The 256,338-nt window shown below is 43.1% G+C and overlaps 2 protein-coding genes across 7 annotated transcripts; both read left to right on the forward strand.

Annotated features, from left to right (window-relative positions):
• The first annotated feature begins 30,010 nt into the window (after positions 1–30,010).
• Positions 30,011–188,960, forward strand: LOC135548753 (myotubularin-related protein 4-like). 6 transcript variants are annotated; one of them, XM_064978654.1, is made up of 19 exons: positions 30,011–30,363; positions 62,108–62,209; positions 124,174–124,263; positions 144,469–144,585; positions 151,290–151,372; positions 152,490–152,656; positions 152,750–152,846; positions 158,919–159,032; positions 164,740–164,942; positions 166,389–166,517; positions 172,219–172,330; positions 173,013–173,208; positions 173,445–173,630; positions 179,507–179,677; positions 180,011–180,165; positions 180,499–182,098; positions 182,246–182,356; positions 186,097–186,185; positions 186,513–188,960. In XM_064978654.1, exons 1-19 carry the CDS (start codon positions 30,361–30,363, stop codon positions 186,688–186,690), a joined length of 3,903 nt encoding a protein of 1,300 aa, XP_064834726.1. In that variant the 5' UTR covers positions 30,011–30,360; the 3' UTR covers positions 186,691–188,960. The 6 variants fall into 6 exon arrangements, 1 of the variants encoding a protein (XP_064834726.1); XR_010456881.1 differs by lacking the exons at positions 62,108–62,209; positions 124,174–124,263; positions 144,469–144,585; ... (13 more) ...; positions 186,097–186,185; positions 186,513–188,960 and adding exons at positions 48,364–48,418; positions 48,569–48,720; positions 48,890–49,843; positions 50,044–50,479 and having other exon boundaries at positions 30,043–30,363; XR_010456883.1 differs by lacking the exons at positions 62,108–62,209; positions 124,174–124,263; positions 144,469–144,585; ... (13 more) ...; positions 186,097–186,185; positions 186,513–188,960 and adding exons at positions 48,569–48,720; positions 48,890–49,668; positions 49,772–49,843; positions 50,044–50,479 and having other exon boundaries at positions 30,047–30,363.
• Positions 188,961–193,160: 4,200 nt separating this feature from the next.
• Positions 193,161–218,735, forward strand: LOC135548754 (carbonic anhydrase 4-like). Its single transcript, XM_064978655.1, has 8 exons — positions 193,161–193,268; positions 207,453–207,497; positions 207,806–207,970; positions 210,829–210,974; positions 212,847–212,939; positions 214,802–214,868; positions 215,453–215,616; positions 216,494–218,735. Exons 1-8 carry the CDS (start codon positions 193,205–193,207, stop codon positions 216,671–216,673), a joined length of 924 nt encoding a protein of 307 aa, XP_064834727.1. The 5' UTR covers positions 193,161–193,204; the 3' UTR covers positions 216,674–218,735.
• The last annotated feature ends 37,603 nt before the right edge of the window (positions 218,736–256,338 follow it).

Below are 256,338 nucleotides of genomic sequence, written 5' to 3' on the forward strand. Positions count from 1 at the left end.
AAGACGCTGGAGGAATGCTTGATGCTATCTGTCAAGCACGGTGGAGGGAATGCGTTCTGGGGGTGCTTTGGTGGTTGTAAAGTGGGAGATTTGTACAGGGTAAAAAGGATCTTGAAGAAGGAAGGCTATCACTCCATTTTGCAACGCCATGCCATACCCTGTGGACGGCGCTTAATTGGAGCCAATTTCCTCCTACAACAGGACAATGACCCAAAGCACAGCTCCAAACTATGTAATAACTATTTAGGGAAGAAGCAGTCAGCTGATATTCTGTCTATAATGGAGAGGCCAGCACAGTCACCGGATCTCAACCATATTGAGCTGTTGTGGGAGCAGCTTGACCGTATTGTACCTAAGAAGTGCCCATCAAGCCAATCCAATTTATGGGAGGTGCTTCAGGATGCATGGGGTGAAATATCTTCAGATTACCTCAACAAATTGATAACTAGAATGCCAAAGGTCTGCAAGGCTTTAATTGCTGCAAATGGAGCATTCTTTGACGAAAGCAAAGTTTGAAGGACACAATTATTATTTAAATTAAAAATCATTACATTTACATTACATTTACATTTAAGTCATTTGGCAGACGCTCTTATCCAGAGCGACTTACAAATTGGTGAATTCACCTTATGACATCCAGTGGAACAGCCACTTTACAATAGTGCATCTAAATCATTTAAGGGGGGGGTGAGAAGGATTACTTTATCCTATCCTAGGTATTCCTTAAAGAGGTGGGGTTTCAGGTGTCTCCGGAAGGTGGTGATTGACTCCGCTGTCCTGGCGTCGTGAGGGAGTTTGTTCCACCATTGGGGGCCAGAGCAGCGAACAGTTTTGACTGGGCTGAGCGGGAACTGTACTTCCTCAGTGGTAGGGAGGCGAGCAGGCCAGAGGTGGATGAACGCAGTGCCCTTGTTTGGGTGTAGGGCCTGATCAGAGCCTGGAGGTACTGCGGTGCCGTTCCCCTCACAGCTCCGTAGGCAAGCACCATGGTCTTGTAGCGGATGCGAGCTTTCAACTGGAAGCCAGTGGAGAGAGCGGAGGAGCGGGGTGACGTGAGAGAACTTGGGAAGGTTGAACACCAGACGGGCTGCGGCGTTCTGGATGAGTTGTAGGGGTTTAATGGCACAGGCAGGGAGCCCAGCCAACAGCGAGTTGCAGTAATCCAGACGGGAGATGACAAGTGCCTGGATTAGGACCTGCGCCGCTTCCTGTGTGAGGCAAGGTCGTACTCTGCGGATGTTGTAGAGCATGAACCTACAGGAACGGGCCACCGCCTTGATGTTAGTTGAGAACGACAGGGTGTTGTCCAGGATCACGCCAAGGTTCTTAGCGCTCTGGGAGGAGGACACAATGGAGTTGTCAACCGTGATGGCGAGATCATGGAACGGGCAGTCCTTCCCCGGGAGGAAGAGCAGCTCCGTCTTGCCGAGGATCAGCTTGAGGTGGTGATCCGTCATCCACACTGATATGTCTGCCAGACATGCAGAGATGCGATTCGCCACCTGGTCATCAGAAGGGGGAAAGGAGAAGATTAATTGTGTGTCGTCTGCATAGCAATGATAGGAGAGACCATGTGAGGTTATGACAGAGCCAAGTGACTTGGTGTATAGCGAGAATAGGAGAGGGCCTAGAACAGAGCCCTGGGGGACACCAGTGGTGAGAGCGCGTGGTGAGGAGACAGATTCTCGCCACGCCACCTGGTAGGAGCGACCTGTCAGGTAGGACGCAATCCAAGCGTGGACCGCGCCGGAGATGCCCAACTCGGAGAGGGTGGAGAGGAGGATCTGATGGTTCACAGTATCGAAGGCAGCCGATAGGTCTAGAAGGATGAGAGCAGAGGAGAGAGAGTTAGCTTTAGCAGTGCGGAGCGCCTCCATGATACAGAGAAGAGCAGTCTCAGTTGAATGACTAGTCTTGAAACCTGACTGATTTGGATCAAGAAGGTCATTCTGAGAGAGATAGCGGGAGGGCTGGCCAAGGACGGCACGTTCAAGAGTTTTGGAGAGAAAAGAAAGAAGGGATACTGGGTTATAGTTGTTGACATTGGAGGGATCGAGTGTAGGTTTTTTCAGAAGGGGTGCAACTCTCGCTCTCTTGTAGACGGAAGGGACGTAGCCAGCGGTCAGGGATGAGTTGATGAGCGAGGTGAGGTAAGGGAGAAGTTCTCTGGAAATGGTCTGGAGAAGAGAGGAGGGGATAGGGTTAAGCGGGCAGGTTGTTGGGCGGCCGGCCGTCACAAGAAGCGAGATTTCATCTGGAGAGAGAGGGGAGAAAGAGGTCAGAGCACAGGGTAGGGCAGTGTGAGCAGAACCAGCGGTGTCGTTTGACTTAGCAAACGAGGATCGGATGTCGTCGACCTTCTTTTCAAAATGGTTGACGAAGTCATCTGCAGAGAGGGAGGAGGGGGGGGGGAGGAGGATTCAGGAGGGAGGAGAAGGTGGCAAAGAGCTTCCTAGGGTTAGAGGCAGATGCTTGGAATTTAGAGTGGTAGAAAGTGGCTTTAGCAGCAGAGACAGAGGAGGAAAATGTAGAGAGGAGGGAGTGAAAGGATGCCAGGTCCGCAGGGAGGCGAGTTTTCCTCCATTTCCGCTCGGCTGCCCGGAGCCCCTAAATCATTATTTATAACCTTGCAACTCATTTCATATATGTTTTCATGGAAAAATTGACCGCAAACTTTTGAACGGTAATGAATTTTTTTGTTTAGCTCACATAAAATAGCCTAATAAAGTATGCTATATGCTTTAATATTAATAAAATACACATGGCAAAATCAAATGTAGACATTACTAAATGCATTTCTATAGCTTCCAAAATATTTTTTACAGTGATGGGGAGGGCCAAGATGGGGGTGTAGTGGCTTCATAACAGTGCCCCTGTTAGTCGTCTAGTATATATATAAATCATTGGAGTAAACCCTCTCACGTCACCTCTTCCTCTCTGGCCATAGATACTGGAAATTATGACGAGATGCTTGTGGGAACGTTCACAAGGATAATTTTTGTGTTGCATTATGGGGATAAAAATAGTCCGACGTGGACTGCATGAACAAAAATCATGTGATCAAAGGTCCTGAAGTTTTGACTGCAGTCAACTGCAACTTTTTGCAGTCGCTCTTCACCAGCTTCATCCTGCCTACATTGTGGGAGGCTCTACTGTCAACCAATCACTAGGGTGTTTTTGTTTGATCAGCGCGAACGTGACCAAAGACCTGACTGAAACAGTGGATATCACAGGAGGTTGGTGGCACCTTAATTGGGGAGGACGGGTATCCTGGAAGTGGCTGGAGCGAAATGAGTGGAATGGTATCAAATACATCAAACACATGGTTTCCAGGTGTTTGATGCTATTCCATTTGCTCCATTCCAACCATTATTATGAGCCGTCCTCCCCTCAGCAGCCTCCTGTGGTGGATATGTACAAATTCATGTGATTTGAAGCTCTCTCACCAATTGATTGTAAAATGTACACACATATATTTTCAGTTTGTGAGTGAGTGATATCGGGGTTGGAGATGTTTATTTCGACATTATAAAGGACAGCTTTTATAAACAATGGCAACACTGTGATGTTCCCATGAGCTTTACTTTTGGAAAACCAGTGCCCGAGTTTCGGCTGTCGCAGATGCACCTCCCCCGACTTCACTCTTGGACTTTTGTTTACAGTCATTTACTTTCACCTTACCACTCAAACGAGCCCTGTGTCTTCGCTCTAACAATGGGATTTGTTGTCCACAGAGTGGAATGAAGGGCTGTCAAGTGCCAGCCTATTCCTCTCTTTAGATGCATCTCGTTCTTTGAATACTTAAAATAAAAATCGATAATTGACTGTATTCAATGCAAAGTGAGATCCTTTGCGAGCCTCATGAAGCACAAGCATTTCGCTACACTCGCATTAACATCTGCTAACCATGTGTATGTGACAAATAAATTTGATTTGATTTGATTTGAACAGAGTACGCCGGAACCCCCTCGATGTCTAGAGGAGGCGGAGGAACATCACGCACTTCAGCCTCCTGGAGCGGTCCAGCCACCATCGGCCTAAGGAGAGACACATGGAACGAGGGGTTAATACGGTAATGAGTGGGTAGTTGTAACCTATAACATACCTCGTTCACTCTCCTCAGGACTTTAAACGGCCCCACAAACCGCGGACCCAGCTTCCGACAGAGCAGGCGAAGGGGCAGGTTTCGGGTCGAGAGCCAGACCCTGTCCCCTGGTGCGAACACTGGGGCCTCACTGCGGCGACGGTCTGCGCCAATTTTCTGGCACCTTATGGCACGCTGAAGGTGGACGTGGGCTGCCTCCCAGGTTTCCTCAGCGTGCCGAAACCAATTGTCCACCGCAGGGGCCTCGGTCTGGCTCTGATGCCAAGGAGCCAGAACCGGCTGATACCCTAATACACATTGAAAGGGAATAAGGTTAGTGGAGGAGTGACGTAGCGAGTTCTGAGCCATCTCTGCCCAGGGCACGAACTTTGCCCACTCCCCCGGCCGATCCTGGCAATAAGACCGCAGAAACCTACCCACATCCTGGTTAACTCTCTCCACCTGCCCATTACTCTCGGGGTGAAAACCTGAGGTAAGACTAACCGAGATCCCCAGACGCTCCATAAACGCCTTTCAGACGCTTGATGTGAACTGGGGACCCCGATCAGACACTATATCCTCAGGCACCCCATAGTGCCGGAAAACGTGTGTAAACAGGGCCTCTGCAGTTTGTAAGGCCGTAGGGAGACCGGGCAAAGGGAGGAGACGACAGGACTTTAAAAACCGATCCACAACGACCAGGATCGTGGTGTAACCCTGTGAAGGTGGAAGATCAGTCAAAAAAATCCACCGACAGGTGCGACCATGGCCGTTGAGGAACGGGTAGAGGTTGTAGCTTACCTCTGGGCAGGTGTCTAGGAGCCTTGCACTGGGCGCACACCGAACAGGAAGAAACATAAATCCTCACGTCCTTAGCTAAAGTGAGCCACCAGTACCTTTCTTCAAGACAGCGCATCGTCCGACCTATCCCAGGATGACCAGAGGAGGGTGACGTGTGAGCCCAATATATCAATCGGTCACGGACATCAGACGGAACGTACAGACGACCAGCTGCTGGACACTCAGGGGGAGAAGGCTCTGCACGTGACGCCCGCTCAATGTCCGCGTCCAGCTCCCACACACTACAGGCGCCACCAGACACGAAGCTGGGAGTATGGGAGTGGGATCCATGGACCGCTCCTCTGTGTCATACAGCCGAGACAATGCGTCTGCCTTAACGTTCTGGGAGCCTGGTCTGTAAGAAAGAGTAAACACAAAACGAGTGAAAAACATGGCCCACCTTGCCTGGCGAGGATTCAATCTCTTCGCCTGCCAGATGTACTCCAGATTGCGGTGGTCAGTCCAGATGAGAAAAGGGTGTTTAGCCCCCTCAAGCCAATGCCTCCACACCTTCAAGGCTTCTACGACAGCTAACAGGTCTCGGTTCCCCACATCATAGTTTCGCTCCGCCGGGCTGAGTTTCTTCGAAAAGAAAGCACAGGGGCGAAGCTTCAGTGGCGTACCCGAACACTGAGAGAGCACTGCTCCTATCCCAGCTTCGGATGCGTCCACCTCCACTATGAATGGCAAAGAGGGATCCGGATGAGCCAGCACAGGCACCGAGGTAAACAGGGTCTTCAGGTGCTCAAAAGCCCTGTTCGCCTCAGCCGACCACTGCGAGCGCACCGGGCCCCCCTTTAGCAGTGAGGTAATGGGAGCTGCCACCTGACCAAAACCCCGGATAAACCTCCGGTAGTAATTGGAAAACCCCAAAAAACGCTGCAACTCCTTTACCGTGGTTGGAGTCGGCCAATTACGCACGGCTGTAATGCTCTCCATCTCCACTCCTGAAGTGGAAATCCGATGCCCTAGGAAGGAGATGGATTGTTGGAAAAACAAGCATTTCTCAGCCTTGACATATAGATCATGCTCCAACAGGCGACCAAGCACCCTGCGCACCAGGGACACATGCTCGGCGCGTGTAGCAGAGTATATCAGAATATCATCGATATATACCACTACACCCTGCCCGTGCAGGTCCCTGAAGATCTCATCTACAAATGATTGGAAAACTGATGGAGCATTCATCAACCCATATGGCATGACCAGGTACTCATAATGGCCTGAGGTAGTGCTAAATGCCGTCTTCCACTCATCACCCCTCTTAATACGCACCAGATTGTACGCACTCCTGAGATCCAATTTTGTGAAAAAACGTGCCCCGTGCATTAACTCAATAACCGTTGATCAGAGGTAGCGGGTAACTATATTTCACTGTGATTTTATTAAGACCTCGATAATCAATGCACGGGCGTAAACCGCCATCCTATTTTTTCACAAAAAATAAACTTGAAGAGATGGGTGAAATGGGTGGCTGAATGAACCCCTGATGCAGGGATTCAGAGACATATGTCTCCATAGCCTCCGTCTCCGCTTGCGACAGGGGATACACGTGACTCTTGTAGATTCAGCCGCACCTGAATCTACTAGTGCCTTATACTGGGAATGCAGTGAAAAAATCAGGAAAAGAGACAGAGACAAACGTTAGTGCATCAGAGGGCTCTGGATGAGAATGGTGCCTACTCACCTGGGGTGACGCCAGAATGCCCTGCCTGCCCTCTCTATTCCCAGAGGAACCAACCCGGCACCGATCACCAGTGTGCCCTCTGCGACCATGAATGGTGCTCGAGCGGGAACCCCCTCCGGTCTCCCTGCGCACCATCCCTCCCAATTCCATAGGTTCGGGAGAGAGGGTGCGGGAGGATGGAACAACCAGACCCCGATCTAGACGTCCACGAGTAGCCCGCATGTTGTCCAGCTTGATGGACATGTCCACCAGCTGGTCGAAGGTGAGGGTGGTGTCTCTACAGTCCAGCTCCCGACGGACGTCCTCGCATAGACTACAACGGTAATGGTCAATCAGGGCCCTGTCGCTCCATCCAGCGCCAGCAGCCAAGGTCCGAAACTCCAAAGCAAAATCCTGGGCACTCCTCGTCTCCTGCCTCAGATGATAGAGGAGCTCACCCGCTGCTTTGCCTTCAGGTGGGTGATCGAATACTATCCGGAATTGGCGGGTGAACTCCTCAAAATGGTCCAACGCCGCATCCTCCCTTCTACACACAGCGCTGGCCCATTCCAGGGCTTTCCCGGTGAGGCATGAGACGAGGGCATAACTCTTCTCACGGTCAGATGGTACTGGGGAGGCCGTGGCTAGATATAAGTTCAGTTTGAGGAGGAAACCCTGGCAGCCGGCAGTATCTCCGTTGTATCCCGTGAGTAGGGATAAATGGATCCTCGATTCCGGAGAGGAAAAAATGTTCACTGGAGATTCCGGTTGTGGTGGTGGTGGTGCTGGAGAAACTCCCTGTCTCTCCCAGCGATCCATTTTCTGGACAATGTGCTCATGACGGGGCTGATACATTCAAGCTCCCTCGCTTGTTCCTGAACGCGTTCCTCCAGGTCCATGGGCATAGTGTCCTCTCCTGCTGACTTCATATATATTGGTCAGAGATTCTGTCATGCATAGGTGTAATAGGTGGCAGGGAAGTCAGGCGCAGGAGAGTCAAACTGAGTGTAAAATGGAGTCTTTTAATAAAGTTCCACGATTATGCTCCATAACAATAAATGAACAAACAAACCAAACATGGGTACAAGGACCCAACACGCACCTATGTAACAATCACACTATACTGACAATAAAACAATCTCTGACAAAGACACAAAAACAGAGGGTTAAATACACAACAGGTAATGAATGGGATTGAAAACAGGTGTGTGGGAAGACAAGACAACAATGGAAAATGAAAAAAGGATCAATGATGGCTAGAAGACCGGTGACGTCGAACGCCGAGCACCGCCCGAACAAGGAGAGGCAACGACTTCGGCAGAAGTCGTGACATAGACATCGGTCTGATAGTCATTTTTAGCTAATATCGGCTGATTCTGATATGTTCACCGACTTATATCGTGCATCCCTAGTTTATAGAAATCTCCGCTGTTGAAAACCAAGTGATGGTCTAAAACAAATGGGAGATAATGTCTAGATACTTTTTATAGTGGAGATCAAGTTGAGAAATTGCCTTGCTAGGCTGATTAGACAGTGTGTTGCAAAGTGAGATGGAACAGACTAAATAGGCATTTCAACGTCATCGCATTAGCCGGTGGTAACTTGTGGAATAGACACTGGCTGGAATGTGGTTTTAATCAATCAGCATCTCTAGGTTTAGACCCACCCATTGTATAAGTAGATGACAGCGCCTCAGTGAGACCAAAAAAGAGAGCTACACACATGTAAGAGGCATATCTCACTTGATACAAAACATGGATTGACTATATTTTAGAAATTTCTATAGTTTTTGTAAAACCAACTGGAAATGGAAATTTCTAAGATACTTTCTTCGTTCTCAATTCAGTGAAAAAAAGAAGTATCACCAAGAACAGGTTAGTTTAAACATCTGTGGCAGTGGTTTGCATGGGGCTTTCCTGTAACACCCAGTAATGGACACAACTAATCTTTGTACGCCGGATAATGTGATATAACCAAACTGTAGCTAGCTCGTGCGAGTCTTGCCCAGCCAGACCCATGTGTAGCCCCATCCCCCAAGGTATACAACATGCCATACCCTGCTGTGTCACATGATGCTTTATTAATTTCCCTCTGATCATGTTACAGGTCAGACTTCTTTGAATAGCCCATAGACATGTTTGAGGCTAGCCTAGATGTTATGCTAGAAAGATAATAAAATGTGCTTTTAGCCAGCCACCCACCTCATCATGGAAACAGTCAAGAGAGCTGTAAAGAGAATGTCACATGTGAACTGTAACAATCAGCTGGTGCGAAATAATCAGATTAGATAGTGCAGCTAGAATAATGTTATTCAAAATGTTGGTGTGGGAGGAGAGCACTGTCGGGTTAGCCTAATTGTTACAACTCCTGTATCACTGTGTTTTTAATATTTCTGCCTCCACTCTTTGACACACATTTGTTTTTACTCAGAGGTTCCATTTCTCCTTTTGGCCCATATCTCGTGTGGACAGGACTGAACTAGCAACATAATTGCTCAAAAACATTTTACATTACATTTAAGTCATTTAGCAGACGCTCTTATCCAGAGCGACTTACAAATTGGTGAATTCACCTTCTGACATCCAGTGGAACAGCCACTTACAATAGTGCATCTAAATCATTTAAGGGGGTGAGAAGGATTACTTATCCTATCCTAGGTATTCCTTGAAGAGGTGGGGTTTCAGGTGTCTCCGGAAGGTGGTGATTGACTCTGCTGTCCTGGCGTCGTGAGGGAGTTTGTTCCACCATTGGGGGCCAGAGCAGCGAACAGTTTTGACTGGGCTGAGCGGGAACTGTACTTCCTCAGTGGTAGGGAGGCGAGCAGGCCAGAGGTGGATGAACGCAGTGCCCTTGTTTGGGTGTAGGGCCTGATCAGAGCCTGGAGGTACTGCGGTGCCGTTCCCCTCACAGCTCCGTAGGCAAGCACCATGGTCTTGTAGCGGATGCGAGCTTCAACTGGAAGCCAGTGGAGAGAGCGGAGGAGCGGGGTGACGTGAGAGAACTTGGGAAGGTTGAACACCAGACGGGCTGCGGCGTTCTGGATAAGTTGTAGGGGTTTAATGGCACAGGCAGGGAGCCCAGCCAACAGCGAGTTGCAGTAATCCAGACGGGAGATGACAAGTGCCTGGATTAGGACCTGCGCCGCTTCCTGTGTGAGGCAGGGTCGTACTCTGCGGATGTTGTAGAGCATGAACCTACAGGAACGGGCCACCGCCATGATGTTGGTTGAGAACGACAGGGTGTTGTCCAGGATCACGCCAAGGTTCTTAGCGCTCTGGGAGGAGGACACAATGGAGTTGTCAACCGTGATGGCGAGATCATGGAACGGGCAGTCCTTCCCCGGGAGGAAGAGCAGCTCCGTCTTGCCGAGGTTCAGCTTGAGGTGGTGATCCGTCATCCACACTGATATGTCTGCCAGACATGCAGAGATGCGATTCGCCACCTGGTCATCAGAAGGGGAAAGGAGAAGATTAATTGTGTGTCGTCTGCATAGCAATGATAGGAGAGACCATGTGAGGTTATGACAGAGCCATGTGACTTGGTGTATAGCGAGAATAGGAGAGGGCCTAGAACAGAGCCCTGGGGGACACCAGTGGTGAGAGCGCGTGGTGAGGAGACAGATTCTCGCCACGCCACCTGGTAGGAGCGACCTGTCAGGTAGGACGCAATCCAAGCGTGGGCCGCGCCGGAGATGCCCAACTCGGAGAGGTAACAAAAACCTTGCAATTTCTGTTATCAGTTGCATGGTGAACTTTGACATGGGTGTTGATGTGTGATGACAGGAAAGCGCTTTGTGACTGGACTGGAGATTTTGTTTATGTTAAACACTCTTGTTTGAGCTCTTGAAGGACTGGGGTGTATTCACTAGAAACCAAACAAAACATGAGCGGGACCTACCTGAATTTGCCCAATAGAAACTTGTCTTTGTTGCAAAATGTTTTCTGTTTGCTACGGTTTGGACTAATAATTTCACCCCCGTGTTGTATTCACTAGGAACAAAGCAGAAGCAAACGAATGGGGAGGGACCTACTTGAATTTTTCCAATATAAACTCTTGTTTTCGTAGCAAAATGTTTTCCGTTGCGAAACTATTTGCAACTGTTTGCTACGGTGTGCGCTAATGATTAGACCTCTGATCATGACGCAAGAATATGTGGAGGAAGTGAGAAGAGTCACAAGGTTAGGTCTATTTACAGATGGGCAATTCCATGTAACAGAAATATATATATATATATATATATATATATATATATATATATATATATATATATATAGAGTCTTTGATTTTTCACATTAAAATGTATGCCAAAACAAAAACCATTGATTTCAAAGTTTAACAAACCATACAACTCTATGCATAAGGAATACTTTGAAGAATTTACTCAGAACATTTCACTAAAACACATTTACTTGAAGAACTGTGTAAATTTAACAGAATTACTGTAAAATCTCTTTTTTTGTGCCCATGCTTTCCAAAACATCTGTTAAATATCTGCACTGAATTAAGATTCAAAGATGTCTGCAGAAAGAATGGGGTGTCAGGTATAACATGACACCTTGAGTTTGAAAACATATCTTTTGGTTATTGAACTACAATTAAATAAAGTTGATTTGGGTGGTTGACGTTTTTAAAGGGAAGATTGCAGAATTGGGTTGCTGTTAAACTTTCTTATTGGTTTCATCCTTCCAACTAAAAGTCCCAATACGACATATCACTTTACATTTTGTATTTTGGGCCCGAAGTCATGTCGGAAAAGGGTTCGGAGTAGTGATCGAGAGGAGAACTATGCAAGCAGAAGTGAAGCCACTGTTCACATAAGACATTAAAGACATGAATGTTTTTTAAATATCACTTATACAGTGCACAGGCTTTTAGCATAGCCCCTTATCCAACCCTGCTGGCTTACCCATACTAGCTAAGCACTAGCAGGGTTAAAATGCATAATTTATTATCAGTTCAACACATCAGCATTTCTCGTACTCTTACACAAATTAAAGATGAACCTTTACCATCATAGACAGTGAACGTCTAAAACCAAACTGGCTTAAACTCTGTTGGCCTATGGTAGCTATAGTTAGCCACATGCCAAGCTGAGTGCTACTACTGTGTAGTAGTAAATCCAGGTATAATGGCTAACAAACATGCCTTGAACTAAACAAAGACAATGTGAGGACCGCGTATGACTGAAGCACCAGGGTTCCCTTGACCCAGTCTGCCTGAAGTGGTAAGACTTTGATCCCATCTACTCGCATTTCGACCGAACATGCATGCCGGTAAACATCACCAGGCCATTCCTCTCGTCACGTCAAAGCTGCAATGTAGCCTGTTTTTTTTTGGTATATACGTTTTTGATAAATTATGCACTTTACATTTCTCTTTTATATGAACTTTTGAATAAAGATCATTTTTAGATGGAATATCATCAATCCACATTGTTAGATTTGTGAAAATATATTGCGCAACCTGTCCTTTTTAAAGCATGGAAAAACAAATAAAAATGTCCCCTTCAAATATGAGGTATAATAACTATATACTGGGATGATGTCTGAATATGAAAATAATAATTAATGTGGTTGGTTATGAAATAACATACTGGGGTATTTGGAAAAGCCATGGGATGGTTTTTCAATACCATTGAAACTATTTGTTTAGATTTCTTTTTAAATACATTTTGAATATTCTTAGCTACTATTTAAGTAAATACCTGCAGTCAATTTGTGCAATATGTTAGGAGATAAAGAACACAGAACATTCTTCATTACATCTGTCACATTATGAAGCTTACGGTAGCCCCCAGTCATGTGTCACAATGACCGGAGCCTTGTTGGTCACTCACTGTCGTGCAGAATTTGCCTGGTGATCTAATTACAGTATGGAATTCACAGCTAAATGTTTGCCAGCTATATAGAGTTGAAGTCAGAAATTTACATACATTAAAACTCGTTTTTCAACCACCCCACAAATTTCTTGTTAACAAACTATAGTTTTGGCAAGTCAGTTAGAACATCTACTTTGTGCATGGCACAAGTCATTTTTCCAACAATTGTTTACAGACCGATTTAATTCACTGTATCACAATTCCAGTGGGTCAGAAGTTTACATACACTAAGTTGACTGTGCCTTTAAACAGCTTGGACATTTCCAGAAAATGTCATGGCTTTAGAAGCTTCTGATAGGCTAATTGACATCTGAGTTATTTGGAGGTGTACCTGTGGATGTATTTCAAGGCCTACCTTCAAACTCTGTGCCTCTTTGCTTGACATCATGGGAAAATCAAAAGAAATCAGCCAAGACCTCAGAAAGAATTTGTAGACCTCCACAAGTCTGGTTCATCCTTGGGAACAATTTCCAAACATCTGAAGGTACCACGCTCATCTGTACAAACAATAGTACGCAAGTATAAACACCATGGGACCACGCAGCCGTCATACCGCTCGGGAAGGAGATGCATTCTGTCTCCTAGAGATGAATGTACTTTGGTGCAAAAAGTGCAAATCAATCCCAGAACAACAGCAAGGGACCTTGAGAAGATGCTGGAGGAAACAGGTACAAAAGTATCTATATCCACAGTAAAACGAGTCCTATATTGACATAACCGGAAAGGCCGCTCAGCAAGGAAAAAGCCACTGCTTCAAAACCGCCATTAAAAAAAGCCAGACTACGGTTTGCAACTGCACATGGAGACAGATTGTACTTTTTGAAGAAATGTCCTCTGGTCTGATGAAACAAAAATAGAAATGTTTGGCCATAATGACCATCGTTATGTTTGGAGGAAAAAGGGGGAAGCTTGCAAGCTGAAGAACACCATCCCAACCGTGAAGCACGGTGGTGGCATTATCATGTTATTGGGATGTTTGCTGCAGGAGGGACTGGTGCACTTCACAAAATAGATGGCTTCATGAGGAAAGAAAATTATGTGGATATATGGAAGAAACATCTCAAGACATCAGTCAGGAAGTTAAAGTTTGGTCGCAAATGGGTCTTCCAAATGGACATTGACCCCAAGCATACTTCCAAAGTTGTGGCAAAATGGCTTGACTTCTTGACGCTTACCCATCCTGGTACCGGGATAATTGTCATCAGCAACCGCTGAATAGCATAGTGCCACAGTCAAATAATATTACAAAAAAATATTCATATTCATGAAATCACAAGTGCAATATTGCAAAACACAGCTTAGCCTTTTGTTAATCCTCCTGTCGTCTCAGATTTTGAAATTATGCTTTACAGCGAAAGCAATCCAAGCGTTTGTGTAAATTTATCGATAGCATAGCATAACATTTTGTACACTAAGCATTAAGTAGCTAGGTCACGAAAATCAGAAAAGCAATCAAAAAATCGTTTACCTTTGATCTTCGGATGTTTTCACTCACGATACTCCCAGTTACACAACAAATGTTCCTTTTGTTCCACAAAGATGATTTCTATACCCAAAATACCGACGTTTGTTTGTCGCGTTATGTTCAGAAATCCACAGGAAAGAGTGTTCACGACAACGCAGACGTATATTCCAAATAATATCCATAATGTCCACAGAAACATGTCAAACGTTTTTTATCCTCAAGTTATTTTTTAAAATATATATTTGTTAATATATCAACCGAGTGTGTAGCTTTTTCAACAACAGCGGGAGAAACAATGGCCGCTTTACTCAGTTGCGCAAAACTCACTCTGAGAGCCCCCACCTATCCACTTACGCAATGTGATCCTTCACGCTCATTTTTCAAAATAAAAGCCTGAAACTATGTCTAAAGACTGTAGGGAAGCCATAGAAAAAGGAATCTGGTTGTTATCCCTTTAAATGGAGGATAGGCATGCATAGGAACACAGAGGTTTCAAAATAAGAGGCACTTCCTGATTGGAAGCTTTCGCCTGCAATATCAGTTCTGTTATACTCACAGACAATATTTTTACAGTTTTGGAAACTTTGGAGTGTTTTCTATCCTAATCTGACAATTATATGCATATTCTAGTTTCTGGGGCTGAGAAATAGGCAGTTTAAAATGGGTATGTTTTTTAGCCAAATTTGAAAATACACACAAAAGGTTAAGGACAACAGTCAAGGCATTGGATGTGGCCATCACAAAGCCCTGACCTCAATTCTATAGAACATTTGTGGGCAGAACTGAAAAAGCGTGTGCGAGGAAGGAGGCCTACAAACTTGGCCTACAAACTCCGTTACACCAGCTTTGTCAGGAGGCATTGGCCATAATTCACCCAACTTATTGTGTGAAGCTTGTGGAAGGCTACCCAAAACATTTGATCCAAGTTAAACAATTTAAAGGCAATGCTACCAAATACGAATTGAGTGTAATGTGAACTTCTGACCCAGTGGGAATGTGATGAAAGAAATAAAAGGTGAAAGAAATAATTCTCTACTATTCTGACATTTCACATTCTTAAAATAAAGTGGTGATCCTAAATGACCTGAAACGGGGAATGTTTACTAGGATTAAATGTCAGGAATTGTGAAAAACTGAGTGTAAATGCATTTGGCTAAGGTGTATGTAAACTTCTGACTTCAACTGTAGCTATTAAGTTAACTGTCTGACATGTGCCAAATCCTCTGAAGTTGTGCAATTGGTTTGCTAACTTAGTAACTAGTTAGCTAAGTGTGTAACTTCTTCCCAAATCAAGCATTTGCTTGGTAACAGCAGCGAAACCCCTCCTGGAGGAGGGTTGCCAGTTGTACAGGAGGGTTGCCAGTTGATTTCTCTGGCACATTGGTGCGGCTGGCTTCTGGGTTAAGCAAGCAAACAATGTGTCCAGAAGCAGTGCGGCTTGGCAGGATCATGTTTTGGAGTAGTCATGGCTCTCGACCTTCGCCTCTCCTGAATCCTTATGGGAGTTGCAGCGATGAGACAAGACTGTAATTACCCCAAAATTAGGGTTAAAAAGTACCAAAAAAAACAACATAAATATACAAAATGTTCAATGTGCCCGTTAGTATTCTCTATGAGGATTCCTTAGTACTTCTTAGCATTTTGTTAGCTTTCTGGGGGGGGGGCTTTGAATATTAGTACTTTTTAAAGTCAACTTGTGCACTGTGTAATAATGCAGATCATGTTCAGAATTTCGCCCGTTCAATTTTTTTATTTATTCTGAAGCTTTTTCATTATGAAGTTTACCTGTACAAATTTCCCAAACAAGCCATTTGAGCAAGTCACATGTGTTTGTTCACAAAGAAGCACAACGAACATAATGGGAGCTTCGTAAGGTCGGTCACTCCTGCAGCGTAACTTAAATTAGGTGATCAAGTTACACTTCTTTGCAATTCACTGCTAATAATCGCCAGCTATATATCTTTTAATTATTAAGTTGACTATCTAAGATTTGCCAAATAAAATCTCTCCAGCTGGGTTTTGCTAATGTTAGCTAACGTTGGCTTGCTTGATCAAGCTTCTTGGTAACAGCAGAAGAGTCTATCCTCCTCCTAGATCCCTGCTGCCTAATATTTAATTTGTGTGTGCTGCAAACTTTATTTTGAGATATTTCCATAACTTTATGAGCTGGGTTGTCTGTCCTAGTAGTAAATGTTCGCATGTGCTCTGTAGCATTTAGCTAGCATCATCTATGAGAATTCCTTAGTACTTGTTAGCATTTATTTTGCATAAGTAATGTTATGATAAGTAATGTTATTTGGGCTTTTTTTACATTTGGAAAAAATATATACCACACCTTATGTACGTTACCGGTAATACCGTTTATTCCGGGATGGTTCAGGCACGGTATGGAAATCTGGATACTGCCCAGCCCTAAATCAGTTCATGCATTTGAGCCTTGAATTTGCCCTCCAGTGTAACATCACAATTATCATGCATAAAATATTTAAAAAATATATTTTCATGCTAAATTTACTTTGTCTTTGTCATTCCTATCTTAGTATATTACCTTGTGGAAATTCAGTCAAGGCATTTTCTTTGATAATGGTGTGAAGTCTAATTTTATCAAACCTTTTTATAAATCCACAGATCTACATCTCTTCTCCACCATCCTTTTTATCTCTTCTCAAACCTCCTTCCCTACTACTCTCTCCCTCCCCCAGACATTCCTTTCCTTCCTTTCTCTCTCTGTGAGTGAGAGACACAGACAGTAATATTCCTCTCTCTTTCCCTCAGTTACATAATAATCTATCAGATTTACTAAAAACAGCTTGTCACCTGTGGTTAATCTCCGGTTGTATCAGCAATTCTAAATGCAGTCTCAATTTCTGCATATCAAATTGTTCCTTAGAATCTGAGGTTAAAACTTATTTTAGTTCTACCAATTCGAGAAAGGGAGAGATGGAGCACAGTAAGAGAGGAGAAAATTTCTGCCGTAGCCAAGCAGAACGCCCCACTCTCTCCCTCAGTTAGCTAAAGTGTCAAACCACTCTGGCTCCACTGAGTTGAGGGAGCTTCCCTGATATCAGAGAGACATGCACCTGAACGTTTATCAGGTAACAACTGTGAAGTTGCTCAATACCTTTTGCAGTGCATCAATACTAGTAATGCACGTGTCAGCTATTTGTTTTATATGTTTGAAAAACTATTAGCTCTTATGCTTTTTCATGATTCTGCAGGAGTTAATATTATGTTAGGCAGTGCGAGAGGTTATAGAAATATGTCCATATTTCAGTTAGTCCTACTGTTCCCATCTGAACATTACTGTTCCATTGACATGCCATATTTGAAATCAAATATTAGGTTACTGTTCTGGCCCACTCTTTCAGCTCTCCATTCACTGCTTTTCTCTTATTGAATTAAACACTGAATTGACTCAACGTAAATTTTTTCTGCCCAAGTTCACAAAAGCATTTGGCAATTGGCGTGTATTAGGCACGCATACAGCTACGCCCTAAAGCTTACGCGCTAACGGCAGATAAAAAAAATAATGAAAGGAACTTAAATGTAGCCTATAGATATGAATTGCACAAGAATGATACATTTTTATAGATTTTTAATTAGACCCCAACTGATATGGGATTTTTGGGTCCAATACAATTTTATGGAGTCAAAAGTCAGAGATTACACAGGCCTTTAGCACTATGCGCTAAAAGATTAACAAATTTACTAAATGCTGATTTCTTAACTAAATATAAAAATGTACATTTTTTAAGAACATTTTGTGGTTTCTCTGATAACCACCAAGAATGTCCTCTGTAAATAAGAAAGTAAATACAATTTTAAAAACACTGACCTCCTTACATACAACATAGACATCTTCATCTATGGTCTTGGATAAGAATCCAGAAGTGTTTGTGTTGAAGCACCACAATCACACTAATTAACAAGATGGGCTGAATTAATTAAACTTAGTCTCAAAGTAAATCTGAAACCCCACTGTTCACTGCCGATGCAGTCACTTGCAGATCGTAATGCCAACACTAGATGTCAGCATTTGTATTGTAGATTTACTACAGTTTTGCAATAGTCAAAGGTCATGCTTAAACAACACTTTATGGAAACTTCACATTGAGCTGAGGACAAGCACACGCTAGATATTTTATTACTGAAACCATAATCTAACTCGATACAAAATGTATTGGCTATATATTTCAACCCGCAAATGGCGTGCACTGATGACTGAAAACATCAAGCAGGAAAATGGTTCCTGCACTGGTTTTAGTTATGTGCATTCTCATACAGCTAGCTAGTTAGCTAACAATAATCTTCTCATCATGAATGCAAGCACATGGCCTGACTGATAGATCTGTGCCAACTATCTTGCTTTTTGCAGATTGCATTTTTCTGAAAACAAACTGAAACACTAGCATAATAGGCCCAGACAGTAATGGTGTACTTTTTTGTATCAAAGGTGAGCAATTCCCTTTGGTGCCAGTCCAGTGTTCGCACCGATTGCTAGTTAACTTAAGCTTGGCTAACTACAGTGTTGGCAAGATGGCTAGCTAGCCAGCTAATGTTAACTAAGTGATAATGTCTACTCACCGTCAAACCACCATGATGTTCAATGAGCAGCATAATTCAAAAGATAACCCAAATATTAATTAATTCTATGTATATAATATTGCCACTTTGTCTGCGGAGTAAAGACCAAAACAAATATTTGTGAAAGGCTAATATCTGCATTTATTTATTTTTAAAATATTGGCTAACCAATTTTATTTGCTCAGGTTCTCTTTAATGCATTGATTTCTCTTTGTTCAACCCGCCCGCCACCCACCCGCCTTTTCATCCACACAATATTTCCTGACCGTAAACCTGTCCGACCCACAGGGACTGCAGGTTATGAGTCAATCCGGACATCACTACAGCATATATTTCCAATATAAATATCTTTCCATGTATTGCAACGTAATTTTACATGACTGGAGAAACGTTGAATAACAGCACAATAACGAATGAGTGGATGCTGCAGCACCGGAGATGTGTTGATTTCGATAGACTATCCTCTAACAATAACCTGTTTAACTGTAAAAATTGAGCGCAGCCGAACTAGTTACAACTGAAGTATCTGATCGTCAATGGATTAGAGAAAAGGCCATTTGTTCTTTTTACACAGCCGCATATCAGAAGATAGGCCTATATGCACTTGTAACTTTTTCATTTGGGAAACTATAGTTTGTTCTAATTTTATTCCATGATATTGTTACAAAATAGATCTGTGATTTAGGGCATGGGAATATATAATACCATCTGCTAGGCTAAATTAACAAACTAGGCATGCATAACTCATCGTTTGATCCTCAAACCAAAGACTGGCCAAACTTGTTTCCTAAAAGTGAATTCAAAGGCACTGTAAAATGACTGTATAGCCTAAGGCATTTTTATTTTAATTTACTATTTAATTCTTAAATATTTATTTAAAAAGTCATTTTATACAGCCTAAATGCAAAAGTTTTATAGGCATGTTGTTGAAGTGCTTGAGTGCTCTGCCAGCCTGTAGCGTGCCACAAATGCTTCACAATTTATTTCTTAAAAGACAGCCTTGAAGAAGAAATGTTGATGATGATAATATAGCCTATACATTTTCTGAACTTAGGCTACCTGGATTGCTCCTGACTGATTTTACAGTTAGTATGTTTAATAGCCTGTCAATTGATAGTGACAGAATCACAAATTACTTCCCAAGTAAAGGCAGTTTTGTCTCCTATGCTATAAAAGGTTGTAGCACAGCCTCTGAATGTCATAGACAATCCAAAGATATCCCATATGTGTCAGTCATTTGTTTCCCCTGCATTTTACAGCTTGGTCCTGGCATAAAGCATTGTTATAGATCGTTTTTATATATTCGGGTCCATCATTTCCCCCCTAATCTTAAGCTATCAAAGGGGTAGGCCTATGCTTTTAGCCATTTTATTTGACCAAAGTCACAATACCTTCCCATACCACCTCAATGGGTTTAACTTAACACACCAAGCCCTTCACTGACAGGATATTTAAGAAGTGCATGGTAACTTAAGGAATTTGCTGACAAAATCTGTGGATAGTAGACTATGGGCTCCATTTTTAACAAAACAAAACCTAATGCAATGGTAAATCAAAGTGCTGGTGGTAACGCTATAGATTTGGGTGTGTGCCAGAAACATTTTTGCTGTTTTCACAACCAAGAACGATGGGCGCAATTCTGGCGGTGGCACAAAAAGGCAGTTATTTTTATGACAGCTCCTCACTGGCCAATCAGAATATGCTCCATGGCTAAATATGTTGTGCATTTACAGTCTTATGTATTGCTTTGGGATGAACTCCAATTCTAATGTTGGTTCTTAATAGTATATTAGATAGCTTACAGAAACGAAATGACAAAATGTACACCGGTCACGTCTTTGCTAAATACTTAACTTGAACCTGTTTGCAGTCCACATTGTTCTAAGTAATTGCATGGCTTCAATTTGGAAATGAAGTGCATTTGTAAAGTATTCAGGCCCCTTCCCTTGTTCCACATTTTGTTATGTTACAGCCTTATTCTAAAATGTATCAAATATTGTTTTCCCTCATCAATCTACACACAATACCCCATATTGACAAAGCGAAAACAGGTTTTTGCAAAAAAAAATCTAATGAAATACCTTATTTACATAAGTATTCAGACCCTTTGCTATGAGACTTGAAATTCCATTGATCATCCTTGATGTTTCTACAACTTGATTAGAGTCTACATGTGGCAAATTCAATTGCTTGGACATGATTTGGAATGGTACACACCTGTCTATAAGGTCTCACAGTTAACAGTGCCTGTCAGAGCAAAAACCAAGCCATGAGGTCAAAGGAATTAGAGTCCGTAGAGCTCAGAGACGGGATTGTGTCGAGGTACAGACCTTGGGAAGAGTACAGAAACATTTCTGCAGCATTGAAGGTCCCCAAGAACAGAGTGGCCTCCATCATTCTTAAATGGAAGCAGTTTAGAACCACCAGGACTCTTCCTAGAGCTGGCTGCCCGGCCAAACTGGGGAGAGGTCTTTGTCAGGGAGGTGACCAAGAACCAGATGATCATTCTGACAGATTACCTCTGTGGAGATGGGAGAACCATCCAGAAGGACAACCATCTCTGCAGCACTCCACCAACTAGGCCGTTATGGTAGAGTGGCCTCCATCATTCTTACATGGAAGTTTGGAACCACCAAGGCTCTTCCTAGAGATTTTGTTTTCTATCTCATAGATTTAGGACTTCAAACCTTGTTTCTTATGATTATTTTTTTCGTAAAGTAGTAAAGGCCAAAATGAATAGACTAAAGAATTAAAACAACAGACTATGGAGGGTTTTATGCATATCCAAATTTTTCACAGCATCTGGGCGAAGATCCAAAATAAAGAGAAAGGGAGAATTTCCACTCACTTTTATACTGTTTCCAAATGTATATTTTATAAACATATTGAAACTTAAAGATCGCATTCACACAACCAAAAGTTGTATTGCATGCACACCATGGATGTTCTCACCATAAAACCAGGACGGTGAATCGTTCTAATAATTTTGCTTGTATTTTTTTTTTAAATCCTGCCTATTACAAAAACATAAAAATCTAATTTAAAAAAAATATATTTTACTTTACATGTTGTTTGTCGTAAAAGTATTACTTTAATTGAAATGGGATTTTACGTTCATGAAAACAATTTATCTTTTTAAAAATAAATGTAATATAAAATCGTCAGGATTAAAAAATACACAATGCATTGCTGTTGAACCAGCCTTCGTTATAATAGGGCAAGGGGAGGCTATTGAAGGCTAGGGTTTGAACATACAGTTGTGGCCAAAAATTGAGAGTGACACAAATTTTGTTTTCACAAAATCTGCTGCCTCAGTGTCTTTAGATATTTTTGTCAGATGTTACTATGGAATACTGAAGTATAATTACAAGCATTTCATAAGTGTCGAAGGCTATTATTGACAATTACATGAAGTTGATGCAAAGAGTCAATATTTGCAGTATTGACCCTTTGCAAGACCTCTGCATTCCGCCCTAGAATGCTATCAATTAACTTCTGGTCCACATCCTGATTGATGTCAGCCCATTCTTGCATAATCAATGCTTGGAGTTTCCCAGAATTGGGGGGTTTTGTTTGTCCACCCGCCTCTTGAGCCGCTCTCCTTGAAGTTCTTGATGATCCAATAAATGGTTGATTTCGGTGCAATCTTACTGGCAGCAATATCCTTGCCTGTGAAGCCCTTTTTGTGCAAAGCAATGATGACAGCACGTGTTTCCTTTCAGGTAACCATGATTGACAGAGGAAGAGCAATGATTCCAAGCACCACCCTCCTTTTGACGCTTCCAGTCTGTTATTCGAACTCAATCAGCATGACAGAGTGATCTCCAGCCTTGTCCTGTCAATACTCACACCTGTGTTAACAAGAGAATCACTGACATGATGTCAGTTGGTCCCTTTGGCAGGGCTGAAATGCAGTGGAATTATATATATTTTTGGATTCAGTTTGTTTGCATGGCAAAGAGGGACTTTGATCAGATGAATTGCAATTAATTGAACTCTTCATAACATTCTGGAGTGTTTGCATATTACCATCATACAAACTGAGGCAGCAGACCTTGTGAAAATTAATTAATATTTGTGTCATTCTCAACTTTTGGCCACGACTGTACAGTATGAAACTGAAAACAAGCAATTGTTACAGGGAAATAACTTTAAATATGAAGTTGACTGCTATTCAGAGGTTTCTCATCTCTCGTTTCATGATGGGCATGGACACCTGTAGCCTACATCATGGAGGGGGTTTTACGCACATCCAAAACAGGATCTGCATGGCTAAAATGTTGGCCTGCCTAAAATACATAAATAAAAAGGGAATGTGAGCTCACTGTTTTGCTCCTCTCAAACGTTATCTTTTAGTAAAGCTTTGTTTCTTTTAGGAATGGGGGGAATGTTTCTAAATACAAAGTATAGAGGCACCAAAAGCACTAAAAACGTTTTTTCCATGCGCATATGGGCAGTGTGGGTCATGGCTGAATAGACTGTGTTTCCGCTGTCAAAATTAATGCCATAACCAACCTCGTCACCTCCTGAAACCAGCTTTTGTTTTGTATAACATTTCCCTTTCAGCGCTGCCTGAAATTAACACATTGGATCATATTTCTAAGGACACCTCATATTTCCAGGGCAAGCGAGCTGGTATAATAAAGGTAAATTACCAATCCTTGCACAACAGTTTAAAAATAGCAGAGCCCTGGCTTTAACAGGTTGAAATTACCAACAAACAAACGTTTGACACTAGCTCTTTTTCTGAGGTCAATAACTCTGCTAAATGGCATCATTATGGCCAATGAAATATATTGTTTTATTATTATAGCAGTAGCATACTTACCTCCAGTCCTCAACTCCGCAGTCTCTCTCTGAAACTGAACAGGACATCAGTAGGCTTAGTTTGCACGCATATACAGTGGGGCAAAAAAAGTTTTTAGTCAGCCACCAATTGATGAGAGGCCTGTAAATAGGTACACTTCAACTACGACAGACAAAATGTGGGGAAAAAATCCAGAAAATCACATTGTAAGATTTTTTTATTAATTTATTTGCAAATTATGGTGGAAAATAAATATTTGGTCACCTACAAACAAGCAAGATTTCTGGCTCTCACAGACCAGTAACTTCTTCTTTAAGAGGCTCCTCTGTCCTCCACTCGTTACCTGTTAATAGCACCTGTTTGAACTTGTTATCAGTATAAAAGACACCTGTCCACAACCTCAAACAGTCACACTCCAAACTCCATTATGGCCAAGACCAAAGAGCTGTCATAGGACACCAGAAACAAAATTGTAGACCTGCACCAGGCTGGGAAGACTGAATCTGCAATAGGTAAGCAGCTTGGTTTGAAGAAATCAACTGTGGTAGCAATTATTATGAAATGGAAGACATACAAGATCACTGATAATCTCCCTCGATCTGGGGCTCCACGCAAGAGCTCACCCTGTGGGGTCAAAATGATCACAAGAACGGTGAGCAAAAATCCCAGAACCACACGGGGGGACCTAGTGAATGACCTGCAGAGAGCTGGGACCAAAGTAACAAAGCCTACCATCAGCAAGGGCATTGAAGATGAAACGTGGCTGGGTCTTTCAGCATGACAATGATCCCAAACACAACACCCGGGCAACGAAGGAGTGGCTTCGTAAGAAGCATTTCAAGGTCCTGGAGTGGCCTAGCCAGTCTCCAGATATCAACCCCATAGAAAATCTTTGGAGGGAGTTGAAAGTCCGTGTTGCCCAGCAACAGCCCCAAAACATCACTGCTCTAGAGGAGATCTGCATGGAGGAATGGGCCAAAATACCAGCAACAGTGTGTGAAAACCTTGTGAAGAGTTACAGAAAATGTTTGACCTCTGTCATTGCCAACAAAGGGTATTATAACAAAGTATTGAGAAACTTGTTATTGACCAAATACTTATTATTATATTATATATTATATATATATATATATTAATATTATTTTCCACCATAATTTGCAAACAAATTCATTAAAAATCCTACAATGTGATTTTTCTGGATTTTTTTTCTTGTAATTTTGTCTGTCATAGTTGAAGTGTACCTATGATGAAAATTACAGGCCTCTCTCATCTTTTTAAGTGGGAGAACTTGCACAATTGGTGGCTAACTAAATACTTTTTTGCCCCACTGCATTCAGAAGAACCCTTTGCCTTCTTAGGCAGCACAAAAGGGTTTACATCAGCAAGATCAGGCCAGGCCTCATGATTGGGATAGCCTATCCATTGCAGTGTGTAATGCAGTGTATCCTAGTTTTAAACTCAGCAAAAAAGAAACATCCCTTTTTCAGTATCCTGTCTTTCAAAGATAATTCATAAAAATCCAAATAACTTCACAGATCTTCATTGTAAAGGGTTGAAACATTTTCCTATGCTTGTTCAATGAACCATAAACAGTTAATGAACATGCGCCTGTGGAACAGTCGTTAAGACAATAACAGCCTACAGACGGTAGGCAATTGAGGTCAAAGTTATGAAAACTTAGGACACTGAAGAGGCCTTTCTACTGACTCTGAAAAACACAGAAAGATGCCTGGGGTCCCTGCTCAGCTGCGTGAACGTGCCTTAGGTATGCTGCAAAGCGGCATGACTGTAGATGTGGCCGGGCAATAAATTGCAATGTCCGTATTGTGAGACGCCTAAAACAGTGCTACAGGGAGACAGGACGGACACACCAGGAACCCAAGTTACACCAGGAAAGCACAATCCCTCCATCAGTGCTTAGACTGTTCGCAATAGGCTGAGAGAGGCTGGACTGAGGTCTTGTTGGCCTGTTGTAAGACAGGTCCTCACCAGACATCACCGGCAACAACGTCGCCTATGGGCACAAATCCACCATCGCTGGACCAGACAGGACTGGCAAAGAGTGCTCTTCTCTGACGAGTTACGGTGTTGTCTCACCAGGGGTGATAGTTGGATTCACGTTTATTGTCGAAGGAATGAGTGTTACACCGAGGCCTGTACTCTGGAGTGGGATCGATTTGGAGGTGGAGGGTCTGTCATGGTCTGGGGCGGTGTGGCACAGCATCATCGAACTGTGCCTGCAATAATGACAAGCTATCTCAACGCTGTGCGTTACAGGGAAGACATCCTCCTCCATCATGTGGTACCCTTCCTGCAGGCTCATCCTGACATGACCCTCCAGCATGACAATTCCACTTGCCATACTGCTCGTTCTGTGCGTGATTTCCTGCAAGACAGTAATGTCAGTGTTCTGCCATGGCCAGCGAAGAGCCCGGATCTCAATTCCATTGAGCACGTCTGGGACCTGTTGGATTGGAGAGTGAGGGCTAAGGCCTTTCCCCCCAGAATTGTCTGGGAACTTGCAGGTGCCTTGGTGGAAGAGTGGGGCAACGTCTCACAGCAAGAACTTGCAAAGCTGGTGCAGTCCATGAGGAGGAGATGCACTGCAGTACTTAATGCAGCTGGTGGCCACACCGGATACTGACTGTTACTTTTGATTTTGACCCCCCCTCTGTTCAGGGACACATTATTCCATTTCTGTTAGTCACTTGTCTGTGGAACTTGTTCAGTTTGTCTCAGTTGTTGAATCTTGTTATGTTCATACAAATATTTACACGTTAAGTTTGTTGAAAATAAATGCAGTTGGACATTTTATTTTTTAGCTGAATGTATATACACCATCCCAGCAGCGCAAAAAGTCGGGGAATATTTTCTTAGAAATGTAACTTGCTTCTCCAGGCATGCTCTTTGTATAGCCTATAGCATTGGCTAATGATAATTTGATTGAGACCACACTAGGCGTGCAGCATCGGGCACACATCGAGATATAATAAACAATAAATTCCTAAATACTGACATTTAATCGATTACAAATTACAATAAATTCCCAAATACTGACATTTAATTGATTACAAATGACATGACTCTCCCCTGGACAAAAAAACAATAATATTAATCCATCCCCATGACTTAAATTGCAAAAACATGACCTTCCTCCATTTGCCTCCAGGCAAAAATGTATATTTCGACCGCTCCCTAATCTCCTTTTGAGTGTGGACTTTATTATTATTATGCATACTAGATGGACTGGTTACCTTATGCTACGCTCCAAACTTTCTTTCCATGAGTCTGGGAGAGACTTTAAAGGCCTAAGTGATGTTGTTGGTTCATGGATTGTGTAGGGCGGCTTACGGAGTTAGCCTAAAATTATAATGAATTTGATTTTGAATAGCCTATTAATGGGGCATTTTTATATTTTCATATTTAATAGGCTGACACATTATCTTTTAGCTACAGAATATCTCACTACTGTGTGTTTACATCTCTTCCCGTCTCTCTTCATTCCTTTCTCGAGTGCGCAGAGAGGGACTGTCAACAGTTTAATGAAATATGCTTTGTTGTGAATATGTGTTTCTGTCACAGGTTTGACTTGGTTTCCAAAATTAAGCCGTTAATACAATAGGCTATGCATGTGTCAACTATGTGATTTATAGGATATTTATTTTCATTAGGATGTTTTCTACCTCTGGGCTGCTGTTTTTATTTGTTGGCTTTATGTAGGCTGTTTTTACATACCGGCAATAGAAATTACTTTCAGATATGTATTATTTTCATTTAGTTTAACCACATGACATTGATTTTGAGATATGAAGACTTTTTTTGTACATTAAATTAAACTGTTCCACAAATGTGCATATGAAAATAATAACTGGCACACAGATCAGTAAAAAGTTTACTCCAAATGGAAAAGGTTACAGACCGCTGGTGTAGCCTATTACTGAAGTTGCCTGCAAAGGCCAGCAGCAGCGTGCAGCAGGAGGAGGATAGGGAACCGTTTTTCTTTTTCTGGTTAGGCTATATTTATCTTTGGCTCCCTCCGTTTTAGTAATTTGTGTGTCTTCGTTTTTAATCTCAGTGCTGACAGCACTAGAGAAGGTCAGGAGCCTACATATAGTTTATTTTATTCAAACAGGGTGTGTCTATATGAAAATGCATGTTGTAAGATTAGGGGACAGCCCTAGCGCTCGGCGGTCGTCGTCGCCTGTCTACTAGCAGCCACCGATCCCCTTTTCCTTTTCTGTTTGTTATGTCTTATTTGTTGCACCTGTTTATGATTGAGTTTTGGTTCAGGACTATTTAAGCCTGTTTGGCCCGCCTGCTTTTGTGCGAGCTTGTTCTCTGTTAGTCTAGGTTGATTGCGTGTTATGTTCACTGACTGTTTGGTACCCAGTTTTGGGTTGGACATATTTGTTTTCGCCTGTTGTTTTTGGAGTTACTTTTGGATACCGTAATAAAGTTTGGTTTCCCCCATTATCCTCTGCTCTCTGCGCTTGACTCTGCACCCACCACTCCTGGCTGTGTGACACCTAGCTTGTTTTACATGAAGACAAGTAGTCCCTACAGTAACTCAATCCCCACTTTTCTGTTAAAGTGTAGATAGCATAAACCAGACTTCTGTTATGTGACTTGGACTCGAGTCTGACTTGTCACAAATTGTTGACTTGAGACTCGACTTGGTAGAAACAAAAATAACTTGAGACTTGGATCCACAAGACTTGGGACTCTAGTTTGACTTGAGACTGATTACTTTAAATGATCTGGCCAGGTTTTGTAGCGTTTTGTGGCACAGTCTCCATAGATTAGCCTCCACACAGCCAGCGACAGTAGCCAAAGCATCGCCCTTACAAAAAAATGTGCATCAGATTGGCTAGCGAAACGCACACTCGGCCTTCTGATTGGACCTGCAAACTCTCAATCAACACAGGGTGAGCTAGCGAACAGATTGCTTATTTGCTGTACATCTATAGGATCGGGTCCAGCGCAAAAGTTAAATTGCAGACAGAGAGGATTGCCATAAATAAATAAATATGCATCTCTAGAAATTGTTTGGGGATCAAGAATATGAACTGTTTACTTTGCAAGTTCACCAGCAATGAAGCATCAAGCAACACTGACTAGCAAAGGACTACTGGTATTTTGGTATCCCTTATTGATTTCACTTGATAAATCCACTTCAATCAGTGTAGATTTTAAGATGGATTTTGAAGCCTTGAGACAATTGAGACATGGATTGTGCATGTGTGCCATTCAGAGGGTGAATCGGATAGACACAAGATTTACAGTTGAAGTCGGAAGTTTACATAAACTTAGGTTGGGGTCATTAAAACTCGTTTTTCAACCACTCCACAAATGTCTTGTTAACAAACTATAGTTTTGGCAAGCCAATTAGGACATCTACTTTGTGCATGACACAAGTCATTTTATCAACAATTGTTTACAGACAGATTATTTCACTTATAATTCACTGTATCACAATTCCAGTGGGTCAGAAGTTTACATATACTGAGTTGACTGTGCCTTTAAACAGCTTGGAAAATTCCCGAAAAGGATGTCATGGCTTTAGAAGCTTCTGTTAACCTAATTTACATAATTAGAGTCAGTTGGAGGTGTACCTGTGGATGTATTTCAAGGCATACCTTCAACCTCAGTGCCTCTTTGCTTGGCATCATTGGAAAAGCAAAAGATACCAGACCTCAGAAAAAAAATGTAGACCTCCAAAAGTCTGGTTCATCCTTGGGAGCAATTTCCAAATGCCTGAAGGTAACACGTTCATCTGTACAAACAATAATACACAAGTATAAACACCATGGGGGGGGGGGGCAGTGCTCCTGTGACAATTTTGGACCCCTTGTGGCCCCCCTAAATGTGGAGTAGGAAATAATTTGTACATAACTCATTTTTGTTATCGTTCTTTTTGTACATCTGTTATTAGACAGTGGCAACGATGATGATTGTGAGCATAGTCTTTTGCCTGCTAATGCCTGCAATGCAGTGAAGAAAACGAGGACAACAATGTCTAATGTAACTGGCCCCTCTAACAGTACAACTGGTCCCAGCTTGGCCCCCCCAGTTGAAATGGTCTAGAACTGCCACTGCTCCCATCTCCACAGAAGAAATCAAGAGTCAGAGTGACAATTCGGGTTCTTGGTCACCTCCCGGACCAAGGCCCTTCTCCCCCGATTGCTCAGTTTGGTCAGGCGGCCAGCTCTAGGAAGAGTCTTGGCGGTTCCAAACTTCTTCCATTTTAAGAATGATAGAGGCCCCTGTGTTCTTAGGGAACTTCAATGCTGAAATAATTTTTGGGTACCCTTCCACAGATCTGTGCCTCGACACAATCCTGTCTCGGAGCTCTATGGACCATTCCTTCAACCTCATGGCTTGGTTTTTGCTCTGACATGCACTGTCAACTGTGGGACGATTATATTGACAGGTGTGTGTGTGTGCCTTTCCAAATCATGTCCAATGAATTGAATTTAAATAGGTGGACTCCAATGAAGTTGTATAAACATCTCAATGATGATCAATGGAAACAGGATGCACCTGAGCTCAATTTTGAGTGTCTTGGAAAAGGTTCTGAATACTTATGGAAATAAGGTGTTTCAGTTCCTTTTTAAATTTGCAAAACATTTCTGAAGCAGTATTCGCTTTGTCATTATGGGGAATTGCTGAGGGAAATGTTTTATTTAATCAATTTTAGAATAAGGCTGTAACAAAATGTGGGAAAAGTCAAGGGGTCTTAACTATTCGAAGGAACTGTGTGGGTGGCGCCGTATTTGTTGACATTATACGATGCATTCTGGCTGTCACATCAACGTCAGTCATAACAAATATGTTATGAGGCGAAGGAATGGTTCACTCATCTTTTGAGTAACTTCTGGAAGGGGAACGAATTATCTTCGACGATACACCCCCTTCAACATGCATCCTGCAACCAGACAAGTCATCTTGTCTCCTGTTATTATCTTTGGTCGACGCGAAAAAGCAAAGATGGTGGTGCGCACAAACTAACTACCCATCGTCGGATGACTTTCTATCAATGGTGAGCTCACCCGTGATGTTATGAATTGTAAATAATCATTGCTATTATCTAATTCATATTGTGGTTTCTGTCAGCCGAGAGTTGGCTAAATATGACCGCTTGTATTACGTCAATCTTTCATCAGCGCTAGAACTAATGTAGCCTACATTTTCCGGTTTGAATGATTGTGTTATGCTGTCACTACTTTTGTGAATGTCTGAACATTGCATCCAAAAATAAACTGGTCACATTCAGGACACGTCTTTGTAAGGACTGTCTTTGTCCAAAATGGTTTGGTATCTTCTTTTATATTTTAACAGAAAAGTTAGGTTAGCCTGAAGCTTGTGTAGTAGAGCTTTGTAAACAAAAAGGGAATAATGAAGTGATCTACAGGACTTTAATGAGGACCAGCCAACCTTTTGATGCAGTGGTGAGTATTAAAACTGTCACCTGTGATAGTAGACTGCATCCTAAGGTTGAAAGTTAGTGGCTGCTGCAATCTGGTAAATGGTCACCATAGTCAAGAACTGGCAGGAAATTTAACTGTACAATCTGCTTCCTGCTATTTCGTGAGAGGCAAGATCTAGGCTTTTTCTAAAAAAGAAACCCACTTTTAAATGAAATATTTTGAACTAGCTCATCTGTTTTTTTTTTAAACAAATCTTTGTCAATATAAATGCCCAGGTATTTGGGCAACAATTAGGTAACATATATTTAGTCTTGCCCACATTAAGTACAAGTAAACCAACCAGGGCTTTCTATAGGGCAAACAAGTCAGCTCTAGCATTGTCACGCCCTGACCTGAGTTTTCTTTATATTGTAGCGACCCGCACAGACAGCTGTGTGTTATGTGTTAGGCTAGGAGGTGGTTGTGTTGTACTGACCAGTACCCGGTGTTCGCGGGGTCCGACATGTCAATCAACCTGCTATCTGCCAATCACGGGAATGCCTGGAATGTTCTGATGCCGGGCATCCTGGTGGTTGGCCGGAGTGGTGTGGAGGGGGGTTGGGCAGGGGGGTGGAGCATTGGAAGTTAAGACCAGGTTCAGCCTTTGTTCTCTCTCTCTTACGTCTGGGCTTCCCAAGAGAAGGTCACGATTGGCTTGTGGGTTATCTGTTATCTTTTTGGCGTGTGCTACGGCCCATACAGTAGCCTGTGTAAAGTTGGTTTAATAAACCGTCAATTCGCAAACTCAAGCCTCTGTCTGGACAATTGTTCATTTATGATCTAGTCAGGTCATTACAATATACTTTGGTTAGGTCCGGGTGTGACGAGGGTGGTATGTGTGTTTTTGTCTCATCTAGGGGTTTTGTATGTCTAGATGCATGTGTCTAGACATATTGTAGGTCTATGGTGGCCTAATTGGTTCCCAATCAGAGGCAGCTGTTTATCATTGTCTCTGATTGGGGAACCTATTTAGGTTGCCATTTTCCAGTTTGGGTTCGTGGGTTATTGTCTATGTGATGTTGCATGTCAGCACTCAGTTTTGATAGTGATGTTTTGATAGTGATGTTTTGATAGTGATGTTTTGATAGTGATGTTTTGATAGTGATGTTTTGATAGTGATGTTTTGATAGTGATGTTTTGTTGGTTTTGTTTTTTCGTCATTTATTAAATTCACACCACGCTGCGCTTTGGTCTCCTCACTACGACGATCGTGACAAGCATAGCCTGGCCAACAGTTAAGACAATGGAATACATAAGTGTTGTCTGCATACAGATGAATATTATCCGTTTTTAAGAGACAAATATAATTTATATAAATGGTAAAGTGAACCAACCCCTGCGGTACACCTTTTGTAATATCCAGGAATCTAGATTAATTCTCAAACGACTTGCAAGTAGCCTGATCCAGCCCTATTTGTCAACCTTTGAATGAGAATGTCATGGTCAACAGTGTCGAAGGCCTTGGAAAGTTCTCCAAATAAGGCAGCACAATGGTTTTTAAGATCCCTCAGATGGACCACCATTGTGCTATCTTATTTATAGACCTTTCCAAGGTCTTTGACACTGTCAAGTGTCAAACTGGATGTGGAGGTCCTTGGCTGGCTTGTTTAGACGTGGTTTGCGGTTGTTGGATAGACTTCCAAATTCTCTAAAATTACAGAGGCAGTTTATGGTAGAGAAATTAACATAAAATTCTCTGGCAACAGCTCTGGTGGACATTCCTGCAGTCAGCATGCCAAGTATGCACTCCCCTACAACTTGGAGACATCTGTGGCATTGTGTGAAAGAACTGCACATTTTAGTGGCCTTTTATTGTCTCCAGCACAAGGTGCAACTGTGAAATGATCATGCTGTTTAATCAGCTTCTTTATTTGCCACAACTGTCAGGTGGATGGATTATCTTGGCAAAGGAGAAATGCTCACTAACTGGGATGTAAACACATTTGTGAGAAAAAAGATTTCTGTGTGTATGGAACATTACTGTTTGTTTTTTAAATTTCAGCTCATGAAACATGGGACCAACACTTTACATTTTGCGTTTATAGATTAGTGTAGATTAGAATTATGTTTAAAGTTTAGCTGAGAGTTTGCCAGGGATTTAAGAACTTGGAAATTGGACGGTATTTGTCTTAAATCAGAAGGATCTCCTCCTTTGTGTCACTTTCCAGGACTTCGATAACACCAGAAACAATTGTCAAGTAAAACATATAGGTTAATGATTCTGCAATAGGTGGAGCACAGAGCTGCAAGTGGGGCACAGAGCTGCATAAATGGGCCATAGAGCTGCAGTAAGAAGGGCTCAAGAGAATCAGCCCATGTGGATTTTTGTACATCGATTTTTAGCAAGGCACTTAGTACATCATGGATGTGAAATGGTTGAAATGAAAATATAGAATGTGCATCATTTTCTACAGTCTGCTTTGAGGTTAATAAAGGACTCCCTCTACTAGATTTAGAGGGATTTCCAGAAACTATTATTTCAAGTAGATGGCTGAGGTAGGGTGTTTAAAACTGTCTTTTTTTTAGAGAGAGAGATTTTTCTACTTTCCAGAAGTTTGCTGGATTCCCACCATTCTCAGATACAATTTGATTTAACTGTTGAACTGTGTGTTTGTCACGTGCACCGAATACAACAGGTGGACATCTATGTCTCAAATATTTGAAGGGCTGCCAGTCAGATGTAGTATTAGTCACTCTAGCCTTAGTCCAAGCTGTTTATTTCCTTAAATTTTTCATACAATTCATGTTTGAAGCAAAGAGTTTTATCTATCCTTTATTCATTGTTTAAAAAAAATACTGAGCAGTCATATCTGCAACAGTGTTATACAGAGCTGTAAAACAATTCAGGGCCTGATCCAAGTCACACACAACCCCAGGTCATACATGACATGATGCTCATTAAAATTCCTGAAATGTATCTTTGTAAAAATGCGTGGAAGGGATTTAAGTAACCTAGCATCTCTTACGCAGGCAATGGGACAATGGTCACTCAGCTCATTAGCAAAGATTCCATTGGCAGTATACTTATGAGGGTCCTTCCTTAGAATAATATCTAAAAGATAAGATTTTTCAGGTTGTTTAAAGTTTGGGTGAGTTGGTTTAGTTGGTTATCAGGTGATTTTTAGGTTGAAAGATGGATTTAGCTCAGTAGAACTATCTGATACTGGCATCAACCAATCCAGATTGTTCACCTATTATTAATCATTCAGATTTAGCGTAGTCTGACCGTAATTCAGACAATTTGCTTAGAGCACAAGGCGGAGCTGAGGGAGGGCAATACATTCCCACTAGTGTCATTTGGGCATTATTACCAAGCCCACATTTAGGATTAGAAATTCAAATTGCTTAGGGACACAAATATGGCAAACCTCTGACAACTCTTGGTCGGAAAAAAAAATATTAAAACCAGTCAGACACAGAATTCGGCATAGCCTTCTGTAAACCAAGATTCAGTAAAGGTCCGCGTCGGTTTGAGAAGTAAGTTACAGTAAAATATATTTTCAAAGTCAAACTTCTGGCATATACATGAATCAGTCCAAGACCGCAGCTGCTCGATTGAAGATCAGTCTCTCAATATTAAAAAAATCCCGCTCTGTTTCAAGATCCTGTCAGGCTGGCTTGATTTGATATAGATACAATATAACCCAGGACTGTACCATTTAGGCCTATGCCTCGAACATGGATGTGACTTAAAAACAAGAGTTGATGAGGGTTACCTGTTGTGGGCCAGGACTGAAATCCCATCGCTTGTTTACTGCTTGTACAATGTTAAAATTCAGTATTCTAGCTCCTCTTCAGTTGGAAGCCATCCCTATATAAGAACTGAGATCACTTCCAAAACAAATCGAAGTTCTCGATAAAATCCAATGCTTTTTCGGGGCAGGGTTTCGATTTCATCCAGGAGTCCAGTGTAAATAGCCGGCAGAAGTAAGTCATGACCGTATGTTGGGATAGTGTCAGAAAGGACCATCCGCTTGCCATTCGTCTGTCACTCAGGTATTCAAAGTCCCGTCTGAACTCCCCCGATTGCCGCAGCTTGATGTCTTTAGTATCGGCATGCACGATCACCGTTTGCAGCTCAGGGTTTCGGTCTAGAATGTCCTTAAGCTCCCAAGTATAACTCATCTTAGCACAAAGGAAGCACAATGTCTTTGCGCCAGCAACCACCACAATAAGAACATACAATTCGAACTCCTTACAATAGGAGGGGGGGGTCGTGGATTCCTGACTTGCGCTGGGTACTGTGGGGGGGGGGGGCATCAGAGGGCCCCGATGAAGACGGGAGTCAGGGCCGCAAAACGGTTTGATAGCCGCAGGTCTATATGGTTATATACACACTTTAAAACTTCAACCAATTTTTGTGGTCAGGGACAGCCGTAGTCCATTTACATGTAAATGTCTGTTTTCAACTTGGTATTTTAAAGTGTTTGGTCGTAAGTCTTGGTAGAATATTTGATGCTCAATTCGGTAATAATGCACTAACCAGTTAGTCAGTTTTTAAAGGTGTTCACCCAAAAACTTCCCAATTAGCTAAGTGTTGACTGCACAGTAAGTCTACCTGGTAGAATGATATATCATGATGATTTGTATCCATTGGGTGTGCATTTGTTTTGTAAACTCTGCCATCACATGTACACTAACATTACATTGTACAGTACAGGAACATCGCTAATCTCTTGCTAGGTGGACAATTGGAATAAAGGGCAACTCTATAATGCATGCATCACCTTTTCTGTGAGATCTTGGGCCAGTACAGTGGTTCTTCCTTTAAAAGTTGCGTCATACTGCAGCACACCTTGCGGTCTGCCGCAGAATTCTATGGCATGTTATTTGTCAGCCATTTGTTACCATTAATGCAAGTTAGTGCTATATTGACCACCAGAGGGCATCTTTGAGAAACATTTGATAGCCTTCAGTATTGGCTGTACTAGAGAATTTGAAAACGTTTTTTTTGTAAGAACATTGTATATGGGATTGATTTTAAGAAATGTAGCTTAATTAATTTGATTTAATATTATGGCATTTCTATTCCAAGGAAAACGAAAAACAAAACCCTCAGGGTCTCTGTTAGGATGGAACGGAAAATATGGCGCTGTACAACGTGACGCTCTGGAGTAGGCTACAGTACTAAGAGCATAACATTTCCACATCCCAATTGTAGTCTAACCAATACCCAAATAGAGATTCAGTGAAAATACATATCTCATTGATTTATCAAGACCAGACCCCATGCTTGTCTCAGAGTAGTGTGAAACGGTGCTGAAATAGTTGACCATACCATTAGGGTAGACTAATGCTTCAAATCCTATTGCTTCGAACTTCAATATGCTTTTAAAATAAATAAGACCTACGCCACTTAACGGCACATTACTCAACACTAGTGAGACGCATGTCGGCAAAGGTAGGCCTACAGTATATCTAAAAATATATTTTTTTATTACTGACTCTCTGCCAAAAATTACATTCAGAGGATTGGAGGACCGTGATTGGCTTTTTATATAATTCTAAATGAATAATTGTGCGCCGCACTATTGGACTCCCAATCACGGTCGGATGTGATACAGCCTAGACTCGAACCAGGGACTGTAGTGATTAACTCATCATTCAGTTAGAAACTGATAATTGTTCAATTTCAATTATTTGGTTTATGTCGCTCATTCATTGTCAGTTAGAGAGACAGTAGCGCCATGGGACCCAAAAGCATAATCAGTGCTCTAACTCCCCCTTGCGCTGGTCTGGAGCAATGAAGTAGTGACCTAGGGTACTGAACAAAACTACAAATTACCTCTAAGTCCCGCAGCATAATCGCAAAGCTTTTAGTTGAGCAAACACTGTAGATTTCAGTTGGCTACTTTCTAAGATCAGGCTTGAAATTGTATAGCAAAGAAACCCTTTATAGTAGTAGCCTATAGCTGCTGAAATGAGAGCTACTGGGTTTGTTTAGTTGAAAAGAAGCCTGAGAGGCTGAGATGAGGGTGGTACAGTAGGTAAAACGTAGACGGGCCCTATAGAGAGTCTCCCTTCACACTGAGCACACTGTCAGAAAGAGCGCAGCAGAGAGCGGGAGGGAGAAATTAAAATGTGGAATTGAGGATGGGGGGGCACAGAGGGAGGGAGGGTGTGAGTGAAAGAGAGGGAGGGACGTCATGCTCTGGATTACAACAAGAGTGTGTTGGGGAGACTGAGTATGCTGCACGCTACTGCTTTGCAGGAAAATTTGTTTTACTTCCAACTTTACATTGGGGAAAACGATTTTCACAAAACTGCTTCACTCAGGTAAGAAATGCTCTGGATTTAGAATATGATTTTGTAGTAAAATGCATTTTCTGTTAGTTTGAAGATGCAAAAACTGTTCAGTGAAATGTAGGAAGGAAAGAGTAGATTAACTACTACTACAGACAGGGGAAACAACTGTTAATGTTATACTCTCTGTTATGTTTTGTGTAACATAGTCTTCTCGCACACTATACTTTTTGAACTTGGGAGTTGGCGTGCTCTGTGTGTAAGCCCTACACCCCCACGGCCAACCCAGTTTATGTGTGGGTGTATTAATTCAAGTTTTGTGTTCCTTGCATGCTTTTTCTTAACATATTATTGAATGTCTTGTGGTAGAGGATGCGTGTGAAGTTTTGAATAAATAATGTTGAGTTTGCATGTGACTTCAAGTTTTGTCACATGTACAAGCAGTGATGGAAAAAGTGCCCCATTGTCATACTTGAGTAAAAGTAAAGATACCTTAATGGAAAATGACTCAAGTGAAAGTCACCCAGTAAAATACGACTTGAGTAAAAGTCTAAGTATTTAGTTCTTAATATACTTAAGTATCAAAAGTAAAAGTATGATTAATTTCAAATTCCTTATATTAAGCAAACCAGTAGGCACAATTTTTTTCTTATTTTTTATTCATGGATAGCCAGAACTAATTTACAAACAAAGCATTTGTGTTTAGTGAGTCCGCCAGATCAGAGGCAGTAGGGATGACCAGGGATGTAATCTTGATACGTATGTGAATTGGACCATTTTCTGTCCTGCAAAGTGTTCAAAATGTAACAAGTACTTTTGGGTGTCAGGAAAAATGTATGGAGTAAAAAGTATATTATTTTCTTTAGGAATGTAGTAAAGTAAAAGTTGTAAAAATATAAATAGTAAAGTACAAATACCCCCCAAAAATACTTTAGTATTTTACACCACTGTGCTCATGTACAGTGAAATGCCTTTCTTGCTAGCTCAAAACCCAGAAATGCTGTAATCAATGTAGCACAAAAAAAGAACACAGCGTAGAACAAATAAAATTAAGAACACGAGAAAGTAAGAAGCTACAGTACCAGTCAAGTTTGGACATCTACTTATTCAAGGGTTTTTCTTGATTTTTACTATTTTCTACATTGTAGAATAATGGTGAAGACATCAAAACTATGAAACGACACACATGGGATCATGTAACCAAAAAAGTGTTAAACAAATCAAAATATATTTTATATTTGAGATTCTTCAAAGTAGCAACCCTTTGCTTTGATGACAGGTTTAAATACCCTCAGTATTCTCTCAACCAGCTTCACCTGGAATGCTTTTCCAACAGTCTTGAAGGAGTTCTTATTGGCTGAGCCCTTGGATGCTTTCCCTTCACTCTGTGGTCCAACTCATTCCAACCCATCTCAAATGGGTTGAGGTCAGGTGATTGTGGAGGGTCCTCCTTGGTCAAATAGCTCTTACACAGCCTGGAGGTGTGTTGGGTCATTATCCTGTTGAAAAACAAATTATATACCACTGCGCCACTCGGGAGGCCCCTAGGCACTGCATCGCAGTGCTAGCTGTGCCATTAGAGATTCTGGGTTCGAGTACAGGCTCTGTCGCAGCTGACCGGGAGACCCATGGGGCTGCACACAATTAGCCCAGCGTTGTCCGGGTTAGGAGAAGGTTTGGTCGGCAGGGATGTCCTTGTCCCATTGACCATTGCCTCTCCCGAGTCCGTACGGGAGTTGCAGCGATGAGACAAGACTGTAACTACCAATTGGATACCACAAAATTGGGGAGTAAAAAAGGGGTTTCAAAAAATGATAGTCCCAACTAAGCGCAAACCAGATGGTATGACTTATCGTTGCAGAATGCTGTGGTAGCCATGCTGGTTAAGTGTGCCTTTTTAAATTCTAAATAAATCACTGACAGTCTCACCAGCACACCACCTCCATGCTTCACGGTGGGAACCACACGTGCGGAGATCATCCATTCACCTCTGTCTCACAAAGACACGGGTTGGAAACAAAAATCTCAAATTTGGACTCATCAGACCAAAGGACAGATTTCCACCGGTCTAATGTCCAATGCTCATGTTTTTTGACCCAGGCAAGTCTCTTCTTCTGATTGGTGTCCTTTTTAGTAGTGATTTCTTTGCAGCAATTCAGCCATGAAGGCTTGATTCACGCAGTCTCCTCTGAACAGTTGATGTTGAGATTGGAGGTTGACCAACTATGATTTTTCAACGGCGATACCGATTATTGGAGGACCAAAAAGGCCGATACCGATTAATCGGCCGAATTTTTTTTAATTATTTTTTTTATTATTTTTAAATATTTTTTAAAATTTTATTTTAAAATAAAAATTAAATTACAACAACACTGAATGAACACTTATTTTAACTTAATATAATACATCAATAAAATCAATTTAGCCTCAAGTAAATAATGAAACATTTTCAATTTGGTTTAAATAATGCAAAAACAAAGTGTTGGAGAAGAAAGTAAAAGTGCAATATGTGGTATGTAAGAAAGCTAACGTTTCAGTTCTCAGATCATGAGAACATATGAAAGCTGGTGGTTCTTCAATATTCCCAGGTAAGAAGTTTTAGGTTGTAGTTATCATAGGACTATTTCCCTCTACCATTTGTATTTCATTAACCTTTGACTATTAGATGTTCTTATAGGCACTTTAGTATTGCCAGTGTTACCCATGCAGAGCAAGGGAACAACTACTAGAAGGCTCAGAGTGAGTGACGTTTGAAACGCTATTCGCGCGTGCGAACTAGCTAGCCATTTCACTTTGGTTACACCAGCCTCATCTCGGGAGTTGATAGGCTTGAAGTCATAAACAGCGCAATGCTTGACGCACAACGAAGAGCTGCTGGCAAAGCGCACGAAAGTGCAGTTTGAATTAATGTTTACGCGCCTGCTTCTGCCTACCACCGCTCAGTCAAATACTTAGATACTTGTATGCTTGTATACTCAGTCAGATTATATGCAACGCAGGACACACTAGATAATCTAGTAATATCATTAACCATGTGTAGTTATTAACTAGTGATTATGATTGTTTTTTACATTTACATTTAAGTCATTTAGCAGACGCTCTTATCCAGAGCGACTTACAAATTGGTGAATTCACCTTCTGACATCCAGTGGAACAGCCACTTTACAATAGTGCATCTAAATCATTAAGGTGGGGGGTGGTGAGAAGGATTACTTATCCTATCCTAGGTATTCCTTGAAGAGGTGGGGTTTCAGGTGTCTCCGGAAGGTGGTGATTGACTCCGCTGTCCTGGCGTCGTGAGGGAGTTTGTTCCACCATTGGGGGGCCAGAGCAGCGAACAGTTTTGACTGGGCTGAGCGGGAACTGTACTTCCTCAATGGTAGGGAGGCGAGCAGGCCAGAGGTGGATGAACGCAGTGCCCTTGCTTGGGTGTAGGGCCTGATCAGAGCCTGGAGGTACTGCGGTGCCGTTCCCCTCACAGCTCCGTAGGCAAGCACCATGGTCTTGTAGCGGATGCGAGCTTCAACTGGAAGCCAGTGGAGAGAGCGGAGGAGTGGGGTGACGTGAGAGAACTTGGGAAGGTTGAACACCAGACGGGCTGCGGCGTTCTGGATGAGTTGTAGGGGTTTAATGGCACAGGCAGGGAGCCCAGCCAACAGCGAGTTGCAGTAATCCAGACGGGAGATGACAAGTGCCTGGATTAGGACCTGCGCCGCTTCCTGTGTGAGGCAGGGTCGTACTCTGCGGATGTTGTAGAGCATGAACCTACAGGAACGGGCCACCGCCATGATGATGGTTGAGAACGACAGGGTGTTGTCCAGGATCACGCCAAGGTTCTTAGCGCTCTGGGAGGAGGACACAATGGAGTTGTCAACCGTGATGGCGAGATCATGGAACGGGCAGTCCTTCCCCGGGAGGAAGAGCAGCTCCGTCTTGCCGAGGTTCAGCTTGAGGTGGTGATCCGTCATCCACACTGATATGTCTGCCAGACATGCAGAGATGCGATTCGCCACCTGGTCATCAGAAGGGGGAAAGGAGAAGATTAATTGTGTGTCGTCTGCATAGCAATGATAGGAGAGACCATGTGAGGTTATGACAGAGCCAAGTGACTTGGTGTATAGCGAGAATAGGAGAGGGCCTAGAACAGAGCCCTGGGGGACACCAGTGGTGAGAGCGCGTGGCGAGGAGACAGATTCTCGCCACGCCACCTGGTAGGAGCGACCTGTCAGGTAGGACGCAATCCAAGCGTGGGCCGCGCCGGAGATGCCCAACTCGGAGAGGGTGGAGAGGAGGATCTGATGGTTCACAGTATCGAAGGCAGCCGATAGGTCTAGAAGGATGAGAGCAGAGGAGAGAGAGTTAGCTTTAGCAGTGCGGAGCGCCTCCGTGATGCAGAGAAGAGCAGTCTCAGTTGAATGACTAGTCTTGAAACCTGACTGATTTGGATCAAGAAGGTCATTCTGAGAGAGATAGCGGGAGAGCTGGCCAAGGACGGCACGTTCAAGAGTTTTGGAGAGAAAAGAAAGAAGGGATACTGGTCTGTAGTTGTTGACATCGGAGGGATCGAGTGTAGGTTTTTTCAGAAGGGGTGCAACTCTCGCTCTCTTGAAGACGGAAGGGACGTAGCCAGCGGTCAGGGATGAGTTGATGAGCGAGGTGAGGTAAGGGAGAAGGTCCCCGGAAATGGTCTGGAGGAGAGAGGAGGGGATAGGGTCGAGCGGGCAGGTTGTTGGGCGGCCGGCCGTCACAAGAAGCGAGATTTCATCTGGAGAGAGAGGGAGAAAGAGGTCAGAGCACAGGGTAGGGCAGTGTGAGCAGAACCAGCGGTGTCGTTTGACTTAGCAAACGAGGATCGGATGTCGTCGACCTTCTTTTCAAAATGGTTGACGAAGTCATCTGCAGAGAGGGAGGAGGGGGGAGGGGGAGGAGGATTCAGGAGGGAGGAGAAGGTGGCAAAGAGCTTCCTAGGGTTAGAGGCAGATGCTTGGAATTTAGAGTGGTAGAAAGTGGCTTTAGCAGCAGAGACAGAGGAGGAAAATGTAGAGAGGAGGGAGTGAAAGGATGCCAGGTCCGCAGGGAGGCGAGTTTTCCTCCATTTCCGCTCGGCTGCCCGGAGCTCTGTTCTGTGAGCTCGCAATGAGTCATCGAGCCACGGAGCGGGAGGGGAGGACCGAGCCGGCCTGGAGGATAGGGGACATAGAGAGTCAAAGGATGCAGAAAGGGAAGAGAGGAGGGTTGAGGAGGCAGACTCAGGAGAAAGGTTGGAGAAGGTATGAGCAGAGGGAAGAGATGATAGGATGGAAGAGGAAAGAGTAGCGGGGGAGAGAGAGCGAAGGTTGGGACGGCGCGATACCATCCGAGTAGGGGCAGTGTGGGAAGTGTTGGATGAGAGCGAGAGGGAAAAGGATACAAGGTAGTGGTCGGAGACTTGGAGGGGAGTTGCAGTGAGGTTAGTGGAAGAACAGCATCTAGTAAAGATGAGGTCGAGCGTATTGCCTGCCTTGTGAGTAGGGGGGAAGGTGAGAGGGTGAGGTCAAAAGAGGAGAGGAGTGGAAAGAAGGAGGCAGAGAGGAATGAGTCAAAGGTAGACGTGGGGAGGTTAAAGTCGCCCAGGACTGTGAGAGGTGAGCCGTCCTCAGGAAAGGAGCTTATCAAGGCATCAAGCTCATTGATGAACTCTCCGAGGGAACCTGGAGGGCGATAAATGATAAGAATGTTAAGCTTGAAAGGGCTGGTAACTGTGACAGCATGGAATTCAAAGGAGGCGATAGATAGATGGGTAAGGGGAGAGAGAGAGAATGACCACTTGGGAGAGATGAGGATCCCGGTGCCACCACCCCGCTGACCAGAAGCTCTCGGGGTGTGCGAGAACACGTGGGCGGACGAAGAGAGAGCAGTAGGAGTAGCAGTGTTATCTGTGGTGATCCATGTTTCCGTCAGTGCCAGGAAGTCGAGGGACTGGAGGGAGGCATAGGCTGAGATGAACTCTGCCTTGTTGGCCGCAGATCGGCAGTTCCAGAGGCTACCGGAGACCAGGAACTCCACGTGGGTCGTGCGCGCTGGGACCACCAGATTAGGGTGGCCGCGGCCACGCGGTGTGGAGCGTTTGTATGGTCTGTGCAGAGGAGAGAACAGGGATAGATAGACACATAGTTAACAGGGTACAGAAGAGGCTACGCTAATGCAAAGGAGATTGGAATGACAAGTGGACTACACGTCTCGAATGTTCAGAAAGTTAAGCTTACGTAGCAAGAATCTTATTGACTAAAATGATTGAAATGATACAGTACTGCTGGAGTAGGCTAGCTGGTAGTGGCTGCGATGTTGACACTACACTAATCAAGTCGTTCCGTCGAGTGTAATAGTTTCTACAGTGCTGCTATTCGGGGCTAGCTGGCTAGCTAGCAAGGTTGATTGCGTTCCGTTACTTTAAAAGAACGACAATAGCTGGCTGGCTAACCTAGAAAATCGCTCTAGGCTACACAATTGTCTTAGATACAAAGACGGCTATGTAGCTAGCTAGCTACGATCAAACAAAACAAACCGTTGTACTGTAATAGTTACTACAGTGCTGCTATTCGGGGGCTAGCTGGCTAGCTACGTTAGAAGAACGACAATAGCTGGCCAGCTAACCTAGAAAATCGCTCTAGGCTACACAATTGTCTTAGATACAAAGACGGCTATGTAGCTAGCTAGCTACGATCAAACAAAACAAACCGTTGTACTGTAATAGTTACTACAGTGCTGCTATTCGGGGGCTAGCTGGCTAGCTACGTTAGAAGAACGACAATAGCTGGCCAGCTAACCTAGAAAATCGCTCTAGACTACACAATTGTCTTAGATACAAAGACGGCTATGTAGCTGGCTAGCTACGATCAAACAAATCAAACCGTTGTACTGTAATGAAGTGAAATGAAAATGTGATACTACCTGTGGAGCGACGCGGAATGTTGACCGGGTAGTTGGAGTTCAATTTGGTAGAGGTTGGCTAGCTGTTGGCTAGCTAGCTAGCAGCATTTCCTACGTTAAGGACGACAAATAGCTGGCTAGCTAACCTCGGTAAATTAAGATAATCACTCTAAGTCTACACACTCTAAACTGCACAATTATCTTGGATACGAAGACAACTATGTAGCTAGCTGACACTACGCTAATCGAGTCGTTCAGTTGAGTGTAATAGTTTCTACAGTGCTAGTGGACAGTGGATGTTAGCTAGCTGCTTAGCTAGCTGCTGGGCAGATACGTTAGGACGACGAAATACGATAATTATGCAATTGTCGTTGATACAAAGACGGCTATGTAGCTGGCTAAGAAGAAATTGCTAAGATTAGACAAATCAAACCGTTGTACTATAACGAAATGTAATGAAAAGTTATACTACCTGCGGACCGAAGTGTAGATGCGACCGCTCGCTCCAACCGGAACCGAAATATTTTATAAGATAAGTTGCTAGCTAGCATTAAACATCTTGGCTTACTGCATTCACGTAACAGGCAGTCTCCTTGTGGAGTGCAACGAGAGAGAGGCAGATTGTTATTGCGTTGGACTAGTTAACTGTAAGGTTGCAAGATTGGATCCCCCGAGCTGACAAGGTGAAAGTCTGTCGTTCTGCCCCTGAACGAGGCAGTTAACCCGCCGTCATTGAAAATAAGAATGTGTTCTTAAGTGACTTGCCTAGTTAAATAAGTTTTTATATATATTTTAAATGCATTTTTTAAAAATCGGCAAATCGGCGCCCAAAAATTATGAAAACTTGAAATCGGCCCAAATTAATCGGCCATTCCGATTAATCGGTCGACCTCTAGTTGAGATGCATCTGTTACTTGAACTCTGAAGGATTTATTTGGGCTCCAATCGAAGGTGCAGCAGAGGCAACTCTGCATCTTCCTTTCTGGTGGCGGTCTTTATGAGAGCCAGTTTCATCATACCGGTAAAACTTTCAAAGTTCTTGACATTTTCCAGATTGACTGACTTTCAATGTCTTAAAGTAATGAGGGACTGTTTGAAATCTCTTTGCTTATTTGAGCTGTTCTTGCCATAAAACGGACTTGGTCTTTTACCAAATAGGGCTATCTTCTGTATACCCCCTAATTTGTCACAACATAAAACGCATTAAGAAATTAACTTAACAAGGCACATCTGTTAATTAAAATGAAGCTGGTTGAGAGAATCCCAGGAGTGCAAATCTGGCAAGGCAAAGGATGGCTACTTTGAAAAATCTCAAATCTCAAATATATTTTGATTTGTTTAACACTTTTTTGGGGGGGGGTTACTACATGATTCCATATGTTATTGTTCTACATTGTAAAAATAAAGAAAAACCTTGGAATTAATAGATGTCCAAACTTTTGACTGGTACTGTATGTACAGAGTAAGTTCCAATACCAATTTTTACAATTTGCAGGGATACTGTATGTATTGGGGTAAGGTGACGAGGCTTCAGGATATATGATAAACAGGGTAGCAGCAGCGTAAATTATGGTTGTGTGTGCATAGAGACAGTACAAAAATAAAATATAATTTGTGTAGCCATTTTGTTAGCTATTTAGCAGTCTCTTATTGCTTGGAGATAGAAGCTGTGCAGGAGCCTGTTGTCACACTTGATGCCACTTGCTGTGTGGAAACAAAGAGAACAGTCTGACTTGGGTGGCTGGAGTCTAGAACCATTTTTCCGGGCCTGCCTTTCACACCGTCTTATACAGAGGTGATGTAGGGCTGTCCTCACCAACCTCTGTAGCGCCATGCGATTGAGGGCAATGCTGTTGCCATACCAAGCAGTGATGCAGCCAGTGAAGATGCTCTCAATGGTGTAGCTGTAGAACATTTTGAGGACTTTTTGCGAACCCTTTTCAACTTCCTGATGGGGAAGAGGCACTGTCGCGCCTTCACGACTGCCTGTGATGGATAATTTTAAGTCCTTAGTTATTTGGACACCGAGGAACTTGACGCTCCTGACCCACCTCACTGCAGCCCTGTTGATGTGGATAATCAATCAAATAAATCATACACTTTTCAAGTATTACAGTTGAATGTCTAAGTGTTCATATCAATGCCAAGTATTGGACCTGTGCCAAGTATTGGACCTGTGCCAAGTATTGGACCTGTGCCAAGTATTGGACTGCCTTGGACTTTGTCACTGGAACCCATCTACCACTAAAGGCTATAGTGGTAGATGTGTTATCCCAACCAGAACTGGAATAGGGTGCAATTTCGAAGCGGCAGGGTAGCCTAGTGGTTAGAGCGTTGGACTAGTAACCGAAAGGTTGCAAGTTCAAATCCCCAAGATGACAAGGTAAAAATCTGTCGTTCTGCCCCTGAACAGGCAGTTAACCCACTGTTCCTAGGCCATCATTGAAAATAAGAATTAGTTCTTAACTGACTTGCCTAGTTAAATATAGGTAAAATAAAAAAAATTGGACACAGCCTCTGGTTTCTATGGCCTGTTGTGGATCAGGGTCCCAGTAACAACTGTTGAGTTTCCCTTTTTAATCACTATTCACTTTGTTAGAAGGCTTGTCTCCTGGGTAAGTAGACTGATGAGGACTGAGTCAGTAGCTTTGCATGAGTCTGAAACGGTTGTCTCGTCTGGAGAGGGCTTTACTGTCTATAGCAGCCAGGTTAACTTGTATCTCCACTCTACAGTACAGTCTTATTCTAAAAAGTATTAAATACATTTTTTCCCTCATCAATCTACACACAATACCCCGTAATGACAAAGCAAAAACAGGTTTTTAGAAATGTTTGCAAATATGTAAAAAATGTAAAAACCTTATTTACATAAGTATTCAGACACTTTGCTATGAGACTCGAAATTGAGGTGCATCCTGACCATCCTTGATGTTTCTAGAACTTGATTTGGAGTCGACCTGTGGTAAATTCAATTGATTGGACATGATTTGGAAAGGCACACACCTGCCTTACAAGCATTTCGCTACACTCGCAATAACATCTGCTGACCATGTGATTGTGACCAATAAAATATGTAAGGTCCCACAGTTGACCGTGCATGTCAGAGCAAACACCAAGCCATGAGGTTAAGGGAATTGTCCATAGAGCTCCGAGAGGACTATGTCAAAGCACAGATCTGGGGAAGGGTACCAAAAAATGTCTGAACATTGAAGGACTACGTCATTCTTAAATGGAAAAAGTTTCGATCCACCGATACTATTTCTAGAACTGGCCGCCCGGCCAAACTGAGCAATCGTTTGAGAAGGGCCTTGGTCAGGGAGGTGAGGTGACCAAGAACCCGATCTCTCAATGACAGAGCTCCTGATTTCCTCTGTGGAGATGGTTGTCCTTCTGGAAGGTTCTCCCATCTCTGCAGCACTACACCAATCAGGCCTTCATGGTGGAGTGGCCAGACGGAAGCCACTCCTGGGTAAAAGGCACATAACAGCCCACTTGGAGTTTGCCAAAAGGCACCTAAAGGACTGGCAGACCATGAGAAACAATATTCTCTGGTCTGATGAAACCTAGATTGAACTATTTTTAGCCTGAATGCCAAGCGTGACTTCTGGAGGAAACCTGGCACCATCCCTACAGTGAAGCATGGTGGCAGCAGCATGCTGTGGGTATGTTTTTCAGTGGCAGGGACTGGGAGACTAGTCAGGATCAAGGGAAAGATGAACGGAGCAAAGTTAGGATCCTTGATGAAAACCTGCTCAGGACCTCAGACTGGGGTGAAGGGTCACCTTTCAACAGGACAACAACTCTAAGCACACAGCCAAGACAATGCAGGAGTGGCCTGGACTTGAACCTGATCGAACATCTCTGGAGAGACTTGAAAATAGCTGTGCAGCAATGCTTCCCATCCAACCTGATTGAGCTTGAGAGGATCTGCAGAGACAAATGGGAGAAACCCCCCAAATATAGGTGTGCCATGCTTGCTGCTCGGCTGCCCAGAGTGGCTCACTTGTGGGTGTGCTGGCAGCATATAGCAGCATGTTCGATTGTCTGTCAAGAATTCAGCATAGCAAGTTTTGTATGAAGGTCTGGTTATTAAATGGATAAATAGTTTAATCCATTCGCCATTTCATGAATTTATTCACAGGTAAATAGTAATATGCTCTAAACTGCTCTGGTGACAAACACACTTTGCTTCCCTGTTTCCAATCGTCCACATGTCTGGGAAAACCTATTCAAGTAAGTAAATACATTTCGAAAATGTAAAAAGAAACGCTGTATTATTAGAGAACTAGCTACAGTGCAGGCTAACTCAAATGAGCTGCTAGCTATCTAGACAGCTTTATATACTGTATATAGCTAGCTAAGTGAATTAAATATCACCAGGTATCTAACTTCATATTAGCTAACTATCTTGCGTTTTGTAGGTAGCTAGCTAACAGCCATGGAGGAGAGTGAAAGGACAGCAGCCCCACTATCAAAGTGAGAGAGAAGGCTATTCTGGACAGTGCAAGTACTTTTGTGTAATATCAGTCCCTAGACGTGAGGACAGAGAAAATAGTAACATAATATTCAGTGCTGTCTAATTTGAGTATAATGAAGTCTGTTTCTTGTGATGTTTTCTGTCCCCAGATGCAGAGCTGTGAAAGCCTGTCTACAGATGACGAGGTCCCAAAGAAGAGCAGTGGTTCTCAGTCCTGGTCCTGGGGACTCAAAGGGATGGATGTTTTTGGCCTCGGCACTACACAGCTGATTCAAATGATCAACTCCTCAAGCTTCAAGTGGTATTTATGCATTCATTTGTGATGCTATCCTTGATATGACCCTGCTGTTGTCACATGCTACACATGCATCTATCTATCTAATGTTATGATTTGTTTGAAGAGATACTTCAGTAATCCACAATGACCTGGTGACGTAAAAGTCTAATAATGACATTCCGTATTCCTACAGATACCTTGCAACTGGAGATTCATTCAAAACGATTGCCTACAGTTACCATGTAGGGCACTGCAAGGTTTGGAGACCAGGGCCATCTTGGACTGCCTCCGAGGGGAATTCAGGCACCTGTGCACCTGTGAAGGCTACCTGTGTCCTGCATAACTTCATGAGGTTGGACACGAGGATCAGGAGGGGATTTGCAGTTCCCCTCTGTATGACAGAGGAGAGGTGTGCTGCTCTGTAGAATGTTTCAAGGATGGGGGCCAACAACTCAGCAATCCGTGTTTGGGAGATCTTCACCACCTACTTCGAAGAGGGTGCTGTTCCCTGGCAACACCATACTACACTATGCACAACCAAGGGCTATTTTAAGAGCCATCCACATTGCAATAAGAGTATTCTTTCCTTTACTGAGCTGTCACCTGCAGTTATTTAATTCCCAGTTTCTCTCCCTTTGATTTCTACTTCTCAGGTGAGGGTGCCGTCTGTACAAAAACAAAACAAGCTCTTTTAAGAGCCAAATTGATTTTTTTTTGGAACAATTAGACACCAAATAACCCACACCTACACACTTGTGTATCAGTCTGATTGATGGATTGTGTTGTGTACGAAGCAGGCTCAGTTGTATAACTGTGGCTCCTTCCACCTTCAAGGAATAGGCAATAGGACCAACCATGGAGAATAGTAAGACATTTCATTATTACTATAACTACGCTATATTGTTTGTCCTAATGTGTCTGTGCATGATTTTCAGTGCAAAGTACTCTTCAGCCACTTAGTGTTGACACCAGGTAAGGCCTGATTCCTGTTGAACACGGTCTTTAACTACCTGATTTTCACAATAAGTCTCTCTCCTTCACTTTATCCCTCTACCCATCTCCCTAAATCCTTTAGGTTATATCAGCTGTGTCTGTGAACTCCTCCCTCATCTGAACTGGCTACATAGAGGGCACATCATGATCAGAGGTGAGAGGTCTCTTGGTCGGGTCAATAGGAAGTATTATTAAAGAGATGCTTTCCATTGAAATACAGATAAAGATGTAGAAGGTCCAGAGTTAATGATCCAAGGTCAGTTTTGCATTTCACGCCCTGATGATTAAGATTACTGACAGTGTAAGCATGATTAAGCCTTGCGTTTTTTTAAATGTATTGTCTCTCGTCTGCAGGTATGTTTTGATGTGAGAGAGGATGCCAACCCCCAGTCTCGTCATCACGAACTCACTCGCTCTTAAGATAACCTTCGGACCAACTGGGTGCACAAAAGGCTGGTTAGGAGACACAGCTAGATACACTATTGTGTAATTGTGATGAACTGCGACAATACGTTTAGTAGCACTGTAATTCAATAATCATACGCTGTCATCCCTGCTCCTCTGTTCTTACCTCTTTACCTTTCTGTCTTTTACACTCTCTTACACTCGAGATACCCCTCGCCCCACCCCACCTCTTTTCTTCCTCTGTTTTTGCATTAGCATACCAGATGTGCATTGAAGTAGAGATTGAACTTGTATTTATAATATTACAATTATAATATTTATAATGCATGTATTTATAACACTTGGATAATGAACATGTTCAATAAAGCGTTTCACATTCTCTACATGTTGAAATTAAGTTTCTCATTTGATGAAATACTACACCTATCCTGTGTCCTCAGATCAGTGCAGATGAAAGAAATTATATATTGAGATGAAACGGTTTTAGAGTATTTACATGATGCATAGGAAGTGTAGTGTACTGTTTATGAATTAGAAATCTGCCTTTAGCTAGTTAAATCATTTTTCTATTCTATTGCATAATTACAATGTCTTTATTGTCCCAGGACCAGGATTGGTATGCACTGTTGAAGTTAATAATTGTAATACATACAGTACCCGTCAAAAGTCTGGACACACCTAATCATTCAAGGATTTGTTTTTATTTGGACTATTTTCTACATTGTAGAATAATAGTGAAGACATCAAAACTATGAAATAAGACACATGGAATCATGTCGTAGCCAAAAAAGTGACAGGGTAGGTGTGGTATACAGAATATAGCCCTATTTGGTAAAAGACCAAGTCCATATTATGGCAGGAACAGCTCAAATAAGCAAAGGGAAATGACAGTCCATTACTTTTAGACATGAAGGTCAGTCAATTAAAATGTCAAAAACTTTGAAAGTTTCTTCAACTGCAGTCGCAAAACCATCAAGCGCTATGATGAAACTGGCTCATGAGGACCGCCACAGGAAAGGAAGACCAATAGTTACCTCTGCTGCAGAGAATAAGTTTTAATCTGCACCTCAGATTGAGAGCCCAAATAAATGCTTCAGAGTTCAGGTAACAGACACATCTCAACATCAACTGTTCAGAGGAGACTGTGTGAATCAGGTCTTCATGGTCGAATTGCTGCAAAGAAACCACTACTAAAGGACACCAATAAGAGACTTGCTTGGGCCAAGAACATGAGCAATGGACATTAGACCAGTGGAAATCTGTCCTTTGGTCTGATGAGTCCAAATTGGAAATTTTTGGTTCCAACCGCCGTGTCTTTGTGAGATGCAGAATATGTGAACTGATGGATGAATATGTGAACTGATGCGGAGGCATGTGGTTCCTACTGTGAAGCATGGAGGAGGTGGTGTGGGGGTGCTTTGTAGGTGACATTTATTTAGAATTCAAGGCACACTTAACCAGTATGGCTACTACAGCATTCTGCAGCAATATGCCATCCCATGTGGTTTGGGCTTAGCCAATCAATCAAATTGATTTATAAAGCCCTTTTTTTTTACATCAGCTGAAGAAAAGTACCCTAAACAGCAAGCAATGCAGATGAAGAAGCACAGTGGTTAGGAAAAACTGTAGAAAGGCCAGAACCTAGGAAGAAACCTAGAGCAGAACCAGGCTCTGAGGTGTGGCCAGTCCTCTTCTGGCTGTGCCGGGTGGAGATTATAACAGTACATGGCCAAGATGTTCAAACATTCATAGATGACCAACAGGGTCAGATAATAATAATCACAGTGGTTGTAGAGGGTGCAACAGGTCAGTACCTCAGGAGTAAATGTCAGTTGGCTTTTCATAGCCGATCATTAAGAGTTAGAGACAGCAGGTATGGTAGAGTCCAAAACTGCAGGTCCGGGACAAGGTAGCACGTTCGGTGAACAGGTCAGGGTTCCATAGCTGCAGGCAGAATAGTTGAAACTGGAGCAGCAGCATGACTAGGTGGACTGGGGACAGAAAGGAGTCATCAGGCCAGGTAGTCCTGAGGCATGGTCCTAGGGCTCAGGTCCTCAGAGGGAGAGAGAGAGAATATACACTGCTCAAAAAAATAAAGGGAACACTAAAATAACACATCCTAGATCTGAATGAATGAAATATTCTTATTAAATACTTTTGTCTTTACATAGTTGAATATGCTGACAACAAAATCACACAAAAATTATCAATGGAAATCAAATTTATCAACCCATGGAGGTCTGGATTTGGAGTCACACTCAAAATGAAAGTGGAAAACCACACTACAGGCTGACCCAACTTTGATGTAATGTCTTTAAAACAAGTCAAAATGAGGCTCAGTAGTGTGTGTGGCCTCCACGTGCCTGTATGACCTCCCTACAATGCCTGGGCATGCTCCTGATGAGGTGGCGGATGGTCTCCTGAAGGATCTCCTCCCAGACCTGGACTAAAGCATCCGCCAACTCCTGGACAGTCTGTGGTGCAAAGTGGCGTTGGTGGATGGAGCGAGACATGATGTCCCAGATGTGCCCAATTGGATTCAGGTCTGGGGAACGGGCGGGCCAGTCCAAAGCATCAATGCCTTCCTCTTGCAGGAACTGCTGACACACTCCAGCCACATGAGGTCTTGCATTAGGAGGAACCCAGGGCCAACCGCACCAGCATATGGTCTCACAAGGGGTCTGAGGATCTCATCTCGGTACCTAATGGCAGTCAGGCTACCTCTGGCGAGCACATGGAGGGCTGTGCGGCCCCCCAAAGAAATGCCACCCCACACCATGACTGACCCACCGCCAAACCGGTCATGCAGAAGGATCTTGCAGGCAGCAGAACGTTCTCCACGGCGTCTCCAGACTGTCACGTCTGTCACATGTGCTCAGTGTGAACCTGCTTTCATCTGTGAAGAGCACAGGGCGCCAGTGGCGAATTTGCCAATCTTGGTGTTCTCTGGCAAATGCCAAACGTCCTGCACAGTGTTGGGCTGTAAGCACAACCCCCACCTGTGGATGTTGGGCCCTCATACCACCCTCATGGAGTCTGTTTCTGACCGTTTGAGCAGACACATGCAAATTTGTGGCCTGCTGGATGTAATTTTGCAGGGCTCTGGCAGTGCTCCTCCTGCTCCTCCTTGCACAAAGGCGGAGGTAGGGGTCCTGCTGCTGGGTTGTTGCCCTCCTACGGTCTCCTCCACGTCTCCTGATGTGCTGGCCTGTCTCCTGGTAGCGCCTCCATGCTCTGGACACTACACTGACAGACACAGCAAACCTTCTTGCCACAGCTCGCATTGATGTACCATCCTGGATGAGCTGCACTACCTGAGCCACTTGTGTGGGTTGTAGACTCCGTCTCATGCTACCACTAGACTGAAAGCACCGCCAGCATTCAAAAGTGACCAAAACATCAGCCAGGAAGCATAGGATCTGAGAAGTGGACTGTGGTCGCCACCTGCAGAACCACTCCTTTATTGGGGGTGTCTTGCTAATTGCCTATAATTTCCACCTGTTGTCTATTCCATTTGCACAACAGCATGTGACATTTATTGTCAATCAGTGTTGCTTCCTAAGTGGACAGTTTGATTTCACAGAAGTGTGATTGACTTGGAGTTACATTGTGTTGTTTAAGTGTTCCCTTTAATTTTTTGAGCATTGTACTTAAATTCACACAGGACACCGGATGAGACAGGAGAATTACTCCAGATATAACAGACTGACCCAAGCCCCCTGACACATGAACTATTGCAGCATAAGTGAAGCTGGTTGAGAGAATGCAATTCCACAAATTAACTTTTAACAAGGCACACCTGTTAATTGAAATGCATTCCAGGTGACTACACCATGAAGCTGGATGAAGGCTCAGATGGAGGGGTTGGGAGACACTGTGGCCCTGTCCGACGATACCCCCGGACGAGGCCAAACAGCAGGATATAACCCCACCCACTTTGCCAAAGCACAGCCCCCACACCACGAGAGGGATATCTTCAACCACCAACCTACTACCCTAAGACAAGGCCGTGGGACTATCATTTGTTTTTCAACAGGACAATGACCTGGCCTCCACAATCACTCGACCTCAACCCAATTGAGATGGTTAGGGATGAGTTGGACCGTAGAGGGGAGGAAAAGCAGCCAACAAGTGCTCAGCATGTGTGAACCCCTTCAAGACTGGTGTTAAAGCATTCCATGTGAAGCTGGTTGAGAGAATGCAATTCCACAAATTAACTTTTAACAAGGCACACCTGTTAATTGAAATGCATTCCAAGTGACTACCTCATGAAGCTGGATGAAATAATTCCAAGAGTGTGCAAAGCTGTCAAGGCAAAGGGTGGCTACTTTGAATAATCTCAAAAAAATATATATTTTGATTTGTTTTAACACTTTTTTGGTTACTAAACTCAACGACCTCTGTCAACTGCATTTATTTTCAGCAAACTTAACGTGTAAATATTTGTATGAGCATAACAATATTCAACAACCGAGACATAAACTGAACAAGTTCCACAGACATGTGACTAACAGAAATGGAATAATGTGTCCCTGAACAAAGGGGGGTGGTCAAAATCAAAAGTAACAGTCAGTATCTGGTGTGGCCACCAGCTGCATTAAGTACTGCAGTGTATCTCCTCCTCATGGACTGCACCAGATTTGCAAGTTCTTGCTGTGAGATGTTACCACACTCTTCCACCAAGGCACCTGTCAGTTCCCAACAGGTCCCAGACGTGCTCAATGGGATTGAGATCCGGGCTCTTCGCTGGCCATGGCAGAACACTGACATTCCCGTCTTGCAGGAAATCACGCATAGAACGAGAAGTTTGGCTGGTGGCATTGTCATGCTGGAGGGTCATGTCAGGATGAGCCTGCAAGAAGTGTACCACATGAGGGAGGAGGATGTCTTCCCTGTAACGCACGGCGTTGAGATTGCCTGCAATGACAACAAGCTCAGTCCGATGATGCTGTGACACACCGCCCCAGACCATGACAGACCCTCCATATCAATCCCGCTCCAGAGTACAGGCCTCGGTGTAACGCTCGTTCCTTCAACGATAAATGTGAATCTGACCATCCCCCCATGTAAGACAAAACCGCGACTTGTCAGTGAAGAGCACTTTTTGCCAGTCCTGTCTGGTCCAACGACGGTGGGTTTGTGCCCATAGGCGACATTGTTGCCGGTGATGTCTGGTGAGGACCTACCTTACAACAGGCCTACAAACCCTCAGTCCAGCCTCTCACAGCCTATTGGGGACAGCCTGAACACTGATGGAGGGATTGTGCATTCCTGGTGTAACTCGGGCAGTTGTTGTTGCCATCCTGTATCTGTCCCGCAGGTGTGATGTTTGGATGCACTAATCCTGTGCAGGTGTTGTTGCACGTGGTCTGCCACTGCGAGGATGATCAGCTGTCCTCCCTGTCTCCGTGTAGCTCTGTCTTAAGCATTTCACAGTACAGATATTGCAATTTATTGCCCTGGCCACATCTGCAGTCCTCATGCCTCCTTGCAGCATGCCTAAGGCACGTTCACGCAGATGAGGGACCCCGGGCATCTTTCTTTTAGTTTTTTTCAGAGTCCGTAGAAAGGCCTCTTTCGTGTCCTAAGTTTTCGTAACTGTGACCTTAATTGCCTACCGTCTGTAAGCTGTTAGTGTCTTAACGACCGTTCCACAGGTGCATGTTCATCATGTTTATGGTTCATTGAACAAGCATGGGAAACATGTTTAAACCCTTTACAATGAAGATCTGTGAAGTTATTTGGATTTTTATGAATTATCTTTGAAAGACAGGGTCCTTAAAAAGGGACGTTTCTTTTTCGTTGTTGCTGAGTTTACATGATTCCATATGTGTTATTTCATAGTTTTGTTCACTATTATTCTACAATTTAGAAAAAAATAAAAAATAAAGAAAAAGCCTTGAATGAGTAGATGTGTCCAAACTTCTGACTAGTACTGTGCCTGCAGTCAAAACATCATTCAAAGACTTGAGTTTGATACTCCTGGTATTGGATATGACTGAAAAATGTCTCACCTTTATTTGCAACTGTGGAGTACATGACAAGTGAATATATTCAATGAACATGCTCCAATGTGTAGATCTCATGCTTGGAAATAACTACACGTATATACGATTTGCATCCTTGTCTCAAGTTATATTCTACTCAATTCATAGTCTTCATTAATGTCATTCAGACTGTTTTGAAGTTGATACAACTAGATATTATAGCTGGTGTTCTTTAGCTAGGTTCTGAACTAATATTGATACCAAATGGTTTAGGGTCCGTACACAGATCGGCTACATAGCTAAGTAAACATCCATAGGCATACATGTATTTAAGCAATAAGCAAGAAAATGGTTAGCTAGCTACGTTACTTCAGCGGCCCTTCATGGCAAATATCAGCAAGGCAAGCTTACGAAATTGTATGTTCAATGTGCAGTATATGCTTTAGCTAGCGAGATTCTTTACATTCACTGTTTCACAAGACCACAGCCTGGTTTGCTGGTTGTTTCAGGAGTCCCTAAAACATTAAACAACCATAATTACAATTCCATACTCATGTCACAATGCCCATAAAGCTAGCTGGCTAATATTATTTAGTCAGCTAGCTTACTAAATAGCAATGTACGTAAATGAACATCATGTCAAAAAAATATGCATAATCGTTTGTCTCTAAATTTACCTAACATATTCTTCTCAACTGTACATTTTTTGCATGATTAGTTATGACATTCTAATGACTCAAATTTGCCTCCATCCTAGAATTTTTGTCAGCCATCGTTGCTGAAGAACGTCTCCAGCCTTGGGTAATGGGAACCACTCAATTTGATTGGTCATCACCCAGTGTTTGCCGCTGGTGATTCACGTAGTTAGAAAATGCTGAACTTTTTCACCGCCTCCCACGCCACTTTTGTGCCGCCCAAAGGTCCCCCGCCCACGCTGCCTCTCACTGCTTTCCTTCCATTGAAAATGAATGGGATGCAGTGTTTCACTGCATGGTACCGCGCACTAGTTTACACGTCCGGTAATGGAGTGTGTGCAGTGTTTTCCACAAGTGCCGTGCCTTCAGAAAGTATTCATACCCCTCGACTCAGTCCACATTTTGTTGTTACAGCCAGAATTTCAAATGGATGACATATTTTTTCTCACCCATCTACACACAATATCCCATAATGTATTAAAAATTAAATAATTACATCGTATTTACATAAGCATTCACACCCAAGTCAATACATGTTAGAATAACCTTTCTTTCTGGGTAAGTCTCTAGGCTCCAGTGTGGCACAGCGAACTAAGGCACTGCATCTCAGTGCTAGAAGCGGTTACTACAGACGCTGGTTTGGTAGCTGGTTTGGTATCACAACTGGTTTGGTATCCTGGGCTGTATCACAACTGTCCGAAGATCGGCAGTCCCATAGGGCGAAGCACAATTAGCCCAGCTTGGTCTGGGTTAGGGGAGGTTTTGGCCGGGTTCGGCCATCATTGTAAAATAAGAATTTCTTCTTAACTGGCTTGCCTAGTTAAATAAATAAAATAAAAACCTGGATTGTACAATATTTGCCCATTTATTATTTTAAAGATTCTTCAAGCTCTGTCAAATTGGTTGTTGAACATTGCTAGACAATCAATTTCAGGTCTTGCCATAGATTTCCAAGCAGGTTTAAGTCAACACTTTAACTCTCCCTCAATCACTGTCTTCCCTGGTAAACAACTCCAGTGTATTTTATTAATTATTTATTATTTATTTAACCTTTATTTAAGTAGGCATTAGATTTGTGTTGATTTGAACTTGTGTTTTAGGTTATTGTCCTGCTGAAACGTGAATTCATCTCCCATTGTCTGTTGGAAAGCAGACTGAAGTAGGTTGTAGCATGCACGTCTGTCCACTTCCGGTAATATTGTATACCCCGGTATGGTACAGAAACGGTATGACTGTATGAAAACCTGGATACTGCCTGTCCCCCACGACTTTGCGAGACTGGCTAGATGAAACAGGTGAAAAAAAATACTTAACCAAAAGTATGTGCACGCACACCTGCTCATCAAACATCTAATTCCAAAATCATGGGCATTAATTTGGAGTTGGTCCCCCCTTTGCTGCTCAAACAGCCTCCAGTCTTCTGGGAAGGATTTCCACTAGATGTTGGAACATTGCTATGGGAACTTGCTTCAATTCAGCTGCGAGTATTAGTGATGTTGGGTACTGATGTTGGGCGATTAGTCCTGGCTTGCAGTCGGCGTTCCAATTCATCTCAAAGGTGTTCGACGAGGTTTAGGTCAGGGCTCTGTGCAGGCCAGTCAAGTTCTTCCACATTGATCTCAACAATCCATTTATGTATGAATCTCACGCTTTGTGCATGGGGGCATTGTCATGCTGAAACAGAAAAGGAACTTCCCCAAACTGTTGACACAAAATTGGAAGCACAGAATTGTCTAGAATGTCATTGTATCCTGTATTATGAAGATTTCCCTTCACTGAAACTAAGGTGCCTAGCCTGAACCAAGACAAACAGCCCTATACCATTATTCCTCCTCCACCAAACTTTACAATTGGCACTATGCATCGGGGGCAGGTAGAGTTCTCCTGGCATCCACCAATCCCAGATTTGTCCGTTGGACTGCGAGATGTTATAGTGTGGTTCATCACTCCAGAGAACGCGCTTCCACTGCTCAACAGTCCAATGGAGGCGAGCTTTACACTACTCCAGCCAATGCTTAGCATTGCGCATGGTGATCATAGGCTTGTTTGCGGCTGCTCGTCCATGGAAACCCATTTCATGAAGTTCCCAACGAACAGTTCTGGTGCTGATCGTTGCTTCCAGACGCAGTTTGGAACTCTGTAGTGAGTGTTGTAACCAAGGACAGGCAATTTTTACATGCTTCAGCACATGGTGGTCCCTTTCTGTGAGCTTGTGTGGCCTACTACTTTGCTGCTGAGCCATTGTTGCTCCAAGATGTTTTCACTTTAAAATAACAGCACTTACAGTTTAACCAGGGCAGCTCTAGCAGGGCGGAAGTTTAATGAACTGACTGGTTGGAAAGGTGGCATTCTATGACAGTGCCAAGTTGAACGTAACTGAGCTCTTCAGTAAGGCCATTCTACTGATACTGTTTGTCTAAAGAGATTGCATGGCGGTGTGCTCGATTTTATACACCTGTCAGCAATTGGGGTGGCTGAAATAGCCGAATCCCCTAATGTCCACTACCTTTTGTATAGAGTGCCTTCGGGAAAGTATTCAGGCACCTTGACTTTTTCCACATTTTGTTACCTAACAGCCTTATTCTAAAATAGATTTTTACAAATCCTCTTCAATCTACACCCAATACCCCATAATGACAAAACAAAAACAGATTCTTAGACATTTTTGCACATTTATTAAAACTTTAAACCAGATACCTTATTTACACAAGTATTCAGACCATTTGCTATGAGACTTGAAGATGAGCTCAGGTGCATCCTGTTTACATTGATCATCTTTGAGATGTTTATACAACTTGATGGGAGTCCACCTCTGGTAAATTCAGTTGATTGGATATGATTTTGAAAGGTACACACCTGTCTACATAAGGTCCGACAGTTGACAGTGCATGTCAAAGCAAAAACCAAGCCATGAAGGAATTGTACGTAGAGCTCTGAGAAAGGATTGTGTCGTGGCACAGATCTGGGGAAGGGTAAGAAAATATTTCTGCAGCGTTGGAGGTTCCAAGAATACATTCTTAAATGGAAGAAGTTTGGAACCACCAAGATTCTTCCTTAGAGCTGGCCTCCTGGCTAAACTGAGCAATCGGGGGAGAGGGGCCTTGGTCAAGGACGTGACCAAGAACCCTGCTGGTCTCTCTGACAGAGCTCCAGAGTTCCTCTGTGAAGATGGGAGAACCTTCCAGAAGGACAACCATCTCTGCAGCACTTCACCAATCAGGCCTTTATGGTAGAGGGGCCAGAAGGAAGCCACTCTTCAGTAAAAGGCACATGATAGCCCGCTTGGAGTTTGCCAAAAGGCACCTAAAGTCTCAGACCATGAGAAACAAGATTCTCTGGTATGATGAAAACAAGACTGAGTCAGGATCGAGGGAAAGATGAACGGAGCAAAGTACAGTGATATCCTTGATGAAAACCAACCCCAGAGTGCTCAGGACCTCAGACTGGGGGCGAAGGCTCACCTTTGAACAGGACAACGACCCTAAGCACACAGCCGAAACAATTCAGGAGTGACTTCAGGACAAGTTTCTGAATGTCCTTGAGTGGCCCAGCCAGAGCTCGGACTTGAACCCAATCTAACATCTCTGGGGAGACCTGAAAATAGCCGTGCAGCTACACTCCCCATCCAACCTGACAGAGCTTGAGAGAATCTGTAGAGAAGAATGGGAGAAACTCCCCAAATATAGGTGTGCCAAGCTTGTAACATCATACCAAACAAGAATCAAGGCTGTAATCACTGCCAAATGTGCTTCAACAAAGTACTGAGTAAAGGGTCTGCAGTTGAAGTCGGAAGTTTACATACACTTATGTTGGAGTCATTAAAACTCATTTTTCAACAACTCCACAAATTTCTTGTTAACAAACTATAGTTTTGGCAAGTCGGTTAGGACATCTACTTTGTGCATGACTTCTGACACAAGTCATTTTTCCAACAATTGTTTACAGACAAATTATTTCACTTACAATTCACTGTGTCAGAAGTTTACATACACTAAATTGACTGTGCCTTTAAACAGCTTGGACAATTCCAGAAAATGATGTCATTGCTTTTACAATCTTCTGATAGGCTAACTGACATCATTTGAGTCAATTGGAGTTGTTCCTGTGGATGTACTTCAAGGCCTACCTTCTAACTCTGTGCCTCTTTGCTTGACATCATGGGAAAATCTAAGCTACCAGCCAAGACCTACAAAAATTGTAGACCTCCACAAGTCTGCTTCATCCTTGGAAGCAATTTCCAAACGACTGAAGGTACCACGTTCATCTGTACAAACAGTAGTACGCAAGTATAAACACCATGGGACCAGGCAGCCATCATACCACTCAGGAAGGAGACACGTTCTGTCTCCTTGAGATGAACGTACTTTGGTGCAAAAAGTGCAAATCAATCCCAGTGGCAAAATCATGGGGATGGCAGCATCATGTTGCTTTGCTGCAGTAGGAACTGGTGCACTTCACACAATTAATGGCATCATGAAATAGGACAATTATGTGGATATAGTGAAGCAACATCTCAAGACATCAGTCAGGAAGTTAAAACTCGGTCTCAAATGGGTCTTCCAAATGGACAATGACAATGAAAGAAATAAAAGCTGAAATAAATAATTCTCTCTACTATTATTCTGACATTTCACATTCTTAAAATAAAGTGTTGATCCTAACCGACCTAAAACAGGGAATTGTTACTAGGATTGAATGTCAGGAATTGTGAAAAACTGAGTTTAAATGTATTTGTCTGAGGTTTATGTAAACGTCCGACTTCACGGTCTGTGGCCATGACTGTCTGTGAGTGGTTGCATTTCTCCACCCTTATCCCTTGACTGTTTACAGGAACAATGGTGAGGTGTTTGCTCTGTCCCTGTACTATAGATTGCCCTTTAACCTTTGTAGCCTTCTGCCTGGTGTGTTTAACTTGTCTAAAGTATGGTATCTTTAAAGCTATTATTTTATTTGTATTTATTTTTTTTATTTTTTTCTAGTTGAGTATATTATTTATATTGCGTTGTGTTGTCTTGTCTTGTCGGTGTGTGTGTAAAACTGAATAAGTAAAAAAAAAATAAAAAAAACTTCTGACTTCAACTGTTTGTAAATGTGAAATTTCAGTATATTCTTTTTAATAGATAGCAAACATTTTTTTAAACTTGTTTTTGCTTTGTCATTTTTGGGATATTGTGTGTAGATTGATGAGGGGGAAAACTATTTAATTGATTTTAGAATAAGGCTGTAACATAACAAAATGTGGAAAATGTCAAGGGGCACTGTATATAGTGTAAATGATGTGCCAGAAAACATCCAGTGTCTTAGCTGTGGGTCTTTCTTCTGTGTTGGCAGGAGACTTTGCTGAGAAAGTACAGCCCGGTACCGGGAGGACAGCGGAGGGAGCTGGAGAGGATAACCAATGCTATTGGTGCAGAACAACAGACTGACCGCATGGTAAGCCAATCAGACAGCACCACGAGAGAGAATGGGAGGGAGTGAAGCTGCTGTCATTTCATCTCTCACTGGCTTATTCTTCTTCCTGTGAAGTTCTCTTTACATTTTTTTTAGATTTAACCTTTATTTAACTTTGTTCTTAACTGACTTGCCAAGTTAAATTTAAAAATAATTTTAAAAAAGAAAAATATATTTTTTACAATGACAGCCAACCCCGGCCAAACCTTGACGACGCTGGGCCAATTGTGCGCTTCCCTATGGGACTCCCAATCACGGTCGGATGTGATGCATTCTCGATTCGAACCAGGGACTGTAGTGACGCCTCTTGCACTGAGATGCAGTGTCTTCAACCGTGCAGCGAGATTTAAAATCAAATGAATGTTTTTTTGCAGTTATGGTATGGTGTCTCATTATATAAAAAATTATGATACTATCTGACACTCACCCATATAGGCTCTATGTAGACTTTTAGAAACATTGCAGCTGTTTTCACATGCCTAAACCACGTGGAGGATATTCTTCACATGTTTCAAACGTGCTGTGTTGGGAAGCCCATAGTACAGACTATTCCCTGAAGGTTCTTTTCATCACAGCATGAACCCATTCACTCCACACCCTAACGAATTCAAAACAGGGTTGAACACGTTTTTGCTGACGACTCACATTTCTACACCACACTCACAAACACCTGAGGACGGAGTAGAAGCGGAATGTGTGCCCCGTGCTTTCTGGTGACCCCTCACCTCTCACTAGGCATCTTATGTTCCTGTTTGCTGCATTCAGAACAGGGGTTCCCCTTCTTACTGCATGGGTTGCGTTAAAGAGTGACTGCCTTTAAAAAGCAATGAATCCCTTTGAAAATGCCCTACGTGGCATCGACATGAGTCAGAAACAGTTATTGTAGTCTCAAAATTGACTACAATGTGTAAATAGGATAATTCTGGTCATAAAGTCAGTCTCGTCTAAAACATAGTTTGGAACATATATGCTTCACAACGGTTAAAATAAAGGTTGAATTTTGATTTGACTATCAATTTTCCTACTGGGGTGAACAGCTGCGGCGATTGCTCTCATCTAATAGCATAGACAGTGCGACAGACCTGCTCTGCAGCTCCGACTTTTTACACGCCGGGCATATTTTTTACTTGAGAAATACTTCACCAAACACCTTAGATAGATGTAAAATTGTGCAACTAAAACATCCTTGGCAAAAATATCTAAATGAATTACAGATTTCTTGAGTTATCTATGTTCCATTCTGCGGGTTTGGAAAAAGTGAAATAGGCTACATTGTCTCATTGGGGACAAACATTATTAACCAAAGGTGGAATCAGTCAGGAAAAACACCTGCAAGACTGAAATCCAATTTTTCTAATGAGAAACAGAAAAACAAACGTGCCAGTTGCCGTGTTCAATGGCTCTTCAACGCATAATTCGTATTTTTCACGCAGAAAAGGTAAAACAGAAATATCTTATTACATTTTGTAAACTGAGATCTAAAATGCTTCTTATTGTCATTTCTGCTCGGCTTCAGACCCATTTTATACCTCAGTTGCACTTCTCCACTCTGAGGAAAAAGTTTTGCTCTTGTCAGACCAATCAAATTCCCACATTCTTGAACAAGCATTTGATCAGCAGACACCGCTCTGACTGATGGCAGAGAGGAAGACGAGATAGTTATTCTTCTTGTGTAAGTTGAAATGCAAGATTAACTTCAAGCAAAATATTAGGAAATGTAGCTGGCAATGTTCTTTCTATATACAGTGCATTCGGAAAGTATTCAGACCCCTTCCCTTTTTCCACAGGTTACAGACTTATTCTAAAATGGATTAAATACATGTTTTTCATTATCAATCTACACACAATGACAAAATGAGAACATGTTTAAAAAAAAACATTTTTGCAAATGTATAAAAAAAATACATTTAAAAAAACTTTGCTATGTGACTCGAAATTGAGGTACATCCTGTTTCCATTGATCATCCTTGAGATGTTTCTACAACATGATTGGAGTCCCCCTGTGGTAAATTTAATTGATTGGACATGATTTTTAAAGGCACACACCTGTCTATATTAGGTCCCACAGTTGACAGTGCATGTCAGAGGAAAAACCAAGCCATGAGGTCGAGTGAATTGTCCTTAGAGCTCCGAGACTGTATTGTAAAATCAAGGCACAGATCTGGGGAAGGACACCAAAAAAATGTCTGCAGCTTTGAAGGTCCCCAAGAAAACAGTGGCCTCCATCATTCTTAAATGGAAGAAGTTTGGAACAACCAAGACTCGTCCTAGAGCTGGCCACCCAGCCAAACTGAGCAATCAGGGGAGAAGGGTCTTGGTCAGGGAGGTGACCAAGAATCCGATGGTTTCACTGACAGAGCTCCAGAATTCCTCTGTGGAGATGACAGAACCTTCAAGCAGCACTCAACCAATCAGGCCTATATGGTAAACTGGCCAAATACTATACTTTAGTAGGCTTTATCACTATATAGTCTAGGCCTCATGGGTCATAAGTACTGAGCAGAATCATCGCTGCAACTTTCTAACGTGCTTGTTTTTAGTTCTCTCTGCGCATGACACATGTCAAAGTTATATGCAAATCATATACGCATGCAGAGGGAAGCCAGGCCTGGCAGAGGCCCTGTCAGATTGAACACTGGCCCACCCTACCAGGATGGCTTAAAAAAAAACATTTTTAAATTGAAATAAATTAATTTGATTTGTTGTTTGCATTGTCTCTTGACTTTTTAGAAATGTTGAAAAATACACTAAGAGGTTCCAGGGCAAGGTCAGGAATTCCCATCCCTTATTGAAGTTTTGGACAGCTGCAGCCCCGATATTTTCCCTAACATCAAAAGACTACTAGGCCATCACCTTTCCTATGCCTTCATGTACTGTTGAGAGACTCTTCTGTATCAAAACATTGATACAGGCTATGTCAAAAGATCTTGCATGCTGACTGCACGTCTCAACAATTTAGCCCTGTTGTCCTTTTAAAAGGAACTCAGTGACTCGTTGGACTGTGATAAAATAATCTCCTATATGCAACACCAAGCCTTGGCGTCTATGCCTTGTGTGTAAAACTTGAAGAACACAAGAAAGCCTGAATACTGTTTATTTATGTTTTAGCCTCAAATTTTCATGCCGGCCTTGGTAGGCCAGGCCTATGTGTTTTAGTTCCAAGTGGGCTACCCACCGTGATATTTGGCTATGTATAATGATTTCATGTTTTCATGCCTGCCTTGGTAGGCCAGGTATGTGTTTGCTGATTCCGTCTACCCTAAAGTTATTTATAGGTTATATAGATGAATTCATCAAAGACAATGGTTTTAGTTGGTTTCATGAGAAACGGTGCTTCTGCTTCCTGTATTTCAACCAATGAGGTATCTGATCTGATTTATCTGGGAGGAGCAGAATGCAGTTCAACTAATAAGGGATCAAATCTTGTTTCTTTGTTTCAGAATGCTGAGTCTTCCAAAAGCAGAGTTTTCAGCATGGTTGTGGGTTATACAGACTGCACTATTCATGATGCTGCTTTGTGTGATCATCATGACCTTTAGGACACTAATTATTAAAGCATGAAAAACTAAAGACAAATCACAAGACTAGTGCCAGGCTACCTTTTTTTGTTTTTATTTCATTGATTAAATTTATTTTCCCTGATATTATTGTGAACAACATGCAGCCAATAAGTAAGAATAGAAATGTGGACATTTGTTTTTCATCTAATATTTAATTAAATGCCAAAGATCCAATCAGTGTTGTTGGAACAGGATTGTGTGACCTTAGGGATCCAGTGTTCTTTTCCATAACACACCTACGTAAGCATGTCACTGCACCTTTTATACATGCTGTAAACTGTGTACTGGACAAATAAAATTAGATTATGCACGCACGCACGCACGCACACACACACACATACACACACACACACACACACACACATACACACACATACATACACACACACACACACACACACACACAGCTTAGATTTACTGCCTGTTTTTGATGGTGATGATGATTTGATTTAATCCCTTGCATCTTATTAGAGTGCTCTGCCTGGTGCCTGTATTACATTTGCTGAGTACAGAGAAGACAAATAACGACATCCACGTTATTGGGTGGATGGGAGGGCATTAAATCTTCTACAGCAAAAAATAAACATTATCTCCAGCAAAATAAATAAATAAAATGTTCAGGGGTAGAGTCAGTCAGTCACTTAGACAAGACAAGTGAAAGGATTTATGAAAGCATCAGGCAGTGACCATCCTTCCCCATTTGTGTGACTATAATCAAAAGATGTTGTAAAATAAATAATGTGCCAGTTCAGCTTGTGACCCAGTTGTTCTGGTTGGGTGGGTCTGGAGAATGCCACCCTGCCCCTCTGCACAGGCCTGGGCCCTCTGTGTGACAGACAAGAGCCAAGCTCTAATTGTCTATGACCGGTGGGTGGACATTCTGCCCACTGGGGTGCTCTCAATGAATGGGAAGTTTGGCTGACCCATTCTTTCTGTCAGATGTTTCCTAGACAAGGAAAATCTCATGTTCCCCTGGTTTTTGGATCCCCCAAATATGGAGAAAAGACCATAGACCAGGACTAATATACAGTGCCTTCAGAAAGTATTCATACCCTGTCGTGGAAATGTCCTTAATTACCAAACAATGAGGGAGCAAATCACACACCAGTCAGAGTTATGCTTAATCTTCACCTTTAATAATAATTAAGCTTTTGCAATAGCATTTTGCCTTTCAACAGTTCAGTATCTCTAATGAAAAGTTGAGAGTCCCAACATAATGGCAAATGGGATCCTTTATAGCAAAGATCTACCCCCCCTAGACGACATGACAAACCACAGGTCTTAGGAACTTACACAAAGAAAGACTTTACTTCAGAGAGGAGTATCCCCTAGCCAGACAGAGTTGGCTATAAATTATCGTTCAGTTTGGTCTCCTAAACAAAGCTCTTATTTCGTCCTTGGTACAAAATGGTACCAATACATTACCCCCACCCTATGATATATATCAAATTGTCATTTAGATACAACCAATTCTAAATACAACCAATCCCGGACAAGCTCACGGAGAGGACAGACATACCTGGCTAGCACATTTAGGTTAAGATAGGGGCAACAAAAGAGGGAGCATAGAATGATTTCAGACACTGCCATCCTCCTCTCCCCAATGGGAAAAGTAGGGAGTGACTGGCACACAGACACAGGGGAGCAAAAGATATGTTTACACATGATGACACCTTGACCTCTCCCCTCTCTGCGGCCCAAGCAACTTAGTGCTGACAGAGAACAGATAACTGCCAATGGCCACCACTATAGTACAACAAAATACATTCTTATGAGAAATAACTCATAAGCATATCATGAATATAAAACATCTTACCTATGTTACCAACCAATTCTGATTATTCCCCAACAACCCCTTAACTTATTCAACATTTTGTTACAGCCTGAATTCAAAATGGATCAAATATATTTTTTCTTCACACAATAAAATCCTGTTTTTAGAAATGTTTGCAATTTATTTTACACCTTTGCTATGACCTTGCACATTGAGCTCAGGTGCATCCAATTTCCTTTGATCATCCTTGATGTCACTACAACTTGATTGAAGTCCACCTGTGGCCAACTCAGTTTGGACATGATTTAGAAAGAAACACACCTTTCTATATAGGGTCCCACAGTTAACAGTGCATGTCAGAGCATAAACGATACAATGAAGTCCAAGGAACTGTCCGTAAATTTCAGAGACAGAATTATGATGAGGCATATATCTGGGGATGGGTGTAAAAAAGTTTTAAAAGCACAGTGGTCTTCATCACTGGGAAATTGAAAAAAAATATGGAACTACCCAGAGCTGGCCGTCCGACCAAACTGAGCAACCAGGCAAGGACCTTGGTCAGGGAGGTGACCAAGAACTCAATGACTACTCTGACAGAACTGCAGAGTTCCATGCCTGCAATGGGAGAACCTGCCAGAAGGACAACAGTTTCTACAGCACTTCACCAGTATGGGCTTTATGGGAGAGTGGCCAGTGGATGGGTCTGGCTCCCAAGTGGGTGAGCCTATACCCTCCCAGGCCCACACCAATGGCTGCGTCCCTGCCCAGTCATGTGAAATCCATAGATTAGGGCCTAATATATTTATTTCAATTGACTGATTCAATTGAACTGTAACTCAATAAAATCAATGAAATTGTTACATATTGCATTTATATTTCTGTTCAGTGTATGTGACCACATCTCTTCTCAGTCTTATGTTTCAAAATTTGAAATTGTGTTTTTTTTTTTTACATTGTGTAAGAGTACAGTCTCAGAGCTTCAAATGGCATATCATACACTATAGTTTGAGGAAACATGAAGTAATGATGCTTTAATAGTTGATACATTTATAATCCCATTTAGGAGAAAAAATATTTTTTTCTCTGAACATTATCTCACCAAGTTACCCCATTAGGCAAACCTTTTACAGTATTAAATGACCCGTTATTGTATATCTATAGTGCTGTACTTTCTTTATGCCCATGTAGCATCGTTCACACCCTCTAAAGCCTTAGACCCACCCATCTCTTAAATAATTCACACTGGAACACGTGAATGTGGCCATGTGCTAAAGCAGTGAGGTAGTGCTTAAAAAACAAAAGATTTCAACAAAATGCTTTATTAACTTCAACTGGTAAAGGTAGCCTAGTTAAAATAAAGGTTAAATAAATAAAAACAATTCAATAGTAGCCTACAATGGTGAAAAACTTAACACATAAAGGTAAAAACAATATCTAGACCTAGGCCTGTATCATAAGATCAATTGAGTAATTTTGGTTCAGGTCCTGCTATGATATGAACAAAAGGAATCTAGCCTGAGAGCATATTTCTGCCCTGCCCTTTGGAGCAGCATATAATGTGCATGGCCCTTTCATTGCAAAAGTCCTGATCTTCTTAAAAATATATGTTTGCCGGGATGTATCCATTCCGGGTGATGATTTGCACATCTCTGGGAGGAAGGACGTCAAAATTGCACAGCAGCTGAAAACTGCTTCCATTTGAATGAAAGCTCCTTGGCCACAACACCAGGCTCCAGATAATTAAAGCTATAATGGAGGAAAGCAGACAAAATAGACAAGACATTGAAACCTTTCATACCAGCAATAACATTAGTTGACCCCCAAGTCAAAGCAATAAGCTCAAAGTACAAAATCAAATCAAATCAAATGTATTTATATATCCCTTCGTACATCAGCTGATATCTCAAAGTGCTGTACAGAAACCCAGCCTAAAACCCCAAACAGCAAGCAATGCAGGTGTAGAAGCACGGTGGCTAGGAAAAACTCCCTAGAAAGGCCAAAACCTAGGAAGAAACCTAGAATGGAACCAGGCTATGTGGGGTGGCCAGTCCTCTTCTGGCTGTGCCGGGTGGAGATTATAACAGAACATGGCCAAGATGTTCAAATGTTCATAAATGACCAGCATGGTCGAATAATAATAAGGCAGAACAGTTGAAACTGGAGCAGCAGCATGGTCAGCTGGACTGGGGACAGCAAGGAGTCATCATGTCAGGTTGTCCTGGGGCATGGCTCAGGTCCTCCGAGAGAGAGAAAGAAAGAGAGAAGGAGAGAATTAGAGAACGCACACTTAAATTCACACAGGACACCGAATAGGACAGGAGAAGTACTCCAGATATAATAAACTGACCCTAGCCCCCCGACACATAAACTACTGCAGCATAAATACTGGAGGCTGAGACAGGAGGGGTCAGGAGACACTGTGGCCCCATCCGAGGACACCCCCGGACAGGGCCAAACAGGAAGGATATAACCCCACCCACTTTGCCAAAGCACAGCCCCCACACCACTATATCTTCAACCACCAACTTACCATCCTGAGACAAGGCTGAGTATAGCCCACAAAGATCTCCGCCATGGCACAACCCAAGGGGGGGCGCCAACCCAGACAGGATGACCACATCAGTGAATCAACCCACTCAGGTGACGCACCCCTTCCAGGGACAGCATGAGAGAGCCCCAGTAAGCCAGTGACTCAGCCCCTGTAATAGGGTTAGAGGCAGAGAATCCCAGTGGAAAGAGGGGAACCGGCCAGGTAGAGACAGCAAGGGCGGTTCGTTGCTCCAGAGCCTTTCCGTTCACCTTCCCACTCCTGGGCCAGACTACACTCAATCATATGACCCACTGAAGAGATGAGTCTTCAGTAAAGACTTAAAGGTTGAGACCGAGTTTGCGTCTCTGACATGGGTAGGCAGACCGTTCCATAAAAATGGAGCTCTATAGGAGAAAGCCCTGCCTCCAGCTGTTTGCTTAAAAATTCTAGGGACAATTAGGAGGCCTGTGTCTTGTGACCGTAGCGTACGTGTAGGTATGTACGGCAGGACCAAATCAGAGAGATAGGTAGGAGCAAGCCCATGTAATGCTTTGTAGGTTAGCAGTAAAACCTTGAAATCAGCCCTTGCCTTGACAGGAAGCCAGTGTAGGGAGGCTAGCACTGGAGTAATATGATCAAATTTTTTGGTTCTAGTCAGGATTCTAGCAGCCGTATTTAGCACTAACTGAAGTTTATCCGGGTAGCCGGAAAGTAGAGCATTGCAGTAGTCTAACCTAGAAGTGACAAAAGCATGGATTAATTTTTCTGCATCATTTTTGGACAGAAAGTTTCTGATTTTTGCAATGTTACGTAGATGGAAAAAAGCTGTCCTTGAAATGGTCTTGATATGTTCTTCAAAGAGAGATCAGGGTCCAGAGTAACGCCGAGGTCCTTCACAGTTTTATTTGAGATGACTGTACAACCATTAAGACTATTTGTTTCTTGGGACCTAGAACAAGCATCTTTGTTTTGTCCGATTTTAAAAGTAGAAAGTTTGCAGCCATCCACTTCCTTATGTCTGAAACACATGCTTCTAGCAAGGGCAATTTTGGGGCTTCACCATGTTTCATTTAAATGTACAGCTGTGTGTCATCCGCATAGCAGTGAAAGTTAACATTATGTTTTCGAATAACATCCCCAAGAGGTAAAATATATAGTGAAAACAATAGTAGTACTAAAACGGAACCTTGAGGAACACCGACATTTACAGTTGATTTGTCAGAGGACAAACCATTCACAGAGACAAACTGATATCTTTCCGACAGATAAGATCTAAACCAGGCCAGAACTTGTCCGTGTAGACAAATTTGGGTTTCCAATCTCTCCAAAAGAATGTGGTGATCGATGGTATCAAAAGCAGCACTAAGGTCTAGGAGCACGAGCACAGATGCAGAGCCTCGGTCCGATGCCATTAAAATGTCATTTACCACCTTCACAAGTGCAGTCTCAGTGCTATGATGGGGTCTAAAACCAGACTGAAGCATTTTGTATACATTGTTTGTCTTCAGGAAGGCAGTGAGTTGCTGCGCAACAGCCTTTTCTACAAATTTTGAGAGGAATGGAAGATTCGATATAGGCCAATAGTTTTTTATATTTTCTGGGTCAAGGTTTGGCTTTTTCTAGAGAGGCTTTATTACTGCCACTTTTAGTGAGTTTGGTACACATCTGGTGGATAGAGAGCCGTTTATTATGTTCAACATAGGAGGGCCAAGCACAGGAAGCAGCTCTTTCAGTAGTTTAGTTGGAATAGGGTCCAGTATGCAGCTTGAAGGTTTAGAGGCCATGATTATTTTCATCATTGTGTCAAGAGATATAGTACTAAAACACTTGAGCGTCTCTCTTGATCCTAGGTCCTGTCAGAGTTGTGCAGACTCAGGACAACTGAGCTTTGAAGGAATACGCAGATTTAAAGAGGAGTCCGTAATTTGCTTTCTAATAATCATAATCTTTTCCTCAAAGAAGTTCATGAATTTATCACTGCTAAAGTGAAAGTCATCCTCTCTTGGAGAATGCTGCTTTTTAGTTAGCTTTGCGACAGTATCAAAAAGGAATTTCGGATTGTTCTTATTTTCCTCAATTAAGTTAGAAAAATAGGATGATCGAGCAGCAGTAAGGGCTCTTCGGTACTGCACGGTACTGTCTTTGCAAGCTAGTCGGAAGACTTCCAGTTTGGTTTTCTGGAAGCTTGCTTCAGAGCTCGGGTATTTTCTGTGTACCAGGGAGTTAGTTTCTTATATGAGAAATGTTTTTAGTTTTTAGGGGGGCAACTGCATCTAGGGTATTGCACAAGGTTAAATTGAGTTCCTCAGTTAGGTGGTTAACTGATTTTTGTCCTCTGGCGTCCTTGGGTAGAATCTGGAAGGACATCAAGGAATCTTTGTGTTGTCTGTGAATTTATAGCACGACTTTTGATGTTCCTTGGTTGGGGTCTGAGCAGATTATTTGTTGCAATTGCAAACGTAATAAAATGGTGGTCCGATAGTCCAGGATTATGAGGAAAAACATTAAGATCCACAACATTTATTCCATGGGACAAAACTAGGTCCAGAGTATGACTGTGACAGTGAGTGGGTCCAGAGACATGTTGGACAAAACCCACTGAGTCGATGATGGCTCCGAAAGCCTTTTGGAGTGGGTCTGTGGACTTTTCCATGTGAATATTAAAGTCACCAAAGATTAGAATATTATCTGCTATGACTACAAGGTCCGATAGGAATTCAGGGAACTCAGTGAGGAATGCTGTATATGGCCCAGGAGGCCTGTAAACAGTAGCTATAAAAAGTGATTGAGTAGGCTGCATAGATTTCATGACTAGAAGCTCAAAAGACGAAAACGTCATTTTTTTTTGTCAATTGAAATTTGCTATCGTAAATGTTAGCAACACCTCCGCCTTTGCGGGATGCACGGGGGATATGGTCACTAGTGTAGCCAGGATGTGAGGCCTCATTTAACACAGTAAATTCATCAGGCTTAAGCCATGTTTCAGTCAGGCCAATCACATCAAGATTATGATCAGTGATGAGTTCATTGACTATAATTGCCTTTGAAGTAAGGGATCTAACATTAAGTAGCCCTATTTTGAGATGTGAGGTATCATGATCTCTTTCAATAATGACAGGAATGGAGGTGGTCTTTATCCTAGTGAGATTGCTAAGGAGAACACCGCCATGTTTAGTTTTGCCCAACCTAGGTCGAGGCACAGACACGGTCTCAATGGTGATAGCTGAGCTGACTACACTGACTGTGCTAGTGGCAGACTCCACTATGCTGGCAGGCTGGCTAACAGCCTGCTGCCTGGCCTGCACCCTATTTCATTGTGGAGCTAGAGGAGTTATAGCCCTGTCTATGTTGGTAGATAAGATGAGAGCACCCCTCCAGCTAGGATGGAGTCCGTCACTCCTCAGCAGGTCAGGCTTGGTCCTGTTTGTGGGTGAGTCCCAGAAAGAGGGCCAATTATCTACAAAGTCTACCTTTTGGGAGGGGCAGAAAACAGTTTTCAACCAGCGATTGAGTTGTGAGACTGCTGTAGAGCTCATCACTCCCCCTAACTGGAGGGGGCCAGAGACAATTACTCGATGCCGACACATCTTTCTAGCTGATTTACACGCAGAAGCTATGTTGCGCTTGGTGATCTCTGACTGTTTCATCCTAACATTGTTGGTGCCGACGTGGATAACAATATCTCTATACTCTCTACACTCGCCAGTTTTAGCTTTAGCCAGCACCATCTTCAGATTAGCCTTAACTTCCTTCCAGAAACCGTGAGAAAGTTGTCCGGCTGCGGGGACTGTGCCAGGGGATTTATACTACTATCTGTACTTACTGGTGGCACAGACGCTGTTTCATCCTTTCCTACACTGAAATTACCCTTGCCTAACGATTGCGTCTGAAGCTGGGCTTGTAGCACAGCTATCCTCGCCGTAAGGCAATCGTTCTCCTGTATATTATGAGTACAGCGACTGCAATTAGAAGGCATCATGTTAATGTTACTACTTAGCTTCGGCTGTTGGAGGTCCTGACGAACTGTGTCCAGATAAAGTGTCCGGAGTGAAAAAGTTGAGGAATATATATATATATATATATATATATATATATATATATATATATATATATATATATATATATATATATATATATACATACAGTGCCTTGCGAAAGTATTCGGCCCCCTTGAACTTTGCGACCTTTTGCCACATTTCAGGCTTCAAACATAATGATATAAAACCATATTTTTTTGTGAAGAATCAACAACAAGTGGGACACAATCATGAAGTGGAATGACATTTATTGGATATTTCAAACTTTTTTAACAAAGCAAAAAGTTACCGCTAGTTACAATAGCCTATATTCAGTTGAAGTCGGAAGTTTACATACACCTTAGCCAAATACATTTAAACTTAGTTTTTCACAATTCCTGACATTTAATCCTAGTAACAATTCCCTGTCTTAGGTCAGTTAGGATCACCACTTTATTTTAAGAATGTGAAATGGCAGAATAATAGTAGAGAGAATGATTTATTTCAGCTTTTATTTCTTTCATCACATCCCAGTGGGTCAGATGTTTACATACACTCCATTAGTATTTGGTAGCATTGTCTTTAAATTGTTTAACTTGGGTCAAACGTTTTGGGTAGCCTTCCACAAGCTTCCCATAATAAGTGGGGTGAATTTTGGCCCATTCCTGTAACTGAGTCAGGTTTGTAGGCCTCCTTGCTCGCACATGCTTTTTCAGTTCTGCCCACAAATTTTCTATAGGGTTGTGGTCACTCCAATACCTTGACTTTGTTGTCCTTTTTGCCAGAACTTTGGAAGTATGCTTGGGGTCATTGTCCATTTGGAAGACCAATTTGCGACCAAGCTTTAACTTCCTGACTGATATCTTGAGATGTTGCTTCAATATATCCACATAATTTTCCTCCTCATGATATCATCTATTTTGTGAAGTGCACCAGTCCCTCCTGCAGCAAAGAACCCCCACAACATGATGCTGTTGAGAAATAATTATGGTAGGTACGGACAGACAGAATTCTACTATTTTCAGTAGGCATATGGCCAATTTCTTTACAATTGTATTTCCCACAATTGTATTTCACTGACAGCGGCAACTCAACAATCGGTTATTTGCTGCGCTGTTCAAATTACTGGCTTCTTGGCTGTGGCTATATGCGCCAGTCGCTACGGGATGTATTCAGAGCTGACGGGTTAAGAACCAACACTGATGGACAGTGGCAGCAGTCTCTAGCCAGGTGTGCGGAGCCCTGAGTCTACTTCAGAGCGCGAACGCCAGTCCACATTCCTATTGGGATACCGAAGCAGGAGGATTTCACACAGGCCTTCCCACCTTTTTCATGTTTAAATGAATTGTGAATTACAGGCAATAAATACTGATAGAAATCTATACCTGGCATGAACAGAGCGCCCCATGTCTGAGACGAATACGCTATAGTGTAAACAAATGATCAGTTACTGCTGTTCTATTAGAAACATGCACAGGCTACTGCTTTACATACAAATAGCAATTTATTTCAACTGTTTACAAATTACATTTATTTAAAAATAATACATTTGATGTACACTTTTCAGGACACTCAATGACATCGTATATTAAAAGTAGGCAAACATAAAATCGGGTGCAGTACATAATATAATAAAATCAAGTGCATCAATCAAATTGCAGGACCAGACCAAACAGGAATGTACACAGTGAGTGGGCTATGCTACAAAATAGCACAGGCATATCGGCTACAGTTTAGGAAAGAATAGGCAAATCCGTCAATTCCTTTATTGGTCTCTCACAAAAAAACAAAACAAACAATTCTGAACTCTTGTCACGTATAAGGTCTCAGAGACGCCAATAGCGTTGGCTGGCCGAGAGTACTTAGCACCTCAATGTAATTTGCACACCAATTTTACATGTAGAATCGTGTGAAAAATGGCGGCAGTCAAACGTCTACAGCAGGTGGTCCCTAAAATTATGCTTGCTGAATGATTGGCAGGCGGAAGCTAGATCTACGTTCGGTGCAATGTGTGCGAGCCTTAACTGTAAGAGGGAAAAAAACTAGGCCTATGCTCATTTCATGAAGAATTACATTTTAGCAGAGAACGGCTTTTTGTTAATTATACATGACTGGTATAATCTGTTCATTATGTTTAGAACTGTATTATCATGGCCTTGGGATTCCTGTCCGCAATCAACGTTCAACCCAGACCAAGACTAATGCGAAGGACAAACGCCATGAACGCTCCATGAGCCTATAATGCAGCAGCTCTAAAGTGTGGACAACGACAATTTGTTTTATTTTGACACAATAAACCCTGAGAAGTAATCAAAGTTATATAATATGAATATCAACGTCCAGCAGCTTTCATGAAATTCAACAAACAAATATTGAAACACTGTTCTGGAAAGCAATTATGGTTACAAACCAAAGCATACAGTGTAGGCTATAAATGGCATAGTAGCTGCCAAAGCAACAGTGATTCAAAAAGAACACTTTTACCCTAATGGAGCAGCATCCAACATCAGGTCTTTGCATCATATGCGTAGATAAGCTGTTCTGGGTCTATAGTTTTGGCAATGTCACTTGATGTGGAGAAGTGACAGGGAAGATGGCCGTCCCTGACCCATCTCCAGTAGGGCATGGTGAGTACCTGGCTGTAAAAAAGAAGGCTTTCCACAAGGTGGAAGAAAACCGTGAGGCTGCCCAGTTAACTGTGTAGGCCTCCTCCAACAACAGATTGAGCATGTGGGCCATGCAGTGAATGCAGACTGCCGCTGTATGTTCCTGGCGCGTTTCACGTTCACTTTGCCAGCCATGGCACCACGGCTCCATTTAGCACTGGGCAACCACAGGTAGGTTGGAAATTCTGTGGTCTTGCAGGAACTGCTTGATGTGGGTGTATATGGCCTCTGCGTTTGCCGCTCTGAACAGTCAAGAAAGCCCATGAACCGTTCTTTAACTTCCATTTGTTTTCTGTAACGGGCGCACACAGTCATCTCCTCTGTTTTGTAGCTGCGTGCCTAGTTAACCATTAGAGTTAAAAAGCCATTGGCCTCTATCTCCCAAATTATTTATTTTTTTAGCCACAATGGCTATGAATTCTTTTTGTGTTTTGTGGCTGGTGAGATTCAGTGACGTGTGTAGCTTGGCAATAAATGCCACATCTCTTTTTGTGTGGAAGTGGGACCTTTCTAAGAAGTTGCTATAATGAAGTTTTTGCTATAATGGATGCATATTCTCGGTTGTCATATACTGTGTTTTTGTAGGCTGAGCTCATCTGTGCCACTACCGAGCCCACATCTTCAGACAAGATTTGTATTTTGTCCCCAAGCATTCCCACAATATGTGATCGTGTCTCAATGGTATACATTTTTTAAATTTTAAGAATCAATCTCTTTTAGGGCTTTAAATTTGCTGTGTACCTCTCCTCCCGACCATCCACTTGGACAAAAATCTGCCCGCCTACCCCTGCCATATATGTTGTGCAATGTGGTGTGCTTTAGAAGTTTTGGGCTGGCATTTCTTCAGTCTCACTCTGCTGTTGGGTTGTCGAGATACTGAAAGGCCTTGTAATGTTAGTAGTCAGGGGTGAAGGCACGTTACTCCTTAACAAAGACAGTCTTGGTGTCATCCGGGAGGCAAGGCTGCGCTGGCCCACTGCCCTTCATCCTCAAATAATAACGGGGTAGCTAGTTTAGCTCATTTGTGCCTTATATGGGTAATGCGGGTCAGATTTCATTTTAAAAATATTTTTCACAAAAAATAATTGCAGTATATCATGCATAAAAACATAGAAACAACATATAACATTTAGTCAGGAAAATACTATTTGACAGAAATGGTAGCAGAAGGTGAATGTTGAACATTTGTAGCATACATATCCTGATGATGCTGCGTCCAATTTGCTCAAAGAAGCTGTCGTTTGGGATCGAAGCATAACCCTACCAGATATCATACAGGCCTGCATGCGTTTACCGCATGTGACAGCAAACACGCTATTGAAACACAGGAGGGCATATAATGATTCCCTATTTGCACAGCTACAATGACATAAAGTGCACAGCTGCACACATACAATACCAGTCAAAAGTTTTGATACACCTACTCATTCAAGGGTTCTTCTTTATTTTTGCAATTTTCTACATTGTAGAATAATAGTGAAGACATCAAAACTATGAAATAACACATATGGAATCATGTAGTAACCAAAAAAGTGTTAAACAAATCTAAATATATTGCACACTCTTGGCATTCTCTCAACCAGCTTCACCTGGAATGCTTTTCCAAACGTCTTGAAGGAGTTCACACATATGCTGAGCACTTGTTGGCTGCTTTTCCTTCACTCTGCGGTCCAAGTCATCACAAACCATCTCAATAGGGTTGAGTTCGGGTGATTGTGGAGGCCAGGTCACCTGATGCAGCACTCCATCACTCTCCTTCTTGGTCAAATATCATTGATGTTGAGATGTGTCTGTTACTTGAACTCAGTGAAGCATTTATTTGGGCTGCAATTTCTGAGGTGCAGTTATCTCTAATGAACATGTCCTTTGCAGCAGAGGTAACTCTGGGTCTTCCTTTCCTTTGGCAGTCCTCATGAGAGCCAGTTTCCTCATAGCGCTTGATGTTTTTTGTGACTGTAGTTGATGAAACTTTCAAAGTTCTTGAAATGTTCCACACTGACTGATCTTCATGTCTTAAAGTATGATGGACTGTCGTTTCTCTTTGCTCTTTGAGCTGTTCTTGCCATAATATGGACTTGGTCTTTTACCAAATAGGGCTATCTTCTCTGTACCACCCCTACCATGTCACAACACAAGCTCAAATGCATTAAGAAGGTAATAAATTCCACAAATTAACTTTTAACAAGGCACACTTGTTAATTGAAATGCATTCCAGGTGACTACCTTGTGAAACTGGTTGAGAGAATGCCAAAAGTGTGCAAAGCTGTCATCAAGGCGAAGGGTGGCTATTTTGAAGAATTCCAAATATAAAATATATTTTGATTTATAATGTATTCAGTGATACAGTGAGAAGGTACTTTAGTTTAATCTGGTCCCCATTGCCAGTTGACGCACTTCTGTTTGACGTACAGTCGTGGCCAAAAGTTTTGAGAATTACACAAATATACATTTTCACAAAGTCTGCTGCCTCAATTTGTATGATGGCAATAGGCATATACTCCAGAATGTTATGAAGAGTGATCAGATGAATTGCAATTAATTGCAAAGTCCCTCTTTGCCATGCAAAGGAACTTAATCCCCCAAAAACATCCCCACTGCATTTCAGTCCTGCCACAAAAGGACCAGCTGACGTCATGTCAGTGATTCTCTCGTTAACCCAGGTGTGAGTGTTGACGAGGACAAGGCTGGAGATCACTCTGTCATGCTGATTGAGTTTGAATAACTCACTGGAAGCTTCAAAAGGTGGGTGGTGCTTGGAATCATTGTTCTTCCTCTGTCAATCATGGTTACCTGAAAGGAAACACGTGCTGTCATCATGGCTTTGCACAAAAACGGCTTCACAGGCAAGGACATTGCTGCCAGTAAGATTGCACCTAAATCAACCATTTATCGGATCATCAAGAACTTCAAGGAGAGCAGTTCAAATGATGTGAAGAAGGAATTGCAGCAGGCAGGTGTGAGTGCATCTGCATGCACAGTGAGGCAAAGACTTTTGGAGGATGGCCTGGTGTCAAGAAGGGCAGCAAAGAAGCCACTTCTCTCCATGAAAAACATCAGGGACAGACTGATATTCTGCAAAAGGTACAGGGATTGGACTGCTGAGGACTGGGGTAAAGTAATTTTCTCTGATGAATCGCCTTTCCAATTGCTTGGGGCTTCCGGAAAAAGCTTGTCCGGAGAAGACAAGGTGAACACTACCATCAGTCCTGTGTCATGCCAACAGTAAAGCATCCTGAGACCATTCATATGCGGGGTTGCTTCTCAGCCAAGGGAGTGGACTCACTCACAATTTTGCCTACGAACACAGCCATGAATACAGAATGGTACCAACACATCCTCCGAGAGCAACTTCCCCCAACCATCCAGGAACAGTTTGGTGACAAACAATGCCTTTTCCAGCATGATGGAGCCCCTTGCCGTAAGGCAAAAGTTATAACTAAGTGGCTCGGGGAATAAAACATCCATATTTTGGGTCCATGGCCAGTTAACTCCCCAGACCTTAATCCCATTGAGAATTTCAAGTGGAAAAACCCACAAATTCTGACAAACTCCAAGCATTGATTATGCAAGAATGGGCTGCCATCAGTCAGGATGTGGCCCAGAAATTATTTGACAACATGCTAGGGCGGATTGCAGAGATCTTGAAAAAGAAGGGTCAACACTGCAAATATTGACTCTGCATCAACTTCATGAAATTGTCAATAAAAGCCTTTGACGCTTATGAAATGCTTGTAATTATACTTCAGTATTCCATAGTAACATCTGACAAAAATATCTAAATATCCCACTGAAGTAGCAAACTTTGTGAAAATTAATATTTGTGTCATTCTCAAAACTTTTGGGTACGACTGTACATTGTGGTTGTAGTCGGTTCCATACAGTACATTATGGGTGCGTTCGTAAATTCACTCTGGCTGTCTTCTCCAATTTCAGAGCACTCTCGTCTCACTGTGCCAGAGGAAGAGCACAGAATAACTGATTAATTTACGCTCAGGTCAACCCTACTCCTCGGCCAGAGCGTCTAGTTTGCGCTCGGAACGCTCCGAGAGTGAAACGCTCTGAATTTACAAACGGACAATCTGACAACACCCTGAATTTACAAACACCCAGAGCACATTCTGGCACTCCAGATTGAAATCACAAACACACCCTATGATAATAAAACTCTGTCATGCACCAGAAGCCATCCATATATCCACGTATCCCATCCCCCTAACTGGGTGTTCTGAGGTTCTCCTCTCTGTTAGCGAGTCATGATCCACGCCTGCCATGGGCCGTCACTCACAGCCAATTAGCAGTCAGGGTCCCCTCCAGTCTATTGTTACATCACAGAGAGAGGACACAGCATCCACATAGACCAGAGCCCATGCAGGGTCTGTTTAGGACATTACAGAACAGTCACAAATGATTTGTGTCGAATCGATATGATTGTCTGTCCTCAACAATGGAGGGTGATTTCAGCACTATACATGACATTATACAGTACATTCCTATCTTATAAATACATCACGGGCCATTGTGATAATGGGACTGATGGAAAGGCTGGGGCTGGATGAGTATTGGCTGCACTACTGTCTAAGGTCAATGGGGCATGCTGTAATGCACTAGTAGGGAAGTGTATTCTATTGATACAGAATAAAATAAAAAATACATTGATTGCAGTGTTATCTTGATTAATGAACTGTGTGTGATGTATATACAGTTGAAATGCAGGTACAGTAGCTTACACTGCAGGTTCTTGTGTGCAGTGTTGCTCGGATGACTCTAGAATGTAAAAAAAGAACGGCTCCTCCCAAAGTCACGACTCAACCATGGTAGTGTGTGTGCCCCTCTGGCTTAGGGGACACTGTATATGCTTACACACACACACACACACACACACACACACACACACACACACACACACACACACACACACACACACACACACACACACACACACGCACACACGCACACATGCACACACGCACGCACACAGCACCAAGGAGAAACTCAGAATAGAGGGAGGGTAGGCGAGGGGGCAAGGAGGGGGCAGCTCTGCTGTAGAATGCTGTCACTGGAGTTCTCTGCATAGGCTCACTCCTCTTCCACTCCTCCCTCCATGTTCTGCTCCAACCCTACCGTACCACACTGTCAGTCGGCTTGATACTGTTTCAGCGAGAGACCCCATCCTCCCGTGTCTGTGCCTTCTGATGCAGAGGTGTCAATGTAAGAAACAAACCCTTGTGAAAAACAACCACTAGTGTGAGGTGTTAAATATAGCCTTGTGAAGACATGTTCTGATCGTTTATTTGTGCGTGTGTGTATCTCTACCCATGCGTAGTGCATATGCTGCGTTGCGGTGTGGTGCATGAGATAGATGCGTGATGTGCTGGCTGTAGCATCCAGCAGTGGTGTGGTACGGTCTATGCTGCTCTGACGCGTTGCTGAGGAGGCTGCCTGACTGCGTACGAGGAGCTGTATCTCGGTGAAGGGTAAACAGGGAAGAGGTAGGTAGGGAGGATGTGATGGAGAGAGAGAGTGAAGCAAGAGCACGTGATTGGGTGAGAGGATGGAGATGCGCATGGCATGCCGAGGGTGGAGCTTAGCATCAGGCAATTCCTGCTCTCTGTTTCTTTCTCTCCTCACACATTCACGGCATCCTCATTTTTCCGCTCTCGTCGAGTAAGTTCACCTGCTCTCCCTTTCTTGTCCTTCATCCTCCTCTTTGTGGGCTATTTCAGTGGACTCTGTGTGTTCTTATGGACTATCATTCGCTTCCTCCCAACTTGGTCTGAGCAACAGGGGGGCTTTCCAGGCACCAGCACACCCTCTCTCGGTTTTCATCCCCCTCACTGGGGGAGTGTGAGTGTGGGGGGGGGACCAAGGGTGGGGGTGTACAGCACCTCCTGGGGCAGTGTGGGGGTAATACGGAGGCGGATAGGTGTGGAGGGAGTAGGAGTGGTGAGGATGGTAATGCCGGCCCGTGGCTCTCCCTTCATCCTGCTGCTACTGCTTCTCTGTAGGCTGTGTGTCTCAGGGGCACAGCCCTGCTTCCTCTTCTCGTCATGAGCCTTGCAGCAAGGGTCTCCTGCTCTGTGCTCAACTGCTTTGTAAGTGACTCGAAGCCGCTTTTTCAAATTCTCTTCTGTGTGTGTGTGTGCGTGCGTGCGCGCGTGCGTGCGTGTGTGTGTGTGTGTGTGTGTGTGTGTGTGTGTGCGTGTGTGTGTGTTCGTGCAAGTTTCTATCTGTATTGTGTGTGTTTTGAACGCGCCGTGCTTCTCCCTTTCCTGCGCTGTGTGTGTGTGTGCCTTTCAGTCAGCGGGGGATGGAGGTGGGGTAGTGGTCAGCGCACGTGAGCGCTGCCCAGCTGCTAAGTAACCAATGGCGAGTTTAAAGAAAATACTTAATTAATTAGGTCCTCTTTTGATGTACAGTATGTGAGAAGGTCAATTTGTGGCTGTGAGTCTGTTGGTGTTCCGGTTCTCTCTTTTCTGTTCTAATCGAGGACAGAGCCACTTAAGATGGGTAGCGGCAGGGAGGGAGGGAGAGACAGGCGTGTTGCCCGAAATAGACCAGACTATGGACAGAGAAAGAACATGCATTGTGAAGAACACACTTTTTTTATACCACACAAATTACCAAAATGACAGACTACTCTGTCACTGACATACTGATATCAATAAAAATATGTTTTAAATGCAACCAATGGCATAGGCCAATGAAAAGAGTGGACTACTAATCTGAAGCTATATTCTTGTGATTATTTTGATTTTGATATTGTAAATGTTTGTAGGCTTATGTAGCCAAATTGTATCTATGATCGTACACAAACCATTGTTTTTTTTGTATGCTATTTTAATATATGACAATTAACCAATGATATCAGGTCACACCCGGCCATGATTACAGACACCTGTGTGTCTTTTGACACTATGTAAATTAGTCATCCCGCAGTGTTTGTCATTATACCCCGATGAAGACAGCTTGTCTGTTGAAACATTGGACATAAATGTTTTTGCATCTGAGCTCCTAGAGTGTGCGTCTCTACCTAATTTTTTTTAAGTGTTCCACTCCGCTAGCCAGCACCTCGCCTAAATAGGTGTGTGTTTCCTTCGCCTCTGAATTACTTGCATAGCCTATGGGAAATGTTAAAAAATAAAAGTGTATTTGCATCAGTAGGCTGAGTGACTGAAATGTATCAAAAATGTATTGGAAAGTTCAGGAAAACATCAGGGAAGCTTATCAGCAGGGCCAGGGTGTACCGTGGCTGAAGTATGTGGACACCCCTTCAAAATAGTGGATTCGTCTATTTCAGCCACACCTGTTGCTGACAGGTGTATAAAATCGAGCACACAGCTATGCAATCTCCATAGACAAACAGTGGTAGTAGAATGACCTGAAGAGCTCAGTGACTTTCAATGTGGCACTGTTATAGGATGCCACCTTTCCAACAAGTCAGTTCGTTACATTTCTGCCCTGCTGGAGCTGCCCGGTCAACTGTAAATGCTGTTATTGTGAAATAGAAACGTCTTGGAGCAACAATGGGGCTGTTTTTCATGGTTCGGGCTAGGTCCCTTACTTCCAGTGAAGGGAAATCTTAATGCTACAGTATACAATGACATTCTAGACAATTCTGTGCTTCCAACTTTGTGGCAACAGTTCGGGGAAGACCCTTTCTGTTTCAGCATGACTATGTCCCCATGCACAAAGCGAGGTCCATACAGAAATGGTTTGTTGAGATTGGTGTGGAAGAACTTGATTGGCCTGCACAGAGCCCTGACCTCAACCCCTTCGAACACCTTTGGGATGAATTGGAACACCGACTGTGAGCCAGGCCTAATCCTCCAACATCAGTGCTCGATCTCACTAATGCTCTTGTGGCTGAATGGAAGCAAGTCCCCACAGCAATATTCCAATATCTAGTGGAAAGCCTCCCCAGAAGAGTGGAGGCTGTTATAGCAGCAAAGGGGGAACCAACTCCATATTAATGCCCATGATTTTAGAATGAGATGTTCGGCAAGCAGGTGTCCACATTCTTTAGGTCATCTAATATATATAAGGGGAAAGGGGTCTGAATTTGATTGATTGCACATGACACTATATATAGATGTATATATATACACATATATACATATATACATACATATATATAGATACACACAGTGTATTCGGGAAGTATTCAGACCCCTTTCCCCTTTTTCACATTTTGTAACATTATACAGCCTTATATGAAAATCGATTAAATACATTTTACCCTCATCAATCTACACACAATACGCCATAATGACAAAGTGAAAACAGGTTTTTAGCTAATTTATAAAAAATAAAATACAGAAATACGCTATTAATATAAATATTCAGAAACTTTGCTATGAGACTCGCAATTGAGCGCAGGTGCATCCTGTTTCTGATCATCCTTGAGATGTTTCTACAACTTGACTGGAGCCCACCTGTGGTAAACTCAATTGATTGCACATGATTTGGAAGGCACACACCTGTCTATGTAAGGTCCCACAGTTGACAGTGCATGTGAAAGCAAAAACCAAGCCATGAGGTCTAATGAATTGTCCATAGAGCTCTGAGACAGGATTGTGTCGAGGCACAGATCTGGGGAAGGGTACCAAAACATTTCTGCAGCATTGATGGTCCCCAAGAACACAGTTGCCTCCATCATTATCAATGGAAGAAGTTTGGAACCACCAAGACTCTTCCTAGAACTGGCCGCCTGGCTAAACTGAGCAATCAGGGGATTAGAGCCTTAGTCAGGGAGGTGACCAAGAACCCGATGGTCTCACAGTGTTCCTCTGTGGAGATGGGAGAACCTTCCAGAAGGACAACCATCTCTGCAGCACTCCACCAATCAGACCTTTATTGTAGATTGGCCAGACGGAAGCCACTCCTCAGTAAAAGGCACATGACAGCCCGCTTGGAGTTTGCCAAAAGGCACCTAAAGACTCAGACCATGAGAAACAATTTTCTCCTCTGATGAAACCAGGAGTGAACTCTTTGGCCTGAATGCCAAGCGTCACGTCTGGAGGCAACTTGGCACCATCCTTATGGTGAAGCATGGTGGTGGCAGCATCATTCTGTGGAGATGTTTTTCAGTGGCAGGGACTGCGAGACTAGTCAGATGAACGGAGCAAAGTACTGAGAGATCCTTGATTAAAACCTGCTCCAGAGCACTCTAGACTTCAGACTGGGGTGAAGTTTCACCTTCCAACAGGACAACGACCATAACCACACAGCCAAGGCAACTCAGGAGTAACTTCGGGACAAGTCTCTGAATGTCCTTGAGTGGCCCAGCCTGTGCCCGAACTTGAACCCTATCAAATATCTCTGGAGAGCCCTGAAAATAGCTGTGCAGCAACGCTCCCCATCCAACCTGACAGCTTGAGAGGATCTGTAGAGAAGAATGGGAGAAACTCCCCAAATACAGGTGTGCCAAGCTTGTAGCGTCATTCCCGAGAAGACTCGAAACTGTAATCGCTGCCAAAGATGCCGCAACAAAGTACTGTGTAAAGGGTCTAAAAACCTATGTAAATGTGATATTTTATTATTTATTTTATTTGATAAATTAGCAAACATTTCTAAAAACCTGTTTTTGCTTTGTCATTATGGGGTATAGTGTGTAGATTGAAGAGGGGGACAAACGATTTCATCCATTTTAGAATAAGGCTGTAATGTAACGAAATGTGTGAAAAGTCAAGGGGTCTGAATACTTTCAAATGGCACAGTATATTTTCAAATAACTTCCCCTTTTCTGGCCCGCAAATTGCTTTTAGGGCCCACCGCGGATTTTTTTTTTATTGCCCCTCCCTGCACTAATTTTCTGTAATATAATAAACAAGGCAAGAACTCATGTAGTAATTAATAAATGCATTTCTTTAGCTTCCAAAATCTTTTTTTTTACAATGGTGGGGAGTACTAAAATGGAGTCTGTGGCTTCAAATCAACAGCCACTGTCTGTCATCTAGTGTATATATATAAATCATTGAATTCTACAGGGTGCAGACAAAATATCAACTTTGTCACACACACACCTTCATGTGCAGTCATGTGGCCTGGCAGGTTGAGCACGGCTGGATATATTAACTCTGTGTGGACACCTCACTTGGCTGTGTTGTGTTTTTACTGTCAGTGATTCAGCTGAATTGGCTGTTCTCATGGCTGCACCAGTTACTGTCTGTATAATTTAGTATCAAGACTCCCTTGTTACCTTTCACTTTTGAAGGAGGCTCAAAACTGAGTTTTTTATAATGTCCCAAGCTTGCACTCGTCTTTGCTTTTGGCACACTTAAATAAAATAATTTCCATATTTGAATTTCTAGCACTCATATGCTAGCTTGTCTTACATTTCTTTTGGCAAACCCCAGAAAATTAATTCAAAAGCTCTTAACTGAAGTCAAATGCTCCATTCCCCCCTTCTATCTTTAATCTCTCCTCTTCTCCTTCTGACTATCATGTTTGTTTCTTCTGCAAATATATTTCTGTCAGTAAATTGAGCCATAAAAGGCAAATGTAATTGTTTTGTTTTTTGTTTCTGTAACTCAGATACCATTATAGCCCTCTCTCCTCTCTGTGTTGGCTAAGTGAATCAGGTAGAGTGCAATTGGAGCCAAGGGCTTCTGGGGGAGGCGGTGCATCTCTTTCTCTTTGCCCCTGGCCTGCATCAGCCACTCTGGCACCTGGGAGAGCTCATATATCAAGTGGCAACCTGACTGGCATAGCACCTAGGTTACTATAATAGTGGGTGAGCCCTATGAGAGCCTGGCAACAGATGAGTCCTGAGTAGTGTTCAGTCGTGCTCAGGAGGGAGAAAACGTTTTGAAATGGGGAGGTACTGTCTCTCTGCCCCTGGCCTGTTGCTCCATCAACACTGGCACCTGGAAGGACTCGCAGATCAGGTGCCACCCTGACTGCATGGTACCTAGTGGGTTAGTCCCCAATCAGAGCCTGGCAGCAAATGGGCCGTGTGATGAGTGGTGCTCTGAGTCTCACTACCGTTCTCCATCTCTCGCTCCATTACACTGTCCTATTAGAGGGTCAAAGGTACTTCAGCATTCCCTGTATTATTTCGGAGTTTAGGCTTCCTCAGTTTCTGCACATTCAGTTCCAGCTATAAAAAGTAGGCTAGCCACGTGACCTGAGGTCAAGGAATTTAAAATGGAATTTTCATTCCATGTACTTTCTCCCTGTTGATCCGTGAGGTCACAGGTAGCAGAATGTCCGCATTCTCTCTGAGGTCACTGCAACCTGCTGATCTGTAGCTGATCTGATGGATGGATTATCTGCTGACAGTGCCCCATGATTTTAACATGTTTTAACAGAATAAGGGTGTTTTCACATATAATTCAGAGCTATAGTTCGAACCAGAGTTTGATTATTTGTAACATTGTACAGTATTTGTGTTATTTGGTCCAGTTGGTTTCACATTGTCCAACAAACTAAAATGCCTAAACAAAATCACGTGTTCATGCAAGTAATTTGTTTATTGGAGGAAAATGCTCTTTGATTATCAATCAGCATTACTTGTGTTTCCCAAACGTTATTACTTTAACTTTGATCTTCAAACAACGTGCGGTAGGAAATGGCACAAATGCCACTCCTAACCGCAACGTAAATAGGCTATATTCAGTAGCCTATAATACCCGGTAGGCTATAGCCCCTATCTCCCCATAATCTGCATAGGATGCCCTCATGAATGCGCTGCTACTCATAATGTGTCAGATATATCAAGTTATGGTACGCTACTGCATGCATTTAAGAAACTGCTCGCCATCAAACAACCAAATAATAGTTCTACTGCACGCCAGTGGTTATTTTCTTTTGTTTGGTCCAGACTGCGTTCTCACCTGCAGCGAACTAGACAACCATACGAATGGAATCGGTCCGAGACCACCCTTTTTGAGCGAACCAAAGTGTGCTCCTGAGTGTGGATATTGTTCACACCAGTCCAAACAAACTGAACTAAGGGGGAAAATGAACCAAAACATTTTGGTGTGGAATTTGGTAATCAATGCACATTTCTGCCTGTGTGTGTCAGTGCTTGTGTGTACATGTACATTCATGGCCAAAAGTTTTGAGATTGACACAAAAATTAATTTTCACAAAGTTTCCTGCTTCAGTGACTTTAGATATTTTTGTCAGATGTTACTATGGAATACTGACATATAATTATAAGCATTTTATAAGTGTCAATGTCTTTTATTGACAATTGCATGAAGTTGATGCAAAGAGTCAATATTTACAGTGTTGACCCTTCTTTTTCAAGACCTCTGCAATCTGCCCTGGCATGCTGTCAATTAACTTCTGGGCCACATCCTGACTGAAGCAGCCCATTCTTGCATAATCAATGCTTGGAGTTTGTCAGGATTTGAGGGTTTTTGTTCGTCCACCCGCCTCTTGAAGATTGACCGCAAGTTCTCAGTGGGATTAAGGTCTGGGGAGTGTCCTGGCCATGGACCCAGAATATCAATGTTTTGTTCCCCAAGCCACTTAGTTATCACTTTTGCCTTATGGCAAAGTGCTCCATCATGCTGGAAAAGGAATTGTTTGTCACCAAACTGTTCCTGGATGGTTGGGAGAAGTTGCTCTCGGAGGATGTGTTGGTACCATTCTTTATTCATGGCTGTGTTCTTAGGCAAAATTGTGAATGAGCCCAATCTCTTGGCTGAGAAGCAACCCCACACATGAATGGTCTCAGGATGCTTTACTATTGGCATGACGCATGACACAGGACTGATGGTAGTGCTACCTTGTCTTCTGTGGACAAGCTTTTTTCCGGATGCCCCAAACAATCGGAGAGGGGATTCAGAGAAAATGACTTTACCCCAGTCCTCAGCAGTCCAATCCCTGTGTCACGCCCTGACCTTAGTTATCTTTGTTTTCTTTATTATTTGGTTAAGTCAGGGTGTGACAAGGGTGGTTTGTTTTGTTGTTTTGTTTAGTTCTGTTCAGTGTTCTCTCTTTAATTAAAGAGTTATGTTCACTTACCACAGTGGAAATGTTTCGAGGGACTTTGCAATTAAGAGGGACTTTGCAATTAATTCATAACAACAACAATCCGTAATCAACATTTTTGCACGCCGATTATGGCCGATTACATTGCATTCCATGAGGAAACTGTGTGGCAGGCTGACCACCTGTTACGCGAGTGCAGCAAGGAGCCACGGTAAGTTGCTAGCTAGTATTGAACTTATATTATAAAAAACAATCAATCTTCACATAATCACTAGTTAAAAACTTCTTACGGATCATTGGGACGCTAGCGTCTCACCTTGACAACATCCGGTGAAATTGCAGTGCGCAAAATTTAAATGACAGAAATTGTAATATTCATGAAAATACAAGTGTCATACATCATTTAAAAGCTAAACTTCTTGTTAATCCAGCCGTGTTATCAGATTTCAAAAAGGCTTTACGGCGAAAGCACACCATGAGATTATCTGAGGACAGCGCCCCACACACAAAAGCATTACATACATTTTCAAACCAAGCAGAGGCATCACGAAAGTCAGAAATAGCGATAAACAAAATAACTTGCCTTTGAAGATCTTCATCTGGTTGCAATCACAAGGGTCCCAGCTACATAACAAATGGTCCTTTTGTTCAATAAAGTATATCCCAAAAAAAGCAAGTTTCATTGGCTCGCTAGACTCAGTAATCCACCGGTTTCCCTCGTTCAGAATGCATACAAATGAATGGTTGATGATATTACTCATTTAACTAGCTTGTCTTGCATTGCATATAATCAATGTGGTGCCTGTTACTTTATCATCGAAGCACAGCCTACTTTTCCAAACGGGTGATGATTGAACAAAAACGCATTTGCAAAAGAAGCACAATCGTTGCACGAATGTACCTAACCATAAACATCAATGCTTTTCTTAAAAACAAATGCACAGAAGAATATTTTTTTTAACCTGCATATTTAGTTAAAATAAATTAATGTTAGCAGGCAATATTAACTAGGGAAATTGTGTCACTTCTCTTTTTTTATAAAAAAAAATAATATATTTTTATTTCACCTTTATTTAACCAGGTAGGCTAGTTGAGAACAAGTTCTCATTTACAACTGCGACCTGGCCCAAGATAAAGCAGTGTGAACAGACAACAACACAGAGTTACACATTGAGTAAACAATAAACAAGTCAATAACACAGTAGAAAAAAAGAGTCTATATACATTGTGTGCAAAAGGCATGAGGAGGTAGGCAATAAATAGGCCATAGGAGCGAATAATTACAATTTAGCAGATTAACACTGATAAATGATCAGATGATCATGTGCAAGTAGAGATACTGGTGTGCAAAAGAGCAGAAAAGTAAATAAATAAAAACAGTATGGGGATGAGGTAGGTAAATTGGGTGGGCTATTTACAGATGGACTATGTACAGCTGCAGCGATCGGTTAGCTGCTCAGATAGCAAATGTTTAAAGTTGTTGAGGGAAATAAAATACTCCAACTTCAGCAATTTTTGCAATTTGTTCCAGTCACAGGCAGCAGAGAACTGGAAGGAAAGGCGGCCAAATGAGTTGTTGGCTTTAGGGATGATCAGTGAGATACACCTGCTGGAGCACGTGGCCAGTGTACTGAGATAAGGCGGAGCTTTACCTAGAGTTCCCCTTTACCTCTTGCGTTCATTACACGCAGAGTCAGGGTATATGCAACAGTTTGGGCTGCCTGGCTCGTTGCGAACTAATTTGCCAGAATTTACATAATTATGACATAACATTGAAGGTTGTGCAATGTAAACGCAATATTTAGACTTAGGGTTGCTACCCGTTTGATAAAATACGGAACGGTTCCGTGTTTCACTGAAAGAATAAACATTTTGTTTTCGAAATGATAGGTTCCGGATTTGACCATATTAATGACCTAAGGCTCGTATTTCTGTGTTTATTATATTATAATTAATTCTATGATTTGAAATTTGATAGAGCAGTGGTAGGCAGCAGCAGGCTCGTAAGCATTCATTCAAACTTTACTGCGTTTGCCAGCACAACGCTGTTTATGACTTCAAGCCTATCAACTCCTGAGATTAGGCTGGCAATACTAAAGTGCCGATTAGAACATCCAATGGTCAAAGGTATATGAAATACAAATGCTATAGAGAAATAGTTGACGCGTCATAATTCCTATGATAACTACAACCTAAAACTTCGTAACTGGGAGTATTGAAGAACTGGGAAAATTGAATCTCCAGCTTTCATATGTTCTGAGAAAGGAACGTAAACATTAGCTTTTTTACACATACAGTTGAAGTCAGAGGTTTACATACACCTTAGCCAAATACATTTAAACTCAGTTTCACAATTCCTGACATTTAATCCTCGTAAAAATTCTCTGTTTTAGGTCAGATAGGATCACCACTTTATTTTAAGAATGTGAAATGGCAGAATAATGGTTGAGAAAATGTTTTATTTCAGCTTGTATTTCTTTCATCACATTCCCAGTGGGTCAGAAATGTACATATACTCAATTAGTATTTGGTAGCATTGCCTTTAAATTGTTTAACTTGGGTCAAACGTTTTGGGTAGCCTTCCACAAGCTAACCACAATAAGTTGGGTGAATTTTGGCCCATTCCTCCTGTCAGGTTTGCAGGCCTCCTTGCTTACATATGCTTTTTCAGTTCTGCCCACAAATTTTCTATAGGATTGTGGTCAGGGCTTTGTGAACGCCACTCCAATACCTTGACTTTGTTGTCCTTAAGTCATTTTTCCACAACTTTGGAAATATGCTTGGGGTCATTGTCCATTTGGAAGACGCATATGCTACCAAGCTTTCACATCCTGACTGATGTCTTGAGATGTTGCTTCAATATATTCACATCATTTTCCTCCGTCATGATGCCATCTATTTTGTGAAGTGCACCAGTCCCTCCTGCAGTCCCCCCGTCCCCCCCTCTGCTCTCCCCCAAGTACATCGCTCGGTTTCTCTCATCAATCTTTGTCCCTTTTTTAACCCTTGCAATCCAGTTGGCGATGTGCCTGTGACTCGACCTAGTGCTTTAGTTAGTATTGGGTGAAGTGGTGGACATTGAAGGCCATGTGCATAGTGGATGTTTCTGCCTCGGTGCTTGTGAGCAGAGCTCTTCTGTTGCACTGGAACAGGCTGGATGGGCCTTCAAAACCCAGAGGATGTCCATCTCATAGAGATAGATACAGTGTCTCTCTTTTTATAAAATGCAGTAGAGAACACTCACAGTACCTAATACAGGGGTTCTGTAAATTATCCAGAGAATTATAGTCCAGGCACAAAGCCCTAGTCAGATTAGGTGAACAGCATCGGTCTCACAATGAGTAACGAGGAAGAATGGGTGAGAAACTAGGAATGGGATTTATCTTGCGAAAAGGGTGATTTTCATTTCCATAGCAACCAGACTCAGTCAGACTTATTCACAATTGAGGTAAATGTTCATATGCCGCCTTTCCTTTGTCTTTCTGTGTCTGAATACCTCCAGTCACCCATCTTTTTTCTATTCTTCATATTCCCTCTCTTTTCCTCCTTCAGCAGTCCATCACATTATTTTTCTATCTATACTTACAGTACAGTATTCCCTGGAAAGGGAGTCTGTCACTCGACTCGCGGAGCTTTTTACAAAAGGATTAGAACGCCATTGTTTTTAGTTAATTAAAAAGACCAGCTGTGACAACCCCATTCACTACTAGTGGCCTTAAGCTGAACTGTGTCAGAGGCTGAGCACTGAGGATCCCCTCAGAAGAACAGATGTACAGTATCACAGTTGAGGAAGATAAGGTGATAAAATAAGTCATTGTTATAATAAGCCCAGATATGATGTGTTGGGACTGGGGAGGATGGGAAAGAGGGAAGGAGAGGTGGATGGAAAAAGAGAGCTGAGACATTAAGCTGCAGCGTGTTCTCCAGGTCCGGTTTTCTGACTCTGTGCTTGTTAGAGGGGGGAAGGGGGTGCAGGCAGGCTTTCAGAACAGCAGTGACGAAGCAAAAACGCTTTGTTGGCTTGTCTGTAGCCGCAGCACAGCACGCGCTGTTCTCTATCTTCCTGGCTTCGCCTGCAGGGACAGAGTAGAACGTTTCTCTCTCCCTGCCTCACTCTCTCTCTCTGCCTGCCTAGCACTCTCTCGCTCTCTGTCCTTTCTGTCCTTTCTTTCTGTCCTCTCTGTCTGTCTGTCTTATTTTATCTGGAAGTGGACTACCATCAAATGGATGGGGCAGGAGAGAGACGAATAAGAAATACATTGGCAGACTTTTGTTTACCTCCTGCGTCAAGCAGCCAAGTGTTTTTTTCCCGTCTCTTTTTGCTATTCTGAAGCTCTGCTATGACCTGTTTGAGGTCATCAGGAGTTCAGCTGGGTGTCTGCAGGTCACTTCATCTGCACTGTATTAATTGAAGACTTGACAGGTGAAAATATGATGGAAGCTCATCATTTGGCTGGCTTTGACCTGGTCTGTTCTTTCAGATCAGTGCATGGGAATGAAGGAGAGATGTGGAGAGGACAAGATGATTGAAAAAGAGCGCAGTTGCTTGTACCACAATCTGCTCTGAATAATCTGAGCCTCTGACTTTCCTGTGCCCAGACTATCCACCCTCTGTCTGCCAGCCTCTCAGCGCTCTCTCTCTCTCTCATATTGCTTGTTGCTCTCTTTCTTTCCTTTGTCTCTGCTCCTAGTCCTCACAGTCCTATTTAACGCCTTTTCACCAGGGTTTCTGTCTGGGTCTGGGCCAGCCAGGAACAGTATTTTGAAGCTCTGCCTCTCCTGGCTCTCTGCATTCTTAATTTGGAAAGTGTGGCTCCTCCGTTAAGCCGTTGAGCTTCAAAACACCAAGCGACAAATTAAAATCCATATCTGCATCTAAAATGGCCCTGATAGCCCTGGTCAAAATTAGTGCACAACAGGGGAAAGGGTACCATCTTGGACTCAGTGGCAGTGTCTGGACTGGACTCAAATTCTGTTATGCACTGTGATGGGTTTACTGTAGTATTAATTAAAGGGTAGGAAGCAGGAGTTTTTACTCACCAAAGTAAGAATATAGTGTGGTCAAAGCCTTACTAACTTGGTTGTAGTCATTTCTGGTGACCTATAACTCCAAAAATAGTTATGTTTTGGGTTTTTGAAATATTTATTAACTTATATTCGGATATCTTTGGAACTACCAAAGATGCATAAAGTCAACGTCATTCAGAGAACCTACTCTGTGCTACTGAGTTGCTAACTAGCTTGAGCTAGCTAACGTTAGACACTAGCTACGTTAGCAGGTACCTTAAAACTTCAATTTAACACAGTCTCAAATAGCCGCCTGTGTGATGTAAACAAGGAACAGATGGAGCATCCTGCACTTCAGCACCGGCATGCTCTTGGTGTCTAATTGCCTCGGGCTCAAAATGGAAGGGGAAAATCACCCCTGCCTGCTCTAATTGCTTAGTACTTTGTCTGTTCTTTGTTTGTTTTTCATCCTACTTTATGTTTTGTCAACTTTAACTTTTCCACTGTAGCTCAGTTTGTAGAGCATGGTGCTTGCAACGCCAGGAAAGTATGTTTGATTCCCGGGGCCACACGCATGTAAAATGTATGCATGCATGACTGCAAGCCGCTTTGGATAAAAGCGTCTGCAAAATGTACATATACACACACTGGCCAGTTTATTAGGTACTGGGTCGGAGCGCTCTTTGCCTCCAGAACAGCCTGAATGCTTTGGGGAATTCTACAATGTGTCAGAATCGTTCCACAGTAATGTTGGTCCATGCTCACATGATGGATGTCACGCAGTTGCTGCAGATTGGAACACGGTACATTCATGCTGCAAACAGCCCATTCCATATCGTCCCAAAGATGCTCTATTGGGTTGAGGTCTGGGACTGCGCATGCCACTGGAGTAAACTGAACTTGCTGTCATGTTCCAGGCAATGTTTTTCCAATCCTTAATTGTCCATTGTTGATCTCGTGCCCACTGAAGCCGCTTCTTCTTGCTTTTAGCTGATAGGAGTGGAACCCAGTGTGGTTATCTGCTGCAATAGCCCATCCGTGACAAGGATTGACGAGTTTGTGTTCCGAGATTCTGTTCTGCATACCACTGTATTGTACTGTGCTGTTATTTGTCTGTTTTTGACCCGCCTGTTAGCTTGCACAAATCTTGCCATTCACCATCGACCTCTCATCAACAAGCTGTTGGACTGCTGCTGACTGGAAGTTTTTTGTTTGTCGCATCATTCTCGGGTAAGAAGAGTGGACGTTTTTTGAGATACTGGATCCGGTGTGCCTAGCACCAATCATACCACGCTCACTTGTTTTTCCCATTCTAACGTTCAATTGAACAGTAACTGAAAGCCTCGATGCCTGCTCAATAAAGCAAGCCACAGCCACATGACTCACTGTCTGTAGGAGCGAACCATTTTTGTGAAAGGGTTGGTGTACCTAATAAACTGTCTGGTGAGTGTATATACTGTATATATACGCTGAGTGTCGAAACCATTAGTTACACCTGCTCTTTCCATGACATAGACTGACTAGGTGAATCCAGGTGAAAGATTTGATCCCTTATTGATTTCACTTGTTAAATCCACTTCAATCAGTGTAGATGAACGGGAGGGGGTGCGCAAGTCAATATTAGGAATGTATTCGTAATGTTTAATATACTCAGTCTGAAGTTTACATACACCTTAGCCAAATACATTTTAAACTCAGTTTTTCACAATTCCTGAGTAGTAAAGTAAAAATGCCCTGTCTTAGGTTAGTTAGTATCACCACTTTATTTTAAGAATGTGAAATGTCAGAATAATAGTACAGAGAATGATGTAATTCAGCTTTTATTTCATTCATCACATTCCCAGTGGGTCAAACATTTACATACACTCAATTAGCATGTGGTAGCATTGCCTTTAAATTGTTTAACTTGGGTCAAATATTTCAGGTAGCCTTCCACAAGCTTGGGTGAATTTTGGCCCATTCCTCTAGACAGAGCTGGTGTAACTGAGTCAGGTTTGTAGGCCTACTTGCTCGCACATGCTTTTTCAGTTCTGCCCACACATTATCTATAGGATTGAGGTCAGGGCTTTGTGATTGCCACTCCAATACCTTGACTTTGTTGTCTTTAAGCCATTTTGCCACAACTTTGGAAGTATGCTTGGGGTCATTGTCCATTTGGATGACCCATTTGCGACCAAGCTTTAACTTCCTGATGTCTTGAGATGTTGCTTCAATATATCCACATAATTTTCCTACGTCATGATGCCATCTATTTTGTGACATGCACCAGTCCCTCCTGCAGCAAAGCAACCCCACAACATGACGCTGCAACCCCCGTGCTTCACGATTGAGATGGTGTTCTTCGGCTTGCAAGCTTCCCCCTTTGTCCTCCAAACATAACAATGGTCATTATGGTCAAACAGTTATATTTCATCAGACCAGAGGACATTTCTCCAAAAAGTAAGATCTTTGTCCCCATGTGCAGTTGCAAACCATAGTCTGGCTTTTTTTATGGTGGTTTTGGAGCAGTGGCTTCTTCCTTGCTGAGCAGCCTTTCAGGTTATGTCTATATAGGACTTGTTTTACTGTGGCTACAGATACTTTTGTACCTGTTTCCTCCAGCATCTTCACAAGGTCCTTTGCTGTTGCTCTGGGATTGATTTGCACTTTTCGCCTCAAAGTACGTTCATCTCTAGGAGACAGAACACGTCTCCTTCCTGAGCGGTATGACGGCTGCGTTGTCCCAATGTGTTTATACTTGCTTACTACTGTTTGTACAGATGAAAGTGGTCCCTTCAGCCATTTGGAAAGTGCTCTCAGGGATGAACCAGACTTGTGGAGGTCTACAAAAACATTTCTGAGGTCTTATCTGATTTCTTTTGATTTTCCCATGATGTCAAGCAAAGAGGCTGTTTAAAGGCAAAGTCAACTTAGTGTATGTAAACTTCTGACTCACTGGAATTGTGATACAGTGAATTATAAGTGAAATAATCTCTCTGTAAACAATTGCTGGGAGAATTACTTGTGTCATGCACAAAGTAGATGTCCTATGCGACATACCAAAACTATAGTTCGTTAACAAGAAATTTGTGGAGTGGTTGATAAACAAGTTTTAATGACTCCAACCTAAGTGTATGTAAACTTCCGAATTCAACTGTATGTACTGAGAGATCCTTAATTAAAACCTGCCCCAGAGCGCTAAGGACCTCAAACTGGGGCGAAGGTTCACCTTCCAACAGGACAACGACCTTAACTAGTGACCCCATCCCGGGTCCGGGAGCGTAATCATTGACTGACACTAATTAGCATAACGCAACGGACATAGCTTAGCCTTTTGTTAATCACCCTGTCATCTCAGATTTTCAAAATATGCTTTACAGCCAAAGCTAGACAAGCATTTGTGTAAGTTTATCGATAGCCTAGCATAGCATTTTGTCCAGCTAGCAGCAGGTAACTTGGTCACAGAAATCAGAAAAGCAATCAAATTAAATTGTTTACCTTTGATGAGCTACGGATGTTTTCACTCACGAGACTCCCAGTTAGATAGCCAATGTTCCTTTTTTCCAAAAATATTATTTTTGTAGGCGAAATAGCTCCGCTTGTTCTTCACGTTTGGCTGAGAAATTGACGGGAAATTGCAGTCATGAAAACTCCGGAAAATATTCCAAATTAGCTCCATAATATCGACAGAAACATGGCAAACATTGTTTATAATCAATCCTCAAGGTGTATTTCAAATATCTATTCGATAATATATCCACTGGGACAATTGGTTTTTCAGTAGGACCGATTGGAATAATGGCTACCTTTGTATTTTACGCGAGAATCACTCTGAGAGCCATCAGGTGACCACTTGCGCAATGTAGCCGCTTACGGGTATTCTTCAACATAAATGCATAAAACTACGTCACAATGCTGTAGAGACCTTGGGGAATACGTAGAAAAAGTAATCTGGTTGATAGCCCATTCACTGCTCAATAGGGACGTATTGGAACGCAGAGCTTTCAAAAGATGAGTCACTTCCGGATTGCATTTTTCTCAGGGTTTCGCCTGCAATATCAGTTCTGTTATACTCACCAGACAATATTTTTACAGTTTTGGAAACTTTAGAGTGTTTTCTATCCTAAGCTGTCAATTAAATGCATATTCCAGCATCTTGTCCTGACAAAATATCCCATTTACAATGGGAACATTATTTTTCCAAAAATGAAAATACTGCCCTCTAGTCACAAAAGGTTTTAAGCACACAGCCAAGACAATGTTGGAGTTGCTTCGGGACAAGTCTCTGAATGTCCGTGAGTGGCCCAGCCAGACCAAGTCCATATTATGGCAAGAACAGCTCAAATAAGCAAAGAGAAATGACAGTCCATCATTACTTTAAGACAAGAGTCAATACGGAAAATATCAAGAACTTTGAAAGTAGTCACAAAAAAACATCAAGCGCTATGATGAAACTGGCTCTCATGAGGACTGCCACAGGAAAGGAAGACCCAAAGTTACCTCTGCTGCTGAGGAAAAGTTCATTAAGTTAGAGTTAACTGCACCTCAGATTGCAGCTCAAATAAATGCTTCACAGTTTTTAAGTAACAGACACATCTCAACATCAACTGTTCAGAGGAGACTTTGCAACATTAACAATGTCTACACTGTATTTCTGATCAATTTGATGTTATTTTAATGGACAAAAAAATGTGCTTTTCTTTCAAAAACAAGGAAATTTCTAAGTGACACCAAACTTTGTAACTGTAGTGTATGCGGGGAACTCCTTCAAGACTGTTGGAAAAGCATTCCAGATGAAGCTGGTTGTGAAAATGCCAGGAGTGTGCAAAGCTGTCATCAAGGCAAAGGGTGGCTACTTTGAAGAATCTCAAATAGAAAATGTGTTTAACACTCTAATGTATCAGCTAATCACATTAGCCTCACACGCTACATCATCCTTGATTTGGTAAACTGTTAGAAGCTTAAGACAGACAACTGCAAGTGTAAGAAAGACTTCTGAAAGTGTGAGAACAACAGTGAAGTACTATTCTATTCTAAAGGTGTCTATAAGCTTCACTTGCGTAGATCTACATGTGCTTTGGGTGGAGCCAGATTTGCTTTTTGCAACGCACACCTTTTGTAACATGATACCTCGCCGGTCCAGACTCCCAAATAGTTTTAAGTTTAAAGGTTATTCGCCACGTGCATAGGATACAACCGGTGTAAAACAGTACAGTGAAATGTTTACATTGAGAGTTCGTTCCCAACAATGCAGTGAATAATAATATAAATAATAATACAAAATAGACAACAACAAAAATAAGTATGAATAAAAACCACACATGCATGTACAGTGGCAAGAAAATATATGTGAACCATTTGGAATGACCTGGATGTCTGCATAAATTAGTCATAACATTTGATCTGTTCTTCATCTAAGTCACAACAATAGACAAACAGTATGCTTAAACTAATAACAAACAACATTTTGTATTTTTATTGTTTGTATTGAATGCATCATTTAAAAATTCACAGCGTAGGTTGGAAAAAGTATGTGAACTCCTAGGTTGATGACTTCTCCAAAAGCTAACTGGAGTCAGGTGTCACGCCTTGGTCATTGTATTTTGTGTTTTCGTTATATATTTGGTTAGGCCAGGGTGTGACATGGGTTTATGTATTGTATTTTCGTATTGGGGTTTGTAGTATTTGGGATTGTAGCTGATTAGGGGTGTGTGTGTTAAATAGGTTTGGCTGCCTGAGGCGGTTCTCAATCAGAGTCAGGTGATTCTCGTTGTCTCTGATTGGGAACCGTATTTAGGTAGCCTGGGTTTCGCTTTGCATTTCGTGGGTGATTGTTCCTGTCTCTGTGTTAGTTTCACCAGTCAGGCTGTAATAGGTTTCACGTTCCGTTTGTTGTTTTGTATTTATTAGTTATTCGTGTATAGTTCGTTTGTTTGTTTCAATAATAAACATGAGTAACCTACACGCTGCATTTCGGTCCGACTTTCTTGCGACAAACGAAGAACGCCGTTACATCAGGAGTCAGCTAACCTGGAGTCCAATCAATGAGACAAGATTGGAGATGTTGGTTAGAACTGCCTTGCCCTATAAAAAACACTCACAAAATTTGACTTTGCTATTCACAAGAAGCATTGCCTGATGTAAACCATGCCTCGAACAAAAGAGATCTCAGAAGACCTAAAATGAAGAATTGTTGACTTGCACAAAGCTGGAAAGGGTTACAAAAGTATCTCTAAAAGCCTTGATTTTCATCAGTCCACGGTAAGATTAATTGTCTATAAATGGAGTGTTGCTACTCTCCCTAGGAGCGGCCGTCCTGCAAAGATGACTGCAAGAGCACATCGCAGAATGCTCATTGAGGTTAAGAAGAATCCTAGAGTGTCAGCTAAAGACTTACAGAAATCTCTGGAACATGTTAACATCTCTGTTGACAAGTCTACGATATGTAAAACAAGAATGGTGTTCATGAGAGGACACCACAGAAGCAAATGCAAGTTTGCAAAAGGGCACCTGGATATTCCACAGCGCTACTGGCAAAATATTCTGTGGACAGAGGAAATTACAGTTGAGTTGTTTGGAAGGAACACACAAAAACTAAGTGTGGAGAAAAAAAGGCACAGCACACCAACATCAAACCTCATCCCAACTGTAAAGTATGGTGGAGGGAGCATCATGGTTTGGGGCTGCTTTGCTGCCTCAGGGCCTGGCCAGCTTGATATCATCGACGGAAATATGAATTCCCAAGTTTTATCAAGACATTTTGCTGGAGAATGTTAGGCTATCTGTTCGCCACTTGAAGCTCAACAGAAGTTGGGTGATGCAACAGGACAACGACCCAAAAACACAGAAGTAAATTAACAACAGAATGGCTTCAAAATAAGAAAATATAACTTCTGGAGTGGCCCAGTCAGAGTGTAGTAGAGTTAAAATGGTTATTCCATCAAACTTCAAATGATTAGAATAGTACACAACGCAGAACAGAACAACCAGGTTGAAGGTCAGTGGCCGAGAAGCCCGCAAACCGGAATATTCCAAGTTCAGACAGAAGGGGGTAGTAAGATCGCCAGAACCTTTATTTTTGGTGTCTAATTTTAATTGTTGCGCTACTGGTGCTGCCTGTTGATGTTAGGTAGGCAGCTACAGTAACTGAATGATGTTAACATCTTCGGGTTTTGTTTCATTAAATGTATTTTATTTCATCTGGGTGCCTACGTCACCTACTAACACCCTAGTACTACCCGTAGCTCTCCTTCTCCTCAGTCCGAGAAAACACTGAGAGAAAGGTATGTGTTGCAGATTACTCCTTTGTAGAAGTCCATATCGTGAAATAAATTAAACAGCCCAAGGTTAATGCTGTAGATATTGTTATAAGGGAGTGTGAGACTATTGAAACAGGTAACATTCAGAGTTTTATTGTTGTTAATATAGTTTACAGAGTGCTAAAAGTGCTGTTGTTGCTAGCTAGCATGCCTTTCTGTGAGGTAGATGGTTAGCTGAGCTGCTGACCGGTGCTGGTTTTGCATTGTGGGAGATGTTGTTTGGTCCTCTACGGTCTGAATGGAAGAGAGGCGATTTCACTTTGTAACTTGTTTATGTTGCAGTGTTTTTGTACATGAGTTGTTGTATTTTGGTACTGTCAACACTGAAAGCACCTAGCAATGTATTGGGGATGTGAGACAGGATATGTGTTTTACCTTTCTTCATGCTCCTGTATAGAACAACTTGTCAGGTGGTGCATTGGAGACTGATGTGTTCCTGTCCTGTCTTTTCACAATACTATTGCAGGTATGGTTCTATTGTCTAAGAATTAAGATTATACATTATTTGTATTAAGGACTGGTTATTATTTTATAGTATACATTATGGCTTATGTATGAGTGTGATTGTGTGAGTCCGAGAAAACACAGAGAGAAAGAACAACTTGTCAGATGGTGCATTGGGCCGTGGCTTTTGTGGAGCGATGGGTAACGATGCTTCGTGGGTGACTGTTGTTGATGTGTGCAGAGGGTCCCTGGTAGGGGCGAGGAGACGGGCTAAAGTTATACTGTTACAAGAGTCCTGACCTCAACCGATTTGAGATGCTGTGGCATGACCTCAAGAGAGCAGTTCTCACCAGACATCCAGAAATATTGCTGAACTGAAGCAGTTTTATAAAGAGGAATGGTCCAAAATTTGCCCTGACCGTTGTGCAGGTCTGATCCGCAACTACAGAAAACGTTTGGTTGAGGTTATTGCTGCCAAAGTAGGGTCAACCAGTTATTAAATCCAAGGCTTCACATACTTTCCCTACCCTTCACTGTGAATGTTTACACAGTGTGTTCAATAAAGACATGAAAACGTATAATTGTTTGTGTTGTTCATTTAAGCAGACTGTTTGTCTATTTTAGTGACCTAGATGAAGATCAGATACATTTTTATGACCTATTTATGCAGAAGTCCAGGTATTTCCAAAGGCTTCACATAATTTTTCTTGCCACTGTATTTACAGGTCAGTGCCAGTACCTTATTCAATCTGCAGGGGTACTGGAGTGGTTGAGGTGGGTTTATACATAAAAAATGACTGGTTGTAAGATAAATGGCAACATTCACAAAGGTGCGACAGATGTTTTCTTGTTCTCATGTGTTGTGAAAGCAAAAGAACAGTCACACTTTCTTGTCTTCCCTTGCTAGCTAGTTAGCCTTTTTACCTTCCCACATCTCCATATTAAATAATCTGATTTATAATAAAATACAATGCCCTTGCAAATATTCTTATACTTGCCAGTAGGGCTGCACGATATGGGCAACAACATCCAAACACTTATTGGAATCACAGAAATAGAATGATCACAGAGAAAATAGCACTAGGCTACAGTTGTTTTTACCTTTTCATAAAAGCATAGACTCAAAGTTATCACTTCAAAACAATACCTTTTAGAGGGATTCCAAAAAGGCTACAGTTTGGTTTATTGTTTGAACAGTTGCTGAGTTTATATTTGGTTATTAATGCAAAATAGGCTACTTTGATGCATAGCCTATATAGTTAAAATCAAGGAAGTGAGCTTACTTCATTGCCTCCACATACACTGCCCCCATTCCTGTGCAATGAATTATACGTCGCCTTCCAACTTTGATGCGTGGCAGGAATCTGCCAAATTTTTGTGCGTACTACAAGGAGCCGCCCCTTTTGTGACGAAAAATGACATTGTGACACTACCCTATCTTCCGTCTTCCGTCTCCGTAGGATATAAATCATCCTTAAGGGGTGCTTAATGACTATTTGTCACATGTACACTAACAGTAAAACGCTTACTCACGGGCCCTGCCCAACAATGCAGAGAGAAAAAAAGAGAACTAATAGAAAATGTAAAAACATGAGTAATAAATGCACAATTAGTGACGATGACTTGGCTATTTACATAGGGTTCCAGTACTGAGTCAATGAGTAATGATGACTTGGCTATATACACAGGGTTCCAGTACTGAGTCAATGAGTAATGATGACTTGGCTATATACACAGGGTTCCAGTACTGAGTCAATGAGTAATGATGACTTGGCTATATACACAGGGTTCCAGTACTGAGTTGATGTGCAAGGTAATTGAGGTAGATATGTACATAGGTAGGTATAAAGTGAGGAGGCAACAGGATAGATAATAAACAGTACCGGCTGCCTCACCGTCGGTCACGAGTCATGAAAGCAGTCAAATTCCACGTAACCGTTTAGTTAGGTAACTAGGCTTCTCCAAGCTCTGATGCTGCTGATGGTCATTAATTGCATACCAAACTTGCTAACTGCCTTGTACTCAACACTCTATATTCCCTCTAATCACTCTGACATCAATGCAAATATAATCGAAAATCTAATCAAATACTTCATGAGAGCCCATGAGCTTGTGTTGCGCAACATTTCTATAGGCTATGCAATTGGGCGAGAAAACAGAGTGATGGCCTCTATTAAAAGGAGGATAATCCCATCAGCTATCTATAGGCTAGGCCTGCTATATTTATTTCTCAACTTTCCAAATATTAAGCAAATATTAAGCACATTGCTTATCTTTACAACAGGACTATAGCCTACCTGGCTGGCATGAAAATGAACCACATGAAAAGCGTTGTCTATTCGCTAGTTAAGTGCAGATATTACATGTATTTTTTTCCCCTGCCCATGTTTCGAGACAGGTGCATGATAGTGGTTAATTCAAAATCAAAACGAATTTCACACAAATATGATTTAATATCTGTCAAGCCATGATTTTAAAAATCAAGAATAGTCTGATGGATGACAATACTAGCCTATCACTTGTGAATGATATATTATCATTGGGAATGATGCCCAGCTTAAGGCAAGAAGCAATGCCTTTTTTGTGTGACTTTTTCTAATCATAGTCGCACACCTCATGTAGCCTAGCCCATAGGCCTATATGTTTTGATAAGGTTTATATCACAACTAAAGTGGCCAAATAACTTCTTAAAATGAAACACACTAATCAGCTGGACAACGGGCGAAGAGCCTAACTGGCATACATCCGCAGTGCGTGAGTTTCAAGTTTGGGGAAGATAATTTTCACCATATAAAAGCATTACATGCATAATCGCATTTGCGGTCACTTTTGATAATGTTTTCCCACTAATGAAACATTTGCGCTTATAGCCTATAGCCCATTGCTGCGCTTATAATGTGAAGAAATAGACTAATAGTTTAGAAATAGAAATAGACTAACATTTAAGCTAAACGTTCTGATCTGTTGCATCAGCCTCATTGCTTAAAACAAATTTTTTTTTTACCCTGTTTTTCTCCCCAATTTCATAGTACCCAATTGTTTAGTAGCTACTATCTTGTCTTGTCGCTACAACTCCTGTACGGACTCGGGAGAGACGAAGGTTGAAAGTCACGCGTCCTCCGGTACACAACCCAACCAAGCCGCAGAGCTTCTTAACACAGCGTGCATCCAACCCGGAAGCCAGCCGCACCAATGTGTCGGAGGAAACATCGTGCACCTGGCAACCTTGGTTAGCGTGCACTGTGCCCTGCCTGCCACATGAGTTGCTGGAGCACGATGAGACAAGGATATCCCTACTGGCCAACCCCTCCCTAACCCGGACTGCGCTAGGCCAATTGTGCGTCACCCCACGGACCTCCCGGTCGTGGCCGGTGACGACAAAGCCTGGGCGCGAACCCAGAGTCTCTGGTGGCACAGCTGGCGCTGCAGTACAGCGCCCTTAACCACTGTGTCACCCGGGAGGCCCTTTAAAAGTTTTTTTGATGCTAGTGGTTGTATTAATTTGGGATCTATCGCATATGTTTGGAATATTTATTTCTCGCACAGAATATAACAAAATAACTTTTTTTACTATGGTAGATTTACATAGGCTAGTGCTTTTGCTGTTCGTTAGACCTACTCATCTTGTTGGCTGACGAAAAGTAAATGTGGACAGTTCTTCCAATATCTTCAATATGCACCTCGGAATTAGATAAGGAATTGCAGTTGCATCCCCGATGTGTCTCTTCACTTGTAGCCTGTGAGAAAGACCGATCACATGATGGAGAGCTGTGTGAGTGAGATGAGAGGTGCTTCGGAGCAGGCAGCGCACAGGGAAAGTGGCTGCAAAAGGCATGGATTTTTTTAGGGTGCATTTTTGCCACACAAAAGGGATGCATTATCAAGTGCTTCTGAAATTGTGAATGAGAGACTGACATGTGTACAGCCTGCGCAAAAAAACAAATCAGAGCTAATTTCTTTCAACCAAGTTATTTCAAATCATTGTTAGGTGCATCATGCAGCCTTACAATGTATTAATCATCTAAACATATAACCCAACATTTGTAGAACAACTAAAGTTACATTAATAACTCTAAATTAAGCATGACCTATTAACCGCTCAACACAGAATAGTGCGCACTCCCTCAAATTATTTGAAGAAAATATAATTTCTATTTTATTCAGCTTTGTTCAATTGTATTCTTCATTATATAAAATAATATAAAATAATTCCAATGGAATTCTAAGCAAACCTTGTCTGCTAAATGAACTAGTGTAGCCCACAGCCATATGGTATAGCCAGATCAGGACCTAACATAAGGACAACTCAGAGTATACTATTATTTTCTTCTGAAATAGACTAAATTTTCTTCACATTATGTTTCTTTAGACCTGTCTAAAATAAATAATGGTTTTATTGTGAAGGTGTAGGCTCTATTACAGTGCCTTGCGAAAGTATTCGGCCCCCTTGAACTTTGCGACCTTTTGCCACATTTCAGGCTTCAAACATAAAGATATAAAACTGTATTTTTGTGAAGAATCAACAACAAGTGGGACACAATCATGAAGTGGAACGACATTTATTGGATATTTCAAACTTTTTTAACAAATCAAAAACTGAAAAATTGGGCGTGCAAAATTACCACACTGCCAGGTCACTAACCTCCTCCCTATAGTCATCGTCGTCGGTGATCAGGCCAACCACTATCGTATCGTCAGCAAATTTAATGCTAATGTTGAAGTCATGTGCAGCAACCTAGTTGTGGGTGAACAGGGAGTACAGGAGGTGACTAAGCACACACCCCTGATGGGCCCCGTGTTGAAGGTAAGCATGGCGGATGTGTTGTTGCCTGCCCTCATCACCTGGGGGCGGCCTGTCAGGAAGTCCAGGATCCAGTTGTAGCGGGAGGTGTTCAGTCCCAGGGTCCTGAGCTTAGTGATGAACTTGGAGGGCACTATGGTGTTGACAGCTGAACTATAGTGAATGACCAGCATTCATAAGTGTTACTCTTGTCCAGGTGGGAGAGGGCAGTGTAGAAGTGCAATAGATATTTGCATCATTTGTGGCTCTGTTGTGTGGTATGCGAATTGGAGTGGGTCTAGGGTGATGGCTCACAGCCTTTCAAATAATTTCATAGCTACAGATGTGAGTGCTATGGGGCGATAGTCATTTAGCCAGGTTATGACCGTCAGAGCCGCCGTAGTAGGATTCTATCTTAGTCCCGTATTAACATTTTGACTATTTGATGGATTGTCGGAAGCCGTAGCAATATTTCTTATAATCGTACGGATTATTGTTTTGCTCCTTGATAGCAGCAGCTCTAGCCTTAAACTCAGTGTGTATGTTGTATATAATCCAAAGCTCAAATCAAATCAAATTTTATTTGTCACATAACCATGGTTAGCAGATGTTAATGCGAGTGTAGCGAAATGCTTGTGCTTCTAGTTCCGACAATGCAGTAATAACCAACAAGTAATCTAACTAACAATTCCTAAACTACTGTCTTATACACAGTGTAAGGGGATAAAGAATATGTACATAAGGATATATGAAAGAGTGATGGTACAGAGCAGCATAGGCAAGATACAGTAGATGGTATCGAGTACAGTATATACATATGAGATGAGTACGTAAACAAAGTGGCATAGTTAAAGTGGCTAGTGATACATAGCAATATTTCTTATAATCGTACGGATTATTGTTTTTCTCCTTGATAGCAGCAGCTCTAGCCTTAAACTCAGTGTGTATGTTGTATATAATCCAAAGCTCAAATCAAATCAAATTTTATTTGTCACATAACCATGGTTAGCAGATGTTAATGCGAGTGTAGCGAAATGCTTGTGCTTCTAGTTCCGACAATGCAGTAATAACCAACAAGTAATCTAACTAACAATTCCTAAACTACTGTCTTATACACAGTGTAAGGGGATAAAGAATATGTACATAAGGATATATGAAAGAGTGATGGTACAGAGCAGCATAGGCAAGATACAGTAGATGGTATCGAGTACAGTATATACATATGAGATGAGTATGTAAACAAAGTGGCATAGTTAAAGTGGCTAGTGATACATGAGGATGCAGTCGATGATATAGAGTACAGTATATACGTATGCATATGAGATGAATAATGTAGGGTAAGTAACATTATATAAGGTAGCATTGTTTAAAGTGGCTAGTGATATATTTACATCATTTCCCATCAATTCCCATTATTAAAGTGGCTGGAGTTGAGTCAGTGTCAGTGTGTTGGCAGCAGCCACTCAATGTTAGTGGTGGCTATTTAACAGTCTGATGGCCTTGAGATAGGACCTCGCCTTCTGGATGATAGCAGGGTGAACAGGCAGTGGCTCGGGTGGTTGATGTCCTTGATGATCTTTATGGCCTTCCTGTAACATCGGGTGGTGTAGGTGTCCTGGAGGGCAGGTAGTTTGCCCCCGGTGATGCGTTGTGCAGACCTCACTACCCTCTGGAGAGCCTTACGGTTGAGGGCGGAGCAGTTGCCGTACCAGGCGGTGATACAGATTGTGCATCTGTAGAAGTTTGTGAGTGCTTTTGGTGACAAGCCGAATTTCTTCATCCTCCTGAGGTTGAAGAGGCGCTGCTGCGCCTTCTTCACGATGCTGTCTGTGTGAGTGGACCAATTCAGTTTGTCTGTGATGTGTATGCCGAGGAACTTAAAACTTGCTACTCTCTCCACTACTGTTCCATCGATGTGGATAGGGGGGTGTTCCCTCTGCTGTTTCCTGAAGTCCACAATCATCTCCTTAGTTTTGTTGACGTTGAGTGTGAGGTTATTTTCCTGACACCACACTCCGAGGGCCCTCACCTCCTCCCTGTAGGCCGTCTCGTCGTTGTTGGTAAAGTCGTCTGGTTGTAAAGCTTCTGGTTGTGATATGTAGGTACGGTCCCTGTGGGGATGACGTTGTCGATGCACTTATTAATGAAGCCAGTGACTGATGTAGTAAATTCCTCAATGTTATCGGATGAATCCCGGAACATATTCCATTCTATGCTAGCGAAATTCCTATAGCTTAGCATCCGCTTCATTGGACCACTTCCGTATTGAGCGCATCTCTGAAACTCCTTTTTTGAGTTTCTGCTTGTAGGCAGGATTTATGAGGGTAGAGTTATGGTCAGATTTGCCAAAATGGAAGGCGAGGGAGCGCTTTGTATGCGTTTCTGTGTGTGGAGTAAAGGTGATGTAGAGGTTTTTTTGCTTCTATTTGCAGAGTTGACATGCTGGTAAAAAAAATAGGTAAGACCGATTTCAGTCTTACCTCGGGGGAGTGGCGCCTCTTGATGTGCATTTTCTTGTTTGGTTATGGCCCTATACAGCTAGTTGAGTGCGGCCAGCATAGGTTTGTGGTGGTAAATAGACCGATACGAAAAATATAGATATACTTACTTGGTAAATAGTATGGTCTGTAGGTTATCATGAGGTACTCTAACTCGGGCAAGCAAAACCTCTAGACTTCCTGAACATTAAAGATTGTGCACCAGCTGTTGTTAACAAAGACACACACCTTCCCCCCTAACCTTACCCAAAGCTGCCGTTTGGCCTTGACGATGCATAGAAAAACCAGCTAGATTTTTTATTTATTTTTTATTTATTTATTTTTTCACCTTTATTTAACCAGGTAAGCTAGTTGAGAACAAGTTCTCATTTACAACTGTGACCTGGCCAAGATAAAGCATAGCAGTGTGAACAGACAACACAGAGTTACACATGGAGTAAACAATTAACAAGTCAATAACACAGTAGACAAAAAAAGGGGAGTCTATATACAATGTGTGCAAAAGGCATGAGGAGGTAGGCGAATAATTACAATATTGCAGATTAACACTGGAGTGATAAATGATCAGATGATCATGTACAGATAGAGATATTGGTGTGCAAAAGAGCAGAAAAGTAAATAAATAAAAACTGTGGGGATGAGGTAGGTGAAAATGGGTGGGCTATTTACCAATAGATTATGTACAGCTGCAGTGATCGGTTAGCTGCTCAGATAGCTGATGTTTGAAGTTGGTGAGGGAGATAAAGGTCTCCAACTTCAGCGATTTTTGCAATTCGTTCCAGTCACAGGCAGCAGAGTACTGGAACGAAAGGCGGCCGAATGAGGTGTTGGCTTTAGGGATGATCAGTGAGATACACCTGCTGGAGCGTGTGCTACGGATGGGTGTTGCCATCGTGACCAGTGAACTGAGATAAGGCGGAGCTTTACCTAGCATGGCCTTGTAGATGACCTGGAGCCAGTGGGTCTTGCGACGAATATGTAGCGAGGTCCAGCCGACTAGAGCACTACAAGTCGCAGTGGTGGGTAGTATAAGGTGCTTTAGTGACAAAACGGATGGCACTGTGATAAACTGCATCCAGTTTGCTGAGAAGAGTGTTGGAAGCAATTTTGTAGATGACATCGCCGAAGTCGAGGATCGGTAGGATAGTCAGTTTTACTAGGGTAAGCTTGGCAGCGTGAGTGAAGGAGGCTTTGTTACGGAATAGAAAGCCGACTCTTGATTTGATTTTCGATTGGAGATGTTTGATATGGGTCTGGAAGAAGAGTTTGCAGTCTAGCCAGACACCTAGGTACTTATAGGTGTCCACATATTCAAGGTCGGAACCATCCAGTGTGGTGATGCTAGTCGGGCATGCGGTTGCAGGCAGCGATCGGTTGAAAAGCATGCATTTGGTTTTACTAGCGTTTAAGAGCAGTTGGAGGCCACGGAAGGAGTGTTGTATGGCATTGAAGCTCGTTTGGAGGTTAGATAGCACAGTGTCCAATGACGGGCCGAAAGTATATAGAATGGTGTCGTCTGCGTAGAGGTGGATCAGGGAATCGCCCGCAGCAAGAGCAACATCATTGATATATACAGAGAAAAGAGTCGGCCCGAGAATTGAACCCTGTGGCACCCCCATAGAGACTGCCAGAGGACCGGACAGCATGCCCTCCGATTTGACACACTGAACTCTCTCTGCAAAGTAATTGGTGAACCAGGCAAGGCAGTCATCCGAAAACCGAGGCTACTGAGTCTGCCGATAAGAATATGGTGATTGACAGAGTCGAAAGCCTTGGCAAGGTCGATGAAGACAGCTGCACAGTACTGTCTTTTATCGATGGCGGTTATGATGTCGTTTAGTACCTTGAGTGTAGCTGAGGTGCACCCGTGACCGGCTCGGAAACCAGATTGCATAGCGGAGAAGGTACGGTGGGATTCGAGATGGTCAGTGACCTGTTTGTTGACTTGGCTTTCGAAGACCTTAGATAGGCAAGGCAGAATGGATATAGGTCTGTAACAGTTTGGGTCCAGGGTGTCTCCCCCTTGAAGAGGGGGATGACTGCGGCAGCCTTCCAATCCTTGGGGATCTCAGACGATATGAAAGAGAGGTTGAACAGGCTGGTAATAGGGGTTGCGACAATGGCGGCGGATAGTTTCAGAAATAGAGGGTCCAGATTGTCAAGCCCAGCTGATTTATACGGGTCCAGGTTTTGCAGCTCTTTCAGAACATCTGCTGTCTGGATTTGGGTAAAGGAGAACCTGGAGAGGCTTGGGCGAGGAGCTGCGGGGGGGCCAGAGCTGTTGGCCGAGGTTGGAGTAGCCAGGCGGAAGGCATGGCCAGCCGTTGAGAAATGCTTGTTGAAGTTTTCAATAATCATGGATTTGTCGGTGGTGACCGTGTTCCCTAGCGTCAGTGCAGTGTGCAGCTGGGAGGAGGTGCTCTTGTTCTCCATGGACTTCACAGTGTCCCAGAACTTTTTGGAGTTGGAGCTACAGGATGCAAACTTCTGCCTGAAGAAGCTGGCCTTAGCTTTCCTGACTGACTGCTTGTATTGGTTCCTGACTTCCCTGAACAGTTGCATATCGCGGGGACTGTTCGATGCTATTGCAGTCCGCCACAGGATGTTTTTGTGCTGGTCGAGGGCAGTCAGGTCTGGAGTGAACCAAGGGCTGTATCTGTTCTTAGTTCTGCATTTTTTGAACGGAGCATGCTTATCTAAAATGGTGAGGAAGGCATCCTCAACTGACGGGATGAGGTCAATGTCCTTCCAGGGTACCCGGGCCAGGTCGATTAGAAAGGCCTGCTCACAGAAGTGTTTTAGGGAGCGTTTGACAGTGATGAGGGGTGGTTGTTTGACTGCGGCACCGTAGCGTATACAGGCAATGAGGCAGTGGTCACTGAGATCCTGATTGAAGACAGCGGAGGTGTATTTGGAGGGCCAGTTGGTCAGGATGACGTCTATGAGGGTGCCCTTGCCTACAGAGTTAGGGTTGTACCTGGTGGGTTCCTTGATGATTTGTGTGAGATTGAGGGCATCTAGCTTAGATTGTAGGACTGCCGGGGTGTTAAGCATATCCCAGTTTAGGTCACCTAACAGAACAAACTCTGAAGCTAGATGGGGGGCAATCAATTCACAAATGGTGTCCAGGGCACAGCTGGGAGCTGAGGGGGGTCGGTAGCAGGCGGCAACAGTGAGCGACTTATTTCTGGAGAGAGTAATTTTCAGAATTAGTAGTTCAAACTGTTTGGGTATGGACCTGGAAAGTATGACATTATGTATATTATCCATGTCCTTGTTTAGCCACGACTCAGAGAAACACAGGATATTACAGTTTTTCAGGTCCCGTTGATGGGATAGTCTTGATGGCTGCAGCTGCACTCAACCTGCTCCAAGACACACTCTCCACCATTTTGCCTTCTAGCCAACTCCCAATCACACATTTCGCTTCCATCCTCAGTCTATCCACCCCACACTTCTTGGCTCAGGTAGTGGCCAAACTGGCTTTGTTGTGTTGCCTCGCTGTTGTAAGGCACAGATGGCAGAAAGAAAAACCACCAGGGAAATGCCAACATCTAGGCCCGAGTGCTCTCTTTCTCTCTCTTTATGCCTTAGGCAAAATGAAATATTTCAGAGAATGAGATGCAGTCAATTTACAAAGGAAATGATAATCGAGTCGTGCTATAATTTTTTGGCTATTGTTAGAGCATGTCTGCGCCAAGGTTGTCAGCGTTGCAGTAACTCTTTGAGACTCTTTTGAGGAACTGGGCTGACCCTCGGCCTATGGCTACGGCCAAGGCAGATACGTCTGTCGGAGTTACTCGGATTGGATGGGGAACACATATGCCAGCACTCCAGTTTAAATGTTAATGCACACGCATCCTATGCTGCACCTCACATTCCCATGCCATCCTCAAACCAAGGGAAAACCTATTTTTTCCTCCTCTGTTTACAAAGTCATTCACATGTCCACATGTCAAATCAATGTGGCAGCTGTCGACACCTAGTGCCTGTCATCCCCTCTGTTTCTTGTAGTTGTTTGAAGTGGACAGGTTCCCGTTTGATGGCACAGGGTAGATGAAAAACAAAATGATTTGAGGAACAGAACCAGAATTGAAAACGAAAGTGACATATACTGTTCAGGAACAGAACTGTTATTTTTTAAAGCATGGGAATCAGTTAATAGCATTTCTTTATGTTCCAGGCATTTTTTTCAGGCCCACAAAAATTGCAATAAAGCACCTATGCAAAGCCCTCACTTTGTCACTCAAATGTATTCCAGTGTCTGCCGGCCAGTGGGGGTGTGTGTAGGCTACCTGCCCTTCCCCTCTGAAGCATAGCTGTAGCCTGACTTTACAAGCATGATTCAGAAGTTAGTGAGAGATGTTTAAAATAATAGATTCACTTTTTCAATGTTAGTTAAGGATGCTATGTTATCACGTTTCACATTGGATTTATTAACTACAAAAATATGTTTTTTAATTTGAGTGCTGCTCTGCACGCACATGCTTGTTAGCTAGCTAGCTAGAACTCAGAATTTCAAAGACATTCTTCCATAGAAGCCGCTCCTCAGTAAGTATAATTCGGTGGGCCTAATTCAGATAATACATGTCATAACAAGATGGCCAGCGCTTCAAGGCAAGCTTCCTCCATTCTCTCGCCCTCTCCTCGCCTGAAAAATTTCAGTTGCATCTTGCGCCCTACACTGTGACTGGCAGGACAATGTGTGTTTGTCTTTCAGTATGATTAAACCATATTGTTTACGGCAAAATAAAATTGTATTTTAACAACTTTCCTATACAAATTAAATCGCTTAAACCGCCCCATGGCAAGCTGCTCTATCAGCACTGATTGGTGAAGTGAATTTAATGTCGAGCTAAATGTAAAAAGGTTTAAAAACCTGTACTTTTTTCGGGTTTTAACCGGCTTCCCACTTTCACATGTCTGATACTGATGTGGGCTTAGTGGGCATGACCAGGGGGTGTAGCCCCATGACAGTACTGACATTTGATTCTCGTCTGATATGAGGCTCATGCCAGCATGCAGTACATGGAGTAAAGACCTCATGTTGCTGTGTCTGGTCTGTCTGTGGTGCTGTAGACTCCGCAGAGGGCCCTCTCATCTTGACCCATGTGTCTGAGCCAAGGCAGTGGATGGATGGAGGGAGGAGCTGGGCACCTGCTGCTGGGGAGACAGCCGGGATGGAGGGAGGAGGGAAGAGGGGATTATATCTGTATCCTCCTGCTGCTTCTCCGGTTTCTCCTCAGTGGAAGGAGACTGGGCAATTGCTTGATGCTTCAGTTTATTTAGGATGTGCCTTATGTTTTCCCAAAGGAGTTCAACAGTTGACACGCATTTAATAATCTATATCGAAATTGTTAGTTGGTCCTCAAAGAATTCTTGTTTAACAAGTGTAAAAGTTTGTTATAATTTGTTTCTTCCCTCTGGTATCAATCAGGGTCTAGAAAAATGTAATTCATCATTTCTGTATAAATGGCCCAGTACAAGAATCAAGTGGTACTGTGGTGTAGCATATAGCCTATAGTTGTAGAATAAGATGAGGTATTGCTGAATTAGGGCATATATGTAGATTGCTGTGTTAGCAAATATTGAAAAAGAGTTGCCCTAGAGAGGGTTGCACACAGTAGAGTACGCTTATGTTTTTGTCCTCGTCTTTTTAAGAGTGACATTTTCAAAGGGAAGGATTTCCCTAGAAATGTGCATTTGTGCAATAAGACCTGTAGTCATAGACATTGGCTTTTTGACTCCTGCTCATTTGAAGGTATTATCTGAAATCACATAATTGTTGAAACCTCAAACCCCTTGTCTAACTGGTTGCATCTTTTACGAAACTTTGAGATTGCCACGACTCGTTAGCTATTTCCCTGCTTTCAAGGTCACGGTCTCTTCCCTTTGACTCCCCCAGTCTCCTCACTGTCCCCTCACAATCCCAGCCATCTGCCATGCTGTCCCATCTGTGGGCCGCAGTCCCACCTCCTATAAGCCATCTAAGCAACTTATCTACAGTCTGTAGGGAAGAAGTACTGTGAGCGTACCAAGTAATTGGGTGTCACTCTAAAGCGGGAAGGTGGAATAAACGAGTCAGGAGTAGGTTTTCTTGATTGAACACAGTTCTCTAATGAGAGCATTTTGTCAACAAAAACATTCTAACATAATCAATGAAAAATCTTCCAAGGAAAAACATACATCTTCTTCTCCAGATGAAACAAGAACACAATATGATTATCTTTAAACTACAACAAAAATAAATCACGTGATTGTCACCGTCTTAGTGGTTCTTTCTGCATAGCTTCTCTCTGTCGGTGGCCATCTTCCAGAGATAGTTTTCCCCCCTCTCTGCAGGTTCCATTCTCTCTTTTATAGGGGAAGGAGAGTATGTCATTTGTACCGTCAGCTGTGCTTAATTGACTCTGGTTACCTTGTCTCCCATGCCTTGTTGGGCTACTATCCGTGAGCCCAGCCTGCCCTCTAGTGGTCCTTCCGCATACCTTCCCCCCCAGGACCGAACCGGAGGGTCGGTCGCCAGACACACCGTCTTGGTCGCGTCGGGACAGCGCGTCTGCATTCCCATTCCTCGATCCGGCCCTGTGGATGACATGGAAAGAGAACGGTTGTAAAGACAAAAACCATCTGGCTATTCTGTTGTTATTGTTTCTCTTACCAGCCATCCAAGTGAGGGGCGCATGGTCAGTAACTAATGCAAACCTCCGACCCAGTAGATAGTACCGGAGATAATCGAGGGCCCACTTGATGGCTAAGGCCTCTTTCTCTGCGGTAGCATACCTCTGTTCCTGATCGCTGAGCTTCCTACTAATGAAGAGAATCGGCTTCTCTGCTTCACCTTTACCCTGAGCTAGTACGGCCCCGAGCCCTGTATCCGAGGCGTCGACCTGCACAATGAACTCTTGTGAGAAGTCCGGAGCCTGTAGAACGGGATCAGAACACAGGCCATCTTTTAGCAATTGAAAGGCCTCTTCCGTCTCGTCTTTCCACTCTACCTGGTTTGGCAGGTTTTTCCTGATGTGGTTTGTGAGGGGGTTGGCAATGGTTGCATATCCCGGGATAAAACGGCGATAATATCCTGTTATCCCTAAGAAGGCCCGAACGTCTTGCTTGGTCCGGGATCGAGGCCAGTCACGAATTGCCCTGGTCTTCTCTGCCTGCGGGCGTATTTTCCCATTCCCCACGGTGTACCCCAGGTATTCCGCTTTGGACAGGCCCAGGCAGCATTTATTTGGATTGGCTGTCAACCCTGTGGCTTCCAAACTCACGAGCACCGCCCGTAATCGCAGGGGGTGACTATCCCAGTCCTCGCTGTGGATGACCACATCGTCTATGTACGCCGCTGCATACTCTTGATGGGGCCGTAGAATGGCATCCATGAGGCGTTGGAAGGTTGCAGCAGCACCGTGCAGTCCGAAGGGCATCCTCACATACTGGAAAAGCCCCTCTGGGGTGGCGAAGGCAGTCTTTGGGCGATCCTCCGGAGCCACCGGCACTTGCCAATATCCCTTCGTCAAATCCAGGGTAGTGATGAACCTGGCCTTTCCTAAGCGCTCCAAGAGTTCATCCACGCGGGGCATGGGATACGCATCGAATGTAGAGATGGCATTCACTCCCCTAAAGTTGTTTCAGAGTCTCATACTACCATCGGATTTGGGGACCAGGACTATGGGACTGGACCACTTGCTCGTCGAGGGCTCGATCACGCCCATCCTCAACATCTCCCTCACCTCTTTCTTAGCGATGACTCGGCGAGCCTCAGGAATCCTGTAAGGGCGGATATGCACTTTCTTGCCGGGTTCAGTGTGGATATGGTGGAACAGGACATCTGTTTGTCCTGGGAATGGAGAGAATATTCCACCAAAGTTCATAATCAGCTTGTCTAGCTGTCTTGACTGCTCCGGTAGGAGAGTTTGGCCACGGCGCACCTGTGGTAGAGCCTCCTCTTTTCCTTTGCCCTCCAGGGCCATCAAAGCCACCTCCTCCTCTCGTCCATGGTACGTCTTTAGCAGGTTATGTAATAGAGTTGGACCTTCTTCCTCCTGTCAGGTTGCTTGGTGAGGTAATTGACCGGTGCGACCCTTTTCATTACCTTGTAGGGCCCCCTCCACTGCGCCAGCAAGCGATGTTCGGCCATGGGCACAAGCGCCATCACTTTCTCTCCCACGGTGAACTCATGGGGGGTCGCGGACTTATCATAGGCCCGGCCTTTGGGCCTTCTTCATATTCTCCTTGATTATGGGCCACACTGCTGACAGGCGGTCTCTCATCAGGGTAGCGTGTTCTATTGTGGATCGAAAGGGGCATGGTTGGGTCTCCCAGGTCTCGTTGGCTAAGTCGAGGATTCCTCGACAGGGTCTGCCATAGAGCAATTCAAACGGAGAGAATCCAGTGGATGCCTGGGGTACTTCTCGCAGGGCAAACATTAAGTGTGGGAGAAGCATGTCCCAGTTTTTCCCGTCTCGGGACACCACTCTTCTCAACATGCTTTTAATTGTTTTGTTCAAGCGTTCACACAACCCGTCTGTTTGAGGGTGGAATTTTTATTTATTTAGTTATTTTTTACCTTTATTTTACTAGGCAAGTCAGTTAAGAACAAATTCTTATTTTCAATGACAGCCTAGGAACAGTGGGTTAACTGCCTGTTCAGGGGCAGAACGACAGATTTGTACCTTGTCAGCTCGGGGGTTTGAACTCTCAACCTTCCGGTTACTAGTCCAACGCTAGTCCAACGCTCTAACCACTAGGCTACCCTGCTTGTACGTATCTGTTGAACCTGATATAACCGACACAAGTCCTTCATCAACCGGGACATGAACGGGGTTCCTTGATCGGTTAAGATAGTCTTGGGAAGGCCCACACGAGAGAACATCAGGAATAACTCCTTGGCAATTGCCTTTGACGACATGTTACGCAGGGGTATGGCCTCCGGGAACTTGGTAGCGTAATCTATAACCACTAGGATGTACTCGTGTCCTCAGGCGGATTTTGGGAGGGGTCCTACGAGGTCCATAGCTATGCGTTCAAAGGGAGTCTCTATGATGGGGAGAGGAATCAAAGGGTTACGTAGGTGTGGTCGTGGGGCTGTACGTTGACATTGATCACACGTCTTACAATACCTGGCCACATCTCGGGTGACACGGGGCCAATAGAATCTCTGCATGAATCTGTCAATAGTCTTGTCTCGTGCCAGGTATCCTCCTAGGACGTGGTAATGGGCTAACTGTAGAACTGTATCCCTGTATGGCCTAGGCACCATTAGTAATTCCTGGTTTTCCTCCCTTCATCGTACGACCCAGTATAAGAGACCCCGCCTGATTGCATTGTAAGGAAGAGGGGGCTCACCTGATCCGTCGACGTTCCTCCCGTCGATCACCTTCACCTTCCTCATGGCCTCCCTTAGGTCTTGGTCTCTATGCTGCGAGGTGCCGAACTGTCCCTTTAATTCCTGGGGCAGGTCGACCTCGGTAGAGGGATGTGGAGGTTGTTCCACATCCCCATCAGGGGTGACCGAGGAGAATCCCTTCCAGGTTCCCTCCTCGGATGGAGCTTCAAATATATCCCTTAGTGCCTGGTTGCTCCTTCCTTCCTGCGTTGTGTATAACCCTTCACAGGTGTCTTCATCGGTGGTTTCCTGGAATATCTGTCGTAAACGTTGGGTCGCTATTTCTTCCTCTGCTGCAGAGGACGAGGACGCGGCTACGTCTCCTTGTAGGACTACTACCTCAGGCTTGGATTTTCTCTTCTTTCCTGTCCCCCTTCTTCCCGTGCATAACGTCATCTGCCGAAGCTCCTTATTTAGGGGACAGTCTCTCCCGATCAATAATGGCACCTTCAGCTGGGGCACTTTCCCTGCCCTGACTGTACACCTTCCTTTTGGAGTGAGAATAGGCAGATTCACAGTGGGGTAATAGTGGGTGTCTCCATGGATACAGGATACAGCTACTTTGTCTGGTTGCAGTGTTGCGGAGGTCACCATCCGCTCCTCTACTAACGTAACCATACTTCCCGAGTCGAGAATAGCTACCACATCTTGTCCTTCGACTCGCACCGGAATCTCTGAGGCTGGGGCTATCTCTGCTAACCAACAGTGTTGATCCTGCCCCCTCAAAACGGGATGTGTGGGGGTAGGCAGTGATGACTTCGTGACCATGGGCTCATCTTTGCTAGGACATTGTGGGGCATAATGGTTGGGAGACTGACATTTATAACACCGACCCTGCTGTGTGGTGGCTGACTTCTCCCACCTCTGGAGGGGGCTTGGACATTTCGGTGGTGGGCGCGCCGGGGTGAGTCATGGTACGGGATTGGAAGACTCCTTCCGTTCCTCCTTGTCACTTTTTAACTCCCCTGTAGACCGATATGTTTCCACCGCCTGGGCTATGTCGTCGGCTGACAACGGGTTGGCTTGTCCCACAACCCTTTTTAAGTCACTGGGTAATTCTCTCAATATCTTGTCCACTACGAGAGTCTCTATCACATGTCCTACTCCCTTTCCAGGTTTTAGCCACTGTTTCGTCAGTCGTATTAGCCCATTCTGTGGGCGGCCACTCTTCCAAGGTGGCCGTCCTTTCGAAGGTCATGAGGAAGGCCTCAATATCATCCTCCTTGGAAAGACGAGGTAAGATGGCGTGAGCAGCCGCACTTGGCCGAACTCTAAGTTCTTCTCATCGGCTCAGCTGTTGTTGCAGGAGTTCTATGGTTGTCTGCTGTGCCGTGATCAATTGTTGTAGTAGGGCGTTATCCATCGTTCTTGAATGGTTCCTCCGGGTCTACTGGAAGAATCTTGATTTACTCACTTATCCTTGTGTCACGCGTCCACCTAATGCCCGCATCCTCCACCAATGTGAGCGTACCAAGTAATTGGGTGTCACTCTAAAGCGGGAAGGTGGAATAAACGAGTCAGGAGTAGGTTTTCTTGATTGAACACAGTTCTCTATTGAGAGCATTTTGTCAACAAAAACATTCTAACATAATCAATGAAAAATCTTCCAAGGAAAAATCTTCTTCTCCAGATGAAACAAGAACACAATAGGATTATCTTTAAACTACAACAAAAATAAATCACGAGATTGTCACCGTCTTAGTGGTTCTTTCTGCATAGCTTCTCTCTGTCGGTGGCCATCTTCCAGAGATAGTTTCCCCCCCTCTCTGCTGGTTCCATTCTCTCTTTTATAGGGGAAGGAGAGTATGTCATTAGTACCGTCAGCTGTGCTTAATTGACTCTGGTTACCTTGTCTCCCATGCCTTGTTGGGCTACAATCCGTGAGCCCAGCCTGCCCTCTAGTGGTCCTTCCACAGTACATTATATATACAAAGGTATGTGGACACCCTTTTTCAGCCACACACGTTGCTGACAGGTGTATGAAATCTAGCAGACAGCCATGTAATCTCCGCCAACAAACATTGGCAGTAGAATGGCCTTAATGAAGAGATCAGTGACTTTAAACTGGCCCCGTCATACCATGCCACCTTTCCAACAAGTCACTTAGTCAAATTTCTGCCCTGCTACAGCTGCACCGGTCAACTGTAAGTGCTGTTATTGTGAAGTGGAAACGTCTAGGGGCAATAATGGCCCAGCCACGAAGTGTTAAGCCACACAAGCTCACAGAACGGGAACACTGAAGCGCGTAGCGCGTAAAAATAGTCTGTCCTCGGTTGCAACACTCACTACCGAGTTCCAAACTGCCTCTGGAAGCAACATCAGCACAAGAACTGTTTGTTGGGAGCTTCATGAAATGGGTTTCCATGGCCAAGCAGCCGCACACAAGATCACCGTGCGCAATGCCAAGTGTCGGCTGGAGTGGTGTAAAGCTCACCGCCATTGGACTCTGGAGCAGTGGAAACACATTCTCTGGAGTGATGAATCACGCTTCCCCATCTAACAGGCCAATAGACTGGGTTTGGCAGATGCCAGGAGAACGCTTCCTGCCCGAATGCATAGTGCTCTAAAGTTTGGTGGACTGTTTTTTATGGTTCGATCTAGCCCCTTAGTTCCAGTGAAGGGAAATCTTAATGCTACAGCATACAATGACATTCTAGACGATTCTGTGCTTCACTTCATGGCAACAGTTTGGAGAAGGCCATTTCCTGTTTCGGCATGACAATGCCCCGGTGCACAAAGTGAAGTCCATACAGAAATGGTTTGTTGATCGGTGGGGAAGAACTTGACTGGCCTGCACAGAGCTCTCTACTCAACCCCATCTAACACCTCTGGGAGGAATTGGAATACAGACTGAGAGCCAGGCCTATTCGCCCAACATCAGTGCCCAACCTCACTAATGCGCTTCTGACTGAATGGAAGCAAATAAGCATACCTTATTTGTAGTGTGTTCCGTCTTGGGGTTGTGTGGGGTGTATAGATTAGTCTATGGCTGCCTGAGGCGGTTCTCAATCAGAGTCAGGTGATTATCGTTGTCTCTGATTGGGAACCATATTTAGGTAGCCTGGGTTTCACTTGTGTGTTTGTGGATGATTGTTCCTGTCTCTGTGTTTGTTGCACCAGTCAGGGCTGTTTCGGTTTTCGACATTTGTTGTTTTGTATTGTTCGTGTTTTTTCATCATTAAATATGTATCGAACGAATCATGCTGCATTTTGGTCCGATCCTTGTTCCACCTCTTCGTCAAAGGAGGAGTTGGAAGAAACCCGTTACATGTATTCCAAGGCCTACCTTCAAACTCAGTGCCTCTTTGCTTGACATCATGGGAAAATCAAAAGAAATCAGCTAAGACCTCAGAAAAGAAGTTGGAGACCTCTACAAGTCTGGTTCATCAATGGGAGCAATTTCCAAACGCCTGAAGGTACCACGTTCATCTTTCCAAACAATAGTACGCAAGTATAAACACCATGGGACCACGCAGCCGTCATACCGCTCAGGAAGGAGACGCGTTCTGTTTCTTAGAGATCAATGCACATTGGTGCGAAATGTGCAAATCAGTCCCAGAACAACAGCAAAGGACCTGGAGGAAACAGGTACAAAAGTATTTATATCCACAGTAAAATGAGTCCTACATCGACATAACCTGAAAGGCCACTGCTCCAAAACCGCCGTAAAAAAAGCCAGGCTACGGTTTGCAACTGCACATGGGGACAAAGATCGTACTTTTTGGAGAAATTTCCTCTGGTCTGATGAAACAAAAATAGAACTGATTGGTCATAATGACCATCGTTATGTTTGGAGGAAAAAGATGGAGGCTTGCAAGCTGAAGAACACCATCCCAACAGTGAAGCACGGGGGTGGCAGCACCATGTTGTGGGGGTGCTTTGCTGCAGGAGGGACTGGTGCACTTCACAAAATAGATGGCATCATGAGGAAAGAAAATTATGTGGATATATTGAAGCAACATCTCAAGACATCAGTCAGGAAGTCAAAGCTTGGTCGCAAATGGGTCTTCCAAATGGACAATGACCCCAAGCATACTTCCAACGTTGTGGCCAAATGGCTTAAGGACAACAAAGTCAAGATATTGGAGTGGCCATCACAAAGCCATGACCTCAATTCCTATAGAACATTTGTGGGCAGAACTGAAAAAGCATGTGCGAGCAAGGAGGCTTACATGCCTGACTCAGTTACACCAGCTCTGTCAGAAGGAATGGGCCAGAATTCACCCATGTTATTGTGGTTAGCTTGTGGAAGGCTATCTGAAATGTTTGACCCAAGTTAAACAATTTAAAGACAATGCTACCGAATACTAATTGAGTGTATGTAAACTTCCGACCCTCTGGGAATGTGATGAAAGAAATACAAGCTGAATTAAATAATTCTCTCTACGATTATTCTGACATTTCACATTCTTAAAATAAAGTGTTGATCCTAACTGAAATTTTTACTAGGATTAAATGTCAGGAATTGTGAAAAACGGAGTTTAAATGTATTTGGCTAAGGTGTATGTAAACTTCCGACTTCAACTGTATGTTGTTCCTGCTGTGTAGGGCTACAGCTGGGTTGACTGCTGTGGCTGCAGTGCTGTCTGCCACAGTCTGCCACGGGCACAGGCCATCTCGCTGGCTGGGGAGGAGGCACAGACATAAACAGCAGCTGTCTAGGGGACACTGTCATGTCCTCCCCCCAAAAAACACAGGTCACTCATAATAATAAATAATTGCCTGACTTCAAACTGACCTGTAAGAACTCCCTTTTTCAGAGAAGAAGTGAGTGTATTGTATGGTGTTTGACACCGGCTCTTTACAGGCAATGTTAATAGCAGCTGTAGTCTGCCATTTCAGAAAAACAGGACAGTGCCCCTGTAGGCTCCTGTAAAGGGAGTGGCTTTTATTGACCTTTTCCTGGGTGGCTGATGATTGATTGAAGCCCCTGTTTTTGTGCCTTCTTTTTGATCTGATAAAGTAATGTTACTGTTACTATTTGTATGTTGTGTGTTAAGAACTGAGATGTCTGACCAGCCTGTGTTCATCTCTGTCCTCCAGGGTGAAGAAGGACCCCCCAGTCTGGAGTATATCCAGGCCAAGGACTTGTTCCCTCCGAAAGAGCTGGTCAAGGAGGACGACAGCCTCCAGGTGGGTGACTGAGAACACACACAGGCGCGTGTGCCCACACCGGTTCACACACATACATAGAAACACTCACACTTACAGGAACGCTCGGGCTTGCATACACACATGCATATTCACACACACACCGCAGACAGACGATGACTCATGATGTGGGTTGAAGTCAAACTCAATAATAATAGCAATGGAAGTAACACCTATAATTAATTTCACAATCTCAATGTTCCTCAGGTTTAGCTGGGTGTGTTGTAGTGTAGTAATGTGTTGTTTTTCTGAATTGTTGTAGTTTGCTAAAGGGATGGGTTACTCTGCATTACAGACACATACATTTGTATTTGTATTTACTATGGATGCTCCAAGGCTACTCTTCCTGGGATCCAGGAAGTTATACATTTTAAAACATTACAATACATACAGATTTCACAACATATTAACTGTGTGCCCCCGAGCCCCTACTCTACTACGACATATCTATAAAATACATGTGTATGTGCGTGTATAGTGCGTATGTTATAGAGTGTTTGTATTCATGTGTCTATGTTTGTATTGCTTCACAGTCCTCCCTGTTCCATAAGGTGTATTTTTATCTGTTTTTTAAATCTAATTTTACTGCTTGCATGAGTTACTTGATGTGGAATAGAGTTCTGTGTAGTCATGGTTCTATGTAGTACTGTGTGCCTCCAATAGTCTGTCCTGGACTTGGGGGACTGTGAAGAGACCTTGGTGTCTTGTGGGGTATACATGGGTGTCCGAGCTGTGTGCCAGTAGCTTGGTACATTCAACATGTCGATACCTTTCACAAATACAAGTATTGATGAAGTCAATCTCTCCTCGACTTTGAGCCAGGAGAGATTGACATGCATATTATTGAAGTTTGCTCTCTGTGTACATACAAGGGCCAGCCGTGCTGCACTGTTCTGAGCCAATTGCAATTTTCCTAAGTCCCTCTTTGTGCCACCTGACCACACGACTGAAAAGTAGTCCAGGTGCGACAAAACTAAAGCATGTAGGACCTGCCTTGTTGATAGTGTTGTTTAAGAAAGCAACGATATAGACAGACTTCTCCCCATCCTAGCTTCTGTTGTATCAATATTTTTTGACCATGACAGTACAATCCAGGGCTACTCCAAGCAGTTCAGTGTCCTCAACTCGCTCAATTTCCACATGATTTATTACAATATTTAGTTAAGGTTTAGGGTTTATTTGTACCAAACATTGCTTTTATTTTTTTTATATTTAGGACAAACTTATTCCTTGCCACCAATTCTGAAACTAACTGCATCTCTTTGTTAAGTTTGCTGTCATTTCAGTCGCTGTGGTAGCTGACGTGTATAGTGTTGAGTCATCCGTATACATAAACTCACTGGTTTTACTCAAAGCCAGTGGCATGTCGTTAGTAAAGATTGAAAAAAGACAGCTGCCCTGAGGAATTCCTGATTCTCCCTGGATTTTGTTGGAGAGCCTTCCATTAAAGAACACCCTCTGTGTTCTGTTAGACAGGTCACTCTTTATCCACAATGTAGCAGGGGGTGTAAAGACATAACACATACGTTTTTCAGGCAGCAGACTATGATCGATAATGTGAAAAGCTGCACTGAAGTCTGACAAAACAGCTCCAAAAATATGTGTATCATCAATTTCTCTCAGCCAATCGTCAGTCATTTGTGTAAGTGCTGAGAATGTTTTTTTGTTGTTTTTTTACCCCTTTTTCTCCCCAATTTCGTGGTATCCAATTGTTGTAGTAGCTACTATCTTGTCTCATCGCTACAACTCCCGTACGGGCTCGGGAGAGACGAAGGTTGAAAGTCATGCGTCCTCCGATACACAACCCAACCAGCCGCACTGCTTCTTAACACAGTGCACATCCAATGCCCTCAGACAAACAATCACACAGGCAAAGTGTCAATACAGGTCTAAGATTGAATCCTACTACACCGGCTCTGACACTCGTCGGATGTGGCAGGGTTGGAAAACTATTACGGACTACAAAGGTAAACCCAGCCACGAGCTGCCCAGTGACGCAAGCCTACCAGACGAGCTAAATGCCTTTTATGCTTGCTTCGAGGCAAGCACCACTGAAGCATGCATGAGAGCACTAGCCATTCCGGACGACTGTGTGATAATGCTCTCGGTAGCCGATGTGTGCAAGACATATAAAAAGAGCAACATTCACAAAGCCTCTGGGTCATTTTCAACCTCTCCCTACCGAATCTTTAATAACTACATGTTTCAAACAGACAGTCCCTCTGCCCAAGAAAACAAAGGTAACCTTCCTAAATGACTATCGCCCCGTTACACTCACGTCGGTAGCCATTGAAGTGCTTTGAAAGGCTGGCCATGGCTCACATCAACACCATCATCCCGGGAACCCTAGACCCACTCCAATTTGCATACCGCCCCAATAGATCCACAGATGACGCAATCTCAATCGCACTCCACACTGCCCTTTCCCACCTAGACAAAAGGAACACCTATGTGAGAATGTTGGTCATTGACTACAGCTCAGCATTCAACACCATTGTGCCCACAAAGCTCATCACTAAGCTAAGGACCCTGGGACTAAACACCTCCCTTTGCAACACCTTCCCCCTAAGGAGACTGAAAAGATTTGGCATGGGTCCCCAGATCCTCAAAGTTCTACAACTGCACCATCGAGAGCATCGTGACCGGTTGCATCACCGCCTGGTATGGCAACTGCTTGGCATCTGACGGCGCTACAGAGGGTAGAGCGTACGGCCCAGGTCATCACTGGTGCCAAACTTCCTACCATCCAGAACCAATATACAGTGCCTTGCGAAAGTATTCGGCCCCCTTGAACTTTGCGACCTTTTGCTACAAAATCTACAATGGAATGGTTCAAAAATAAACATATCCAGGTGTTAGAATGGCCAAGTCAAAGTCCATACCTGAATCCAATCGAGAATCTGTGGAAAGAACTGAAAACTGCTGTTCACAAATGCTCTCCATCCAACCTCACTGAGCTTGAGCTGTTTTGCAAGGAGGAATGGTAAAAAATTTCAGTCTCTCGATGTGCAAAACTGATAGAGACATACCCCAAGCGACTTACAGCTGTAATCGCAGCAAAAGGTGGCGCTACAAAGTATTAACTTAAGGGGGCTGAATAATGTTGCACGCCCAATTTTTCAGTTTTTGATTTGTTAAAAAAGTTTGAAATATCCAATAAATGTCGTTCCACTTCATAATTGTGTCCCACTTGTTGTTGATTCTTCACAAAAAAATACAGTTTTATATCTTTATGTTTGAAGCCTGAAATGTGGCAAAAGGTCGCAAAGTTCAAGGGGGCCGAATACTTTCGCAAGGCACTGTATGTAAATGAGATTTCTGTATTTTATTTTCAATACATTTGCAAAAACATGTTTCCACTTTGCATTATGGGGTATTGTGTGTAGTTGAATTCAAGCTGTAACACATCCAAATGTGGAATAAGTCAAGGGGTAATACGTTCTGAAGACACTGGAAATGGATCTAACCTCACCCTAAGAGCAGTGATGCACAGTTACCTGCAGGCCTCGCCTCAATCCAGAGAAAGGCTTTAGAACTCTGTCAATTAGACTGGGTGTGGATTAGGCTAGGCCATGGCTGGGTCTTGCTGGGGGGTGGAGAGAGAAGGCTAATAGTGGAAGAGTCTGCCATTGTTAAGGTTATATTGCAGGAGAAGCTGTACGGACTCAACATATAATCTAACAAGGAGTAGAGGACAGGGTAGGGGAGAGGAGGCTTAGGAGACTGGGCATGAAAATATATTGTTGTCATCCAGTGGTGGGCCAGCAAGGCCTTCTCTGCTGGCCTAAACATCATCAGAATATATATATTTTTTAAATATATTTTCCCATAAATATGTATTAAATTATTCCCCAGAGTAATAGTTACACTCTTCATTTCATAGCGTTCCTCTTGGTTGCACTGCTTCCAGCCCCAGGTTGAGATTTGGAGGGCTGGTCTTTATGTTAGATATTTTATCCAATCATATTCAGCCATCATGTGTTGCCAGGGGTCTAAAATCTGCCCTCATGCCATCAGAATCAACAGTGCGGGCGCTTGTAGCTTAAAGTGAATGGAAATTAAAATTTAGTGTCAACCAATCAGCTTTAGAGTTGGCTATTGTACGCCTGCTGGCTGGCTCCAATGTTACACAGGAGCCAGCTAGCAGGCGTAGTGCCTGCACGTCTTTTGATTGGATTACCAATATTGAGAGGCAGGTCCTCAGAACTAGGAAACTGAAATTGATAAACAAATTAATTTGCGTACTACTAAGCTGTTTTTTCAACCCACAATGGCGGAAGGAGAAGATATCGATTTGGTCGAGGATATAATTATAACGCCATTCTCAAGACAAACTTTTCAAGAAAAGTTAGACATTGTCAGGAGAGGTAGACGCCGACGCTACAAAAGCCGACGCTACAAAGACAGGCTCCGAGAAGCACTGCAAACTGTACTGCTGGGAATGCCTATTATTTGCAAGTGATCGATTTGGTGTTTGGAGCCACACTGGCTTTGCAAACCTGAGTTGTCTAACCAAGGCAGCAACGAGACACCAAAGTACGGCTGGGCACTTACAAATAATGGTGCTTTTGAAAACGTTTGGGGATACCCGAGTGGATCTACAGCTTAACGAACAAGCGCGCAGGGCAACGAAGCTGCACAATGAAAAGGTATTGTACTCTTCCCCTGCAATTCTCTGAATAAAAATGTAAATTTCAAGGTGACGCAACACCTGGTTATACTGCGTTTCTGTCTAAATATATAGTGTCTAGAGCCATGGCATCATAATGATGGTAATAAGAGGTGGATTAATTCGGGTGGGACTGTGTAGGACTTCACTGAAGGCCCAGGCCCCAGAACCACGGCACGCTACTGTTGTCATCCATCCTGGTCCTGCCAACCTTGAATAGATACAAGTTAATTGGATAATTAGATCCAGCCTCCCTTTCTTTTTCTAGAATGTCAAGTTTATTAATTAATCATTTTAAAATGTAGAATTGTATGTATTCACAATCAGATAAGGCCTAAACTTCCACTGTGCCATGAAACACAAAACACAAATGACCCGTTTGGAACAGTAGAAGTGGAAAAGGTTTTAATTCCAGTTAAATTGAGTTGAAATGTTTTGTTCAAGTTCTCATCTGAAGATGTATGATGAAACAGTCAAATTAATTTGAGAAAAAGCTGTCGTCTTTAGTGCAGTGTTCATGTTATCTTGACCAGTTTGCTCCATACTGATTAATATCTTAGCAGTCATCGATAGATGGGCCCTGTTGTTCAAGACCTCTGAGCAAGAGGTTGCTATATCCAAGCAGGGCGGAAATGATTATAACCTATTTATTTTTCTAATAGATTTGACGACAGTCAACTTATTTTGTACAGTCTGTGATTAACCAAAATGTGAGATCCATATGGACATTTTGAATCAGGTTTAATGGGTCCTGGTGGGCTGGTGATTTCCCAGCGAGCACCTTGGGAGTCATTTACCACTGGAACTCCTTCCCAAACAGACATTTTACTTAGATACTTCATTTTGCTGAGAAATTTCCAGTCAACCATGTAATTTTCTCCGTAGATGTTCATTCTCTTACAGACAAACAGGGGCAGTGCTCATAACATCACCAATGTAATCAATGCAATCAAGAGACTTCACAACGTTTTAAATTGTCAAAAACATTTTTTTTACCTTTATTTAACTAGGCAAGTCAGTTAAGAATAAATTCTTATTTTCAATGACGGCCTAGGAACAGTGGGTTAACTGCCTTGTTCAGGGGCAGAACTACAGATTTTTACCTTGACAGCTCGGGGATTTTATCTTGCAACCTTTCGGTGACAAGTCCAACGCTCTGACCACTAGGCTACCTGCCGTCCCAAAACATTTTCAAGATAGGCCAGTTACACTCAGTCCATTGTAGAACTTTGTCCATTGTACACACATTTGAGCAATTGTGTTATTGTTGTGTTCCACATTTTCTCTGTTGTACTGGTTAGTCAGAAGGCCTGATAAGGATTGGATAGTTTTTTCACTGTTTGACTTTCATTTCCCCAGATGAAGAGCTCCCTCTTTTTGGTACAGTATGGTCTCAGTGACCTTGTGGGCAGTCAAAGAAAAACTTCCTGACATGAGGGACAAGAAATAGACAAGTGTAAACGGTGATGTGCTTACAGCTAGTCTTTTTGTGTTCATATTGGTTTGGCTACCTTACTTGATGAAAAGGCATTATGTAAAAAAAAGTATTTTGCCCATCAGTATTTTGTGATTGTCTCCTGTTTCACCTTGTAATTATATGCCCTCTTTCTTTGACCATTACTGCTTTATAGCTTCATGTAGTGGCGTAGAATGAAACGATCACTCATGTATCATGTTGTAACACGCTGCATTACTGACCATCACAAAATGCATGATACTGTAGGATTGAAGTGTTTTCGGCTGCTCATTTATTGAGAAAGTAAAACAATTTATTCATATCTCCATAAGGACCTGACGATTCAGAATTGTGGACCCAGGCTGTGTTGTGAATTGTAGAGGCCTCAGCCCTGACCAGAAGCAACCCATACCCCCTAGGCACTTGTGGAGATCTGAGAGGATTGGAAATGTGTGAGCAATATGTAGTAAAGAACTGGAGAGTACTCAGTATATTAACTGGTCAAGGATGTGTATGTTACTTTTTAAATGTAATCCGTTGCTAGTTAACTGTCCAAAATTGTCATCAGTAACATAACTATTGGATTACCCAGACTCTTTGATATTTGTTTGATTATTTTCCCCTTAAGAGGCAAATAGAATCCATCAAACACATTTGGTGTGTCATCATAGTGGACTCTATCTTATTGTTAGACTCGCTCAGGTGGAACAAACTTAAAACTTGTGCCTTTTTTAAGTGGTGAATTGAATGTCATTGAGAAAACAGAAAGGTGTCATAATGTATTTTTTTCTGCAAACATCCCATCTGTAATCTGATTACAATATTTTTGCTGGTAACGTAACCGATGACTGTTTTCAGAAACATTACAGGCTGCGTAGACTGGCTCCTGGATCTCCTCTTCAACATGGTCACCCTTGAACCAGTGCCGTATGTGGGGAAGCTGTGAAAGCTGTCCATCCCAGTGTGAGAGGCCTGACAAAGAGCAGGCCATAGCTAGATTTTCTTACCCTTCTATCTTGGGGGTGACTGAAGCCTGCTTGAGGCAGGTCCTCCTGTTCTCTCGCTGTCCTCCCCATGAATTTCTGTAGTTGGTTGCATTTCCTAAAGCCTAAATAATTCACTGTTACGTAATACAGTATATCACATTTTGTTTCATTGTATTGTTTTTTTCAAGCGTTTGGACAGGAGATGAGTGTTACAAATTGTACGAATCACTGGGTCCTGCATACTTGTAGGGTGGCTGAGTTTCTATATTAGGCTTATGGCTCTAATTGTTTATTTTTTTATTATGTCAAATGGTGTCTCACCATTATTTCTCACCTTTATTTTTCATAAGTGTTTTATATTTTGGCTAAGCTGGCCTTTAGTAAATTATCAAATAAATGTCTGCTCAATGCATACAACTCTGAACATATTGTCATGTATAATGCAGAGGGAACCAATAAATTGTCCAGTACAGTTATTGTATGCTGTTTTCACATACCTTCCTTTATGTCTAAGCTTCTAAGGTGACTCAGACTTCATGTGAAGTATATCAGTGAACTGTATTCTGTAATTATACTGTACAAAAATATTAACAGCATGCTGCAATTTCAACGATTTTACTGAATTACAATTCATAAGGAAATTAGTTCATTTAAATAAATAAATTAGGCCCTAATCTATGGATTTCACATGACTGGGCAGCCATGGGTGGGCCTGGGAGGGCATAGGCCCACCCACTGGGGAGCCAGGCCGAGCCAATCAGAATGAGTTTTTCCCCATAAAAGGGCTTTACAGAAGGAAATACTCCTCAGATTCATCATCTGTCTGGGTGGCTGGTCTCAGACAATCCCGCAGGTGAAGAAGCTGGATGTGGAGGTCCTGGGCTGGTGTGGTTACATGTGGTCTGCGCTTGTTGAGGCCAGTTGGATGTACTGCCAAATTATCTAAAACGACATTGGAGGCAGCTTATGGTAGAGACTAACACTAACATTACATTTTCTCGCAACAGCTCTAGTGGACATTCCTGCAGTCAGCATGCCAATTGCACGCTCCCTCGAAACTTGAGACATCTGTAGCATTGTGTTGTGTGACAAAACTGCACATTTTAGAGTGGCCTTTTATTGTCCCCAGCGCAAGGTGCACCTGTGTAACGATCGTGCTGTTTAATCAGTTTCTTGATATGCCACATCTGTCAGGTGGATGGATTATCTTGGCAAAGGAGAAATGCCCACTAACAGGGATGTACAACATTTAAGATAAATAAGCTTTTTGTGAATATAGAACATTTCTGGGATCTTTTGTTTAAGCTCATGAAACATGGAACCAACAATTTACATGTTGCGTTTATATTTTTGTTCTGTATAGTTACAAAACAATAGAATTGCAATTGTGTATTGCTGCTTTTTGTCTGATATCCAACAGACCAATTGTTGACCATGAGAGCATTTTGCAGAGAAAATGGGTTGAGGCTTCCTATTTAGGCTCGGAATGACATTTGGTCCATTGTTTACCTTTTTACCTGGCAATGACCACAAGGGCATTTCAAAGAGCTGTCAGACAAGGTGAGCTCATGAGTATAAGCCTCCCCCACTCTGCATCTTCTCTCAGGCTTCTTGATAGTTTGAGATGAGAGAAGGTACAATTTCTTCAATTCTGAGTGATGTTTTGATCATTGAAAGGCAATTTTTACTTAGGAAATATGATAACTGTGGGAACCCTTTTGAAAATAATCATAGAAAATATTATTCTTATGGACTAAAAGTCAGACTCATTCCACATTTGGTCTTTGGACTCATCACAATAGTCCCTAAAGAGTGAGAAAATAATGTTGATGCATTCAAAGGTGTCCACACTATGCAGTTGAAGTCGGAAGTTTACATACACTTAGGTTGGAGTAATTAAAACTAGTTTTTTAACCACTCCACAAATTTCTTGTTATCAAACTATAGTTTTGTCAAATCAGTTAGGACATCTACTTTGTGCATGGCACAAGGAATTTTTCAAACAAGTGTTTACAGACAGATTATTTCACTTATAATTCAATGTATCACAATTCCAGTGGGTCAGAAGTTTACATACATTAATTTGACTGTGCCTTTAAACAGTTTGGAAAATTCCAGAAAATGAGATCATGGCTTTAGAAGCTTCTGATAGGCTAATTTACATAATTGAGTATATAAATATATATATATTTTTTTTTTGACCTTTATTTAACCATGCAAGTCAGTTAAGAACAAATTGTTATTTTCAATGACGGCCAAGGAACAGTGGGTTAACTGCCTGCTCAGGGGCAGAACGACAGATCGGGGATTTGAACTTACAACCTTCCGGTTACTAGTCAAATGATCTAACCACTAGGCTACCCTGCCGCCGCAATTAGAGTTGTACCTGTGGATGTAATTCAAGGCCTACCTTCAAACTCAGTGCCTCTGCTTGACATCATGGGAAAATCAAAAGAAATCATCCAAGACCTCAGAAAAAAATTGTGGACCTCCACAAGTCTGGTTCATCCTTGGGAGCAATTTCCAAACACCTGAAGGTACCACGCTCATCTGTACAAACAATAGTACACAAGTATAAACACCGTGGGACAACGCAGCCGTCATACTGCTCAGGAAGGAGACACTTTCTGTCTCCTAGAGATGAACGTATTTTGGTGCGAAAAGTGCAAATCAATCCCAGAACAACAGCAAAGGACCTTGTGAAGATGCTGGAGGAAACAGGTACAAAAGTATTTATATCCACAGTAAAACGAATCCTATATCAACATAACCTGAAAGGCTGCTCAGCAGGGAAGAAGTCACTGCTCCAAAACCACCATAAAAATAAGCCAGACTGTGCTTTGCAACTGCACATGGGGACAACGATCATACTTTTTGGAGAAATTTTCTTCTGGTCTGATGAAACAAAAATAGAACTGTTTGACGATAATGACCATCGTTATGTTTGGAGGAAAAGGGGGAGGCTTGCAAGCTGAAGAACACCATCCCAACTGTGAAGCACGGAGTGGCAGCATCATGTTGTGGGGGTGCTTTGCTGCAGGATGGACTGGTGCACTTCACAAAATAGATGGCATCATGAGGAAAGAAAATTATGTGGATATATTGAAGCAACATCTCAAGACATCAGTTAAGGCTTGGTTGCAAATGACCCCAAGCATACTTCCAAAATTGTGGCAAAATGGCTTAAGGACAACAAAGTCAAGGTATTGTAGTGGCCATCACAAAGCCCTGACCTCAATCCTATAGAAAATGTGTGGGCAGAACAGAATAAGCGTGTGCAAGCAAGGAGGCTTGCAAACCTGATTCAGGTACACCAACTCTGTCAGGAGGAATAGGCCAAAATACACCCAACTTATTGTGGGAAGCTTGTGGAAGGCTACCCAAAATGTTTGACCCAAGTTAAACTATTTAAAGACAATGCTACCAAATACAAATTGAGTGTATGTAAACTTCTGACCCACTGGGAATGTAATGAAAGCAATACAACCTGAAATAAATAATTCTCTCTACAATTATTCTGACATTTCACATTCTTAAAATAAAGTGGTGATCCTAACTGACCTAAGATTAAATGTCAAGAATTGTCAAATTGAGTTTAAATGTATTTGGCTTAGGTGTATGTAAACTTTCAACTTCAACTGTACCAATGTAGCATGTTCTTAGCATGGAACACACACAGCTACCGGTGCTTGCACATGCGCAGAACAAATACACAGATGGAACTAGATTTTAAGCTGTTTACATGTTCTAATAATTTGAAAGATTGCTCAGAAAATCAGGTTGTACCAAAAGCAACATTCAGATACAATATTGTTCACTATAAAAAAAAGTACACTAAGTGTACCAAGCATAAGGAACACCTGCTCTTTCCATGACATAGACTGACCAGGTGAATCCAGGTGAAAGCTATGATCTCTTATTGATGTCACGTGTATTTAAATCAGTGTAGATGAAGGGGAGGAGACAGGTTATAGAATAATTTTTAAGCCGTGAGACATGGATTGTGTATGTGTGTCATTCAGAGGGGTGAATGGGCAAGACAAAGATTGAAGTGCCTTGGAACAGATTATGGTAGTAGGTGCCAGGCGCACCGGGTTGAGTGTCAATAACTGCAACACTGCAGGGTTTTTCACGCTCAACAGTTTCCCGTCTGTTTCAAAAATGGTCCACCCACAAAGGACACCCAGCCAACTTGACATTACTGTGGGTAGCATTGGAGTCAATATGGGCCAGCATCCCTGTGGAATGCTTTCGACACCTTGTAGAGGCCATGCCCTGACAAAGTTAGGCTGTTCTGAGGGCAAAAGGGGGTGCAAAACTCAATATTAGGAAGGTGTTCCTAATGCTTTGTACACTCCGTGTATAATTACCTCGAAAGAAGTGCACATAGCAATTAGCATAAATAGCACAATTTACTTAACATGATAAAAGTTAGCATTGGCCCGCTAAAGATGCGCTAATACAGCAGCTTCATTTGTCATCCACAAACGCCTTCAATCAGTCTCAGGACGAGAACGATGAATTATCAGCTTTTCTCTTAAGATATATCTGTGTTTAGCTCTTTATTTCTAGCTTTATATCAGTTTTTTGACCTTCACAGACAATAGAAAATCTGAGTTGTTGATTGAGTTGTCAAAGGCAGGACCTAACTGATTTGCGCCCTTCTGATGGGTGAGGTCATTTCTCATAACTACAAGGATATATATATTTATTTACCCCCAATTTTGTGGTATCCAGTTAGTAGTTACTGTCTTACTCTGCGATGCAGTGCCTTAGACCACTGTGCCACCTGGGAGGCCTTACTACAAGGATATATAACCATTACTTAACCTGGGTTACCCTAAAAGATGCTAAAAATAATTTTTCAATCATATTTTCATGAACCATAGGACTTGGTTTGAGAACAGCTAATGGATTGGTCAAAGGATGGCTTAGTTAAATCAAAAATCTGATTTTACGTGTCTATTTAAAAAACACTGTAAATCCACTCAACAGTGGCAGATCAGCTTAAAACTTGTCGTTGCTGTCATGGACATCCCTAAGGTGTACCACGCTGAATTTGGTATTGATATCTCAAAAAACAAGAACTCTTAATAACTCATTATTATTTTTATATATTTTTTTTTAAATGTTCGGGGGTAGATCCGTTTTAATATTGCAGATAGATTGTAGCTTCCACCAATGTAATTGTCTGTGTCACTATATTTTTTTGCAAATATATATATATTGTTACGTTCCCCAGTTTGTGTTGTAGTTTGTGTATTTGCATGTGTTTATTTCAGGAAATGGCTTCCTGAAATCCCTCAAGCAGCTGATTGGTTGACTTCATGGCTAATTGGAGAGCTGACCCCGCCCCCTCATCAAGACACAGCTGTCTCCAGTTACACATTCATTTTGAAGCTATATAAAAGCCAGTGTTCTGTTCAGGAGGGTTTTTTTTGGGGGGGGGGGATCATTGCTGAGAGAGGAGGCTGATGGCTGTGGATAATTTACTATATTAGTTGTTGGTAGCAGTTGGTATGTTCAGTGAGTGTGTTGCTCAGATAGAGCTTATTTGATGTTCTTTGTTTCTTAGTTTGTTTGAGAAATTATTTGTTCTCCTGTTTCATTTGTTCCCAGGGGGGAAGGGGAAGGCACCTAGGGAGTGCTTAGGCAAGAGGCCCGCGGGCATACATATACCCGTAGCATATTCACTGTCTAGGCACAATAGGTAAGACCTGGGCGAACCACCCCCTGTGTTTTGGTTAGGGCACCAGGTGGTGCTAAATTAGGTAAGTATTGGTTAGGCAGGTAAGATAGGAGAGGGGGGCTTTGAGATTTACTTTCTTTGCTTTGGTTCCGTCCAGCCCTTTTTCCCCATATTACCGTGTAAAGGAATAAAGTCCTTGTAAACGGTACCACATTCTGTCTGTTGTCATCCTTACTCGCACCTACAGTCCATCCCTTTTTCACTTCACGGAGAGTTGAGTTGTAGCAGGGTGTTGCGTTCCCTCTTCATAGAGGCGTACGTAACTATATATATATATATTTCCAGCTGTTGTTTTTAACTCTTGTCCTTCCTCTACACGCAATCTCTCCCATATATTATTGATATCCATCCGATTTGATTTCCATTTGCCATATCTTTCAAACTGTACTCTTTCAAAAACAGTTCCTAACCTATATACATTTTACGGGCACAGTATGTTTTACATTAGATATCTTGTTGTTATTAGTCCAAACCTTCAGCTTCATTCAACCCCAGTACCAAAACAAATGATCTAATGATTCTGTCTCTTTGCAGCAAAATCTGCAGAGCTGGGAATGTTGTATCCCCCATATAAATAACATTATGTTGGTTGCAAGAGTTCTGTATAATAATTTAAATTTAAATATCCTAAGTTTTGAATCCGGCGTCGTTTTGCGTATCAGTTCATAAACCATGTGCCATGGAAAACTGTTTTGCAATCTATATGGCACGGCTGTCAATTTTCTGGTCCTTAAATGAAACTGGTATACTTTTTTATTTATCACCATTTTCTTTCATGCATGGCCGATAGACAAGTTCCTTACTTTTTCCCCCTTCCACTTTCCTCTTCCATTATGTTTTAGTTAGCTGCATGTATATCATAACTCCACCAGTCATATTTATGACAACATTTACGAAGATTTTATTTCTATTTTTAAAAAGTATGTTTTTTTTAATCAATTGCTATATTTGAGTTTAACCACACTATTTGTTGTATTATTTCTTCTGTCTTTTCTGGTGGATTAAATTGAAATTGATTAAAATGTATTAAACTTCACTAAACTCTTAAAAGACGATCAAAAAGGAGATGAATAAAAATGCAATCGCCAGCTCCATACTGTTACTGTCTTTATACCTATGGACAAAAAAAATATATATAGAAAGGTGAGCCTGACTTTATATTTCCTCACTGTGTGACACTGACCGCGGGGCGTTATGGGATTGTTTCCGAAGTTAGAGCTGATTGAGAAAACTTCAAGCCCAATTTTCAAAACAACATTACAATATAAAAATGTATTTAAGACTTTGTAATTTGGGAATTTTTTGAGGTGCTCTAGGTTGCTATTACAGCACATTCGGAAAGTATTCAGACCCCTTGACTTTTTCCACATTTTGTTATGTTACAGCCTTCTTCTAAAGTTGATTAAATTGTTTTTTTTCCTAATCAAACTACACACAATACCCCATAATGACAAAGCAAAAACTATAATTTTTAGATTTTTGCAAATGTATTAAAAATAAATAATTGAAATATCACATTTGCATAAGTATTCAGACCCTTTACACACTACGTGTTGAAGCAACTTTGGCAGCGATTACAGCTTTGAGCTTGGCACACCAGTATTTGGGTAGTTTCTCCCATTCTTCTCTGTAGATCCTCTCAAGCTCTATCAGGTTGGATGGGGAATGTCTCTGCATACTGTAGCCATTTTCAGGTCTCTCCAGAGACGTTCGATCGGGTTCAAGTCCGGGCTCTGGCTGGGCCACTCAATGAAATTCAGAGACTTGTCCCGAAGCTACTCCTGCGTTGCCTTGGCTGTGTGCTTAGGGTCGTTGTCCTGTTGAAAGGTGAACCTTCGCCCCCAGTCTGAGGTCCTGAGCGCTTGGGTACCTTCAGTGCTGCAGAAATTCTATGGTACCTTTCCCCAGATCTGTGCCTCAACACAATCCTGTCTTGGAGCTTTACAGAATATTTCTTTGACCTCATGGCTTGGTTTTTGCATTGACATGCACTGTCAACTGTGGGACATTATATAGACTGGTGTGTGCCTTTTCTAAATCATGTCCTATTAATTGAATTTACCACAGACTCCAATGAAGTTGTAGAAACATCTCAAGGATGATCAATCAAAACAGGATGCAACTGAGCTCAATTTGAGTCTCATAGCAAAGGGTTTAAATACTTTAAAAAATCTTTGTCATTATGTAGAATGATAAGGACATGTTTTATTTAATCCATTTTAGAATAAGGCTGTAACAAGGGGTCTGAATACTTTCCAAATGCACTGTATATGCTTTTCTCGTATTGAGAAATAGGTGCTACCTACACTGACTTTAACTGGGTCTCACTGTAGGCGAATTACAGACATCCGCCAGTATAGCTGACCTCTGCCACAGTAGTATCACAGTGGTGCTTTACAATCGTCCATTTCACATACGGTATTGCTCTGCATTTCACCCTTTTCTCCTCCTCCACTCCCCTCTCTGGAGTGTCCCTCCCTCTCCAGTTGCCTAAAACCGGAAGTCACGACTCACAAACCACCAAGTCATAAAATATTTGTCTCTGCATGGTCTTTTTCCTCCGTCTATCCATCACTCTCTCTTTCTCTAGGTCTCTCTTCCCTCTCTTTTTATCTGTACTGCCTGAGGCAGGATAGAGGGAAAAACGTGACACTGTATCTTCTGCTGCACTAGCCGGCCGTCTATGAGTCATACAACTCTATTTGGAGCAGAGCAGAACCACAGAGCCAGTTTGATGCAGCTCAGAGAGAGACTGTACAGGATGTTAACTATGTATGACACTTTCAGCAGGATGTTCCCTGCCTTCGACAGTGGAGTTGCAGTGGATTGCCTTCATCCACTCTTGCCTGGACAGTTAACGAGCGGTGCACATGATTTAGCCCCTGGAGGCTTCGTTAGTATTCTGATGATATTGTCTCCTTGTCATTTCAGTTTCTCATAATAGACAGTCAGACTCAGAGATCATGTTAGGAATATTACACCTCCCATAAAGAGAGAACAATACCCATAGCTTTATCTGAACAGCTCTCATATTTAGGCCCACTACTGATGTTATCTGTGAGACCCCATCGACACTGCACCCCACCCTCTCTCCTGCACCTCTGCCAAGCCAAAGCTACCCAGGCACTTTCTTTTTGTAACAGATGAACAGCAACACAAACATTAGTAAGATATATGGGGCACAGGGCAGACTATGGGGCACTGCTCTGGGCTGGTTCAAGGAGCTGGCCTGGGAGGGACAATGATAAAAAACAAGTAAAGGTTATAATCTCCACCATGGAGGGAGAGGAGACTGATTAAACCAGACTGAACGCTGCCCTCACCATTTATTCAGTCTGGTGTTATCTGGGCCAAGCATCAGTGCCAGGTTCCATCCAGAGCCATCAGTAAAGCCTCACGGCCTCTATCGATTCGTGATGCTTCCATTTGGAAGCCTGCATGCTCCCTGTTTTTTTTTTTATAAGATTGTCCATTTCTTACATTTTCTGTGATCAAATGTAAAAAATCAAATCAAAAGTCTCACTCATCTCCCCTTGCTGTGATCCTTGTGCATTTTCTCTGATCATTCATTTCACCAGAGAGAAGGGAGTTTGAGTAGATAATGAATGTTTTATTTTTTACAGACATTCATTTTGTAGTACCCAGGCCCAATGCTTTTAATGAGTTGTTTTCTCTGGGCTGGGCCATTTCACATCTTACAGTAATCCTCTCTCCCCTGCCTGTCCTGTATGTTCATGCCCCAACAGGTCCTGCTCTTAGAGTGACTCAGTAAGTAGTGAGTGTGATGAGGCAATTATTATGAGGTATTATTGTGCCTAAGTGGTCACTATGCAACAACTCTGTGCTGTGTCTTTCCAAAATAGAGCTCTTCGAGATGCTGTCGTCTCTAGTGAATGCTCACAGCATAACAACAACCAACCCGCTTTTCGCTGGCCAACAAGGGTCTGGTACACAACTTCAGTTTCAAGTTTTTGTCACATGGTGAATTGACTTTCTTGCTTGCTCTTTCGCAACAGTGCAGTAATCAATATCAGTAGTACTATACAAAATAAATAAAGCAAAGTAGAACAAAAACACACGAGAAATAGAAATAAGAACAAAATAAAGTAAGCTACTGTATATACAGGGTCAGTTCCAGAGTCAGTGCCAAAACCATATTTACAATGTGTAGGGATACTGGAGTTGTAGGGTTAGATATGTATATGGTTAAGGTGACTAGGTATCAGGCTATATGATAAACAGAGTAGCAGCGTATAATATGACTTTGTGTGTGTGTGTGTGTGTGTGTGTGTGTGTGTGTGTGTGTGTGTGTGTGTGTGTGTGTGTGTGTGTGTGTGTGTGTGTGTGTGTGTGTGTGTGTGTGTGTGTGTGTGTGTGTGTGTGTGTGTGTGTGTGTGCATAGTCAGTGCAAAAATAAATTAGAAGGGTCAATGCAAATAGTCTGTGTAACCATTTTGTTAGCTATTTAGCAGTCTTCTGGCTTGCTTCAGTACCGTTTGCTGTGCGGAAGCAGAGAGAACAGTCTATGGCTTGGGTGATTCGAGTCTAGAACAATTGCCTTCCTTTTATTTAACATTTTTTATTTTTTATTTAACCTTCATTTAACTTGGCAAGTCAGTTAAAGAACGAATGGCGGCCTACTCACCTTTCACACTGCCTGATATAGAGGTCCTGTATGGCAGGGAGCTCAGCCCCTGTGATGTACTGGGCTGTCTGCACCATCCTCTGTAGCACCTTGCAATCAAGGGAGGTGCAGTTGTCATACCAGTTGTCATACCAGTGATGCAGCCAGTCAAGATGCTCTCAATGGTGAAACTACAGAACATTTTGAGGATTTGAGGATCCATGCAAAGTATTTTCAACCTCCTCAGGGGAAAGACACGCTATCACACCTTCTTCACGGTGTAGATGGGGGCGTGTTCCACACTGCCAGGTCACTGACCACCCCCCTGTAGTAGGCTGTCTCATTGTCGCCGGTGATCAGGCCTATCGCCGTCGTGTTGTCAGCATACTTGACGGTGTTGGAGTCATGCGTGGCCACACAGTCGTGTTGAACAAGTGAGTACAGGAAGGGACTAAGCACACACCCCTGTGGGGCCCCCATGTTGACAGCAGGCTTGGCGGAGGTGATGAGTAAAGTAAAGATTGATGCCAGGAGACATGAGTGGAAAAGAAGAATCAAAGTAGGCCTTTCTACTCCGAGAGAGAGAAGTATAGGTTAGAAATGTTAGAAATTCACCAGGCATACACACACAGAGTAATTATACATTATGCATTACAGACCTTTGTCATGGCACCAGTGAACAAGACTAGAGCTAAGTTCCAGGCAGAGGAAAATGATTTAGACATTATTTCATCAAGTTTAGACTTCACAGTAAAACATCAATTACAGCTAAAATGTTTCTCATCTGTTGCCACGCACCAGTCTAATGACAAGACGAACATGGGCATAATTTGTATCTGTCAATATTACACTAAACAAAAATGTAAACGCAACACGGAACATTTTCAACTATTTTACTGAGTTACAGTTCATATAAGGAAATTGAAATAAATTAGGCCCTAATCTATGGATTTCACATACATGACTGGGCAGGGGTGCAGCCATGGCGAGCCAGGCCCAGGCAATGAGAAATAACTTATTGACAGAAAAATTAACATCTCAATTATCTGGCAATAGCTCTGATGGAAATTCTGATGGAAATTCCTGCAATCAGCATGCCAATTGCACACTCCCTCAAAACCTGAGACATCTGTGACATTGTTGTGTGACAAAACTGCACATTTTAGAGTGGCCTTTTATTGTCCCCAGCACAAGGTGCACCTGTGTAATGATCATGCTGTTTACTCAACTTCTTGATATGCCACACCAGTCTGGTGGATGGATTATTTTGGCAAAGGAGAAATGCTCACTAACAGGGATGTAAACAAATTTGTGCACAAAATTTGAGAGAAATAAGCTTTTTGCGCTTATGGAAAATGTCTGGGATCTTTTATCTCAGCTCATGAAACATGGGATCAACACTTTACATGTTGCATTTATATTTTTGTTCAGTATAAATCATTTTCAGTAAAGTGCAATAAAATGATGAATTAAGTTTGAACACAGTGATCATTAATGTTTGTTTGGCTGCATCTCGTTAATTGGCTTCCTGTTTTAGACGACTTGAGGCATCATTTAGACTAGAGATTGGCATCATCAGTTTTTATCTGTCTCTCTCCCTCCACCTTGTTGGTTTTTAAGCAGCTAAGATAAATGTGCTACTTCTGAGAAAGATGAAACGTGTTCTATTCTGTGATGGGAACCAATTATCTTAATGCATGGGTCTTCTCTATCCTTGTGTCCCAAATGGCACCCTATTGCCTACATAGTGCACTTGTTTTGAACAGAGCCCTATGGGTAATATGTTGCCATTTGGAATGTAGGCATGGAGTCTGGGCTGAGGGACTAATGAAATGGGCATGTATCTGGAATGTTAGATGGTTTGAGAACCATCACAAAGACAGTACCGTCAACCAGGTACACACACACACAGTACATAGTACACAACCTCCCTGCCCGCCTGCCTGTCGGCCTGTTCACTCAGGCTCAAAGAACAGCCAACCTGCTCTCCTCTCTCACATAGATCATTTTATGCTATTAGTGCTAATGGAGACTGCCACAAAGCACATTTGTGAATAGATTCAAGAAGCTGGACATTTGGCGTTAGTTCCTACTTCACAGTAGGGTAATAAATGTTTGGTTTTTTGTCTTTCTTTTTAAAAGAAATGCCTTCTTGAACGTGAACTTTCATGTGCCTTAATAACAAACCTGTATGTGATCTGTAAATATGAATACAAATGTTAAATGACGAGCCATGTTGGTTAAGCCACAGAAAAAGTAAGCAACCTTCCCACTAGCCATGATTGGAGAAAGTAGTTATATTTCTATACGGTTTACGAAAACAGATCTCAACCACTAGCAGTGCAAGCACCTGGAGAACAAGCCAATCAGATTCCAACAACACTGACCAGGAGAACTAAAGGTCTTTTCACACTACTAGGTACACATTTAAGAGACCACGAACAGGTGTGATAATCAGCAGGATAGTGTTGATTCTCCATTGGACCATGTACTCTGGTTTGATGTGTGACGGCTGCATTGCAAGTTTTACAGAGAACAGTGGGATTAATAGGAAGATAATGAAGTGAATATACTGTAAAAACTGCAAGGTTTTAACTTTGTGACGTTTCTGTCGCTGATATCCAACGTCCTTAATGCAATGTTGAATAAGCGTTGTGGTTCATGTTGTCTTAACGTTGCGTTGACGTTTGTGGTCCCCTCCAGGTACCGTTCCCAGCTCTGCAGGGGGAAGGGGTGGAGTATCTAGGCCGAGCCGATGACACCATCATCGCCATCTCCAACTACAGGCTCCACATCAAGTTTAAGGACTCCATTATAAATGTAAGACATAATGAACACATGCGTATTTTACGATACGCTGATATTGATCCATGGACCGTTTTGGGGTTTTATTTTACCTTCTACATCGGTATTTAAATATTTGGTTTGTACAACGTGATACTTTGTGTGTAAACTTCCATTTTTATAGTTTACTTCACTATTTGAGTCATCGCTCTCTGCTCTCTCTTAACATGCTGCTTTCCACACAGACATAGCCCCGCCCCTTGTCACTCAAGGTGGGCATTTGTTGTTCCTCGACCACGAGAAACTTGCCTTCAGTCTGTATGGTCAATGCAACACATGGATCAATGTTGATGACAATGATGCTGTTTTCACTTAATATAAATCCAGTAGTGTTTTATAATTACACTATTAGTTTGTGTTTCTTACATCTGCAACCAGCTAGTTTGTATTTTCTTAGCAAGTTGGGCCTAAATCGTGTTAGCTGCTAATTCTAATCACTAGTTAGCTGGCTAGCTAAATGTACTGAGTCAGAGCAAACATACAGTACCAGTCAAAAGTTTGAACAAAGCTACTCATTCAAGTGTTTCTTTATTTTTACTATTTACTATGTTGTAGAATAATAGTGAAGACAACAAAACTATGAAATAACACATATGGAATCATGTAGTAACCAAAAAAGTGTTAAACAAATCCAAATATATTTTATATTTGAGATTCTTCAAAGTAGGCAACCTTTGCCTTGATGAAAGAATTGCACACTCTTGGCATTCTCTAAACGAGCTTCACCTAGAATGCTTTCCCAACAGTCTTGAAGGAGTTCCCACATATGCTGAGCACTTGTTGGCTGCTTTTCCTTCACTCTGCAGTCCGACTTATCTCAAACCATCTCAATTGGATTGAGGTTGGGTGATTATGGAGATCAGGTCATCTGATGCATGACTCCATCACTCTCTTTGGTCAAATAGCTCTTACACAGCCTGGACGTGTGTTGGGTCATTGTCCTGTTGAAAAACAAATAATAGTCCCACTAAGGGCAAACCAGGTGGGATGGTGTACCGCTGCAGAATGCTGTGGTAGCCATGTTGGTTAAGTGTGTTTTGAAAAATAAATAAATTACTGACAGTGTCACCAGCAAAGCACCATCACACCTCCTCATCCGTGCCCCACGGCGGGAACTACACATGAGGAGATCATCCATTTGCCTACTCTGTGTCTCACAAAGACACTGGGGTTGAAACCAAAAATCTAAAATTTGGACAATAGGACAGATTTCCACCGGTCTAATGTCCATTGCTCGTGTTTCTTGGCCCAAGCAAGTCTCTTCTTCTTTTTCATGTCCTTTAGTAGTCGTTTCTGTGCAGCAATTTCACCATGAAGGCCTGATTCACGTAGTCTCTTCTGAACAGTTGATGTTGAGATGTGTCTGTTACTTGAACTCTGTGAAGCATGTATTTGGGCTTCAATTTCTGAGGCTGGTAACTAATGAACATATCCTCTGCAGCAGAGGTAACTCTGGGTCTTCCTTTCCTGTGGCAGTCCTCATGACAGCCAGTTTCATCATAACGCTTGACGTATTTTGCGACTGCACTTGAAGAAATGTTCATAGTTCTTGACATGTTCCTCATTGACTGACCTTCCTGTCTTAAAGTATTGATGGACTGTCATTTATCTTTGCTTATTTGAGCTGTTCTTGCCATAAATTGTGCTTGGTCTTTTACCAAATAGGGCTATCTTCTGTATACCACCCCTACCTAGTCACAACATAACTGATTGCCTCAAATGCATTAAGAAGGAAAGAAATTCCACACATGAACTTTTAACAAGCAACACCTGTTAATTGAAATTAATTCCAGGTGACTACCTCATGAAGCTGGTTGAAATAATGCCAAGAGAGTGCAAAGCTGTCATCAAGGCAAAGGGTGGCTTCTTTAATGAATCTCAAATATAAACTATATTTTCATTTGTTTAACACTTTTTTGGCTACTATATGATTCCATATGTGCTATTTCATAGTTTCGATGTCTTCACTATTATTATAAAATGTAGAAAATAGTAAAAATAAATACAAACCCTGGAATGAGTAGGCGTGTCCAAACTTTTGACTGGTACTGTAATTAGTTATACAGCCTGATAATAGCATTGATGATGTAGACCTAAATCATCATGTTTTTTGTGCAACAGTATCTTCTAAATCAAAGAGGAATACACAAAGCATGAATATGTTAGTTACATGAAATAGCTAAGAGAAAACATTCAATGTAGCCAAAAGTTATAGGGTCCCCAAGTAAACACTTATCAACACTTTGGTTCCTACCCTGTCACAATAATTCCTTCCTGGGGTTTTCATTTGTCGTCATCTATTGTATTCAAAGTGCCCACTATTATATTCTAACTATGGAATTAGAATAATCATTTTTACAGTTCACCCAAGTGTTTTGCTCTAAATCGCAAGTCAAATCACAATTGCAACATTTGGTTAAAAATAAGGTCTAGATTGTTTGCCTATATTGTGCAGCCCTACGTGGCAGTGTGGAAATGGTCTAAAATGAGTGCAAGAAATGCAGAAATTGAAGAAAATGCGGAAAATTATTTTTGGGTGAATTGAACAGTATAAAACAATCAGAATGGAGAAAGACCCATTGGAATCACTTAGAATGTATGTGTTGCCACCCTAGGGACATGCACTACTCATACATTTTTGCCATATCACCCAGCCCTAACACATGCAATACACATGATACAGAGATCCTGGAAAAAACAACACTAGCATGTTCAAGTAGCTAGGTAGCCTAGTGGTTAGAGTGTTAGTAACTGAAAGGTTGTAAGATGGAATCCCCTAGCTGACAAGGTAAAAATCTGTCGTTCTGCCCCTGAATGAGGCAGTTAACCCACCGTTCCTAGGCCATCATTGAAAATAAGAATTTGTTCTTAACGGACTTGCCTAGTTAAATAAAGGTCAAATTAAAAAAATAGCTGCTCTGACATAGCCTGGTTAAATCAGATTGAATGCTGCAGTGTAATGTACATAAATCAGTTTGGTTGCCAGGCTAATTGCTACACTGTCTATAGATCTGTAGATCTGTGCACAGAACTGAGAGGTAGGTAATGTGAGGAACAGAACCATGCCTGAAAGGAGAGGCTCTGCTGGTTAGATTCATTACACTGTCTATAGATCTGTAGATCTGTGCACAGAACTGAGAGGTAGGTAATGTGAGGAACAGAACCCTGCCTGAAAGGAGAGGCTCTGCTGGTTAGATTCATTACAGGCCATATAATACATTTTAGACAGAATGTCCTGCTGCTTACAAGCCAAGGCTGGTAGCACTTCAAATGATGTGATTGAGATGCAGAGCCATTCCCAGGACCTGATGCCTGGTCCCTTCCTCACACCCACTGAGTTGGCAGTGTGTCAGGCACCACAGGAGTGGTGCAGTGAGCGGTGGCTATGATCTCACCACCAGCCAGGACTGTTTTACGTGACCTCTGGAGTTTCAGGGAGCCGGCCCAGCACTTACTTAAAGTTGCACGTGCACACACCAGACACACTCACGCATGTACACACACACACACACATACACACTTATCTTGGCATCCAGTGGCCCCTCCTACTGACGCCAGACCCTGCTGTAATACAAACAGCCTGATTGTTTGCATTCACTGGCCTTAGGGTGAGATTCCACCTACTCCCCTACTCCTCTTTAGTCTCGAAACTCGACCCTAGGCAACAGTGACTAGGGTTTTGTTTCAGTGATGGACTCTTTCGGCATAGAGGATCGATGTCACTGCCTATGTCGATAAGGAAGAAAAAGAAAGAAAAATCACGTGGCAGACGTGAGAATGTCGCGATTCAAATCCTTTTTTATTCAAGCAGATAAAGTAGTGAAGTAGGCAGTGACGTAGTTCCTCTCTGCCAAATGAGTCCGTCATTGAAACTAGACCCTAGTCACTGACCACGTTTACATGCGCACAGTATTCCTGATAGTAGCTCATATCCTGCTTAAGGTCTTAAGCTGCTTTCAAGCACCTTTGATATCCCGCTTACGAGTATCCATGTAACCATGAATAAACAGAAAATCCTCATTTAAGTTCATATGGGTTAAATGGAAACAGTAACTGAAATAAGGACACTGACTGTAGGCCTGTAACCTTCTACATGTAAAATAATAATATCAACTCCAGGGGATTTATGCATTTCTTGCAGTAAAATTATACAACAAATGTTTATTTGGTCTCGGGAACAGGAGTGGAGAAATATGATTTATTTCTTTCAGCATCTCTTGACGAAAATGTCAATGTGTGTGTAATGTGTTATCTCTGGCACTGTTAAACAAGTAGACAGTATTTCAACCACATAAAATATGCAACCAATATGAACTGAAGTCTTATCAGAAATGTGTTTCATCGTTTTCTCAGCTTTTCGTTTCCTTAAAACCTATCAAACTGATGACATTTGGACATTTTGCACAAGACCAATCTTTCCACCGTTTTTAGTAATTCCGTTTTCTCCCTGATCCCTATACGAAACAGACTTACACGACTGATCCCTATACGAACAGACTGATCCCTATACGAAACTAACTTTACCGGTGTTAACTAGATTACTAGTGCATTCATTCTATCGATGTAAGACATTATTCTGGTGAGCATACTTTATAGTCTTCTGGGGCAGTTATGACAGAAGAGAAACAACATGTATCTAACTATAGTTGACAAACACATGGCCTACCAAATGTCAGAAAAAGCATGTCTAAATTATTGGTGAAATTAGCCAGTAGGCTATATGGACCAGTACGGAGTATCAGCAAAATAAATTGTTATGTAATTATGGTGGATCAAATTGAGCAGATTCTTAGTTTTTTGTTTGAATATCAGATGAGAACATCATCACACAACACCTATGATATGCGAAACTGAGCCTGCGCAGAACGCGAAAAACAACGGTCAACGGGATAAGATGTTTACATGCCACAGTATCCCGTCGAAGATCAGCATATCATAGGCATCTTATCTGAGTTTCTCATAACCGGGATACAAGCTTTTCGTGTTGTTGTAAACGGGACATGATGTGACAGTATCCCGAATATTGGTGTGCATGTAAACAAGGTCAATGTGTTGCCTAGGGTCGGGTTTTAGAGACGAACTCCTCTCCTCCTCCTCCCCCATCCCAGAACTCCAGTCATCTAACAGAGCACCTGTAGTAAAGACCACTTTTTTTCTAAACATACAGACATCTGCACTGTTAGTTTGTGTTACATTTTCATATCCTTTCCCCTTCCATTTTCTTCTCTCATACTTTCCTTTTCAAGCTTGGTTGTGGTCGGCAAAAGTCACTTTCTGCCGTGCTAATTTGTGTTCTCTGCTTGATTTTCATTATCTTCCACCTTTAGCTCTTTCTTGTTATGCATTGCCTATCATTAACTTCGTTCTGTTGTTTTTCTTCAGTTTAATAGTTTTTCCATTCCCTCTGTCCCCTGTCTTGTTATCACCCCCCTCCTTCCTGCTCTCTGCTCCCTCCCTGGTCCTGGTGTCTGTCTGTCACTTTGTTGCAGACCTATCAAGGTGTGGACAATCATATTTCTGTGAGTACCTTGTGTCAACAGTAACCCTCAGCTTCCCCCCTCCTCCCTCCCACAGTCTAAACTAGAGCGCTCTATCATTCATCCTCTAGTTCAGACTGACTACTCGTGGATTATTGTGCCCTCCGGACAAACAAAATGTCATTTCATTTGAAATTGGAAGCAATCTAAAAACTGTTTTATTCATTTTCTGATTCAGAATCTCCTCAACGTTGAATATAGTTGAATGCACTTAGCAAGGCAAGAGCCCAAGCAGTTTTGCAGAGATTTCATTTATAGTGCATCTTAAGATTTTGTAGCACCACTTTGTGCCGAAGTCTGTCTGAACTGTGGCAGCATGAATTGGTTGTTCCTTATCGAGTTAGATGACCCAGGCCCCATGCCGGTCAGTGTAGGTGCTGATTGGCCTGCCCCAATCATAGGTCAAGCCTCATTGGGTAATTTTAGAACTGTTGAGTTCAGAGTGACCTCATTAACACCCCTGACCTATGGACCAATAATAGAGCTAGATCAGTGGTACGGACCACTTCAGGCTCAGCATGATAGAATGACTGAGTGGAGAGTCTAGAATAGATTGCACTGCTGCAGACTCCAGAGCTTGGCCTGTGGTAATGACTCATTGGTTTAAAATGGTGGTTGCATAATGGTTGTTGTTTGTATGAATGAGACTTACAGTGTGAGAATTTACTGTGGCAACTATGAAAAGTGTAAATACACTTAAGATATAAACGTTGTAGTTCATGGAAGGTGCATTGACAATGTAATAGCATGCAACGTGATGATTTTATAAGGAAATGCAAATGATGCTGTCGTGAATTAGATATTGGTCTGGCAATAGAGGCATTGGTATGGCGTCTGTTTTAGGCCTATACCCAATAGAGGCTTGCGTGAATTTACATAACCCATGGGTAAAACCACCACAAATATCATCTTCCAATCCCCTCTGCTGTGTGAAAAATGTATTGTTACCTCACCATGCCTTGCTGTCTACCTTACAGTAGGTACATTAACTAGCCATGGCGAGCCTAGATTACTAGGCACTTCATTAAATGGGTTGTGTTCAGTGAGGTGTCCTGTGTAAAGTGGTGCCCCCATTATTAGAGGTGTTGTGTCTACCCTGGTGTCTTGTGTAATGTGGTGTCCTCTCTCTGTCTCCCCATGCAGGTGCCTCTGAGGCTCATAGAGAGTGTGGAGAGCAGAGACATGTTCCAACTGCACATCATCTGCAAGGACTCCAAAGTCGTCAGGTAAAGAGAAAATTCCTACTTTATATCTACGTTACCTACACTGGCTTGTGACAAACAACTATCATTAGGACTTATTGATAAATGGATATCTTGTGCCCCATTAATCTTTTTTTTTTTTACATGATCAAAAATAGGACTTGTTTTCATAAGTCTTTTTTTTATTTTATTAAATTTGATTGACTTGAAGCACAACATAATATTTCTTTGACACAATGTATAGGCTTCGTTCGTAGTGGTCTTTTTTGATAGGCCTATGCCACAATATTTCTGCTGATGGAAAAACTAGATCCTTTGTTATGGCAGAGGTTGAAAAAGAGATGTCATGTCGTTGGCTTAAGAACATTTTTGTCTCAAAACCACTTAAGTTCCTTTTTTTTAAGGCCATGACTACGAATAAAGAGTTTTCGCCCATGTCCTGCCCGCCCCTCTGGAAACCTCTTTCTCAAAGCTAAGAATCCGAATCCGCTTCTGCACGTGTTATTTTACACACACATAGCTGCTGCTCACAATCCCCCTCCCTTCGCGTTTCACTCTTTACTCACTCTCTTCTGAAAAGACTGGAACTTCAAGGAATCAAAGTCAGTCTATGCACTGCAGCCCACTTCTCTCCTATAAAACTGTAGTGTTGCAGGCTCACTGTGACAGCCTGTCTGGTGTCCTCCTCACAGAGATGCAGACATCAGAAGTGTTCCCACCTCTTTGATTATGATGGCTTTATATCCTGCCTGAGGAGCAGATGTGATGTGGCACGGCCCAGGGAAACACTCAGAGCACTCATGAGAATATAGAATCATAGAAAAATCTCCATGTTGGAGAGTACTCATTATTACCCGTTTGTGAACTACTGTAAGAGAGAATATAGGCCTACATACAGTAACTGTATACCACCCTCACATTCTGTCCAATCAAGATGAACGTGTCGGACAATGTATGATAATGTAGGCATAGCCCATGGTTGTGTTTTATCTTTTGGTCCTTGAACATGTTTTGCCTAAGAATGATAATAGATCATGTACACAAACCATAATAATATGGTGAAAGCATGATAATGCTGTTGAGGTTGGTGGCCATCCTCTGATTTTCCATCCGATGTGTTTGTGTTTTGCTATCTACTCAGATGCCATTTCTCGACATTCAAGCAGTGCCAGGAGTGGCTGAAGCGTTTGAACCGGGCCGTAGCCCACCCTGGCAGGCTGGAGGATCTGTTTGCCTTGGCCTACCACGCCTGGTGTCTGGGGGGCAGCGCAGACGATGAGGACCAGCATGTACACCTCTGTAGACCAGGTTAGTGTCACACATGTACACACACATGCACACACACACGCAGAGGCCTCATTATTGTTGCTTTACCTCTCTTCCCTCTTTCTCTCTGTGTAGGTGATCATGTCCTTCAAAGGCAGGAGATAGAGGTGAGGAGGATGGGCTTCGACATGCAAAACGCCTGGAGAGTGTCCGACATCAACCTCAACTACAAGTATGATACCCACAAACACACGTACACACGGGCCCCCCCAGTCTCACACGTACGCACGCCTCCCCCCCCCAGTCTCACACACACGACCCGCCCCCCCAGTCTCACACACACACGCCCCCCCCCAGTCTCACACGTACACACGCCCCCCCAGTCTCACACGTACACACGGACCCCCCAGTCTCACACGTACACACGCCCCCCCTGCTTAGGAGAGAGTGGGCTGTCTAACATCTGTGCTGTTAAATAGTCCCAGACTCGTTTGCGGAGCAGACTGGGTGGGGAGAGTGACTCAGCATTTCAAATAGCATTTTCTTCGCCAGTCAGTGTTCTCTCTCTCTCTCTCATCTGTGTGACAGGTCTATGGGGGAGGGAGAGGGGATATGAGGGGAGGGAGGGAGTGGGGAGAGACGGGGCGAGAGATAGACGGGGATTAGCCGGAGGGGTAGAGTAAGAGTCGTTGTCATCCCTGTGACAGACTGAGCTCTCTCTCCCTCTCTCTGAAGGACAGCTGCGCCGTGGGGCCCGGGGGAGGGGGGGCTTCCATCTGTCTGTTCTACTTCTCTGTCTGACACTCACCAGTCACGTCGCACACACACATTTCTGTGCATGTCTGACATACATGCAAATCATACACACCTTTCTGTACACCCATCTCTACACTTACACACGCAGACATATTTAACGTAACTTTCACAATTCCACTCACACAGACTTGAAAAGACATTAAAAGGTGTTTGAGGCCTGTGTGTGTCCTCTACTGGGTAGGTAAATAAGTAAATTAATCTGCGGTATGCTCTCTCTGTCTTGTTCTCGCTCTCTCTCTGTCTGCTCTGAGTGTCCTGCTGGGGGTGACAGTCACACTGGAGAAACGCGTCATTTAAGCAGGCCAGAACCTGCTGGGGAGCACAACACACACACTCATATCTACCTGGAGCAGACAGTAGAGAGCGACTGCAGGCTAGGCTAGGCAGAGAGAGACAGAGAGAGAGAAGGGCCAAGGAGGGCCTACAGCAGCACCTAGATCTTCTGCACAGATTCTGTCAGACCTGGGCCCTGACAGTAAATCTCAGTAAGACCAAAATAATGGTGTTCCAAAAAAGGTCCAGTCACCAGGACCACAAATACAAATTCCATCTAGACACTGTTACCCTAGAGCACACAAAAAACTATATATACATTGGCCTAAACATCAGTGCCACAGGTAACTTCCACAAAGCTGTGAATGATCTGAGAGACAAGGCAAGAAGGGCATTCTATTTATTTATTTATTTAACCTTTATTTAACCAGGTAGGCAAGTTGAGAACAAGTTCTCATTTACAATTGCGACCTGGCCAGGATAAAGCAAAGCAGTTCGACACATACAACGACACAGAGTTACACATGGAGTAAAACAAACATACAGTCAATAATACAGTATAAACAAGTCTATATACGATGTGAGCAAATGAGGTGAGATAAGGGAGGTAAAGGCATGGAGCCAGTGGGTTTGGTGACGAGTATGAAGCGAGGGCCAGCCAACGAGAGTGTACAGGTCGCAATGGTGGGTAGTATACGGGGCTTTGGTGACAAAACGGATTGCACTGTAATAGACTGCATCCAATTTGTTGAGTAGGGTATTGGAGGCTATTTTGTAAATGACGTCGCCAAAGTCGAGGATTGGTAGGATGGTCAGTTTTACAAGGGTATGATTGGCAGCATGAGTGAAGGATGCTTTGTTGCGAAATAGGAAGCCAATGCTAGATTTAACTTTGGATTGGAGATATTTGATATGGGTCTGGAAGGAGAGTTTACAGTCTAACCAGACACCTAAGTATTTGTAGTTGTCCACGTATTCTAAGTCAGAGCCGTCCAGAGTAGTGATGTTGGACAGGCGGGCAGGTGCGGGTAGCGATCGGTTGAAGAGCATGCATTTAGTTTTACTTGTATTTAAGAGCAATTGGAGGCCACGGAATGAGAGTTGTATGGCATTGAAGCTTGCCTGGAGGGTTGTTAACAGTGTCCAAAGAAGGGCCAGAAGTATACAGAATGGTTTCGTCTGCGTAGAGGTGGATCAGAGACTCACCAGCAGCAAGAGCAACCTCATTGATGTATACAGAGAAGAGAGTCGGTCCAAGAATTGAACCCTGTGGCACCCCCATGGAGATTGCCAGAGGTCCGGACAGTAGACCCTCCGATTTGACACACTGAACTCTATCAGAGAAGTAGTTGGTGAACCAGGCAAGGCAATCATTTGAGAAACCAAGGCTGTCAAGTATGCCGATGAGGATGTGGTGATTGAGTCGAAAGCCTTGGCCAGATCAATGAACACGGCTGCACAGTAATGTTTCTTATCGATGGTGGTTAAGATATCGTTTAGGACCTTGAGCGTGGCTGAGGTGCACCCATGACCAGCTCTGAAACCAGATTGCATAGCAGAGAAGGTATGGTGAGATTCGAAATGGTCGGTAATCTGTTTGTTGACTTTCGAAGACCTTAGAAAGGCATGGTAGGATAGATATAGGTCTGTAGCAGTTTGGGTCAAGAGTGTCCCCCCCTTTGAAGAGGGGGATGACCGCAGCTGCTTTCCAATCTTTGGGAATCTCAGACGACACGAAAGAGAGGTTGAACAGGCTAGTAATAGGGGAGGCAACAATTTCAGCAGATAATTTTAGAAATAAAGGGTCCAGATTGTCTAGCCCGGCTGATTTGTAGGGGTCCAGATTTTACAGCTCTTTCAGAACATCAGCTGAACGGATTTGAGAGAAGGAGAAACGGGGAAGGCTTGGGCGAGTTGCTGTGGGGGGTGCAGTGCTGTTGACCGGGGTAGGAGTAGCCAGGTGGAAAGCATGGCCAGCGTAGAAAAATGAAATTGAAATTCTCAATTATGGTGGATTTATCAGTGGTGACAGTGTTTCCTATCTCCAGTGCAGTGGACAGCTGGGAGGAGGTGTTCTTATTCTCCATGGACTTTACAGTGTCCCAGAACTTTTTTGAGTTAGTGTTGCAGGAAGCAAATTTCTGCTTGAAAAAGCTAGCCTTGGCTTTTCTAACTGCCTGGGTATAATGGTTTCTAGCTTCCCTGAACAGCTGCATATCACGGGGGCTGTTCGATGCTAATGCAGAACGCCATAGGATGTTTTTGTGTTGGTTAAGGGCAGTCAGGTCTGAGGAGAACCAAGGGCTATATCTGCTCCTGGTTCTAAATTTCTTGAATAGGGCATGTTTATTTAAGATGGTTAGGAAGGCATTTAAAAAAAATATCCAGGCATCCTCTACTGACGGGATGAGATCAATATCCTTCCAGGATACCCCGGCCAGGTCAATTAGAAGGCCTGCTCGCTGAAGTGTTTCAGGGAGCGTTTTACAGTGATGAGTGGAGGTCGTTTGACCGCTGACCCATTACGGATGCAGGCCAATGAGGCAGTGATCGCTGAGATCTTGGTTGAAGACAGCAAAGGTGTATTTAGAGGGCAAGTTGGTTAGGATGATATCTATGAGGGTGCCCGTGTTTAAGGCTTTGGGGAGGTACCTGGTAGGTTCATTGATAATTTGTGTGAGATTGAGGGCATCAAGTTTAGATTGTAGGATGGCTGGGGTGTTAAGCATGTTCCAGTTTAGGTCGCCTAGCAGCACAAGCTCTGAAGATAAATGGGGGGCGATCAGTTCACATATGGTGTCCAGAGCACAGCTGGGGGCAGAGGGTGGTCTTGTTACGCTGCTCCTGCTGCGGCTGTTGCCCGTTACCACGCCGCTTGTTCCTGTTGTGGTGGGTGATTCTGTAACGGCGTTCGTCTGTTGAAGGAGAAGCGGACCAAAATGCAGCGTGGTGGTTACTCATGTTCTTTAATGAAAAATGACTCGACATGAAATAACTAGAAAATACAAAACAACACACGGAACTAAATGAAGTAAAAACATAATATATTTCGACCAGGGTGTGACAGAACCCCCCCCCCTAAGGTGCGGACTCCCGGGCGCACATCAAAACAATAGGGTGGGTCCGGGTGGGCGTTTGTCCATGGTGGCGGCTCCGGCGCGGGACATGGACCCCACTCTATAAATGTCTTAGTCCCTCCTCCTCGTGTCCTAGGATAGTCCACCCTCGCCGCCGACCATGGCCTAGTAGTCCTCACCCAGAACCCCACTGGACCGAAGGGCAGCTCGGCACCGAGGGGCAGCTCGGCACCGAGAGGAAGCCCGGCACCGAGAGGACGCCCGGGCAGGTAGTTGGATCCGGCAGATCCTGGCTGACTGGCGGATCCGGAAGATACTGGCTGACTGGCGGATCCGGAAGATCCTGGCTGACTGACGGATCCTGGCAGACTGGCGGATCCTGGCAGACTGGCGGATCCTGGCAGACTGGCGGATCCTGGCAGACTGACGGATCCTGGCAGACTGACGGCTCTGGCTGCTCCATGCAGGCTGGCCGCTCTGGCTGCTCCATGCAGGCTGGCGGCTCTGGCTGCTCCATGCAGGCTGGCGGCTCTGGCTGCTCCATGCAGGCTGGCGGCTCTGGCTGCTCCATGCAGGCTGGCGGCTCTGGCTGCTCCATGCAGGCTGGCGGCTCTGGCTGCGCTGAACAGGCAGGAGACTCCAGCAGCGCTGTAGAGGAGGAAGGCTCCGGCTGCGCTGAACAGGCGGGAGACTCCGGCAGCACAGGAGAGGAGAAAGGCTCCGGCAGCGCTGAACAGGCGGGCAGGAGACTCCGGCAGCGCTGTAGAGGAGAAAGGCTCCGGCAGCGCTGAACAGGCGGGAGACTCCGGCAGCACAGGAGAGGAGAAAGGCTCCGGCAGCGCTGAACAGGCGGGCAGGAGACTCCGGCAGCGCAGGAGAGGAGAAAGGCTCGGGCAGCGCTGAACAGGCGGGAGGCTCCGGCAGCGCAGGAGAGAAGAAAGGCTCCGGCAGCGCTGGAGAGGCAAGGCGCACTGTAGGCCTGTTGCGTGGTGCTGGCACTGGTGGTCCTGGGCCGAGAACACGCACAGGAAGCCTGGTGCGGGGAGCTGCCACCGGAGGACTGGTGTGTGGAGGTGGCACTGGATAGACCGGACAGGTGCACTGGAGCTCTTGAGCACCGAGCCTGCCCAACCTTACCTGGCTCGATGCCCACTCTAGCCCGGCCAATACGAGGAGCTGGTATGTACCGCGCCGGGCTATGCACCCGCACTGGGGACACCGTGCGCTCCACAGCATAACACGGTGCATGCCCGGTCTCTTTAGCCCCCCGGTAAGCACAGGAGGTTTGGTAGTCTTCCTAAGCCAGGATTCAGACACAGCCAGAACATCCGGGTTGGCAGAGTGTGCTAAAGCACTGAATAGAACAAACTTAGGGAGGAGGCTTCTAATGTTAACATGCATGAAACCAAGGCTATTATGGTTACAGAAGTCTTCAAAAGAGAGTAAAAGGATATTTAATCTTATCTTGTGTACTTTAAACATTTGTATATTGTTAAAACACAGTAAAAAAAAAATATATATATATATAATATGACATTATTATAACATTATTAACATTTCACTTTTGTATATTATCTACCTCACTTGCTTTGGCAATATTAACACATGCTTCCTATGCCAATTAAGCGAGAGAGAGCGAGAGCGAGAGAGACAGAGAAATGTACAAACTAGAGGAGATGGTGTAAGTGCTGGAGGGTCGGAATAGATGATAGGAAGATTTAATGGGGGATAAAGAGCTAGAGACAGCGGGCCACTGAATATCTCTTTTACGACAGGGCTTGGAGTTGTCAATCTCACTTTGGATATTTTAACTGAGAAATAAAAGCCCTCTCTCACTAATATTCACCTAAATAGTTGCCAACAGTCTTGATGCACTACGTTGATAATTACCCTGATTTGCTGTGCATTTTAGTCAGTGGTAAGTTAAGAACATTCTCCCTTTCCTATAGGTATAAATCTACAGTCTACTGTATTGCTTAGTGCAAATGTAATGGAGGTGATTTGGTTAACTATACTTGCTTGATGAGTAACCTTGCCTGAGAGCTGAAGACTTGTTAGATGCCTAGAGTTTAAATCAAGGGGTCTGACTTCATAATCTGTATAACCTTAACCTGTCCCTTCATCTTCTCTCCTGCCAGGTTGTGCTCCAGCTACCCCCAGAAGCTGATGGTGCCAGTGTGGATCACAGACAAGGAGCTGGAGAGTGTCGGCTCCTTCAGGTCCTCCAAGAGGATCCCTGTGGTGGTCTACAGGTACACACAGGACACACACCAAAACGTACGCATGCACACACACATCATACACACAAACACACCATAATGTACACACACACACCATACACATCATACTCACACACCATAACGTACACACACAATCATACCATACACACACACCATGATGTACACACACACACACACCATACACACATCATAGTTACTTCCGGCGCCGACAGAGATGGCCGCCTCGCTTCGCGTTCCCAGGAAACTATGGAAACTATGCAGTTTTTTGTTTTTTACGTGTTATTTCTTACATTAGTACCCCAGGTCATCTTAGGTTTCATTACATACAGTCGAGAAGAACTACTGTATATAAGATCAGCGTCAACTCACCATCAGTACGACCAAGAATATGTTTTTCGCGACGCGGATCCTGTGTTCTGCCTTACAAACAGGACAACGGAATGGACCGCATGCAGCGACCCAAAAAAACGACTCCAAAAAAGGAGGGAAACGAGGCGGTCTTCTGGTCAGACTACGGAGACGGGCACATCGTGCCCCACTTCCTAGCATTCTTCTTGCCAATGTCCAGTCTCTTGACAACAAGGTTGATGAAATCCGAGCAAGGGTAGCATTCCAGAGGGACATCAGAGACTGTAACGTTCTGTGCTTCACGGAAACATGGCTCACTGGAGAGACGCTATCCGAAGCGGTGCAGCCAACGGGTTTCTCCACGCATCGCGCCGACAGAAACAAACACCTTTCTGGTAAGAAGAGGGGTGGGGGTGTATGCCTTATGGCTAACGAGGCATGGTGCGATGAAAGAAACATACAGGAACTCAAATCCTTCTGTTCACCTGATTTAGAATTCCTCACAATCAAATGTAGACTGCATTATCTACCAAGAGAATTCTCTTCGATTATAATCACAGCCGTATATATCCCCCCCCAAGCAGACACATCGATGGCTCTGAACGAACTTTATTTAACTCTTTGCAAACTGGAAACCATTTATCTGGAGGCTGCATTCATTGTTGCTGGGGATTTTAACAAGGCTAATCTGAAAACAAGACTCCCTAAATTTTAATCAGCATATTGATTGCGCAACCAGGGGTGGAAAAACCTTGGATCACTGTTACTCTAACTTCCGCGACGCATATAAGGCCCTGCCCCGCCCCCCTTTCGGAAAAGCTGACCACGACTCCATTTTGCTGATACCTGCCTACAGACAAAAACTAAAAAAAGAAGCTCCCACGCTGAGGTCTGTCCAACGCTGGTCCGACCAAGCTGACTCCACACTCCAAGACTGCTTCCATCACGTGGACTGGGACATGTTTCGTATTGCGTCAGATAACAACATTGACGAATACGCTGATTCGGTGTGCGAGTTCATTAGAACGTGCATTGAAGATGTCGTTCCCATAGCAACGATTAAAACATTCCCTAACCAGAAACCGTGGATTGATGGCAGCATTCGCGTGAAACTGAAAGCGCGAACCACTGCTTTCAATCAGGGCAAGGTGTCTGGTAACATGACTGAATACAAACAGTGCAGCTATTCCCTCCGTAAGGCTATCAAACAAGCTAAGCGTCAGTACAGAGACAAAGTAGAATCTCAATTCAACGGCTCAGACACAAGAGGCATGTGGCAGGGTCTACAGTCAATCACGGACTACAGGAAGAAATGCAGCCCAGTCACGGACCAGGATGTCTTGCTCCCAGGCAGACTAAATAACTTTTTTGCCCGCTTTGAGGACAATACAGTGCCACTGACACGGCCTGCAACGGAAACATGCGGTCTCTCCTTCACTGCAGCCGAGGTGAGTAAAACATTTAAACGTGTTAACCCTCGCAAGGCTGCAGGCCCAGACGGCATCCCCAGCCGCGCCCTCAGAGCATGCGCAGACCAGCTGGCTGGTGTGTTTACGGACATATTCAATCTATTCCCTATACCAGTCTGCTGTTCCCACATGCTTCAAGAGGGCCACCATTGTTCCTGTTCCCAAGAAAGCTAAGGTAACTGAGCTAAATGACTACCGCCCCGTAGCACTCACTTCCGTCATCATGAAGTGCTTTGAGAGACTAGTCAAGGACCATATCACCTCCACCCTACCTGACACCCTAGACCCACTCCAATTTGCTTACCGCCCAAATAGGTCCACAGACGATGCAATCTCAACCACACTGCACACTGCCCTAACCCATCTGGACAAGAGGAATACCTATGTGAGAATGCTGTTCATCGACTACAGCTCGGCATTCAACACCATAGTACCCTCCAAGCTCGTCATCAAGCTCGAGACCCTGGGTCTCGACCCCGCCCTGTGCAACTGGGTACTGGACTTCCTGACGGGCCGCCCCCAGGTGGTGAGGGTGGGTAACAACATCTCCTCCCCGCTGATCCTCAACACTGGGGCCCCACAAGGGTGCGTTCTGAGCACTCTCCTGTACTCCCTGTTCACCCACGACTGCGTGGCCACACACGCCTCCAACTCAGTCATCAATTTTGCGGACGACACAACAGTGGTAGGCTTGATTACCAACAACGATGAGACGGCCTACAGGGAGGAGGTGAGGGCCCTCGGAGTGTGGTGTCAGGAAAATAACCTCACACTCAACAAAACTAAGGAGATGATTGTGGACTTCAGGAAACAGCAGAGGGAACACCCCCCTATCCACATCGATGGAACAGTAGTGGAGAGAGTAGCAAGTTTTAAGTTCCTCGGCATACACATCACAGATTAACTGAATTGGTCCACTCACACAGACAGCATCGTGAAGAAGGCACAGCAGAGCCTCTTCAACCTCAGGAGGCTGAAGAAATTCGGCTTGTCACCAAAAGCACTCACAAACTTCTACAGATGCACAATCGAGAGCATCCTGGCGGGCTGTATCACCGCCTGGTACGGCAACTGCTCCGCCCTCAACCGTAAGGCTCTCCAGAGGGTAGTGAGGTCTGCACAACGCATCACCGGGGGCAAACTACCTGCCCTCCAGGACACCTACACCACCCGATGTTACAGGAAGGCCATAAAGATCATCAAGGACATCAACCACCCGAGCCACTGCCTGTTCACCCCGCTATCATCCAGAAGGCGAGTTCAGTACAGGTGCATCAAAGCTGGGACCGAGAGACTGAAAAACAGCTTCTATCTCAAGGCCATCAGACTGTTAAACAGCCACCACTAACATTGAGTGGCTGCTGCCAACACACTGACACTGACTCAACTCCAGCCACTTTAATAATGGGAATTGATGGGAAATGATGTAAATATATCACTAGCCACTTTAAACAATGCTACCTTATATAATGTTACTTACCCTACATTATTAATCTCATATGCATACGTATATACTGTACTCTATATCATCGACTGCATCCTTATGTAATACATGTATCACTAGCCACTTTAACTATGCCACTTTGTTTACATACTCATCGCATATGTATATACTGTACTCGATGCCATCTACTGTATCTTGCCTATGCTGCTCTGTACCATCACTCATTCATATATCCTTATGTGCATATTATTTATCCCCTTACACTGTGTATAAGACAGTAGTTTAGGAATTGTTAGTTAGATTACTTGTTGGTTATTACTGCATTGTTGGAACTAGAAGCACAAGCATTTCGCTACACTCGCATTAACATCTGCTAACCATGTGTATGTGACAAATAAAATTTGATTTGATTCATACCAAACACACACACCCCATAATGTACACACACACACACACACACCGTACACACACACACACACCATAACGTACACACACATACATCATACCATACACACACATCCGCCATACTTACAGTTAATGTGTTCATCTTAAAGGATCGTTTTTGTTCTATTGATGTGCAAGAAGACAGAAATACAGCTGGTATGAGTTTTGCATCATATGTTTAGAGGCAACCACATATCACAGACATAGTAAGTTAAAAACATCTCTAAAGAGCAGCTATCAGCAAAGTCAGAGCTCGTAAGAAAAGACAAGCGAGTGTTCTTGCAAGAAAGGCAAGGGGCTCCTGAGTGGCGCAGGGGTCTATGGCTGTATCCAGGCTAAGGCTGTATCCAGGCTGTCTAAGGCTGAATCCAGGCTGTATCACAATCGGCTGTGATCAGGAGTCCCATAGGGAAGTGCATAATTGGCCCAATGTCTTCTGGGTTTGGCCGGTGTAGGCCATCATTGTAAATAAGAATTTGTTATTAACTGACTTGCTTGGTTAAATAAATAAAAGTGTTTATTTTGTATTTGTTTTCTGGGGAGGGCTACTTTGTAAAACGTTTTTCAGGCTTCTTTGTAAGATTGGTAGGCACTCAGCTGTCCTGATGTTAGGGGGAAGCTTGTTGCCAGGACAGAGATGAGCTTAGACTGGGATGAGCCGGAGCCAGCCCCTCATAGTGGTGGGAGGGCCAAGAGATGAGCTTAGACTGGGATGAGCGGGAGCCAGCCCCTCATAGTGGCGGGAGGGCCAAGAGATGAGCTTAGACTGGGATGAGCGGGAGCCAGCCCCTCATAGTGGCGGGAGGGCCAAGAGATGAGCTTAGACTGGGATGAGCGGGAGCCAGCCCCTCATAGTGGCGGGAGGGCCAAGAGATGAGCTTAGACTGGGATGAGCGGGAGCCAGCCCCTCATAGTGGCGGGAGGGCCAAGAGATGAGCTTAGACTGGGATGAGCGGGAGCCAGCCCCTCATAGTGGTGGGAGGGCCAAGAGATGAGCTTAGACTGGGATGAGCCGGAGCCAGCCCCTCATAGTGGCGGGAGGGCCAAGAGATGAGCTTAGACTGGGATGAGCGGGAGCCAGCCCCTCATAGTGGTGGGAGGGCCAAGAGATGAGCTTAGACTGGGATGAGCGGGAGCCAGCCCCTCATAGTGGTGGGAGGGCCAAGAGATGAGCTTAGACTGGGATGAGCGGGAGCCAGCCCCTCATAGTGGTGGGAGGGCCAAGAGATGAGAGGTGGCAGAACGGAGTGCTCAGGTTGGGGTGTAGGGTTTCTACATAGACTAGAGGTATGGAGGGGCAGTTTCCCTTGCTGCTACGTAGGCAAGCAGCAGGGTCTTGAAATGGATGTGAGCTTCGATTGTGAGCTAGAGGAGAGTGCGAAAGTCCAGGGTGACATGGGAGAACTTTAGATGGTTGAGAACCAGGCGGGCTGTGGTGTTGTGGGGGAGTTGCAGGGCTTTGACGGCTGAAGCGGGTAAGCTTGCAGTAGTCCAGACGGGAGAGGTCAATTGCCTGGACCTGTACCATTTCCGGTGTGAGGAAGGGGGTCGTACTCGACTGATGTTGTAGAGCATGATTGTAGAGCTCAAAGAACGACAGGGTGTGTCCAGGATTATGCCCAGGTTCTTTGCACTCCATAGGTTTGGGAAACCGTAGAGTTGTCAACCGTGATAGAAAGCTTTTGGAGCGGGAAGTCCTTCCTTGGGAGGAAGGGCTGTTCCATCTTGTCCGTCTTGTAGAGTTTGAGGTGAGGGGCCAACATCCAAGCTGAGATGTCAGCCAGGCACGCAGAGATACGTGTTGCCACCTGGATGTCAAAAGGGGGGAAGGCAGGAAGGAGGAAGAAAAAAAAACCACACACACACTGACACATTTCAAATATCCTCACCATTCCACACCTAAGTAGCAACACATTCCAAACAATGATAATTTGACTGTTGACCTGCTCTGTTTTTTTTATTGTATGTCTACTTATGGTTGGTCCCCGCTCTCTCTCCTGTGACGTCCCACCAGGCACCAGAGGAACGGGGCAGTGATCGCCCGTTGCAGCCAGCCAGAGATCAGCTGGTGGGGCTGGAGAAACACAGAGGATGAATACTTGGTCACCTCCATCGCCAAGGCCTGTCTGATGGACCCAGGGGCCAGGGTCACCTGTGGGGCCGCAGCCTGCAGCCGGCCCCGAGGGGAGGGCCCAGACAGCTCTGACGGCGACTTTGGTAAGGCTGACAGAGCTTTATTATTTGACCTTTACGATACCTGATAAGTTGCCTGAGAGAGAGAACACATTATCCCACACTCATATGAAAGAATCTCACAGCGCTTGCTTTAGCAGTTCTTTCCAGTCTTTTGAAACCAGTAGGAATGATAACTTATTTATGGATAACTGTAGCCATTTCAGCTCATTCAGTTTGCACTGTCCCAAAAACAACCCCAATTAGATTGATGAAAACTAGCTATGAAGACATAAGTGCCTGGGAATATGCCATTCTCAATTAATACATTCACATTGGCGTGCAATTATGTCTGGTTCATATACACACACACATTGTGGCTGGACAAAGGATAAATTGTCGCCAGTCAAGACCGGATGTGTATGGGCAAAATCGCTGTGGCTCTCTTGTTTGTTACCTTGTTTTCATGTTGGAGGCCAAGAATGTGGGGCCCATTTTGGGAGTGACTGTTCCCTCTCTCTCTTCCATTCACTTTGTGTGTAAATGACTGTGACATGAATGCAGATGGGAGAACAACGGTGGGCTGCACACAGTCTACTACTCTCCAAGTTTCTGGCTCGACTCTTCTAGTTAGACAGCCTCTTAGCTTTGAGCTTGTTGAGTTTCTATACAACACCATGGGTTCTAACTCAACATACAATATTGGCTTCTCTTCACAAAAAATGGACAGCGGGACAGAAGTTGGAGCCTGTGAAAGGACTAGCCCTTTTCAGAGAGCGAACTAAAAAGGCTAAAACGCACCCCGAATCTATTCGAATCACTTTTCTGTGTTGAGGGGGGTAACATGGAGTAATAGATTTGACTTCCTGAATGCCAGGACATTGATTCAGTAGAGTGGGAGAGGGATAGCCTGGTCCCAGATCAGTGTGTCCTCAATTGCCCACTATAGGAGTGAGTCGTGGTAGCTGTTACTGAGCGATGCTGCAGTGGTCATCATCAGGAGGAGATATTGATCGTCTCAAGGGGACGAGCTGAGAGCTGAGCCAGCACGATTGTTCATCATGGCCCTGTTGCTAACACTCCTCTCTCTGTTTATCCCCAGTTCATCCCCTGTCGCTCTTGCTCACTCAGTCTCTCACGCTCTCTCACCCTATTCCATCCCAAAATCTTTCATGCTCTCTACCTGTCCACCTTTTCCCTTTCACTCTCCCTCCATCTCTTAATCTCTACCTTTTCCCTGTCAACATCTCTCGTTCCCTCTCTCCTATGCTCCATCTCTCGTTATCTGCCTGTCCCCTAAACACACCGCCCTCCGAACTCTCCATCTGTCATTCTCTTTACCTCCCTCCACCTCACATCTCTCATTCTCTCTACCTGTCCCCTATCTGGGCCATTCCATCTATATGTTTCTCTCCATCCCTCATTCTGCCTCTACCTTTCCCCCACACCACTAAGACTGAAATCTAAATCCTCTCTTTCTCTCTGCCTCAGACTCCTCTCTGACAGGATGTTCAGGCCCTGATGCAAACGCTGCGCCACAGAAGCTTCTCATTCTCGACGCCCGCTCCTATACCGCTGCAGTGGCCAACCGTGCCAAGGGAGGTGGCTGCGAGTGTGAAGGTCAGTACACCAGGCCTGGAATTGAATGATTTTAAGAGGTGCCCTATTCTGCTAGGGCACTAAGACCATTAACCTAAATAGCCAATTAAATTCATTGGAAAACCAAAAAATATACATAAATAATTAGCCTACATGTCAAAGTATAGGTGATAGACTATGCATATTGGCTACAGCCTCTTATGTCCACAAAGATAGCCATGAGCGAGGCGCCAGAAAATGTAGCCAAACTTTGAGACTTAATTACTTACTGTGCCTTCTGAAAGTATTCAGACCCCTTGACTTTTTACACATTCTGTAAGATTACAACTCGAGCTCAACCGAGCCGGTACCAATTATTGGAGGACCAAAAAAAGCAGATACCGATTAAAATCGGCCGATTTTTATATATATATATATATATATATATATATATATATATATATATATATATATATATTTATTTTTTTGTAATAATGACAATTACAACAAAACTGAATGAGCAATGAACACTTTTATTTTAACTTAATATAATACATAAAATCTATTTAGTCTCAAATAAATAATGAAACATGCTCAATTTGGTTTAAATAATGCAAAAAACTGTGTTGGAGAAGAGAGTAAAAGTGCAATATGTGCCATGTAAAAAAAGCTAACGTTTAAGTTCCTTGCTCGGAACATATGAAAGCTGGTGGTTCAATATTCCCAGTTAAGAAGTTTTAGGTTGTAGTTATTTAAGGAATTATGACACGTCAACGATTTCTCTCTATACCATTTGTATTTCATATACCTATTGGATGTTCTTATGGGCACTATAGTATTGCCAGCCTAATCTCAGGCTTGAAGTCATAAACAGCACTGTGCTTCAAGCATTGAGAAGAGCTGCTGGCAAATGCAGGAAAGTGCGGTTTGAATGAAGGCTTACGAGCCTGCTGCTGCCTACCACTGCTCTATCAAATTTCAAATCATAAACTTAATTGTAATAATAAACACAGAAATACGAGACTTTGGTCATTAATATAGTAAAATCCGGAAACTATCATTTAAAAAACAAAACGTTTATTCTTTCATTGAAATACAGAACAGTTCCGTATCGAACGGGTGGCAACCCTAAGTCTAAATATTTCTGTTACATTGCACAACCTTCAATGTTATGCCATAATTACAGTGCCTTGCGAAAGTAGTCGGCCCTCTTGAACTTTGCGACCTTTTGCCACATTTCAGGTTTCAAACATAAAACTGTATATTTTGTGAAGAATCAACAACAAGTGGGACACAATCATGAAGTGGAACGACATTTATTGGATATTTCAAACTTTTTTAACAAATCAAAAACTGAAAAATTGGGCGTGCAAAATTCAGCCCCCTTAAGTTAATACTTTGTAGCGCCACCTTTTGCTGCGATTACAGCTGTAAGTCGCTTGGGGTATGTCTCTATCAGTTTTGCACATCGAGAGACTGAAATTTTTTACCATTCCTCCTTGCAAAACAGCTCGAGCTCGGTGAGGTTGGATGGAGAGCATTTGTGAACAGCAGTTTTCAGTTCTTTCCACAGATTCTCGATTGGATTCAGGTCTGGACTTTGACTTGGCCATTCTAACACCTGTATATGTTTATTTTTGAACCATTCCATTGTAGATTTTGCTTTATGTTTGGATCATTGTCTTGTTGGAAGACAAATCTCCGTCCCAGTCTCAGGTCTTTTGCAGACTCCATCAGGTCTTCCAGAATGGTCTTGTATTTGGCTCCATCCATCTTCCCATCAATTTTAACCATCTTCCCTGTCCCTGCTGAAGAAAAGCAGGCCCAAACCATGATGCTGCCACCACCATGTTTGACAGTGGTTATGGTGTGTTCAGGGTGATGAGCTGTGTTGCTTTTACGCCAAACATAACGTTTTGCATTGTTGCCAAAAAGTTCAATTTTGGTTTCATCTGACCAGAGCACCTTCTTCCACATGTTTGGTGTGTCTCCCAGGTGGCTTGTGACAAACTTTAAACAACACTTTTTATGGATATCTTTAAGAAATGGCTTTCTTGCCACTTCTGCCAGATTTGTGCAATATACGACTGATTGTTGTCCTATGGACAGAGTCTCCCACCTCAGCTGTAGATCTCTGCAGTTCATCCAGAGTGATCATGGGCCTCTTGGCTGCATCTCTGATCAGTCTTCTCCTTGTATGAGCTGAAAGTTTAGAGGGACGGCCAGGTCTTGGTAGATTTGCAGTGGTCTGATACTCCTTCCATTTCAATATTATCGCTTGCACAGTGCTCCTTGTGATGTTTAAAGCTTGGGAAATCTTTTTGTATCCAAATCCGGCTTTAAACTTCTTCACAACAGTATCTCGGACCTGCCTGGTGTGTTCCTTGTTCTTCATGATGCTCTCTGCGCTTTTAACGGACCTCTGAGACTATCACAGTGCAGGTGCATTTATACGGAGACTTGATTACACACAGGTGGATTGTATTTATCATCATTAGTCATTGAGGTCAACATTGGATCATTCAGAGATCCTCACTGAACTTCTGGAGAGAGTTTGCTGCACTGAAAGTAAAGGGGCTGAATAATTTTGCACGCCCAATTTTTCAGTTTTTGATTTGTTAAAAAAGTTTGAAATATCCAATAAATGTCGTTCCACTTCATGATTGTGTCCCACTTGTTGTTGATTCTTCACAAAAAATACAGTTTTATATCTTTATGTTTGAAGCCTGAAATGTGGCAAAAGGTCGCAAAGTTCAAGGGGGCCGAATACTTTCGCAAGGCACTGTATGTAAAATTCTGGTAAATTAGTTCGCAACGAGCCAGGCGGCCCAAACTGTTGCATATACCCTGACACAATTTCCCTAGTTAAAATAAATTGTCAGCAGGCAATATTAACTAAATATGCAGGTTTTAAAAAATATTCTTCTGTGTATTGATTTTAAGAAAGGCATTGATGTTTATGGTTAGGTACATTCATGCTTTTTTTGCGAATTGCGTTTTTATTAAATCATCCCCCATTTTGCGAAGTAGGGTGTGATTCGATGATAAATTCCAGGCACCGCATTGATTATATGCAACGCAGGACAAGCTAGTTAAACTAGTAATATCAACCATGTGTAGTTAACTAGTGATTATTTGAAGATTGATTGTTTTTTATCAGATAGGTTTAATGCTAGCTAGCAACTTACCGTGGCTCCTTGCTGCACTTGCAGTTTCCTCGTGGAATGCAATGTAATTGGCCAAAAATGGCGATTAAATTTATTCTAAAATGTATGGATTAAAGAAAGAAAAAGTACTCAATCTACACACATTACCCCTTTTGCTAATAAAAAAAATGTATAAATAAATATAAGTATTCAGACCCTTTACTCAGTACTTTGTTTAATAAGCACCTTTGGCAGCGATTACATCCTTTGGTCGTCTACAAGTTTGGCACACCTGTATTTAGGGAGTTTCTCCCATTCTTCTCAGCAGATCCGCTCAAGCTCTGTCAGGTTGGATTTGGCACGTCGCCGCACAGCTATTTTCAGGTCTCTCCAGAGATGTTCAGTTGGGTTCAAGTCTGGGCTCTGGCTGGGCCACTCAAGGACATTCAGAGACTTGTCCCAAAGCCACTCCTGCGTTGTCTTGGCTGTGTGCTTAGGGTCGTTGTCCTGTTGGAAGGTGAACCTTCACCACTGTCTGACGTCCTGAGCTCTCTGGAGCAGGTTTTCATCAAGGATCTCTGTACTTTGCTCCGTTCGTCTTTCCCTCGATCCTGACTAGTCTCCCAGTCCCTGCCACTGAAAAACATCCCCACAGCATGATGCTGCCACCAACATGCTTCACCGTGGGGATGGCGCCAGGTTTCTTCAAGACGTTTCGCTTGGCATTCAGGCCAAAGAGATCCATCTTGGTTTCATCAGACCATAGAATCTTGTTTCTCATGTTCTGAGAGTCTTTAGGTGTCTTTTGGCAAGCTCCAAGCAGACTGTCATGTGCCTTTTACTGATGAGTAGCTTCCGCCTGGCCACTCTACCATAAAGGCGTGTTTGGTGGCTGCAGAGATGGTTGTCCTTCTGGAAGGTTCTCCCATCTCCACAGAGGAAGTTTCGAGTCAGAGTGAGCAAAGAACAAGGCCTTTCTCCCTCGATTGCTCAGTTTGGCCGGGCGGCCAGCTCCAGGAAGGGTCTTGGTGCTTCCAAACTTCTTCCATTTAAGAATGGAGGCCACTGTGTTCTTGGGGACCTTCAAAGCTGCAGAAATGTTTTGGTACCCTTCCCCAGATCTGTGCCTCGACACAATCCCATTTCGAAGCTCTACGGACAATTCCTGGTTTTTGCTCTGAAATGCACTGTCAACTGTGGGACCTCATATAGACAGATGTGTGCCTTTCCAAATCATGTCCAATCAATTGAATTTACCACAGGTGGACTCCAATGAAGTTGTAGAAACATCTCAAACATGATCAATCAAAACAGGATGCACCTGAGTTCAAAGGTTGTTTTTCTAGATGTTTTTGTTTGAATACTTATGTAGGGTTTGAATACTTATGTAAATAAGGTATTTCATTTTTAAAATATTTAATACATTTGCAACCATTTAAAAAAAAACTTTTGGCTTTGTCATTATGGGGTATTGTGTGTAGATTGATGAGGATGTGTTTTTCTTTAATCCATTTTAGAATAATGCTGTAATGTAACAAAGAGGAAAACGTCAAGGGGTCTGAATACTTTCCGGTACTGTATATTGGCTAAACTCCAGTCGTTTTATAACCACCTAGAGTCCCCCCCAATCTAAGTAACATAATACAAACATCCCCATCAAAATCCGTCACTTTCAGCTAGAAATATGTTTTTTTGAATCTGCCGATGTCGCACTTCCGCATCTGCGGTGACAGGTGGCAGAACTGGAGCGGCGTTTGTCAGACCATGAGACATCCTAAAAATCCGTCTTCTCACAAAAACGTCTGTAGCGTCCGAACAGTTTGATCTACTAATATGACCATTCTATGGAAAGGGGAGACTCTCACAAACATGATGGTGGTCTCTGTGTTGCTCTACAACCCCCCAAAAGTGTCAGGGGACTCGTCTGAAGGTAACCGGTACTGGTAAAAAATAAATAAATGAATGCCCCCCCCCCCAAAAAAAAAGAGGTTAAATATGTGTGAGAAAAATATATATTTCCTGAGCTTTCTTAGAAATAGGACAAACACTTCAAAACCTTATGATTTTGGGGGGGCTGTATTTTTTGCCATTTATTAATGTTAGTGTTATTCAATGTATTTCACTGGGCTACAGTAGTAAAAGGCCAAGTTCAATATTGTATCAAATATTTTTTTTGTATTTTTTTTTTGATCCATAGTATGACCATCTTAAAACAAAAGGCAGAGGCATAACATGACATGGCCCCACACTGTGGGTCTATTTCTCTCTCTGGGAGATGCTGTCTTGAGCCGCTCACATTGGTCTTGTTGACATTCAGACCTGTCAATCTGTCAAATCACCTGACAGTAGCCTAGCCTGTTTTCTTTCAAGTGGATGTGTTCTGAGCTTGAGCACAACCGTAATCAATCATCTTTACAGCTCACTCTCCCTAAGCAGTAAATATTGTACTTGGTGTTTTATTCTGACTGATGATATTTTTGTCTGTGTGTCTGCAGGGTACTAATACCCCATGTGACTGAAGTTATTGTGTGTGTGTTCCTGTGTGTTTCCTAGTATTACCCTAACTGTAGTCTGAGTGATTATGTTTTTGTTTTCAGATTACTACCCTAACTGTGAGGTGATGTTCATGGGCATGGCCAACATCCACTCCATTAGGAACAGCTTCCAGTCCCTCCGAACAGTCTGTAGCCAGATTCCTGACCCTGGGAAGTAAGTGGATCCCTCTGACCTTTCTCTCCTTCCCTCCATCCTTCTCTTTCTCTTTTCATCCCTCTATCCCCTTCTCCAGGCCTCAGTAAGGTTACACCACAGGGAGAAGGGGAATGCAGCCAGCCGCAATCCAGCCCCATTCCCGCTGGGCAGGCCAGCTGTCTGGCCTGAAGTGTGTGTGTGTGTGTGTTTTACAATTTTAAATTATTTAAAATACTTGAACTGTGCTTTATTGAGCTTGTCTGTCACAATGGATGCAATAGAAGAGTCCCAAAAGGGCAAACACGCCCACCTGGCATTCTAGGTTAGGCTAAAGAAAATGCTTGAAGTACTTGAAAGATTTTAAATAATATTTGTCCCAGGTCTTTTGTGTGTGACTGTCTCCTTGCATGCAGAGAGTGCATGCCCCAACTCCAAAACTGGAATCAGTGACATCACATGATGCGCACGAGGGCTTTTCTAGTGGTAGATTTCCTGGTATTCTAAAAGAGGTGCTGTAGTGACCCCTTAAAATGTCAGAGCCCATTACAGGGCTTCACTTCCCGCTACCACACCCCCCTCCCCTGTGTCCTCACGGTTACCTCCGCTTACTCTACCCATCGTTTATTTACCTCCCGCAGAATACATTCTAAAACCTCTATACCTGTTCTGATTGGTCCCTCCTTGGCTTGTGTATTCCCAGCTGGCTTTCGGCTCTGGAGAGCACCCGTTGGCTTCAGCACCTATCCGTCATGCTGAAGGCTGCCACTCTAGTGTGCTCTGCGGTGGAAAGAGAGGGACGTCCTGTCCTGGTGCATTGTTCAGACGGGTGGGACCGCACCCCACAGATTGTGGCTCTTGCCAAGATCTTGCTGGACCCCTTCTATAGGACACTAGAGGTAGACACACTCACACTCGTTCTGACCCCTGGCCCTTAGGATACTGTGGTCACTAAGACTAACACTGATGCAGCAAATATCAGGTTTTGTTACATTTTGATCATGAAAGTTCACGGTATTACCAATTGTTTCGCACACCCTATTGAATTGACCAAAAACACACACACACACACACACACCTTTTTTATGCCATGGTGTGAGAAACACAACTGACCCCCCCCCCCCCCAATCCACAGGGTTTCCAGGTACTGGTGGAGACAGAGTGGTTGGACTTCGGTCATAAGTTTGGCGATCGCTGCGGTCACCAGGAGAATGCTGAGGATGTGAGTGAGCAGTGTCCTGTCTTCCTACAGTGGCTAGACTGTGTTCACCAGCTGCTCAAACAGTTCCCCTGCTTCTTTGAGTTCAACGAGGCATTCTTGGTATGTACAGTAGGCTACACTTACCACCTCTCCTTTTCGATTTCATTCTCTCACTTTCTTTTACCCAATCATTCTCTCTCTTTTTCTCTCCTTTCTCTTTCTCTTTGCCTTCACCTTCTCTCTCTTTCTACCTGGCACTTTTTACTACTCTTCTGTTGGCATAGGACATGTCTTGACAATTTATTTGACGTTTGTACATAAGAGGTATCAGACAGTAACCTTTGAACAAAGTATTGTGTATTGTGTCTTAAAGTGTACATACAAATCAAATCAAATTTTATTTGTCACATACACATGGTTAGCAGATGTTAATGCGAGTGTAGCGAAATGCTTGTGCTTCTAGTTCCGACAATGCAGTAATAACCAACGAGTAATCTAACAATCTAATTCCAAAACTACTACCCTATACACACACAAGTGTAAAGGGATAAAGAATATGTACATAAAGATATATGAATGAGTGATGGTACAGAACGGCATAGGCAAGATGCAGTAGGTGGTATCGAGTACAGTAGAAACATATGAGATGAGTAATGTAGGGTATGTAAACAAAGCGGCATAGTTTAAAGTGGCTAGTGATACATGTATTACATAAAGATGCAGTACATGATAGAGTACAGTATATACATATGAGATGAGTAATGTAGGGTATGTAAACATTATATTAAGTAGCGTTGTTTAAAGTGGCTAGTGACATATTGTTCCATCAATTTCCACTATTAAAGTGGCTGGAATTGAGTCAGTGTGTTGGCAGCAGCCACTCAATGTTAGTGGTGGCTGTTTAACAGTCTGATGGCCTTGAGATTGAAAAACAGCTTCTGTCTCTCGGTCCCTGCTTTGATGCACCTGTGCTGACCTCGCCTTCTGGATGATAGCGGGGTGAACAGTCAGTGGCTCAGGTGGTTGTTGTCTTTGATGATCTTTATGGCCTTCCTGTGACATCGGGTGGAGTAGGTATCCTGGAGGGCAGGTAGTTTGCCCCGGTGAGGCGTTGTGCAGACCGCACTACCTTCTGGAGAGCCTTACGGTTGTGGGCAGAGCAGTTGCCGTACCAGGCGGTGATACAGCCCGACAGGATGCTCTCGATCGTGCATCTGTAGAAGTTTGTGAGTGCTTTTGGTGACGAGACAAATTTCTTCAGCCTCTTGAGGTTGAAGAGGCTCTGCTGTGCCTTCTTCACGACGTTGTCTGTGTGGGTGGACCAATTCAGTTTGTCCGTGATGTGTATGCCGAGGAACTTAAAATGTACTACCCTCTCCACTACTGTCCCATCGATGTGGATAGGGGAGTGCTCCGTCTGCTGTTTCCTGAAGTCCACAATCATTATCCTTTGTTTTGTTGACGTTGAGTGCGAGGTTATTTTCCTGACACCACACTCCGAGGGCCCTCACCTCCTCCCTGTAGGCCGTCTCGTCGTTGTTGGTAATCAAGCCTACCACTGTAGTGTCGTCCGCAAACCTGATGATGGAGTTGGAGGTGTGCATGGCCATGCAGTCGTGAGTGAACAGGGAGTACAGGAGAGGGCTCAGAACGCATCCTTGTGGGGCCCCAGTGTTGAGGATCAGCGGGGTGGAGATGTTGTTACCTACCCTCACCACCTGGAGGCGGCCCGTCAGGAAGTCCAGTACCCAGTTGCACAGGGCGGGGTCGAGATCCAGGGTCTCTAGCTTGATTACGAGTTTGGAGGGTACTATGGTGTTAAATGCTGAGCTGTAGTCGATGAACAGCATTCTCACATAGGTATTCCTCTTGTCCAGATGGGTTAGGGCAGTGTGGTTGCGATTGCGTCGTCTGTGGACCTATTTGAGCGGTAAGTAAATTGGAGTGGGTCTAGGGTGGAGGTGATATGGTCCTTGACTAGTCTCTCAAAGCACTTCATGATGACGGAAGTGAGTGCTACGGGGTGGTAGTTGTTTAGCTCAGTTACCTTAGCTTTCTTGGGAACAGGAACAATGGTGGCCCTCTTGAAGCATGTGGGAACAGCAGACTGGGATAAGGATGATTGAATATGTCCATAAACACAACAGCCAGGGGATGCCGCGGAGCTGAGCAGACGTTGACAAACCGAGCTCTTCAAAGTTATTATATTTTTACCTAAATAACAACGTTGAAACAATATTCTAACATCGGCTGATAAATTGTCAAGTACTTACCTTCCCAAAGAGCAATGGACCTCCGACCGAGAGGCAAGAAGGAAGATAACGATAACGCTACAGCTAGCAAGATTAGCATTAGCCCTCATAACTCAGACAACAGTTCCAGACTGTTGCTCTCAGCAGCCTCTTGCGAGCCTGCCGACATGCTGGCTACTCTCCTCCGGGAAATTCAGGATGGTAACAGAGGTCTCTCTATGAAAATTGATAAGAAATCGTCTGAACTCCATTCTTCCATTGACGACCTGAAATCCTCCATGAACGATCTCCTTTCGAGAACGACTGAGGCAGAGTTGCGCATTAGCACAGTTGAAGATACCATCGCTAGACATGACCAGGTCTTGATACAACTGCAATAGGACAATGCCTACCTCAAAATCAAGGTAGATCAGATGGAGAACCAGAGTAGACGTAGTAATATCCGGGTGGTGGGATTGAAAGAGGACAGCGAGGGCCGTGACCCGGTCCGTTTCTTCACTCAATGGATCCCGGAGGTCCTAGGCATAATCAACTTCACCAAGCCTCTGGAAATCGAACGCGCCCACAGAACATCAGCGCCGAAACCCCGGCCAGATGAGCCCCCACGAGCCGTCCTGATCAGGTTCCTCCGTTTCCAAGACAGAGAGAAGATACTGCAACTCGCAAGAGCCAAAGGGGACATTACCATCGATGAAAAGAGGGTCAGCCTTTTCCCAGACATGAGCGCGGATCTCACCAGACGTCGCAAGCAGTTCAGACCTGCCGCCAAAGCACTGAAGGAGAAGAACATCACCGGCTACCTCATCCACCCTGCGCGGATGAAAGTTCAGTACAAAGGCCGAAGCCATCTCTTCAACCCTTTGATAGGGTTGAATGGCCATACCTCTTTCGCGTACTTGGAAAAGTTCGGTTTAGGTACTGTGTTTGTAAATTTGAAAAAAAAATCACTCTACAAATCTCCTAAAGCTAGGATTGCTACCAATGGGATTACTTCCTCCTCTTTCCCTCTTCATAGGGGGAACAGACAAGGTTGCCCAATTAGCCCCCACCTCTTTTCCCTCGCCATCGAACCTTTGGCTGAGGCTATTAGAACGTGCCCTGACATACATGGCTTTGAGGTGGGCCCACATACCCATAAATTATCACTCTTTGCGGACGACCTTATCTTATTTCTAACAAACCCAGAACACTCCCTCTCTCACTTGCAGATCCTACTACAGTGTTATAGTTCTTTCTTTGGATATAAGGTCAATTTTGATAAAAGCGAAATCTTACCGTTGTCTGTCTTTGACCATCATACCATCAAGCACAAGTTTCCTTTTAGATGGTCGCCTATGGGCTTCACATATTTGGGCATAATGGTGGATGGTAATCTGAACAAACTCTATAAACTCAATCTGGCCAGTTTGTTGCAAAAGGTGGAGGTTGACCTTTGTAAATGGATGGACTTACCTCTTACTCTACTGGGTAGAATCAATGTAATTAAAATGAATGTCCTGCCCAGATTTCTATCTGTTTCAATCTCTCCCTATCCCTGTTCCCGCAACATTTTTTTCCTGTCTCGACAAGCTGACCAGACGGTTTATCTGGCACGGCAAAACCCCTAGGGTTGGCCTGGATAAACTGACATTTTAAAGACATTTTACAGAATTTGGCAACCTTTTATTGACTATATGGAGAATCTCCCCCCACATCTCATTGATTGAATCTATATATAATCCTCACGTTTCACACGTAATGTATAATATGTAGCCTACGGCAGGTGATCCAATGTCTCGTTATTATTTTTTTTCTTATTGTATGTTTGTATATATAATTATTCTTTTTTTTGTTACGCTCGTCTGTTACTGTCACTTTGTCCTATCGTTGTCTAATATCTTTTCACTTTTGTTTTGAAATGTTCTTAATTGGAAAATGCAAAAATAAAAATAAAAAAATTTTAAATGTAAAAAACACACCAGCCAGCTGGTCTAAGCATGCTCTGAGGACGCGGCTGGGGATGCCGTCTGGGCCTGCAGCCTTGCGAGGGTTAACACGTTTAAATGTTTTACCCACGCCGGCTGCAGTGAAGGGGAGTCCGCAGGTATTATATTGTCCTCAAAGCGGGCAAAAAAAGTTATTTAGTCTGTCTGGGAGCAAGACATCCTGGTCCGCGACGGGGCTGGTTTTCTTTTTGTAATCCGTGATTGACTGTAGACCCTGCCACATACTTCTTGTGTCTGAGCTGTTGAATTGCGAGTCTACTTTGTCTCTATACTGACGCTTAGCTTGTTTGATTGCCTTGCGGAGGGAATAGCTACACTGTTTGTATTCGGTTATGTTTCCGGTCACCCTGCCCTGGTTAAAAGCAGTGGTTCGTGCTTTCAGTTTCATGTGAATGCTGCCATCAATCCACGGTTTCTGGTTTGGGAATGTTTTAATTGTTGCTATGGGTACGACATCGTCAATGCACTTTCTAATGAACTCGCTCACCGAATCAGCGTATTCGTCAATGTTGTTGTTGGACGCAATGCGGAACATATCCCAATCCACGTGATCGAAGCAGTCTTGAAGCGTGGAATCAGATTGGTCGGACCAGCGTTGAACAGACCTGAGCGCGGGAGCTTCTTGTTTTAGTTTCTGTCTGTAGGCTGGGAGCAACAAAATGGAGTCGTGGTCAGCTTTTCCGAAAGGAGGGCGGGGGAGGGCCTTATATGCGTCGCGGAAGTTAGAATAACAATGATCCAGCGTTTTACCAGCCCTGTTGCGCAATCAATATGCTGATACAATTTAGGGAGTCTTGTTTTCAGACTAGCCTTGTTAAAATCCCCAGCTACAATGTATGTAGCCTCAGGATATGTGGTTTCCAGTTTGCATAGAGTCAAATAAAGTTCATTCAGGGCCATCGATGTGCCTGCTTGGGGGGGAATATATACGGCTGTGATTATAATCGAAGAGAATTCCCTTGGTAGATAATGCGGTCGACATTTGATTGTGAGGAATTCTAAGTCAGGTGAACAGAAGGACTTGAGTTCCTGTATGTTGTTATGATCACACCACGTCTCGTTAATCATAAGGCATATCCTCCCGCCCCTCTTCTTACCAGAAAGATGGTTGTTTCTGTCGGCGCGATGCATGAAGAAACCAGCTGGCTGCACCGACTCCGATAGTGTGTCTTGAGTGAGCCACGTTTCCGTGAAGCAAAGAACGTTACAATCTCTGATGTCTCTCTGGAATGCAACCCTTGCTCGGATTTCATCTACCTTGTTGTCAAGAGACTGGACATTGGCGAGAAGTATGCTAGGGAGCGGTGCGCGATGTGCCTGTCTCTGGAGCCTGACCAGAAGACCGCTTCGTTTGCCTCTTTTACGATGTCGTTGTTTTGGGTCGCCAGCTGGGATCCGATCCATTGTCCTGGCTGGAAGGCAGAACACAGGATCCACTTTGGGAAAGTCATATTCCTGGTAGTAATGATGGTGAGTTGACGCTGCTCTTATATTCAGCAGTTCCTCCCGACTGTATGTAATGAAACCTAAGATTACCTGGGGTACCAATGTAAGAAATAACACGAAGCGAAGCGAGGCGGCCATCTCTGTCGGCGCCGCAAGTCTCAGTATTGTGTGCTGTGTAAGGACTGAGAAAAAGCTATTGTAAAGGCATAGTAAAACTATATATACCTTTGGTCTCTTTGTTAAGAGTGTACCGTTGTATGTATTGTAAGGAATGTGTGTAGCGGCTAACTGTGTTGTGTTCCTCTCCTCCCAGGTCAAGCTGGTTCAGCACACATACTCGTGCCTGTACGGGACGTTCCTGTGTAACAACGGGCGGGAGAGAGAGGCCCGTAACATCTATAAACGCACCTGCTCCATCTGGTCTCTGCTCCGCACCGGCAACAAGAACTTCCAGAACTTCCTTTATATTCCCTGTCATGAGATGGTAACCTACCTCTACGGTCACGTTTTTCTTCTCTCCTCCTCCCCTCTCCTCCATTTTCACATTGAGGCACAAGGTGTCAATCTTTCCCACGTCCAATACACTTCTGATGACGCCCAGGATCATAGTGTGTTGGTAATGAGTGGAGCTTTTTGATACTTTTGTTGAACTTTAAAAGAAAGGAAAGATGCTCTCATCCAAATATTCACGATTAATGCATAAAAAAATAATATCAGCACCATTTATATGGATTTACTGAGACAAAACCTAATTTATGTGTTTGTCTTTTATTGACCTCTGCCCCCTGGTCCTCTCCTCCCTGTCCCCTGTGTCCAGGTGCTGCAGCCGGTGTGCCACACCCGGGCCCTGCAGCTGTGGACGGCCGTCTACCTGCCCACCTCCTCCCCCTGCACCGCTGCCGAGGACGCCATGGAGCTCTACCTGTGCCCCTGCGCACAGGGAGATGAGCTCACCTCACAATCTCAAGACAGGTGGGGCTATCCCTTACCCACTCACTCCATTCATCCATCTCCGTCTCTAGTCATCAATACAGCCCATTACTGTTTTCGTAAGACCATTTACTTAATTTTATCTCAAGCCATCGTCGACCTACTTGTATTCCTTGTATTGCTCTGAGCTCTCTCTTCTCAAGGGTTATTAAATAAGGAGGCAACAGGCTTGTGGTGAAAACTGAAGGTGGGCTTGGTTCACTATCTTACATCTTGTTGCTCAGATCCAGCCTGCTCTCTAGTGGTAAAGAAGGAAACTCACCGATGAGGGAAGCTCCGTCAACTTGAGATTGGTATTTGTTCCCCTTTGTGCAGGCTTCCTAAGTCTCGCTCCATGGACAACCTGGTGTCGGCCTGTGAGAACGGGATGGCCCTCACCCGCACCTCCAGCGACCCCAACCTCAACAAGCACTGCCAGGAGGGCCGTACTGCCCATGGCTTGGAGCCTATGGCTGCTATAGGAGGCGGAGCCGAACCCGATAGCCCCGAGGACGTCAGCCCTGACACGGGATTGGATGACAATGACTCGGAGGTGGAGCCTGTCACTCAGACTCCTCCTACCACACCCCTGGAGATGGAGCCAAGGGAAGAGGGCTTTGAGGAGGAGGAGTTGAGAGAGGAGATTTGTCTGACGACACAACCTCTGCCCTCCCTACCCCTCCCCCCCGTCACTCTGGAGAAGGGCTTCCCCCACCCCACCCCTCTCCCCCTGCCCACACCCATTCTCCTCTATTCCCTCCCCCAGACCACCAGCCCCCATTGCCCTCCACCTCCCTTGCCACAACAGGCGACTAACAGCCGCTACAGGACTGCTGAGGTCACTACCCACCCTGCCCGGGCAGCAGAAGCATGCCTACCTTCCCCACCTGCCTGGAAGGGCCCACTACCGGCAGCTGTTCTGAATGGGCCTATCACCTATCACCAACTCCAGAACAGTCACTCAGTGTCTGCAGAGCTGCCGGCCCTCGAACAGCTAGTTCCTCTATTCTCTATGGCCATGGAAGACTCCACAGAGACCCTCACAGACAAAGCAGAGGCCCCACCAACACTGCCCCGCAGCAGGAGAGAAAGTCTGGGCCAGACCCGGGCCCCAGAGTGGGCCTTACCCCAGGCCCAGACCCAGTCCCAGGCCCAGGGAGCGGAGAGAGAAGGGAAGAGGACAGAGGTTGTAAGTGGTAGAGAGCTGGTGCCTCTGAGAGAATGTGTAGTAGCAGTACCAACAGTAGCAATGGCCTCCGCATCTACAGTGCCCCCTGTTGACAACAGCCAGGTAGTGGCCGTGGGACACCCAGTCTCCCAGAGCCAACTGAGTGTCAGTGAGGAGCTGTCTCTCCTGGGCTCCCACTGGGAGAGTGTCCAGGGCCTGGTCCAGTCTGGCCTCCCAGCCAATCTCTCCTCAGGTCTCTGTCGGGCCCTCCAGCCCACCGCCTACCAGAGTCGACGCCTGGCTGGCAAGCTGCTCCGTGCCCAGGGCATGGCCGTGTCCAACGGGTTGCCTAACGGGGGTTCGCAGTGCTGCCGCAGGGAGAAGGAGGAAAGGGTCCGTGGCCCGGCCCCAGCCAGCTACAGCCCAGTCCAGTCAGGGTCAGGCTGGCTCTCTGCAGTCAGAAGCAGCTCAGGCTATGCTGCCATCTGCAGCCAAACTAGCACCAGCACTCCACCCACCTCTTCAACCCGTCAGTTCTTACCAGCCTCTCCCTTCTCCCCGCCCTCCCAGCCCTCTCCGGCCTACCTGGATGATGACGGGCTGCCGGTGCCCATGGACGCTGTGCAGCAGCGTCTCAGGCAGATCGAGGCAGGATATAAACAGGAAGTGGAAGTGCTGAGGAGACAGGTGCGCCAGCTGCAGATGAGGCTGGAGAGACAGTACGGCATGCCGCCCTCTGAGCCTGACGTCGACTACGAGGACGACATTGTGAGTAACTCTCACATGTAGACTTTAAACAGTAACCCAGTGCTTGATAAACTCCCAATGTATTATTACTGTACTGTGAAATTATGGCATATGCCTCTCGCTCTCAACCTGTCTCCCTCCCTCTCATGTTGACCTGTCTGTTCCCAGACGTGTTTGCGTGAGTCAGACGACAGTGACGAGGAGGAAAGTCTGTCGGATCACAGCGAGGACTGTTTCTCCGAGGGCAGCTGGGACAGAGTGGAGCAGAAGGACACAGAGGTCAGCGTCCCTCATAGTCTGCTTCAGGTTTCTCTCTCTCTCTCTCTCTACTGCTTCTTATATATAACCCTATACTACACTGTATACTATAGCCTCTCCTCTCCCACTCATCTTTCCACCTTTCTACCCCAGATACGTACAGTGCCTTCAGAAAGTGTTCACATCCCTTGACTTATTCCAAATGTTGTTATTACAGCCTGAATTCAAAATGGATACAAAATAAATACTAATAATTCACCCATCTACACACAATACCTTATAATGTCAAAGTGAAAACATATTTTTAGACATTTTTGCTCATTTATTATAAATTAAATACAGAAACATGTCATTTACAGTACATCAGTTTTCACACGCCTGAGTCAATACTTTGTAGAAGCACCTTTGACAGCAATTGCTACTGTGAGTCTAAGCGCTTTTCACACCCAGATTGTGCAAGATTTGCCCATTATTCTTTTCAAAATGTTTCAAGCTCTGTCAAATTAGTTGTTGATCATTGCTAGACAACCATTTTCAGATCTTTCGAAACTTGCCATGTACTTGTTGAGCCGACGTTTCATATATTCGGTTCCACGCATTACAAACTGATTCAGGATCAGCTTTTACCATCACAGCCCAAACCTTCAGGCACATCAGAAACAATAAGAACGAACCTGGAACAAAATTTCTAACAAGCGCTATCAAAAGTAATTATTTTGTGCGGAAGCACAATGTGTCGCGGAGAGTTGCTGTGAAATAACCTATATTGGTGGTTAATAAGTAGAGTTAAACGGTATGATAGACAAAGTATCCTATTCTACATTTCACAATCAAATTCCCGAGGCATTGTAATCGCTCCAGGTACCAAGCGTAACGAAGAAGGCTATCTATCACCTACAAGGCAATAAAAAAATAAATTAAAAACCATTTCAATCTCTCACCCACTAATTAGGCTAGTATTATGGAGTAACTACAATGTTGCTGATCCAGCCTCAGTTTAATGGCTGTGATAGGAGAAAACTATGTAACTGGTGAAATCCCTAAGCCCTTTCCTTCCTCTACGGTAACTGAGTTAGGAAGGACCCTTGTGTCTTTGTAGTGACTGGGTGTATTGATATTCCATCCAAAGTGTAATTAATAACTTCACCGTGCTCAAAGGAATATTCAGTATCTGCTTATTTGTTGCCATCTACCAATTGGTGACCTTCTTTACAAGGCATTGGAAAACCTGTCTGGTCTTTGTGGTTGAAACTGTGTTTGAAAATTCATTGCTTGACTGAGGGACCTTACAGATAATTGTATGTGTGGCGTACAGAGATGAGATAGTCGTTCAAAAATCATGTTAACCTTGTAATGTTGATGTCCGTGCACCAGTGAAAATCCAATTAGCATAATAAAAACATCCCTGTAAAAATCCGTCAGTTTAAACACTATTATTGCACAGAGTGTCCATACAACTTTATTATGTGACTTGTTAAGCACATCTTTACTCCTGAACTTATTTAGGCTTGCCATAACAAAGGGGTTGAATACGTATTGACTCAAGACATTTGTGACTCACAACCTGGATTTAGTCTTATGTAGCAAAATGTAAAATTGTGTTTTTTACATTGATAAAAGTGGAGACTACAAAATGGTAAATCATACACTCCATTTTTTGAGGAACAATGGGAAAGTAATCTGCTTTGAAAGTTGTTAAACTTGTAAACTCACTTTTGAGAAAATGGCCTTCTCTTTGCTCCTCTTTGTCTACACCCATTCAGCATCGTTCACACCCTCTTAAGCTTTCGTTCCACACATTTGTTTCCCTCTGGATAACATAAAAATAACCTAACCAGCTCTGCTGGCAACAATTTCAGCTAACATTAGGCTCTAACTAGCAAAGCAAACGGTTCTGGGATACGAATAATAACGTCATACCCGTAGCGTTAGCTAGGGAGCCAGCCAGCTAATGTTAGCTAGCTACCTAACAGTACACTTTAGCTTGAAATGAAACTACATTCTGTCAGAATTATAAACATGTAACATACGAAAATGTAGCTAGCTAGACTATCTTACCTGTATACATCATGCATGATGGACGTGTCTCCCTGTCACGGATGCCATGCCACGGTTTCCCTTAGTTTGAAGATGTAATCCGGAAACAGGTATTTTCTCCATCTCTTTAGCTATCATACTCTAATTCCACTGATTTCAAAACTCGATCCTCCAGAAAGTGGAGAGCAACGCTTATGCAGCTCCACTACACAATATTTTTTTTAAAAGCTGTGCTCAACAGGTTTACCAACTGACCTGCTCAAATAGACATAAACCATCTATATGGCAGAACAATCCTAACTCCCCTCTCGGCATGTCCAGCCCACTCATTATCTCAGCCATGGCTAGTGAGAAGGTTGCTGGCTTTTTCTGTGGCTTAACCAACATGGCTTGGAATTTAACATTTGTATTCATATTTAAAGATGGCATGGTTTGTTATTAAGGCAAATGAAAGTTTACATGTTCCAGAAGGCATTTCTGCCAAAATTTTGCATTTAGATTTTTTTTAAATAATTAAAAAAATCAAATGGCTGTCTGTGAAGTCGTGACTTGTGACATACGCCTAGTTTCCTGAAACAGGTCACATTTCAGCTTTTCACTAATTTGTAAACATTTTGAAAAACAGAATTCCACTTATGGGGTATTGTGTGTAGGCCAGTGACAAAACAAACTCTGTTTAACCCGTTATAGCTGCAATCCCGATACCGGGATCGATATGACAACTACCAGTGAAAATAGAGGGCGCCAAAATTCAAACCACAGAAATCTCATAATTACAATTCCTAAAACATACATGTGTCTTATATAATTTTAAATCTATTTTCGTTGTTAATCCCACCAAAGTGTCCGATTTCAAATAGGCTTTTCAATGAAAGCACTACAAACGATTATGTTAGGTCTCCACCAAACCACAATAAGCACAGCCATTTTCCAGCAAAATATAGCCTTCACAAAAACCAGAAATAAAGATAAAATTAATCATTAACCTTGAATTATCTTCATCAGATGACTCATAGGACTTCATGTTACACAACACATGCATGTTTTGTTTGATAAAGTTCATATTTATATCAAAATAAAATCTGGCGTGTTAGATTCACCAGTTCCAAAAACATCAAGTGATTTTGCATAGCCACATCATTCAACAGATATACTCATCATAAATGTAGATGATAATATAGTTACACACATGGAATTATAGATATACCTCTCCTTAATGCAACTGCTGTGTCAGATTTTTAAAAAAAATACGGAAAAAGAAATGCATGCAATAATTTCTATTGATGGTTGACATCTAGTGGAACCCCTAGGCAGTGCACCATCATTCATATCTCAAGGGGATTTCATTGGGGACTGGTGAATACATACAAGATCAGATTTCTGACTTCCTGTTTTGATTTCAACTCAGGATTTTGCCTGCCATATGAGTTATTTTATACTCACAGACATCATTCAAACAGTTTTAGAAACTTCAGATTGTTTTCTATACAATACTAATAATAATATACAAATATTAGCAACTATGACTGAGGAGCAGGCAGTTTGATATGGGCACCTTTTTATCCAAGCTACTCAATACTGCCCCTGCAGCCATAAAAAAGTTAATCCATTTTAAATTCAGGCTGTAACACAACAAAATGTGGAGAAAGTCAAGGGGTGTGAATACTTTCTGAAGGCACTGTATGTGTCACACACTGTTCTAAAAGAAATGCGTGTATCTGCAGGTCACCAGGTGGGTGCCCGATCACATGGCCTCCCATTGTTTCAACTGCGACTGTGAGTTCTGGATGGCCAAGCGGCGACATCACTGCAGGTTTGTTTAGCTTTACCATTGACCACTAATGTATGCATTAATCAAGAAGCCAAAATGTAAAGTGTAGGATAATAAACATAGCATAAACCTTCAACGCACAGCAGATTTTATTCCACACCAACCGTGATTTGAGATTAAAAAAAGACTTACAGCATGTACGACATCCCTTGCGTCTTCAGTGAATCTAGTTGCAGATATCAGCTGTTTTGAAGAAAGTTGGTTGTTTTTCCTACCTTAGTTGAATGCACTCTCAGGATAAGAGCATCTGCCAAATGACTCAAATGTGAATCTAGTTGTTGACTCTGTTTGCCCTTTTCCCTCCTCTAGGAACTGTGGCAATGTGTTCTGTAAAGACTGCTGCCACCTGAAGCTGCCCATCCCAGACCAGCAGCTGTACGACCTTGTCTTAGTGTGTAACGTCTGCTACGACCTGCTGCTGGAGGCTAGGAACAGAGAGATCTGCAGCCAGCAGCTCAAGAAGCCCATCGCCACAGCCTCCAGCTGAGAGACAGGAGAGAGAGCCCCTTACTGAGTGTCCCAGTCCTGGCTCAGTCTGGCCTGGCCTAGTTCAGTTTGGCCCGGTTAGGACCTGGATCAGCACCTTCTTGGATCAGCTTGAGCCATGTGCCCTGCTTCTTACTACCCTAACATGGTCTGGTCTTGGCTGTGTGGGAAGATGAGGAGGACTTGTGGTTGCTTTCTGGCAGGGAGGTGAAGCTTGAGAATGGAGAGAGGACACTGACCACTGGGGATGAGAGACTGACTGAGGAGTGGAAGAAGATAGGGGATGACAGTGAATTACCTGAGTGAGGGAGATGGATGAGGAAGAGTTGTTATGGAGGCTACCCCACTGAACCCCTTTTGGTCTAACACATTTCCAGCCTGGAAGGAAGGCTGCAGCATTCTGCTGTCCTGCCCTGGGGCTATTGTTCTCCACTGGTGCCTCAGATGCCCCATGCCACCCCCCTGCTCCTGTAGCTCCATTTCAAACCTACCTGAATATCCACCCCCATTCTAGAGCATCCCTCTCACACACACCAACCAACCACCCCATAATGTGCCTCCCTGCCCGAAACACACACACACACACACACGCACACACACACACACACACACACACACACACACACACACACACACACACACACACACACACACACACACACACACACACACACACACACACACACACACACACACACACACACCTACTTGCCTCCAAGGACAATCTCTCGCCCTCCCAAGTGTTGGGGACTCCAAAGCCTTTACCTGTTAAATGGAGGCTGATGACAACTTTAAACAAGAAAAAGAAAAAATGCTGCTACAGTATTTAAGTCTAATTTTGTATTCTTATTCTTTTGTGCACTGCAAGCTGTTTGTGTATTTAAGGGAATTTGAGACCAAACTCGAGCGAAAGGGAGAAATCTGCTGTTTTACTTGTATCTTTTGGTGGAGCTTGAATGTAAATGTTTGAAATGAAATGGTCAAGTGTGTTGGAGTAACTGGAAGACTGACGGTAATATTTGATTATGCGGTAACACTTGACACCCAGCATCACAAAATGTTATGACGTGGTCATAACCATTTAATATGTCATAACAGCTGACATAATATAATATAATATGGTCATAACACTCATGACACATATTTAGACTTGTTGTGACATATATTGTGTTATTTTATGGCTGTTTATGACACCTACATAAGAGTAAAAACACACAACCTACCACAGTAGTTATTTTATGGCTGGTTATGAAACCTACATAAGAGTAAAAACACACAAAACCTAACACAGTAGTTATTTTATGGCTGGTTATGACACCTACATAAGAGTAAAAACACACAAAACCTACCACTGTAGTTATATTATGGCTTGTTGTGATGTTATGTATATTTTTTTAAGTTGACCATATTTAATGAACAATGTAATTTCGCACACATTGATGTCAGACATGCACCTAACCCAATGCTGATGACTGGATGAATGCAGGAGAAGATTTCAGGAGCAGGACAAAGACACCCTCTTTTTCTGATTTAAAGGGGATGTAAAATGAGCCTATCTGGCTTATATGATTATGATGGTCATAATGCTTCTTGACAGTGTCATAAAGTGTATTTTCTCAGTCCAAGTAAAGCGACACAGGGTGGCCATAATGCTTCATGACAGTGATGATGATGAAAAATAACATGACTGTAAAGAATTCATTACAACAACAAAGGTTTCAAGAAACAAACATTCAAACGAAAGGAAACATCTTGTCAGGGAAAAAAAGTGTTACATTTTTTTTTCTTCGTTGTGACACTTATGTAGGTGTCATAACCAGTCATCAAATAACGAAACAGATGTCACAACAGGTGTAAATATATGGGTCATGACAGTGTTATGACCATGTTATGACAAGTGTTACCGTTTATGTTAATGCACATTAGGTGGGTTGTGTACTTTTTCATTCCTGCATTGTGTTATTTAAAAAGAATAATAATATGCACAGTTAATGTGGTTCTGCCTTCATCAATGCTATTCTCAAGTCCTGTCACAACTGTTTTAACATTAGAGGTACCCCACTATTTGTATCGAGAAAGGTTTATAACAGATAAATAAGTGTCATTCGGACATGCACCTGATCAGAGGAGTCTTAAAAAATGATAATAGAATGGCTAACCATCCAGACAAGGAAAGTTGTTTACACGTTTCCAAATAGAGGGTTTTATGCAATGTTGTTATAGAGTATGACTTGAAAGATCACTAGAAAGTACTTGATGGCTGTTAGCTGATGGGAGAGGGAAGGAGGGATGGAGGGAGGGAGGGTTGGATGGAGGGGTTTTGAATAATGGAGTATACAGTACCAGTCAAGTTTGGACACACCTACTCATTCAATGGTTTTTCTTTATTTTTACTATTTTCTATATTGTAGAATAATAGTGAAGACTTCAAAACTATTAAATAACACATATGGAAGGAATCATGTTGTATCAAAAAAGTGTTAAACAAATCCAAATATATTTATATTTGATTCTTCAAAGTAGCCACCTTTTGATTTGATGACAGCTTTGCACACTCTTGGCATTCTCTCAACCAGCTTCACCTGGAATTATTTTCCAACAATCTTGAATGAGTTCCCAAATATGCTGAGCACTTGTTTGCTGCTTTTCCTTCACTCTGTGGTCCAACTCATAGTAAAACCATCTCCATTGGGTTAAGGCTGGGTGATTGTGGAGGCCAGGTCATCTGATGCAGCACTCCATCACTCTCCTTCTTGGTCAAATAGCCCTTACACATCCTTCAGGTGTGTTGGGTCATTGTCCTGTTGAAAGACAAATGATAGTCCCACTTAGCGCAAACCAGATGGGATGGCTTATCGCTGCAGAATGCTGTGGTAGCCATGCTGGTTAAGTGTGCCTTGAACTCTAAATAAATCACAGACAGTGTCACCAACAAAGCACCCCGACACTCCTCCTCCTCCATGCTTCATGGTGGGAACCACACATGCGGAGATCATCCGTTCACCTTCTCTGCGTCTCACAAAGACACGGCGGTTGGAACCCAAAATCTCAAATTTAGACTCATCAGACCGAAGGATAGATTTCCACCGTTCTAATGTCCATTGCTCGTGATTCTAGGCCCAAGCAAGTCTCTTCTTATTATTGGTATCATTTAGTAGTGGTTTCTTTGCATAGATTCGACCACGAAGGCCTGATTCAACAGTTTTTGTGATGTGTTTGTTACTTTAACTATTTATTTGGGCTGCAATTTCTGAGGCTGGTAACTCTAATGAACTTCTCCTCTGCAGCAGAAGTAACTCTGGGTGTTCTTTTCCTGTGGTGGTCCTCATGAGAGCCAGTTTCATCATTAGCGCTTGATGGTTTTTGCAACTGCACTTGAAGAAATGTTCCAGATTGACTGACCTTTATGTCTTAAAGCAATGATGGACTGTCATATCTCTTTGCTTATTTGAGCTGTTCTTGCCATGGGGCGACAGGGTAGCCTAGTGGTTAGAGTGTTGGACTAGTAACCAAAAGGTTGCAAGTTCAAATCCCCGAGCTGACAAGGTCGTTCTGTTCCTAGGCCGTCATTGAAAATAAGAATTTGTTCTTAACTGACTTGCCTAGTAAAATATGGACTTGGTCTTTTACCGAATAGGGCTATTTTTATCTTTATCATAGGGCTATCTATATTATGTCACAACACAACTGATTGGCTCAAACACATTAAGAAGGAAAGAAATTCCACAAATTAACTTTTAACAAGGCACACCTGTTAATTGAAATGCATTCCTGACTACCTCATGAAGCTGGTTGAGAGAATGCCAAGAGTGTTCAAAGCTGTCATCGAGGCAAAAGGGTGGCTACTTTGAATAATCTCAAATATAAAATATATTATGATTTGTTTAACACTTTTTGGGTGACTACATGAGTCCATATGTGTTATTCCATAGTTTTGATCTTCACTACTATTCTGCAATATAGAAAATAGTGGACTAATAAAGAAAAACCCTGGAATGAGTAGCTGTGTCCAAACGTTTGACAGGTACTGTATTTCTACAGTGATGTTTGAGAGGGGCTTGTTGATGTACAGTAACATTGTCCTGTTGCGATTGACTGCTCAACCCTCGTCTTTTGATTGATTGTTCGATCAATCGTTCGATCATTGTCCTTGTCAGGTCCCTGTCTCAGAATGTAGTACCTGGCATTAAAAAGACTCGAGAGAAAGTACTAAAATGCTATTTCGTTATTTCCTGTGCTTACAGTAGGCGAGTTTGGCCTTGTATCTAAACTGAGTTTGTCATGTTTCCAAAATGAACTGAAACTGTTGTGGAACGTAGCTAAATCAGTTTGGACGCCTTGCCGGAGTTTGGCTGTGGTTCCAACAAATTGTTCTATTGCAAAAAGCTCTGTGTTTGTTTCGTCTAATGAGCTTTCCTTGACACAATAGTACCATATTTACTTTATTTTGGAATTTTTATTTTTGAAAGCATTTCTCAAGGAGACAACAGCAGGTTAACTAACTGGCCACTGCTTGGTTTGTTTTAATGGTACAGATAGCTGCTTTAACAACATGGAAACTATTTAAATATCAGAAGAGGGACATGTCCATTAGATAAAGATAATGAGATTGATTTGTTTGTAAATGAATGAACTGAAGATTTAAAGTTTTAACTTAAATATTGAGTTTATATGGTTGTCATGGTTATCCATTGCATAATAACTTTTGGGGTCTTTTCACACGATGTTGATTAAGGCAAACCCTTAAGGAGGAGGTTGTGGAACCCAGATATGTAATATAATACATAGTTATCTGATTCTGTACTAGTGGCTAAAACCTGTCACTTAGCAAATAATTGTGTAAACAAATTAAATGCACTGTAAAAGGTCAAGGGTTAAAATAAAAAAGATTATCTATATCATGGATGTGCTTCCCATCACCATTCTCTGTTTGATGTTTTTATGACGTTAAATTATCTACAGACAAAGCTTTTCGGTGCCCACCTGCTTCAGAAGTATGATTTGAGCATTGTATATTAGTTCACCTTTGGGCAGGCTGCGATTTTGGGTTTTGAACAAAACAGGATTTGAATTAAGACTACCACCACCTGGCCCTCTCTACCCATCCAGGTCCCAGACAGGAGGCTGGCATGTGGAGTGGGGATCTCTTGCCATCCCTCAAAAGGTAACTATATCAAGGACAAGGACATCATCATTCAATTGACATTTATATTGGTGTAAGGATAGTTAATTAGTTAACTTCATATTGCACATTCTAGTTGGCGAGCTCTTGTACTTGTTGTAGCCTTAGACGTTGGACAAGGTGCTGAAATGCCAGTAGTCTGACTGAGCAGGCCAGATGGCCTGAGAATGAATTGGATATGTCATTTTCGGGTTGATAACAGTTGAGAGATATTGGCAGTCTGCAGTTGATTATAAATGTTCCTTGGATCCTGTTTTTTTCTTTCTTTTTTTCACATGGATACTATGCTACTGACAGAGTTCCCCCGGCCATGGCACATCCTAGTGAGAAATAATTTCCTGTATTTTCCAAATTGACCACAAGATGGTGGTGGGCTGAAGTTAATACCTTTCCTTCTGTATGTCTACTACAGTATGGCATTGACACAGTACAGTAATAAGGCCCCCCACACAGACTGTGTTTCGTCACAGAATGCTTTGTAAGAAATTACTTCATGTCATTATCTGACAGTGTGTCGGAGGTAGGGGATGTTTACATTCATACATGGCATTCAACTCAAGTCATATGACCTCTCTCATCTCTTGTCATGGCCTCTGAGGGGCAACTTTGTCCACAATACAAGTACTGTAGCAGTGAAACAGCCTGTTTATTTGTTTCCAGGTCTCAGAGACTGGACAATCAGGCTTTTACAGTATCATTTTATCTGTGTGTGTGTGTGTGTGTGTGTGTGCGTGTGAGTTAGTTATTAACTATCACATGAGGTAACAACCTCCTTATCCTCTATATAGATGGAGAAATTTCTAATTGGACTTTAACATAAAACAAGTCGATGCTCCATGGCTGAGATTACGTTTTATCACCCAGATCCAGGTCAGTTAAATAAAGGGGTCATGGGGAAACATTACCCACACCCTCCTCATTCCAGAGGGGGAATAGCTCAGATTCTGAACAATGGACACACACACACACACATGTTTAAGTAATCAGAGGTGGTCAGTTGTCACTTTGTATAATGAGATATCTCTACCTGCATGGTGTTAGTTTAGTGGCAGTCTTCTCATACCTCCTGACAGTTGAACTGTCAATAAATGCCAGCATATTCATTATTGAAAATAATCTCATAATGAAAACCTCTGTAAATATGTGAGCAATTGATAAACTATTAGAGAAGACGTTATCGGTTGGGATGTTTATTAGAAGTAATGCCCGAGGGGGAGGGGCCAGGGCTGTTAATAAAGTATAAGACCCCCTTAGAAGAAGAATGGATCACATTTAATAACGAACTCATTGTGTCCCCCTGCGCCGCTCGAGCCCGACAGAGACTCACTCCAAAATGCAGCCGCATCTAATCTTACAGATTTCTTTTGCATCCTTTTTGAAGATCTGCACCGGGGCAGGTGAGTCGATATCAATTAATTGTGTTCGGAATTTAGAAGGAAAGGTATAATCTCTGTATAGGCTGTATATTAAATTAATCAGATGTGTGCATATTTTTCAATTGTCAACTGACACAAATAGGTGTTTAATACATTTGGGAGAATCGAAAAAAGGTTGATAAGTAAAAATAAGCTCATGGTAAATTCAAAACAAATGTAAAAACATTTTTTTGTTTATTTGCAGTTTAAATTGATCAAATACCCTGAAGTAAACATGCGACAATGTTCTCATTTCCTACCACTGAGTTGAAACTATCAGTGTCCTGCATATTACAGATCACATGAACTTGGTGAGGGGATCACTTTACATACATTGATCATTCTAGCAGATAAAGTTTATGCACGATCCACCTGCTCATTGTTACCCTCTGAAAGCATTTACATTGTTCTACATTTACATTTGCATTGTTGATGTTGTATTGAGGGTTTAGATTCGTTTAATTAAACAGCAACACATCTACTTCTTATTTCCTATGATATATCAAAAGCTATCAAACATTGGCTATTATATTATGTACAAGTCGACAAATAAAACCGTAAAAGTAATTGGTTGAAGTCAGTTTTAGCTGTTATATTTTTGTTATAGACTTCAAAAATGGCCTTTCATTTCGGAAGGTCCTGTTTTGGCATTTTATCCGGTGTCCTATTTGAGCATTTATGAAATTGATAACACTTCGCTGGCTAATTTAATATAAATAAAAAAATACGTTTGTAGTCTGTATGTAGGCTACTAGCGTACCCTATGACCACTACTAACTTTGAACATCAAAGACATGCTCATATTCCATGCACCGCACTATCATCACCCCAAACGCGCGCATAAAATTCTCCCCAATGACTAACTGCCTTGTCGATAAGAGATTTCCCACGCATTTCACACGAGCATCACGGCATTGCTGGCAGGCTCTCATTCCCACTGACGAGGAAAGCACAGTGAGTTCAAGGACATAAAGTGAGAGTCTCTGCCTGTCAGCAAATCAATATGCCGAAGGTGCTGGCACTGAGGTGTCAAAATGGTGTCCGGTAGATTATTCTGGACTACTATTAAAAGAAAACGAACAGAGAAGCCCATCATATCGTTTTTAGAATTGTATTTGTAAAAGGCTACGTTATATCAAGCAATACCATTCATCTTCCACGTGCACCTGCTTCATATGCGAAGTTCAACGCGAGCTAATGAGAGGAACGTGTGTGTTTGCCGCTGCAATCAAAGAGACGCGGCATGAGCTCCAGGAATAAGCAGGAATAAGCGCGTAAAAACGTAAAATCTTTAACCCGGCGAACGAAGATATCCTACAGGCCTAGTTTCATTGATAAAATTACGAGACAATCCATGATCTGTCTGTTTTCCCCAATGCTGAAATGGGTAATTCACAGGCTACACTGCATGCTCTGCAGATGTTGAGAACAGGTTGATACCATTTGGATAAAGATTGCATTCACAAACGTAACTGATCATGCTACGTTTGTTTTGCATCTGATAACAAGAAACCTCGAGCTTTTGAAATGCAAGAGAAAGGCCATAATGTATTATTCCAGCCCAGGCGCAATTTATATTTTGGCCACTAGATGGCAGCAGTGTGTGTGCAAAGTTTTAGACTGATCCAATGAACCATTTAATATATGTTTAAAAAATTGTAGCAAGACTGCCCAAATGTGCCTAATTGGTTTATTAATACATTTTCAAGTTCATAACTGTGCACTCTCCTCAAACCATAGCATATGCTTTCACTGTAACAACTACTGTAAATTGGACAGTGCAGTTATTGATTAACCAGAATTTAAGCTTATATCAGATATGTCTATGTCCTGGGAAATTTTATTGTTACTTACAACCTCATGCTAATCGCATGAGCCTACGTTAGCTCAACCGTCCCGAGGTAAGGACACCGATCCTGTAGAGGTTTAAAATACCTGCACACTGAATTCTCCCCTGCTCTTCCAGGTGGTTGTACCCTTTGCATTCCAAAAGACACACATGACCTCAGTGCACAATCACTTGGCCATGACATACCCATTTGCATTGTTGATTATTATGGCCCCTTTGCACTATGTTCCAGTTCAGGGCAAGCTACCTATAACTTATGTTTTTTTTCAGCTTTATTTAAAACCTCTTGATGCTATGGGGACGCTATTTCATTTTTTGATGAAAAACGGTCCCGTTTTAAACAAGATATTTTGTCACAAAAAGATGCTCGACTATGCATATAATTGATAGCTTTCGAAAGAAAACACTCTGACGTGTCCAGAACTGCAAAGATATTTTCTGTGCGTGCCCTAGAACGTGAGCTTCAGGCAAAACCAAGATGAGACGGCATCCAGGAAATGAGCAGGATTTTTGAGGCTCTGTTTTCCATTGTCTCCTTATATGGCTGTGGATGCGAGAGGAGTAAGTCTTCCCTTTCTGTCGTTTCCCCAAGGTGTCTGCAGCATTGTGACGTATTTGTAGGCATATCATTGGAAGATTGACCATAAGAGACCACATTTACCAGGTGTCCGCCCAGTGTCCTGCGCCGAAATTGGTGCGCAAAAGTCAGCTGCAAGTATTTTTCCATGGAATTTAGAGAAGAATGCAAGCTTCCATGAACGATATATAAATGAAGAGATATGTGAAAAAACACCTTGAGGATTGATTCCAAACAACGTTTGCCATGTTTCGGTCGATATTATGGAGTTAATTCGGAAAAAGTTTGACGTTGTAGGTGACTGAATTTTCGGTTCGTTTCGGTAGCCAAATGCGATGTACAAATCGGAACGATTTCTCCTACACACAGACGCTTTCAGGAAAAACTGCGCATTTGGTATGTAACTGAGAGTCTCCTCATTGAAAACATCCGAAGCTCTTCAAAGGTAAATGATTTTATTTATTTGGTTATCTGGTTTTTGTGAAAATGTTGCGTGCTAAATGCTACTCAAAATGCTAAGCTAGCTTAGCATACTCTTACACAAATTAGTCCATTTCTATGGTTCAAAAGCATATTTTGAAAATCTGAGATGACAGTGTTGTTAAGAAAAGGCTAAGCTTGAGAGCAGGCGCATTATTTTCATTTTATTTGCGATTTTCAGAAATCGTTAACGTTGCGTTATGCTAATGAGCCTGAGGCTTTAGTCACGATCCCGGATCCGGGATGGGGAGTTTCAACAGGTTAACCAGGTAGACCTACATACCATGTCAAATGTGGAGTGTTGTTGTGTAAACCTACTCATAGAGAACACAATGACATACATCTCCTGAGATCTCTCTCACTGTCTTTTTTTAACATACCTTAAAACCTCTTTGGGCTAGGGGGCAGTATTTTCACATCTGGATGAAAAGCGTGCACAAAGTAAACTGCCTGTAACTCAGGCCCAGAAGCTGAGGATATGCATATAATTGGTAGATTTGGATAAAAAACACTCTAAAGTTTCTAAAAATGTTAACATACTGTCGGTGAGTATAACAGAACTGATATGGCAGGCCAAAACCGGAGGACAAATAAAAAATTCCAATGGCTGTCATGGCTATTACGAGGCGGAATCCTCCCATATTGCAGTTCCTAGGGCTTCCACTAGATGTCAACAGTCTTTAGAAAGAGTTTCAGGCTTGTTTTTGGGAAAATTAGCTAGAATTTGTAGTTTTTCTAAGTGGCTCCCATTTTGGCTGTAGTGTTTTCATGCGCTTGGATGAGCGCGCATTCTTTGTTGTTTATCTCCGGTAAAGACAATAACGATTCTCTGTCTTAAATTTGATAATTTATTTACGTATTAGGATACCTGAGGTTTGATTATAAACGTTGTTTGACTTGTTTGGAGAAGTTTATTGGTAACGTTTGGGATTCATTTTTTATGCATTTTGAAGGAGGGAAACCGGTGCATTATTGAATGAAGCGTGCCAGCTAAACTGAGTTTTTGGAGTTATAAAGAAGGTCTTTATCGAACAAAAGGACCATTCGTGATGTATCTGGGACCTTTTGGAGTGCCAACAGAAGAAGATCTTCAAAGGTAAGGCTTTTATCATATCGCTATTTCTGACTTTCGTGGTGCCTGGTGGAAAAATGTTTTTCATGCTTTTGTATGCGGGGCGCTGTCCTCAGATAATCGCTTGGTGTGCTTTCGCCGTAAAGCCTTTTTGAAATCTGAACATATCTGGGATCTTTAATTTTAGATCATGAAACATGGAGCTTTACATGTTGCGTTTATATTTTTTTTCAGCGTGTGTATATACAGTGCCTTGCGAAAGTATTCGGCCCCCTTGAACTTTGCGACCTTTTGCCACATTTCAGGCTTCAAACATAAAGATATAAAACTGTATTTTTTTGTGAAGAATCAACAACAAGTGGGACACAATCATGAAGTGGAACGACATATATTGGATATTTCAAACTTTTTTAACAAATCAAAAACTGAAAAATTGGGCGTGCAAAATTATTCAGCCCCTTTACTTTCGGTGCAGCAAACTCTCTCCAGAAGTTCAGTGAGGATCTCTGAATGATCCAATGTTGACCTAAATGACTAATGATGATAAATACAATCCACCTGTGTGTAATCAAGTCTCCGTATAAATGCACCTGCACTGTGATAGTCTCAGAGGTCCGTTAAAAGCGCAGAGAGCATCATGAAGAACAAGGAACACACCAGGCAGGTCCGAGATACTGTTGTGAAGAGGTTTAAAGCCGGATTTGGATACAAAAAGATTTCCCAAGCTTTAAACATCCCAAGGAGCACTGTGCAAGCGGTAATATTGAAATGGAAGGAGTATCAGACCACTGCAAATCTACCAAGACCTGGCCGTCCCTCTAAACTTTCAGCTCATACAAGGAGAAGGCTGATCAGAGATGCAGCCAAGAGGCCCATGATCACTCTGGATGAACTGCAGAGATCTACAGCTGAGGTGGGAGACTCTGTCCATAGGACAACAATCAGTCGTATATTGCACAAATCTGGCCTTTATGGAAGAGTAGCAAGAAGAAAGCCATTTCTTAAAGATATCCATAAAAAGTGTCATTTAAAGTTTGCCACAAGCCACCTGGGAGACACACCACACATGTGGAAGAAGGTGCGCTCTGGTCAGATGAAACCAAAATTGAACTTTTTGGCAACAATGCAAAACGTTATGTTTGGCGTAAAAGCAACACAGCTCATCACCCTGAACACACCATAACCACTGTCAAACATGGTGGTGGCAGCATCATGGTTTGGGCCTGCTTTTCTTCAGCAGGGACAGGGAAAATTGTTAAAATTGATGGGAAGATGGATGGAGCCAAATACAGGACCATTCTGGAAGAAAACCTGATGGAGTCAGCAAAAGACCTGAGACTGGGACGGAGATTTGTCTTCCAACAAGACAATGATCCAAAACATAAAGCAAAATCTACAATGGAATGGTTCAAAAATAAACATATCCAGGTGTTAGAATGGCCAAGTCAAAGTCCAGACCTGAATCCAATCGAGAAAGAACTGAAAACTGCTGTTCACAAATGCTCTCCATCCAACCTCACTGAGCTCGAGCTGTTTTGCAAGGAGGAATGGTAAAAAAATTCAGTCTCTCGATGTGCAAAACTGATAGAGACATACCCCAAGCGACTTACAGCTGTAATCGCAGCAAAAGGTGGCGCTACAAAGTATTAACTTAAGGGGGCTGAATAATTTTGCACACCCAATTTTTCAGTTTTTGATTTGTTAAAAAAGTTTGAAATATCCAATAAATGTCGTTCCACTTCATGATTGTGTCCCACTTGTTGTTGATTCTTCACAAAAAAATACAGTTTTATATCTTTATGTTTGAAGCCTGAAATGTGGCAAAAGGTCGCAAAGTTCAAGGGGGCCGAATACTTTCACAAGGCACTGTATATAGTGCTTTTTGAAAATATTCAGACCCCTTGACTTTTCCACATTTTGTTACATTACAGCCTTATTCTAAAACTTATTAAACTGTTTTTTTCCCTCATCAATTGACACATAATATTCCATAATGTCAAAACAAAAACAGGTTTTTAGACATTTTTGCTAATTTATATACAAAAGTAAACTGAATTATCACATTCACTTAGGTATTCAAACCCTTTACTCATACTTTGTTGAAGCTTTTTCGCAGTGATTACAGCCTTGAGTGTTCTTGGGTATGACGCTACAAGCTTGGCACACCTGTATTTGGGGAGTTTCTTCCATTCTTCTCTGCAGACCCTCTCAAGCTCTGTCAGACTGGATGTGGAGCGTTGCTGCAAAGCTATTTTCAGGGCTCTCCAGCGATGTTTGATTGGGTTCCAGTCCGGGCTCTGGCTGGGTCACTGAAAGACATCCAGAGACTTGTCCCGAAGCCATTCCTGCATTGTCTTGGCTGTGTGCTTAGGGTAGTTGTCCTGTTGGAAGGTGAAATTTCACCCAAGTCTGAGGTCCTGAGCCCTCTTGAGCAGTTTTTCATCAAGGATCTCTCTGTACCGTGCTCCATTTATCTTTGCCTTGATCCTGACTACTCTCCCAGTCCCTGCTGCTGAAAAACACCCACACTGCACTGCCACAGCATGATGCTGCCACCACCATGCTTCACCGTAGGGATGGTGCCAGGTTTCCTCCAGACGTGACGCTTGGCATTCAGGCCAAAGAGTTCAATCTTGGTTTCATCAGACCAGAGAATCGTGTTTCTCATGGTCTGAGAGTCTTTAGATGGCTTTTGGTGGGCTGCCATGTGCCTTTTACTGATGAGTGGCTTCCGTCTGGCCACTCTACCATTAAAAAAGTTCTCAAATCTCTACAGAGGAACTGGTCACCTCCCTGACCGAGGCCCTTTCACACAGATCGCTGTGTTCTTGGGGACCTTCAATTCTGCAGAAATGTTTTGGTACCGTTCCCCAGATCTGTGCCTTGACACAGTCCAGTCTCTGAGCTCTACGAACAATTCCTTTGACCTCACTGGTTTTTGCTCTGACAAGCTCTGTCAATTGTGGGACCTTATATAGACAGGTGTGTGCCTTTCCAAATCATGTCCAATCAATTGAATTTACCACAGGTGGACTCCAATCAATTGAATATACCACAGTTGGACTCCAATCAAGTTGTAGAAACATCTCAAGGATGATCAATGGAAACAGGATGCATCTGAGCTTAACTTTGAGTCTCATAGCAAAGGGTCTGAATACTTCTGTAAATAAGATATTTCTGTTTTTTATTTGTAATAAATGTATTTATTTATTTATAAAAACCTGTTTTCCCTTTGTCAATATGTGGTATTGTGTGTAGGTTGCTGAGGATTTTTATTTATTTAATCAATTTTAGAGTAAGGCTGGTTGAGTGGAAAAAGTCAAAAACTTTCCAAAGCCACTGTAAACACATTAAAGTACACACACTTTAAGGGCCAATCGGCAGTTGAAACAATAACAAATGAAACAGGATGCACCTGAGCTTAATTTCGAGTGTCCGATCACAATTTGTGGATTGTTTACGTGCTACGTGCTAACGTTACTTTGCTTCCTTCCCAACTTTATGGTTGTATATATTTTTTTATTCCCTCGCTCTACTTTTTTCATTCAACTTTTTCACCCCTGACGCTTTATTTGGACATGGTTCTACACGGGTTCTACACAACCTCCACCAGCCGAAGCTAAGTGGTAATATTAACATTATTCTTTGAAGTGTAGCAACGCATGAAACCGCATCTGTCGCACAGTCCACGCAGCTGGACAACTTTCTGGCTTCTGGAAGGAAATGCTGTAGAAATGCTCAACCGGTGTCGCTCATTCAGCCGACATAAACTTTCAACCTGTTCTCCCCATTAAGCAACGAGTTGGAGTCAGAGGCTGAGCCTTCCATGGTCTCTCCTCCACCCGTTACGGGGTCTGAGACACCGAAGCCTCCCACCATTAGCTCTGACAAATTGAAAACCCTAGTCATTGGAGACTCCTTTACCCGCAGCATTAGACTTTAAAAAATCATCCAGCGATCTTACACTGTTTACCAGGGAGCAAGGCCACCGACGTCAAGGCTAATCTGAAGATGGTGCTGGCTAAGTCTAAAACTGGCGAGTATAGGGATATTGTTATCCACATCGGCACCAACGATGTTAGGATGAAACAGTCCGAGGTCACCAAACGCAACATAGCTTGTAAATCAGCTAGAAAGATGTGTCGGCATTGAGTAATTGTCTCTGGCCCCCTCCCAGTTAGGGGGAGTGATGAGCTGTACAGCAGAGTCTCACAGCTGAATCGCTGGTTGAAAACTGATTTCTGCCCCTCGGGGGAGATAGAATTGGCCCTCTTTCTGGGACTCACCCACAAACAGGACCAAGTCTGGCCTGCTAAGGAGTGACGGACTCCATCCTAGCTGGAGGGGTTCTCTCATCTATGAACATAGACAGGGTTCTAACTCCTCTAGCTCCACAATGAGATAGGGTGCAGGCCAGGCAGCATGCTGTTAGCCAACCTGCCAGCTTAGTGGAGTCTGTCACTAGCACAGTCAGTGTAAGTCAGCTCAGCTTTCCCCATTGAGACTGTGTTTGTGTCTCGATCTAGGTTGGGCAAAACTAAACGTGGCGGTGGTCGCCTTAGCAATCTCACTGGAATAAAGATCTTCTCCATTCCAGTCATTATTGAAAAAGATTGTGATATCTCACATCTCAAAATGGGGCTACTTAATGTTAGATCCCTCACTTCCAGGCAGTTATAGTCAATTAACTAATCACTGATCATAATCTTGATGTGATTGGCCTGACTGAAACATGGCTTAAGCCTGATGAATTTACTGTGTTAAATGAGGCCTCTCCTGGTTACAGTAGTGACCATATCCCCCGCGCATCCTGCAAAGGCGGAGGTGTTACTAACATTTACAATACCAAATTTCAATTTACAAAAACAAAAGTGACTGCATTTTTGTCTTTTGAGTTTCCAGTCAAATCAAATCAAATTTTATTTGTCACATACACATGGTTAGCAGATGTTAATGTGAATGTAGTTCCGACAATGCAGTAATAACCAACGAGTAATCTAACCTAACAATTCCAAAACTGCTACTTTATACAAACAAGTGTAAAGGGATAAAGAATATGTACATAAAGATATATGAATGAGTGATGGTACAGTACGGCATAGGCAAGATGCAGTAGTATATACATGAGTAATGTAGGGTATGTAAACAGTGGCATAGTTTAAAGTGGCTAGTGATACATGTATTACATAAAGATGCAGTAGATGATATAGAGTACAGTATATACATATACATATGAGATGAGTAATGTAGGGTATGTAAACATTATATTAAGTAGCATTGTTTAAAGTAGCTAGTGTTATATTTTTACTTCAATTTCCATCCATTTTCATTATTAAATTATTCATTATTAGCCACTCAATGTTAGTGGTGGCAGTTTAACAGTCTGATAGAGGCTGTTTTTCAGTCTCTCGGTCTCTGCTTTGATGCACCTGTACTGACATCGCCTTCTGGAAGATAGCGGGGTGAACAGGCAGTGGCTCGGGTGGTTAGTGTCCTTGATGATCTTTATGGCCTTCCTGTGACATCGGGTGGTGTAGGTGTCCTGGAGGGCAGGGAGTTTGCCCTCGGTGATGCGCTGTGCAGACCTCACTACCCTCTGGAGAGCCTTACGGTTGTGGGTGGAGCAGTTGCCGTACCAGCCCGACAGGATGCTCTCGATTGTGCATCTGTAGAAGTTTGTGAGTGCTTTTGGTGACAAGCCGAATTTCTTCAGCACTGCTGCGCCTTCTTCACGACGCTGTCTGTGTGGGCGGACCAATTCAGTTTGTCCGTGATGTGTACGCCGAGGAACTTAAAACTTACTACCCTCTCCACTACTGTCCCGTCGATGTGGATAGGGGGGAGCTCCCTCTGCTGTTTCCTGAAGTCCACAATCATCTCCTTTGTTTGGTTGACGTTGAAATATATGCAGCCGACTCAATCACTTTTATAGGTACTGTTACAGCGTTCCTCACTGAGTTCCCTGAATTCCTATTGGACCTTGTAGTCATGGCAAATAATATTCAAGTTTTTGGTGACTTTAATATTCACATGGAAAAGTCCACAAACCCACTCCAAAAGGCTTTCGGAGCCATCATTGACTCAGTGGGTTTAGTCCAACATGTCTCCGAACCTACTCACTGTCACAGACATTCTCTGGACATAGTTTTGTCCCGTGGAATAAATATTGTGGATCTTAATGTTTTTCCTCATAATCCGGGACTATCGGACCACCATGTTATTATGTTTAAATTCACAACAAATAATCTGCTCAGACAACCAACTAAAGATCATCAAAAGCCATGCTATAAATTTTCGGACAACCCAAAGATTCCTAGATGCCCTTCCAGACTCCTTTCAACTACCCAAGGACGTCAGAGTACAAAAATCAGTTAACCACCTAACTGGGGATGGTTAAGAAGGTCAACTGCCTGGTTAAATAAAGGTGAAATAAAAATGTAAAAAATAAAATGTAACGTTGCGTAAAACCGTAGATGCTGTCGCACCCCTGAAAACAAAAAACATTTGTCATAAAGACTAGCTCCTTGGTATACAGAAAATACCCGAGCCATAAAGCAAGCTCGCAGAAAATTGGAACGGAAAGATGCAACACCAAACTGGAAGTCTTCCGATTAGCTTGGAAAGACAGTACCAGGCAGTATCGAAGAGCCTTCACTGCTGCTCGATCATCCTATTTTTCCAACTTAATTGAGGAGAATAAGAACAATCCAAAATGTCTTTTTGATACTGTCGCAAAGCTAACTAAAAATGAGCATTCCCCAAGAGAGGACAGCTTTCACTTCAGCAGTGATAAATTCATGAACTACTTTGACAAAAAGATCATGATCATTAGAAAGCAAATTACGGACTCCTCTTTAAATCTGCGTATTTCTCCAAAGCTCAGTTGTCCTGAGTCTGCACAACACTGCCAGGACCTAGGATCAATGGAGACACTCATTTTTTTAACACTATATCTCTTTACACATTGATGAAATAGTCATGGCCTCTAAACCTTCAAGCTGCATACTAGACCCTATTCCAACTATACTGAAAGAGCTGTGCTTGGCCCTCCTATGTTAAACATAATAAATGGCTCTCTATCCTCCAGATGTGTACCAAACTCACTAAAAGTGGCAGTAATAAAGCCTCTCTTGAAAAAGCCAAACCTTGACCCAGAAAATACAAAAATCTATCGGCCTATATTGAATCTCCCATTCCTCTCACAATTTTTTGAAAAAGCTGCTGCGTAGCAACTCACTGCCTTCCTGAAGACAAACAATGTATATGAAATGCTTCAGTCTGGTTTTAGACCCCATCATGGCACTGAGACTGCACTCGTGAAGGTGGAAAATGACCTTTTAATAAATTACCTTTTAATGGCGTCAGACCAAGGCTATGCATCTGTCCTCGTGCTCCTAAATCTTAGTGCTGCTTTTGCTACCATCGATCACTGCTTTCTTTTGGAGAGATTGGAAACCCAAATTGGTCTACACGAACAAGTTCTGGCCTGGTTTAGATCTTATCCGTCAGAAAGATATCAGTTTGTCTCTGTGGATGGTTTGTCCTCTGACAAATCAACTGTACATTTCGGTGTTCCTTAAGGTTCCATTTTAGGATTACTATTGTTTTCACTATATATTTTACCTCTTGGTGATATCATTTGGAAACTTAATTTTAACTTTCACTGCTATGCGGACAGCTGTACATTTCGATGAAACATGGTGAAGCCCAAAAATTGCCCTCCCTGGAAGCCTGTGTTTCAGCCATAAGGAAGTGTATGGCGGCAAATGTTTTACTTTTAAACTCGGACATAACAGAGGTGCTAGTTCTAGGTCCCAAGAAACAAAGAGACCTTCTGTTGATGGTTGTAGAGTCGTCTCAAATAAAACTGTGAAGGACCTCGGCATTACTCAGGACCTTGATCTCTCTTTTGACGAACAAATCAAGAATATTTCAAGGACAGCTTTTTTCCATCTTCGTAACATTGCAAAAATCAAAAACCTTCTCTCCAAAAATGATCCCTGTTTCCCTGCTTTTGTCACTACTAGATTAAACTACTGCAATGCTCTACTTTCATAAATAAACTTCATTTAGTGCTAAACATGGCTGCTAGAATCTTGACTAGAACTAAAACATATGTGGATAAGGAAGAGTGTTTTGAATACTGATGTAAACCTTTCTGGTTATAACCTTTTTCGGCAAGACAGATCTTCCAAAGGTGGGGGAGTGGCAATCTTTACCAAGAATCACCTTCAGTGCTCGGTTGTCTCCACCAAGTCTATCTCCAAACAATCTTCACAAACAATTCACTGGTTTTATATATTAAACTTTCAAATAGCTCTTTGTTGACTGTTGCTGGGTGCTATCGCCCTCCATCAGCACCGGCCTGTACCCTACCTGCCCTCCTGGCCCCTTACACAAAATCTGATGCTTAAACCACCTGACCAAGTCCTAAAGCAATGGGACTCCCTAAATATTTCTCAGATTATTACCAATCCCACAAGGTATGACTCCAAACACCCAGAAAAGGCTACTCTCCACAATGTTATCCTCACAAATAATCCTGACAGGTATCAGTCTGGTGTTTTCTGTAATGACCTTAGTGATCACTGTTTAACAGCCTGTGTTCGTAATGGCTGCTCAGTGAAACTACCTGTCCTGATTTGTCATAGACGCTTGCTGAAAAACTTTAATGAGCAAGCCTTCCTTCATGAACTGGCCTCTGTAAAATGTTATAGAATCAGCTTGATCCCCTCTGTCGAGGATGCTTGGACCTTATTTTTTGATATTTTCAGTGGTATTGTTAACAAACACACCCCACGTAAAGAAAATGAGAATTATAAACAGGTTCAGCCCCTGGTTTGACCGTGATCTTGCAGAGTTACTCCGCCTCAAGAATTGCATTTGGCGAAAGGCTCGGCACACGCATAGTCAGGCAAATGAGAAATAAGTGCACTCAGGCTATCCGGCAGGCCAAAGGGAGAACTAGGTTCTGGAAAATGATTAAAGACCTGGAGAATAAACCCTCCTCCTCACAGCTGCCCATGTCCCTTAAAGAGTATTATGTGGTTGTTACTGACAAGAAGCACATGGCTGAGCTCTTTAAACACCACTTCATTAAATCAGGATTCCTATTTGACTCAGTCATGCCTCCTTGCCCGTCCAACATTTCCTCATCTCCCACCCCTTCTAATGCGACTATCCCGATGCTTCGCCCTCTTTTTCCCCTGCTACAAAGTTTCTCCCAGCAGGCAGTCACTGAGCCCGAGGTGCAAGAGGAGCTCCTGAAACTTGACCCCAAAAAAACATCTGGGTCAGATAGTTTAGACCCTTTCTTCTATAAGGTTGCTGTCCCTGTCATCGCCAGCCCATCTCCAACCTTTTAAACCTGTCTCTCCTTTCTGGGGAGGTTCCCACTGCTTGGAAGGCAGCCACGGTTCCTCCTTTATTCAAAGGGGGAGATCAAGCTGATTCTAACTGTTATAAGCCTATTTCTATTTTTTCTGTTTATCAAAAGTGTTGGAAAAACTTGTCAATAGTCAACTGATTGGCTTGCCCTTGATTCTAAGCAATGTTGTGCTGCTATTTTTATTGACTTGGGCAAAGCTTTTGATACAGTAGACCATTCCATTATTGTGGGCCTGCTAAGGAGTATTGGTGTCTCTGAGGGGTCTTTGGCCTGGTTTGCTAAGTACCTCTCTCAAAGAGTGCAGTGTATAAAGTCAGAAAATCTGCTGTCTCAGCCACTGCCTGTCACCAAGGGAGTACCAGTCTCAATCCTAGGCCCCACACTCTTCTTTTTATAAAACTGCACGCCCAATTTTTCAGTTTTTGATTTGTTAAAAAAGTTTGAAATATCCAATAAATGTCGTTCCACTTCATGATTGTGTCCCACTTGTTGTTGATTCTTCACAAAAAAATACAGTTTTATATCATCAACCTCCCCCCTTGCTTGCGGGAACAAATGAAGAGCAATAGCGGACAAAACAGGAAAGCCCCCCCCCCACTTGTGCCATGTCATGAGGATACCTGGACTGCCTATTTAGATTTGTTAAGTAAATCAGATGATAAATGAGGTGCTAGGGAACCTGAAGGAGGTCTTTAACAATGTATTACAGTCATAAAACAGATGGTGTAATTTGATTCTATTTTATGTATGGAGTATACTACTGACCATGTGGCTCCCTTATGTTTCTCCTGTTGTTCCAGATTGGTGCTACCAGTCCCAGCATACCTGTGCCACCCCTTGTAATGGTGATTTTGATACACCGTGACTGAACTTTCCATGCAAAACACTGCACTGACTTGGATCCTCTCTTACCTTTGTGTCACCGTTACAAGTTCAAGTTGTTAAAAGGAGGGAGTTGACAGTTACAGCCACAAATCCACTTCCTCTTCACCCACCTATCCATCCATACCTGTCCCTCCCTAACCTCCCATTTGAACACTTACTCTTTCAAAACAGTTATACTCAGACAAACATAAACTTGAATATTCCTCGTTTGGGGCTTGCGGTCAGAGCTTGATGGTGTACAGTATTTTCTCTCCTCACCGTTCTACAGGACCTGAGAAGTGGTACCATGCCAACAAAGACTGTGAAGGCAGAGCCCAATCCCCCATCAACATCGTCCACAGGAAGACCCTACCAGATGAGCGCCTCACACCCTTCCAGTTCAGAAAATACCAGGATTCCTTCAGTGGCCTGATCAAAAACAATGGACACTCTGGTATGTTTAATTTAGGCCAGTCTATATAAAAGTTTGTGGTCATACGCACATCCTTAAAAACATACACTACCGGTCAAAAGTTTTAGAACACCTACTCATTCGAGGGTTTTTCTTAATTTTTACTATTTTCTATATCATAGGATAATAGTGAAGACATCAAAACTACGAAATAACACATGGAATCATGTAGTGTTGGATAGAAAACACTCTTGACGTTTCTAAAACTGTTAAAATAATGTATGTATAACAGAACTGATATGGAAGGCTTTCGCCCCAAGGAGAATCCATCCGGATTTCTTTTTTTTTTAGGTGTCTGCCCATCCAAATCATTGCTTATGGGAAAATCAAAGGAATACCTCCCAGATTGCAGTTCATTGGGCTTCCACTAGATGTCAACAGTCTTTTGAAAGAGTTTGTTTTTTGAAAAATGAGCTAGAATTTGTAGTTTTTCTAGGTGGCTCCCATTTTAACTGTACTATTGTGGGGCGCGTGGATAAGAGCGCGCACTTTGTTATTTATCTCAAGTAATGAACATACTATTCTCCGTCTTAAATTGTAGTGTTTATTTTCCTATTAGGGTAGCTGAGGATTGATTAGAAACATTGTTTGACTTGTTTGGAAGTTTATTGGAAACTTTTGATTTGTATGCATTTTGAACGAGGGAAACTGAATTACTGAATGAAGCGCGCAAACTAAACTGACTTTTTGGGATATGAAGAAGGTCTTTATCGAACAAAAGGACCATTTGTTATGTGGCTGGGACACTTGGGATTTCAAACAGAGGAAGATCTTCAAAGGTAAGGGATTTATTTAATCGCTATTTCTGACTTTCGTGACGCCTCTGCTTGTTTGGAAAATGTTTGTAATGCTTTCGTATGAGGGGCGCTGTCCTCAGATAATCGCATGGTATGCTTTTGCCGTAAAGCCTTTTTGAAATCTGACAAAGCGGCTGGATTAACAAGAAGTTAAGCTTTTAAATGATGTAGGACACTTGTATTTTCATGAATGTTCAATATTACGATTTTGTGTTTGGCGTGCTCCGATTTCACCAGATCGATTTTGATCCCGCTAGAGGGATTTTACGCACCAAGAGGTTACTGACCATTTCGAATCCCACCGTACCTTCTACGCTATGCATTCTTGTTTCAGAGCTGGTCATGGGTACACCTCAGCCACGTTCAAGGTCCTAAAGGATATCATAACGGCCATCGATAAGAGACATTACTGTGCAGCGGTATTCATCGACCTGGCCAAGGTTTTCGACTCTGTCAATCACCACATTCTTATCAGCATGCTCAACAGCCTTGGTTTCTCAAATGACTGCCTTGCCTGGTTCACCAACTACTTCTCAGATAGAGTTCAGTGTCTCAAATCGGAGGGCCTTTTGTCCGGACCTCTGGCAGTCTCTATGGGGGTGCTACAGGGTTCAATTCTCGGGCCGACTCTCTTCTCTGTATACATCAATGATGTCGCTCTTGCTGCTGGTGATTCTTTGATCCACCTCTATGCAGACGACACCATTCTGTATACTTCTGGCCCTTCTTTGGACACTGTATTAACTAACCTCCAGACGAGCTTCAATGCCATACAACTCTCCTTCCGTGGCCTCCAACTGCTCTTAAATGCAAGTAAAACTAAATGCACGCTTTTCAACCGATCGCTGCCCGCATCTGCCCGCCCGTCCAGCATCACTACTCTAGACGGTTCTGATTTAGAATATGTGGACAACTACAAATACCTAGGTGTCTGGCTAGACTGTAAACTCTCCTTCCAGACTCACATTAAGCATCTCCAATCCAAAATTAAATCTAGAATTGGCTTCCTATTTCGCAACAAAGCATCTTTCACTCATGCCAAACATACCCTCGTAAAACGGACCATCCTAACGATAATCGACTTCGGCGATGACGCTACTCAACAAATTGGTTGCAATCTATCACAGTGCCGTCCATTTTGTCACTATAGCCCCATATACTACCCACCACTGTGACCTGTATGCTCTCATTGGCTGGCCCTCGCTTCATACTCTTTGCCAAACTCACTGGCTCCAGGTCATCTACAAGTCTTTGCTAGGTAAAGCCCCGCCTTATCTCAGCTCACTGGTCACCATAGGAGCACCCACCCATAGCACGCACTCCAGGAGGTATATCTCACTGGTTACCCCCAGAGCCAATTCTTCCTTTGGCCACCTCTCCTTCCAGTTCTCTGCTGCCAATGACTGGAATGAACTGCAAAAATTGGAGACTCATATCTCCCTCACAAGCTTTAAGCACCAGCTGTCAGAGCAGCTCACAGATCACTGCACCTGTACATAGCTCATCCAACTACCTCATCCCCTTACTGTATTTATTTATCTTGCTCCTTTGCACCCAAGTATCTCTACTTGCACATTCATCTTCTGCACATCAATCACTCCAGTGTTTAATTGGTATATTGTAATTACTTCGCCACCATGGTCTATTTATTGCCTTACCTCCCTTATCTTACCTAATTTGCACACACTGTATATATACTTTTTCTACTGTATTTTTGACTGTATGTTTGTTTATTCCATGTGTAACTCTGTGTTGTTGTATGTGTCGAACTGCTTTGCTTTATCTTGGCCAGGTCGCAGTTGTAAATGAGAACTTGTTCTCAACTCGCCTACCTGGTTAAAAAAAGGTGAAATAAAATAAAAAATTGTGTAAAAATGTGCACATTTAGAAATGTGCTTTTACCTGGAAATGTTTTAATTCAAAGAGAAAACATCCAGTCATTGATATCCCCACCTCCCCCCAAAAGCATGCAGTTTTCTATACATATATATAAAGTCTTTTAGTTCTTTGTTATCTGATTTCCACTGTGTCTTCCCCCTCAAGTTCAAGTAAATGTGCCTCACCAACCGTATGTGATTGGTGGAGACCTGGAGACGCCATATAAGGTAGTGCAGTTTCACCTGCACTGGGGAAAGAACGGAGGACCAGGGTCGGAACACACTATCGACGGAGAGCAATACCCCATGGAGGTAATGTCATGTACAGTGCATTCAGAAACTATTCAGACCCCTTGACGTTTTACTTTACAGCCTTATTCTCAAATGTATCATATTGTTTTTTCCTTCAATCTACACACAATACCCCATAATGACAGAACATAAACAGGTTTTCAGAAAAAACAGAAATATTGAATTTACATAAGTATTCAGACCCTTTACTCAGTAATTTGTTGAAGCATCTTTGGCAGCAATTTCAGACTTGAGTCTTCTTGGGTATGACGCTACAAGCTTGGCACATCTGTATTTGGGGAGTTTCTCCCATTCTTCTCTGCAGACCGTCTCGAGCTCTGTCCGCTTGGATGGGAAGCGTTGCTGTACAGCTGTTTTCAGGTCCCTCCAGAAATGTTCAATCAGGTTCAAGTCCGGGCTCTGGCTGGGCCACTCAAGGTCATTCATAGACTTGTCCCGAAACCATTCCTGCGTTGTCTGGGCTATGTGCTTATGGTTGTTGTCCTGTTGGCAGGTGAACCTTCGCCCCAGTCTGAGGTCCTGAGCAATCCGGAGTAGTTTTTCATCAAGGGTCTCTCTGTACTTTGTTTCGTTCATCTTTCACTTGATCCTGACAAGTCTCCCAGTCCCTGCTGCTGAAAAACATCCCCACAGCATGATGCTGCCACCACTATGCTTCACCATACGGATGGTGCCATGTTTCCTCCAGACGTGACACTTGGCATTCAGGGCAAAGAGTTTAGTCTTGGTTTCATCAGACCAGAGAATCTTGTTTCACATTCCCTGAGAGTCTTTAGGTGCCTTTTGGCAAACTCCAAGTGGGCTGCCATGTGCCTTTTACTGAGGAGTGGCTTCCATCTGGCCACTCTACAATGAAGGCCTGATTGGTGGAGTGCTGCAGAGATGGTTGTCCTTCTGGAAGGTTCTCCCATCTCCAAAGAGGATCTCTGAAGCTCTGTCAGAGTGACCATCGGGTTCTTGGTCACCTCCCCGAACAAGGACCTTCTCCCCCAATTGCTCAGTTTGGCCGGGCGGCCAGCTCTAGGAAGAGTCTTGGTGCCTCAACACCGTCCTGTCTCTGAGCTCTACGGACAATTAATTCGACCTCATGGCTACGTTTTGCACTGACATGCACTGTCAACTGTTCAACCTTATATAGACAGGTGTGTGCCTTTCCAAATCAGGTCCAATTAATTTAATTTACCACAGTTGGACTCCAATCAAGTTGTAGAAACATCAAGGATGATCAATGGAAACAGGATGCACCTGAGCTCAATTTCGAATCTCATATGTAAATAAGGTATTTCTGTTTTTTATTTTTAATACATTTGCAAAAATGTCTAAAACCCTGTTTTCACTTTGTAATAATGAGGTATTCGGTGTAGATTGATGAGGTAAAACATTTTTTTGATCAACTTTAAAATAAGGCTGTATTGTAACAAAATGTGGAAATATTCAAGGAGTCTGAACTTTCCGAATGCACTGTAGGATGGCCATACGCATGCAAAGGCACACACACACACACACACACACACACACACACACACACACACACACACACACACACACACACACACACACACACACACACACACACACACACACACACACACACACACACACACACACACACACACACACACACACACAGTGGTTGTAACAGCAGAACAGTATATGCACAGGTCATTACACACATTTATTTTGTAAACAAGTTTTGATTGTAATTTTCTCAAGGTCAATTAAACACAATCAAGTGAGAGTGAAAAGTTTTCTGCGATTTCTGTCATTGATAACAAATCCATAACCTGAGCCCAGATGGTGTTTAAATGCTACTATTGGGAATGGCTTGTGACATTATCTATAACACATTTCTATTGATACTCTTTTCTACAGCTGCATATTGTTCACATGAATGAGGAATACTCAACATTGGAAGATGCCCTGAAAGACCCTATAGGAGTTGCAGTCCTTGGATTTTTCTATGAGGTTAACATTTCATTATGTTTTTATTCATATTTGCTAAAACTCTTTGCCATACCCAGTCAATCTTTCACTTTGAATAGATATATCCATGGCAAGACTCAAAAGTGGAGAATAATGATATTACATATTATGCATGCATTATAGGACCATGCAATAACCCTAATGGAAATCTACTGTCTTTGTCTTGTATGTGATTTGGAATATTATGTAGGTATACGTATATTTATATGTTGAGATGTATGTAGATATATGACTTCGGAAAGTATTCAGACCCCTTTAACTTTTTCCACAGTTACATCACAGCTTTATTTAAAAATCGATTTCATTATTTTTTTTCATCAATCTACACACAATACCCCATAATGACAAAGTTTTTAGAAATGTTTGCACATTTTTTCAAAATAAAAACAGAAATATCTTATTTACTTAAGTATTCAGACTGTTTGCTATGAAACTCGATATTGAGCTCAGGCTTATCCTGTCTCCATTGATCATCCTTGAGATGTTTCTACAACTTGATTGGAGTCAACCTGCGGTAAATTCAATTGAGTGGACATTATTTCGAAAGGCACACACCTGTCTATATAAGGTCCCACAGTTGACAGTGCATGTCAGAGCAAAAACCAAGCCATGAGGTCGAAGCAATTAGTAGTGCTCTGAGACAAGGTTGTGTTGAGGCACAGATCTGGGGAATGGTACCAAAACATTTCTGCAGCATTGATCCCCAAGAACACAGTGACCTTCATCATTCTTAAATTCAAGATATTTAGAGCCACCAAGACTCTTTCTCGAGCTGGCCACCTGACCAAACTGAGTATTCGGGGGATTAGAGCCTTGGTCATGTAGGTGACCAAGAACCCGATGGTCACTCTGACAGAGCTCTAGAGTTCCTCTGTGGAGATAGGAGAACCTTCCAGAAGTACAACCATCTCTGCAGCACTCTACCAATCAGGCCTTAATGGTAGAGTGACCAGACGTAAGCCACTCCTCAGGAAAAGGCACGTGACAGCCCACTTGGAGTTAGCCAAAAGGCACCTAAAGACTCTCAGACCATGAGAAACAAGATTATTTGGTCTGATGAAACCAAGATTGAACTATTTGGCCTGAAAGCCAAGCCTCACATCTGGAGGAAACCTGGCACCATCCCTACGGTGAAGCATGGTGGTAGCAGCATCATGCTGTGGGGATGAGCATCAGCAGCAGGGACTGGGAGACTAGTCACGATCGAGGCAAAGATGAACAGAGCGAAGTACTGAGAGATCCTTGGTGAAAACCTGCTCCAGAGGGCTCAGGAGCTCAGACTGAAGGTTCACCTTCCAACAGGACAACTACCCTAAGCACACAGCCAAGCCAACGCAGGATTGGCTTCGGGACATGACTCGGGACAAGATTTCCTTGAGTGGCCCAGCCAGAGCCCGGACTTGAACCTGATCGAACATCTCTGGAGAGACCTGAAAATAACTGTGCAGCTACGCTCCCCATGCAACATGAAAGAGCTTGAGAGGATCTGCAGAGAAGAATGGGAGAAACTCCCCAAATACAGGTATGACAAGCTTGTTGTGTCATACCCAAGAATACTCAATGCTGTAATCGTTGCCTAAGGTGCTTCAACATAGTACTGAGTAAAGGGTCTGAATATTTGTGTAAATGTGATATTTTTAATAAATTAGCAACATTTTCAAAAATATATATTTTTGTTCATATGGGGTGTTGTGTGTAGATTGATGAGTAAAAAAATAACAATTTAATCCGTTTTTGAATAAGGCAGAAAAGTAACAAAATGTGTAAAAAGTGAAGGGGTCTGAATACTTTCCAAAGACACTGTACATGTATGTGTCATGATTCTTATTTCGTATCGTTTTCAGGAATCCCTCAGTGCCAACAGAAAATATGACCCCGTTGTAAGAGCCCTCCAGCGCATCATGACGACTGGTGAATAAATGTCATAACTAATGCTTCCTCTAGCAACCGTATGTGTTATTCAGATCCATCTTGCTAACAATATGACATGTCTCATAAATTTGATTTACAAAATTGCATACACAGCTACACTCACAGCTGAGACACTGAAATGAGAATCTGCTAAGATTGATGTATCTTTGTACATGTAATACATAAATCATTCTGTGTATTTTAGTTCCTGTGTAGCAGATACTGTTCATACATACAGTAGTTTAATTTTGTTGATGCGCAACGATCAACAAGAAAGGCTGAGGTGATTAAATATCTTCCCTCCTTTCTTCAATGTTTTCCTCTGTGTCTTGCCCTATCAGCCCCAAGAGGCCAACGTTTTCACGAATACATGCTACGATGAATGTAACTTTGTACAGTATGTTACATGTGTACTGCAGAAATCATTTGTCTCAATTTGTTCTGTTTCTCCCACATTCCGTTTGTCTGCAGGTACCCAACACCAATGTTTTGCTAAGATTAATATAACTTCAGTGTAGCAAATACAATTTGTCTGTTTGTTTCATTGCTCAAAATGTCTCAATGTACGGGCTGTGTTGTTGCAGGTGTTAATACAACTCTGGTGTCAGTTTCTCTGGAACAGCTGATTCCTCCCCAGCAGAACCTAAGCAACTACTACCGTTACAAAGGCTCACTCACCACCCCCGGCTGTACCGAGTCTGTGATCTGGACTGTGTTCGAGAAGCCCATCCCTCTCAGCAGAGACCAGGTAGAGCAGCTCGTTAACCCATCATCTTGCTGGCCAGTGGTGTAAAAGTAAAAGTAGGTCAAGTAAAAAGACTTTGAAGTACTACTTAAGAAGTTTTGGGGGGTATCTGTACTTTACTGAAGTATTTACATTTTGACTACTTTTACTCCACTACATTCCTCAAGAAAATGTGTACTTTTTAACTCCCATACATTTTCCCTGACACCCAAAAGTTCTCGTTCCATTTCGAATGCTCAGACAGGACAGCAGGTAAATTCACACTCTTATCAACACATTGTCATCCCTACAGCCTCTGAAGGGATGACTCACTAATCATCCCAACAAAAATGACTCACTGAACACAAATACTGTGTTTGTAATTTATGTTTGCGTGTGAACCTGGCTATCTGTAAATTTAAAAAAAATACAAGAAAATCGTGCTGTCTGGTTTGCTTAATATAAGGAATTTGATTGATAACATTTACTTACACTTTTGACTTTATCTCAAATATGACAATTCAGTACTTTTTCTACCACTGTACTTTTAATTACATTTTAAACCAGATACTTTTAGACTTTTACTCAAGTAATATTTTATTGGGTGACTTTCACTTTTCCTTGAGTCATTTTCTATTAAGGTATCTTTCTATTAAGGTACTCACCACTGTTTGTACATTATGAAAGACCCTGGAAGCAGAGAAGTTATGTGGTAGAGAGCCGAGCATTCTGTCTGTCTAAAAATACTTCTGTGAAGAGAGCCTGTTAGTCTGGCTTTGAGTAATTGAACAAAACGCACCAGTAGATACACTGTGTCCATTTTATATGATACTTATTGTTACTTTTAATATCAACTGCATCTCAGTGACCTTTGTGCCTGTCTGTTCTTTCCATCTTCGAGCTGCGGGTGTTCTCAGACCTCCAGTTTAAGGATGGCAAGCCTATGGTGGGCACATTCCGGCCGGTGCAGCCCCTCAATGGCCGCGTGGTGTACCGGTCGGGAGGCACTGTGGTAGTGGCCAGCACTGCAATCCTCTTGGCCTCCGTCACCATGGCGATGGGATTATCACAGCCCAACTAGAAGAAGGAAGGCATTCTGAGCGAGCCGCACCACGACATGCATGAACACAATGAGTTCTCAAAACCAAAAACCAAACAACCAACTGACAAACTAAAGTACAGCACCAACCAACAGCCATGCCCTAAACATTCAGCCTGAAAACCAACATGTCCCAGGCCCTTACGATACATCATAGTGATTCATGAGTTCTTGAATTATCGAGTTCTGTAGCTCAAGTTCTGAAGTTCACAAGTCCTACAGTCCATAGGTTCAATCTCCCTCCCTGTCCAATGTTAGATCAATTTAGAGTCCTCAGCCTAAATTTACAATACAAAATGTGAGGAGCCTCTGCTCAGTGCTCAGGTCGTTGGGTCACTGCACTAGAGTCTAAACATAGATGTCAATAAATCCATGACCTAGTTGGTATTAGACTGGCACGTGACCATGTTCTTAGAACGGAATGTGTGAATGGTGGGTCATAGCTAATAATAGATAGCACTCATAAATACTCTCCAGTTCAAACCTAGGAGAGGAGGAGAGAGAGATGCCATGGCCTTGCCTTTCCCTCTGCAACTCCTATTTCCACCACCACTGTCAGGAGTCAGGTGGGGATTCTATGCCACCCACCACGGGCCAGGCAAATTATCTGAGGGGTGAGGGGAACGGAGGTCCCCTAGCTCCAGGTGAATCACCCACCATAGGGTAATGAAGGGCACAGGCTGATGACGATCACAACGGACCATGCGGTTCTGTGTGTTACCGAGGTAAGAGGCTGAACTGTCCCTGTCCCGACTCCCAGATCCCCAGTCACACATGAGTTCCACGAGGAGGAGATGGAGGATAATGATGATGATGCAGTGATGGGGCGAAGAGCTGATAGGGGGATTCAGAAGACTCAGTTTCTAGAAGCTAAACACAGCAGCGTTTAAGATAACTAACTCATTCATTCATTAATAAATAGATGAATCAATTGATTTGAAAAATGGACTCATTGATTGATCCTTATTGAACCGTTGTCATTACAGTGTTCTGACCAATTATCCATATCAAATGTTTAACATTGATCTGCATGTTCTCTCATGCTGGAATCTTGCTGTAACAGAACTACAGTAAAGTACTATATAGACTGTACAACTGTGGCACAGCCTTCCACCCAGCCACCATGGACACTTCAGTAACGTTATACTCCTTCTCCACCAGCTAGGCCAACTAAACTGTCTCAGGTTTATCGTTGCGAACATGCAACTTGTGTTCATGGCTTGTATTGCAGGTTCTCGGATGCATTGAATTATACCCACTGTGAATTATTACTACATTCAATATTTTGACTTCTCATTTTATTTATTCACATGGCTTCTATATCTTGCTAATTCAAGCAAGAGATTTGTGAGTTTCTTGTGAATAAAACAAGATTGAAGTGGGATTATATTAGAAATATTATATTGTTTCATAACGCACCAATGTTATATTTCTATACTCTGACATTTGTACACATGTATTTATGTACTGTATGTGTCACGCCTGCTCCCGCTTCCCCTCTCGAGGGCACCAGGCTGTCCTTCAATACGCACACCTGTCACCATCATTACGCGCAGCAGCACTCACTGGACTCCTTTACTATGTTGATTGCCCCTCTATATCTGTCTGCTCCTCAGTTTGTTCCCAGTGTCAGCATTGATGTCGTTACGTTTTCCCCTGTCCAGATGCTGTCCTTGTTTGTTTCTTGTCTATTATCCATTAAATGTTCACTCCCTGCACTTGCTTCTTGTCTCCCAGCTTTGGTCCATATGTGTATATTGACATATAAAGACACATTGTTGATGTTATTTATATATAGCTAGGTATTTAAAAGTTTATATATTGACATCTATCAGAAAGAAGAACCAACCCAAAAAAGTTGAATTGACTGCATTATCAAGTGGTTTCTGACCAATTCAAAATACCTGTACTCTTGGAATGATTTATGTTGACTTTCAAAATTATTGAATAGATTTGTTTGTTTATTTGTAATGCTTGAAAATGTTATAAGTGATATGGAGAATGTGTTCCGAGTGAACAATAAACTACTGACATGCCTTTTCAATGCTTTGGTCTGTCTGGTTCATTGTCAAATTGTTCATTGTTCGACGAGCAGGTGTCCACATATTTTGCTCCCTGTCCCGACTCCCATGTCCGATTGGCATGAGCAAGAAAAGGTGTGTGTGTACACGTGTATGTGTAAGTGTGTCTGCTCTTTGGATTCAATGACAAACACAGGTTCCTGCCTCAGCTTCAAAGTTACTGCTAATCCCTACTGTACCCTGAAAGGTGCTAATCTAAGATCAAGTGTTCTGGCTCTGATTCATTTTATCTGGGGGCTCAAAGTCTGTGGTTCGGACTTATCAGTTTCTGCTTGTCTAGTCAGTCTGTCAGAGAGTCTGATCTCAGTCCTCTAATCCTTTTCTAATTGACTTGTTCTGGGTGCTGTCTTTGGCTCACACACACACACACACACACACAATCCTGGTACTGCCGACAGAGACGGTCCAACTTTGCGGTTTTCTATTGTTTTTAGTGAGGTTTTTTTTAAACTTAATTTGCTTCATTTGCTCTGGTATTAATTATTATGACCGCCAAGACTTTTGAACATCAGATCGTTGGTTAACTCACCTCAAATTCGGCGTTCCAGAGCTGAACCCTTTGTTTGGATCCTCTGAAACAGTCCTACTCACACCTGGCTCCTTACCCAGTAAGAGGCGTTAACGTGGTAGGAGAGGTGGTGTTTTAGTGAGGCTGAGAAAATGGACTTCCTAGTATGTTACGAGTCAATGTTCAGTCTCTGGACAATAAGGTGGATCAATCAATCAATCAAACGTATTTATAAAGCCCTTTTTACATCAGCCGATGTCACAAAGTGCTGTACAGAAACCCAGCCTAAATCCCCAAACAGCAAGCAATGCAGATGTAGAAGCACGGTGGCTAGGAAAAACTCCCAGAACCTAGGAAGAAACCTAGAACCAGGCTCTGAAGGGTGACCAGTCCTCTTCTGACAGTGCCGGGTGGAGATTACAACAGAACATGGCCAAGATGTTCAAACGTTCATAGACGTTTTACCAGCAGGGTCAGATAATAATAATCACAGTGGTTTTAGAGGGTGCAACAGGTCAGCACATCAGGAGTAAATGTCAGTTGGATTTTCATAGCCGATCATTAAGAGTTCGAGACAGCAGGTGTGGTAGAGTCCAAAACTGCAGGTCCGGGACAAGGTAGCACGTTCGGTGAACAGGTCAGGGTTCCATAGCTGCAGGCAGAATAGTTGAAACTGGAGCAGCAGCATGACCAGGTGGACTGGGGACAGCAAGGAGTCATCGGGCCAGGTAGTCCTGGTCCTAGGGCTCAGGTCCTCCGAGAGAAAGAGTGAGAGAGAGAAAGAGAGAGAGTGAAAGAGAGAGAGAGAAGACAGAGAGCGAGAGAAAAAGAGAGAGAGAGAGAACTAGAGGGATTTAAAAACTTAAATTCATACAAGACACCGGATAAGACATGAGAAATACTCCAGATATAACAGACTGACCCAGACACATAAATTATTGCAGCATAAATACTGGCGGCTGGGACAGGAGGGGTCGGGAGACACTGTGGCCCTGTCCGACAATACCCCCGGACAGAGCCAAACAGGCAGGATATAACCACACCCACTTTGCCAAGGCACAGCCCCCACACCACTGGAGGGATATCTTCAACCACCAACCTACTACCCTGAGTCAAGGCCGAGTATAGCCCACAAAGCCCTCCCCCACGGCATGACCAGAAGACCTCACCCACGGCACGAACCCGAGGGGGGTGCCAACCGGGACAGGAAGATCACATCAGTGACTCAACCCACTCAAGTGACGCACCCCTCCTAGGGACGGCATGAAAGAGCACCAGTAAGCCAGTGACTCAGCCCCCGTAATAGGATTAGAGGCAGAAAATCCCAGTGGAGGGAGGGGAACCGGCAGCAATCAGAGACAGCAACGGCGGTTTATCCTCTCCAGTGCCGTTCACCTTCACGCCCCTGGGCCAGACTACACTCAATCATAGGACCTACTGAAGAGATGAGTCTTCAATAAGGACTTAAAGGTTGAGACCGAGTCTGCATCTCTCACATGGACAGGCAGACCATTGCATAAAATGAAGCTCTATTATAGGAGAAAGCCCTGCCTCCAGCTGTTTGCTTAAAATTCTAGGGACAGATAGGAGGACTGTGTCTTGTGACTGTAGCGTACTTGTAGGTATGTACGGCAGGACCAAATCAGAAAGATAGATAGGAGCAAGCCCATGTAATGCTTTGTAGGTTAGCAGTAAAACCTTGAAATCAGACCTAGCCTAGAGAGTCTAGCAGTGGAGTAATATGATATAATTTTTTGGTTCTAGTCAAGATTCTAGCAGCCATGTTTAGCACTAACTTTAGCATGAGCACTAAGTTTATTTAGTGCTTTATCCTGGTAGCCGGAAAGTAGAGCATTGCAAGTAGTCTAATCTACAAGTGACAAAAGCATGTATTCATTTTTCTACATCATCTTTGCAATGTTACGAAGATGGAAAAAAAGCTGTCCTTGAAATATTCTTGATTTGTTTGTCAAAAGAGAGATCAAGGTGCAGAGTAACGCCAAGGTCCTTCACAGTTTTATTTGAGATGATTAATTGTCAGATCCAACAGAAGATCTCTTTGTTTCTTGGAACCTAGAACAAGCATCTCTGTTTTGTCCGAGTTTAAAAGTAAAACATTTGCCGCCATCCACTTCGTTCGGGAATTTTGGGGCTTCACCATGTTTCATTGAAATGTACAGCTGTGTATCATCCGCATTGCAGTGAAAGTTAACATTATGTTTCCAAATGACATCACCAAGAGGTCAAATATATAGTGAAAACAATAGTGGTCCTAAAACGGAACATTGAGGAACAACGCAATTTACAATTGATTTGTCAGACGATAAACCATTCACAGAGACAAACTGATATCTTTCTGATAGATAAGATCAAAACCAGGCCAGAAATTGTTCGTGTAGACCAATTTGGGTTTCCAATCTCTCCAAAAGAACGCAATGATCAATGGTAAAAAAAAGCAGCACTAAGGTTTAGGAGCACGAGGACAGATGCAGAGCCTCGGTCTGACGCCATTAACTTCTTGACGCTACCCATCCCTGTCGCGGGATCATTTTCGTCAGCAACCGCTGAATAGCATAGCGCAACAATCAAATAATATTACTAAAAAATATTCATATTCATGAAATCACAAGTGCAATATTACAAAACACAGTTTAGCCTTTTGTTAATCCACCTGTCGTCTCAGATTTTGAAATGATGCTTTACAGCGAAAGCAATCCAAGCGTTTGTGTAAGTTTATCGATAGCCTAGCATAGCATTATGTACACTTTATTTTTTTATACCCAAAATACCCCGTTTGTTTGTCGCGTTATGTTCAGAAATCCACAGGAAAGAGCGGTCACGACAACACAGACGGAAATTCCAAATAGTCTTCATAATGTCCACAGAAACATGTCAAACATTTTTATAATCATTCCTCAGGTAGTTTTTAAAATATATATTCGATAATATATCAACCGAGTGTGTAGGTTTTTCAAAAACAGCGGGAGGAACAATGGCGGCTTTACTCTGTAGCGCAAAAACTCACTCCAAAAAAGTACATTTTATATTTCAGATTCTTCAAAGTAGCCACCCTTTGCCTTAATGAAAGCTTTGCACACTCTTGGCAAACACTTTTTGGGCTACTACATGATTCCATATGTGTTATTTCATAGTTCTGATGTCTTCACTATTATTCTACAATGTAGAAAATAGTAAAAATAAAGAAAAACCCTTGAATGAGTAGGTGTGTCCAAATTTTTGACTGGTACTATAGGTCTGCTCTATACCAAATTAGCATAACCCCTGAGTCCCTTCCCTGTTTCACACCTGGTAGTTTGGTGGATGGGACTACCAGCTCTCTGTGACCTAGAGTGCAACCAGTGGGTCCATCTCATCTATACCATGTTTCATGTAGGATGACAATGTCTGTATTTCTAATTTCTTTTGAAGTCCAGGCTCCTGCTCTTTAGGCCAAAGGCAGATGACCTCAGGCCTTGGATATTCCAGGATGAGATAGTGAAGGCTTTGTGTGGGTCCTCTATGCATAGGTCTGGGGGAGTCTGGGGGGGAGGGGGTTGTCTGTTATTCCTATGTGAGGTGTTGGGGTCGCAGTTGGGGTTGAGGGCGATGCTGCCTTGTTTAGGTGGACCTGGTCATAAATGCTGTTCAAGTCCAGGGTGGAGTGGTGGGCAAGCTAAACATTTGGTTTTGAGGCACAATCACAGGAAATACTTGCGTTTACCTGCTGTATAGTAGTAGGGTGGAAGTATTTTTGTGGTAGCAGGGTGGAGATAACCACTTGAGCATTGGGGAAAGTAGAAAATGCTTTTTCAATCACTTCCTTTCCTGCTGTGCTCTCAGGTCATTTGTGTGTGTATTATTACGTGGCTGGGTGACCCTACAGTCGTGGCCAAAAGTTTTGAGAATGACACAAATATAAATGTTCAAAGTCTGCTGCCTCAGTTTGTATGATGGCAATTTGCATATACTCCAGAATGTTATTAAGAGTGATCAGATGAATTGCAATTAATTACAAAGTCCCTCTTTGCCATGCAAATTAATTGAATCCTCAAAAAACATTTCCACTGCATTTCAGCCCTGCCACAAAAGGACAAGCTGACATCATGTCAGTAATTCTCTCATTAACACAGGTGTGAGTGTTGACGAGGACAAGGCTGGAGATCACTCTGTCATGCTGATTGCGTTTGAATATTAGACTGGAAGCCTCAAAAGGAGGGTGGTGCTTGGAATCATTGTTCTTCTTCTGTCAACGATGGTTAACTACAAGGAAGCACGTGCCATCACCATTGCTTTGCACAAAAAGGTTTTCACAGGCAAGGATATTGCTGCCAGTAAGATTTCACCGAATTCAACCATTTATCGGATCATCAAGAACTTCAAGAAGAGCAGTTCAATTGTTGTGAAGAAGGCTTCAGGGCGCCAAAGATAGTCCAGCAAGCGCCAGGACCGTCTCCTAGTTGAGGCGAAGACTTTTGGAGGATGGCCTGGTGTCAAGAAGGGCAGGAAAAACACCAGGGACAGACTGATATTCTGCAAAAGGTACAAGGATTTGACTGCTGAGGACTGGAGTAAAGTCATTTTCTCTGATGAATCCCCTTTCCTATTGTTTGGGGCATCTGGGAAAAAGCTTGTCCGGAGAAGACAAGGTGAACGCTACCATTAGTCCTGTGTCATGCCAACAGTAAAGCATCCTGAGACCATTCATGTGTGGGGTTGCTTTTCAGCCAAGGGATTGGGCTCACTCACAATTTTGCCTAAGAACACAGCCATGAATAAAGAATGGTACCAAAACATCCTCATACAGCAACTTCTTCCAACCATCCAGAAACAGTTTGGTGACGATCAATGCCTTTTCCAGCATGATGGAGCCCCTTGCCAGAAGGTAAAAGTGATAACTAAGTGACTCAGGGAAAAAAACATTGATATTCTGGGTCCATGGCCAGGAAACTCCCCAGACCTTAATCTCATTAAGAACTTGTGGTCAATCGTCAAGAGACGGGTGGACAAACAAAAACCCACAAATTCTGACAAACTCCAATTTGTCAGAATTTTGCAAGAATGGGCTGGCCTGAATACTCCTGGCTGTCTCCGTCCCCAGTCTACCTGGTCGTGCTGCTGATCCAGTTTCTGCTGTTCTGCCTGCAGCTATGGAACCCTGACCTGTCCACCAAACATGATACCATTGTCCTGGACCTGCTGTTTTAAACCCCCCCCCTCTCTCTCTCTCTCTCCCCCCTCTCTCTACTGCACCTACTGTATCAACTTCTGAATTCTCGGCTATGAAAAGTCAATTGACATTTACTGCTGAGGCGCTGACCTGTTGCACCCTCTACAACCACTGTTGACCCTGTTGGCCTTAATGGCCATGTACTCTTATAATCTTCCCCTGGCACAGCCAGAAAAAAAAGTGGCACTGGCCACCCCTCAGAACCTGGTTCCTCTTTCTTCCTAGGTTCCTGCCTTTCTAGGTTTTTTTTCCTAGCCACCATGCTTCTACAACTGTATTGCTTGCTCTTTTTGGTTTTAGGCTGGGTTCTGTATAAGCACTTTGTGACATCTGCTGATGTCAAAAGGGCTTTATAAATTGATTTGATTTGACAGAGAAAATACTGTGAAACTGTATCCAGACCCATCTCTCCAATGGAACATTACATTTTAGGTTGATACATAGATTCACTGGCTGACAATTTTTCACCTTTATTTAACCAGGTAAGCTGACAATGGTGAACACATGGGGTGTACAGAGAAGTGGAATGACAGATGATGGGAATAAGACTAAGAATGTGAACTGCTTACATCCTTTTGATCTCACAACCTTAAGAGGGTCTCTCAGGGATAAATCATTGGGTCTAAATATGACTTTCATTTTCAGCAAAGGTTAAAGGTAAACTAAAAGGTCAAAGGGATGCAATGAACTGCCTAATAAACTGTTAAAGCTTCTCAGCTTTTGTCTCTGGTAGTCTGTAGTCATTGCCAATCTGTAGTCATTGCCATGTCAATGTTTCATGGTAGTGTTTTGGTCAAATGCTGACATTTTAACAACACAAGATTGATCAGCCTTTGAATTGCTTTGAGAGTGTGTTAATCCAGCGATTTACAGAGGCAGCTCAACCCATGCTGCTTGGTCTCATGGAACCCATCCTGTCTGAGGACTCAATAAAGCAGACAATAAAGAAGACAGAAAGCAGCCAGGCTTGGAGAAGAGTCAGTGAAATTCAGTTAAAGATGATACTTAATCCAATTTTAGGGGCACCAGTTTTGGGAAAGTGATCTGGATTAGTCTCAGGTTGGGCTACTGTAGGTGAAGAAGAGGGCAGAGGGGAGGGTGGGTGGAGAGGCAAGGCAGGGTCTCGGCAGCTTATTTATTTAATTATTTAATGTAACCTTTATTTAATGGGATAGGGGGCAGCATTTTCACTTTTGGATAAATAGCGTGCCCAATTTCAACTTCCTGCTACTATAATATATGCATATTATTAGTAGATTTGGATAGAAAACACTCTGAAGTTTCTAAAACTGTTTAAATCATTTCTGTGAGTATAACAGAACTTATGTAGCAGGAAAAACCCTGAGGGCTAACCATTCAGATATATATATATACTTTTCATTGGGAAACAATATTTCTGAGGCACTTGTTTGCAGTTCCTACCGCTTCCACTGGATGTCACCAGTCTTTGGAAATTGGTTGAGGTTATTCCTTTGTGTAATGAAGAAGTATGGCCATCTTGGATCAGGGTAACGTTATATGTGTACTGTTTGAGAGTTGCGCAAGACTAAAAAAGTAGCGCTAGTTTGTGATCCTCCTGTATTGAAAACAGATAGACCCGTCTTCAATTTGATCGATTAGTAACGTTTAAAAAGTTGTATTACAAAATAGTTTGAAATGTTTTGGCAAAGTTTACAGGTAAGTTTTGAGAAATTTAGTAGTGATGTTGCGCAAATTGGAAGCTGTTTTTTTTCTGGATCAAACGCGCCAAATAAAATGGACATTTTGGATATATATCGACAGAATGAATCGAACAAAAGGACCATTTGTGATGTTTATGGGACATATTGGAGTGCCAACAAAAGAAGCTCGTCAAAGGTAAGGCATGATTTATATTTTATTTCCAGCCAGCTAGCCCCCGAATAGCAGCACTGTAGAAACTATTACACTCGACGGAACGACTTGATTAGTGTAGTGTCAACATCGCAGCCACTACCAGCTAGCCTACTCCAGCAGTACTGTTTCATTTCAATCATTTTAGTCAATAAGATTCTTGCTACGTAAGCTTAACTTTCTGAACATTCGAGACGTGTAGTCCACTTGTCATTCCAATCTCCTTTGCATTAGCGTAGCCTCTTCTGTACCCTGTTAACTATGTGTCTATCTATCCCTGTTCTCTCCTCTCTGCACAGACCATACAAACGCTCCACACCGCGTGGCCGCGGCCACCCTAATCTGGTGGTCCCAGCGCGCACGACCCACGTGGAGTTCCTGGTCTCCGGTAGCCTCTGGAACTGCCGATCTGCGGCCAACAAGGCAGAGTTCATCTCAGCCTATGCCTCCCTCCAGTCCCTCGACTTCCTGGCACTGACGGAAACATGGATCACCACAGATAACACTGCTACTCCTACTGCTCTCTCTTCGTCCACCCACGTGTTCTCGCACACCCCGAGAGCTTCTGGTCAGCGGGGTGGTGGCACCGGGATCCTCATCTCTCCCAAGTGGTCATTCTCTCTCTCTCCCCTTACCCATCTATCTATCGCCTCCTTTGAATTCCATGCTGTCACAGTTACCAGCCCTTTCAAGCTTAACATTCTTATCATTTATCGCCCTCCAGGTTCCCTCGGAGAGTTCATCAATGAGCTTGATGCCTTGATAAGCTCCTTTCCTGAGGACGGCTCACCTCTCACAGTCCTGGGCGACTTTAACCTCCCCACGTCTACCTTTGACTCATTCCTCTCTGCCTCCTTCTTTCCACTCCTCTCCTCTTTTGACCTCACCCTCTCACCTTCCCCCCTACTCACAAGGCAGGCAATACGCTCGACCTCATCTTTACTAGATGCTGTTCTTCCACTAACCTCACTGCAACTCCCCTCCAAGTCTCCGACCACTACCTTGTATCCTTTTCCCTCTCGCTCTCATCCAACACTTCCCACACTGCCCCTACTCGGATGGTATCGCGCCGTCCCAACCTTCGCTCTCTCTCCCCGCTACTCTTTCCTCTTCCATCCTTTCATCTCTTCCCTCTGCTCATACCTTCTCCAACCTTTCTCCTGACTCTGCCTCCTCAACCCTCCTCTCTTCCCTTTCTGCATCCTTTGACTCTCTATGTCCCCTATCCTCCAGGCCGGCTCGGTCCTCCCCTCCCGCTCCGTGGCTCGATGACTCATTGCGAGCTCACAGAACAGAGCTCCGGGCAGCCGAGCGGAAATGGAGGAAAACCCGCCTCCCTGCGGACCTGGCATCCTTTCACTCCCTCCTCTCTACATTTTCCTCCTCTGTCTCTGCTGCTAAAGCCACTTTCTACCACTCTAAATTCCAAGCATCTGCCTCTAACCCTAGGAAGCTCTTTGCCACCTTCTCCTCCCTTCTGAATCCTCCTCCCCCTCCCCCCCCTCCTCCCTCTCTGCAGATGACTTCGTCAACCATTTTGAAAAGAAGGTCGACGACATCCGATCCTCGTTTGCTAAGTCAAACGACACCGCTGGTTCTGCTCACACTGCCCTACCCTGTGCTCTGACCTCTTTCTCCCCTCTCTCTCCAGATGAAATCTCGCTTCTTGTGACGGCCGGCCGCCCAACAACCTGCCCGCTCGACCCTATCCCCTCCTCTCTCCTCCAGACCATTTCCGGGGACCTTCTCCCTTACCTCACCTCGCTCATCAACTCATCCCTGACCGCTGGCTACGTCCCTTCCGTCTTCAAGAGAGCGAGAGTTGCACCCCTTCTGAAGAAACCTACACTCGATCCCTCCGATGTCAACAACTACAGACCAGTATCCCTTCTTTCTTTTCTCTCCAAAACTCTTGAACGTGCCGTCCTTGGCCAGCTCTCCCTCTATCTCTCTCAGAATGACCTTCTTGATCCAAATCAGTCAGGTTTCAAGACTAGTCATTCAACTGAGACTGCTCTTCTCTGCATCACGGAGGCGCTCCGCACTGCTAAAGCTAACTCTCTCTCCTCTGCTCTCATCCTTCTAGACCTATCGGCTGCCTTCGATACTGTGAACCATCAGATCCTCCTCTCCACCCTCTCCGAGTTGGGCATCTCCGGCGCGGCCCACGCTTGGATTGCGTCCTACCTGACAGGTCGCTCCTACCAGGTGGCGTGGCGAGAATCTGTCTCCTCGCCACGCGCTCTCACCACTGGTGTCCCCCAGGGCTCTGTTCTAGGCCCTCTCCTATTCTCGCTATACACCAAGTCACTTGGCTCTGTCATAACCTCACATGGTCTCTCCTATCATTGCTATGCAGACGACACACAATTAATCTTCTCCTTTCCCCCTTCTGATGACCAGGTGGCGAATCGCATCTCTGCATGTCTGGCAGACATATCAGTGTGGATGACGGATCACCACCTCAAGCTGAACCTCGGCAAGACGGAGCTGCTCTTCCTCCCGGGGAAGGACTGCCCGTTCCATGATCTCGCCATCACGGTTGACAACTCCATTGTGTCCTCCTCCCAGAGCGCTAAGAACCTTGGCGTGATCCTGGACAACACCCTGTCGTTCTCAACCAACATCATGGCGGTGGCCCGTTCCTGTAGGTTCATGCTCTACAACATCCGCAGAGTACGACCCTGCCTCACCCAGGAAGCGGCGCAGGTCCTAATCCAGGCACTTGTCATCTCCCGTCTGGATTACTGCAACTCGCTGTTGGCTGGGCTCCCTGCCTGTGCCATTAAACCCCTACAACTCATCCAGAACGCCGCAGCCCGTCTGGTGTTCAACCTTCCCAAGTTCTCTCACGTCACCCCGCTCCTCCGCTCTCTCCACTGGCTTCCAGTTGAAGCTCGCATCCGCTACAAGACCATGGTGCTTGCCTACGGAGCTGTGAGGGGAACGGCACCGCAGTACCTCCAGGCTCTGATCAGGCCCTACACCCAAGCAAGGGCACTGCGTTCATCCTCCTCTGGCCTGCTCGCCTCCCTACCATTGAGGAAGTACAGTTCCCGCTCAGCCCAGTCTAAACTGTTCGCTGCTCTGGCCCCCCAATGGTGGAACAAACTCCCTCACGACGCCAGGACAGCGGAGTCAATCACCACCTTCCGGAGACACCTGAAACCCCACCTCTTCAAGGAATACCTAGGATAGGATAAGTAATCCTTCTCACCCCCCCCCCCTTAATGACCTAGATGCACTATTGTAAAGTGGCTGTTCCACTGGATGTCAGAAGGTGAATTCACCAATTTGTAAGTCGCTCTGGATAAGAGCGTCTGCTAAATGACTTAAATGTAAATGTAAATGTATTTCTGCGTTTTGTGTGGTGCCTGCAGGGTTTAAATATGCTACTCTTTGTTTACTGTTGTGCTATCATCAGATAATAGCTTCTTATGCTTTCACCAAATAGCCTTTTTGAAATCTGACATGTTGGCTGGATTCACAACGAGTGTAGCTTTAATTTGGTTTCTTACATGTGTGATTTAATGAAAGTTTGAAATTTATAGTATTTTATTTGAATTCGGCGCTCTGCATTCACCCTGGCAATTGGCCAAGTGGGACATTTGCGTCCCGCCTATCCCAGAGAGGTTTATTTAACTAGGCAAGTCAGTTGAGAACAAATTTGTATTTATAATGACTGTCTACCAAAAGGCAAACGGCCTCAAGCGGGGACGGGGGCTGCGATTAAAAAATAATAATATATAGGACAAAACACACATCACAACAAGAGAGACAACACAACACTACATGAAGAGAGACCTAAAGACAACAACATAGCAAGGCAGCAACACATGACAACACAGCATGGTAGCAACACAACATGACAACAAGATGGTAGCAACACAACATGGCAGCAGCACAACATGGTAGCTGCACAAAACATGGTACAAACATTATTGGGCACAGACAACAGCACAAAGGGCAAGAAGGTAGTGTCGTGTCTTTGGCTATGCCGGATTAAGTGATATGACATGCTATTCTATAAAACCATTTCTCCGTAATTATGCAGTGGTGGGCCGTCAGGGCCAGCAAGGCCTTCTCTGCTGGCCTAAACATCATCAGAATATAATTTTTTTTAAATATATATTTTCTCACAAATATGTATTAAATTATTCCCCAGAGTAAGAGTTATACTCTTCATTTCATAGCTTTCCTCTTGGTTGCACTGCTTCCAGCCCCAGGTTGAGATTTGGAGGGCTGGTCTTTATGTTAGATCCAATCATATTCAGCCATCATGTGTTGCCAGGGGTCTAAAATCTGCCCACAGGCCTTCAGAATCAACAGTGCGGGCACTTGTAGCTTAAAGTGAATGGAAATGAAAATTTAGTGTCAACCAATCAACTTTAGAGTTGGCTATTGTACGCCTGCTGGCTGGCTCCAGTGTTACACAGGAGCCAGCTAGCAGGCGTAGTGCGTGCACGTCTTTTGATTGGATTACCAATATTGAGAGGCAGGTACTATGGGCAGGTCTATGCAGAACCTCAGAACTAGGAAACTGAATTTGATAAACTAATTAATTTGCGTACTACTAAGCTGTTTTTTCAACCCACAATGGCAGAAGGAGGAGAAGATATCCATTTGGTTGAGGATATAATTATAACGGCATTCAAGACAAACTTTTCAAGAAAAGTTAGACATTGTAAGGAGAGGTCGCCCGAATCTACGATGACACAGCGCGCATCTCAAGTTCACCCAGCGCACGCAGAGGCCCAGCACAAGGAGACCCTCGCACATACTACCAACAACTCCACAGCAATATTCTGGACAACATTCTTTGCTAGATACGAAACAGGTTTCAAGACCACGAAAAATGAATGTTTCTCTCCCTCCTGGACCCCAGCACTTTCAGACCTACCTGGAAAAAATTCCCGCAAACAGCCTTCTCCAGCTTAACAGAGAGTCACGGAACACTGTTCGACCTATCCAAGCTAAAAACAGAACTGACTGTAATGTATGTTATGACTGATTTTTGAAGGGAAACGTCCCTCTGATCTCCTTAAGCAGAAAAATCTGAATGAGGACATGGGGCAACTTTACACATTGGCATGTGTGACAGTGACTATCGCTGTGTCCACTGTCCAGCTGTCATTCTCGGCCTTAAAGCGAATCAAAACGTATTCCAGAAATGCTACTGGATAGACTCGGCTTTCAGCATAAGCCCCCATGTCAATAGAAAAGGACTTATTGGTGGAACTAAAATGCACAGATAGACTGTACAACAGACTCATTGAAGTCTTCTTTGGGGAAAGAAAGGAGGATGGATTTTGTGTTCAAATAATCAGTCTTTGGTGAGTAGGCATACAATGCATTTTATTTTGTATTAAATGTGTATGTATGTTTCGCATTTTATTTAGTTAATATTAAATAGCCTATATATTAACAAAATAAAATGGCAAATAGCCTATGTTGCAAATGATTTGTTTCTTTCTTTTATTTTCAGTGAATATCATCACGGTGAAACTGCTTTGGGTGCGACAATGTGCTGTTTAGTGAACACACTGTATATTTTTTGGGGGGACTTAAAGCTCAAAGTTTGTGGACCAGAAATGGATAGAAGAAGAATATTAATATAACTCTGTTGCACTCGACTATGTTCTTGCCTATTAGTTGAACAGTACTGTATTGTACTCTTCCCCTGCAATTCTCTGAATAAAAATGTCAATTTCAAGGTGACGCAACGCCTGGTTATACTGCGTTTCTGTCTAAATGTTTAGTGTCTAGAGCCATGCCATCATAATGATGGTAATAAGAGGTGGATTAATTCGGATGGGACTGTGTAGGACCTCACTGAAAGCCCAGGCCCCAGGCCCACGGCACGCCACTGTAATTATGATTACCTGATTGAGCTAATCATGTAAATGTAATTAACTAGAGAGTTGGGGCACCACAAAATAATATTTATAGAGCTGTTATCTTCCGAATAAACTCTTAAAGACCTAGTAATATTTTACATTAATAGCAGTCAACATTAATCGTCAACTTAATTCAGTCTCATCTGAAAGTTGTAAATTCTTGGTTATCTTCACGAACCCTGGCTAACAAGTTGAATCAGCAATAAAACATTGGGTTTAATTATTTATTTACTAAATACCTAACTAAATAACACAGAATTACACATACACATAATTAATCATAACTTGATTACAAATGACGTCATAAAGGAAAACATCCCAAGCGGGCGGAACAGATATGCCAGCTTGTTACACAAAAGAAAAGGGGCTGGGTTTGAGGGAAAGAGCGGGAAGACTGAGGAACAAAGGGTGAAGCTGTGCTATCGTAAATACAGTATCTTATGCATTCTATATTACCGCCCATTTGGAAAGGAAAATGCAATAAATATTTACTCTGAGCTGCGCTTCAGTAGGTTGGTGGTAGATGGAAGGCCGTGTTGCCAAACCGCATCCTTTGAAGAATGTCTCTGGTTGTCAATTGGATACGTTGTAGTAACGTCGTTGTGTGATAGACAGAATACTCTGTATGTTCCTTCCTAAACCTCGTTTATAGCTGCTGTTGCTAACTCAACGGCTACAAGGTATCACTTCTGTAATGAATAGGAGTTCAAAAGTTCATATCATTCGCAACCAAAGCTCACGCTGATGTTGGCTTTGTTCTGTAGTTATTATCTTAACCATTCTGACATCAGACCGTCGTCCTCACATCCTTGGAACAGGAGGTTATATTGTCGTCAAGGCTTTATATAGGAAGGGAGAAAAGGGGTATGTTTCATAGGTTGTAAACTATGTCTCTTCACGTGGGCGAGCCACTGAGTCGGGCATAATTCACTCATGAAAACCCAAATCTCACATTTTAGAAGCTAAAATCACATTTCATCCCATCATGAATAATTTCAATTCAAACATTTAAATTGAACAACAATTCCATGTGAATCCGATAACTCTGATGTGTCAACTTTCCACTGTAGAGTTTGTCATCTTATCATTGATGAGAATGTCTCAGATGACAAGCCAACTGACATCATATTCATTAAGTACCACCGCATATGTTCAATTGGTCGGACTACCGGAATATACGTAATTTCCCCCCACCTTCTGATGTTCCCAGAATCTCTATGTTAACCAAGGTGTCTGCAAATGTAACATCAGTAGGGTAGAGAGAGGAAAAAGGGGGGGAAGAGGTATTTATGACTGTCATAAACCTAACATGCAAATCAGCCACAACTGTCAGTAAGAATGTCCATGACGGAGTCTTTGAATTAAGAGATTGAAATAAAACTGTCCAGTTTGAGTGTTTGTTCCAGCTCATTCCAGTCGCTAGCTGCAGCGAACTGAAAAGACGAGCGACCCAGGGATGTGTGTGCTTTGGAGACCTTTAACAGAATGTGATTGGAAGAGTGGGTGTTGTATGTGGAGGACGAGGGCTGCAGTAGATATCTCAGATAGGGGGGAGTGAGGCCTAAGAGAGTTTTATAAATAAACATCAACCCGGGGCTTCCGGTATGGCGAAGGGCTGATCAGTCGCATCTTTTTTAGCTCCGCTACAAATTTGAAATGAATCCTGAAATAAGTTTGCCCTTAAGCTTAATGTACCAGGAAGGCAGTAATAGTTTATTAGCTTCTGAAACCCACAATGACGACAAAGAAAAGTCACACCAAAAAGCCAGACCTAACGGGTGAAAGTTTTGAATCTGATGAAGGTGTCGTGCTAGCTTCATGTGCTAGTGGTAAACACGTGCAATGCCGTTAGCTCCGAAGATATCCTCAAGGCCATCAAAGATATGAGTGCGGAATTCTCTATCAAATTCGAAAATGTACTCTACAGTGGACAATGTTAAAAAGGAAGTCAAATAATGTGCTGGGAAAATCTCTCAGGCTAAGGAACGCATCTCTGGAACCAAATACAACATGATAGCTCTGCAGGCAACGACACCACCACTCTTGAGGAAAAGGTTGAATCGCTTACCTCTAAACTAATTGATATGGATGGCCGCAGCAGGGTATTGAACTTGAGACTAGTCCATCTCCCCGAAGGCGCTGAGTGCAGCGATGCTTGCTCATTCCTAGAGTGGTGGCTTCCCGAGGATCTGGAGATGGAGCCACTCCACTCTCCTTTGATCATTGAGAGAGCCGACCCCAACGCACCCCGAGGGCTCTGATAATGAAGTTCTTAAACTATAAAGATAAAATGCGAGTGGTGAATGCAGCCAGGGTGAAAGGGAGAGTACTCTACAAGAATTGGCGATTTATGTTCTTCCCAGATCTCTCCATGGAAGTCCACAAGCAGCAGCAATGCTTCGACAGTGTAAAGCAGCGGCTACGGGCTAAGGCTATCCGGTATGGAATCAGCATCATATTTTTGCAAGAAACACATCTATTTTCTGGCGACATTCCTAAGATATGCACGAGGTGGCCTGGGCAGGTCATTGCAGCCTCGTTTAGTTCCCATGCAAGGGGAGTTATTATTCTTATACATAAGTCCATTCCATATCAGATATTGCAAACGATTTCTGATCCTGCCGGCAGATATATTATTATACGTGCGCACCTTGCTGTCCGAGCAGTTGAATTTAATTAATTTGTATGGTCCCAACGAAGTTGACTCTAAATTCTTTAACGATTTAGATCCTGTTAAAGATCGCACCTCGGGTTCAAACTACTCCCACACCCAAAACCTACAGAGCATTTTATAAAGGATTTAAACTTATTTGGAGAGAAATGAAACCAGATGATGTGGAATACTTCTGTTACTCAAGCCCTCACCAGACCTATTCCCAAATAGACTATTGTTTTAAATCTCAGCAACATTACACTCTAAAATTGAAGATTGCTTTTATAATAACATTGTCATCTCTGACCACGCACCAGCATCTCTTATATATTTTAATTTAGTAGGTGACCCACCTAAAATGGTGCTTCCAACCTAAATGGCTGCAAGATACAAGTTTTACAGAATACATTGGACAGCAAATAGACCTATACTTTTCAATTAATACAACTGTAACGGTTCTCGTCTGGTGAAGGAGAAGCAGACCAAAATGCAGCGTGGTATTTTTGAGACATGTTTAATGACGATGAAAAAACACGAACAATACAAAAACAACAAACGGAACGTAAAAACCTATACAGCCTATCTGGTGACAACAAAACACAGAGACAGGAACAATCACCCACGAAATACTCAAAGAATATGGCTGCCTAAATATGGTTCCCAATCAGAGACAACAATAAACACCTGCCTCTGATTGAGAACCACTCCAGACAGCCATAGACTTTGCTAGATAAGCCCACTAAGCCACACACCCAACACCCCACAAAACCCCAAGACAAAACACACCACAATAAAACTCATGTTACACCCTGGCCTGACGAAATAAATTAAGACAAACACAATATAATACAACCAGGGCGTGACAGAATCCCCCCCCCCTAAGGTGCGGACTACCCGACGCACATCAAAACAATAGGGGAGGGTCCGGGTGGGCGTCTGTCCATGGTGGCGGCTCCGGCGCGGGACGTGGACCCCACTCCATTAATGTCTTAAGCCCTCCTTCCTCGCGTCCTATGATAGTCCACCCTCGCCGCAGACCATGGCCGAGTAGTCCTCACCCAGAACCCCACTGAACTGAGGGGCAGCTCGGGACTGAGGGGCAGCTCGGGACTGAGGGGCAGCTCGGGACTGAGGCGTAGCTCGGGACTGAGGGAAAGCTCAGCACTGAGAGGAAGCTCAGGCAGGTAGTTGGATCCAGCAGATCCTGGCTGGCTGGCGGTTCTGGCAGATCCTGGCTGACTGGCGGATCTGGCAGATCCTGGCTGACTGGCGGATCTGGCAGATCCTGGCTGACTGGCGGATCTGGCAGATCCTGGCTGACTGGCGGATCTGGCAGATCCTGGCTGACTGGCGGATCTGGCAGATCCTGGCGGATCTGGAAGATCCTGGCTGACTGGCGGATCTGGCAGATCCTGGCTGACTGGCGGATCTGGCAGATCCTGGCGGATCTGGAAGATCCTGGCTGACTGGCGGATCTGGAAGAGTCTGGCTGACTGGCGGATCTGGAAGAGTCTGGCTGACTGGCGGATCTGGAAGAGTCTGGCTGACTGGCGGATCCTGGCAGACTGACAGATCTGGCTGCTCCATGCAGGCTAGCAGCTCTGGCTGCTCCATGCAGGCTGGCAGCTCTGGCTGCTCCATGCAGGCTGGCAGCTCTGGCTGCGCTGAACAGGCAGGAGACTCCAGCAGCGCTGTAGAGGAGGAAGGCTCTGGCAGCACTGGAGAGGAGGAAGGCTCGGGCAGCGCTGAACAGGCGGGAGACTCCGGCAGCGCAGGAGAGGCGATGCGCACTGTAGGCCTGATGCGTGGTGCTGGCACTGGTGGTACTGGGCCGAGGACACGCACAGGAAGCCTGGTGCGGGGAGCTGCCACTGGAGGGCTGGTGTGTGGAGGTGGTACTGGGTAGACCGGACCGTGCAGGCGCACTGGAGCTCTTGAGCACCGAGCCTGCCCAACCTTACCTGGTTGAATACTCCCGGTCGCTCTGCCAGTGCGGCGAGGTGGAATAGCCCGCACTGGGCTATGTAGGCGAACCGGGGACACCGTGCGCAAGGCTGGTGCCATGTAAGCCGGCCCAAGGAGACGCACTGGAGACCAGATGCGTAGAGCCGGCTTCATGGCATTTGGCTCGACGCTCAATCTAGCCCGGCCGAAACGCGGAGCTGGAATATACCGCACCGGGTTATGCACCTGCACTGGAGACACCGTGCGCACCACAGCATAACACGGTGCCTGCCCGGTCTCTCTAGCCCCCCGGTAACCACAGGAAGTTGGCGTAGGTCGCCTACTTAGCTTCGCCATACTCCCTGTGAACCCCCCCAATAAATTTTTGGGGCTGACTCTCAGGCTTCCATCCGCGTCACCGTGCTGCCTCCTCATACCAGCGCCTCTCAGCTTTCGTCGCCTCCAGTTCTTCTTTGGGTCTGCGATATTCTCCAGGCTGATCCCAGGGTCCTTCTCCGAACAATTCGTCCTCCCATGTCCATTCCTCTCTTTGTTGCTCCTGCTGTTGCTGTTGCCTGTTACCACGCCGCTTGGTCCCATTGTGGTGGGTGATTCTGTAACGGTTCTCGTCTGGTGAAGGAGAAGCGGACCAAAATGCAGCGTGGTATTTTTGAGACATGTTTAATGAAGATGAAAAAACATGAACAATACAAAATCTACAAACGGAACGTGAAAACCTATACAGCCTATCTGGTGACAACAAACACAGAGACAGGAACAATCAACCACGAAATACTCAAAGAATATGGCTGCCAAAATATGGTTCCCAATCAGAGACAACGATAAACACCTGCCTCTGATTGAGAACCACTCCAGACAGCCATAGACTTTGCTAGATAACCCCACAAAACCCCAAGACAAAACACACCACATTAAACTCATGTCACACCCTGGCCTGACCAAATAAATGAAGACAAACACAATATAATACGACCAGGGTGTGACAACAACACAGACTTCAGCTTGTACTAGATGGGATGCCTTTAAATCTCCATAAGGGGTCAAATGATACATTTCACCACCTCCAAGTCAAAAAATAGTGGTCAAAAATTGAAATTACTTTAAAAAAAAATAATATCTGGAGAGAAAAATATTCCTCAGTAATTCCACAGGTGCACACAAGAAGTTGCTCTTGCTCAGGGCACAATATAACAGAATTTCTGCGGGTAGAGCTGCAGCAGGCTTATTAAGACTAAACCAATCACGTTATGACCAGGGTGAAAAAGCTGGGAATCTTTTGGCCTGGCGAATCAAACAGCAGCAAGCAGAGAGAGCAATCAATTCAATTCAGGATGCAGGGGGAGCTGTGATGGTAGACCCTTGGGAGATTAACAATAGTAATTAGTTAAAAAGTAAATTTATGAAAAATATACGCATCCGAGTATCCTCCTGAAACTGATACCCAGGTTAGCTTTTTAGAGAGATTGGAGTTTCCCAATATTTCAGATGAATCTAAGGATATTCTTAGTGCTGAGCTGACTGTGGAGGAAATTTCCAATGCAATTGATAGTATGAGGGCAGGGAGGGCATCTGGCCCAGATGGGCTGCCCATTGACATCTACAAGAGATTTAAGAACAAACTGTGCACTCCTGGAGATGTTTTTGGAATCTTACAAAAATGGTCTCCTGCCCCCTTTGAGAGGAGCTCTGATCACTCTGCTCCTAAAAACTGCAAAGCTGCATACCAAATGTGATTCCTATCGCGCTATTTAACTTTTGAATTCTGAAACTAAGGTTCTTTGTAAAGCACTTGCGAGGAGGTTGGAGGGTTATCTCCCGGATGTGGTGGGTAGAGACAAATGGCTTTATTCAAGGTCGTCAAGGATTTCATAATGTTAGGAGAGTGCAAAATGTTCTACCTGTTAGAATTGGGTCGTCAGACACGCAGAGAAGGCCTTCAACAGGGTTGAGTGGCCCTACCTCTTTTAAGTGTTAACTCATTTTGGTTGTGGTGAGAGCTTTTGTAAATGGATAAAGATACTATATACAAATTCCACTGCAGAGAGCCTTATTACTAATACGCTATCTAAACCTTTTGATATCTGCAGGGGTTCAAGGAAGGGCTGCCCTCTTTCTCCTCTCCTGTTTATCCTAGCCATTGAGCCTCTAGCCATAGCTGTTAGGACCCACCCCAATATTTCAGGTATCAGAATAGATCAGATGGAACATCAAATTGCCCTTTATGCAGACAATGTATTTTTGTTTCTTACAGACTTGTGTAATTCCATACCTGCATTTCTGGACCTAATCAAAGAGTTTGGGATGTTCTCGGGATACAAAATAAAAACTGCAAAATCCTCAATTATGATGCTAAAGGAGGAGAAAAGACGTAGACCTGACTTCGGCATTCGTATTGTGCCAGAGATTGATCGTATAGTCTCAACTAACTATGGTCCTGTCGTAGATTCAATAACTCAATCGATATAGATAGATGGTCATCTTTACCTATATCTTTAATTGGCCGGATTAACAGTCTGACAATGAATGTCCTCCCAAAACTGTTGTATCTACTTCAGAACATTCCCTTGCCGTCTCCACAATCCCTTTTTACAAGGCTTAAAAAGATGTTCACTATATTTATCTGGAATAACAGACGCCCCAGAGTTCGCATGTCCTTATTGTACCTAGCGTATGACAGAGGGAGGCTCCATTTGCCTAATATCCAGTGGTACTACTGGGCAGCTCAGCTTCGCACTGCTATGTACTATTTTACCTCTGAGTATCTCCCTTCGTGGATGGAGATTAAAATGTCTTCAGTTTTACCCAAATTACCCCTTGACCTCTACATTTACTCAGCTGATATCAAGACACACAAAAAAAACAAATAATCCCTTTGTTTTTAATACAATCAACGTTTGGTATGAGGTGCGGAAGTTCCTTGCTGAGGCACATTCTTTGTCATGTTTTAGTCCTATCTGGGGAAATCACAGTTTCACTCCTGGGAGAGCTGATCCGGGTTTCCAACTATGGGCCAGCAAAACTTAAAGAAAGTTTGTAAAGAAGGTATTTCTTATGTCATTTGAAGAACTCATAGTAAAATATGACATTCCTAGGAAACATAGATTTTTTTATATTTACAGTTTAGGAGCTTCCTCATGGTTGCCCAGAACCAAAACCTAACTTAACCCCTTCTGTCCACTTTAGAAAATACAATCTCAACTCATTGTAATGATAAGGGTAGAATTTCAGCTCTATACATTATGCTAGAATCTGGCTTAACCGAATCCTCTGCACACAAACTGAACTCATGGAAGGAAGATATTCGGGAGGACATAGTCTTGGACAAACTTAGTAGTATATGTACTAAGGCTCAGACACAGACTGTGAATACTCGGCTAAAACTAATGCAATACATTTGGTTGATGCGAACATATGTAACCCCTGCTAAGTTAATCTAAGTATAATAGTACAGTTCCAGATATATGCTACAAGTGCAATCACTCTGAAGGGACTGTCTGTGGGATTGTGAGAAAATTCTAGATTTTTGGAAGGAGGAATCACATATGATATCCCGAATAGTATCAGTAAAATTGCCTCTCCATCCCAAAGTGTTTATCCTGGGGTTGTACCCAATCAATCCTCATCGAAAGAATCAAGTACAAAGACTTACAGCAAAAAGGTTGATAGATCCTTGCCTGGAAAAGTGTGAACAAGGCTGGTATTGCTCAATGGTTTAGGGAAATGTTGTCCTGTCTAACAATGGAAAAAATAAGATATACGGTTAAGGGTAAACAAGACACTTTTGAAAATGTTTGGGGGCCATTTTTGGATTTTGTTGAGCATTGGGATGTGGGTAAAATATTGGCTAAATGATGGGAATTCTGGGTAGTGTACTACGCTTTGTGTGCATGTGGGGTGGTGGTGGTGAGAGATATCCGATTGGCTTGTGGCGTTGTGTTTCATCTGAAATTTGTCCGAAATATGTTCTATTGTATTGCATCAGACCACTGTAAAATGTATTTGGTGGTTTTATGCTTCTGTAACACTTTTGTTTTGTCTTAGATGTTTCATCATTTATGTATTTATAATTTTTGTTGCCGTTAGCTTTTGATGTGGTTTTCATGGTAATTTTTTTCATGTAATATTTCTGCTTATATATGTCTTGTTATAGATCAATAAACATATTGTTTAAAAAAATATATAAACTAGCATCAACCAGTGGGTGACTAGTTAACAGAGGAGTATAGAGTGCAGCTTAGCAAGACCTGAAAATCATATTAATAAGTGGCCTGTTGTGCCATATTCTGGTGTAGTGGTCTAAGCCCCTGACTCTAGTCCTCTCGTTTCCCTTTGGCGGCAGGCGGTTCGAGGCCCAGCTCAGCCGACGGGGCTGGGCGATCAGAACTCAAGGAGATCAGAACTCAATAATTAAGAAAGAAAAAGTGGTGTGTGATGTAGGCCTACAAGATCTTCTATATCTGAAACATCACAAGATCAAATCGAATCATTTATAAAGCCCTTCTTATATATCAGCTGAGATCTCAAAGTGCTGTACAGAAACCCAGCCTAAAACCCCAAACAGCAAGCAATGCAGGTGTAGAAGCACGGTGGCTAGGAAAAACTCCCTAGAAATGTCACGCCCTGACCTTAAGAGCTGTTTTATTTCTCTATTTGGTTAGGTCAGGGTGTGATGTGGGGTGGGCATTCTGTTTTGTTTTCTATGTTTCTTGAGTTCTATGTTTTGGCCGGGTATGGTTCTCAATCAGGGACAGCTGTCTATCGTTGTCTCTAGTTGGGAATCATACTTAGGTAGCCCTTTTTTCCTCCTTTAGTGTGGGTAGTTGACTTTGTTAGGGGCACTATAGCCCGTGTAAGCTTCACGGTTGTGTCTTCATTTCTTGTTTTGTTGGCGCATTTTAAATAAATGTATGCTCACCACGCTGCACTTTGGTCTACTTCCAACGACACCCGTGACAAGAAAGGCCAAAACCTAGGAAGAAACCTAGAGAGGAACCAGGCTATGAGGGGTGGCCAGTCCTCTTCAGGCTGTGCCGGTTGGAGATTATAACAGAACATGGCCAGATGTTCAAATGTTCATAAATGACCAACATGGTCAAATAATAAAAATCACAGTAGTTGTCGAGGGTGCAACAAGTCAGCAGGAGTACATGTCAGTTGGCTTTTCATAGCCAATCATTGAGAGTATCTCTTCCGCTCCTGCTGTCTCTAGAGAGTTGAAAACAGCAGGTCTGGGACAGGTAGCACGTCCGTCAAACAGGTCAGGGTTCCATAGCCGCAGGCAGAACAGTTTAAACTGGAGCAGCAGCACGGCCAGGTGGACTGGGGACAACAAGGAGTCATCATGCCAGGTAGTCCTGAGGCATGGTCCTAGGGCTCATGTCCTCAGAGAGAGAGAAAGAAAGAGAGAATTAGAGAGACCATACTTAAATTCACACAGGACACCGGATAAGACAGGATAAATACTCCAGATATAACAGACTGACCCTAGCCCCCCGACACATAAACTACTGCAGCATAAATACTGGAGGCTGAGACAGGAGGGGTCAGGAGACACTGTGGCCCCATCCGATAATACTCCCAGACAGGGCCAAACAGGCAGGATATAACCCCACCCACTTGGCCAAAGCACAGCCCCCACACCACTAGAGGGATATCTTCAACCACCAACTTACCATCCTGAGACAAGGCAGAGTATAGCCCACAAAGATCTCAGTCCCTGTTTATTTATTTATTTATTTCACCTTTATTTAACCAGGTAGGCTAGTTGAGAACAAGTTCTCATTTGCAACTGCGACCTGGCCAAGATAAAGCATAGCAGTGTGAACAGACAACACAGAGTTACACATGGAGTAAACAATTAACAAGTCAATAACACAGTAGAAAAAAAGAGGAGTCTATATACATTGTGTGCAAAAGGCATGAGGTGGTAGGCAAATAATTACAATTTTGCAGATTAGAACTGGAGTGATAAATGATCAGATGGTCATGTACAGGTAGAGATACTGGTGTGCAAAAGAGCAGAAAAGTAAATAAATAAAAACAGTGTGGGGATGAGGTAGGTGAAAATGGGTGGGCTATTTACCAATAGACTATGTACAGCTGCAGCTATCGGTTAGCTGCTCAGATAGCACATGTTTGAAGTTGGTGAGGGAGATAAATCTCCAAATTCAGGGATTTTTGCAATTCGTTCCAGTCACAGGCAGCAGAGTACTGGAACGAAAGGCGGCCAAATGAGGTGTTGGCTTTAGGGATGATCAGTGAGATACACCTGCTGGAGCGCGTGCTACAGATGGGTGTTGCCATCGTGACCAGTGAACTGAGATAAGGCGGAGCTTTACCTAGCATGGACTTGTAGATGACCTGGAGCCAGTGGGTCTGGCGACGAATATGTAGCGAGGGCCAGCCGACTAGAGCATACAAGTCGCAGTGGTGGGTGGTATAAGGTGCTTTAGTGACAAAACGGATGGCACTGTGATAAACTGGATCCAGTTTGCTGAGTAGAGTGTTGGAGGCAATTTCGTAGATGACATCGCCGAAGTCGAGGATCGGTAGGATAGTCAGTCAGTTTTACTAGGGTAAGTTTGGCGGCGTGAGTGTATTAGGGTTAGAGGCAGAGAATCCCAGTGGAGAGAGGGGAACCGGCCAGGCAGAGACAGCAAGGGCGGTTCGTTGTTACAGAGCCTTTCCGTTCACCTTCACACTCCTGGGCCAGACTACACTCAATCATATGACCTACTGAAGAGATGAGTCTTCAGTAAAGACTTGAAGGTTGAGACCGAGTCTGCGTCTCTCACATGGGTAGGCAGACCCTTCCATAAAAATGAAGCTCTATAGGAGAAAGCCCTGCCTCCAGCTGTTTGCTTAGAAATTCTAGGGACATTTAGGAGGCCTGCATCTTGTGACCGTAGCGTACGTGTAGGTATGTACAGCAGGACCAAATCGGAAAGATAGGTAGGAGCAAGCCCATGTAATGCTTTGTAGGTTAGCAGTAAAACCTTGAAATCAGCCCTTGCCTTAACAGGAAGCCAGTGTAGGGAGGCTAGCACTGGAGTAATATGATCACATTTTGGGGTTCTAGTCAGGATTCTAGCAGCCATATTTAGCACTAACTGAAGTTTATTTAGTGCTTTATCCGGGTAGCCGGAAAGTAGAGCATTGCAGTAGTCTAACCTAGAAGCAACAAAAGCATGTATGAATTTTTCTGCATAATTTTTGAACCGAAAGTTTTAGATTTTTGCAATGTTACGTAGATGGAAAAAAGCTGTCCTTGAAACAGTCTTGATATGTTCGTCAAAAAAGAGATCAGGTTCCAGAGTAACGCCGAGGTCCTTCACAGTTTTATTTGAGACGACTGTACAACCAAGTTTAATTGTCAGATTCAACAGAAGATCTCTGTTTCTTGGGACCTAGAACAAGCATCTCTGTTTTGTCTGAGTTTAAAAGTAGGAAGTTTGCAGCCATCCACTTCCTTATGTCTGAAACGCAGGCTTCTAAGGAGGGCAATTTTGGGGCTTCACCATGTTTCATTGAAATGAACAGCTGTGTGTCATCCGCATAGCAGTGAAAGTTAACATTGTGTTTTTTTATGACATCCCCAAGATGTCAAATATATAGTGAAAACAATAGCAGTCCTAAAATGGAACCTTGAGGAACACTGAGACAAATTCACAGAGACAAATTGATATCTTTCCGACAGATAAGATCTAAACCAGGCCAGAACTTGTCCGTGTAGACCAATTTGGGTTTCCAATCTCTCCAAAAGAATGTGGTGATCGATGGTATCAAAAGCAGCACTAAGGTCTAGGAGCACGAGGACAGATGCAGAGCCTCAGTCTGACGCCATTTAAAGGTCATTTACCACCTTCACAAGTGCAGTCTCAGTGCTATGATCGAGTCTAAAACCAGACTGAAGCATTTCGTATACATTGTTCGTCTTCAGGAAGGCAGTGAGTTGCTGCGCAACAGCCTTTTCATTTTTTTTGAGAGGAATGGAAGATTCGATAAAGGCCGATAGTTTTTTATATTTTCTGTCAAGGTTTGGCTTTTTCAAGAGAGGCTTTATCACTGCCAATTTTAGTGAGTTTGGTACACATCCGGTGGACAGAGAGCCATTTATTATGTTCAACATAGGAGGGCCAAGCACAGGAAGCTGCTCTTTCAGTAGTTTAGTTGGAATAGGGTCCAGTATGCAGCTTGAAGGTTTAGAGGCCATGATTATTTTCATCATTGTGTCAAGTGATATAGTACTAAAACACTTGTGTCTCTCTTGATCCTAGGTCCTGGCAGAGTTGTGCAGACTCAGGACAACTGAGCTTTGGAGGAATACGCAGATTTAAAGAGGAGTCCGTAATTTGCTTTCTAATGATCATGACATTTTTCTTCAAAGAAGTTAATTCATTTATTACTGCTGAAGTGAAAGCCATCCTCTCTTGGGGAATGCTGCTTTTTAGTTAGCTTTGCGACAGTATCAAATTTTTTGGGGGGGATTGTTCTTATTTTCCTCAATTAAGTTGGAAAAATAGGACGATCGAGCAGCAGTGAGTGCTCTTCGATACTGCACGGTACTGTCTTTCCAAGCTCGTCGGAAGACTTCCAGTTTGGTGTGGCGCCATTTCCATTCCAATTTTCTGGAAGCTTGCTTCAGAGCTCGGCTATTTTCTGTATACCAGGGAGCTAGTTTCTTATGACAAATGTCATTAGTTTTTATTTGTGCAACTGCATCTAGGGTATTGCACAAGGTTAAATTGAGTTCCTCAGTTAGGTGGTTAACTGATTTTTGTCCTCTGACATCCTTGGCAGAGGGAGTCTGGAAGGGCATCAAGGAATCTTTGGGTTGTCTGAGAATTCATAGCACGACTTTGATGCTCCTTGGATGGGGTTTGAGCAGATTATTCCTTGCGATTGCACACTATGATGTCATTCAAATGAGCCTAGCTTATTTTCAGCATAGAGGGAAGGTCTTCCACAGAGAAGAGTATAATTATTTTTTTTAAAGACTATATATATTTTTTAAATACAAAGTTAACTCTGGGCACAACACACAACACAACAAGCATAATGGCACTTAGGCAATAAAAAGGTCTGATAAATAATAAACACAAACAAAAATATCTTCACAGCACATGAAGCTTATGTCAATGCAAAGCAGTCAATGGTAAAATATGAGTTTCAACCATGTGATACTTACAGTGCCTTCAGAAAGTATTCACACCCCTTCACCTGTTTTGGAGACTGGTTATTGTTCGGAATTTTGGATGGCTGATGTGCCCAAAGTAAACTGCCTGTTACTCTGGCCCAGAAGCTATGCATATACTTGGTAGCATTGGATAGAAAACACTCTGAAGTTTATAAAACTGTCAAAATAATGTCTGTGAGTATAACAGAACTGATATGGCAGGCAAAACCCCGAGGACAACCCCTGCCTGGTTGAAATATGTTTTTCATGCTTTTGAATGCGGGGTGCTGTCCTCAGATAATCGCATGGTGTGCTTTCGCCGTAAAGCCTTTTTGAAATCTGACACAGCGGCTGGATTAACAAGAAGTTAAGCTTTAAAGAAGTTAAGCTTAATTTTGATATATTGTACTTGTGATTTTATGAAAGTTAAATATTTATAATTCTGTAGTTTGTATTTCTCGCTCTGCAATTTCACTGGATGTTGGCCAGGTGGGACAGTATCTACCCATATGAAGTTAATGGAAGCCTCTGAAATATAATCCAGTTAAATTCAGGAATTCCCCAAGGTAGCTGTTTAGGCCCTTTGCTTTTTTTTCTTTTTTTACTAACGACATGCCACTGACTTTGAGTAAAGCCTATGTCTATGTCTATGTATGCAGATGACCCAACATTATACATGTCAGCTACCACAGCGACTGAAATGACTGCAACACTCAACAAAGGCTGCAGTTAGTTTCAGAGTGGGTGGCAAGTAATAAGTTAGCCTTAAATATTTCAAAAACTAAAAGCATCGTACTTAGAACAAAACACTAAACCCTAAACCTCAACTAAATCTTGTAGTAAATAATGTGGAAATTGAGCAAGTTGAGATGACTAAACTGCTTGGAGTAACACTAGAATGTAAACTGTCATGGTCAAAACATATTGATGCAGTAGTAGCTATGGGGAGAAGTCAATCACTACATTCTTATCGGCAGACTGAACAGCCTTGGTTTCTCAAATGACTGCCTCACCTGGTTCACCAACTACTTCTCAGACAGAGTTCAGTGTGTCAAATCGGAGGGCATGTTGTCCGGACTTCTGGCAGTCTCTACAGGGGTGCTACAGGGTTCAATTCTCAGGCCGACTCTTTTCTCTGTATACATCAATGATGTCGCTCTTGCTACTGGTGATTCTCTGATCCATCTCTATGCAGACGACACCATTCTGCATACTTCTGGCCCTTCTTTGGACACTGTGTTAACTAACCTCCAGCCGAGCTTCAATGCCATACAACTCTTCTTCCGTGGCCTCCAATTGTCTACAACAGCAACAAGTGCCAAACGACTACACTAAACTTGCCACAGCTTTGAAATTAGAGTTCAGTGGCTCTGACTCGCAAACACGATAGCTCACTGGCTAACATTGTCAAACAAGCTCGGAATGAACACCCACAAGCTTACTATCATAGGCTTTGTTCAGCTTACTTTAGCCTACTCACTGAAACAGGAATGGAAGAGCTGTTACCATTCAAACAAATGTTTCTGTCAAACATGTATCCCAACCTTCATTACCTACTTGGGCCCTACAACCCACGTTGGTTTGGCTATCTTACAACTCAGAGAGCTTGCAAGCACAGCTTTTGAGGCATCCAAAGCTCGCAACACTAAAAGCCCTGACCACCGGTTTTGAAGTTTGACCAGGAGCACTCACTCCAGTTATAGGGTTCATTATCAGGTATTGGAGCGTTGAGAGATGACACACAACAGCAGCTTCTACCACAAAACCACAAATCCAATAACCTCTGCGGATGAAATCACTGTAAAGTACGTTGTCATCAAAACGACTACCGCTACAATCGACCTGTTCACTACGTTCCTACACCCAACCCACACAAAGTGTCAGAGCACACAGTTAACAAAGGGTTAAAGGACGATCAAAACGTAGGCCAATGTTCTCTAGAAGTTCCACTACGTGAAGAACTAAAGCAAGAAAAATTTGGGAAAAGGGAAATAAGTAACTAGACGGGGAATTGCCGGATACCAGGTCCGCAGGAATTAACAGCCTTAGCAGGACGTTAAAAATCTAATTTCTCCCGCTTTCACTCGAGACCCTATCCAGGGCCTGCTTGATCAAGAAACAAGCCCACAAGCTTTGTCTATAGACTCTGATACAAAGGCAGTGAAGAAAAAGGTCAAAAGCTTTGTTAAAGCCAAGCCCACTCAAAATCCGAAAAGTAGATCTGCTTTCACCTTGAACAGAAATGGCACATCACGTCGTTGCGAACGACCAATCCACTTTGTGGGGAATATGTCCACTAAATGCGACTATTAAACGGCCATACCTGGAAACTGTCCTGGAGGACTGCTTAACTTGTCATGCGTTAATTGATTCGGGTGTAACAATATCGCTCATCTCTCAAACATTGTTCAATGATCTCAAAAGGGCTTTGAAGCAAAATACACGTTGGTTAAAAGTGGAATGATGCAACACTACACTTCGAGGTTTCACTCAGACTACCTCACCTCTCACATTGAGAGTCGTGCTGAAACTACACTTCCAGGATGTATCACTAGTTCACCCTGTGTATGTTACCAGCCTCGAATCTGAACCCCTGCTAGTCAGAGCAGACTAATTACTTAAAAATCATACAATGTGATTTTCTGGATTTTTGTTTTAGATTCCGTCTCTCACAGTTGAAGTGTACCTATGATAAAAATGACAGACCTCTACATGCTTTGTAAGTAGAAAAACCTGCAAAATCGGCAGTGTATCAAATACTTGTTCTCCCCACTGTATATAACCTTTATTTAACTAGGCAAGTCAGTTAAAAACCTCTTAGAGTGGAAATCCTGTTACCGGAATTAAATTCGACAACATCCGGTGAAATCGGAGCGCGCCAAATTCAAAATACAAAATCGTAATATTATTTGTTTAAGAGCTTAACTTCTTGTTAATCCAATCGCTTTGTCAGATTTCAAAAAGGCTTTACGGCGAAAGCATACCATGCGATTATCTGAGGACAGTGCCCCGCGTACAAAAGCATTACAAACATTTTCCAACCAAGCAAAGTCAGAAATAGCGATAAAATAAATCACTTACTGAACCCCTGCTAGTCACTTACTGAACCCCTGAAGATATTCCTCTTTTCGCAATCCCAAGGGTCCCAGCTACATAACAAATGGTCTTTTTGTTCGATAAAGTCCTTCTTTATATCCCCAAAAGTCAGTTTAGTTGGCGCGCTTGATTCAGTAATCCACCGGTTTCCCTCGTCCAAAATGCATACAAATGAATCCCAAAGGTTACCAATAAACTTCTAATCATTACCGGAGATAAATAACGAAGTGCGCGCCCTCACCGACTTGCGACACAACACTACAGCCAAAATGGGAGCCACTTAGAAAAGCTACAAATTCTAGTTAATTTGTCAAAAAACAAGCCTGAACTCTTTCTAAAGACTGTTGACATCTACTGGAAGCCCTAGGAACTGCAACCTGGGAGGATTTCATTTGATATTCCCATAGACAGCCATTATAATGAGATGGATTCTCCTCGGTTTTCGACTTGCTTATCAGTTCTGTTATAATCACAGACATTATTTGAACAGTTTTAGAAACTTTTGTGTTTTCTATCCAATACTACCTAGCTTCTGGGCCTGAGTAACAGACCGTTTAATTTGGGCACGTCAGTCATCCGAAATACCGAATACTGCCACCGGCCCACAAGAAGTTAAGAACAAATTCTTATTTACAATGACAGCCTACCAGGAAACAGTGGGTTAACTGCATTGTTCAGCGGAAGAACGACAGAATTTTACCTTGTCAGCTCGGGGATTCGATCCAGCAACCTTTCAGCTGGTGGCCCAAAGCTCTAACTACTTGGCTACCTGCCGCCCCTGATAACAGTAACATTGTTGTGAAGTAGCATTAACGTTAATTTTAACGTGCATTACAAGCATTGATATTTACCAGTTATTTATGCTTACTAAATATTGGTGGGTCAAGTCGTCCGTTGGCATCATAGGGGTTATGGAAAGCGGCAAACCGCTGGGGAATCATTTCGTATATCTTCTGGGTGATATAGGATCAATTCCCTTGGATGGAGGCCCCCCTCCGGCTCCGGTCAGAAATAGCCCCCCTTTTTGGCTTTTAATTTTTTTCCAGCACGCTTTCATCTGATTTGGGTCCCTCTTCTCTTAAATCTGTGTCAATCCATTACATTTGTCGCACAAAATCTTTTTGACAGTCATGTTGTCTGTCTATTTATCCTTCAGTACGTTACAACATTCCTCCATCAGCTCCGACAAGAGTATTTTTTTCATAAACAGAGAAATCTGAACTTCTTTGACATGCCGTGATCAGGTGGCTACCGGACAAATAATAAAATGGCTAAATAACATTACATAATGACAATAAATAATACTGTATGCTAGCTAGCTTGGTTTATAAACTAGCTAGCTACAGTAGCTAACGAAAGCTAACAAATTAATTTTCTGTCTAGTACTGTCAAATAACGGATTTTATTTCAAATCAGCCAACCCATGAGAACCTTTCACGATGGAGTTGCAGTAGTTCTAACGTTAAAATAATAAAAATGTATCAAGGAACAGCAACTTTGTGGCCTCATTTATGAAGTAGGCTAGCTACTTCGTTTCTACTCACGAAACACCTCATATATTGGTGTGAAATGTCACTAATCATAGTTTAAAACCATTAATAATAGATTTACTGATCCAGATTTAAAATTAAGTGGTGCAACACATCTCTGATTAATTATAAACCTAGATATACAAAACCTAGATTAACTCTAATCCTAGATTAATTTAAACCATATTGGTGCTACCCACCCCTTGACTATTTCCAAATGTTGTTATGTTACAGCCTTATTTTAAAATGCATTAAATCGTTTTTTCCCTGATCAATACCCCATAATAAAGTAAAACGTTTTTTATTTTATTTTGGCAAATGTATTAAAAATAAAACTGAAATATTACATTTACATAAGTATTCAGACCATTTACTCAATAATTTGTTGAAGCACCTTTGGCAGCGATTACAGCTTTGAGTATTCTTTGGTACACAGCAAATTTGAAAGTGTTAATTTAACACCAGGTGTGTTCATTTTAACACTTGTGCAGTGTTTATATAGGTCCACTCTCATCAGTGTTAATTGAACCATTTTTGTAGTGTTAATATTGAAACATTGTCTGATGTTGTTCAAATGTCCCATGGGAGTGTTTTTTCAACACCCTCAGTATTAAGCAGCAACACATTTCAGTGTTGAGGATCAACTCTAGAGAATGCATCCTGTATCTGAAATGACACCAGGAAGTGCTAAATATTCACACTAGGAAATAACCATTTTTTGTATGGTTCTTTCCCACTCATAAATCATGCCTGCAAGTTGTAGGTGAGTTAAACAGGAGAAATAAAGGATTCCGTACAAGAGTAGTGACTCTGCTTTGTTTTATTTATTTAGGCCATAGTAAAAAACAGTGCATCATAATGAAAACAGTGCATCACAGGCTCCCCAGAATGAAAACAGTGCATCACAGGCTCCCCAGAATGAACACAGTGCATCACAGGCTCCCCAGAATGAACACAGTGCATCACAGGCTCCTCAGAATGAACACAGTGCATCACAGGCTCTCCAGAATGAACACAGTGCATCACAGGCTCCTCAGAATGAACACAGTGCATCACAGGCTCCTCGGAATGAAAACAGTGCATCACAGGCTCCTCAGAATGAAAACAGTGCATCACAGGCTCCTCAGAATGAAAACAGTGCATCACAGGCTCCTCAGAATGAAAACAGTGCATCACAGGCTCCTCGGAATGAAAACAGTGCATCACAGGCTCCTCAGAATGAAAACAGTGCATCACAGGCTCCTCAGAATGAAAACAGTGCATCACAGGCTCCTCAGAATGAAAACAGTGCATCACAGGCTCCTCAGAATGAAAACAGTGCATCACAGGTGCCTCAATACATACGAGAACTATAGTATTTGCAGAGTTTTTATTTAACAAGTGGAAGTCCTCCTAAGACTACGTATGCGGTTTTCTTGACAAAGTTGCCAATAATCTGACTATTAATTCAATCATGTCAAACAAATGAACAACATAAAGGCTCTCATCAGAACCATAAGCACTTTGAAGGACAAAAGGCTTTTTAAAATGTCAGATCCTCAACTTTGTCATCAACATTATCAAACACAATGAATGCATGTTAATGTTCACTGAACTTATCAGTATGCAACTTGTCCAGCAATAGGTATACAATATTGTAAACCACAATAATCATACACTAAAAAAATGACCCACGGGCTTAGTAAATATTGATAATAATATATTATTTTTACTTAAAATAAATAGGTTTATGGTTTTACTTACATTTTGGAATATAATACTTAATTTCTATGGGTTGAAAAGGTTTGGCATTTGCAAATAAAAATCTAAGGTGTTATGCTGCTAAATTAGAACTAATATTTCTAAGTAACAACCAACAACTTAAAAATATGATATTCAAAGTGTAATTGTTATGTTGGACTGACATGCTAAATCTAGTTCTGAATGTCAATTGTGCTTGGAACATTTCAAACTTTGTCTTGATCTTTCTCCTCTGGAATGGCTATGCGGCAGGTAAGGACCAAATTATAACTTGGAATGTAGTTGGATCTCTCTTCACGGCGAAATGATTTGTGGAAAATGTTAGATAATATTCTTCAAGTACTTTAGCTATATTGCCAGAGCATGTTATATTTGCACGTTGATAAGCTAGCTAGTTAACGGCCGTGATGTCTGTACAGTTAGCTAGTGGTGGGCATGGTACTAGCTAGTAAGTTAGCAGTGCACGCTGCCTTCACGCTGTTTCTAACCTTTGTCATTTTTGTGTACGTTTTATATTAACCCGAAATAGCTATGTAACATATTATCTACCGAGCTTACAAAAAATGCATAGTCAGTAAACATACAGTAGAACTGAAAACATGGTGCCCCTGCAATTTAATGTTTTCCTGCTAGGCAAGCTAGCCAGGCAGAGACAGGAATGAACAATACGTAGCTAGCTATCTAGCTACACCTAGCTATCCAGCGACACCTAGCAATCCAGCTACACCTAGCTAACCAGCTACACCTAGCTATCCAGCTACACCTAGCTATCCAGCTACACCTGTCCTTGCAGAAACCTTGTTGTTCATGTATTCACAACATGTTCAAGGCAGCACTGCAAACATTGACCTTTACATTGACCTTGTGTATCTAGTCAATAATCTAACAGCCAAACTTGCTAAATGAAATAACTGGGCTGGCTAGTAAGATAACAAGCAGATCTTCGAAGTCAGCAAGGATTGCAATGTTTTCTGCTAGCTATCTAAAGCTGAAGTAGAGTTTTATTTTCCTAACATTGTCATAGATTTTAATAAAACTCCTCTTCTTTAGGTAACGTTATAGGTATTCACGTATTCAGACGTTCCTGAGTACTGGACAGACCATATTTTCCAGAATACAAAGACAAGGTTTGTAAATATATTCAAATGTCTGTGTGTTTTGATTGTAGCTCCCATTAGGGCTTATAGGGCCCTATGATTTCCGCAATGCGGAAAACTCAGACGGAATCCAGAAATTTAAACGGAATACCCCTCGAAGAGGATACGCAGGATATTTTTATGTGAATAATAGGTATTAGATACAGTATATACTGTATTTTTAAAATCTACCAAATGGATTGAACAAGTTAGGCAACAAAAAGTTAACACGAGCTCGATTAGTGTTTTACACAATGCTTTGTCGCTCAGGCAGGTATTAACAATGTGTGTCTTCCTTATTTTAGAATGCTATAGCATTGGGGATGTTAGTAATAATGTTTTAAGCTTATATACACACAGAAATAATAGATTCATCGAAATTCTGTAGGGATCAGGTGGCACATGCAATGTAAGATCTGCAGTTTTGCTGCATTCAAACAAACATAACTTTTGAAGCGCTATAGCATGGACATAATCAACCACTGCCCTGTCCTTCAAAACATGGGGTTCCCATAAGGTACATTTGTCGAGGCAACACACAACTGACAAGTCAGTAAGGCCAGGAGAGGTCTTTTCTTTTAAATGTGAAATTTGCAGAGCTTACAGTTTCTCAACAGAAAAATATTTTTTGAAAACCTAGTCATCTAAAGAAACACGAAACTGTCCTCTGTGGAGCTACTGGGAGAAGTACAAATATGTGACAACCAAAACATTGTGAGTGCCAAAATGGCAATGACCATCTCATATCGAAGACAATATGTCGTTCAGGCCCTTCCTGTGAAGGACTTCAAAGAAAGATGGCCAGCCCTATTTGAGCCCACTCAGGTACAAAATGCAGCTGAATAAGAAGTCAATGTAGGTCAAAAATGTATATGATTGAAATATTTGTGTTGTTTTGACCTAATATTCTTATCTACAATTAAATATGCATTAAAGATTAGCCTGAACATTCTCACTCTGCATATGCTTTGGGAGGGGTTTCCCAATAGCATTATGACTCTCAGATCATCTTCTGTCCTTATTGGTTCAGAATTCCCTCTCTCAGATTAAGGAAGAGTTCAGAAGAATTACAACTGTTGCTCGAGTCCACCTTTATGCAGAAGCTGGACGAATTTACACCAAAACTATTGGACTTGTTTAAGCCAAAAGGAGGTGCTGTCAAGGCGGACATGCAGAACATCCTTGAAGTTCTGTACGGGGTATGCACAGTACCACCTTCATAATAGTATATAGGTTATACTGTGTATTTATTTCCCGGTATTAAATGCAATTATTTGTATAACATCATATTACAGTGCAACACCATCCAGGAAAGACGAGACAGTGTGATCCGTGGCCTGATCATACACCTCGGCGAGAGGGTTGAAGACCTGAACACAGAATACAAGATAAAAGGTTTTATTTTTGTATCTTTATTTATCTCTAAATTAAGTATATTCCTTTGTTTCCCTCTCTCTCCCCTCACACAGTTAATCTAGTAACCTAGTCTGTTATTTCTTCATATTTTTCACTCAGGATGCTGACGACACCATGATTCGAGAGGACCTCCTTCAGCATGTGATGAAAGTGTTCACTGTGAAGGATCTGCATCAGAATATAGAGCATGGGATCTGCATTGAAGGAGCAGAGGTCCTGGCTGGTATTCCCAGTTGTTACAGAGTCATGTACGTTCCTTATGGACCTAATCTATGGCTTAAATCTAAGGTACCCCAAAGAACTGAAATATACCTTTGAGGTGTTCCAAAAATAATTATTGGAACTTGATGATCTCAGGACCTCCCCACGGGTCCAAGCTCTAAAGATGAAGTTACTTGTTTTCAGAGATATCTAAAGATATCTATGAGAACTTTCAAGGGGCCACTCACAAACTGTGGTCCAACCCCTACTCAATAAGTTGAAAAGCTAGTTGCTAGGTGGTATAGGAGCTACAGTTCACATTATGCTCTTTGTCAGGTGAAGTCATAAAAGACATTGTCAATTCCTGTTTAAAAAAACAGCTTTGGTTTAAAAAACTTACTCCATATGCACTAGTGGATATTTGAGATAGCTTACACCTGACAAATAATCTGGATGTAACTTTACCGAAGGAAACAAGGTGAAGTTATACCCAGAATGCTTATACCTGTCAAAATAATATGTCCATATGGGCTTCACTAGTGAAAATGGTGTCCGGTTTAAGGGATAATTTGGCATATATTTTGTAACAATATGTGCAATGTATGGTTTGAAAACCCATGTTTTGATTCATCTAAAACAGTTTGAATGAGGTTGTATTTGAGCTAAAGTTCGGTTGGCCGTTTTATGTGTGGATTAATTGTCGGAGTAGAGGTCCTTGTGCATTTCAAGTAAAATAACAACTCAATGTTTATATCCCAGGCCAAATTAGGGGGGATACATTTATGCACGATAGCGCGCAGTCGGTTTGGGTTCCATGTTAGACTTTTCTATCGAAAAGAACCGGCAAAAGTAATGACCACTGAAGGACTCTGAAACCAAGGATTGCATGCATTCCCAAATTGTCTCCAGTTATTTGGCAGATAGTGCCATAAACTATCAGTTAAAAAAGGCAAAAATTCGCAAACTATTCGATTTAAGAAAATGTATCGAAATCCAAAAGAATCAGAGTCAGGCTGTACCATTAAGTGATTTCAACCATGTGTGTTGAGTTCACCAGGCCCACTACAATTAATGGTGCAGCAGGTGCATGATGTTAATTGGGGTGACCTAGCCTCGATTGGTGCATGATGTAGCTAACCAGGAAGTGAATT

The sequence above is a fragment of the Oncorhynchus masou genome, chromosome 11 (genome assembly GCF_036934945.1).
Source record: "Oncorhynchus masou masou isolate Uvic2021 chromosome 11, UVic_Omas_1.1, whole genome shotgun sequence".
Classification (NCBI taxonomy): domain Eukaryota; kingdom Metazoa; phylum Chordata; class Actinopteri; order Salmoniformes; family Salmonidae; genus Oncorhynchus; species Oncorhynchus masou.

Coding starts and splice junctions, on each gene's coding strand:
- LOC135548754 (XM_064978655.1), top strand. CDS start 193,205: ATGCAGCCGCATCTAATCTTACAGATTTCTTTTGCATCCTTTTTGAAG. Junction 207,498..207,805: donor CTGTGCCACCCCTTGTAATG/GTGATTTTGATA, acceptor ACCGTTCTACAG/GACCTGAGAAGTGGTACCAT. Junction 207,971..210,828: donor CAAAAACAATGGACACTCTG/GTATGTTTAATT, acceptor TTCCCCCTCAAG/TTCAAGTAAATGTGCCTCAC.
- LOC135548753 (XM_064978654.1), top strand. Junction 166,518..172,218: donor AGGTGGCTGCGAGTGTGAAG/GTCAGTACACCA, acceptor TTTTGTTTTCAG/ATTACTACCCTAACTGTGAG. Junction 179,678..180,010: donor ATATTCCCTGTCATGAGATG/GTAACCTACCTC, acceptor CCCTGTGTCCAG/GTGCTGCAGCCGGTGTGCCA.